Source organism: Dendropsophus ebraccatus, chromosome 8 (assembly GCF_027789765.1).
Source record: "Dendropsophus ebraccatus isolate aDenEbr1 chromosome 8, aDenEbr1.pat, whole genome shotgun sequence".
NCBI lineage: Eukaryota > Metazoa > Chordata > Amphibia > Anura > Hylidae > Dendropsophus > Dendropsophus ebraccatus.
The window spans coordinates 107,969,268-108,247,710 of record NC_091461.1 but is presented as its reverse complement, the minus strand read 5'-3'; the positions used below and the strand labels follow the sequence as shown (position 1 = coordinate 108,247,710).

The 278,443-nt window shown below is 43.8% G+C and overlaps 2 protein-coding genes across 4 annotated transcripts; both read right to left on the bottom strand.

Annotated features, from left to right (window-relative positions):
- Positions 1-37,543: 37,543 nt before the first annotated feature.
- UBE2U (ubiquitin conjugating enzyme E2 U) lies at positions 37,544-60,324 on the bottom strand. Its single transcript, XM_069979409.1, has 10 exons — positions 60,243-60,324; positions 58,915-58,996; positions 54,976-55,068; positions 47,003-47,100; positions 46,792-46,918; positions 44,436-44,502; positions 40,162-40,250; positions 40,021-40,072; positions 39,763-39,863; positions 37,544-37,829 (listed from the first exon to the last, which is right to left on the bottom strand). The coding sequence occupies exons 1-10, from the start codon at positions 60,306-60,308 to the stop codon at positions 37,639-37,641; spliced, it is 966 nt and encodes a 321-aa protein (XP_069835510.1). The 5' UTR covers positions 60,309-60,324; the 3' UTR covers positions 37,544-37,638.
- A 15,873-nt stretch (positions 60,325-76,197) lies between these two features.
- On the bottom strand, positions 76,198-269,036 carry ROR1 (receptor tyrosine kinase like orphan receptor 1). 3 transcript variants are annotated; one of them, XM_069981375.1, is made up of 9 exons: positions 268,807-269,036; positions 155,646-155,717; positions 130,469-130,756; positions 130,355-130,385; positions 96,389-96,516; positions 95,244-95,561; positions 94,211-94,456; positions 91,546-91,757; positions 76,198-79,415 (listed from the first exon to the last, which is right to left on the bottom strand). In XM_069981375.1, the coding sequence occupies exons 1-9, from the start codon at positions 268,892-268,894 to the stop codon at positions 77,988-77,990; spliced, it is 2,811 nt and encodes a 936-aa protein (XP_069837476.1). In that variant the 5' UTR covers positions 268,895-269,036; the 3' UTR covers positions 76,198-77,987. The 3 variants fall into 3 exon arrangements, with proteins under 3 accessions (XP_069837476.1, XP_069837477.1, XP_069837478.1); XM_069981376.1 differs by lacking the exon at positions 268,807-269,036 and adding an exon at positions 249,406-249,688; XM_069981377.1 differs by lacking the exons at positions 130,355-130,385; positions 130,469-130,756; positions 155,646-155,717; positions 268,807-269,036 and adding an exon at positions 114,386-114,446.
- Positions 269,037-278,443: the final 9,407 nt, after the last annotated feature.

The following is a 278,443-nucleotide window of genomic DNA, read 5'->3' as shown; positions in this document are numbered from 1 at the left end:
AAGGGGGCAGTTATAAAGGGGCACAGGGGGTAGTGATACAGGGGCACAGAGGGCAGTGATAGAGGGGAGCAGGGGGCAGTGATAGAGGGGCAAAGGGGGCAGTGATAAAGGGGCACAGGGGGTAGTGATACAGGGGCACAGAGGGCAGTGATAGAGGGGCACAGAGGGCAGTGATAGAGGGGAGCAGGGGGCAGTGATAGAGGTGCACAGAGGGCAGTGATAAAGGGGCACAGGGGGCAGTAATACAGGGGAGCAGTGATAGAGGGGCACAGGGGGCAGTAATACAGGGGCACAGGGGGCAGTGATAAAGGGGCACAAGGGGCAATAATACAGGGGCACAGGGGAGCAGTGATACAGGGGCACAGAGGGCAGTGATAGAGGGGCACAGAGGGCAGTGATAGAGGGGAGCAGGGGGCAGTGATAGAGGTGCACAGAGGGCAGTGATAAAGGGGCACAGGGGGCAGTAATACAGGGGAGCAGTGATAGAGGGGCACAGGGGGCAGTAATACAGGGGGCAGTGATAAAGGGGCACAGGGGGCAGTAATACAGGGGAGCAGTGATACAGGGGCACAGAGGGCAGTGATAGAGGGGCACAGAGGGCAGTGAGAGAGGGGCACAGAGGGCAGTGATAGAGGGGAGCAGGGGGCAGTGATAGAGGTGCACAGAGGGCAGTGATAAAGGGGCACAGGGGGCAGTAATACAGGGGAGCAGTGATAGAGGGGCACAGGGGGCAGTAATACAGGGGCACAGGGGGCAGTGATAAAGGGGCACAGGGGGCAGTAATACAGGGGCACAGGGGAGCAGTGATAGAGGGGCACAGAGGGCAGTGATTGAAGGGGCACAGAGGGCAGTGATAGAGGGGAGCAGGGGGCAGTGATAGAGGTGCACAGAGGGCAGTGATAAAGGGGCACAGGGGGCAGTAATACAGGGGAGCAGTGATAGAGGGGCACAGGGGGCAGTAATACAGGGGCACAGGGTGCAGTGATAAAGGGGCACAGGGGGCAGTAATACAGGGGCACAGGGGAGCAGTGATACAGGGGCACAGAGGGCAATGATAGAGGGGCACAGAGGGCAGTGATAGAGGGGAGCAGGGGGCAGTGATAGAGGGGAGCAGGGGGCAGGCAGTAATACAGGGGAGTAGTGATAGGTGGCAGCAATACAGGGGCACAGAGGGAAGTGATAAAGGGGCACAGGGGGCAGTAATACAGGGGCACAGAGGGCAGTGATAGAGGAGCACAGGGGGCAGTGATAGTGGGCACAGGGGGCAGTAATACAGGGGCACAGATGGCAGTAATAGAGGGGCACAGAGGGCAGTAATAGAGGGCCACAGGGGGCAGTGATAGAGGGGCACAGGGGGCAGTGATAGAGGGGCACAGGGGGCAGTGATAGAGGGGCACAGGGGGCAGTGATAGAGAGGCACAGGGGGCAGTGATAGAGGGGCACAGGGGGCAGTGATAGCGGGGCACAGAAGGCAGTGATAGAGGGGCACAGAGGACAATGATAGAGGGCAGAAGGGAGCAGTGATAAAGGGGCACAGCACACAGAGAGCAGGAGGAGCAGAGGAGACATGCTGCGTGACACAGCGGACAGTAATAGAGGATCACATAGGACAGTGATAGAGGGGCACAGGGGGCAGTCATAGAGGGGCACAGGGGGAGTGATAGAGGGGCACAGGGGGGAGTGATAGAGGGGCACAGAGGAGAGGATGGCCAATAATAGAGGGGCAAGTGGAAAGGAGAAATATTGAGAGAGTAGCACAGAGGGTAGGAGGGGCAGTGATAGAGGGCCACAGAGGGTAAGAGGGGCACAGAGGGTAAGAGGGGCACAGAGGGCAGGAGGGGCAAGAGGACAGGAGAGGTAGTGATAGAGGAGCACAGAGGGTAGGAGGGGGCAGTGATAGAGGGGCACAGAGGGTAGGAGGGGGCAGTGATAGAGGGGCACAGAGGGTAGGAGGGGGCAGTGATAGAGCAATACAGAGGGTAGGAGGGGCAGTGATAGAGGGGCACAGAGAGTAGGAGGGGCAGTGATAGAGGGGCAAAGAGGATAGGAGGGGGCAGTGATAGAGCGATACAGAGGGAAGGAGGGGGCAGTGATAGAGGGGCACAGAGGGTAGGAGGGGCACTGATAGAGCAATACAGAGGGTAGGAGGGGCACTGATAGAGGGGCACAGAGGGTAAGAGGGGCAGTGATAGAGCGATACAGAGGGTAGGAGGGGCACTGATAGAGGGGCACAGAGGGTAGTAGGGGCAGTGATAGAGGGGCACAGAGGGTAGGAGGGGGCAGTGATAGAAGAAAGCAGGAGGGGGGTGATAGAGGGGCACAGGGGTAAGGAGGGGCAGTAATAGAGGGGCACAAAGGGTAGGAGCGGAAGTGACAGAGGGGCAGAGAGGGTAGGAGGGGGTGAAGTTTGTGAAACCATAGCGCTGTGCAAACTCCACCTTTGATCATTTGGTCATACCACTGATCTCCAGCACTGGATCCTATATAATGTACCATCCCACTACACTCGGCTATTGTATCGGATAGAATAGGGAGTTTGGGTGTTCAATACGCGCTGGTAGATGTTGTGCCCTGAGAGTCAAACTGGGGTGCGCCCTTGTTTTTATCTTTTATTATCTAGACAATCCTTACCACAATGGAGTATGGGAATAGGGGGGCACATGGGCACAGTGGTAAAAGGGAAGGAAGCAGAACAAAGGAGGGCATGAAGATGGCAGAGGGGGCACAGCAATGGCAGAGGGGGTACATCAATGGCAGAGGGGGCACATCAATGGCAGAGGGGGTACAGCAATGGCAGAGGGGGTACATCAATGGCAGAGGGGGCACATCAATGGCAGAGGGGGCACATCAATGGCAGAGGGGGTACAGCAATGGCAGAGTGGGCACATCAATGGCAGAGGGGGCACATCAATGGCAGAGGGGGCACAGCAATGGCAGAGGGGGCACAGCAATGGCAGAGGGGGTACAGCAATGGCAGAGGGTGGCACAAAGTCAAGGGGGTAGTTTGCAGGGTCAGGAACCTGTGGGGCACAGTTATATAGGAGGATGCCGGGACAGATATATGGGTACTACATTTCCAGTGTGCCAGGGCTGTGCAGCTTCCCGCTCTGCGTCCTTCGCGTTATGCAGATTTCCTTAAATTATTTCTCAGCTCATGTATTTTTAAACAATTTCTTCTTTCTTCTCCAATATTTGTAGTAAGATCACATTTTCTGCTCATCGCCTCAGCAACCGGAGCCTGAACTTCCAAGAGCGTTCATCTCTCCTGCGAATTTCACACAACTTGCTGCCGGCAAACACAATACAAGAGGATTGTGGAAATCTATGTCGGGCGAAGGCATTCAGTAACTTTCTAATGCAACTTGTATTTGCAATTCCACAGCATTTTCACAGTTTCTGCTTGCTGTCAGCGAACGGAAATAATCCTGAACCTTCCTGAGTTATGATATGTAACAGCTCAAAGGGGTAGTTCAGCAAAAATAAAAATAAAAAAATCTTTTAAATCAACTGGTGCCGGAGATTTGTAATTTACCTCTATTAAAAAAAAACTCAAGTCTTCCAGTACTTATCAGCTGCTTTATGTCCTGCAGGAAGTGGTGTATTCTTTCCAGTGTGACACAGTGCTCTCTGCTGCCACCTCTGTCCATGTCAGGAACTATACAGAGCAGTAGCAAATCCCCATAGAAAACCTCTCCTGCTCTCCAGACTGGAAATAATACAACATCATGCAGGACATAAAGCAGCTGATAAGTACTGGAAAAATTGAGATTTTTTAATAGAACTAAATTACAAATCTCTGGCACTTTCTAGCACCAGTTGATTTAAAATATATATTTTTTTGCTGAACTACCCCTTTAAAGGATTACTCACTCTTGGCAGAATGGTTGCAGTTTCTTCGTTTTATCAATATCACAGGTTATTACTTACATCCTTCTAAGCAGATTATTTGCTTAATATATCTTTATAGCAATCAGATCCCAGTTTTTCTGATACAGAACTCCAAATCCCCTGCATAGACAGAGCTAAGCAATAACATCCTGGCTGCCTGTAGTCACCACTAGGGGGAGCTTACTGCATATACAGTGTTTATTACTGAGGTCAATGAATACTATGTATGCAGCAAGTACCTTAGCTCCCCCTAGTGGTCAGTGCAGTTAGCTTCAATTTTATATTTGTTTTATGTGTGAGGAGTTGGAGTGCCATATCAGAAACTGAACTGGTATAGGAAAACTCAGAGTCAGTGTCTCATTAACAAAAGATAGATAGGCGTTATAGAGGGCTAGAGCGTAATGTCAGGTATTTGTGACTCCTTTAATAACAGAAGAGTTTTCAGGGTGTAATAATCCATCACTTTACTCCAAGCTCAGACACGTCTGACGCATTAAAAGTTTATGCAGCTGAAAAGTTTCTGAACTTTTCTCAAGCAAGGAATATAAGGTCAGATCTATAATCTTTCCTGGCAAGTCGAGCTTAATCTTAGAATAACCATCCTTGCAGCCAAAGTCTTACAGATAAAACTCCCCTGAGCATGAAGAAGCTCCGCAGCTGTTATCTAAGTAGCCGATAATATCAAGATATCTGACATGGAGACATACAAGAAATCCCCAAGCTTTGCTTTCCATATTCCCTAAGTCACCATTTTGTTTCTTTTTAGCCGGCCAGTGTTTGCTCCTACTTGTTCCAGTTTCCTATAGATTGGCTTCCACTTGCTGTTGTGTACAATCCTGCCTATCTAGGCTCCAACAGTATAATAAACACATAGGGCCACATGTATCATCCGGCGGACGGATGATTTTTGGCGGAAAGTGCCGATTTGCGTATTATTTTATACGCAAATGGCCGATTTGCGAATAAAATAATCGCAAATCGGCACTTTCCGCCGAGTACGCCAGGGGGCGGAAAGGGGGCGGAAAGTAGGCGGGAAGTGGGCGGAACGGAGGGCGCGGACTCAGAGTCCGCGCGATTTATCATCCGTTCCGCCCAATTCTACGCCGAAAACCTACTCCAGTCCTCAGCTGGCGTAGGTTTTCGGCGGTGCGCACCGGCGCGCACAGGATTTATGTACAGGCAGTCCGCCTCTACATAAATCCCCGTACCGCCGGAGCTGCGGGGGCATTTTTAAGTCCGGCGTAAAAAACGCCGGACTTAATAAATGCCTCCCATAGTAATGTTTTGTTGATACAGACTCTTTACGGCTCTTGTTTTGCCTTTTAACAGCCAGACTTTCTGTCCCCCCAGTGTTTCCTCTTATGTATTCCAGTTTCCTGTAGATTACCTTCCATTTTCTGTTGTGTACAACCCTGCCTATCTATGCTCCAGCAGTACAGTAGACACATCACTGTAATCAATTACTGAAACAACTCTTTACAGCAGCTGTAAACCAAGATGTCCTTGATTAATATGGTAACAACTGCAGTGACATCTAGTGGCTGGAATTAGTACTGCATGACTGGATCTTTAGGGTGCGTTCACACGGCGCAGATTTTAAATTGGAGAGTCAATGCAAAGCAAATCTGGGACATCAAATCTGCTGCAGATCCTGTAAGTGTGAACGCACCCTTAAAGAGAATATCCAGCGAAAATCTTTTTCTTTCAGATCAACTGGTTTCAGAAAGTTGTATAGATTTGTAATTTTCTTCTGTTTAAAAATCTGAAGTCTTCCAGGACTTATCAGATGCTGTATGTCCTGCAGAAAATGTTTTCTTTTCAGTCTGACACAGTGCTCTCTGCTGCCACCTCTGTCTGAGACAGGAACGTCCAGAGCAGGAGAGGTTTTCTATAGGAATTTTCTGCTACTCTGGACAGTTCCTGTCTCCAACAAAGATGTCAGAGGAGAGGACTGTGTAAGACTGAAAAGAAAACACCACTTCCTGCAGGACATACAGAAGCTGATAAGTAATGGAAGACTGGAGATTTTTAAAAAGAAGTAAATTCCAAATATATATAACTTTTGTGAAACCAGTTGATTTGAAAGAAAAAGATTTTCGCTGGAGTACCCCTTTAATGTGTAGTCTATAGGGGGTAAGTGATTATTTTTCACTAAACCTTGTCTTCTAGTTGTCTTCTGGCACTATCCCTTTAAGGTCACTTAATAATGATTTTTGGTAGTACTGATATTTTCTATTATATTAAACACACCACACACCCCAGAGCATTCCATTTACATGTTGATTTAAAGGGGAAATCCAGGATCACCCCACTGACTATATGTGTAGCAAGTACCTGGCAATCATTCTGGTGGCTTTAGACACAGCAACCAACCTGAAAAAGCAGATCAGCAGTGTAAAGTATGGAGGATGGAGAATCTGATGAGACTGAAGGTGGCTCTCAGACAACAAATAAAAACATTGTAAACCAGTGGTTCCCAACCTGCGGCCCTCCAGCTGTTGCAAAACTACAACTCCCAGCATGCCTGGACAGCCGTCACCAACAGCTGGAGAGCCACAGGTTGGGAGACAATGTTGTAAACCAGTAATGAATCACATATAGAAATGTAAACATTTCACAGGGGTGATTATAACTCTACATGACGTGGGTGTAACAGAAGATAGACTCATAGACGGTAGGCTCCTGCCTGATTAAACCTCTGTGTATAGAAGTCAATGTCTAGATCATAGGGAGTGGCTGATGAATGAGACGCTGCTAGCTGGAGGCCATGATCCTCACTAACACATGATCTGCTATTCCAACCCATTCATGCCAGTCTCATCATGAATTCTGGACAGATCAGCAACAGATGCTGCACATGGCAAGAATGCATCAGACTGCCAGACCTTCTCTATGATCTATCTATCTATCTCCTATCTATTTATCTATCTATCTCCTATCTATCTATCTATCTATCTATCTATTTATCTATCTATCTATGTCCTATCTATCTATCTATCTATCTATCTATCTATCTCCTATCTATCTATTTATCTATCTCCTACCTATCTCCTATCTATCTATCTATCTATCTATCTATCTATCTATCTATCTATCTATCTCCTATCTATCTATTATCTATCTATCTATCTATCTATCTATCTATCTATCTATCTATCTATCTATCTATCTCCTATCTATCTATCTATTATCTATCTATCTTCTATTTATCTATCGATCTATCTCCTATCTATCTATCTATCTATCTATCTATCTATCTATCTATCTATGTCCTATCTATCTATCTATCTATCTATCTATCTATCTATTATCTATCTATCTATCTATCTCCTATCTATCTATCTATTATCTATCTATCTTCTATCTATCTCCTATCTATCTATCTATCTATCTATCTATCTATCTATCTATCTATCTATCTAATGGTGTGTTTACACAGGCAGATTTATCTGGCAGATTTTTTAAGCCAAAGCCAGGAACAGACCATAAACAGGGAACGGGTCATAAAGGAAAGACTGAGCTTTCTCCTCTTTTCAAATCCATTCCTGGCTTTGGCTTCCAAAATCTGTCAGATAAATCTGCCAGTGTAAACGCACCCTATCTAACTAACTAACTAACTAACTAACTAACTAACTAACTAACTAACTCCTATTTATCTATCTATTTATCTATTTATCTATCTACTATCAATCTATCTATCTATCTATCTATCTATCTATCTATCTATCTATCTTTATAAGAGAACAATGTCTACTATGTGTCATCCCCATAATACCAGTGTCATCTTATGTGGCAAACGGTCAGGTACACAAGTCCATTCAAGTCAGTAGTTAGTAAGAGGCATTTCTGGAAGCAATTATAACCCTCGGCCCCTCTGGGTACAACTATATGTGTTTTGCACATGTACTCATTGTTTAAGTATAGGTCGAATTATTTAAAGTGTCACTGTCATTATAACTTTGAAAATATAAATCAGCAGTAGATGTGATATTAAGCAAGTTTGCAATTTACATTCATTATTTATTTTTTAGTTATCATGGAAAACATGGGACTTCCTGTTTTCTTACTCTTTTTTCCTCAAAAAAAAACAGGAAACAGTCAGAAAACAGAAAGTCCAGTGTATCCCAGGCCATCTGAGCGCTCACAGAGAGAAGGCAGTCATGTGAGAGATGGAGACATTGAGCCGTGACTCTCTGTACTGGCCGGAATGCCTGGGTTTAGTCTCTTATTTCAACCAGCACAAGTCAGAAAATCTGCCTACCGGAGACTGGACCTGGGTTTCTGGTAAGTTCAGCTTTGTTTTACAGCATCATAATAACAACAAAAAAATAATCGAGGTATATTGCAAACTTATTTTATTTCACATCTACTGTTGATTTAGATTTTGAAAGTTATAATAGCAGGTACACTTTAGGCTATGTTCACACTACGTAAAAGTACGGCCGTTGTTGCCATCTGCAACAACGGCCGTACTTTTTGCGGGGTGGAACAATGCCTTCTTTTCAATGGGATCCCGGCCGGAGCGTATACACATCGTATACGCTCCGTCTGGGATCCCGTGCGGGGCAGCAAATAACTGACATGTCAGTTTTCTGCGGCCGCAATTCATTGAATTGCGGCCGTAGGAAACCCTGTCAGTTCACACAATGAAGTGAGCGGCTCCGGCTGCTTGCTTCATTGTGTGCTATGGGAAGCTCTGATGCGGGCACGTGCTGATGCGCCCGCATCAGAGCTCTGCGGCCGAAAAGATCTCCCGGCAGGGATGATCCAGGCAGAGACCGGCTGTTCCGTGACCCAGCTGGGGTCACGGAACGGGCGATTGTTCACGTTGTGTGAACATAGCCTTAAAGTGCGTATTTACATATTACAACTCACAAGTAAAATTCTGTACATATATAGTCTGCTCACTATGTACATACATTACATTACTTATCCTGTACTGATCCTGAGTTACATCCTGTATTATACTCCAGAGCTGCAATCACTATTCTGCTGGTGGGGTCACTGTGTACATACATTACATTACTTATCCTGTACTGATCCTGAGTTACAGGATTTTATGCATCATGATTTTATGTAGATTGTATGCACTTTTCTTAATCAATTGGAAACGCCCCCTAATGGGTGTTTCTTTTTTGTACCTGAGCCTATTTAAATAACCCTCCTGCTATCCTATGTTATGCACTTTGTTTTATCTGATGAAGAGGGCGTATGTCTTCGAAACGCGTCATATTTGTGCTATATTAAATATATTTTTCACTATATCAAATGCATTTATTTAAGCTTTCGGCCACTTCTCTATGTGGACAGCGCTGACCGTGAGTACCTCAATTCCTTTTTATTTTATTCACTTGAGTTACATCCTGTATTATACTCCAGAGCTGCACTCACTATTCTGCTGGTGGGGTCACTGTGTACATACATTACATTACTTATCCTGTACTGATCCTGAGTTACATCCTGTATTATACTTCAGAGATGCATGTCTGTCTGTATCCAATAACAACCAACAGAATTATGAATGCAGCTCTGGAGTATATTAAAGGCTGTTACTCAGCATCAGTACAGGATAAGTAATGTAATGTATGTACACAGTGACCCCACCAGCAGAATAGTGAGTGCATCTCTGGGGTATGATACAGGATGTAAGTCGGGATGAGTACAGAACGAGTAGGTTTTTCTACACATATCATACTCAGCATCATTAGCCATTCAGGAGCTTGGGAAATCTGGGTTACAACAATCCTGGCAATACCAGACTTTACGTTGTAGACAGATATGCTAAACCACAAACAAATAAGGAAAACCAAGTTAGTAATAGATGTTGTATAAGAGCAGGAGGCGGCGGGCGCCCAGGCTGGTAGCAGCACTTTGTAGATTGAGCACACACCCAGGAGCGGCGGTGTATTCAGCTGGGGAGAGATCTGTGATAGACAGAACACAATGAAACACAAGCGGCAGAGAAGTGGAGCTGGGGACATCTCCCGCCACATGACAGGCCGACGTGACAGCTCTAATGACGGAAATAATTAATAAATGCGGCCCAGGTATTAAATTTACATCCCACGCGGTCTGTGGGGACTCGCTGTGCAACCAGCAATGAAAGTATCTTGTGTTACCGCCACTTTCATCATCGCTGCAAAAATCAGCTCCATCTGAAGTGTCAGTATTCTGGTGACATTGTGCGCCGAATAAACCTGATGCCTCAATTATAAAAAATGCACAATGCTCAGCAAAGAACATACAGAAACTTCTAGAGAACCGCAAATTATTCTCATATCCGTATAGAGAAGGCGCAAAAAGTTTATCCCATTGTGTAAGATACCCAGGTTATATCAGCATGCTCCATATCACTATATACAGGAGATACCCAGGTTATACCAGCTGTATAAATATAATTATATACAGGAGATACCCAGGTTATACCAGCTGTACATATAAAATTACATACAGGAGATACCCAGGTTATACCAGCTGTACATATATAATTATATACAGGGAATACCCAGGTTATACCAGCTGTACATATATAATTATATACAGGGAATACCCAGGTTATACCAGCTATACATAAATAATTATATACAGGAGATACCAGATTATGCCAGCTGTACATATATAATTATATACAGGTGATACACCCAGGTTATACCAGCTGTACATATATAATTATATACAGGGAATACCCAGGTTATACCAGCTGTACATATATAATTATATACAGGAGATGCCCAGGTTATACCAGCTGTACATATATAACTATATACAGGTGATACACCCAGGTTATACCAGCTGTACATTTATAACTATATCCAGGAGATACCCAGGTTATACCAGCTGTACATATATAACTATATACAGGAGATACCCAGGTTATATCAGCTGTACATATATAATTATATACAGGAGATACCCAGGTTATACCAGCTGTACATATATCATTATATACAGGAGATACCCTGGTTATACCAGCTGTACATATAAAATTATATACAGGAGATACCCAGGTTATACCAGTTGTACATATATATTATATACAGGAGATATCCTGGTTATACCAGCTGTACATATAAAATTATATACAGGAGATACCCAGGTTATACCAGTTGTACATATGTATTATATACAGGAGATACCCTGGTTATACCAGCTGTACATATAAAATTATATACAGGAGATACCCAGGTTATACCAGTTGTACATATGTATTATATACAGGAGATACCCATGTTATACCAGCTGTACACATATACTATATACAGGGGATACCCAGGTTATACCAGATGTACATATATAACTATATACAGGGGATACCCAGGTTATACCAGATGTACATATATAACTATATACAGGGGATACCCAGGTTATACCAGATGTACATATATAACTATATACAGGGGGTACCCAGGTTATACCAGCTGTACATATATAACTGTATACAGATGATACACCCAGGTTATATCAGCTGTACATATATATACACTTATATACAGGGGATACCCAGGTTATACCAGTTGTACATATATAACTATATACAGGGGATACCCAGGTTATATCAGCTGTACATATATAATTATATGCAGTATATACCCAGGTTATACCAGCATGCTCTGTATCACTATAGACAGGAATAGGTATATGGTATACTTGGTATATGACTCTATAAATGATGACATTACACTGTAGTCAGTACTACAACCCCTATCATCTCCCGGTGGCTGCAGTCAGTATTCAGCAGCTGGTAGAGCTCTGAACGTTGCGGCTCCAGACAATACACATTCCTTATCAGGGGATTTGCATACATTATTGTGGTGAGTTCGGCCTCATTTTCCTCTTTGTTTCCTGATCCGTCCTCCATGGTGCAGACTCAGTATCTGATGGGGGAGAAAGCTGCCGACATTCACATCAAACTCTCCGCTCCCAATTTCGGGAATTTTATTTTGCATTCATTGTCCACTGTGTTTTGCACCAACCATTGTACCTATCCCAGAGTCTCCCATATTATCCTCCTCCTCCGCTCTGCAACATCTGAATATAGTTTAGTGGAACCCGATCCCACTTTCCTGTTGGGCAGACGCCAGGCGATCGCATCATAAAGTCCTTCAGCTGCAGTTTATATAAACTCTTCCAAAATAACCCTAAGCCTTATACAATGGCTGTTGCACGCTGAGAGTTGTAGTAGGACATAGTACAAAGGGCCAGAGCATTGATGATAGTATATAGGTAATCAGTGGCGGTCTTTGGCACCAAGCACCCCAAGCGATCGCTTGGGGCCCCCAACATCCAGGGGGGCCCCACGCCCCGCTCTTGTGCTCAAGACCTCTGGACAGGGACGCTGCCCCGCTCGCTGCTGCCACCTGAACTGTAACTATGAGCACTCGTAATGAGCGCTCATAGTTACATGCAGCAGCACTGACAGGGCGGGAGACATTGGCCCCCTTCCTGTCAGTCACTCTTGTGGCCGCAGGAAGGGTTTTGTCCGCAGGGTGGCAGCTTTGTCCTTGTGGTGCCGGCGCTCCAGTGACATCACTGACACCTCCAGTGACATCACTGGAGCATCGGCGCCAGGACAAGGGGAGTGCGGCCTTGGGGAGTGATGTCACTAACGCTCCAGTGACATCACTGGAGCATCGGCGCCAGGACAAGGGGATTGCGGCCTCTTGTGATCGCAGGGAAAACCCTTCCTGCGGCCAGAGGAGACGCCGGGACCCAGGTGAATATAAGTGTTTGTTTTATTGTGTTATATACGATATGGGAGGGGGAGCACACAGGGGTCTGTTTAACTGGGGGAGCGCACATCGGGGGTCTATTTAAACGGGGGGAGCACACAGGGGGGCTGTATAACAGGGGGAGCACACAGGGGGGCTATAGACTACTGGGGCTTCACAGAGGGGTCTATATACTACTGGGGCAGCACACAGGGGGTCTATATACTACTTGGGGCAGCAGAATGGGGTCTATATACAACTTGGAGAGCACACAGGAAGTCTATATCCAAGTGGGGGAGCACACAGGGGGTCTATATACTACTGGGGGAGCACACAGGGATCTATATACTACTGGTGGGGCACACAGGGGGTCTATATACTACTGGGGGAACATACAGGGGGTCTATATACTACTTGTGAGGCACGCAGGTGGTCTATATATAACTGGGGAGCACACAGGGTTCTGTATACTACTGGGGCAGCACACAAGGGGTCTATATAATACTGGTGGGGCACACAGGGTCTATATACTACTGGGGGAACCACACAGGGGGTTTATATACTACTGAAGGAGCACACAGGGGTCTATATCCAAGTAGGGGAGCACACAGGAGGTCTATATCCAAGTGGGGGAGCACACAGGGGGGCTAAATACCCCTGAGGGAGCACACAGGGGGCCTATATACTAGTGGGGGAGCACACAGGGGGTATATACAACTGGGGGCAGCACACAGGGGGTCTCTATACAACTGGGACAGCACACAGGAGGTCTATATACTTCTGGGGGAGCACACAGGGGGGCTATATATAACTGGGGGAACACACAGGGGCAGGGCCGTATTTGCCACTAGGCACCCGTGGTCCGGTGCCTAGGGCGGCGCCCTGCAGGGGGCGGCACCTACAGGGATCAAAATATATATTTTTTTAATAAAAAAAATATTTTTAAGCCCTGCCGCCCTAGGTACCGGACCGCGGGTGCCTTCTCCGCGGCCCGGGGGGGGGCGACACCGCCGCTACCGCCACCGTTGTGCAGCCCCGGGGCATCCGGGGTGAGCTCCTTCCGGCACACGCTGCTTCTATCTCAGGCCGGCAGCTCACCCCTGCAGCCCCGCAGTGCCCGAACTTCTTCCTGCTCGGCGCGATGATGTCACGAGCGCTGCAGCAGGAAGAAGTTCGGGCACTGCGGGGCTGCAGGGGTGAGCTGCCGGCCTTAGATAGAAGCAGCGTGTGCCGGAAGGAGCTCACCCCGGACGCCACGAAGCTGCTTTGGGGGGACCTGACCGGTCTGCCTCTGCCCCCGGCTGTTCCCTCTTCCCCCCCACAGCTCCTCCCCCTGCCTGTGCCCCCATCTGCTCCCCCTGCCTGTGCCCCCATCTGCTCCCCCTGCCCCCATCTGCTCCCCCTGCCTGTGCCCCCATCTGCTCCCCCTGCCTGTGCCCCCATCTGCTCCCCCTGCCCCCATCTGCTCCCCCTGCCTGTGCCCCCCATCTGCTCCCCCTGCCCCAATCTGCTCCCCCTGCCTGTGCCCCCCATCTGCCCCCCCCTGCCCTCATCTGCCCCCTTTGCCTGTGCCCCCCATCTGCTCCCCCTGCCCCCATCTGCTCCCCCTGCCTGTGCCCCCAGCTGCTCCTCTGCTTCCCAGTTGCTCCCTCTTCTCCCCTTGTCCCCCCAGCTTCTCCCCTGCCACCCCAGCTGCCCCCATCCTCTCCCTGCCACCCCAGCGGCTCCCCCTGCCCCCTCAGATGCTCCCCCTGCCTCCCCAGATTCTCGCCCTGCCCCTGCCACCCCCAGCTGCTCCCCTTTCCGTCACCCCAGCTGCTCCCCCCCTGTCACCCCAGCTTTTCCCCCCTGTCTCCCCCAGCTGCCTCCCTTCCCCAGTCCCCCCCCAGCTGCCTCCCTTTCCCAGTCACCCCCAGCTGCCTCCCTTCCTCAGCCCCCCCAGCTGCCTCCCTTCCCCAGTCACCCCCAGCTGCCTCCCTTCCCCAGTCACCCCCAGCTGCCTCCTTTCCTCAGCCCCCCCCAGCTGCCTCCCTTCCCCAGTCACCCCAGCTGCCTCCCTTCCCCAGTCACCCCCAGCTGCCTCCCTTCCCCAGTCACCCCCAGCTGCCTCCCTTCCCCAGTCACCCCCAGCTGCCTCCCTTCCCCAGTCACCCCCAGCTGCCTCCCTTCCCCAGTCCCCCCCCCAGCTGCCTCCCTTCCCCAGTCCCCCCCCCAGCTGCCTCCCTTCCCCAGTCACCCCCAGCTGCCTCCCTTCCCCAGTCACCCCCAGCTGCCTCCCTTCCCCAGTCACCCCCAGCTGCCTCCCTTCCCCAGTCACCCCCAGCTGCCTCCCTTCCCCAGTCCCCCCCCAGCTGCCTCCCTTCATCAGCCCCCCCAGCTGCCTCCCTTCCTCAGCCCCCCCCAGCTGCCTCCCTTCCTCAGCCCCCCCCAGCTGCCTCCCTTCCCCAGTCCCCCCCAGCTGCCTCCCTTCCTCAGCCCCCCCCAGCTGCCTCCCTTCCTCAGTCCCCCCCAGCTGCCCGCCTGCAGACGAGTTGTGGTCAGAGAAGTCTTCATGATGCTGCGCCAGATGGAGAAGAAAGCAAAAAGTGAGCAACGGCAATGGGAGAAGACATCACCTGTGAGTCATTAGTAACTGCACTGTAAACACTTCTATAGTGTGCAGAGCCTGTGTACCATTGGGGTCTAAATGGGTCAGTGTATGGTTTGCGGTAGTGTACTGACACAGCCCCGCGTACACTACAGTACACTAGCGCAAACTTTTAAACTAGAATCAAACTACAACAGCTGCAGGCACTACAACTCCCAGCATATGCTGAGGGCTGCAGACTGTCAGTACATGCAGGGAGTTGTAGTGCCTGCAGCTGTTGTAGTTGGGCCCTAGGTGGCATATAAGAATATATAGATCAGTGGGGGCTCAGTGTAGGGAAGTGACCCCAGAACATCACTAATAGGGGATAGAACAAAAACATCTCCCCCTATCCCCTATTAGTGATGTTCTGGGGTCATTTCCCTGCACTGAGCCCCTACAGATCTATGTATTCTTATATTCCACAACGCCTCCAGTGTATAGGACCCAACTATAACAGCTGCAGGCACTACAACTCCCAGCATGTACCGACAGTCTGCAGCCCTCAGCATATGCTGGGAGTTGTAGTGCCTGCGGCTGTTGTAGTTGGGTCCTAAACACTGGAGGCTTTGTGGCATATAAGAATACATAGATCTGTGGGGGCTCAGTGCAGGGAAGTGACCCCAGAACATCACTAATAGGGGATAGAACAAAAACATCTCCCCCTACCATATTAGTGATATTCTGGGGTCATTTCCCTGCACTGAGCCCCCACAGATCTCTGTATTCTGAGTGTATGATGCACCTAGGACCCAACTATAACAGCTACAGGAACTAGAACTCCCAGCATATGCTGACAGTCTGCAGCCCTCAGGATATGCTGGGAGTTGTAGTACAGCGTAGACAGATGTATTGCTGGACCTTCAGGGCTGATGGTTGTCACCCACAGATTGCAGCCTCCAGGAGCCTCTGCACACAGTGATTTATTACAGGGTTGTCCTCTCAGAGACTACAACTCCCAGCATAGCCGGAGAGCTGTATAAATGTAGGGATTTGTCACAGATACAGATGAATTCAGGAAAGGAGCGGAGTCAGCATGTCGTGTCTCACTGGTTCTATATTGGTGGGCCCCAGGTGCCCCAGTCCCACACTGGACAGAAGTGGCCCCCGAACTAAGACGTCCCCGGCCTCCTTCCTCCATCACGTCTGTTTGATGAGAATAGCGGGCATCAAGCAGAGCGGCACACAAGTGCCAGGGTATATACCATGCATGTAACCAGCCAGTGCCGGGGGGGGGGGGGGGGCGCCTCAGCAAGCAAGGTGCCTAGGGCAGCATGAACTCTAAATACAGGCCTGCACAGGGGTCTATATACTAGGTGAAGCAAACAAGGGGTATATACTACTGCGGGCAGGACACAAGGGGTATATACTAATGGGGGCAGCACACAAGGAGTATATATTACTGGCGGTAGCGCACAAGGGGTATATACTACTGGGGGCAACACACAGCGGTCTATTGTTTTGGAACGCGTGTCGAGGGGGGGGGGGCCCCAGACATGACTTCGCTTGGGGCCCCAGAAATGCCAAGACCGCCCCTGTAGGTAATCACTGAGGAGGTGCTCAGTGTCATGGGAGTAAATACATACATACAAGGCCTGCAGACCCTTTTAGTCTTTTCATATGTTGTTATGTTGCCCCTTGTTCGCTGAAACATAACTTTTGATATGTTGCTTCCCATGGTGAGATTAACATTCCCTTCCATACTTGTTATTATCTATTCAGTCTCTTTCCCCCAGTTCTGAGCTGCCGCTTTCAGATGAAGACAAAGAAATCTGTGTGCGAGCTTTTCTCTCTGCCCCCCCCCATCCTCCCCCTCCCTTCTGAGACGGCTGATGTAAAGAAGTCCCTGGCTGGGTTTATCTGAAACATTGTAGCTTCTTTGTAATGCTAGAAGGGTTAATCAAAGTTGAACTCACTTTAATTATTCCTCCCGGCATTACAAAGTTGCTACAAAGTTGCAGAGAGGAATTTTTACAGAAGGGAGGGGGAGACAGAGAGAAAAGCTTACACACAGATTTTTGTGTGTTAAGCAGAAAGCGGCAGCTAAGAACTGGGGGAAGGAGACTGAATAGGTAATAACAAGTATGGAAGGAATTGTTAGTCTCACCATGGGCAACAACATATCAAAAGTTATGTTTCAGCAGAATACCCCTTTAAAGGAGATGTCCAGCGTCTGACATTTTTTTCAAAGAACCTAACTACATGCAGCTACCTCCCCGGCTCCAGAGGTAAGTGCATGTAGTTAGGTTCAGCTACCTCCTCTCTTGCGCTTTGGGTGCCAGACATCTCCTTTAATCTTAGTTTTATTAGAGCAGAGAATCTTGTTTTTCATAGTCTGTCAGTCCTCAGCTGCTTCTATATAAACTCTCGTCGGCTGTCATGTGTGTGTTACTGAAAAGCGGCTTCTGGCTTCTGGCTGCTCTGCCATAGAGTCCAGATTGGTGGAGGTTGCAGTGATGACTGACCTTCTGGAAGTTTCTCTCATCTGCACACAGGATCTTTGGAGCTCAATCAAACTGACCATTTGTTTCTTGGTCATCTCTCTCACCAAGGTCCTTCTCCCCCTATTAAGCAATTTGGTGGGGTGGCAGCTCCAGGGTAGTCCTGGTTGTTCTAAACTTCTTCCATATAAGAATTATGGAGGCCACTGTGCTTTGGGAACTTTAAGAGCAGCAGAAATGTGTTTGGCCCCTTTTCCAGATCTAAGCCCCCATACAATTCTGTCTCTGAGCTCTACAGGCAGTTCTTTCCTCCTCATAACTTGGATCTTGCTCTGATATACATTGTCAGCTGTGACACCTTATATAGACAGGGGCGGAGTCTCCCCTGATCCTGTCCAATCAGCTGAATTTACCACAGATGACTCCAATCAAGATGCAGAAACATCAAGAGAAATGGGAGGAGCCAAAGGTTAATACTTATGTCCATGCTTCTAGAACAGAATTACAAAATAATTTTAGAATTCCTGAATATTTACTAATCCAACACTTCTCCTATCCAGGATTGGTAACACCGATGTTATTACACAGAGATGCGCCCCCCGGTCCTGACATCACCAATGTGATCTGTTTGCTACAATTTATGAGCGATTATATCTGATGACAGCTCCAGCCATCCGGCTCATGACTACAATATAAATACCTAATTTCCTAAATTGTAGAAAAAGGAAAAAATGTACAATGCAGCGACATGTGATAGAAATTAAATTGTTCTTGTTGGAAGAATTTTGTTATTTTCTGCGGTTAAGATTCCGCCCAAAAATAAATAACATGAACTAAAAGAGTAACATAATGTGGAAAAGGAGAACACTGATGTTAACACAGAGAAGATGTGTGACCCCCCTTCCGCTGCGACCACCATTAGACACAAATGTCTAACCTATTTATAACAAGACGATATAAAAGTCTGTCACTTTAAGCTCTGATTCATTATTTGCTTTGGAGTAAATTTAGAAGATTTGTAACAACAACAATGGAAATATTTACAAACTAGTAATGCAGAATAGCGAGTGCAGCTCTGGAGTATAATACAAGATGTAACTCAGGATCAGTACAGGATAAGTAATGTAATGTATGTACACAGTGACCCCACCAGCAGAATAGTGAGTGCAGCTCTGGAGTATAATATAGGAAGGATGTAACTCAGGGTCAGTACAGGATAAGTAATGTAATGTATATACACACCAGCAAAATAGCGAGTGCAGTTCTGGAGTATAATACAGGATATAACTAAGGATCAGTACAGCAGCTTAAAGCAGCTTTAGGTGATTAAACTAAGTACATGGTTGGATAGGATTAATTAGTCCGATTTAATGCATACCTTGCTTTTACAGATTGAGTCATCCAGTGTCAAGATGGTTATCTTTTTAGTATTATGAAAATGAGCTCCCAAAGCTTAGGGGGTGTTCCACATGGATGCAAAAGCCATGTAATGCCCACGGCTTGCCTGCAAAACCCCATTTCCCCTTTATCAGCCTCCAGCTGCATGATTGACATAGACTAAGCTTTACTTTCAACAACACCTCCTGAGATAAAATCCTTTGTGAGTGCTCTGCAAACCATGCTCAGTGCTCGGTGGGCTTCTCTTACCTGCCTCTAGAGCTTGCCTGAGCTGTCAAAAACCCAAACACAGACCAATCATTAAAGCGACTCTGTACCCACAATCTGACCCTCCCAAAGCTCTTCTACCTTCGGATAGCTGCTTTTAATCCAAGATCTGTCCTGGGGTCCGTTCGGCAGGTAATGCAGGTATTGGCCTTAAAAAATAACTTTTAAACTTGCAGTCCTGTGCCAAACTGCCGTGGGCTAGAGTGTGTATGCATTAGGCTGGCACAACCCCTCTGTCCCTCCTCCCCACCCTCTTCATCATTAGGAATGCCCCAGGCAGATTTTCTCCTATTCATTAGCTGTGTCAGCACGGCACATTGGTTGGATCGTTAAGGCACCTGTGCGGTGTTCACTGAAGAGGAATAGGAAATATGCTGCCAGTGGCATTCCTAATGATGAAGAGCGTGGGGAGGAGGGATGGAGGGGTGGTGCACGGTTAGGGCCACGGCCGTTTGGCACAGGGATGCAAGTTTAAAAGTTGTTTTTTAGGACAATAACTGCATCACCTGCCAGGACAGATCTTGGATTAAAAGCAGCTATCCAAAGGTACAAGTGGTTTAGGGGGGACAGATTGTGGGTACAGAGTCACTTTAGGGCTGCTGGGAAAAGCTAAGCTCTCATTAAGTAAAGTAGAAAGTAAAGCCTAGTAGTAGATAGAAGTGAGCATAGGGGCATTGCAGGCAAGCTATGGGATGTAAATAGATGGGCTTTTGCAACTGAGGAACAACCCCTGGGCTTTTGGAGCTCATTTCCTAAAAAGATCTTAAACTGTAAAAGAAAATCAGACTGGGAAGCCCTATACAACCATGTACTTAGTTTAACCACCTACAACTCTGTCACAGGTCTGCTTTAAGTGTGAAGTTAAAGAAGAAGTCCGGCCAAAATTTATTTTTTATATGTTATTACTTATGGAAAGTTATACAATTTTCTAATGTACATTAATTATGGGAAATGCTCATATACTGCTATTTCCCTTAATTTAGTGTATCAGGAAGTGTTAGAATTCTCTGAGAAGCAGTGACGTCACGATGAATGGTGTAATTCCTATGAAGTGTCCAGCTAGGGGCGCTCTATATATAGAAGTCAATGAGTACCAAGTGTCCTTGCTCCCTAAAGTATCCCATAAATGTAATCAATAAATACATTTGCTGGGCACCGAGCAGGGAGGGAGAGAGGTGCCATCTACCTCCCCTCTCCATGCTCGGTGCTGGGAACATATAGAAAGTACTACTCCCCCATTATCTGCAGATAATGGGGGAGTAGTACCTGTGCTATCTTATCGCCACCCGTGCCGCCGCCGCTCATAGAAGTGCCGCCCACTCCGCCGCCGCTCACAGAAGTGCCGCCCGCTCCGCCGCCACTCGCAGAAGTGCCGCCCGCTCCGCCGCCGCTCACAGAAGTGCCGCCCGCTCCGCTGCTGCCGCTCACATAAGTGCCGCCCGCGCCGCCACTCATAGAAGTGCCGCCCGCTCCGCCACTGCCGCTCACATAAGTGCCGCCCGCTCCGCCGCCGCCGCTCACAGTAGTGCCCCCTCCTCCTCGAAACACTATGGCCCCGCTGACTCCCCGCCGCCTGCCCGTGCTGCTCCTCACACTATCCGGCTGGCCACCGCTCCTGCAGGCCGGCCGCGTCAGCCCTCACCCACACCGGCCTGGGACACCAGGAAGCACCAGGAGCGCGGTGCTGCCGGTGTGGGTGAGGGCTGACGCGGCCGGCCTGCAGGAGCAGAGATCGGTGACCAGCCGGATAGTGTGAGGAGCGGCACGGGCAGGCGGCGGGGAGTCAGCGTCGCGGGCGGCGGGGAGTCAGCGGGGCCATAGTGTTTCGAGGAGGAGGGGGAGCGGAGAAGGAGGGGGCACTTCTGCGAGTGGCGGCGGCGGAGCGGACGGCACTTATGTGAGCGGCGGCAGAGCGGGCGGCACTTCTATGAGCGATGGCGCGGGCGGCGATAAGATAGCACAGGTACTACTCCCCCATTATCTGCAGATAATGGGGGAGTAGTACTTTCTATATGTTCCCAGCACCGAGCAGGGAGGGAGGGGGAGGTAGATGGCACCTCTCTCCCTCCCTGCTCGGTGCCCAGCAAATGTATTTATTGAATACATTTATGGGATACTTTGGGGAGCAAGGACACTTGCTCCCCAAAGTATTCCATAAATGTATTCAATCGCAAAGTACAGTACATTACATTACATACACACATCCATTGTAATTCCAATGGAGTGTCCAGCAGGGGCGCACTATATATAGAAGTCAATGATACTCATTGACTTCTATATATAGAGCGCCCCCTGCTGGACACTCCATAGGAATTACACCATTCGTCGTGACGTCACTGCTTCTGAGAGAATTCTAACACTTTCTGATACACTAAATTAAGGGAAATAGCAGTATATGATCATTTCCCATAATTAATGTACATTAGAAAATTGTATAACTTTCCATAAGTAATAACATATAAAAAATAAATTTTGTCCGGACTTCTCCTTTAAGAAACTGCTGCCTTCAGTTTTACTTTGTAAACGTCTACCGGACACAAAATTGCTGAAAAAAATCAGCACAACCTCAAGTGTCACTAAGACTTTATAACAAAGCAGGGAACTTTACACAGTGTTAGGATGTAGCCGGCTTTTCACAGGCAAGGAACATGTCGAGACAGATCCGGCCTTTATCTATACTCTGTTTACACTGGACTGAGTTGAAAGAGGACTTTGCAGATATGTAACTCCAATGAGCGACTGATATCATCATCCAAGGTCAATTAGTTAAGTCATTAACCCAGGCTTTATATTCTATATATTCTATTCTCTCCATGTCACCAGTCATATTGGGGGATTTGCAGTACACCCCTTACACATGACCCCCCTCCCCTGCAAAATTACAAAAATGCTGCACCCCAATTTAATTCAAAATAGGATATAATAGAGGACTCCGCACTCAGGATCCCAATTCTGAACCAAAGCTCTGGTGAACTTGGTGAGAAAATACAGGGCTGGAATGAACACTGACCAGTTAGTTCTTTGACCTCTGCTTTTCTCTACATTTCTCTATGAAGGCGATGACACCACTGAGCAAATGTTATTACCAGTATGCCGCTTTGCTGCTATTTTGTGACTGGTCATTTGTCAACACCTACAAAGCTGCCTTGGGCTATGTTCACACATAGTATTTCCCTTAGTTTTTTTTTTTTACCAAAATCAGGAGTGGAATAGACTGTGCAAAAAATATAATGGAAAGAATTGCACAGACTCTATGTTTCAATCCACTCCTGGTCTTGGTTGAAAACTAACTAAACTAACTAAAGACTTATGGAAATACTATGTGTTAACATAGCGGTGTTATTTAGTTACAGTCTGTATTATACTCCAGAGCATTACATTACTGATCCTGTACTGATCCTGAGTTACATCTTTTATTATACTCCAGAGCTGCACTCACTATTCTGCTGGTGGGATCACTGTGTACATACATTACATTACTGATCCTGTACTTATTCTGAGTTACATCCTGTATTATACTCCAGAGCTGCACCCACTATACTGCTGGTGGGGTCACTGTGTACAATACATTACTGATCCTGAGTTACATCCTGTATTATACTCCAGAGCTGCACTCACTATTCTGCTGGTGGGGTCACTGTGTACATATATCCTCAGTGTGATGTGTGTAGAGTTCACCCATGTGAACCCATCTTACAACAAAGCTCTTATAGTAACCAGTTTGTTTGATTGAATAACAGGAGACACTGAACACCCGGCTTTTATTTCCCGAGGACTGAATTAGCACTGAGCACATCTGACACATTCCAGGTCATAAAACCCTAATTGTTGAGCTCTGTTTTTGGACTAGGGAAGTCATGTGACCGCGGCCTTGGAAGTAAATGTGAGTTTTTTCATTCAGCATTTATTTCCAGAGGAGAGTAATATAATTACTCTGTATTTTTTATTTAAAGGGACAAAAACAGCTAAAATGGTCTGTAGTAGAGGACAGGGCAGTATATGGGGATTTTGCCTCCAACAAGGTAAACAGCAAAAAAGCCCATCTACAAATGAGATAATGGGCAGTGCTTACAGGAAATCTGTGTAAGGAAGGTAAAAAAATAAAAAAAATTCCTTTAGGAAAACTGCCATCTTGTTCTTTCTATTGTATTCAATGGGAGGTTATGACTGGTAATGCACACATTGACTCGGATTTACTAAGACCCCTATACTACATGCATTCGGACTATGGAACAGATCCCCACATTCAGCCAGACCACAGACCAGATACCCAAATATACTGTATGTCCCTGGAAGAAGACCACTATTTAACACCACAGACCAGGCACTTGTTTAATTTTTTATTTTTTTGTGTGCAGAAATCAATAGTACATGCGATTTTAAGAAACTTTGTAATTGGGTTTATTAGCTGAAAAATGCATTTTTATCATGAAAAAGCAGTTTGAAGCTCTCCCCCCTTCTTCATGGTTTTCTTTGGAGAGGGGAGGGGTGGAGGGAGATGAGGCACCAAAACAGGACAACAAAGAGTTAATTTACTGCTACATCACCGGACTATCTCCTCTGAAGTCAGCAGTGACCTCTGTAACCTCTGAATACTGGCTTTCACACAGCTCCCACTGTGTAATCCTTTGTTCTCTGCTCTCTGCTGGCGACTAATCTCCCCCCTCCCCTCTCCATAAGTTACACAGGGCTCAACTGATATAAAAGAGTCGAGATTTCCTAATAATGAGCAGTGAATGAGAGAGAGGAGGGGGGGGGGGACCCTGGAAAAAGTCTTTTTGAATGCAGATAATGGCATATTTGCCTAATAAACCCAATAACAGAGTTTCTTAACCCCTTAAGGACCGGGCCTAAAATGGCCTTAAAGGGGTAGTGCACCCAAAAATTTTTTCTTTCAAATCAACTGCTGCCATGAAGTGCCAGAGACTTGTAATTTACTTCTATTAAAAAATCTCAAGCCTTCCAGTACTTATCAGCTGCTGTATGCCCAGCAGGAAGTGGTATTATTTCCAGTCTGGAGAGCAGGAGAGGTTTTCTATGGGGATTTGCTCCTTCTCTGGACAGTTCCTGACATGGACAGAGGAGGCAACAGAGAGCACTGTGTCAGACAGGAAAGAAAACACCACTTCCTGCTGGACACACAGCAGCTGATAAGTACTGGAAGACTTGAGATTTTTTAATAGAAGTAAATTACAAATCTCTGGCACTTCATGGCAGCAGTTAATTTGAAAGAAATTTTTTTTGGGTGCACTACCCCTTTAAGGACCGGAGCAAATTTTATGAATATGACCTGTGTCACTTTATTCATTAATAACTTCGGGATGCTTTTACCTATCCTGCTGATTCTGAGATTGTTTTCTCGTGACATATTGTACTTCACATTTCTTGTAAATTGGAGTCGATACTTATAACGAATCTTTATGAAAAAAAACAAAATAACGTGAAAAATTGTAAAAAAATGCATTTTTCCAACTTTAAAACTTTTCTGCTTATACAGAAAATGGTTATGCCACATAAATTATATATTAAATAGCATTAGCAACATGTCTACTTTATGTTGGCGGCATTTATTAAACTATATTTCATTTTTTTTAGACAATATAGCAGCAAATTTCCAAATTTTCTGTAAAATTTCAAAATCATATTTTTAGGGACCTGTTCAGGTTTAAAGTGTATTTGAGGGGACTGTATGTTAGAAAGCCACACAAAGCACCCCATTTCAGAAACTGCACCCCCAAAACTCTGCAAACGCACATCCAGAAAGTTTTTTTAACCCTTTAGGGGAGTCACAGAAATAAAAGCTAAGTGTGTAAGAAATTTGAAAATTTTAATTTTCTGTGCAGAGATTTTATTGTAATCCAATATTTTTCATAATTATAAACTTATTACCAGAGAAATGCACCCCAATATTTATTGCCCCGTTTCTGCAGTTTATAGAAATACCCCATATGTGGCCCTATTGCGCTATTTGACGCAACCACAAGCCTCAGATATAAGGGAGCGCCTAGTGCATTTCAATGGCTCCGTTATATTTGGTCATTTCTGACTGTACCACTTCAGGTTGGCAGAGGCTCTGGGGTGCCAAAACCTAAAAAACACCACTAAAGGGACACCATTCAGAAAACTACACCCTTCAAGGAATGTAACAAGGGGTGCGGTGAGCATCTGGACCCCACAGGTGCTTCACAGATTTTCCCAACAATATGGCGTGAAAAAAGACAAAAGTATTTTTTACACTAAAACGTTGTTCTAGACTTCAATTTTTCATTTTCACAAAGGGATAAAAGGGAAAAAAACCCACAAAACATGTAGCGCAGTTTCTCTCGAGTACAGAAATACCCCACATGTGGCGATAAAGTGCCAAGGGGGGCGCAGGACGAGCCTCCAAAGGGAAGGAGCAACAATTGGCTTTTGGAAGCTGGATTTCACTGGAATGGATTTCAAGGGCCACGTCGCATTTACAGAGCCCTCGTGCTGCCAAAACACTGGAAACCCCCCCACAAGTGACCCCATTCTGGAAACTACACCCCTCAAGGAATCTAACAAGGGGTGCAGTGAGCATATGGACCCCACTGGTGACGGGCACAAATGTGGAACAATGTGACGTGAAAGTGAAAATTTTCATTTTTTCACTTTCACGGCACAAATGTGCCCGTCATCAAGGGGTCCATATCCTCACTGCACCCCTTGTTAGATTCCTTGAGGGGTGCAGTTTCCAGAATGGGGTCACTTGTGGTGGGTTTCCACTGTCTTGGCAGCACGAGGGCTCTGTAAATGTGACATGGCGTTCATCATCCATTCTAGTCAAATCTAACCTCCAAAATCCAATTGGCGCTCCTTCCCTTCGGAGGCTTGCCCTGCACCCACATGGCGCTTTATGTCCACATGTGGGGTATTTACGGACTCGGGGGAAATTGCTCTAAACATTTTGTGTGTTTTTTTCTCTTTTAACCCCTTTTGAAAATGATAAATTCAAGGCTAGACCAACATTATAGTGTAAAAAATGTAATATTTCATTTTCACGCCACATTGATCCACATTTGTGCCCGTCACCAGTGGGGTCCATATGCTCACTACACCCCTTGTTACATTCCCTGAGGGGTGTAGTTTCCATAATGGGGTCACTTGTGGGGGGTTTCAACTGTCTTGGCAACACAGGGGCCTTTTAAATGCAACATGGCCCCTCGAAATCCATTCCAGCCAAATCCAGCCTCAAAAAAACAGATGGCGCTCCTTCCCTTTGGAGGCTTACCCTGCACCCGCATGGCGCTTTATGTCCACATGTGGGGTATTTCCGTACTCAAGGGAAATTGCTCTACAAATTTTTTTTATTTTTTTTTATTTTTTAGCCCCTTGTGAAAATGAAAAAATCAAGACAAGATCAATGATTTACAGTAAAAATTTATAACAAATTACACTAAATGTTGGTCTAGTCTTGATTTTTTTCCATTTCCACAAGGGGTTAAAAAAGAAAATAAACGCAAAGCGTGTAGGGTAATTTCCCCTGAGTACGAAAATACCCCACATGTGGACATAATGTGCCATATGGGCACAGGGCAAGCCACCAAAAGGACAGAGCGCCATTTAGAGGCTGGAATGCAGGATGGAGGCCATGTCGCAATTACAAAGCTCCTGTGCTGCCAAGACAGTAGAAACCCCCCACAAGTGACCCCATTCTGGAAATTACACCCCATAAGAAATCTAACAATGGGTGCAGTGAGCATATGGACCCCACTGGTAACAGGCACATATGTAGAACATGTGCCATGAAAATAAAAAATACAATTTTTTTCATTTTCACGTCCAAAATGTGGCCGTCACCAGGGGGCCATATCCCTGCTGCCCCCCTTGTTAGATTCCTTATGGGGTGTAGTTTCCAGAATGGGGTCACTTGTGGGGGGTTTCTACTGTCCTGGCCGCACAGAGGCTTTGTAATTGCATCATGGCATCCTCTAATGGGAATAGCGGCCATGTCTATTTAGCTGGGGAAAAGGGACAATTCTAATTTATTTGGGGGTATTAGGCCAATTATTGGTTTATAAGATTGGAAATGACAGGTGTCCATCAAATTCAACCTGTGTTGATCCAGAGGAAGGCAAAAAACCCTCGTAAGGCAGACGACAGTAGCCTCATCACTGGGAAAAATTACTTCCCGACTCCATAATGGCGATCAGAATAATCCCTGGATCAATGTGACCCCTGAAATAGGAATAAGGGACAGAATTTAGATAATGTAGAACCCCAATGACGTGTAGTGCGCCTGGAAGCGATCCAGTATGCAGAGTCGGGGTGATTAGGACAGGTGTCACACTGGAAAATGGTGTCCTTCCTTATCTCCTGTTACGCCACACTCTGCACTTCTTCTGGGGTCTCCTGTTTTCCAGTGTGGGGGACGTCACCTGGAAAATGTTGTCCTGGTGCGATACGGGGTCCTTCATATCCAGAAGCGCTGGGTCCGCTCCATGGCTGCTAAATATTAGGGCTCTATTACTGCTTCTGATATGTTCGGATCGTGCCGCAAGCTACAGGGCAGCGAGGGACCGGAAGAGGGGGTGCTGGTATAAAAGTTATCCCCGTACAGGTGGTGACCTTTATCCAGCAGTGGGAAGATCAGTTCCCCAACGATCTCCCCACTAACTCCGAGGATGGGGGGGGGCATCTGGGGGCTGGATTCGGGTGTCCCTTCCTTCATACACTCTAAGGGTACGTGCACACTGCGGAATGGCGAAGGATAACCCTTTGTGCATTCCGCAGCTGGCACCCGCCGGCGGACTGATGGAGGCGCGTCTCCGTCCGTGTCATAGACTCCATTCTATGCAGGAGCGGATTCCGCTCTCCGTCAAACGTGTTCATTCTTTGGACGGACGATGGAATCCGCCCATGCATAGGATAGAGTCTATGACATGGGTGGAGACGCGCACCTCCATCAGTCCGCCGGTGGGTGCCAGCTGCGGAATGCACAAAGGGTTATCCTTCGCCATTCCGCAGTGTGCACGTACCCTAAATCTGTAAGTGTACCCAGAGGTACTCTCACAGAGTTTGTAGAATTTCACACCATACCGCCATCTCTTATTGGGACGGTACTGGCGGAAAAGACGTGCCTGGGGGGCAGCGTACGCTACGCTACCCCCAGACACGTCACTGGATGATGAGGATGATGAGGATGAATGGAGGAAAGAAGGATCCCCCCCATTCATCCTCACTGGCTGTTTCGGTGTCGGAGGCAATAATAACATATGCGTCCGACGCCGAAAACACCCTGGGGGCCATCTTTATACGGGGACTAGTATATGGGGTATGTAAATGTGTAGTGGTGTAGTGTAAAACTTTATTCCGTGTAGTGTAATGGTGTTTTTTACATGTTTTTTTAACATTAAGTATAAAAAAAAAAACTACGCCAATTGAGGAGTTGCCGATAAATGCCGCACTTACGTGCTGCACTTATAAGCAGACCGTGGCTGTAGGATATAGGAAAAAAACACCCTACGCCAAAAAGTAGGAGTTGCTGATCAGCGGCGCACTTACGTGCGATGCTGATCAGCACTCAGCGGCGATAGGGTGCGGAAAATAAAAAAAAATAAATTGGAAAAAAAACCAAAAAAAACCCCAAATCTTTCTTCAACCCTATAGCTACTGATATGTGTATTATATACACTTATCAACCGCTAGGGGGCAGTAGAACGCAAATTCCGGAAAAAGCCGAAGTTTGACGACGCTGGAGCCGATGATTGCCGATGGGGACCGCCGTAAAAAGACGAAGACGCCGACGAAGAAGAGGACGCGATCGGAACCCGGAAGACGCGATCGGGACGCTGGATCCGGTGAGTATGGGTCAATACCTGCTCTGGACACCTCAGCTACCTAGCTGAGGTGTCCACAGCAGGTATTTAACCCTTTCATGGGGTACTTATATCACCGTGATCGGCCGGCCGGTCACGGCGATCGGGACGTGGCACCGTGGCCACCGTTACTTTTAACAGTAATGGCGGTCGGTGCCGTCCTCGGACAGCACCGACCGCCATTGCTTTCCGGGCCATCGATGACCCGGAAAGCTGCAGATCGCCGCCATTGGCTGATCTCAATTGATCAGCCAATAGCGGCGATCGTCAGCACGGGATGGGTTAATCACCCCCCATGCCGACAAGCAGGGATGGCCTGCTATACTAAACCGCGGGCGTAAATGTACGCCCGTTTGCGTTAAGGCACGGGTTTTGCGGGCGTACACTTACGCCCGCGGTCGTTAAGGGGTTAAAATCGCCTGGACTATTGATTTCTGCAAGAAAAAAAATAAATAAATAAAAATGACAGTGACTCTTTAAATTATTCACACCCCCAGACCCCCAAATTCTGCACTTCATATGCATCATTGGGATAACAATAGTTCTCAGTGTGCATGAAGCTGCGCTCACCTTTTCACATTGTGCAAAAACCCTGAACACAGTCAGTGTACTAGTTCCAATGGACACAGCTAACTGCTGAGCTTTCTTCTCTGTGATTGAGCTTGGAGCGCCACCTGCTGGCTACTTTGAATTGTTCAATCCACAAAGTCTCAGCAAAAGCGGACCCAGGTTCGTGTAGAACGCCAAGATAAATGAAGGAGACCGCACATCCAAGGAAATGACACTTTTTTAATGACACCAGTGCAACGTTTAGGCTCAATGTGTAGCCTTCCTGAAGCAATGATTTAGAAAGCCTACACATTGAGCCAAAACATTGTACTGGTGCGATTAAAAAAATGAAATTTCCTTGGAAGTGCGGTCTCTGTTTATCTTGGTACTTTAAAATTTAGCTTTTCCATGGAATTTTATTTATTATTATTATTATTATTTATTTATTTATTTTTTTTAGCACCCTTGGTTCCAGAGCGCTATATAATAATATTATTATTATTAGACTTTCTAATCTGATGCTATTATCCAGTAAATATCCCAAATTGTGAATTTTGTCTGTAATGTTTGGCTCCCCACATCCAATTTTTATCTATTTATAAGGGTTCACAAACATTTCTTTTCTTTCAAATCAACTGGTGCCAGAAAGTGCCAAGATTGGAAATGTACTTCTATAAAAAAAAAAAAATCTGAAGTCTTCCAGTACTTATCAGCTGCTGTGTGTCCTGCATGAAATGGTGTATTCTTTCCAGTTTGGAGAGCAGGAGAGGTTTTTTATGGCAGGGGTGTAAAACTTAGGCCCTCCAGCTGTTGCAAAACTACAATTCCCATCATGCTTTGGCTGTCCAGGCATGATGAGAATGGTTTTTTTAATAACAATCAGAGGACCTGAGATTGACACCTGTGTTCTATGGAGATTTGCTGCTGCTCTGGACAGTTCCTGACATGAGCAGAGGTGGCAGCAGAGAGCACTGTGTCAGACCCGAGAAAATACACCACATCCTGCAGGACATACAGCAGCTGATAGTACTGGAAGACTCTAATTTTTTTCATAAAAGTAAATTACATATTTCTGGCACTTTCTGGCACCAGTTGATTTAAAATAATTTATTTTTGGTGATCAACCCCTTTAAACCATCTCATTTTTCAATTTACCACACAGCCCGCACAGCTCTGGGTGTCGTGTCGTGACATCACCATTTTATCCAGGAAGTGACATCACCATGTAATCCAGGAAGTGACATCACCATGTTATCCAGGAAGTGACATCACCATGTAATCCAGGAAGTGACATCACCATGTTATCCAGGAAGTGACATCACCATGTAATCCAGGAAGTGACATCACCATGTTATCCAGTAGGTGACATCACCACGCAGGGCCGGACTGGGACTTAAAATCAGCCCTGGCACTCAAACCTCAGCAGCCCACATAATATATCCTCCCCAATATATGATAGATAGCAGTGTACATGCTGTAGCAAATTCTGCTCCTTACTCACTTACTTACTCACTACTTCATTAAATATATGAACCCTACCATCAACACATAAAAAACATAATCTGCTGTGGATTTGTTGTTGCATATTTATGTATTTCAGCTGCACCAAATCCACAATGTATCTGTGTGGTCCATACCAGGTACAAAGGTGTAGATCCCAGAATACAAATGCGGGGACAGGACCTTTAGTCTAGTATATACTTTTATAATCATCCTTTTCATTACCAGCTAAAGTGTCACAGAGGCGGAGACAAGCCACAGCTGTACCTCCCCCCGTGCCTTCCTGCTCTGACTGATTTACATACACGGCGATGCTGCGGATGTCGCTGTGACACTTGAGCTGGTAATAAAAAGGATGATTATGAAAGGAGTGCTTATAGTGCAATTACGTCCAGTGACTTACAGGAGGTGTCTTCTCTGCATGAATTGCAAGTGACGTTTTTGCTGGATTTGTTCTCTTTTTCTTGCTCGGCTATCATGAAGACTTCTGCGGCCGTGACTCCTCTCTGCAAGATCTACCAGACAAACAATTTAAGATCCGTGCTCTAGCATCATACCCAAGTGTATTTCTTCACACAGTAACCTTGCTCCCTTTTGACCCCCTTATAAGCAGTTAGGCCCAGTCTGTGTCTCTAAATAGTAGTCCCGCCCTTCTGCACCCCTATATAGTATTATAGTATTAGGTCCCCTCTGTACCCCATATAGTAATAGGAGTCTTCTGTGCTGTGTCTCCATATAGTAATAAAACATTTTCCCCTATAGTAGTAAGGCCCCTTCTGTGCCCCATATACCCTCTCTGTGCTCCAATAGATTACAGGCCTCCTCTCTATCCCCACATAGTATTGGACCACTCTCTGCATGAAGCATAGGCCCCACTGTATTGGACCTCTCTGGGCCTCCGTATAGTATAGCCAAGGCTTTTAATGATATATTAAAAGCTGCATAGCCCTTCAACTAATTTCATTTTGCAAAGAGCGTCATCAGGAAGAAGGCTTATTTCATTTGCTCCCCTGCTTCTGATGACACTTATTTAATTTGCCCCCCTGCTCCTGATGACACTTATTTAATTTGCCCCCTGCTCCTGATGACACTTATTTCATTTGCCCCCTGCTCCTGATGACACTTATTTCATTTGCCCCCCTGCTCCTGATGACACTTATTTCATTTGCCCCTGCTCCTGATTACACTTATTTCATTTGCCCCCCTTCCTCCTGATGACGCTTATCTCATTCGCCCCCCTTCCTCCTGATGACGCTTATGCCATTTGCCCCCCCTCCTCCCGATGACGCTTATGTAATTTGATGACGCTCCTTGAGGAGAGGTTATCCAGAATTAGATAAACATGTCCGCTTTCTCCCAAAAACAGCACCACATTTGTCCTCAGTTTGGGTGCGGTACTGCAGCTTAGATCCAGGGAAGTGAATGGAGCTGAATTGTAATACCACACACAACCTGAGGACAGGGGTGGTGACGTTTTTTTAATCCTGGATAATCCTTTTAATTTTACAGTAATGGTTATAATTAGAGATGAGTGAGCCTGGCCGAGGTTTGGCTTCATACAAACCTGAGCCATCGGCCTTTGAATTCCGCTGTCTTCTCGTTCCTTGCGGCAGGTGGAGATGGCACAAGTCCCGCCTGGAAAACAGAGATACAGACTATGATCTAGGCTGTATTCCTGCTTAAAAATGCAACTTGTGCTATCTCTATGGAGCGGGAAGACAGCGGGATTCAAGGGCCAATGGTTCAGGTTTGTATGAAGCCAAACCTCGGCCAGGCTCACTCATCTCTAATTATCACCTTAAAGTCACTACATGTCTGCATAGGCAGCCATTTTAATATCAAGTTTAATTGAATGCAATAAACTGTAAAGGACCATTTAGGACTTTTTGAGCAGCTACTGTATGGCTTAAAAAAGTGTGTGTGAACATAGCCTGACAAAAGTCCAACACCTCGTACTGGTCTATTATAATTCACAGCTTTACCTGAGATCCATAATGCAAGACACCATTGTTACCAACAAATGCAGTATGTGATGGTGATGGCGTCTTGTATCAGGGATTTACTATAAAGTTGTGAATATTAATTCACTGGAAGAAAGTGCTGGACTTTTGTCTATGGAATAATTTAGTCACATTTGAATACAGATTATTGCAGTGGTGTAAGTGCTGTAGGATGTGCTGGTCACCTGCATCCACACATCACGCATTCTATACATACATCATAAACACACAACACACACTGTGCATGCATACATATAAATATACACACACACACACACACACACACACACACACACTGTGCATACATACATAAATACATACAGACATGCACACACATTGTGCATACATACATATATCATATATACACACACAAACACACTGTGCATACATACATACATACATACATGAACACACATTGTGCCTACATACATATATCATATATACACACACAAACACACTGTGCATACATACATACATACATACATGAACACACATTGTGCCTACATACATATATCATATATACACACACACACACTACAGATGCGCGGAGCGTCGGACTTTTGGTCTGACAGGATCTGCGCTCAATCGTGATGCCTGTGATCCCGGGTGCATAGTTGCGCTCCCTGGAATATGCGGCCAGGATATTCCAGGGAATTCCAGATCCATTTCCTGGAATATCCTGGCAGCATATTCCCAGGATCGCAACTATGCACCCGGGATCACAGGCATCACGATCGAGCGAACTGCTATTGGACCAAAAGTCCGCACATCTCTAACACACACACTGTGCATACATGCATACATTTACACATACAGACAGACATACACACACCGTGCATATATATATATATATATATATATATACACACACAGACACACTGGGGGAGATTTATCAAACATGGTGTAAAGTGAAACTGGCTCAGTTGCCCCTAGCAACCAATCAGATTCCACCTTTCATTCCTCACAGACTCTTTGGAAAATGAAAGGTGGAATCTGATTGGTTGCTAGGGGCAACTGAGCCAGTTTCACTGTACACCATGTTTTATAAATCTCCCCCATTATGCATACATACATACATACACACACACTGTGCATACATACATACATATATACATACATAGAGACACATTGTGCATGTATATGTATATATATATATATATATATATATATATATATATACACACACACACACACACACTGTGCATACATATATACATACATACAGACACATTGTGCATATATATATATATATATATATATATATATACACACACACACACTGTGCATACATATATACATACATACAGATACATTGTGCATGTATACATATATACATACATACACACACACTGTGCATACATATATACATATACATTGTGCATGTATACATATATATATATATATATATATATATATACACTGTGCATACATATATACATACATACAGACAGACACATTGTGCATGTATATACATATATATATACACACACACACTGTGCATACATATATACATACATACAGACAGACACATTGTGCATGTATATACATATATATATACACACACACACACTGTGCATACATATATACATACATACAGACAGACACATTGTGCATGTATATACATATATATATATACACACACACACTGTGCATACATATATACATACATACAGACAGACACATTGTGCATGTATATACATATATATATATATATATATATACACACACACACACTGTGCATACATATATATATACATACATACAGACACACACACTGTACATACATGAATCCTATATACACACATATATACTGTACATACATGTATCATATATACACACACACTATACATACATACAGAAATCCTTTCCTCACACAATACACATACAGGGCACATTACATACTAAGACACACTATATACACACTATCACTTTGGACACACACACACCAAACAACAAGAAACAATCACTTACTGTCCATAAATCTGAGCTGCTGACAGGCCCTCTCTTCCTCACAGTCAGCATGGTGCTCCCCTGCCCCTCCGACTGCAGGAAGGAGATGATGACGTCACTGTGTGGGCTCAGGAGACTTGGTTGCCTGGTTACACAGCAGGGGGAGAGGGCAGGCTCCAGCTGTAGCTTGGTGGGAAGGACAGGTTTCTCCTCACCAAGCAGTGCTCTTTAATAGCAGCAAGGACCCCGCTGTGTCAGCAGCAGCCACTCTGTGCTGTAGGGGGCAGCAGCTGCTTCTCCTCTCTCCTCCAGGAAGCGGATCCTCTGCGGCAGGAAATGACGTCATCTGGCAGGTTGAAAAGTAGGTTGAAGCTGACGGTGTCTGTGCGGCACTTCCACTACACATGGGAGGGGGAGGGGGAATGTGCCGGCCCTGACCAATCCGGCAGAGGCTGAGGGAACAGCGCAGAGGCCAGCAGCGCTGCTCTCTCAGCCACTGCAGGGGCCGATGTAAGTGTGCAGGGGGACCAGCGGCCCCTCTGATTGGTAATCAGGCAGCCCAGCGGGCATTTGCCCGGCCTGCCAGATTACCAATCCGGGCCTGTCACCACGTTATCCAGGCAGTGAAGCCTTGATGTAGTAGTAAGTGCAGGGAAAAAAGCACATTAGAAGCATTTCCCATAATAAGTGTATATTGGTGATTTGTATAACTTTTAAGGGCAATACAATACTTTAATAAAAATTTTCACCGGACTTCTCCTTTAACTAATCAACCCCATTCCAAAAAGTTGCATTCACACTTGGTGTTTTTGTTGCAATTTTCTGGCTATTTTACTGCAAATTGTGCAACTTCTTTAATCTTAGAATGCGGATCGGGGGCCTGTTTGTGTTTTAAGTTACTTTATTTGTAGTCAGGGTTGATAGTGGATGGGGCCAGGGGATGGATCATGCCACGTGAGGATGTCATATGTCATATGGAGGGAGTGATAAGACTATGACATCATCGCAGGTCCTTCTGAGGACAGTATACACTGTGACTAATTGCTGAAGCACCTGTGATGATATGATATTTGGAGAAAGTCTCACTCATTTTTAGTCTCTTTGTTTTTACAGACAAATTAGCCCCTATCAGTTTTATCTGGAACATATTTATGAAAAATTGCTCCAAACTTTACAATGCTACTACTAATGTTACAGTAGATGAGCAACTTGTACCTTTCAGAGGACGTTGCAGATTCATACAATACATGCCCAGTAATCCAGCCAAGTATGGAATAAAAATCTTCTGGATGTGTGACTCTGCTAATTATTATATGGCATACATGGGCTTATCTACAATGGCAAAGAAGGTGAAGCACCAGTACAGAAAGATCTAGGGTCTGAGATTGTGAAAATGAGAAAGCGTTGTTTCATTTGTCCAAGAAACTTAGAGGGGTTACCTAAATTGAGCATAATGCTGAGGGACATGAAGTTCATAGACTTACTGCAACTTTGCTCCACCCGGATCAGTTCCTAGCTCTTTGGCTCTATAGTGGATACTGTCCTGCACTGTGACTTCTTGTCCGCAGCGTGAGTTAAGGTTATCTGTTGGCTAGTCCTCTCCTGAGAGGTTTAGCACTGCATAGTGCTTTGTGTAGGTACTAGTAAGAAGGTTGGTAACAGTGTGCTGTCTTGTGTCCTACCCATGGGGGGTACTGGCTAAGACTGAACTGTGGGGACCTGGCAGAGGGCCAGGGCCTGGACGAGACTGCTGTGGAGAGCTATCTAGCTTGCGTCCTTCCTCCACATTGTCCCGAACAGAAAGCTCTTGCTCCTCCCCCACCCAAGGGACTAACTTCCTCTACAGCATGTATTGTGCGCTGTGATTGGGTGAACAGAGTGCAACAGAAGAATAGAGAGAAGAGGTGATAGGAAAGAAGAAAGCAGAAATCCTACTGGTTCACAGGTTCTGGTACACATAAATACAATAACCCTTTGCGATCCTTCAGCTGTGCAGCTTCCATACATAAATACATAATACAGCGACATCTAGTGGTCAACTCTTAATACTACCTTTACCATAATAAGACCACAAAAAAGTACAGACTTTTGCGAAGGGTGTATATAAGAGTAACACCCCTAGTGGGACACCACACAGGTATAATAATAATAATAATAATAATAATAATAATAATAATAATAATAATAATAATAATAATAATAATAATTTTTATTTATATAGTGCCTACAAATTCCGCAGCACTTTACAATTCTGTATGATGGGAAATTGTAGTTTTGCAACAGTTGGAGGGCTGCGAGTTTGACATCTATGCTCTATATGTTTCATTATTACACCCCAGAGTCCAGAGCTGAATTCTCAATTCTGCTGATCATCTTTGGTCAGCAAGCTTAGGGTGAGACACCCCAAACAGCTTAGTTTTATAGCCTTAATAACACAATGAGGGGTAATACTTTTAAGGATGGACTTTCCCTTCAGTCTAGCAGTTCAGTGCTGAGGGTATTAGTCCAGGCCACCAGATTATCCACCTCCTCTTCTGCTGGTTCTCCATCCCGAGCGGATTCGTGGTGTGATGCCACCAGGTTGTCTGTGTGATGCCGTTCCTTTTGGAAATGAATCTCAGCAGATGTGTCTATATCCAAGATGGATTCCAATAGGTGAGTCTCTAAAGGGAAGTAATAAAATATATTAGAAAAAACTCTACAGCCAAAGAACACTGCAAACAGCTCCTCCTGCCTCGGCATCCAGCTTCATCTAAGTCAGATATAAGTTGTTGTTTGATAACATGGATAATTTTATTTGCCTACATTATATTTGCAGCAAAACCTTTTACCATTGCGACATTTTTAGTGGCAATTCTTGCAGCGAGAAATCTGCTATTCAACAATGGGAGAAATGTTACCCCTAGTTTATTATTCTCAATAGGTGAATCTGAAACCCAGCAATAATCCATAGGCTAGCAGATTAGTGGATTAGCTTTGCCCCCTAGTGTTCATAAATAAGAATGACATGCAAATGGTTTACTAAACTTACTAATGTAAAAGCTCTATTACACAGGCCTATCTGAAGTAGCGAGCGACGACCTGTAAGATCAGTGCTTGCTTGCTCCTCGTTCTCTGCTCAATCCCGGCGCTATTACACGCATCTTTTAGATCATCCGGGGCGCCCATAGAAGATAGGGGCTGTCTGCTGCCATGCTCCTAATACACAGGGCGGCGACCTGCAGACTGCTGTTATCGTTATATATATATATTTTTTTTTATTTTAAACATGTTGAAAGACAAGGATCAGCCAACATGTCAGCTGATCATTGCCTTTTAACAGAAGCTATTACACCAAGCGATTACCGGCCGTAACGGACGATAATCGGCCAAATATGGCCGATAATCGTTTGGTGTAATAGGGCCTTTAAGTACGCTGAACACTTTTACCTCCCATCTTGTAATGTGTTGAATGTCCTTTGACTTTCAGAACCCCAGAAATTCATCATGGCTCAGTTCTTTTTCGCCCATGCCTTATAAGTTCACAATCTAATGTGGTGTCCAACCACTGGTGTTTTTTTATGTACACTTGTCCTTACCCAAGATTAAGTCAAGGTATTTTAGAGTTTCACCACAAGATGTCAGGATTTTATATGTATGCTCTTATATATTGCACAGCTGAAGCTAACAAAGGGTTACTGTTTTATGTGTGCCATGTGCTTTTGCTGACCTATAGGAGATGTTCTTTCTTTCTAACCTATCACTTTTTCTTTTTCCTGCACACATTTCTTTCCACCACTCACAGGGTCCCTTATATAGCCCTGTAGGAAGTTACTTGGTGGGAGGAGGTGATACACAAGAGGAACTAGCCTGGATAGAACAAAGCTACCAAGAGGGTCTACGTATTCTTTCTCACAGTGCAGGTAGTCGGGAAGCCTCGAAAACTTAGCTTCACCAAGATAACCTTGGCTGGGGCTTGTATTACTCTATTAGGATGGGAAGCTCGACACTGTAGGGCAGAAGGTGGTCAGACTATAGTCTATACACGGGTACAAGTAAACTTCTCACTATAAAGTATATCTCTTTAAGTTCCAGCAGAGTACAGTTCTACGTTGGGTTGGGACTCCCTTGACATACTCAAGTTCAAGCACTAAAATCTGTACAAAGATTTATCTATTTGCTGCCAAAGTGTTTTGTACTATTAAAAGACTGTACAGTAAAGCTGTTATATTTTACATTACTGGGACTCAGTCATCCTTTCTTCAGCACCAGCACCTATACACACTAGCCACACACCTTGGGTTATTTTTCCCCTTTCTTTGGGTAGCGGTACCAATAGTCTGGGTGGGTCAATTGCCACTCAGGACTACCGTGACAGGAGCCCAAGGGACCCATCACAACCCGGCAGGTCACCGACCATTTCTGGGGAATACAGTCAGCCACTATACAAAGCAGGTACTAACATCACACCTGTGTGCTGGACTAGCACTGGCGTCACAACACTTACATCTCTGGCTGAGCTCTATCACAACACTGATAACATCACTGATAAACCCAACAATACAGATGCAGTGAGGAGTATCTAGTATTGCGTATACGACACCTGATGCCTTATACCTGACAGTCTGCACAGTGCACATTCATGATCTTCCTCCTCTCTTAGGGAAGGGAAGGCTCTTGTTCGGTCACTAAGTAGTCCATGAATAATGATGTTGTATCTAAAAAATAGAAAATATGGCATATATCCCTATTGATTCACCATACCTGATCCCCAATCATCTCTGATTCAGCAGCACAGTACCGGATGTCAGATGCTCTTAACTGCAGCAAGCTCGGTTCTCTGTCTACACCTTCACCAGTGTCCTGTATACTTACGTATTATTTCCAGTCCTCATCACATCCATTCTCGGCTCTTGCTCTCTGTATTCTGTAAAACAATTGTACCCGAGTTATGACACACACGCACCACGTCTTCTCCGAAAAAGGGTTAAATTATCCAACACTTTCGTCACTTACGTTTCTGCTTTCCACCCGGCACGGCCTGTGATGTGCCAATGTGATGCCAAGTCTTGTGGTAATCCTCGAAGGAGACAGAATTTATATTTCTAAAAGAAGAATGACAGAAAATACAATTGGGGTCAAAATTAGACTAGAAACAGTGATAGAGAAATGGTGAGCATGCCACCATGCCGCCATATTTACAGTATATGGACATCATTGGTTTCTGTAAAATGCCGGCTGCCATGTCAGAATCAGATGACAGATCCCATTTATTTCATAGAGGTCCATCAGGCGGCACACAATATATCTACTAACACAGTTTTTCTCCATTGTTCTATTGTGATGACAAAACAGGACAAACGAAAAAGTTACGTTGGTGTGAACCCAGTCGAACACTTGTGGATCATTTCTATTGTTTGTGGGCAGTGTAAAATATATGCTGCATATGTGCACATCTGTGATGTCTCCTGTTGTATCAGCAGCAGATCCTGTAAGGTGTGAGGTGCGGACCCCATATCCCTGTGATGTCTCCTGTGGTATCAGCATCCTGTAAGGTGTGAGGTGCGGACCCCATATCCCTGTGATGTCTCCTGTGGTATCAGCATCCTGTAAGGTGTGAGGACCCCATATCCCTGTGATGTCCCCTGTGGTATCAGCATCCTGTAAGGTGTGAGGTGCGGACCCCATATCCCTGTGATGTCTCCTCTGGTATCAGCATCCTGTAAGGTGTGAGGTGCGGACCCCATATCCCTGTGATGTCTCCTCTGGTATCAGCAGCAGATCCTGTAAGGTGTGAGGAACCCATATCCCTGTGATGTCCCCTGTGGTATCATCATCCTGTAAGGTGTGAGGTGCGGACCCCATATCCCTGTGATGTCCCCTGTGGTATCATCATCCTGTAAGGTGTGAGGTGCGGACCCCATATCCCTGTGATGTCCCCTGTGGTATCATCATCCTGTAAGGTGTGAGGTGCGGACCCCATATCCCTGTGATGTCCCCTGTGGTATCAGCAGCAGATCCTGTAAGGTGTGAGGTGCGGCCCCAGGTAAGTGACGCACACGTACCCAGTGATGCACATGATAGAGAAAGTGATCCATCAGACCAGGTGTCTTTTTCCATTGCTCAAGGATCCAATTCAGATGCTTATGTGTTCATTGTCCATTGTTTCGGTGGTGGATATAGGTCACATGGGCTCTGACTGGTCTGCGGAGCCCTCAAGACTACAAGCTGCGATGCCCTGTGTTATCTGACTCCTTTCTATCACAGCCAGCAAGAAATTTTTCAGCAGTTTGCTATGCAGCGGAGCCATGAGTCGGTGTAGGTTGTTCAGCTCTGAAGGTTTAGGGTCACTTGGGCACTTGTCACGGTGGCGTTAGGGGTGGTGTTACTCTACTCCCTCACTCTACTCTGTAGTCTCTCCCTAAAGACACCAGATTTACTGGCAAGTCTGAACAGGAGGTGGAAGATTACAGAAAATAAAACAAAAAAATTTGTTTTCCTACCCCTGCTCCCTGGTGCTGCCCCACTGCAAGGTGCTGCCCTAGGCACCGGACAACGGGTGCCTAGTGGTAAATATGGCTCTGGGTGTGGGTGCGGGGGTTGAGCACTTAACCAGATGAATAGTTTATTTGTATAATTCAGTGCAATACAAGGTAGTGAGAGTAACTTGTAAGCTTCAGTGCAATACAAAACAGTAGCTTGTAGACTTTAGAATTCAGGTGCAGATAAATAATAGGAGAGGTAGTGGTTGTAGTTGCAACTCAGAAGAAGAAAGGGGTGCGTCTTGGGGGCCTTGACCAATGTAGAAGTGTGCTCTACCAGGGATAGTGTAGAATAAGTAATAGAAGAAGAATACTTGTACTCACATTTAAATAGGTGTATCTTACCGCCTTATGCCCTAACTAGTTCACAAAGTGCCAAGTTTGGGTAGTACAAGCCCTAGGCCTTTGTCTCTAGGAGTAGCAGACTTTCCAAGGTTTCCCAGAAGAGCCGTGCATTGCGCAGTAGGATACGTCAGCTCAATTTCAGCTATTTGTCCTACTGGGGTCAGTACCTATACTGTGGAGGCTGCTGCCCTGCATCTTTCAGAAATATCCCCATCATGGACGACTTTCCCCCTTTGTCTGTCTAGCAATGCATACTAGCTGTGGCCACTCACATAGAGAAGCTCTAGCATGCTTGTAGTCTCTCTTTCACCTCCACTAACTAGAGCAGGACCCCCCACCAGGAACTAATCTCCCTTTTATAGGAGCATACTAAACTCCCCTGTGATTGGTGGGGCTGTGTTGTGTGCAGAGAGAAGAGCTATGATAGAAGAGAGAAAGGAGGGAAAGCACCTGCATATGTGATAGAACAAGAATAAACATGTGACATATAACAATTAACCCAATGCTTCCTTCGGCTGTGTTTAAGACATAAGTTCATAATAAAGACAGTGACACCTAGTGGGGAAAACCAGATAATAAACTTTTCTTCATCCCCTTTTGCGGATACCTGACAGAGGTACTTTACTCAGGTGTAATAAGACTTAGTGGAGCCTGTACCAGGACACTACAGCAGCTGTTCTGTGGAGATTAATCAGACAGGCGAGCCTTTGGCCCTATGACCCTGTCCTTGGTTGTCCATCCTTGGAAGCCTTTGGTCAGTACTAACCACTACATACCGTAAACACCCCACGAAACTGGCCGCTCTGGAGAGTCTCTGAACCGCTGTCTACACATCTCTATTTGGCTCTTTTTAGGTCCTTACTAGTGATGAGTAAACTTGCTGAACGCTGAGGTTTGTCTGATCCCGAACGCTCGGCATTTGACTCCCGCTGCCTGGAGAATTTAGATGCAGCCCTAGGAAGTTCTGGAAAACGTGGATACAGCCATAGGCATTCAGGATAAAATGAACCCAAATGTTCAGCAAGTTCACTCATCATTAGTCCTTACCACCTTACAGTATGTATAAGCTTGTACTGCAGGGACATAAACACTAGGGGGCACTGTCATAAAGCTATTGGACAGCACTGTCCGGGCACACAGCACATTGCAGGCAGCTTTTAGATTTGTTTATTTCTTCTGTGCTCGGGGAATGGATCCTCCGGCTTCTGAACCAGTAGACACCGGCACTCTGTGAGGATACTTTCAATAGAAGAATTCAGACTAGGGATTTCCTGTAAACCAAGAAAATAATTCCTGTCTCCCATAATACAGAACTCCCGGCCATGTTCACAGGGCTGCAGCCTAGACTCCAACTATCTGAATATAAGAGACCTCCTGAGTCCCAGACAAGTTCTGTTATGGGGACGCTGCCGACGGTCCTGTTATGGGGGCATTGTGATGGGTCTTGTTATGCGGGCAGTGAGGCCGGTCCTGATATGGAACACTACAACTGGTCCTTTTATGGGGGCACTGTGGCTGGTCCTGTTATGGGGGCACTGTGGCTGGTCCTGTTATGGGGGCACTGCAGCCTGTTCAGTTATGGTGGCACTGTGGACAATCCTGTTATGGGGGCACAGTGGCCGATCCTGTTTTGGGGGCACTGAGGCTGATGCTGATATGGGGCACTGTGGCCGGTCCTGTTATTGGGGGCACTGTGGCTGGTCCTAGTTTGGTGGCACTGTGGCCGATCTTGCTATGGGGACACTATGTTATGTTATGCTATGTTACGGGGACACTATGTTATAGGGTCACTGTGGCTGGTCCTGGTATCGGGGCACTGTGGCTGGTGATGGTATGGGGGCACTGTGGACAATCCTGTTATAGAGGCACTGTGGCTGGTCCTGTTATAGGGGCTCTGTGGCTGGTCTTGGTATGGGGGGCACTGTGGCCGGTCCTATTATGGTGGCACTGTGGCCGATCCTGCTATGGGGGCACTGCGGCCGGTTCTGTTATAGGGGCACTGTGGCTGGTCCTGGTATGGGGGCACTGTGGCCGGTCCTGGTATGGGGGCACTGTGGCCGGTCCTGGTAAGGGGGCACTGTGGCCGGTCCTGGTAAGGGGGCACTGTGGACGGTCCTGTTGTAGGGGCACTGTGGACGGTCCTGTTATGAGGCACTGCAGCCGGTTCTGATATAGGGGAATTGCAGCTGGCTTTGTTATGGGGACACTATGATTAAACAGACATAAGTATACCAGATCCATCAACAGCAGCCTGTTGACAGTTTCCAATCAGAAAAAAATCTGGAAAATAACTGAAAATAGCAAAATATGTCACAGAGAAAAATTACAAGCCAGATCTTATATGTTATGACTACAAATAGAGAGGATGGTGAGTAATAAGAAGTAAGGTGAAGGTGTACATACCTGGGTGTGGGGATGGAGACCGGGGCTGGCGTCCTTCTTATCACGTGACTTTCTTGTATTGTGCCATCTGTAATTTACCAATATTATACATTCAGCGGACTGGGTGGCCTCCTCACTCTCCTCACTGGTTTGTTTTTGGACGAGAAGAATTATATTTCAACTACCTGAGCCCTTGATTCTCAGAAACATAAGTCGTTGCTAAAGGAGTCTGGCACTAACTATTCATGTGTCAAACACTCTCATTGTTTTGCTTATTAAGTGCAGTATAGACTATGATTAGAAAAAAATGTAGAAATTCATGTGCTTGTACTTGTTTTAGCTGATGTGGCAGACATGGGTTTTCCGCCATACTGATTCATAAGTACCCACTACTTAAATGGGACTCTGAGAAAACATGTCACATGATATCCAAAGGGACACATACAGGATTATGATCACCAATGTGAAAGTTGATCAGCATCATCTCTGACCAGGGGGCCTAAGAAGAGGAGAGTAGATGCCAGGAGGCCCTTGAGTAGATTTTCCAACCCTGGACTAAAACCTGGCTGTAGTGACCAGCTTGTCTCAGTCTTGGGAAATGCTAGATTTGGCTCTAAGGGGCAGTATTTCTTGCTTGTAGCTGAGCTTTTAGAAGAAGGTCTTCCTGTCCATCTTCAGGAACATGCAACTTGACTTGGACAGCAGGTTTAAGGGCCTTGGAGGCAAAATCCTCAACTCTGGTTTGAACCTTACTGTAAGACTCGATAAACTTTCTCTTGTGATTTTCTATGGGTCAGGCTGATTATCACATGACCATTTATGATAATAAAGCTTATTTAATGCAGCTGTGCAGGAATGAAATAGACAGCGTTGTAGGACTAGTGAGTGTGCATTATATTATATGTATATGTAAATTGATGACTGTGTAATATGCAGTCACATAAATCCTTGTGAGTGGGAGATACTTCTTTTTAGACTCTCTAACTCATAAATGTGGATCCCAAGTGGTGACAATTAGATTGGATAGGATATCTGGTCAGTGATTGTTCTATATGGAGATAGATAGATAGATAGATAGATAGATAGGAGATAGATGATGGATAGATAGGTCAATTATTTTTTTCCTTTTCTTTGGACAGAGCTTGATCTTAGTCCTATTTCAGAGCACTGAAGGGTTAACACCATTTGGCCCGCGTCTATGTGGCTAAGTAGCCTGATCTTCATCCAGCACGCTGTGCGATAAGACAAACAGTCAGAAACTCTTTTTATATATCTTTTTGGGAACAGAACTTGAAAGTCAAATAATCAGCAATGAGAGCGCTGCCAGATCGTATATATTCTGCGAGGAGCGTTCTACACTTAGCTTTAATCTCAGGGCGGGGGGCAGTATTACTTGTACTCTTGGTAGACTTTGTGCAAAAACCATTTGCAAATCTTTTGGTGCCAGAAGACGTCTCCATGTGAGCTCACCAGGTTGTGATGCCAGAAGGAGCTGTATGTGCTGTATGAAGGAGCACGTAAAACTGACTTCTACTTTATAGGAAGTTCAATATTTCATAAGATTTATCTGCTCCCCTCTCCCCCTCTCATTATCAGTAGTAGACGCCACCAATTGCTGCAGTCACCCAATATATATAAATTATATTAATAAAAGAAAAGCTTTGTATTGGGTCTAAAGGGGTGATGTGTTTATAAGCTGGAGCAGGAAATCTTATAGGCCATGCAATGCTCCCTAGGAAGAACAAAGTAAAGCAGGGTTGGGGAACCTTTGGCCCTCCAGCTGTTGCAAAACTACAATTCCCATCATACCTGGACAGCCAAAGCGAAGTAAAGGAAGCTGCTCTCCCCAGAAGGAAGAAAGCTTACTCTCTGCTGCCACCTCCTGGAGGTAAAGTCAGTGTCCACCCCTTGAAGGGCCTTGTAACATTAGGGTCTAACGATCAACAATCGCAAACGAGAATGTTTATCGTTAACCTGAAATCATTCACCATATTATACAGAACAATGGTCGATCGTTATGATCGTTACTGCGATTGTTGCTATCTATGATCATTTGCTTTATCTGATCCCAGCAAAACAATGAACAATGTGCAATTACACTGAATGATTAGTGAAAAAATGCGCAACTTGAGTGAACGAATGTGGAATTACAGCGAACGATTAACAATGATTGTAGGTTTAGCTCTAAATCAACGATCAATGACACACGAACGATTTTTCAACCGTTACCTGCAATTACACAGAACGATTATCATTTAAATTCGAACGATATAACGATTTTTCGCACGATAATCCACCCGAGTAATAGGGCCCTTACTAGGAAGTATCAGCCACATGTAATATCATGGAAAACATCTTGCTGCAAGCATAGACTTACCTTCAATCTGTCTGCTGGTCTTCACACAGCTGAGAACCATCTCCCTGTAGAGAGCTGCATTATTCAACACCATGGCGGCTGCCTCTGTGTTAACTGCATTTTCCAGTATTGGATTGGATAGCATTGCCTGCATCACAGGGTTAAATAGATCAACGGACATATCCATACCCACATAGTGACTACAGATCAGATATCGTGACTGGGTTTGTACCTGGATCACCAGTAAGATGTACGTCATGGTGAAGGCCGGATTCCATTCAGCAGGGTCATCCAAAAAATCAATACACGGTTTACCAGAGGTTTGATCAACTGTAAAATGAAGGCCAAAGATATACATAAAAGAGGAAAACTTTTTAAAGTAGAGTCAGATATAATACCACTGCAATAATAACATGTTATCTGTATCATCAGCTTTGCTGTTTGAACTGGGTCACAATGAGCAAAGTCTTCTCATTGTCATCAGTAGGAGGGGGAATAAATGGCAGCTCTATGTACTGAACTGTATTCATGGCGGCTGCCATAGAAACATACACCCTGCCAGGCTGCCTATATAATAATCCAGGAAACGAAGTCTCCAAATCTCCTATAAAGCTATAACATTTATTTATATTCTACAAATATCTGATCAATGTGACTTAAAACATTTACATAAGACATTTCCATTAAGGGAGGTACAGGCTAATGACACGCTGACACTTGGGGTACAGGCTAATGACACACTGACACTTGGGGTACAGGATAATGACACGCTGACACTTTGGGTACAGGATAATGACACTTGGGGTACAGAACACTGACACTTGGGGTACAGGATAATGACACTTGGGGTAGAGGACAATGACACGCTGACACTTTGGGTACAGGATAATGACACTTGGGGTACAGGACACTGACACTTGGAGTACAGGATAATGACACTTGGGGCACAGAACACTGACACTTGGGGTACAGGATAATGACACTTGGGGTAGAGGACAATGACACGCTGACACTTTGGGTACAGGATAATGACAATTGGGTATAGGATAATGACACACTGTCACTTGGGGTACAGAATAATGACACGGGTACAGGATAATGACACGCTGACACATGGGGGGAGATTTATTAAACATGGTGTAAAGTGAAACTGGCTCAGTTGCCCCTAGCAACCAATCAGATTCCACCTTTCATTCCTCACAGACTCTTTGGAAAATGAAAGGTGGAATCTGGTTGCTAGGGGCAACTGAGCCAGTTTCACTTTACACCATGTTTGATAAATCTCCCCCATGGAGTACAGGATAATGACACTTGGGGTACCGGATGATGACACTTGGGGTACAGGATAATGACAAGCTGACACATGGGGTACAGGATAATGACACATGGGGTACAGGACAATGACACGCTGACACTTGGGGTACAGGATAATGACAAAATGACACTTGGGATACAGGATGATGACACTTGGGGTACAGGACAATGACACACTGTCACTTGGGGTACAGGATAATGACACATGGGGTACAGGACAATGACACGCTGACACTTTGGGTACAGGAGAATGACACAATGACACTTGGGGTACAGGATAATGACACAATGACACTTGGGGTACAGGATGACACGGGGTAAAGGATAATGACACACTGTCACTTGGGGTACAGGATAATGAAACACTGTCACTTGGGGTACAGGATAATGACACTTTGGGTACAAGATATTGACACTTGGGGTACAGGACAATGACACGCTGACACATGGAGTACAGGATAATGACACTTGGGGTACAGGACAATTACATGCTGATAATTGGGGTACAGGATAATAACACAATAACATTTGGGGTACAGGGCAATGACATGCTGACACTTGGGGTACAGGATAAGGACATGGTGACACTTGGGGTACAGGACAATGACACGCTGACATTAGGGGTAGAGGATATTGACCCGCTGACAGGGGATGTAGAGGGGTAACACACAGATTATTGGGGTAGAATAATAGGTGACTGTCCGGTGCCCCTGCTCCCCTATACACCAGATAGAGGCTCTTGTTGTAAAATGTTTCTGTCAGTAAAGGGTGTCGGACATGAACCTCTATCCCAATACCGATCAGGAATGGTCAGATATTACTCAACGTCCCCTATGGCTGATGTAAAGGATATTAGGGAATGTATATTTGTCTTTGACATATTATCCTGCGTCGTCCAAACAAGTATCAGGAAAGACAGATGAGAATTCCCTTCAGAGGGCTGAGCTAATGGTGCTGAGGAATGTAGGAAATGCACACACGGAAAACACTGCGAACCTGAAGAGACTGGACCGGCGCCCCCTGTCATAGGCTGACCAGAATAATATGCTGGTTAGGAGGAAATAAAACCAGTTTACAGGTTCTCCTCCCCCCGTCCCCTCCGCTGTACCCTGTTATTATCCTTCTGCACCCAATTTACCATTGCTCGAGTTTCCACAATGCACGTTTTACTGCATCATCGGGACGCCAAGGTAGCCATTTATTTTTATAGAAATTTCCATTTGTTTAAATATTTCATTTGCTTGCCATGAATGAAATGAGCGAGTGACCTGAAAGCACACAATGATGTGGAGTCTCATCGCTAGGATCACCAAGAGTTTGCATTGGTGTTTTGGAAACCTTCCCAACAAAAATTTTGACAGCTACCCTAGAATCTGGATGGTTGCTATGGACTATCCAATTGGTTGCTATGGACAATCTTTCATTAAAACTCTTAATGATAACCAGACAAGTCTGTACTAGAGGACATACACAGTTTGTAACAGAAACTGCCACAATGAAGACAAGTCGATTGGTGCTACCATCCAGCGTGGTGAAGCACAGTATTTGCTCTACGAAAATGGATTGGTCCTCTCCTTTGATTGCCTGACAGCAATAACATGGCCGCATTGATGGTATATTTGTGGAAAAGAGACGTAAATTAAAGCTCCCAGGCCCCAAAGTAAAATCCGTAACAGGGACCAATCTACTCTGGGCCATTTAGAATAATGGAGTGTTGTTTTATGGCTTTAGGCCCTGCTCAGAAACCAAGGTTTACCTCAGGGGCATCCCTATAACACAGTCTTTTAATCCGGAGGAGGGTGTGAATGAGGGCATCTGTGCTGTAGGCCTCCAGCACCACTCTCTTGAGTTTTTCTGAAAAGGGTGGATCAGGATATATTTGGATAGTTGAACATGGATTGATCGCACCAACCAGAGGTTTGTAGGCAGGGGTGGGGTGCCTACAGATTTGCCTTAATGGTCTGTTTTCCAACGTCTGTCAGGTCTGTCTTGCCCTCGGTTTCTACAGACTGGTTTCAGATTCTGCTGCCTGGCACCATCGCAGCTGACTTCAGATGTTTTTCATAAAACTTCCACGGAGTTAGTTCTTTATTGAAACCTTCTTCGAGATTCCAACCCTACGACCACTAATACAGGATTATGTTTTTTGTTCCGGCTTTTATTTTAACTCTGAAGTCGGCATGATCACGTATCAATCCTCAGATCAGACAAAGACTCTGTCAAAATATATTCAGTATGATGCATTATACTGGCTGAACGCTCATTTGGCCAACAGCTATCTCTCCTGATATCCCCATACACTTGCCTGCCCTTGGCTCAACTGAGAATGCATGTGTTCTGAAAGGGAATAGGGAAGAATGCTAGACTCCTCTGATGGCAGCTTCCAGTAGCTGAAATCCAACATACTGATCCACCTCTCCCCCATTGTCATCTGTTAGATAGTTAGAAGGCCACAGTATACATTAGATCAGTGATGGGCAACCTTTTCTGCTTGGTGTGTCAACATTCGGCAAAAAAACGAGTAAAACTTGGATGGTGTGTCACCTAGAGAAAAAACGCCATAATTTAGCGATTTATACTTTAAGTGACAAAACATATAGCTGTATTATGTAAATGTATTGAATAAACCCAAAAATAATTATTTAAATTACCTTTGTTCATCTGTCAGTCGGTTTCTTCTTATGGTCTTGTTATTATGTAACTTGTGTGGGGTGCCATGAACTGAGATAAGTGAGGGGGAGAGGGGAACTCCCCACAGTCACAGCCCCACATAACGCCTGGACTCGGTGGTACGTGGGGCTGAGACTACCTGCTGGATGAGGCCTAGCTGCTGTAATATCCCCGCCGCCGCCGCCACCGGTTCTGAGCTGGCTGTGGCCGCATACTTTTCTGAGCCCACCTGACCCATCTGCTGACCACCATGCCTCCCCACACACACACTGTACCCCCCGAACCCCATACCTCCCAACACACACTGGGTTGTGCAGAGGTCCTGGGCCAGGCAGTCTGTGGCGCCAGGAGACGACACTTGAGCGCGTGAGGAAAAAGAAAGGTGGGGCTTGAGCGTGGCGCGCCGCTGTGGCCAGCTGCATCCAATGGACGTGTGTCGGGTGGCGTCACAGCAGCGTCCAGGCGGTACGTGGGGCTGAGACTATTACTACTCTATGAGGCCTAGCAGCCCTAGCTGCTGTAATATCACCGCCGCCGGGGCTGAGCTGGCCTGCGGCCGCATACTTTTCTGTATGCAGCCGCGTGTCACCGAAAATGGCTACGCGTGTCAGTGTTGACACGTGTGTCATAGGTTCGCCATCACTGCATTAGATGGTCACCTGGTTCCAATAAAATCAATGGGTTCTTCCAATACATACTGTATGTAACATGCATGGCCAGCTTTAGTTTGGGGCTGAGGTCAGCAACTAGACATTGTGTTGTATGACATATGTACTGACGCTAATGCAGGGGAGCTTGGCAAGGAGGTGGGCTTGGAATGCATCATCATCCGATTCTGTTGACGACATCAACAAAAGATCCAAAGAGGTTGGCATTATGAGGAAGGGTAGAACTGCCAATAACATTGCTGGTTTGCAGATCAGTCTGTGAGAGGGGGGCAGAGAATGGAAGGTGGCAGCTTCATGGCAAAATAGAAGTTTAGGTCAGTAACGCATTATTCCATTGTTCCATTTCGGGCAGTAGCCTTGGGCCCTGAGCTCCTGGGGGACCCATGGCTTTCAGTGATGTATTGTCTCCTGTCTACACTTCTGCCATGATTTGCAAAAAATCACTTCTTTTTTACCGCAATTTTGCATAAATCAGGGCCAAACTGAAGCCAAGAGAAAATACTGAAGGACCTTACCATGTGACTATGATGTCACCACAGGTCCTGTATAGTCTGCACTATGGAGGAAAAATAAATCTAGTGCTGTCATAGTTACAGTGGGGTGGGCGTGGGGGTTAACAGCCTATGGTAAAGGGCCTATGGTAAAGTTAATCCACCCCTGGTTAAGGTGTTTGAGACCTGTGTTAAGGCAAACGAACGCCAACCTGTCAGATAAGCGCTCGCTTGCTCCTTGTTCCACGCTCGCTGCCGGCGCTATTACACATGCCGACAGCGAGTGTTAATAGAGGGGGGGGAGGCAAGGGGAGCTGCGTGAGGGGCTCCTCGGACGATCTTAAGAGCCCATAGGTGATAGCGGAGGTCTGCTGCCGCTGCTCCTATTACACAGAGCGACGGCCAGCAGACCGTCGTTCTCTTTCGAAATTTTTTCAACAAATTGAAAGACAAGGATAAGTCGACATTGTGCATGTTGGCTGATCATTGCCTTCTTACAAAAACTATTACATTCATAATAGGCCTATTATGGCCGATAATCACTTGGTGCAATAGGTGCCACTCACAGAAAGACTCAGAGATGTGCACCCAAGAGTAAATAAGAGAGCCCAGAAAGAGACAGGTACATGGAGAGAGAAGAGGGGCCTAGGAAGAACAGAATGAATGCTGCTGGCCCCAAAAAGAATCCTATGTCCTGGCCCATGTGTTAGCCCCTTGGGGTCACTAGGATGTCCTGAGACAGTAATGGAACAAGCTAGTTACTACACCGTAACCACACTCAGTACTATATTTGACAGATGTATTTCTGCCTCATTCCTTCTCAATACACTGGAACATGCTGTTTCTTTCCTCAAAAACATACGGAGCCCTAGGGAAACCCTGCAGGATGAACTCTTTTTCATGTCTCTTTCTGTCATAGTCTTAGCATAGGATCCTCATAGAACATCCAGTGGCCATTGCGGAAAATACCTTGCATACTTGTGTGAATGCAAAACTCAGTCACAACCACCCGTGTCATGAAAATTACCAACCCATCGCTATATTGAACGCAGGTATCATGATCCTGACTGAGCTACTGTGTATCTGCTTACAGAAAATCCTCCTTGTCCTTGGTAAGCCAGGCCAGGCCGGACGACCATAGTGCGATTCTATACCCTTCAGTAAACAACCTTACAGAAAGTCTTAAGTTTCTAGTTACTCGTTTTATACTTTGGGGTTTTCAATGTTAGCAATGACCTTAGATGCCAGTAATTTTATATATCTTTTATCCTTGTGTCTTTTATCTGTCATAAGTATGGAGAGAAGTCAGACGTAAAAATAAGGGAGCTGTTTCTTCTGATCTGAATTTTGACACTAATTTCATGTCACAAACATGACGTGATGTCCGCCAGATGTAACTGACTCTCCTGGGCAGAGCTATACGTCTTGCTAGGATTTATTATTCTACTACACATCCATTGCTTGATCTGAAACGTGTGGCACGATTGTCAGGTAATATGAGGCAACTGTTTACCCCTTCAGTAGAAACGTTTTGGATCTGGTTCCATTTTACTTGTACTGGATTACATTTTCCTATGGACCCAAAATCATGTGTTTGTCAGGATCTTCTGGACCAGTGTTCTCCCACCTGTACATCTCAATGCTTCCTATGGATGATACTCAAATCTTTGAACGTTTGTTAGCTATAGCCTTGAAAGCTTCTGGACTAGTGTTTACCAATTTGTGCAATTCAATGGGTGGAACTTCAATGGTAATTCATCTATTAGACATAGCTGAGATCTTCTGCCAAGGTTCACCAAGCTTTGTAGGTCAAGTTTTCACTCATCTTATAGCCCCATAGTCAAGTTGTACTAAGTTAGTGGTGTCCAATCTTTGTTCTTCACTATTTTTCTACTCAAAAAAATCAAGTCTTCAACCATCTTCTTGTCCTGATCTTACAGTCGTCTAGATCAGTGTTCTCCTACATGCACAACTCCTACATGGACATACGCAAATTCCTATTGATGGAACTTAAGTCTTCCTCTAGCCATAGTTTTAAAGTCTTCTAGACCTATCCTGTCCAATCTTTGTAATTGTATGGATGGAACTCTTTGGTCATCTTCCATTAAAAGTCAACATTTTCTGGACCAATTTTCTCTAACCTGTGCAACTCTATAGAAACTCAAATCTTTAACATCTTCTAACCATAGTCATAGATCTTCTTGGCTAATGTTCTCCAACTCATGCTTAAAAAATTTCATACTGATAGAATTCAAGTCTTCAGTCCAGCCATGGTCTTTAAGTCTCTTACATCAGTAATCTCCAACCTGTGTAACTCCATGGATGAAATTTAAGACTCATGTAATTGTAGATATTCTAGATTAGTGTCCTTCAACCTATATTCTACAATATGTTCCTGAATACTGAACTAAAAGTATAAGTTTTCTTCTTGATGCCTGTTCTTCTAGACCACGCAGAATTCTTTTACATGGCTTGATGGTATGGAACAAATGAGTGCCGACCATCAGCAGATCGCTAGCCCTTTTTATATAGGCTGATTAGACAGGGTACGTACAACTATATATATAATTATATACAGAGCATACCCAGGTTATACCAGCATGCTCTGTATCAGTATATACAGGCGATGTATAACTTATACCAGCTGTACATATATAATAATATACAGGAGATACCCAGGTTATACCAGCTGTATATATATATAATTATATATAGAATATACCCAAGTTATACCAGCTGTACATATATAATTATATACAGGAGATACCCAGGTTATACCAGCTGTACATAAATATTTATATACAGGAGATACCCAGGTTATACCAGCAGTACATATATAATTATATACAGGAGATACCCAGGTTATACCAGCTGACTGTACATATATAATTATATACAGGAGGTACCCAGGTTATACCATATATATATATATATATATATATATATATATATATATATATATATATATATATTTGCAAACAGGAGATACCCAGAGATGCTCCATATCACTTGTCTGAATAGAGAAAACAATCTAATAAATGAGTACCGTACTGTTTCCTTACCATTTGGATGGAATGGGATGGTATTAAATATGACTCTGGGAGGATGGTGGTTGTACTCCTCGCTGTATCGCATGGTGAGCTGCAGAACTGCTCCTGGTTATATAAAAGAAAAACATTAGAGATGACTGAACCGTCTGAACCTGAACACTCTGCATTTGATTACGGGCGGCTGAAGAAGTTGGATACAGCCGTAGGGAGTCCCAAAAAACATAGACATGGCCTCTGGCCTATGGCTGTATCCATGTTTTCTAGGCAGCTTTGCTCAACATGGGGAATACCAGATACATTGGACAGGAGGCAACTGGGGTCCCTTGGCCCCCCTGGAGGATTCTGGGTCTTTTTCATCTATACTGATTGCATACCTCCCAACCGTCCCGGATCAAGCGAGACAGTCCCGATTTTCGGGTGATGTCCCGCTGTCCCCCCTGTGTCCCGCCGCCCCCCCTCATGGCGTCACTGAAGCCATCTGACAGTGTCGGCGGCTCCTGCGGCTGCTGACAGTGTCGGATGGCTTCATGGAGCAGACAGTCACATGCAGAGAACTTCTGGAGCACACAGCCTCACACACAGGTCAGCTGCTGCCCCGAAGCTCTCTGCTCCAGCCCCGCATGGTACCTGCATTCCTCTTCTCTCCTCCTCTCTCCTGTTTGTTGCCACGGCTGCTGGTGACGTCACAGGTCAGTGAAAGATCGGAGAGAAGAAGAAAGCAGGAGCCGCGGGGCTGGAGCTGTGAGCTGCGGGGGCAGGGGGCTGTGTGTCAGGCTGCCTCTCTCCTGCTCTGTCCCTGACTACCTGTGTCCACAGCAGCAGCTGGGAGAAGACAGACAGCTCTGTGACTGATCCCTGACTAGGTGAGTATATTTTTTTTTATTATTTTCTATTAGGGATGGGTCTGCCTGGAAGGGGGGGGGGGGGGGGGGGGGGGAGGGTTGGATACTACACTGGGACCTATGATGGGGGGGATACTACAGTGGGACCTATGATGAGAGGGGGGATACTACAGTGGGACCTATGATGGGGGGAATTACTACAGTGGGACCTATGATGGGGGGGATTACTACAGTGGGACCTATGATGAGAGGGGTGATACTACAGTGGGACCTATGATGAGAGGGGGGATTACTACACTGGGACCTATGATGGGGGGATACTACACTGGGACCTATGATGGGGGGGATACTACACTGGGACCTATGATGGGGGGGATTACTACAGTGGGACCTATGATGAGAGGGGGGATTACTACAGTGGGACCTATGATGAGAGGGGGGATACTACACTGGGACCTATGTTGGGGGGATACTACAGTGGGACCTATGATGAGAGGGGGGATACTACAGTGGGACCTATGATGAGAGGGGGGATTATTACACTGGGACCTATGATGAGAGGGGGGATTACTACACTGGGACCTATGATGGGGGGGATTACTACACTGGGACCTGTGCTGGGGGGGGGGATACTACACTGGGACCTATGCTGGGGGGGATTACTACACTGGGACCTATGATGGGGGGATACTACACTGGGACCTATGATGAGAGGGGGGATTACTACACTGGGACCTATGATGGGGGGGATTACTACACTGGGACCTGTGCTGGGGGGGGGGGATACTACACTGGGACCTATGCTGGGGGGGATTACTACACTGGGACCTATGATGGGGGGATACTACACTGGGACCTATGATGGGGGGATACTACAGTGGGACCTATGATGAGAGGGGGGATACTACAGTGGGACCTATGATGAGAGGGGGGATACTACAGTGGGACCTATGATGGGGGTGATACTACAGTGGGACCTATGATGAGAGGGGGGATACTACAGTGGGACCTATGATGAGAGGGGGGATTATTACACTGGGACCTGTGCTGGGGGGGGGGGGATACTACACTGGGACCTATGCTGGGGGGGATTACTACACTGAGACCTATGATGGGGGGATACTACACTGGGACCTATAATGGGGGGGATTACTACAGTGGGACCTATGATGGGGGGGATTACTACACTGGGACCTATGATGGGGGGATTACTACACTGGGACCTATGATGAGAGGGGGGATTACTACACTGGGACCTATGATGAGAGGGGGGATTACTACAGTGGGACCTATGATGGGGGGGATTACTACAGTAGGACCTATGATGAGAGGGGGGATTACTACAGTGGGACCTATGATGAGGGGGGGATACTACAGTGGGACCTATGATGAGGGGGGGGATACTACAGTGGGATTAACAAAGTGAGGGGGGATTACTACAGGGGGATTAACAAATGGGGGATTACTACGCGGGATTTACTAGGGGATGAGAGGGGGGATTGCTACAGTGTGTGGGTGAGATGGGGGCTACTACAGTGTGTCCTATGGGAAGATGGCGGTTACTACAGTGGGATTAACTAGGGGGAGGGGGGGGGGTACTACAGTTAGACCTATGGGGAGGGGGAGGTTACTACAGTGTGTCCTATGGGGAGATGGGGGTTACTACAGTGTGTCCTATGGGGAAATGGGGGTTACTACAGTGGGATATGGAGGCACAGAGGGGTCTTTACCATATGGGGCACAGAGAGTTACTGTGAAGCAGATGAGGATGATACTGGAGAGAGGAGCCTAAAATGTTTGTCTCGCAGATGACCGGAGAGGTTTTCAAGATGGCCGTGCATGATGGCGAAGAACCACAAAAGTGATCAACAAGAGAAGACGTCCCCTGTGAGTCACTGAATAACTGCACTATAATCACCTCTAAAGTCAGCAGGTGTACAGCCTCATCTACCGCTATATAGCCAGTGCTGAGGGAGAGTACTGCTCTGTGTATAGTGGATGTTATGCAGTAATAGTATAAAGGGGGATAAGTCACTATGTGGTGAAGATCTGGTGGTAATATTTGTTTCCTATATAATGGTAATAGGTGATGCGGTTATGGAGGTGTGGCTATGGGGGCGTGGCTATAGGGGAGTGGCACATTGCCGTTACTGTCCCTCTTTCCTTCCAGCAAAAGTTTGGAGGTATGCTGATTGTAGTGGAGAGCTGGACCTCATTAGTGGTCTGACGGGCCAGTCCTACTCTGATGAAGATCCATGATGGAGAAGAACTGTGCAAAATATTAGAATGGTTTTTACCAAAAAATATCTAATAAATCCCATCAGAGGGAAGAGAGAAAATCTTATTTTCTAACTTCAGGGTAAACCATGGTTGGGCTTCGGCCTTGCAGCTGTTGCAAAACTACAATTACCATTAAGCCTGGACTGTCAAAGCTTTGCAGTTTTGCAACTGCTGGAGGACTATAGGTATCCCATCCCTAGTGTAAACCCTTGTATGGATTTTCAGGATCAACCAGAGTTGTCATACACCTATAAGACTAAACTGTGCTTCTTAAAGGGGTTGTCCAGCAAAAATCTTTTTCTTTCAAATCAACTGGTGTTGGAAAGGTATATAAATTTGTAATTAACTTCTATTAAAAAATCTTAAGTCTTCCTATACTTATTAGCTGCTGTATGCCCTGCAGGAAATGTTGTTTTATTTTCATTCTGACAGTGCTCTCTGCTGACATCTCTGACCCAGATAGGAACTGTTCAGAGTAGGAGAGGTTTTATATGGGGATTCATAGAAAAGCGAGACAGAGTTCCTGTCTCTGCCAGAGATGTCAGCAGAGAGCACTGTGTCTGAATGAAAAGAAAAATACACTTCCTGCAGGACATACTAATAAGTATGGGAAGACTTAAGATTTTTTAATAGAAGTAAATTACAAATCTATATAACTTTCCAACACCAGTTAATTTGAAAGAAAATTTTTTTCGCTGGACAACCCCTTTAAATTGGGCATTGGAGTCTCCAACTGCAAACCAGCTAGCGACTAATCTATTTGTTGCCCCAATGCTAAACTACATCTATCTTCCTAAGATCTATTATAATAGAAGATAATAATACAGACCTTCCCATAGAGAATCCTTTAGTCCCTGCAGCTGAACTATCCATGTGAGCAGGTTGTCAGAAATTGGCGTCACACTGATCCCCTAAAACATACATACATGTTATATGTTAGTCATCGCCCTTACAATGAATGATTGCCCCCAGCTGGGTGCTGAGTACAGATGAACAGTGCCCGCGCCCGGCTGACTTATCTCTGGTTTCTCAGACAAAATTTGTAAACCTAACGCGTCAGTTCACAGTGGTGTAAAAACACGTCGGTGTTATCCTGGCACGAAACACAGATCTCAGGCATCTTGGGGAGTGTTCATATCAAGTGGTGCGATTACCAGAGGTCAACATGTGGTCTCCAGATGCTGCCTGACTACAACTCTCAATATCCAGGACAGATGCACAAATTAATCCATGAAGTGGCAAACATGCAACTTTTTCCATTTTCTATTTTCCGTATTTGGCTCCTTGCTTTTCCAGCCCTCTTTCAACCTACTCACCACCCTCTACCCAAACCTCCCATCCTGCTGTCCCTTTAACAATACCATGCTACTGACTCCCCCAATACTCCTACTAAAGCTCCCTGTGCCCTCATAACTATATTTATCCCCCCCATAATAGTGCCGGTGTTACAAATAATCATAGTGCCCCATGCAATAATAGTGCCCCCTTTTGTGTCCCACACAGTAATAGTGTCATTATCACTACCCCCTTTGTGTTTAAATAAACTGGTGTCAGAAAGTTAGATTTGTAAATTACTTCTATTTAAAAAATCAGCTGCTGTATGTGGTGGTGTATTCGTTCCAGTCTGACACAGTGCTCTCTGCTGCCACCTCTGTCCATGTCATTAACTGTCCAGAACAGTAGAAAATGCCCATAGAAAGCCTCTCTTGCTCTAGACAGTTCCTGACATGGACAGAGGTGGCAGCAGAGAGCACAGTGTCAGACTGGAAAGAATACACCACTTCCTGTAGGACATACAGCATCTGATAAGTACTGGAAGATTTTAGATTTTTAAATAGAAGTAATTTACAAATCTGTATAACTTTTTGACACCAGTTTAATTTAATTTCTCCGGAGTATCCCTTTAAGGTGCCCCATGCAGTGTAAAGTAAAGTTGCCCTTGATACTCTCCTATCTCCATTCGCACAATGAGGGGAATAGTTCAGGCTACAGGCCTCTTTCTCGTCAATGGACAGAGGTGGGGGCTCAGTACTGGGCCCTCATTTACGCCATTAATCACCATGAGCGTTCCAGGTTAACCAAAGATTAAGGAGGCTGAAGACGAAGAGCTCCTGGCAATGTATCTGTTCTGTACGTGACATATCGCAGCAGACTCACATGTAGTCGAGCTTCCTGCAGCTCCTCATACTCCTGCTCTAGTAACAGATAGCTCCTCGAATGCATGTCTCCCGGTCCAGAATTCCTGATCTGCACAATATAGAGATATAATGTTTATGCCAGCAATGAACAGCTTGTTATATTACAATAAAATGTTGTCATCAGTGACCTCTAACCTGCAGCTTTCCGACTGTTGGGGAACTACAACTCCCAGCATGTCCTGACAGCCTGTGATTAGAGTAGTGTAGACATACTTGCCAACTACTGCGGTGTAACATAAAAAATTCAATTGACAAGAGATTTGTCAGACAGTAAAAAATTATTGTTTTGAACCCCAAAACAGTACAACATAAAGCCAACGTCCTATGGTCCAGGCTACAGTACCACCAGTAATGGTAAAAAAAAATGTTAACATGCGTCCTGACCAGTTCCACAAGGCATAGCTAATAACAAGTAGTGCTTATGATACCCTTCTTAACCCCAAAATTAATACAGACTCCACAAAGGACCCCTAAATCAATAGAGACCCCCAAACCAGACCCAAGCAAAACCTAAAGCAACATGGAAATAAAACCAGACCCCTATACTTATACTAATCCCAGGCCAGGACCCCAAACTGGACAGAGCTTAGGATAAACCACATAACCATTTACCATGTGTACTAAATCCAATGTGGTGGACTGGATAAACCACCAATATCAGTATAGGCCCCAGAGCCCTAATTCAGATCCTGACCAGGTCCTCAAAATAAATCCAGACCCAGACCAGACTCCAGAATGAATTCAGAGCCTAGGCTGAAAACCAAAATAGCAATATAGACCCCCAGACCCCATAAACTAATTTCTAGGCCAGGTCCTCAAAATAAAATACAGGCCCCAGACCAGACTCCTAAATGAATTCAAAGCCTAGACACCTTAAATCTATGTAAGTACAGGCCCCAGAACAGACCCCCCAAAATGAATAAAGATCAAAGCCCAAACTCTAAGCTAATACAAGCCCAGACTAAACCAAGCCCTCTAAACAAATATATACCCAAACAAATATACACCCACTCAATACCTCCTACAAAAAACAGACCTCCATAAACTATATAAACTCAAAAACATACAGACTCAGACTTACTAAACTAATACAGTCTCCAGACCAGATCCCCTAAACTAACACAATCCACAGACTAAACCCACTAAACAAGTACAGTCGCCAGAACAGGACCCCTAAACTAATACAGCACCCAGACCATTACTATAGTCCCTAGACAGTGGCGTAGCTATAGGGGTCGCGGGGGTCGCCATGGCGACCGGGCCCCAACACTAGGGGGGCCCGCACGGCCCCCCCTTGCCACTTGTGACAGTGTCACTTTAAGCATCCCGAGAAGCTGCGGCCGCGCAGCTTCTCGGGATGCACAGATCGCTTTGATGTTCCGCCCGCACAGTGAGCGGGCGGAACATTAAAGCGATCAGAATACAGGAGAAGGACCTGTCAGCGTCCTCCTCCTGTATTCTCTTCCATAGGCTGCCGACACTTCATACCAGCAGCCTATGGGAGGCCGGGACGTGACCTCTCCGGCAGGCGTGAGGATGTGACGTCATCACGTCTGCCGGAAGTCCCGTCCCTGCGGCTCGCAAGATGGAGCCCGAAGAGGAGGAGGAGAGCTGCTGCCTGCAGCTACACAGCGCCGATTAGGTGAGTAGGATGTTTGTTTTTTTTAGGGGCACCTCTGGGGGCATTATTAGTATATGGGGGCACCTCTGAGGGCATTAATATTTCTTGGGCGCACCTCTGGGGGCATTATTAGTGTATGGGGGCACCTCTGGGGGCATTATTAGTTCTTGGGGGCACCTCTGGGGGCACTATTAGCTCATGTGGGCACCTCTGGGGGCATCATTATTGTATGGGGGCACCTCTGGGGGCATTATTAGCTCATGGGGGCACCTCTGGGGGCATTATTAGTTCATGGGGGCAACTCTGTGGACGTTATTAGTTCATGGGGGCCACCTCTGGGGGCATTATTAGCTCATGGGGGCACCTCTGGGGGCATTATTAGCTCATGGGGGCACCTCTGGGGGCATTATTAGCTCATGGGGGCACCTCTGGGGGCATTATTAGCTCATGGGGGCACCTCTGGGGGCATTATTAGTTGATGGGGGCAACTCTGGGGGCATTATTAGCTCATGGGGGCACCTCTGGGGGCATTATTAGTATATGGGGGCACCTCTGGGGCATTATTAGTTCATGGGGGCACCTCTGGGGGCATTATTAGCTCATGGGGGCACCTCTGGGGGCATTATTAGTTCATGGGGGCACCTCTGGGGGCACTATTAGCTCATGGGGGCACCTCTGGGGGCGTTATTAGTTCATAGGGGGCAACTCTGGGGGCATTATTAGTTCGTGGGGGCACCTCTGGGGGCATTTTTAGCTCATGGGGGCCACCTCTGGGGGCATTATTAGCTAATGGGGGCACCTCTGGGGGGCATTATTAGTTGATGGGGGCACCTCTGGGGGCATTATTAGTTCATGGGGGCACCTCTGGGGGCATTATTAGTCCATGGGGGCACCTCTGGGGGCATTATTAGCTCATGAGGGCACCTCTGGGGCCATTATTTGTTCATGGGGGCACCTCTGGGGGCATTATTAGCTAATGGGGGCACCTCTGGGGGGCATTATTAGTTCATGGGGGCACCTCTGGGGGCATTATTAGTTGATGGGGGCACCTCTGGGGGCATTATTAGCTCATGGGGGCACCTCTGGGGGCATTATTAGCTCATGAGGGCACCTCTGGGGCCATTATTTGTTCATGGGGGCACCTCTGGGGGCATAATTAGCTCATGAGGGCACCTCTGGGGGCATTATTATTGTATGGGGGCACCTCTGGGGGCATTATTAGCTCATGGGGGCACAGCAGGGGATCCTACATACAGGGGGCATCCCACATTCCTACTCACTTTACTGCACATTACACCAAACAGCGCAGTTACTTTGGGAGCCGACAGGAGGGAGGAAGGAAAGGAAGTTGCTAGAAATGTGCGGAGCCTAAATTGTTTGTCTCGCAGGTTCTAAGGGGATGAAACGTATCTGGAAGGAATCATCTTGGACGTCTGGGCCGGATGAAGAGGAAAAGGGAAAGTGACGCCTCAGATCAAAGAAGACATCACCGGTGAGTCACTGTATGACGGTTTTCTTATTTTGTAGAACATCATTTAGTAGGGGTGCCCCGAGGTGGAAAAGGTTGTGAAGCACTGCGCTAATCTGTCCCGCTGCGCCCGCTGGCACATGCTGTCATCTGATTGGGCTTCTTACCTAATCAGATGACAGCAAGTACCAGGCCCCCCTCCTCCAGACATCTGCCTTGGCGGCCCAAGCTATGTCCTATGGCCGTATCTTTACCGCGTTGAGCTCCAGCTTGTGCTGCATCTACATTATCTGTACTCAGAGATATCACTGTGTTATCTATGGTGTTACATAGGACTGCAGGGGACATCTACTACATGATCTGTACTCAGAGATATCACTGTGTTATCTGTGGTGTTACATAGGACTGCAGGGGACATCTACTACATGATCTGTACTCAGAGATATCACTGCGTTATCTGTGGTGTTACATAGGACTGCAGATGACTACTACATTATCTGTACTCAGAGGGATATCACTGTTATCTGTGGTGTTACATAGGACTGCAGGTGATATCAGGTGACTTCTCCAGGTTGCAGAAGTTCAAACTTCATCATGCCCTGCTGACAGTTTATAATGGGAGTTGTAGTTTTGCAGCATGTGGCTCTTCAGGTTGCAGCACTACAACCCCCATCGTTTCCAACTGGCAGTTCATGATGAGAGTTGTAGTTTTTCAGCTGTAGAGTCAACGATTGGAATACAATGATTAGACAATGACACAGTACAGTCCATTAATTATAGGGGGCAGTAGTGCAGTACATGAGGTGGAGGCAGTGACAGGGCATTAGAACATGGTGGCACATTAGAGTAATTGGATATAACGTTAGATAGGACTTTGCCTGATCGGGGGGAGATGGGGGCCCCAAGCTAAAATTTTGCACCAGGGCCCATCAGCCTTTAGCTACGCCCCTGTCCCTAGACCAGACCCCTGTAAAACTAACACACACATACACACACCAGACCCCCTAAAATAATACACACACATACACACACCAGACCCCCTAAAATAATACACACACATACACACACCAGACCCCCTAAACTAATACACTCACACACCAGACTGGACCCCCTAAACCAATACAGTCCCAAAACCAGACCGCCTAAACTAATACACACACCAGACTGGACCCCTAAACTAATACAGATCTGAACCCCTGAACAAATACACAACTCAAACAAGACCCCCTAAATGAATACAGTCCCCAGACCAGACCCCTAAATTAATAAAGTCCTCAGAGCAGACTCCCTAAACTGATACAGACTTTAGAACTGTTACCAAACACAGGAGACCTAAGCTAAAACAGAATCCACACGCTAAACTTAGACCCCCTTAAACTTCTTCAGTCCCCAGACCAGACCCCAGAGTACAGACAGATATCTCCTGCTTGTGCACATTGCAGTAGAGCTGACAGAGATGCCTCCTATGAGCGTCCGTGACTACATGAGGCCATATGGGTCCAGGAGGCCGCTATGACGATGCTGAATGCTTTCATGCTTGCTTAGTAGATTGTATTAGTCACTTATCATGCTCGGCTGCCCCTCACATATGGGAACGTTCTAGATTACAAGTCTTAAACTAGAGGCAGATTCCTCTTACTGCGCAGCCCAAAACAATCAGGAGAAAATAAAGAACAGTCTCAAGAAAGCAGATTATTGTGGCCGCACCTTAATATTCACCCCGAGACACAAACCGCTTCCTCCTTGGAGAAGGAGCCTGTCACTAGACTGGACCATAGGGCCCGCCATTGGGCCTGGTTGTAACAAGATAATAATGGGGCACTAATAATATCATATATGGGCCACAAAACTGGGAACCTCTTCCTTAAATGGTCCCAAGGTTCTCCAGTCCCATGCTGACTGTATCCGTATCTTCCCTAGTTCCTCCTATACAGCCACACTCCTTAGAAGGTGTAGCTTTCCCTCCTTGACCACAGGACACAATGCAATACTAATTCTTGCCAGTAGGTGGTTCCATCACTCCAACCGATGTATGATGTCAGATACCTTCCCCCCCCCATGTCCTTTTAAAGGGGTTATCCAGCACTACAAAAACATGGCCACTTTCCCCCCTCTCTTGTCTCCAGTTCAGGTGTGGTTTGCAATTAAGCTCCATTTACTTTAATGGAACTGAGTTTAAAACCCCACCCAATCTGGAAACAAGAGAGGGGGAAAAGTGACCATGTTTTTGTAGCGCTGGATAACCCCTTTAAGGCCCCAAATTCCAAAATTTTTCAATCACCCATTTACTTGATTAGAAGTGTAGGGGCAACATCAAACAGCAGCCAATATCTCAGCTTTTTTGGCCACTGTGAGAGGGGCATGGATGGAATAGGATATTATTAGCATCAGTGGCACCGGAATTATATAGCACACTAGGTGGGGGTAACAGTGTTTTTCCAGAAATAGCGCCACTCTTTATATACAGGCTTTGACTGGTATTGCAGATCAGCCTCCTTTCATAGAATGGAGAGGGTGCAAAACCAGACATAACAGTGGTGATGTGGAACTGCATTACCAAACAGACTATGGACTATAGTGTTACTGTTTAACTGCAGTACCAGGCACAGCCTATAGACAATGGTACTCTAGAACTGCAGTACCAGACAAATCCTATGGACTATAGTGGTGCTGATGAGTTGGAATACCAGACACAGCCTATAGACCACAGTGGAGCTACTGAACTGATATACCAGACACAGCCAATGGACTATAAAGGTGCTGTTGAGCTGCAGTACCACAAATGACCTATGGACTACAGTGGTGCTGTTGAGCTGCAAAACCAGACACGCCCTATAGACTATACTGGTGCTCTTGGTCACAGTACCAGACACTGACTATAGACCAGAGTGGTGCAATTTCTGTAAACTAATAAGATTTCCCATCTTGCTGCCTTACTAACACAATGGTAGAAAATATAAAGGAAAGTGAAGAGACAGAATGAGCACAATTACCTATCACCGCAGCTGAGGAGGGGGTCTCACCAGTTACATTATAACACCCCGGTCTCTGTACGTCTCGGTTTGCTTGCTTCTTCTCTAATGTAAAATGTGCAAAAAAACGTCCAGTCCTGGGAATATTTCCCCGGAATTCATCATCAGTAATGGAAGATGTTTCCCCAGTTTGGGGGTCTCAGGTTTTCATGTGACTGGGAACACTGGTAACACACATAGAAGTCAGGTTTGTTTTAAACTCCATTGTCTGCGTTTCTATAGCACCGAGGCCTCTACCCGGCAGGGACTGGAATAGCGACTTAACCAGTTCACTACTGCACAGTGACTGCACAGAGTATCAGCTCAGCTCTGCTACATGGACGGGAGATCTCTGAACTCTTAGAATGTGGAGTCTACCTGGGGCATCTAACTGGATCATGGTCTGGTCTCAGCTATTACCTCTGCCTCCGCATTTACTTGTATGGTCTTATGGACCTTCGTATTCTTCTCTCTCTAAGGATTGGCACAAAGACATTCGTTCTTGGAGTTCTAGATGCCAGACCCAAACCATCAGGGGTATCATAACTTGTCCCATCATTGATCAAGAACAGGGGTGAATGAAGCCACTTTACTGCCTGAGGAAAACTGTAGAAAAGCTAAAGTTGTACAGTTGTAGGTGTTGTAAAAGGTTCCCTATCCCTGGTATAAATGATGGCAGTAGTAGTTAGGTTTCTCTGTGCGTCCACATAGTAGTTAGCAGTAGTTACTTGACATACTCACACCGATTGTACTATCTGACTTGTGCTATGGAGCGCCGCTCTTTCTTTTTGTATTGCACATAGTAGTTAGGCCTCTCTGTGCGTCCACATAGTAGTTAGGCCTCTCTGTGCGTCCACATAGTAGTTAGGCCTCTCTGTGCGTCCACATAGTAGTTAGGCCTCTCTGTGCGTCCACATAGTAGTTAGGCCTCTCTGTGCGTCCACATAGTAGTTAGGCCTCTCTGTGCATCCACATAGTAGTTAGGCCTCTCTGTGCATCCACCTAGTAGTTAGGCCTCTCTGTGCATCCACATAGTAGTTAGGCCTCTCTGTGCATCCACATAGTAGTTAGGCCTCTCTGTGCGTCCATATAGTAGTTAGGCCTCTCTGTGCATCCACCTAGTAGTTAGACCTCTCTGTGCATCCGCTCTTTCTTTTTGTATTGCACATAGTAGTTAGGCCTCTCTGTGCGTCCACATAGTAGTTAGGCCTCTCTGTGCGTCCACATAGTAGTTAGGCCTCTCTGTGCGTCCATATAGTAGTTAGGCTTCTCTGTGCATCCACCTAGTAGTTAGACCTCTCTGTGCATCCACCTAGTAGTTAGACCTCTCTGTGCGGCCACATAGTAGTTAGGCCTCTCTGTGCGTCCATATAGTAGTTAGGCCTCTCTGTGCGTCCACATAGTAGTTAGGCCTCTCTGTGCGTCCACATAGTAGTTAGGCCTCTCTGTGCGTCCACATAGTAGTTAGGCCTCTCTGTGCATCCACATAGTAGTTAGGCCTCTCTGTGCATCCACCTAGTAGTTAGGCCTCTCTGTGCATCCACATAGTAGTTAGGCCTCTCTGTGCATCCACATAGTAGTTAGGCCTCTCTGTGCATCCACATAGTAGTTAGGCCTCTCTGTGCATCCACATAGTAGTTAGGCCTCTCTGTACGTCCACATAGTAGTTAGGCCTCTCTGTGTGTTCACATAGTAGTTAGGCCTCTCTGTGCATCCACATAGTAGTTAGGCTTCTCTGTGCGTCCACATAGTAGTTAGGCCTCTTATTTAGAAAAACTAAGGCTACATTTACACATTCCTTTTTTTTTGCAGACCGTATATTATGTCCGCAATTTTTATCCCACAATCCACAAAAATCCTTCCATAATGCATCGGTACTCGCCCGTATTTCTTGAAGATCCATAAAAGTGAAGAGTGAAGCTAGAATTACCAATCCGTTTTTAATTTTTTTTTTTTCCGGACATTACCTCTATTGGTGTGTCCACGCCGCAGTTATGGTCTGCAGTAGGGCATGTCAGTATTTTTTGCAGCACGGATGAAGGCTAATTCAAGGACCTTTAAAATTACAGACGTGTGAATAGGGCCATAGAAACCTATGGGACTTTACTTTGTAATTGCAGACAAAAAATACAGATGTGTGCGTGAGGCCTTAGGCTACATTCACACATTCTGTAACATGGACCATAGTTGGGGCATGAATTCTCCCATAGAAGTTAATAGAAGTGTCAGTAATTTTTATGGAAGAAACGTCCATGAAGTCCACAAATCCGTAAAAAAAAATATGGATGAGTAATGATTTTTATATCCTACTTATTCAATTACACTGCTAAAAAAACTACTAAATGTGTAAATGTAGTCTTAGGCCATGTTCACATATGATATAACACTGGCCACTTTGTGACCCGGCCGTGTCACAGAACGGCCTGTGTCAGAGAACATCATCCCGGTCGGTACTAGAGCACAGGCCGGATGATCTTCATTTCTGTTGAATTGGGATGCATCCCAATTCACTGTTGCACACAATGGAGCGTGCAGCCGGAGCCGCACTCTCCATTTTGTGAACTGACCGGTTTCTGTGCTGCCGCTTTTCAATGAATAGTGGTCGCAGAAAACTGATGTCAGTTTTTCGCATGGCTGGATGAAATCCCTGCCGGTGTGTATACTATGGGGGAGATTTATGAAAGGGTGTAAATATACACCTGGTGCAAACTGCCCACAGCAACCAATTCAAATGCAACGTATGTTTTGTATAAATCACGGCCGTTGTTGCAAATTGCAACAATGGCCGTGATTTATGCAAAACATACGTTGTGTGAACATGGCCTTCTTTTTTTTTACGGATGATACAGATGCACTACGGATGAATTTTTGTGGATTGTGGACGGAAAATTGTAGATTTAAAATCTGGCCTATGAAAACTTACAGATGTGTGAACGAGACCTTAGTCAGTACAACTGCTACAGGGAACTGTGACCAAACTGTGATCCAGCATAAGTACGGTAACCTTGCAACCCTGTCCCCTAGATCCAGGTCATGTCTGTGTCTACCCCAGGACTGGTATGACGATGGGTATAAACCCTCCAGGACAAACACAGATGCTTCTGGTAATTGAATGTTTTATTCTATTTCCCCCGTTTTAGGTTTTCAGCACTTGATCTCCTGTCTGTTTGATGTGTGTATACATAAGCTCTGTTTTTAATAACGCTCGGCAGGCAGGGATATCGGCGCCGGGCAAGGGAGGACTGGAGCTTAATATGAAACGATCCATTGGGAACCAAAACCTGGCCCGAACGGAGAATTATCCAAATATTAAGGAATGTGCTGTTTATACAATTTCCTCATTGTAACACGTTAAAAGTTAACGCACACAATAAAAAAAGACGTGTAAAACACAGGCAGGTTTACAAGGTATAGGACAGGATCTTACTGCATGTAATAAAGCAAGTCCTGAAGGGGTTGTCCGGGATTATAAAAACATGGCCGCTTTCTTCCAAAAACAGCTCCACACCTGTGCACATATCATATTTGGTAACAGAGCTGTAACACCACACCCGACCTTTGGGCAAGTGTGGCGCTATTTTCTTAAAGAAAGTGGCCATCTTATTTTTTTTAATTTTGCACAAAAAATTGCAAAACTTTTCCCTTTAGTTTCTGTTTAAATTACCCTTTCTCCTTTGTGTTTTAGTTTTTTACGTTTTTTTTTTTTGTTTTGTTTTTTAAATTTGCTTGCTGTCAGTGGGAGCCTCCTGGTTCAGGTCTACAGAGTACAGATCTAATGGTGCGTTTACAAAGACAGATTATCTGACAGATTTTTGAAGCCAAAGCCAGTAATGGACTTGAAAAGAGGAGAAATCTCAGTCTTTCCTTTAGGACCTGTTTTCTATCTGTAGCCTGTTCATGGCTTTAGCTTCAATAATCTGTCAGATAATCTGTTTATGTAAAAACAAAATAAAACCGTTCACAGCCGATCCTGGTAAGAAGTGTGCATGTTAGAGAATGGATAATTTTGTTTTAAAGAGGAATTCCACCGAAACATAACTTTTGATATGTTGCTGCCCATGGTGAGACTAACAATTCATTCCATACTTGTTATTACCTATTCAGTCTCCTTCTTCCAGTTCTGAGCTGCTGCCTTCTGCTGGAGACACAAAAATATGTGTGTGAGCTTTTCTCTCTGTCCCCCTCCCTCCCCCTCCCTTCTGAGACAGATGACAGGGCTATTCTGAGGTCAAGTTGCTGATGAACTCACTGTGATTATCCTTCATAACATTACAAAGAAGCTACAATGTTGCAGATAAAGCCAGTCAGGGACTTGTTTACATCAGCCGTCTCAAAAGGCAGAGGGGAGGAGGGGGAGACAAAGAGAAAAGCTCACACACAGATTTTTTTATTTTTTAGCATAAACCAGCAGCTGAAAACTAGAAGAAGGAGACTGAATAGATATCAGTCATCTCATTATCATTAGAGGGCGAGGTCAGCAGAGTCATCTCATTATAATTAAAGGGCGGGGTCAGCAGAGTCATTTCATTATCTTTAGAGGGAGGGGTTAACAGAGCCATCACATTATATTAGAGGGAGGGGTCAGCAGTCATCTCATTGTCATTAGAGGGCAGGGTCATCAGATTCCTCTCATTACCATTAGAGGGCGGGGTCAGTAGAGTCATCTTATTATATTAGAGGGAGGGGTCAGCAGTCATCTCATTTTCATTAGAGGGTGGGGTCAGCAGAGTCATCTCAATATCATTAGAAGGCAGAGTCAGCAGTCATCTCATTATCATTAGAGGGAGGGGTCAGCATAGTCATCTCATTATATTAGAGGGTGGGGTCAGCAGAGCCATCTCATATTAGAGGGCGGGGTCAGCAGAGTCATCTCATTACCATTAGAGGGTGGGGTCTGCATAGTCATCTTATTATGATTAGAGGGTGGGGTCAGCAGAGTCATCACATTATATTAGAGGGTGGGGTCAGCAGAGTCATCTCATTACCATTAGAGGGCGGGGTCATCAGATTCATCTCATTATAATTAGAGGGCGGGGTCAGGAGTCATCTCATAAGGTGATGTTTCATAGCTGGCTGACATTGGGGCATTAGATTGTGTACCGCGGCGTCAGGGGCTGCTCTATCTGTGATAAAAGATAAATGGATGTTATACACATGACGCCTGCTTCCCCCTGTGTATTATACAGCACTGTGTACATTACCCAGCAGACCAGCCATTAAACCATAGGGGGTTGTGTGCGGCTCGCTGTGCTTTATTGCCATGTTGACCCGCACTGAATGGACGTTCTATGACCTGACGTCTTACCGTATGCAGCAAGCTTTTCCTGCACATAACTTTTTAGGGTCCAAAAGAAGGATTTTATGAATATGGATAAATCTCCTGCAACACACAGGCCTGTATTTCCTCATTTTCTGGAAATCTTTCTTCCCCTTCAGCTCCGTACATTAAAATGTAGCATGGCTTCCAAATTTCCTTTAACAGACTGGCTGTGAAATCTGCAGCCAGAAGGTTCCTCAAAGTTCCCATTCATTGTGCAGTCAGCTAAAGGTGAAGCGACCACGGCTGACTTTTAATATTCGGTGACACTATTAGTATAAATATTATTAGTGTGAGAAGCCAGAAATCGTCCAGTGCCGCTCCCCACCGTCCGCTTACACCTCTGCTACGGATATTTAACACTTTGGTATCCTCTGGCTGTGAGGTAATGGTCACCTTTACTCCCCTGCATTTTATACCATGCATAAAAGGAACACTGCCCCTTTAAATCAGACCCCTCCCCTTCTGACATTACAGCTGAAACATGGAGCAAGCCAAGCTGTGAAAGGTCCCTTCTTCTCTGGCGGATTTCTACAAGGCTGTTTGTTTCAGGGGTTTCTAGAAGTCTCTGCAGACTGTCCAATAGACAAGCTATTACTATATGTTTTTATTGCTTATCATACATTTTTTGCTTTAGTACTCCTTTAATGGGCACATAGGGATGTCACATGTTAAAGACGCACTCAACAATTCTTTTTTATTATTATATAGTGCAACATAGGCTATTATTGGAAAGCCCATGACCGTCCAAACGGCCCACATCATCACTCTCACGGCCGTTCCGTCAATGAGGCCGACGCAATTAAACAGGCATTTAGCAGGCAGAGAGGGAGAATGGTGAAGGTCCTCAAAGTTACAGTGTGCAGGAACATAGGCCTGATTACAGCGAGGAAGACAGAGATGTAAAGTACTATGTGTGTGTTTGTCAGTAAGTGTATGTGCTGTATCTGTGTGTATGTATATATGTATGTATCTGTATGTCAGTGAGTGTATGTATGTATATATGTATGTATCTGTGTGTCAGTGAGTGTGTGTGTGTATGTATGTATGTATGTATCTATCTGTGTGTCAGTGAGTGTATGTACTGTATCTGTGTGTATGTGTGTCAGTGAGTGTATCTATCTATCTATCTATCTATCTATCTATCTGTGTGTCAGTGAGTGTACACTACCATTCTAAAGTTTGGGGTCACATTGAAATGTCCTTATTTTTGAAGGAAAAGCACTGTACTTTTCAATGAAGATAACTTTAAACTAGTCCTAACTTTAAAGAAATACACTCTATACATTGCTAATGTGTAAAATGACTATTCTAGCTGCAAATGTCTGGTTTTGGTGCAATATCTACATAGGTGTATAGAGGCCCATTTCCAGCAACTATCACTCCAGTGTTCTAATGGTACAATGTGTTTGCTCATTGGCTCAGAAGGCTAATTGATAATTAGAAAACCCTTGTGCAATCATGTTCACACATCTGAAAACAGTCTAGCTGGTTACAGAAGCTACAAAACTGACCTTCCTTTGAGCAGATTGTGTTTCTGGAGCATCACATTTGTGGGGTCAATTAAACGCTAAAAATGGCCAGAAAAAAAGAACTTTCATGTGAAACTGGACAGTTTATTCTTGTTCTTAGAAATGAAGGCTATTCCATGTAAGAAATTGCTAAGAAATTGAAGATTTCCTACAATGGTGTGTACTACTCCCTTCAGAGGACAGCACAAACAGGCTCTAACCAGAGTAGAAAAAGAAGTGGTAGGCCGCGTTGCACAACTAAGCAAGAAGATAAGCACATTAGAGTCTCTAGTTTGAGAAACAGACGCCTCACAGGTCCCCAACTGGCATCTTCATTAAATAGTACCCGCAAAACACCAGTGTCAACATCTACAGTGAAGAGGCGGCTGCGGCATTTTGGGCTTCAGGGCAGAGTGGCAAAGAAAAAGCCATATCTGAGACTGGCCAATAAAAGAAAAAGATTAAGATGGGCAAAAGAACACAGACATTGGACAGAGGAAGACTGGAAAAAAGTGTTGTGGACGGATGAATCCAAGTTTGAGGTGTTTGTATCACAAAGAAGAACGTTTGTGAGACGCAGAACAAATGAAAAGATGCTGGAAGAATGCCTGACGCCATCTGTTAAGCATGGTGGGGGTCATGTGATGGTCTGGGGTTGCTTTGGTGCTGGTAAGGTGGGAGATTTGTACAGGGTAAAAGGGATTCTGAATAAGGAAGGCTGTCACTCTGCACCGCCATGCCATACCCAGTGGACAGCACTAGATTGGAGCCAATTTCATCCTACAACAGGACAATGACCCTAAACACACCTCCATATTGTGCAAGAACTATTTACAGCAGAAGCAGCAGCTGGTATTCTATCATAGGTAATGGAGTGGCCAGCGCAGTCACCAGATCACCACCCCATTGAGCTGTTGTGGGAGCAGCTTGACCGTATGGTACGCCAGAAGTGCCCATCCAACCAATCCAACTTGTGGGAGCTGCTTCTAGAAGCGTGGGGGGGCAATTTTTCCAGCTTACCTCAACAGATTAACAGCTAGAATGCCAAAGGTGTGCAATGCTGTAATTGCTGCAAAAGGAGGAATCTTGGACGAAAGCAAAGTGTCATGTAAAAACAATGTTATTTCAAATACAAATCATTATTTCTAACCTTGTCAATGTCTTGACTCTATTTTCTATTCATTTCACAACGTATGGTGGTGAAGAAGTGTGACTTTTCATGGAAAACACAAAATTGTTTGGGTGACCCCAAACTTTTGAATGGTAGTGTATGTACTGTATCTGTGTGTATGTGTGTCAGTGAGTGTATGTATGTATGTATCTATGTATGTGAGCATCTGTGTGTATATGTGTCAGTGAGTGTGTGTATGTATGTATGTATGTGTGTATGTGTGTCAGTGAATGTATGTATGTATATATGTATGTGTGTCAGTTAGTGTATGTACTGTATTTGTGTGTCAGTGAGTGCATGTACTGTATCTGTGTGTACTGTATGTGTGTCAGTGGGTGTATGTACTGTATGTATCTGTGTGTCAATGAGTCTATCTATCTATCTGTGTCAGTGAGTGTATGTGCTGTATCTGTGTGTATGTGTGTCAGGGAGTGTGTGTGTGTGTGTATGTGTATGTATGTATGTATGTATCTATGTGTGTCTCTATTTCCGCTCGGTTGTAGCAGTAGCACACCATAAATATCTAAAAAAAAGAATGCCACACAAAAACATAAAATGCAGACTTGTATTTCCACTTCTGCTGTATAAAACAATAACACTTTTGTGCAAAACATTCAAAAACTTATAATACAAAACTGTAAATTAAGCAAACAGCCGCTTCCCCCCTCCCCCATAATTAAAAAAAGCCTAGTATTTATATACACAATCCGACAGTGTGAAGAACATAATAATATTATAAAAATACGGTCTGAACATTGCTGAGTGGTTTTCATAAGAACGATTTATAGTCACTACAAAAATTCAGCTCAAAAAGAGTCATACAAGTAAAAAAAACAAAACAAAGCAGATGAGACGGAGGAGGGGAGGCAAGTACCAGACTGTAACGCTGCTATCACACATGGCAGTTTTTGTGCCAAAACCAGAAGTGAATCCAACAGGAAAGAGAAGTACAAGTCCTCCCTTTATATTTTCCATCCCATTTGAATCCACTTCTGGCTTTGGCACAAAAACTGCAGTGTGCGAAACCAGCATTAGCAGGCAACTGCAGTTCATTGGTCGCTACTATATTGTTACCTAAGCCATAGAAAATTCTGGAGGTGCCAAATATTTTGGTATGTTGACTCTATGAAGTCAAGATGAAAAACAAAAACTTTCAAATATATAGTACAGAGTGGTGTTGTCCAACCTGTAACTCTCCAACTAAAAGGAAACTACAACACCCAGCATGCTGGGAGTTAAAGTTTCACAACAGTTGAGGATATGATATAGTGTAGAACAACTTCTGACACCCTGTAATCCAGGATCAGAAAAAGCTGTTTACTTTATTGAAAAACAGCGCCACCCATCTTTAGGTTGTGTGTGGTATTACAACTTGGCTCCATTCACTTCAATGCAACTGAGCTGCAAAACCACATGGTGCTGTTGTGATAATAATTACCTCACCCACTAAATCTAATTGGGTTTTCACGGACACGTACCACGCTGATATCTTCTTCCCCGCCTGGTTTTGACCTCTGTGTTTTATCCCATACTATACTCTGTGTAATTTTATTAATTTATAATTTCCAATAAAGATTTTTGTTATATTTTTCTACCATAGACAATCTGAGTAGAGTTGTGGTGCTGTTTTTGCAAGATGGCAGCCATGTTTTTCCAATGCTGGATAACCCCTTTAACCAAAATCATTGGGAAACTCTTTATTATCTGACTGAAGCCAAAACAACAACTCTTATCGGTACTCCTTGAACACACTAGTCTACATAACTTGTTGAAACCATGTTTTCCTCTGCAGAGCCAGTGAGCTTTAAATCGGAGGCTGTCAGCTGGATCAAGGAGAGGCACAAATACATGTATGTAAACTTTGTTAATTATATTCCCGCACGCCCTGACTTTCTGCTTATTTTTAAAGGGGTTATCCAGTGCTACAAAAACATGGCCACTTTCTTCCAGAGACAGCCCCGCTCCTGTCTCCAGCTTGGGCAGGGTTTTGCTGCTCAGTTCCATTGAAGTGAATGGAGCTTAATTGCAAACTGCACCTGAACTGGAGACAAGAGTCGTGTTGTCTCTGAAAGAAAGTGGCCATGTTTTTGTAGCACTGGATAACCCCTTTAATGTCATGGGACTAATCTCTACAACATGCTGTATATTAAATAAAAAATATTCTTCTCCTCAAATACTGTTTTTTGTTCAGCTAGTTCCCTTCTTAAATGGCTTGCAATACAAATAGCGTTACTTATCTGCCTGATCCCCCGCTGCTGCCCTTCCACCAAGGGTCCCCACTGATCTCCACATCCTTGTCCTGACACACAGGAAATACCTGCTCAACCAATCCCTGGAAGCAATGGTGACCTGGCTTAGTCGATGACTGGCTAAAATAGAGACGAGAAAGTGGGGATCAACAAGGGCTTTAAAGGGCCCTGAACAGCTAATACAGTCCAAGCTGACAACTAGAGCTGATCTTGATGATTGACATAGGTCCAATAGGCCAATAATCTGCCAATAATCGCCACATCCAACTGGAAGCCTACCAATTTCAAAGGTGGGAGAACCAGTCATTGATGTTGTCCATTTGGCAATGAGATGGTGTACGGTACGTAACTAAATCTAAATTTTTTTTGTTGGATTATTGAAGTTTTACTGTACAAAAAGTTGATTGTCTATTTTCAATCTAGGTAAATTGTGGTGTTTCTAATAAAGAGGAAGAGGACAAAGTTAAAAAAAAAAAAAAGGGTGTGGCTACATTCGTGCAAAACTAGCACCTCATCAGGTTCTTTGTGGTATTGCAGCTCAGCTCTATTCACTGTCATGGAGCCGAGCTGTAATACCAGACACAACCCATGGACTGTTTTTTGGAAGAAAGCCGCCATGTTTTTCTAATTTTTTACTCTAACACGGTGTGCAGAGTCAAACAGACGTCATAGGCCTTTATATGAGCGTCTCAATATTCCATTATATGCCTCTCTTGGATTCGAACCTCAATGTTTTGCTATATTTTTGGACAAAAAGGTGTTTTTCATATATTGGACTCAACATGGAACATAAAGCCTCTATTCTTACAAACCTCTTAAATTCTTATGTTGTTTACAGTGAACAAGGTATTACATTGAGCAGCCAATGGCTTTTTAATGAGTCTCGGCTCACTTGTGATCTTTGGCAATGTTAGAGATGCATATATATTGAAAAGGTTGTCTGGGATCAGAAAAACATGGCTGCTTTTTTTTTATTTTTTAGAAAATAGTCCATGGACTGTGTCTTTTATTGGGGCTTAGCCTCATTAATGAATGGGACTAAGCTGCAATACCACACACAACCTTTGGACAGGGGTGGCACTGTTTTGGGGGGTAAAAAAAGCAGTCATGTTTTTAAAACCATAGAAACCTCTACACCAATGGCAATCAGATAGACATAAAACAATAGAGTCACCGCATTCTGAACTGCATACAAGTCCACCTGTTGAGGGTAATAGTCTAACTTCACAGAAGATACCTGAAGGAAACATCCGCTGAACATGTGGAATGACCTCAGTTCAATAAAAATACTTTATATAAAACTTTTTTTTCAGATTGTTTTCTTGCATATAGTATGTACATATCTACCACAAAATATTACAAGTCTGCTGAGATCATCGAGTCATTGTGTCCATGGTGGATGTCAGAGTCTTCAAGTAAAGAAGATTGTTTCATGTCCACTTTGTAGGGTTTCATACCTTTGCTTCCAAAGGATTGTACTCCTATACTACTTGGATGGCTCTGCATAGACATATGGGATAGTAAAGGGATGTTGGCATCTTGATTGGATCCTGAAGATGGTAAGCTGGTCACGTGACCAGTACTTGTTGACCCACTTGCACTACTTGGAGAGCGGCTTTTGGGGGGTGGGCAATGCTGAATGACTCTTGGTGGCCCAGGTGGTTGGTAGTGAGCAGTTGGAAAAGCAGCATATCCCGGTGGGATAGGGTATCCATTGATAGGTATGAATCTTTGATTTTGAGGTAATGGTGGCCCTATAAAACCAGTAATCTGGGCCTGTGGCATTCCTTGTGCTGAAAAAAGAAAATTGGGATACCTTTGATTGCTCAGATTGCTTACAGGGCTAGCACTCAGAGATGTGGTCTGTGTTGTGGCATTACCTCCCGATGGCGTAGTGGAGCTTGTATGGCTTGAAAGTCCTTCCCATGACCTCAGCCTCATGTGGATATCCTTGAACCTCGGCCTCCTAGACGGTATCTCTTGCCAACATTCGGTCATGAGACTATACATTCTTGGAGGACAGTCCTCAGAACATGGAAGCAATTGCCTCTTCCTGACCATCTCGATGACTTCTTGGTTACTAAATCCATAATAGGGTTGAAGACCAAAGCTGAAGATTTCCCACAACACCACACCGTAAGACCAGATGTCCGAATCGGTGGAAAACTTCCCATACATGATTGCCTCTGGGGGCATCCATCGAATGGGAAGAAGAGACTTGTTTTGAACTCTGTAATAATCGGCTGAGTAGATTTCTCTCGAAAGTCCAAGATCGGAAATCTTTACATGAAGTTGTTCTCCAACTAATATGTTCCGAGCGGCGAGGTCTTTATGAACAAAGAAATGACATGACAAATACTCCATACCGGCTGCGATCTGAACAGCGATGTGCAGAAAATCTCCATGATCGAGGCTTGACTTAACCGTCCCATCTTCATCGCTGCTGCAGCCAACATCTGAATGTGGGGACCTCATGATGAGGAATTCATGGAGATCCCCAAGATTCATGTACTCGAACAACATGCATACCGGCTGCTCCTGGGTGACCACTCCAAGAAGACACACAATGTTGGGATGGTGTAGCTCGGCCATGAGAGATGCCTCCTGCTGGAACTCTGCCCATTGCTGTGGATTGTTATAATCCTTCAGAGTCTTGATGGCTACAAGTTGAGCATGATCCATCCCTGGGAGGTAGAGGTGACCTTTGTAGATCTTTCCAAAAACGCATTCCCCCAGTTCTTCCATAAAGCGCACTGCAGATAGAGGGAGCTCTTTAGCCTTGGTCTGTTTAAAGAAGAAACAGGGAGAAATCAATGTTTATTCCTAGGGAAGTCTTATTTCCTAGACATGATGATGCTCTACATTACTAAGCATAGTCAAAGAAGTTACCCAGTCTAAATACAAAAAAGACTCTTAAGCTGGCCATACCCATCGGATAGCTCTTGACTGAACTTATCGCTCATGATTCCCCTATACGGTTCATATGCATGATCCACAATGGTTTATACCCCTGAGAACAAAAGGATAGGGCATCTGAAATCCAACTCTCTCCCGACAGATGAGGTTGGAAGGCTACCTTATACAATAGATGGTAGGCCATTTCCGTTCGATAGTTATTAAAAGTGTATAGGCATTGCAAGACTTAAAATCTGTCCTTCTTGGTGTCTCATTCATTTCATTGGAAGGAGAAGTCAAACCAAGAATAATTAGCCGTAAGAACAAGGTAAGACATGCGGGATCTATTTAAACTCTTAAGAAAATACTCCCTATGTGTGTTCTATATGCTGGGTTACTACATGAATAACTCGATGATCTTTGCACAGCACCTCATACAGCTGTACAACACAGCCCCGGGAGCCGACAGTGTACACAGGTTCCTATGAATAGCTCTGATGAATTCCTAGGCATCTATTAATAGGATATCAAATGAGCTACTGACTGCAAGTATAAGATGGAAACTCTGACATCCCGAGTATCAACAAGGAGATTCCACTGTGTCTGCAACGCTGCATCGGGATTTGTGAGGTTTGTGTCATTGTGTATACAAGAAACCCTCATTCTCTTGGCCGGGATGAGTTCTCTCTGTCAAATTTGGTATTGCAAAGATTAAATCTCATTGCTGCGATCCTGGGATCATCTTTTCTGTTGGACTCTTGTTAGGTGGTGTCCCGACTCTCCCCCAAAAAAAGATGCCAGTGGAGAGAAGGCTCAGGTATGTTGAGTTTTTACCACTTAACACTATTGTTTTGGAAACCACCCAAGCTGTTCTGCTACAGCCAGTCCCTCTCCATTAAGGAAACATGAACATTCAGCTGTGTCAAACGTTGATGAGTATATGGAGGTCTGGAAAGAGAACTGTTGGCCAAATAAACATTGGGCAACAATTATTGAAAGTGTATGATCACCTTTACAAAATGGAATAGTCTAAAGTGGACAACCCCCTTTAAATTACAGTTATGGAGTATGCGTTCGATCCCCCAAAAATTGACATAAAAACAGAAAGTACAACAGTGAGTGTACCATGTCACCACGTTAAGGTGTCCTCAGAGACATGGTCCTATTCTAGTATTTTCACACTAGCAATGGCCTCTCCTGGGCCAAATAAGCCTACAACTGGGCAGATAGGAGCCAAATTTCTATTTATAACACTTTTTCAAGTTTTAGAGCAAGTTTATATTGTGTGTATACCGGGGGAGTATATTTGGTACTGCCTCCTGTTGGCTTGCACTCAGTCTATGTCCTGCAAGTGTTATAAATAGAGATTTGACTCCTATCTGCCCAGTTATCTGCTTATTTGGCCCAGGAGAGGCCATTGCTAGTGTGAAAATTCTAAAGTAGGGACCATGTCTCTGAGGACACCTTAACGTGGTGACATGGTACACTCTGTTTGATCAAAAAGTTTGCTTTTTATCATGTGTACACTGGGGGGGGGGGGGGGGAAATATACAGTGGTCCCTTGGATTACGAGCATAATCCGTTCCAGGACCGTAATCCAAATCCACTCTTAAACCAAAGCAAATTCTCGTATAAAAAATCATAAAAATGCAGACAATTGGTTCCACACCCCAAAATAATGATTTATTATTCTGAATAACATGTAAAACAGATGAAACAAACATTCAGAAACAGCAGAATACGTGATATTATAAGTCACTGTACAGTAATGGAGAGGACGAGAAATACAAGGGCTGACAGAGACTGCAGGGAGCATGAAGGAATGAGTGGGGAATATGTGGGCACATACATGCAGCACTCTCTGTCTGGGGAGAGAGGGGTTACAGCTATGGAGAGATTACCTCCACAGTCCTTTCCCCTGATGTAAGCCCCAGCCTGAAGTGGGTCTGCTATGATTTGGAAGGTGAGGGAGACTTCCTAGGTCAGAGTATGGTGCTGTAGACCACACAATGCAGACCATTCCCCTACTCCACTGGCGCTCCCACCCAGTACAGGGAGCTCTTAAACCAAAGCAATGCTCTTAAACCAAGTCACAATTTTGAAAAACTGTGAGCTCTTAAACCAAAATGCTCTTAAACCAAGTTACTCTTAAACCAAGGTACTACTGTATATGGTAAGCATTTGCACCTGTAGGTTGCTGTTGCACTTTTGTCTTTTGCCACACGCAAAATAGGACCATTATCACGCGCCTGGACAGATTTGCTCTAAACCACAGTACTTTGATGCTCCAGATCAAAACACCACAAAGCGTGGAATTTAGTAAAAAAAAAATGAAAATCCACTAAAATTTCGAACAATCATTTACTAAGATCCTCACTTTTGAATATCTACAGAGCAGGTTTTTATCGTGTGTACATCGGGGGGCAGGGGTAGTATAAATAGTAAGCACTTGCACCTATAGGTTGCTGTTGCCCTTTCTGTTTTCTTGTCTGTATTTAAGCCACACGCATAAGACCATTATCACGCTTCTGGACAGATTTGCTCTGAACCTGTCATGACAGGCAGGCATAGACAAGACAAAAGACAGTGGGCCCTAGATCTGAACCCACCCACTGTCACCTGCCTACTTGCCTCAGTCGACCCTAAACGGTCGTGGACAACCACGGAGTCGGTCCCTACACTGTGTAGGTGAATACACAAAACGTAGACAGACAAACAAAACACAATGGAGGATAGTCAACTAGCAGGGTCAAAACCAAACAGACAACGCAGTACAAAATCAGAAGGAGAGCGGATAGTCAAATGTCAGGCAAGAGGTCAGAATACGGGTAGAGCAATAGCAAGGGGATTAGGACAGGGAACACTGGGAAAGGAGCAGGGGAGCTGGGACTAGTAACAACTAATAGCCAGCAGGGAACTGAGGGATCTGACTGCTTTTTATCCTGGATCAGAGACTAGGTCCAGCAGCTGATTGGACCAGCCCTGATCCCAGCACCAAGCTCAGCTGAACAGATCTAGCAGTGCAGTAACCCCTGCACTGCCAGAAGTCTGACAGGCAAGGTAGGTGTGGCTGGAAAGTAAAACACAGTTCATTCAGTGCAAAAACAGACAGAAATTCAGCGCTTCCTCGGCCGCCCGGCACGGACTGAGGAGCGCAAAGTCACATTTCTAACAGTACCCCCCCTCTTATGAGGGGCCTCAGGACCCTCACTCAAAGGACGAGGCTTAGAGGGGTTACAATTGTGAAATTGTCTAATGAGACGGGGAGCGTGGACATCTCGGCTTGCCACCCAAGTCCGTTCTTCCGGGCCGAACCCCTTCCAATGAATGAGGTATTGAACGGAGTTCTGCACCCGGCGAGAGTCCAGAATTTTCTCAATTTCAAACTCAAGCTCCCCTTGAATGACCAGGGGATCTGGAGGAATAGACGGCAACACAGGAGTGATATACCTTTTCAATAGAGCCTTATGGAACACATTATGAATTTTCATGACTCTTGGCAATTGCAACCTGAAAGAAACAGGGTTAATTATCTCAGTGATGACATATGGCCCAATGTATTTGGGTGCCAGTTTTCCAGACGGAACCCTAAGTTTCAAGTTTTTGGTGGAAAGCCACACCTTGTCACCCACTAGGTATTCTGGGCCAGATATGCGTCTTTTGTTAGCTTGTTTTTTCGATAATTCCTGGGCTTTAACCAAGTTCTCAAGAGCTTGGGCCCAGACTGTGCACAGTCTTCTATAGGTTTTTTCAGCTGACGGGTTAACAGATTCAGCAGCATGCGCAGATGAAAACCTCGGATTAAAACCATAATTGCAGAAAAACGGCGACATTTTGGTAGAATGATTTTCTCTATTATTGAGGGCGAATTCTGCCAAGGACAAATACTCCTTCCATTTGTCCTGGGCACTAGAAACAAAGCATCTTAGAAATTGTTCTAATGATTGGTTGACTCTTTCAGTCTGCCCATTAGTCTGAGGATGGAAGGCAGATGAAAATGCCAATGAAGTCCCCAATCGACCACAGAACTCCCTCCAGAACTTAGAGACAAACTGCACCCCTCTATCAGACACAATGTTCTCTGGAACCCCATGAAGTCGTAAAATGTGATTGATGAACAGAGATGCTAACGTACGTGCATTAGGGAGTTTCTTAAGGGGAATCAGATGGCACATTTTAGAAAATCTATCAGTTACGACCCAGATAACAGTCTTCCCTTTTGAAGATGGCAAGTCAGTGATAAAATCCATTGAAATGTGGGTCCAGGGTCTCTCAGGCAAAGGGAGAGGATGTAGAAGACCTTCAGGTAATCTACGAGGAACCTTGGACCTGGCACAGACCTCACAGGCCTCAACAAACAGTTTAGTATCTCTGGCCCAAGACGGCCACCAATAATACCGTGAGAGCAGATACTTTGTGCCAGCAATGCCCGGGTGACCTGCTAAAACTGAACAGTGGGTCTCTTCAAGAACTCTGAGTCGAAGGTTGGGGGGTACAAAGAGTTTTCCCTCCGGGATGTTCCTAGGGGCTAGGGATTGTGAATCTACCACCTGGGCGGCAAGGTCAGGTTGGAGGGTGGCAACGACCACACCTGGTGCTAAAATAGTCTCAGGTTCTTCCCTGGGGGCATTGATGGCCTCAAAGCTGCGAGACAGAGCATCCGCTCGGACATTCTTAGAACCCGGACGGAAGGTAATTTCAAAATGGAACCTGGTAAAAAATAACGCCCACCTTGCCTGTCGAGGAGTAAGGCGCTTAGCTTTATCAAGGTATAAGAGATTTTTATGATCAGTTAAAACCCTGATCTTATGTTTAGCCCCTTCAAGGAAGTGTCTCCACTCATCAAAGGCCCATTTAATGGCCAACAACTCCCTGTTACCAATGTCATAATTACACTCAGTTTTAGAGAACTTCCTTGAAAAATAGGCTACAGGTCTAAGATTAGTGAGGGTCTCGGAACCTTGTGAGAGGACCGCTCCAACCCCCACTTCTGAAGCATCTACCTCGATGATGAATGGCTGATCTAAATCCGGCTGAATAAGCACTGGGGCCTCAGAAAAACATTTTTTCAACTGTCCAAATGCCTGTACAGCTTCGGGACTCCAGTTCACAAGATCAGCTCCTTTTCTGGTTAAGTCAGTCAGTGGTTTGGCAATGACTGAGAAGCCTTTAATAAATTTTCTATAATAATTGGCAAATCCTAAAAATCGTTGCAGGGCCTTTAGACTAGTAGGTCGTTCCCATTTCTCAATAGCAGCCACCTTCAGTGGGTCCATACAGAAGGAGTTAGGGGTGATAATGTAACCCAGAAAAGAGACCTTTTGGATCCCGAACTGGCATTTGGACAGTTTAGCGTACAGATGGTTCAATCTGAGCAATTCCATAACCTTACGAACATGACCTATGTGTGAGGCCCAATCAGGAGAGAAGATTAAAATGTCATCCAGATAAACTACTAAAAATTGCCCAAGATATTTACGGAAAACATCATTAACAAAATGTTGAAAAACTGCCGGCGCGTTGCTTAACCCAAATGGCATAACCAGATATTCAAAATGCCCTTCAGGCGTATTAAAGGCAGTTTTCCACTCGTCCCCCTCCCTTATTCTTATCAGATTGTAGGCCCCACGTAGGTCAATCTTAGAGAACCACTGGGCGCCCACAATCTGATTGAATAGATCCGGAATTAGGGGAAGGGGATGTTGGTTCTTAATGGTAATCTTGTTTAGTTCACGATAATCAATGCACGGTCTAAGACCACCATCTTTTTTCCCCACAAAAAAGAACCCAGCCCCTAAGGGAGAACAAGAGGGACGAATGTGACCTTTGCGAAGGCTGTCCTGGATATATTCTCGCATGGCCTCCCTCTCAGGTCTAGACAGATTGAAGATTCTTCCCTTAGGATACTTGGACCCTGGCATCAAGTCAATCGCACAATCATAAGGTCGGTGTGGCGGTAGCACCTCCACAGCCTTCTCATCAAAGACATCAGAAAAGTCAGATAAAAACTCAGGAATTGCTCCCTCCACAGGAGAACAATCTGTGACATTCAGCGCAATACAATGAGAAGCACAATTTGGCCCCCATTTAATCAATTCCCTGTTAGACCAGTCAAACACAGGATTATGCTGGTCCAACCAGGGCAAACCCAAAATAATGTCAGAGGATAAGTTATCCATAACCAGAAAATCAAGATTTTCTTTGTGAACTGATCCAATTTGCACCTCAAGATGCGGAGTGATGTACTGGATTTTACCCCGGGCCAAAGGGGTAAAATCAGCACCAGTAATAGTTAATGGACATTTAAGCAGAAGAGGGCAAATTCCCAAGCATGACCAAAATGCAGAACTAATAAAATTGGCAGAAGCTCCAGAATCCACATGAGCATACCCAGAAATACACTTATTACCTAAAAACAACGAGATGGGCAACATCAATTTGTTCTTATTTTCTAGAGGTACCTGTGCGCCTGAGTGACTCTCTCGACAGTCACTCAGACGCTGGAGTCTTTTCGCCGGTTGACCAGGCTTGGATGGACATTCTTTCACCCAGTGACCAGACTTGCCACAGTACAGGCAGAGATTGTGCTGTAGCCGAAGAGCTTGTCGGGTCTGGGTGTCAGCAGCACCTAGTTGCATGGGGTCTTCTTGTGACAACAGAGGAACAGAAGGATTAGACTTAGGAGTAGAGTTAGGAAAAGAAAGAGATTTAGAAGCATCAGAGGCACTCCTTTCCCCACGTCTGTCTCTGAGTCTCCTGTCAACCCTTATTGCCAATGTCATAGTCCCTTCTAACGTGTCAGGGGTAGGGTACACCACTAATAGGTCCTTGAGTTGGTCAGACAACCCCATCCTAAATTGACACCTCAATGCTGGATCGTTCCACCCTGAAGGAACACACCACTGACGGAATTCTGCACAGTACTCCTCTACAGGTCTCTTACCCTGTCGCAGAGAAGTCAGCTGTCGCTCTGCCACAGCGGTTCTGTCTGGGTCATCATATAGTAACCCCAGGGCATCAAAAAATTGGTCCACTGAAGATAATTCCATAGAATCAGGGGGTAACGAAAAAGCCCACTCCTGAGGAGGACCCTGCAAGAGAGACATGACAATGCCGACTCTTTGGGTTTCATCTCCTGAGGAGCGGGGACGTAAACGAAAAAATAATTTGCAACCTTCCTTGAAGATCCTGAAGGCCTTCCTGTCCCCTTTAAATTTTTCGTGGAGCAGAATCGGAGGTTCCAGAGGCATTGCCGCGGTCATGGTCACTTGCCGTGGTGTGGACTCCTGCTCCTGCACCTGTTCTGCAAGATTCTGAACTAGCCTGTTCAGACCTTGCATTTGCTCAACCAGAGCTTTCACAGGATCCATGATGATCCGCAAAGGAAAGAAAAAAAAAAAAAAAAAAAAAAAATTTTTTTTTTTTTTTTTTTTTTAGAGGCTGGCTATTCTGTCATGACAGGCAGGCATAGACAAGACAAAAGACAGTGGGCCCTAGATCTGAACCCACCCACTGTCACCTGCCTACTTGCCTCAGTCGACCCTAAACGGTCGTGGACAACCACGGAGTCGGTCCCTACACTGTGTAGGTGAATACACAAAACGTAGACAGACAAACAAAACACAATGGAGGATAGTCAACTAGCAGGGTCAAAACCAAACAGACAACGCAGTACAAAATCAGAAGGAGAGCGGATAGTCAAATGTCAGGCAAGAGGTCAGAATACGGGTAGAGCAATAGCAAGGGGATTAGGACAGGGAACACTGGGAAAGGAGCAGGGGAGCTGGGACTAGTAACAACTAATAGCCAGCAGGGAACTGAGGGATCTGACTGCTTTTTATCCTGGATCAGAGACTAGGTCCAGCAGCTGATTGGACCAGCCCTGATCCCAGCACCAAGCTCAGCTGAACAGATCTAGCAGTGCAGTAACCCCTGCACTGCCAGAAGTCTGACAGGCAAGGTAGGTGTGGCTGGAAAGTAAAACACAGTTCATTCAGTGCAAAAACAGACAGAAATTCAGCGCTTCCTCGGCCGCCCGGCACGGACTGAGGAGCGCAAAGTCACATTTCTAACAGAACCACAGTACTTTGATGCTCCAGATCAAAACACCACAAAGCGCAGAATTTGGTGTGAAAAAAACAATAAATCCACTCAAATTTCGAACAATAATTCACACTAATAATAATCCCCCACAACTACCATCTATCGTAGGGATTGCTCCTTCCATGACCTACTAGTCCAATTTTTCTCCAATTACTACAGTATCGGCCTGATGTAACTGTACCCGGTGGAGTCAATAGCCATGTTACTGCCTGAGTTCTCTTCACACAATTAGTAAGAAGAGGAGATCGAACCTTGGTTTTGAAATGTGGAGCCAGTTAAGAGTACGGCCATGTCAGGAAATTAGCTGTGTTGTCGGACTCCATATGGTTTACGTTATACAAATCCTTTAGGCCAAACTTATTTACATCTGGCGTATTGTAAATTATATCCCAGTAATGAAAGCGAAGTGACCTCTCCCTCACCTCCGAGCGCAGTCTGCCCGCCTAAACCCACATCACAAGAGCCTATTAATACAACCAAACCCGCTAAGATTTGTCGCTGCCAGCTCAGCCTGGATGTGTTACATGACAATGTGCAACAATACAACGTACAAGTATAACAATGTGATCCTACAATCAGATTGGGAAGGAAGACATAGGGGATTAATATTTATTAACAGTCCAGTCTTATAAATCCTATAGAACACACAAATTTGTTTTGTCTCCTTGTTAAGTGATAAGAATCAACATTGTCCTCTACATAAACTTGTAAAACATGGCTGACATACACGTTCCATTTTCTTTTATTTAGGAACAGTATTATTGTAATTATATTCTTGTATATAGGAGGCAGTATTATAGTAGTTATATTCTTGTATATAGGAGCAGTATTATAGTAGTTATATTCTTGTATATAGGAGCAGTATTATAGTAGTGATATTCTTGTATATAGGAGCAGTATTATAGTAGTTATATTCTTGTATATAGGAGCAGTATTATAGTAGTTATATTCTTGTATATAGGAGCTGTATTATAGTAGTTATATTCTTGTATATAGGGGGCAGTATTATAGTAGTTATATTCTTGTATATAGGTGCAGTATTATAGTAGTCTCCATGTCGTACTATAGTAGTTATATTTTTCTATATGGGGGGCAGTTTTATAGTAGTTATAGCAGCATCATTATAGTAGTTAAATTCTTGGATGTGGGGGCAATATTTTATAAAGGGTCTTGGGGTCAGTAGCATAAGATTTACAAGCTTATTAAATTTAGGGATTTTAATATCTATGACGGATGAACCATTTGACTGTAGTATCTCTTGAAATCTTTATAGTGTTTGGCACATATTATGTTGGAAGAGGAGGAAAGTTGTGATTGGATATTTATGCAGTGATGTCTTTGTTTCTGGAAAATCATAACAATAAATTGTATTTTTTTTAAAGCGTTTGCGGTTGTCAAATCAGATTTACATTTTCTTGTTAAATCACGTTTTGTGTCTATACATCATATTTACGCCTGTCAGGTTCATATAAGTCCACAAAATTCTGTATCACACTCATACACAAGGTTAAAATTGTGATAATTGGTAACAGCAGGTTTTCACCGGATGACTGCTATTTTGTGACTAGATAAATATGTCTTTGAAGAGAACCTGTGGTCAGTCCAAAAGACAGGGATTTTTACACCACTTTGTAGCCTCGGGTGCCCTGATTCCAATGGTGTTTTTACTTTCTTGCTGTGCCCCTGATTCATTGGCTACAGGTTGAGGCTGGGTTCACACTACGTATATTTCAGTCAGTATTGTGGTCCTCATATTGCAACCAAAACCAGGAGTGGATTAAAAACACAGAAAGGATCTGTTCACACAATGTTGAAATTGAGTGGATGGCCGCCATATAACAGTAAATAACGGCCATTATTTCAATATAACAGCCGCTGTTTTAAAATAACAGCAAATATTTGCCATTAAATGGTGGCCATCCACTCAATTTCAACATTGTGTGAACAGAGCCTTTCTGTGTTTTCAATCCACTCCTGGTTTTGGTTGCAATATGAGGACCACAATAGTGACTGAAATATACGTAGTGTGAACCCAGCAGAACAATGAATTACAGTTTTAGTCTTTAGTTGACTATCTGTACTTTTCACTGAATATTTAGATGGGGCTGGAACTTAAGGCCCTGTTACACCAAGCGATTATTGTCCATATTTGGCCGATTATCGGCCATTATGGCTGTATAATTGCTTAGTGTATTAGCTCCTGTAAAAAGGCAACAATCAGCTGACATGCACTATGTTGTCTGATCCTTGTCCCCACGTAATAGGAGTGGCAGCAGCAGACCGCGGTTCTCTTCTATGGGTCACCCAGGCAACCCCCCCAGCTCCCCGTGGCTGAACTCACTCCTCTCCGCTCGCTGTTGGTGCGTGTAATAGCGGCGGCAGCGAGTGGGGAACGAGAAGCTTGCTCCTAAACATTGCCCTCTGTAATAGGGTCTTAAAGGGGTACTCCAGTGGGGGGGCACTTTTTTGCTGGGACCGGGGAGGAGGTGGACGAGGGAAAAGACGTCCACTCACCTCCCCGATTGCAGCGGAGGGTCCCGCTTCGCGGCGCTCCGTGGCCCGGTTCCAAGACGCTTCTGGGTGTCTGACGCGGGCCCGAGACGATACGCCTCAGGTCCGCTTAGCCACTCAGTGACAGAGGCGGGATCTGAGCGGACTTGAAACGGATCCCCCCTCCTTCACTGAGTGGCTGAGCGGACCTGAGATGTCACGTCTCGGGCCCGCGTCAGACACCCGGAAGCGGAACCGGAGCCCCGCGATGCGGGACCCGCCGCTGGAACCGGGGAGGTGAGTGGATGTCTTTTCTCTCGGCCACCTCCTCCCTGGTCCCAGCATAAAAGTTCCCCCGCGCTGGAGTACCCCTTTAAGTTGGGTGTGAATACTAGGCTTGGGGCTTTGATTATCACACCACTTAGCTTAGAATTCCTATTTTGCAGCAAAGTCCCTGTTGAGGAAAAGAGAGGAGTCTGGCGGTGGCTTCTCTCCTCTCCCAATTCAGAGCACATTTCCACTGGGATCTCCACTAATTGTAAAATTAAATCCCCTATTAAACGGGGCGATGTGGGGAGTAAATGAGCGCTAACCTGTCAGGAGGAGCAAGTTTCAGCCAGGGGAGGGGGGTCCACGTTGGGGCTGCCCGGGTGATCGACAAATCGTCTGGGCAGCCCAGAGGAGTCAGAGGTGGTTTGCTGCCTCTGCTCCTATTACAAGGAGTGATGGCAGCAGATCATTAGCAGGCTCATCATTGGCGTTTCAGCCTGTTTAAACACAATGATCAGTCGGCTGATTGTTGTCTTCTATTACACAAAGCAATTATCAGCCGTAACAGTCAGTATCAGTCGAATACGGCCGGCAATTGCTTTGTGTAAGTCCTGAGTTCCCTGTTGAACATGGGTCTGGTAAACCAGTGGGTCTCATCTGATCGGAGTCTTAGCGGTCAGACTTCTACCCACCAGATGCTTTTTACCTGTCTTGTGGATATCCTGCTAAATTTAGATTTTTCTGATCAGTATACTAACCTACTATATAAACTGCTTTATTACACGTAAGACCTATGTATACTTATTACATAGGGCGAGCGAGCGAGTGTTGAGCCAACTTGCTGAACTGTTCAGGTTCAGCAACATTCTTCTAATACAGACGCTCGGCAACTGGAGAAGTTAGAGGCAGCCCTAGAGAATCCTGGAAAAAAATGGATACAGGCCTAGGTTGTATCCATGTTTTCCTGGCAGCCGTAGGGCGTCATTTAACTTCTCCACCAACCAGGAGTCAAATCCTGAGCGTTCGGGTTAGGAGAACATTGCCGAAAAGGTTGGCAAATCTGCTCAACATTAACCCTAAGGCATTAGGCAACCTCTTCAGCTCTCATAATGTCAGGCCTTTACTATGTGAGCCCAATGGACGCACTATATCTTACCTTTGGTTTGTATGCATTTAACATGGACATCTCAACGTTCTGCCCGCGGACGTGCTTGGGTTGTCGCTGCACTGCGGGAGAAGACGCCTTCTGGTTGTTGCGACAGATGCAAATGAAGAAAAACAGCAAGGCGATCGCCAGCGGGATTGTTACACTTGGAACAAGGATGTAGAGGATCTCCATTTTGTTTTTTTCTTTAGAGTCCTGTGTATCTAATAAGTAAAAACATAAAGTTAGCATCTGATAAGTACTGGAAGACTTTGATCTTTAAACAGAAGTAAATTACACATTTATATAAATTTCTGACACCAGTTGACTTTAAAAAAAAAAGTACTCCTTTAATCTCCCATTGGTGGCCTTCAAATTCAATATATAAAAGTATAGAATTTCTTACAGAAGAAATATGTAAAAGTAATTCACTACTTAGTAAATAATACTAACATGTTCCCCTTCTTAATTTTGCCAAGTTATTATGGAGACTCAGGGGTAGATTTATCAAACATGGTGTGAAGTGAAACTGGCTCAGTTGCCCCTAGCAACCAATCAGATTCCACCTTTCATTCCTCACAGACTCTTTGGAAAATGAAAGGTGGAATCTGATTGGTTGCTAGGGGCAACTGAGCCAGTTTCACTTTACACCATGTTTGATAAATCTTCCCCTTAGTGTGTGTCCAAATCTACATCAATATACACATGCATTCAATGCAGGGAGGATGTACATATTGATGTGTACCTATATAGATATCAACCACGTTTCTTAATTTTTATTTTTAGCTACATGTGGCCGATAAAGAAAAGTAAAAGTTGTAAAGAGGAGGCCGATAGATGTGACGTTGCACATTGGCCTAGCAGCAAGTATAGTGTCACCATTGTAAACAGAAACCACAGGGTCACAGATGGGAAACAGACAGTAATGGGACCAATTAGAGCCATAACCGGGGCCCTTCCGCAATGTGAGAAATGCTTTGGGCCTGAGATATCAGTACGGATATTTTCTTTCCTTGTAAACATCTACAGTGAGAATATTTGATGTAATTTGGGGACTTGCTGCACACATGGAGGAGCGCTGAAGCTTTGCCTTGTTGGGGAATTTCCTGTTTGAAATGTTGTGGCTTTTGGATCCAGGCTGTGCACGGTTCCTCGGCACGGCTCGGTTTTCATGTACTACAAAGGCAGCCTGTGTCCAGGAGCAGCGGCACAGTAGCAGGGCTAACATGAAACAGGAGCCTCCCCCTCTCCACAATAAAGGGACGTATCAGTCTCCCAGTCCAGGGATGTGTATGGTACGTGCTGCTGGGGTAAAGGCGTGAGCCTACAGGGGGTCCTCCTACCCATTACTGGAAATGTATCCCATGGGCCAGGTTAGGGGTTCCCAGAAAGGAGGATGATTTATCTAGTCTGTTTTACAAGACTTATTGCTACTATTAAGGCTAAAGACTCAAAGGTGCATTAAAGAGGTATTCATTACAGAAAAAGGGGTAGAATCATTACAGAAAAATTATTTTATTACATAATTCACCGCAGTGATCAGCTGATCATGCTCTCGGCACAAACAGTTGTTCTCGGCTGCTCATTTTCCCTGCAGCGGCCACTACAGGGGATATTTAGTATTACATGCCGACATGCAAATGAATGGCTGACCACTTGAGATGAGCGAGCCCAAGCATTTGATTACTGGTGGCTAAAGAAGTTGGATGCAGCCCTAGCTTCTCCCCATGCTTATGTATCCCTATATATGCTGTACACAGCAGAAAATAGCTGGTATCAGAAAGTTATATAAATTTGTAATTTACTTCTATTAAAAAATCTCAAGTCTCTCAAACAGAGAGCACTGTGTCCGACTGAAAATAAAACATTTCCTGCAGGACATACTGCAGCTGATAAGTATGGGAAGACTTGAGATTTTTTAATAATTTTTTAAATTACCAATCTATATAACTTTTTGACACCAGTTGATAGAAAAAGAAAAAGATTTTCGCTGGACAATCCCTTTAAGGGTACGTTCACACGTACTGGATCCGCAGCAGATTTCATCTAAATAACTGAACACAGCATCAAGTCTGCACCATCAAAACTGCTGCGGATCCTGTACGTGTGAACGCACCCTAAAGAGATACAAGTTCATACAGGCTTTAAAGGGGTTATCCAGTGCTACAAAAACATGGCCACTTTCCCCCTACTGTTGCCTCCAGTTTGGGTGGGGTTTTGAAACTCAGTTCCATTGAAGTAAATGGAGCTTAATTGCAAACTGCACCTAAACTGGAGACAACAGTAGGGGGGAAAGTGGCCATGTTTTTGTAGCGCTGGATAACCCCTTTAATGATCAGGGAGGTCAAAACTCCAATCTCTATTCATGTTGTATATTCTGCACCATAATCTTGTATGGAAAAGTAGCAGGATTCTCTTCACTAGCCACAGCAATGGGAGTTTGTCCCACAGGGATTGTATGACCAAATAAACCCAGAGCTTCGAGGGGATGTCCACTTTTGCACTACTATTTTTACAAATTGCAAAGTTTACCACATGGGGTGCTGTTCCTACTGTTTACTCTTCCAATAGCTCCCCCTTGTGGGAAACTCAAGCCTAACAGTGTATAGTAATCAATAATAGTAGGGCAAGTTCGTCATACTCAGGAATATCATATACAAAGATAATTCATGCTTACCACATGCTGGAATGTCGCACACCTCGTGCTTGACGTTTTCATCCAACGTAAAACACCAGGGGGCTTCTCTCTGATTTCCGGGGTTCCTGCAGTAGGAATGACCCCCATTTAGTTCCGGGTAGCGAATGGCGTTAAACGCGTGGGTATGCGGGTACTGCGAATTCCACGGTTGACACTGGCGCCCTGACTTGGTGACGCTCACTGTGCCTCGATAATCAACTCCGCTGCTGTTGTAGCATTTATGGTCTGCAATGAGAAGGCACACGTTTTATACCATCAATATAAATAGGAATGCGTGGTGTAAAATCCGGCCAATCACAGATCAGCTCCCAAGGGTCATGAGCAGTGGTGTCCAACCTGCGGCCCTCCAGCTGTGGCAAAACTACAATTCCCATCATGCCTGGACAGCCAAAGCTAAAGCTTTGGCTATCCAGGCATGATGGGAATTGTAATTTTACAGCAGGTGGGCCAAAGGTTGGACACCAATGGTCTAGAGCAGGGATGGGGAACCTTTGTACCTCCAGCTGTTGCAAAACTACAATTCCCATCATGCCTGGACAGCCAAAGCTGATCGTTGTCTTTCAACACGTTGAAAAGTAAATGATCTTGATAACAGCAATATGCTGCCATCGCTCCATGTAACAGGAGCGGCGGAAACAGACTGCGACTATCTTCTATGGGCATGCCCGGATGATCTAGTGATCACCCGGGCAGCTCCCAGCGCCCCCGCTGCCAACACATGTAATAGCGCTGGCAGTGAGTGGGGAACGAGGAGCAAGTGATCGCTGACCTGACACAATCCTAAATAAAAAATTATTGTAATGACAACTATAGGAACCACGGAAAGAGAAAAAAATTAAGCCAAAAAAAAAAAGAGTTGTGAGTCTGAGGACTTGGCGCAGTCCTCGCTGTGGTTTGTACATTGGCACAGGATTACCAGCAATTTGTTAAGCTTAAATCCAATAAAAAAACCTTGACGTGAACTGCACAAATGCCTACTTGCCTCTGGGGTGAGGTCATTGCCACCACTTACTCTTATTGATAGGGTCCGTCATTGGGATTCCGATCCGTATACAGTTACTGGCCTCAGGGCTGTCTGGCTGAGGAAGGTCCTCGCAGTTCGGCAGCTTTAATGTCCTTAATATCATAGTGTTGGATCTGGCAAAGATGTACTCTGCCTGACACAGGACATTCTCCAAGATCTCGCACTCGTCCCGGCACAGGTCTCGCGGTTTTGGTGACGAAGATGTTTCGGAGCAATATGGGAAGGCGTAGTGGCACAGGGATGGAATGGCGAACTGAGAGCATTTATCGGATAGGTGATTGGAGGTGCCGATCATGGTGAAGGCGGCTGAAAGAGGAAAGATGGATTAGCAGACTAGAAAGGACTGGAGAAATGCATCTGCTGCACTCATGTTCAAGTGGATGTGTCTGGTATTGCAACCCAGTCGATTTACTTCAATGGCGATAAGCTGCAATACCAGTCACAGCCACTTGAACAAGAGTAGTGCTGTTTCGGGTATAAACGCTGTTTGAATCCTTAAAAACTTCTTTTAAAGGGGTTAGCCACATTTTCAAAAAAACAGCACCACCCCTGTCCTCAGGTTGTGTGTGATATTACAATTCATCTCCATTTACCTCAATGGAACTGAGCTGCAAAAACCTTCATTTGTAGGCTTATAGCAAAGGAATGCAAGAGCAAAGAAAAATTAAAAAAATTTGCAGATATAGAATCAGCGTTGTATAGTGTCTATGTATAATGAGTTTAGCGGGTGTTTTGGAGGTGACAGAGTCCCTTTAAATAGACATTGTTTTAAAAAAAATATGCAATTTTTACAAGAATGACCCAGCAATATATATATATATATATATATATATATATATATATATATATATATATAAAATAAAAAAAAATTATAATTTACAAATATAAAAATTTAAAAATTTGCATTTAAAATTTCTTAATTTTTAATAATTTTTCATATTTATATATATATTTTATATTAAATAATGCCATTAAAAATATAACGTTCTGCCAAAACTACATGCCCCATATGGCTCTGCTGATGTAAAAATAAGAAAAAGACTAAGGCCCCTGGAAGACAGGGAGGGAAATTCCTGGGAAAGTAAAGTCATGTGACATAATGTATGTATGGATCTATGTATTAGTTTCCATACCGGTAATCTGGTTTTCTATTTCTCCTTGCATGTGCAGAGACTCCATGTAGATAGTCCGGTTCCCGATAAATCGGGCGCAGGCGATTCCTCTGTACGGTTGGCAGTATCCATCTTCTTCAAACTCATCCCTGGTGATACAATGATAACAATGAGACTTGTGATCCGCCACCAGGGAGCGCCACTGAACAGTGCATGAAACAGGTCAGAACATCCTCCAACAACAACATAAACCGTATAATTGTATTCTTAATATATAGGGCAGTGTTCCCCAACCTGCGGCTGCCCCCATATTACATTGACAGCTGGCATGTTGGGAGTTGTAGTTTTGCATGGAGTGGAGAGCTGCACATTAGGAAACCCTGATATATGGAGATACATTAAGTTTCCTGGCTATGCCTCTGACACTATGTAAGGGCTGTGACGCCTGTTCACATTGTGATTTACTGCCCTTAACACTTCTCGACATCAGTGAATCGGAGAGCAGTCAGCCTCGGACCATAAATCCTGGTAATTGTCTCCCTTCATCTGCCATAGAGCAATGTGTCCTATATATAACAGATGTTCTGGTGTTTTTCCTGTGGCTGGTCCTTAAAGGGACAGGCACCGCAATATCTCCCACCAGAATGACTTACCTGTTAAGAATTATTACAATTGTTGCGGCTGCCTTTATGCGTATTTTTACACATGTTACCCAAATTGGCTAAAGTGTGAAGTTGTTCTCCCACCAACTAAGCGTCCTATTACAGGGTCCTCGACTTATAAGGATTACCGATAAATGATCAGAAACAAGATTGTTTATCGTTAACCTGAAATCGTTCACCGTATTACACAGGACGATAGTCGTTAGTTACGATTGTTACTATGATCGTTATTGGGATCATTACTATGATCGTTTATTCCTTCTGATCCCAGCAAACAATGAACAATGTGCTATTACACAGTTGGAAAATACAGTAGGTCCAAATCTTATATGACATGTCTTATTTTTTACCAGAATTTTGGCACAGATGGCCTAAAGTACCCTATTTGAGCATCCAGAATCTGGCTGGAATTCTGGATGCACTGCTAGGCAGACCAGGTCAGTGTCAGCGCATGCTGTGTCTGGCTCTTTAACAGTACACGCTCCCAATCAAGAGCGCATACAGTTAAATGCAGCACTGTGTTTGACAGGGCGATGAGCCATTGGCTGCTCACCCTGTCAAATACTGCTTTGCTGTCCACAAGAAAGTGTGCTCTCCCCCCAGCGCTCTGGCACAACAGCGGAGAGAATAAGCTGGAAAACACTGTTGCTGCCAAGCAGCAGGTAAATATGTAGTTTTATTTTATTTTTTTATTACTTTTATTTTTTTTACGGTAAGGAAATACTATTTCCTGAAGCCTTCTCATAGGCTTCCTGATTAGTATTTCTTGACTGTAAAATGGCCATGGATGTGTACATGGGGCCTTAGTGTTTAGACCCCTACCAATCTCTAGATATTACTGGAAGAAGTGCATGACAGTGTGCTTCTCTCCCTGGTTCTCTGCGATCTCCATAGACTTATAATAGAGCTTGTCTTATGCAGCCGGGAATGAAGTGCAGTTAAGGTGGTGCGCAGCAAGGCATGGAGGAGGTGAGGCCTCCTCCCACACCTGATTTACCATGTTTTATGCTTGTTGGCAGGGGTAGACTTCTGTGTCCACCATGTGGCAGATGCAGTTACTGCAGGATTTACATAAAAAAAGGTTGCAGGGCTTAATCTAAGACTGGCAGACTAGATAAATGCCCCCCCTACATGTTAGAGATACCAGACATTTATGAGGCCCTGAGAGCTTGCCGTAATTCAGTAGAATTTTGAACGCAGCTCTGGATATAACTGCTGCATAAAACATGATGCAACATAAGTGTGGTGTCCCACTAGGGGTGTTACTGTTATTTACACCCTTCGCAAAAGTCTTTTTGTGGTCTTAGTATGATGAAAGTATTTTTAAGAGTTGGCCACTAGATATTGCTGTATTATGTATTGATGTATGGAAGCTGCACAGCTGAAGTATCGCAAAGGGTTATTGTTTTGATTACCAGAATCTGTAGACCAGTAGGATTTCTGCTTTCTTCTTTCCTATCACCTCTCCGTTCTCCTGTTGCACCCTTTTCACCCAATCACAGCGCACCCTACAGGCTGTAGAGGAAGTTAGTCCCATGGGTGGAGGAGGAGAAAGAGTCTTCTGTTCGGGACAGTGTGGACGCAAGCTAGATAGCTCTCCACAATGGTCGTATCTGGGCCCTGGCCCTCTGCCAGGTACAAAAGGAGTAGTCTTAGCTAGTTCCCCGCATGGGTAGGACGCAAGACAGCACACTGTTACCAACCTTCTGACACCTAGCACCAAGCACTATTCAGTGTTAAACCTCTTAGGAGAGGACTAGCCAAAAGATAACTTCAACCCATGCTGTGGACAAGGAAAAGTCACAGAGCAGAACAGTATCCGGTATAGAGCCACAGAGCTAGGAACTGATCGGGACAGAGCAAAGTTGCAGTAGCCTAGGAACTCTGTCTCGCAGCGCAGGTGTCAGCAGGGAACCCCCAGCATTCCGTTCAACCCAGGTAACAAGGTCTGGGGCCTGTGTCACCCATTAGTATGGTTCGGCCAACGCTAGTGGGCATAAGGTGGTGCGAAGACTGAAAGCAAAGGTCAATACACGGGCACAGGTGTTGTTGTTCTTCTTTTTCAAGTATTCTATTTTATTCTCCAACATACCGGAAGAGCACTGTACTACATGGGTTGAGTCTCTGACAGTATCCTTCTCTTTGCTATTCTACCTCGGGCGTGCCATCACACCTGTGTGCCCACCAGGCACTGGCGTCACGTGACAACATATTAAGGTCGGGCTGTATCTCGGCCATCCCACTGGAGTGTTGTCACAGTACAACACCTAGCAAGTGACCGGCCGTCCCTCCGACATAACACCTCCGGGGGGTACACCACATAAGTAATGTAAAGTGCAAGGTTACACTCCAATTTCGGGCATCATACTGGGAATTAACCTTGTGGCAGGCGAAAAGTTAATGCTTGTTTTCAGAATTGGCGCCAGGTCAGATCTGGAACGTAGAGCTTTGCAAGTGACTGGCCATTAAGCAGGAATCGTATTCTGGTAAGAATGAACAGAGCGAAGTGATACGGTGACACTGGAGCAGCATTCAGCCTGAATGACTCCACTGGATTCTAATAATCACCAGTACGAAATAAAAGAGGGACATTCAGGAGATGCCAACCGCAGCCGGAGTGCCCCAAGTGTATTATATTGTGTGTTGGCACTGTGCAAGGTGAAATGCATCAGGGGGACGTCCAATGGCAAGGCTGCTTTGTGATGTGAATGTATCTTTTGTATTTTTTTTTTTGTCTCCAGTTTACTTCAAGTTTTCGCCAAAGAGTTAAGCAGAGACCAGACTCCTGGCTGTGCTCCACATGAGGAAGGTAAAAGTATTGTGAGACATTCAGGAATGAAGGGTAGGACAAGTGTACAAGGAACGCCCTGTGTGTGCTGCCATCGGAACATCCCACTTGTCCTCGTCTCCTCCATCCCTCTGTCACACACAGCCTCGTCCTTAGTAAGGCCTGAATTACAGAATGGTACTATATGGTGGTATCATGTAGTGGTACTATTAGGGTGGTATTACACGGGCCGATAGGGGCCCGATAATACCTGAAACGAGCAGCGATCTGCTAGATCGTCGCTCGTTTACTGGACCTATTACACGGCCTGATAATCGTTAAACAAGGGCTGCAGGGACATCGTTACCGATGTCCTTGCAGCCCTTGCTTAACTATAAATGTTAGCTATCCACGTTCCAGGGCTGCAGCTGCCGTCTTCTTCTCCACGGGTCCCGCGCGCTCTAACTTCAGAGTGGCCTGTCATCTGACAGGCCGCTCAGCCAATCACAGGCCGGGACCGCCACGGCCTGTGATTGGCCGGGCGGCCTGTCAGCTGACAGGCCACTCTGAAGCTAGAGCGCGCAGGACCCGGGTAGAAGAAGACGGCAGCAGCAGCCCTGGAACGTGGATAGGTAATGTATATCGTCAGTCGCCGGCTGCACACCGCTATTACACACAGCGGTGCGCAGTCGGCGCCCCCGGCGAAAATAGGTCAGAACCTATATCAACGATCAGCCGATGATGGTCGTCATCGGCTGATCGTTGTATTTATTACATGGAGCGATAATCGGCCGAATCAGGCCGATTCGTCCGATTATCGTTCCGTGTAATAGTACCCTAATGCTAAGTTTACACGGAGAGATTATCGGGCGAATTTTCGCGATAACGATCGAATTCGAGCGATAATCGTACGTGTAAACGCGGCGAACGATCGAAAAATCGTTCATTTTGATCTTTTAACATGTTCATAAATCGTCGTTCGTAGTTTGCCAAAAATTCGCTGATCGTTCCATGTAAACAGTTGTCGCGCGATAGTCCGACCGCCCGCCGCCCGGCCCCCCGCTCATCCGCAGCACCCTGCGCCGGCACGATCGCCACCCCCGCCGCTCCGATCGCCCCCCACCCACCGCCGCTCTGATCGCCCCCACCGCCGCGGCCAAGAGCATACGTTACCTGCTCCGCGCAGCAGGTCTTCGAGATCCCCGACTCCCCACTTCAGCGCATTGATTGGCTGAAGAGATGAGCCGGGAATTTCAAACGACTCCTCTTCAGCCAATCAGTGCTGAAGAGGAGCACTGATTGGCTGAAGAGGAGCCGTTTGAAATTCCACCGAAAATCTTTTTCTTTCAATTCAAATGATATCAGAAAGTTATATAGATTTGTAATTTACTTCAATTAAAAAATCTCAAGTATTTCCATCCTTATTAGCTGCTGTATGCCCTGCAGGAAGTGTTGTTTTATTTTCAGTCTGACACACAGTGCTCTCTGCTGACATCTCGGCCAGAGTTGTCAGCAGAGAGCACTGTGTCAGACTGAAAATAAAACAACATTTCCTGCATGACATACAGCAGCTAATAAGTATGGGAAGACTGGAGATTTTTTAATAGAAGTAAATTACAAATCTATATAACTTTCCGACATCAGTTGATTTGAAAGAAAAAGATTTTCACTGGACAATGCCTTTAAAGCTTGAACCAGGCCCCTAAGCAGATCCCCTTCACCACAATAATGCTGAGTATCCCTGTAATGGTCAGACAAAAAAGTTTCTTACAGGGAACCAATCACGCCAAAAACGACCTTAACACTAAGGAAACATGCTGGTACATCACCCAGCAGTGCACGCTTCCCAAACATACCCTTGTAGCCTACACACCATCTGTATATAATCCGCGATCTCCCTCGCTGTATGTAAATTCCGGGCAAGTAGTCATCTGGGCATGTGGCTCCTCCATGTAGTCACAATCTTGGGCGGGTTTCCTGTGACGTCACCCAGGGACGGGCATTGCATGGCGATCTCTTTACTACGTCGCACATGCACAGTACAGCAGGAGAAGACGCTGTTGTATTACACCGCGCAGGACCGTGACTACATGGAGCAGCTACATGCCAAGATGACTACTTGCCCGGAATTTACATACAGCGCGGGAGATTATAAAAGTAAGATTGCGGATTGTATACAGATGGGACTGTATACAGAGCGTGCTGGGTGAGTGTTAGGGCCGTTTTTGGCGTGATTGGTTCCCTTTAATCATTCTGCCTGATCCTAAAAAAATGAATAGCTGTATAGTTACAGCTACACAGTCCCCTATATCCTCTCCTTGCACTTACATATATGATAAAGAGAACTTGTGGCCATACAGCTACACAGTCCTCCCATCCTACCGCACACTGCACTTATCTCTATGATCATAGAGAAAACTGTATGGCCATACAACTACAGCTGAACAGTCCTCTCTATTCCCTCCCTGCACTCATCTTTATGATCACAGAAAGAACGGTTTGACCATATGGTTACAGCTGTACAGTGCTCTCTATCCTCTCCCTGTTCTCATTTCTACAATCACAGAGAGAATTGTGTGGTCATACAATTACTGCTGAACAGTCCTCTCTATTCCCTCCCTGCACACATCTCTATGATCAGTACATGGAGAAAACAAATCTAGGGCTGGATCCTGGAGAGGTGAGTATCCATTAAGGATCATGTGATCCTCTTTTTTTTAAGGCCTTTCGTTGTCACTTTGTATATAAGGTTTGGGATCTAGTGCAGACTGTATATATAAGGTTCGGGCCCTCATCTTTCCTGCATCAACTCGTAACTGTAAAATGTGCAGATTGACATAAACATGCCCACAGCTGCGGGTCTGACTGCCATCTGTGATTGAGCGTGCCAAATCCTGGCAATGATTTTTATTACCAAATGCTAATTATTTGTTAGACAGCGCTTGTAAACCTCCGGAGTTTGATGTTACAGAGCTGAACATCTGATTTACATTCATACACAGGCCCGCTCATAAGCTGCACTATACAGAGCAATGTAATTACCCAACCAGATGTACCGGCATACAGACTATCTCCTTCTTCTCATTAACACTGAGCTAAAACGTGTCTCAAGATGCAACATTTTAGGTGTGGCACAAATAAGATTATCGCTTTCTCTGGCTGCATAGTGTACTCTTGCGTCCCTTAGGCCAGGGCGATGCAGTGACTTCACCTGTAACGGCAGTGCAACTCTTAAATACCTGTCATGGGACGTGCGCTTTGTGACCTTTTTCCCTAATGTACTCACCTCTCCCTACTTCTCTTCTATATAAGTAACACAACAGGGTAATGGGGGACACCATAGCAAATCAGTAGTGGGAAAACATTTGAAACTTGTTCCCCATCTATGACAAAAATTTCCAGAGCTGATATGCCCCACATCCCTATAGGTCAATTCCTTAAATTGTCACTGTCTTTTAAATATTTTTTGCAGAAATCAATAGTACAGGCGATTTTAAGAAACTTAGTAATTGGGTTTATTAGCTGAAAAATTTAATTTTATCATGAAAAAGCAGTTTGAAGCTCTCCCCTCTGTCTTCTTGGTTCTTTTATGGAGAGGGGAGGGGTTGAGGGGGATGAGGCACCAAAACAGGACAACAAAGAGTTAATTTACAGCTACATCACCGGGCTATCTCCTCTGAAGTCAGCACTGACCTCTCTGACCCCTGAATATGGCTTTCACACAGGTCCCACTCTGTAATCCTCTGTTTTCTGCTCTCTGCTGCCGACTAATCTCCCTCCTCCCCCCTCCCCTCTCCATAGAACAGACAGGGCTTGACTGATGTAAAAGAGTAGAGATTTCCTGATTATGAGCAGTGAAAGAGAGAGAGGAGGGAGGGGGGACCTGGGAAAATTATTTTTGAATGCAGATAATGGCATATTTGCCTAATAAACCCAATTACAAAGTTTCTTAAAATCGGCTTTACTATTGATTTATGGAAAAAAAAAAAATGACTGACACTTTAAACCCAATAGGGTTCCTATGCTTGTTCACATGTCCAATCCCTAACCGCCCGCAAGGGGTAGCTTTCCCAACACCTCTGGGTGAACATTTCAATGGTGACGTGTGATGGGAAACCACCATCCTTTAGACCCCCTCTACCTATGGCCACATAGCAGTCAGACGCTTGTATGTACAAGGGATGCCCTTCAATGTTTGGTTGGGGAAGACCAAGCTCTGGTGTCTCTGCTGATCAGCACAGTGAAAGGGCTGCGTTACTGTGACACCCACCAATTAATGGCTTATCCTAGGGACCATCAATATTAAAATCCTAGAGACAGGGCACTCTACTCTGGACAAACCCTTCTTGTTAGTTATACAGATTTTTAGGTTACTTCTATTTAAAAAATTCTTATGTTTTCCAGTACTTATCCACTGCTGTATGTCCTGCAGGAAGCAGTATTATCTCTCCAGCCTGACACAGTGCTCTCTGCTGCTACCTTTCTCTGTGACAGGAACTGTCTATGGGATTTGCTACTGCTCTGGACAGGTCCTGACACGGACAGAGGTGTTAAAAGGCTGAAGAGAAAACACCACTTCCTACAGGACATACAGCAGCTGATAAGTACTGGAGTACTTTACATTTTAAATAAAATGCAAATCAGAAATCTATATAACTGTGTGACACCAGTTAATGTGATAGAATTTTTTCTTCTCCACAGGAGTACCCCTTTAATAATACACTCACCAACAAGGTCCCAGCAACACTGTATGAGGAAACCTACTAATAATAGTTTAGTTTCCCTGCAGCACCACCACAGGGGAAAGGAAGCATTACACAGTGCCTATTCATGTCAATGGATTGTCTCTGTAATGAAGGACAGGACAGGTCTTCCAGAGCAAGAGACCCTCTTGGTTACCACCCAGTGATATTGGGAAAGAGATGAGGATCCTGCACGGGGTCCCCTTCTATTAAAGGGGTTATCCAGTGCTACAAAAACATGGCCACTTTCTTTCAGAGACAACACGACTCTTGTCTCCAGTTCAGGTGCGGTTTGCAATTAAGCTCCATTCACTTCAATGGAACTGAGCAGCAAAACCCCGCCCAAGCTGGAGACAAGAGTGGGGCTGTCTCTTTAAGAAAGTGGCCATGTTTTTGTAGCGCTGGATATCCCCTTTAATTACTAGAATTTCAACAGGTTCTTGCACATGATGTAGTATTCAGAATCCAGGTGTCTCACATGGCACGTATAAGTCAGAGCAGCGCCAAATAACCTTGTGCCACCTTACTAAATAACACTGCTATCCAGGTACATTGTGGCTGTATTCTAAAATTAAAATAAAAAAAAAAAAGTTTTTAGCCTCTCCCTTATGTGATCTAATGTGAAGAAATTACAACTTATAAGTATATTTTAAAGCTATTTGAGGTGAGATAATAACACCCCCTGGCACACACATTGCTTGGCGTGACTCAGTGAGTGATGCCATTCGCCAGAAAGTAATGATGAGGTAATGTGACACATCATGAAGGAACATAGGGGGGCACAATGCCAACGTCTGTGACCAAGGCAGGGCCAGTTTGCCAACATGTCGATACATCTGATCCTGTCATATGGGAAGTATGTATATCATGTGCACTCTCCATGGAGAATCCTGGGTAGAAGGATATGTAAAGCAGTAGATGCTACCTCCAAAAGGTGGCGACAGAGAGCTACTCTGCTATTGTAGGAACATATGACACTCTTAAATGATACTATTAAATCTCCACTATTATGTAAGCACTATATGGCGGTATGATTACTTTAAAAATCTGCAGCGGAATGTGTTAAAGGGATTTTCTGGACAAAACATACTACTACTAGAGATGAGCGAACCTCGAGCATGCTCGAGTCCATCCGAACCCGATCGTTCGGCATTTGATTAGTGGTGGCTGCTGAAGTTGGAACTACTTTCATACTGCCTAAAAGACAAAGAAATTGGGATGATAACTCGGGGCTCCTCCAAGTCCTATCAGGCATGATTGATAGATCTCTCCCTGTTTGGGTATAGGGAGGGATCTATCTGATGACTCTTAATCAAATAGGATATTATTGCAATGCTAGACATGACCAATGGACAAGTGTGGTGCTGTTCGCAAAAAAAGAGGAAAAACGTTGGCATGGGAGATATATAAAATGGACCTGGAGTGCTCCTCATCGCAGTCAGAGCTGATACCTGGGTTTTATCCATCTTATTTACCTCAGAGAGATGAACGGCTGGCAGGGTTATCTCTCCAGAACGAGAAGCCGATATGGAATGTATGGCAGCCGAGGTCCGTCCCAGCCTTTCAGCACTTTTAATCATGGTTCATCTAGTTGATGGCGCTCGCTGATAGGGCCGTGTACGGGGAAGGCTCCAGGATTCTGTGTCTGGCAGAGTAGGCCTCAGTGAGGTGGCACAGGCCCGAGGCCTGGGAGGTTCCTTCTACACAGCCAATGTAGGTGTCATATTTATACAGCTATCTGTGTACGATTAATAGGAACATCAGCGGCTGCGAGGGATTTATTCACAGCTGGAACCCCCCTAGTGTAATAATATAAATACATGGAGCTTACACGGATGGTATCATGCCAAAAGTAACTATGTGCATTACGTCGATGCGATCCACATGTTTTCCTTTGTGGGTGAGGATCTGCGGTGTTGCTAGGTCAGCACACACAGCCATATTTTATATTTCTGCAGAATGTGCAAGTCATACATGTGTAAGAAATGTTATATAAGAGTACCCCATCATCTACTGGATGTGATGGCCCGAATAGGCAGTTAAAGGGGGTGTCCACGTCATACAATATAATAAAGAATGCTTTGTTAATGTTAAAGATTTTGTCCAGAGTGTACAGTGGCTACAAAGAGCGTCTCTCACTCCGGAGGACCTGACACAGACAAGCCATTGACTTGAATGAGCACTGTAATACTTCATTTCTCCTATGGTGGCGCTGCTGGGTAACTAAACACTTACTGCTGGGTTTCCCCACAGAATATAGCAGGAGAGCACTTTGTGATCAATTTATTATTGAGTGAATATTCTAATATGTAGGAATTGATGAAAATGGAGAATAAATGCTAAATAAAAGGGGGCCCCTCACTGATTGTCAAAACAGGGGACCCCATTCCCCCCCTGATGCAACACTAGGAGGAATTTTACTGGAGCAGATATCCTTCTGCTACACTTTTGTGGTTACGCCCACCAGTGCTCCAACCCCACCCAATTGTCAACCCCTTGTGGTTGGCCCCTCCCCTTTTTGAGGACCGTTAACGACTATGGTGTATGGGGTTTCCATCAGCTCCTGCAAGAGGCGCTTCGGGGCAAGAGAATTTATATGTCATGTTCTATTCCCTCCAGCCCTGCACTAAGCACAACAATTTAGCCTAGAGTGCTCCTTTAATCTCTGAATCGCACTGGAAAGCTCACTATTGTGAGGATTTGCACTAATCCCTTTTTTCTCTTAAAGGGGTTGTCCGGCGATAAAATTCACAGAATAACACACATTACAAAGTTATACAACTTTGTAATGTATGTTATGTCTGTGAATGGCCCCCTTCCCCGTGTCCCACCACCCCCACCCCCACCCGTGTACCCGGAAGTGTGGTGCGCTATACATTACCTGTCGCGTGCCGACCACGGTCTCCGAACGTCAGCAGTGACGTCTTCTTCGGGAGGCCAGCGGATCTTCCCGAGTGCCGGCCGCCCTCTGCAGCGTCATCCGAAGCTCAGCCGCGATTGGCTGAGCATAACTGTGCTCAGCCAATCGGGGCTGAGCAGCTGATGATGTGGCCGCGTCATCAGCCGCTCAGCCGCGATTGGCTGAGCACAGTTATGCTCAGCCAATCGCGGCTGAGCTTCGGATGACGCTGCAGAGGGTGGCCGGCACTCGGGAAGATCCGCCAAGCTCCCGAAGAAGACGTCACTGCTGACGATCGGAGACCGTGGACGACACGATATGCGGTGAGTATAATGCACCACACTTCCGGGTCTAGCGTGGGTGGGGGAAAACACGGGGAAGGGGGCCATTCACAGACATAACATACATTACAAAGTTGTATAACTTTGTAATGTGTGTTATTCTGTGAATAATTTTTTATCGCCGGACAACCCCTTTAAAGTGTCACTGTCGTTTAATTATTTTTTTTTTTTGCAGAAATCAATAGTACAGGCGATTTTAAGAAACTTTGTAATTGGGTTTATTAGCTGAAAAAGGCATTTTTATCATGAAAAAAGAGTTTGAAGGTCTCCCCCCTGTCTTCATTGTTTTCTATGGAGAGGGGAGGGGTTGAGGGAGATGAGACACCAAAACAGGACAACAAAGAGTTAATTTAAAGCTACACCACCAGCTATCTCCTCTGAAGTCAGCACTGACGTCTGAATACCGGCTTTTGCACAGCTCTCACTGTGTAATCCTTTGTTCTCTACTCTCTGCTGTCGACTAATCTCCCTCCTCCCCCCTCCATAGATTACACAGGGCTCGACTGATGTAAAAGAGTCGCAATTTTCTGATAGTGAGCAGTGAATGAGAGAGAGGGGGGGGGGGACCTGGGGAAAGGCTTTTTGAATGCCGATAATGACATATTTGCCTAATAAACCCAATTACAAAATTTCTTAAAATCGCCTGTACTATTGATTTCTGCAAAAAAAAAAAAAAAAAACTACGACAGTGAAACTTTAAGGATTGTCCACTCTCATCAGTACATCCTCATCATTCCTCTCCTGCTCACGGATCATGGGAGGATATTATAAGCACATATTTCCTATACTTTGTAAGGACACAAGGGCATCATGGAAGATCCTATACCCCCCAATCACTCTGAGAAGTTCTTTATAGGATCCAGCCATTGATCTACAAGGTCTGCGAGGCTTTAATGTACAGAAATGTTAGAATATCCCAGAGCCTGATTGTATGGAAGATTTTCATACATGGGATGGATTGTTCTCTGCTCGTTGATTAGAATTCTATGATGTCAGGTCTCATTACAATAGACCCAGGCTGAGCCAAGTCAGATTTATCCGGAGACGTAAACATCGGCTGCAGAAGGTGACATGCTAAATGTCCTAATTACAGGGCAGCCTGCGTCTACGCCATGCTAAGAGAGTGTGCGAGCATCGTGCTGAAAGAGTGTTTATTGTAGAAGACTTCTGGAGCACGGAAACATGGGAACTACGTGCTAAGAACAATACAACACATGCCTAAGGTATAGGAATAGCTATGGTAATTCTATATAGGGGGCAGCATTATACTGCTTATATAGTTATAAATTGGCGGCAGCATCATAGTAGTTATATTCTTTTTCATAGGGGGGTAGTATTATAGTAGTTATATTCTTGTATAGAGGAGCAGTATTATAGTAGTTATATTCTTGTACATAGGAGGAGCAGTATTATAGTAGTTATATTCTTGTGTATAGGAGCAGTATTATAGTAGTTATATTCTTGTATATAGGAGCAGTATTATAGCAGTTATATTCTTGTATATAGGAGTAGTATTATAGTACTTATATTCTTGTATATAGGAGCAGTATTATAGTAGTTATATTCTTGTATACAGGAGCAGTATTATGGTAGTTATATTCTTGTATATAGGAGCAGTATTATAGTAGTTATATTCTTGTATATAGGAGCAGTATTACAGTAGTTATATTCTTGTACATAGGGAGCAGTATTATAGTAGTTATATTCCTGTATATAGGGGGCAGTATTATAGTAGTTATATTCTTGTATATAGGAGGCAGTATTATAGTAGTTATATTCTTGTATAGAGGAGCAGTATTATAGTAGTTATATTCTTGTACATAGGAGGAGCAGTATTATAGTAGTTATATTCTTGTGTATAGGAGCAGTATTATAGTAGTTATATTCTTGTACATAGGAGCAGTATTATAGTAGTTATATTCTTGTATATAGGAGTAGTATTATAGTAGTTATATTCTTGTACATAGGGAGCAGTATTATAGTAGTTATATTCCTGTATATAGGGGGCAGTATTATAGCAGTTATATTCTTGTATATAGGGGCAGTATTATAGTAGTTATATTCTTGTATGTAAAGAGCAGTATTATAGTAGTTATATTCTTGTATATAGGGAGAAGTATTATAGTAGTTATATTCTTGTATATAGGGGCATTATAGAACTTATATACTTGTACACAGGAGCAGTATTATAGTAGTTATAGTCTTGTATAAAGGAGCAGTATTATAGTAGTTATAGTCTTGTACATAGGGGCAGTATTATAGTAGTTATATGTTTACACTTAGGGGCAGTATTAAAAGCTTACTATTAATAAGCTGGAGAATTAGAACATCAGGAATAGAATTGAAGCTGCTGCAGATAGTAAGTCACGCAGCATTAGTAGCTTAGATGCTCCTATAGTTTTGGTGTCTCCTTCTCTCACACTTGCTGTCTACACACCACATGAATTTCTGACAATTTACTCTCAATCACACAGGGTCATTTTGCAGCAGTGTAAATAAAGCTGTAAACTGTGTGTTGTGAAGCAGGTCACATTAATGCTCATATTAACCGCAGGAGTCAATGGGAGCTCCATTTAAAGGTAATTATTTATTTCACCACAAACGACCCGACCACAATTAATCACATCTCTTAAAACTGGTACAAGTTTTTGTTAACCCCCTCCCCCCTCCTCCCACCTCTGGCCTCACATGTGGCTGGTAATAATAATGTATCTGCAATGATTTATAGCCACTTATACATACTGTACTACAAAACTGCAGATATGTTATAGATGATGCATCGTACACCAGCTCCAGGCAGAAAGCAGTTAGGTAAGATTTAATAAAGAGAACTTGACATCACATGTATAGCAAATCTATAAAGTGACAATTATTTCTATTGTCTGCTTTATATAGGCTTTGTATCACAGCTATTTTTTCCGGTAAAGAATGCAATTATATTGCAAGGGTCCCTAGCAGAGAGGAATCCCCTGAGATGTCTGAGACTCCACAGACAGAATAGTGAGTGCAGCTCTGGAGTATAATACAGGATGTAACTCAGGATCAGTACAGGATAAGTAATGTAATGTATGTACACAGTGACCCCACCAGCAGAATAGTGAGTGCAGCTCTGGAGTATAATACAGGTTCAGGACAGCATATGTAATGTAATGTATGGTAATGTATGTACACAGTGACCCACCAGTAGAATAGTGAGTGCAGCTCTGGAGTATAATACAGGATGTAACTCGGGATCAGTACAGGATAAGTAATGTAATGTATGTACACAGTGACTCCACCAGCAGAATAGTGAGTGCAGCTCTGGAGTATAATACAGGATGTAACTCAGGATCAGTACAGGATAAGTAATGTAATGTATGTACACAGTGACCCGATCAGCAGAATAGTGAGTGCAGCTCTGGAGTATAATACAGGTTCAGGACAGCATATGTAATGTAATGTATGGTAATGTATGTACACATTGACCCACCAGTAGAATAGTGAGTGCAGCTCTGGAGTATAATACAGGATGTAACTCAGGATCAGTACAGGATAAGTAATGTAATGTATGTACACAGTGACCTCACCAGCAGAATAGTGAGTGCAGCTCTGGAATATAATACAGGATGTAACTCAGGATTAGTACAGGATAAGTAATGTAATGTATGTACACAGTGACCCCACCAGCAGAATAGTGAGTGCAGCTCTGGAGTATAATAGAGGATGCAACCTGCGTCAGTACAAGATCATTAATGTAATGTATGTACACAGTGACCCCACCAGCAGAATAGTGAGTGCAGCTCTGGAGTATAATAGAGGATGCAACCTGCGTCAGTACAAGATCATTAATGTAATACTTTTACAAAATGACTCAAATTTTTATGTTGATTAGTTATTTCTCAAGCAACATATTTTACAATACACAAATATAATTTTAATCTCTACAGATCATCATTCAGACACCTCCTGTTACTAACCCTAAATCAGCCTACTATGACTTTATCTATCATTATGTAGATTACTTTGTACCGTATCAGAATTTCCTTCCATGGATCCATGGCGTATAAGCAGTTTTGAACACAACACAATTGGTTCATTGTGGTGGCCTCAGTCTCGGGTGGTATTCTAAGGGTTAAATGACAGTCCTAAGATGTTTACAGCAATGGCTGTGCTGCGGAGAGTTGAGACAGCGCTGCAGCCACTGGTCAATTAGAGTCCGGGACACATCTGGAATTCATCTTGACTCTCATTTTTAAAGAGCTGCCGCAAGATTGCTGCTTTCTCAATGACAAGTGAATGAGTGTGCGGGAGAACTTCACATCTCATTGATTATAACTTATTAAACACACAGCTCTAACTGCTTCTCCCAGAATGCTTCATTAACTCAACCGGAGCAGAACTCCCCCCCCCCCCCCCCACCTCCCCCTACAAAACATATATTTCAACTGGAAAATGATTGAGGTTTATGAACTCTAAAGGACACAGCAGACTGGGCCCATTCCCTACGTGATTTACATTGGGAAGCCGCTTAATAATCACCATTGGAGCTTTTTAATTCCAATGTCAAAATTATACATTAAAGGTAAAGTTGCCGGAGCTGCACTAAATATGCAATAATATATCATTAAATGGCCATTATTCCACCCCACAGCTACATTCACATTGTATGGTCACAACCAGGATTTGCTGATACCGTAACCTGAGGTCATTCACCGTGCATTCTTAAAGGGACACTAAAATAAAAAATAAAAAAAAAAATATTTAGCATGATAGTCTTCCTTGGTTGCTGGGGTGACCCCTACTATGACATCAAGGTCAAATTGCAGTCAAATGTTTATTAAGCGGGCTGTTTTTTTGTGGATGAGGGGCAGCTTTCTGTTTCAGTAACCTCCGTCCACTTTTCGGATTGACTTATTTATATCAGGGTCAAAACTTTGATAAAATGGGATTTCAGGCTGAGAAGCCGCTTTCTGTTACAGTAATCTACCCCCCAATGATCTGGTTAATCCATCTATGACATCATGGTCAAGTACAATTGGATCTCAGGTTGTTTTTTGTGGAGCTTAAAGGGCTTATCCAGCAAAAATCTTTTTTTTTTTCAAATTAACTGGTTTCAGGAAATTATACAGATTTGTAATTTACTTCTATTTAAAAATCTAAAGTCTTCCTGTACTTATTATTTGCTGTATGTACTGCAGGAAGTGTTTTATTTTCAGTCTGACACAGTGCTCTTTGCTGCCACCTCTGGCCGAGACAGGACTGTCCAGAGCAGGAGAGGTTTACTATGGGGATTTGCTGCTGGTCTGGACAGTTCCTGTCTCAGCCAGAAATGTCAGCAGAGAACACTGTGTTAGACTAAAAATAAAACAACATTTCCTGCAGGGCAAACAGCAGCTGATAAGTACAAGAAGACTTGAGATTTTTAGATAAAAGTAAATTACAAATCTATATAACCAGTTCATTTGAAAGAAAAACTTTTTCGCTGGACAACAAGCAATTTTTTTTAAAAAGGAGATCTCGGTCTATTTTGTTTGTGGCTGGGACCTCCCTTCACTGTTCTGGTTGCACACTCATCACTGTCAAATGTTGGGAAAACTGGATCTCAAGCTGCGTTTTGGGGCTGAGAAGCAGCTTTCTGTTGCAGTAACCTCCTGACTTCAATCTACTATCAGGCTATGTTCAAACAACGTAAGTAAAGTATTAATCACGGACGTTGTTGCCGATTTGCAACATGACCGTGATTAATACTTTACTTACGTTGTGCTGCAGCTGAGGGAATCCCGGCTGGAGTGTATACACATAGGGGGGGGATCTACGAAACATACGCCAGAGGCGTACACCAGGGAGAAGGTGCAGATTCGCCCCTTCTCCCTGGCATACGCCTCCCGTGTGCCCCGCTCGCCTGATGGGCGGCCTGGCGGAGTGTGCTGGGGCGTGATGAGGCGCACCTCATTTGTCATGATATACGCCTGCTCGCAGGAGCAAATCATAAAGCAAATCTACACTTGATTTGGTATGCTGGGCGCAGATTCGGGAGCCCGGTCAGCCGTATTCACTAAGAGGCGTATGTCTCTTAGAGAATCCTGCTGAGAAAAAGGGGCAGGGCTTAATATACGCCGGTCTTCATAAATCCCCCCCCCCCATAGTATACACTCTGGCCGGGATTGCTAGTGGTGCCGCAAAAAACTGACATGTCAGTTTTCTGCAGCCGCTCTTCATTGAATGGCGGCCGCAGAGATACTGTCAGTTCACACAATGGAGCGTGCAGCTCCAGCCGCACGCTTCATTGTGTGCAGCGGGGAATTCAGATGCACACTGATGCGCATGCATCCAAATTCATTAGTAGTGAAGTTCTGCAATACCGGCCAGGATGATCTTCAGTAACACCGCCCGTTCTGTGATACGGCCGGGTCACAGAACGGTTGGTGTTTTACTAAATGTAAACATGGCCTCAAAATGTATCACGTTGCATTGAGTTTTATGGAGGCAATGGCCATACTCAGATCTGTTTCTCAGTGTAGACCTAGTCCTTAAAATAGTTAAAAAAGAACATGGTGGAGAAGCTATAAGCTCCATAATGAAGATGTATTCTGGAGCTGTCCGCTCTGTGGTGTAGAGGATCTCCTACCTCCGGAGGGTCATATTTTATGCATCCTGTAACATATGTAGATGTTGGTTTCTTTACTCCTTGTGCGTTCTGTCTCCAGGATATTGGTGCAGGTCCAAACGCTGATCCGTAAATGAGCTCCTGGAGATGGCTTTATCTCAGAGATTTTCCTGTCCTGCTCTATATCTCTCTAGCTTTGTATCAAATTTCTGGACGTTCTCATCCCACACGGTGAAGAAAGAAGATTGCTGGAATTCCTGACTCGCTGCACGGACAAAAGTACGGAAAGCCATGCTGCTGGATTTTTCTCTAGTGTATACAACATAATATTAGGTCAATGCAAAGAAAGGGATCTAGAGAGATCTGACCACTGGAGAAGAGGATGTTGGTAAGATCAGGAGATTGGCCATGCTGCTGCTGAGAGTTATTCTAAGCCATTTCTTCATAGGGGTGTAAACCCCTATAGACCTTTCATAGGATAAATGGACAGGCTCAGAAGTTCTATAAGGAAATTCTTGTAAACAATTAGAAAACCCATCATTCTATTAGGGAATAATGGAAGGGGAAAGCAAACTATAACCCCAATAAGTTAGCTAGAGTAGTAAACAACAACAAAGAGTGTCTCTCTTTCTGGAGGACTAAGTACGTCCATGTCCACGATCCTTTCAATGGGCAGCATATAATCCTTAAAGAAGCAGTTAAAAAAAAATTTTTATTGGCCCCCCTCACTAGGCGCTGGCGTGTATACTCACGGCAGGTCATCAGTGTCCCATGGCGCGCCTTTTTTTCGGTCCCGTGGCACCGTTCAAATCCGGCACACGCTCACGTCATCGGGTGCTGTAACCCCTCTTCTGTCTCCTGTGATTGAACGCTGGAAGTCACACTCCTCCATAGAGAATGCACTCTAAAACGTGACTTCCGGCGTTCAATCACAGGAGACAAAAGAGAGGTCACAGCAGCCGATGACGTGAGCGTGCGCCGGATTTGAATGGTGCCGACACCTATCACCTGCCATGAGTATACGTGCCAGAGCCCAGCAAGGGGGCCAATAAAAATTTTTGGTGAACTGCTTCTTTAAGGCCGAGTTCACACTGTAAGACACAGGCCGTTCTGTGACCCGGGAGTCACAGAACCGCCAGTGTCAGTAAAGTTTATCCCAGCTGGTACTTCAGTAGCGGCTGGATGAACTTCATGTGTGCTGAATAAAGATGCGGACGCAACCGTGTGCACCCGCATCCCAATTCACCATAGCCGACAAGTCTGAGCCGCACTCTCCACTGTGTGAGCTGTCAGTGTTGTGTCAGTGCACAAAACTAACATACTATGTGTATACACTCTGGCCAGGATTCCCTCTGACTGCAATGCAATGTAACTTTTGTATTAATAACAGCAATTGTTGCAAATCAACAACAATGGCCGTGATTAATAAAAAAGTTACATTGCATGAACATAGCCTAAAGAGGTATTCCAGGAAAAATCAAATCAAGTAGAAGATCGTGGGGGGTCCGACCTCTGTACACCCCGCCAATCTCCATATCAGGCCCGGCTTCTGTTTAATGAATAGAGCCGCGGGTAAGGCACATGACCCGCGGCTCTATGGAGCCGTGGTTCCATGGCAATGAATAGAGCCTCAGGTCACATGCCGTACCCATGGCTCTATTCATTACACAGAAGCTGGGGCGCGATACAGAGATCGGCAGGGGGTATAGAGGTCGGACCCCCTGCAATCTCCTACTTTTCTCCTATCCTGTGGATAGCGGAAAAGTAGATTTTTCCTGGAATACTCCCTTAAAGCGGTTATCCAGTGCTCCAAAATCATGCCCACTTTCTCCCAGAGACGGACCCACTCTTGTCTCCAGCTTGGGTGGGGTTTTGCTGCTCAGTTCCATTGAAGTGAATGGAGCTTAATTGCAAATCGCACCTGAACTGGAGAAAAGAGTCGTGCTGTCTCTGAAAGAAAGTGGCCATGTTTTTGTAGCACTGGATAACCCCTTTAATTTCCCAGGTGGTGGCACGTTCTATTTCAGATGACAAATATTCTCTTACAGTCCTGAGAAAAGCTTATTTTTGGGGAAATTTTTTAACCAAAATGATTGTAAAATACCTTAAAATATTTAGGGGAGAGGTCATAAGTAGTAGTAGTAGTAGTACAACCCTAAACGTAGTAAATCCTTGTTCTAATAGGTAATTTTGAGGTATTAGAAGGCTCTTTGAATCAAGATCCTATATCAGAGAGTAGAGTAGCTAAAAAGAGCGTCTCTCTTCCTGGAGGACCTGAGCTGTCCTGAAGTAATTGGACAATCTAAGGCTGGGTTCACACTACAAATATTTCAGTCAGTATTGTGGTCCTCATATTGCAACCAAAACCAGGAGTGGATTAAAAACACAGAAAGGATCTGTTCACACAATGTTGAAATTGAGTGGATGGCCGCCATATAACAGTAAATAACTGCTATACTGAAATATACATAGTGTGAACCCAGCCTTAGGAGGGACACCACTGCAGCCACTGATTGGCTGAGCGGCACTGGGGAAGACAGATAGAAGACCTGAGGTAAGAATAATTTCACTGCTCCTCAGACCCCTTTTGCGGTTTAAAGTGTACCCTTGATGATTGGCCCTTTCGGATCACCAGTGAGATCCTCTGCTAATTTAGAAGGTAGGGTCTCCACAGATACAGAGACACAGTCAGCTGATAATGCATCATCATCTGATTGTGTCTCGGTATACACGGAGACCTGACCTTCTGGGTTAGCAGAGGATCTTGCTGCTGATCCGGAAGGGCCAATTGTCACAGGTACACTTCTTTAAAGGTGCGTTTACACAGAAAGATTTATCTGACAGATTTTGGAAGCCAAAGCCAGGAATGGATTTGAAAAGAGGATAGATCCCAGTCCTTCCTTTATGACCTGATCCCTGTTTATAGTCTGCTCCAAGTTTTGGCTTCTAAGATCTGTCAGATAAATCTGTCTGTGTAAACACACCATTATTTTTTAAATGGGCCCCATGTAATGCTTTATTTCACCTACGGGGGTGCTGCAGAGAAACAACACTTTCTGCTAGGTTCTGACAAGTATGGAACCCCCTTTAACAAACCACCAGTGCCGCAATTTAAAGGGGCCAAACAACGACCTTTAGTCTCATTGGAAGGAAAGAACTCACAGATGAGCATGTAATGTGGTTGAACACAAATACGAGCATATACGTGAGAATGATTTTGTGCGACCACAGACAAAACCACATCCCTCCTGTTGTTAACAAGATCAATAAAACCAAACGCGGTTTAAAGAGCATTTATACAGAACGTAATGGAGGCGACTGGATTAGGCGCGTTCCGTACCAGGCCCCCGTCCTCTGTATGGTTTTAATTATAGGAGTATATTATGTAACACCTCGTAATTGCCTTTTTGTTGGACCTGAAATGAATTTTTTTTTCCCCTTAAATGTGATGAGACAATTGGTTACGTTACCATTTCCATTTATTATATATAACCTTAGAGGGTAAATTATATTGTCACGCACTTTAAGGGCTTTTTAAATGCTTCATAATGTACGGCTGCGGCGGAAAGTATATTGGGCTGGAAGAGATTTACGACCCCATTTAATGTTTTTATTAGGCCAGATAAACACGTTCCCCAGGCCGTGGGTGTGTGGAAACAGACGGATACAAAGGTCCCTGCTCTGTGATTGACACGTCCCTACAACAATGGCCTGCATTGTCGTTCCAGAACCTTCATTGTTCTCGCCGGTCCCCTATTATGTTTCCCCGGTGCCCAGGTGGTCCTGGAAGCACAAACACCGTCCTGATTAATGACATCTGAAAGTAGCTGAAACCTCCAAAACACTAATCCTGAAGGGGATGGAAATGCGTCCGCCGGAAGGTCACACCGAGACCAGACTAAATCTTATGCAATAAAAATATTTTTCACATTTTTTGAATTTCAAAAAAATTCCAACCAGAGATTGTAGTGTTTAAGGTGGTATTCAAGTCATTGATGGATATTGCTAGAATATGTTGATCGCTGGGATCTAGAGGAAGAAGGGGCCAATGCCCCTTCGGCTGCTATCTGGATTCTGGGCAGAGAATTTCATCTCTGTGCCATTCGAGTGAATGGGGCTGTGTAACGCCTGGAGTAGTGGATCCACTGGACCGTCAGTAGCGATGGCACTAACCTCACCAGGGAGCCTAAGGGGCCGCTGGTTTTCACCAGAGCCCGCCGCAAGGCAGGATGGACTTGCTGCGGCAGGCGACCCCCCAGGTCGCTACCCCTGGCTTGGTTGCTAGTGACGGCAGGCGAGGCGTGGCAGGAGCAGTAGGCAGGAGATGGTGCTGGCAGAGGTCTGTAGGCGTAACCGCAGGTGACAGGCTGAACACAGGAGCAATAGTGTAACAGAGGAGCAGGAACCAGAAACAAGGACTAGGGACCAGGTAGCGGACAGGAATCAGGAACAACAGAAAGCTGGGCCAAACGCTATGGGAAGCATGTAGAGGCTGGAACTTATAGGGGAGTGATTGACATACAAGCCAATTAGGAGCGCAGTGCCCCTTTAAATCTGAGACAGCCGGCGCGCGCACGCCCTAGGAGGCGGGGACGCGCGCGCCGGCCGGCACAGCGACGGACAGGAGCGCGGTGAGGTGAGGCGCCCCCCGATGCCGAAGCAACAGCAGCGCCGGGTCCCTGCATATGGACACTGGCTGCTGCAGAAGTGGGAGAGAGGGTGCGGCGGCGGTCCGGAGCACGGGACGCCGCCGTGGCCCTAACAGTACCCCCCCCTTTGGCCTCCCCTTCTTTCTGGTCTGCAAGAATTCCTTGATGAGATCCCGATCCAGGATATTAGATTCGGGTTCCCAGGATCTCTCCTCAGGACCAAAACCTCTCCAGTCCACTAGGAAGAAACGTCTTCCTCTGACAGTTTTCATCGCTAGGATGTCTTCAACAATGTATACGTCGTCAGAGACGGCTTGTGGAGTGGAGGACGAAGCTTTACTGGAGAATCGGTTGAGGACCACTGGCTTCAAGAGGGAGACATGGAAGGAGTTCGGGATTCGCATAGTAGGGGGTAGACGGAGTTTGTAGGTGACTGGGTCAATGCGTTTTAGCACTGGGAAAGGACCAAGAAATCGAGGACCCAACTTGTAGCTGGGAATCTTGAGACGGACATACTTGGCCGAGAGCCAGACTTTGACACCTGGGATGAAAATTTGTGGCAGGTCTCCTCTTCTTATCAGCCTGGTCCTTCATGCGTTCAGAGGCTTTGAGTAAGGACTGTCGAGTCTGTTCCCAGATCGACTGAAGGTCAGAGATCAATTCCTCCATGGCAGGAACCTCAGATGATGGAGAGAGAGGCAGAGGAGGACGAGGGTGATGCCCGTAGACCACATAGAAAGTAGACTTGCCTGTGGAACTCGAGTCCAGATGGTTATAAGAAAACTCTGCCCATGGAAGTAGATCGGACCAGTTGTCTTGGTGGCTGGAAACAAAATGACGTAGGTAGTTACCCAGGATCTGATTGACTCTCTCCACTTGCCCGTTGGTCTGGGGATGATAGGCAGATGAGAAGTCCAGCTTCACTTGGAGCTGCGAGCAGAGTGCACGCCAAAACTTGGAGACAAATTGAGAGCCTCAGTCGGACACAATGTGAAGAGAAAGTCCATGCAGGCGGAAGATGTGTCGGAAGAACAACTGAGCCAGACGAGGAGCAGAGGGTAGTCCAGGAAGGGCCACGAAGTGAGCCATTTAAGAGAAGCGGTCAGTCACCACCCAAATGACTGTATTGCCCGCGGATGGAGGTAGGTCCGTGATGAAGTCCATCCCTATGTGGTGCCAGGGACAGTCAGGGACTGGCAAGGGCAAAAGTAGGCCGGCAGGTCTTTGATGGGGTGACTTATTCCTGGCACAGACTGCGCAGGAAGCCACAAAGTCCTTGACATCCTGAAGGAGATTGGGCCACCAGTAGTGACGGGAGATCAATTGCCCGATCTTTTGAGCTCCTGGATGCCCGGCCACCAAAGAGGAATGACCCCACTTCAAGATGCGTTTTCGGAGTGCGGGGCGCACATAAGTCTTACCGGGAGGCAGTCTCTGCAGAGTAGAAGTGGCAACTGGTACTAGGCGATCGGGAGGTATTATGTGACGAGGGGATTCCTCTTGCCCCATGACATCAGATGCTCGGGATAATGCATCGGCCTTTATATTCTTCTCGGCTGGACGGAAATGAATGGTAAAGTTGAACCGAGAGAAGAAGAGGGACCACCTGGCCTGCCGGGGATTGAGGCGTTGAGCCGATTGGAGGTAGAGGAGGTTCTTGTGGTCCGTGTAGATGTTAACGGGATGTCTAGCACCCTCTAGGAGATGACGCCACTCCTCCAGTGCCAACTTAATAGCCAGGAGTTCACGGTCTCCAATCGTATAGTTCCTCTCGGCAGGGGAGAAAGTCTTAGAAAAGAACCCGCAGGTTCTGGTCTTGCCTGATGTGTCCCTTTGCGAGAGGATGGCTCCTGCACCCACAGAAGATGCATCGACTTCAAGAGAAAACGGCTTGGAGACATCCAGACAGACTAGAGCAGGAGCAGAGGCAAAGGCAGACTTTAGGCTATTGAAGGCTTGTTCGGCCTCTGGAGGCCAACGTCTGGGATCCACCTTCTTCTTGGTGAGAGCCACTATGGGTGCGACCAGGGTAGAGAAGTGAGGGATGAACTGCCGATAGTAGTTGGCAAATCCAAGGAAACGTTGGATAGCTCTGAGTCCCACAGGACGTGGCCACTGGAGAACAGCTGAGAGCTTGGCTGAATCCATCTGTAGGCCCTGGTCGGAGACAATGTATCCAAGAAACGGCAGGCTGCGCTGATGGAAAACGCACTTCTCCAGCTTGGCATACAAATGGTTGGCCCGTAGTTTTCGTAGAACCTGCTGTACATGGGACAGGTGGGTCTGCTGGTCGTGGGAGAAGACCAAGATGTCGTCAAGATAGACAATGACGCAGACATAGAGGAATATATCATTCACGAATTCCTGGAAGACCGCTGGGGCGTTGCATAGGCCGAATGACATGACCAGATATTCGTAGTGCCCATCTCTGGTGTTGAAAGCGGTCTTCCACTCGTCTCCTTCACGAATACGGATCAAGTTATACGCTCCCCTGAGATCCAGCTTGGAGAAGACCCTAGCTCCACGGAGACGGTCGAATAGTTCCGGGATTAGCGGAAGAGGATAGCGGTTCTTAACAGTCACCTTATTTAAGCCCCGGTAGTCTATGCACAAAGAAAAATCCAGCGCCAGCGGGAGACGTGGATTTACGGATGAAGCCCTTCTGTAAGTTCTCCTGGATGTAGGAGGACATGGCTTCAGTCTCGGGCACAGAGAGAGGGTATACTCGACCACGTGGAGGAGAAGTTCCTTGAAGAAGGTCTATAGGGCAATCATAGGGCCGATGAGGTGGAAGAGCGTCCGCTTCCTTGGCCGACAAGACATCTAGGTGCGAGCGTTTCCCGGACGCTGAGGACGTTGGGGACATCTCTGCCGATAGTGATCAGCGCCACCGCAATAGAGGTAGAGATTCAGCTCCAGTCGACGGGCACTGTCATCAGTCGTCAGGCGAGCTCGTTCCACCTGCATAGGAACGTCTGGAGACGACTGGGGCATAGGAGCAACGGGATTCTGGAACACCGGTGCTAGCCGGGGATGGCGACGGGGCAGACTCAAACGCCGTTCTTGCCGGACCTCCTCCTCTCTCTCGGAAAACCTGGTGTAAACTCTGGTAGCCAGTTGAATGAGTTCGTGCAAGGAGGTAGGAAGGTCTCGGGCAGCGAGCACATCTTTCACTCGACTGGACAGGCCCTTTTTAAAGGTGGCAATTAGGGCGGCCTCATTCCAGTCTAGTTCTGCAGCCAGGGTGCGGAACTGGATGGCGTAATCACCCACGGAGGATGTTCCTTGAGATAGATTAAGGAGAGCAGTCTCAGCCGAAGACGCACGGGCAGGTTCCTCAAAGACAAAGCGGAACTCAGCCAGGAAGATTCGGAGATTAGCAGCAACAGGGTCATCACGGTCCCACAGCGGTGTGGCCCAAGCCAGAGCTCTACCTTCCAATAGGCTGATGATGAAAGCCACTTTAGAGCGCTCGGTGGCAAACTGACTGCTTAGAAGTTCAATATGCATAGTGCATTGAGTCAGGAATCCTCTGCACAACTTGGGGTCACCTCCATATTTACTTGGGAGAGCCAGTCGTAGTTTTGAAGAGGCTGCAGGAGGTGAAGACTGCTGAGCTGTGGTATGCTGCTGTACGGCTGCAGTCAGTTGTTGGATCAGCTGTGACTGTTGCTGGATCTGTTGAGCCTGCAGGGCGACCACTCAGGCTACTTCACGGATATCAGGCACCTCGCCGGGATCCATGGTTGGAGCCTACTGTAACGCCTGGAGTAGTGGATCCACTGGACCGTCACTAGCGATGGCACTAACCTCACCAGGGAGCGGAGTCTAAGGGGCCGCTGGTTGCGGCGGGATGGACTTGCTGCGGCAGGCGACCCCCGGGTCGCTACCCCTGGCTTGGTTGCTAGTGACGGCAAGCGAGGCGTGGCAGGAGCAGTAGACAGGAGATGGCGCTGGCAGAGGTCTGTAGGCGTAACCGCAGGTGATAGGCTGAACACAGGAGCAATAGTGTAACAGAGGAGCAGGAACCAGAAACAAGGACTAGGGACCAGGTAGCGGACAGGAATCAGGAACAAGGACTAGGGACCAGGTAGCGGACAGGAATCAGGAACAACAGGGAGCTGGGCCAAACGCTATGGGAAGCATGTAGAGGCTCCAACACCTGGAAGGGGGCAGGGCTGGAACTTATAGGGAAGTGATTGACATACAAGCCAATTAGGAGCGCAGTGCCCCTTTAAATCTGAGACAGCCGGCGCGCGCGCGCACGCCCTAGGAGGCGGGGACGCGCGCACCGGCCGGCACAGCGACGGACAGGAGCTCGGTGAGGTGAGGCGCCCCCCGGGCCCGAAGCAACAGCAGCGCCGGGTCCCTGCATACGGACACCGGCTGCTGCAGAAGTGGGAGAGAGGGTGCGGTGGCGGTCCGGAGCACGGGACGCCGCCGTGGCCCTAACAGGCTGAGATAATATACCTGCACAATATGGGGGAAATTTATTAAACATGGTGTAAAGTGAAACTGGCTCAGTTGCCCCTAGCAACCAATCAGATTCCATCTTTCATTCCTCACAGAGTCTTTGGAAAATGAAAGGTGGAATCTGATTGGTTGCTAGGGGCAACTGAGCCAGTTTCACTTTACACCATGTTTGATAAATCTCCCCCTATGTGTTCAGGAATAGCACACGTGCTGTGGGCCCTTTATTTCCCTTAGGGCCCTTATGCATTATGTGATGTAACATTGCAAACGAGTTCCAGTCAGTGAGATTGGCGTTGGTTTGCACAGCCTTTACAAGGCGCAATCAATTGTGTGGCATGGCACTGGCCTTTGGCTGTCCAGGCATGATGGGAATTGTAGTTTTGCAACATCAGGAGGGTCGAAGGTTTCCCATGCCTGCTATAGGATTGTGTCAGTGCGGCATGCATAGCATGCATACATATGTGCTCCGTTTCAAATCTTGACATTTCCGTTTTGCCTTTTTCTTCCAGTCCCGAAACTGGCACAGGCCTCCATGCAGTGGGTGGATGTTGGAATAAAGGAAAATCTCTGAGTAAAATGCTTTTTATATGAACGTGAACAGAGCTGAGAGCTGTAAAGAACCATCTGGATGATCATTAAATCTTATTCACTACAGTCTGACCGCACACCGGGAACTAAGGGGGTCACCATTTCTAATAAGTACTCCCAGGAGTATAGCGGGACCCTGGTGATTAGCTGTGATCTGTTACACAATCCAGCTGCAAGTGTTCAATGTCCCTGCAGCACCACCACAGGAGAAATGTAGAATTACACCGGTCATTGTTAGTAGCACGGACGAGTTGGGTCCTCCAGAATGAGAGACATTCCTTGTAGCCATTTTTCTCCATTATATTTCAGTAAATGTATCATGAGTACATACGCTTTAAAGTGTACCTGTCATTTAATTTTTTTTTGCAGAAATCAATAGTACAGATGATTTTAAGAAACTTTGTATTTGTTTTTTTTTATTTTTATCATAGAAAAAGCAGTTTGAAACTCTCCCCTGTCTTCATTGTTCTCTATGGAGAGGGGAGGGGTGGAGGGAGATGAGGCACCAAAACTGGACAACAAAGAGTAAATTTACAGCTACATCACCAGGCTATCTGTTCTGAAGTCAGCACTGACCTCTTTGACCTCTGAATACCGGCTTTCACACAGGTCCCACTGTGTAATTTGTTCTCTGCTGCCGACTAATCTCCCTCCTCCCTACTCCCCCCTCCCCTCTCCATAGGTTACACTGGGCTCGACTGATGTAAAAGAGTCGAGATTTCCGGATAATGAGTAGTGAATGAGGGGGTGGGGGGGTGGGGCTGGAAAAAGTCTTTTTTAATGCAGATAATGGCATATTTGCCTAATAAACCCAATTGCAAAGTTTCTTAAAATCGCCTGGACTATTGATTTCTGCAAAATGGATAGAATGACACTGGTGCGGGGAAGCTGGTGCCGCAGTCGTTTTTTTGAATCGCGGCCCGATTTCCATGTACAGCATCATTCTATTCCCGGGCACTGCCCCAGGCTGAAGAAACAATAGAGCGGCATCATAGAGGGGCGGGTGTTTCCTCCCACTGTTTGGACCACCTTAGACTGCAGGTTCTAAGCATTACAATTGTATGCCTATGGTCTTGCTGATATCATGGCCCCATTGAAACAAATTGAAATCCTCTGAATCCATTTTTTTCTGCCTTGTTTTAGCCAATAGAGGGGTCCTAACAAGGTTGTTCAAAAATACACACATAGGGGGAGATTTATCAAACATGGTGTAAAGTGAGACTGGCTCAGTTGCCCCTAGCAACCAATCAGATTCCACTTTTCATTTTCTAAAGAGTCTGTGAGGAATGATAGGTGGAATCTGATTGGTTGCTAGGGGCAACTGGGCCAGTTTCACTTTACACCATGTTTGATAAATCTCCCCCTATATCACCTACCCACAGGTTTCTGATCATTGGAACCCCCACTGATCATAAAAGCAAAGATCTCACATCCCCCTATGTAAATGGCTATCTTCATCAGTCCCATAGAGATTCAATGTGCCAGAAACATATATGCTTGACAAAGGCTTCCTTTAAACGGGGGGACTTGGGGCCCTTCTTATCATGGCCCCATTAAAGGGGTTATTCACCAAATTCTTTCAAATCAACTGGTGCCATAAAGTGGCAGAGACTTGTAATTTACTTCTATTAAAAAATCTCCAGTACTTATGAACTGCTGTGTGTCCTTCAGGAAATGGTGTATTCTCTCCAGTCTGACACAGTGCTCTCTGCTGCCACCTCTGTCCATGTCAGGAACTGTCCAGAGCAGTAGCAAATCCCCATAGAAAACTTCACCTGCTCTCTAGACTGGAAAGAATACCACTTACTTCAGGACATTCAGCAGCTGATAAGTATTGTAAGACAAGATCTTTTTAATAGAAGTAAATTACAAATCTGTAGCACTTTCTGGCACCACTTTTTTGTGAACTACCCCTTTAAGGCTCTTGGCAGGTTCAGAATATATACCAGAAGCCCCAACCATCATAATGATATTGCTGTTAGGGCCCCCTGAGGGCCGATTGTGACTGCTACCTCTGCACCCTAGAAAGATCCATAATGACAGCACTACTAATCATAATAAATAGTAATACGACTGAGCTGCCGACATCCGAGAACAGAAGTATAAAAGTCCTTGTCTTATTCCACTTAGGTTCTATTAGCGAGAGGCCAAATATAGTAATTAAGTCTCATTCAGCTTAAAATGAAAACAATTCCGGAATAATTCCCTGCCGCTGTAATGAATTATCTCCCATCCACATCAGAAGAGTCTCTATTACGTGCCCCCGATCCCCATACATGATTAAGCAGAGACAAATACTGATGAAACAGACAGAAACTGCAGGCAAAAAAAACAGCCCAAATATTCTCCGCATAAACAAGAGAGAAAAAACAATTATATTGTCATAATAGGCAAATAGCACAAAGGCCATCATAGTGTAATACAACTCCCAGCATGCCCTGACACGTGCCCTTGTGTGGATAATATAGCTTAATCACTTTACATGAAAAGGTTTTGGAACTTTCCAATATACTTTGTGTTTCTAATGATTTGTAAGTTTGCTGGCATGTTCTTGTTTACAAATAGAATTGGAAAAACTATAATGTGTTGTTCTCTCATGATTGCCTAGCTAAATGGATTATAGTGTTTGTAGCTGCATCCAGGCCCCTATATCAGGGAGGCGCACAAGCTCCACTCGCCACAATAATGACGGCCCACCACTTAAAGGGAACCTGTCACCCCTGTGCCAGGACAGAGCCCGGACGACCCCCTGGTGCAGACCCATATACTTACCGCTTACACAAAGTCGCGGTCCCGGGGGTGACAGGTTCTCTTTAATGATCATAGAGAGATCAGTGTGGCCATACAGTTACAGCTGCACAGTTTTCTCTATCCCCTCCCTGCACTCATCTCTATGAGCATAGAGAGAACTGTGTGACCATACAATTGCAGCTGCACAGTTCTCTCTATCCCCTCTCCGCATTAATCTCTCATATCATAGCAAAAAACTGTGGAGCAATACATTTACAACAGCGCAGTCCTCTCTGTCCCCTCTTTGCACTCATCTCTATGAGCATAGAGAGAACTGTGTGACCATACAGTTGCAGCTGCACAGTTCTCTCTATCCCATCCCTGTACTCATCTCTATGATCATAGAAAAAAAACTGTGGAGCGATACATTTACAACTGTGCAGTCCTCTCCATCCCCTCCCTGCAGTCATCTCTATGTCTATGACCATAGAGAGAACTGTATGATCATACAGTTACAGCTGCACAGCTCTCTCTATACTCTCCCTACACTAATCTCAATGATCATAGAAAAAGAAACTGTGTTGCGATACATTTACAACTGCACAGTCCTCTCTGTTCCCTCCCTGCACTCATCTCTATGACCATAGAGAGAACTGTATGATCATACAGTTACAGCTGCACAGCTCTCTCTATTCCCTCCCTGCACTAATCTCAATGATCATAGAAAAAGAAACTATGTTGCGATACATTTACAAGTGCACAGTCCTCTCTGTCCCCTCCCTGCAGTCATCTCTATGATGATAGAACTGTCTGGCTATACAGTTACAGCTACACGTTCCTTTTCATCCCCCTGCACATTATGATCTCTATGATCAGTGTACAGAGGAACACAAAGTTACAGCCAAGACAATGCAGGAGCCATGCAAGGTGAGTAACCACATTCTGTCCTGGCATTCACAAGACATGCTGGGAGTTGTAGTTCCAGCCTGTAGACTAAAGCTGAGCGTTTGGCTTCTAAACACATTTCAATCCAGCAGAAATTCTTAGGTTCTTAATAGTTAAATGAAGTTGTAGACATTACAGCAAATGATTTATGAGACATCTGCAATGAGCTATTGGGGGCATTAGGCCCTGACACCCGGGTAGAATGTCTTTTATGTATTGTATATGTCACTTCTAGCACTCTGGGCACCACTAGGAAACATAAAATCTAAAACATACATCCATATTTGTCAAAAGCAAAAACCGTACCCCTGTAGTGCCAGGGAAATTGGCAGGATATTAAAGGGAAGAAATGTTGCAGCGTCGGCCATTGGAGGCAGAGAGTTTGGCAGCTTTCAGCAACCACTTCAGGGATATTTTTCTCATTATACTAAGTGAAAGGGGACTGGGAGGGCAGAGAGAAAACTACAGCGGGAGGGGGGGGGGGGGGGGGGGGAGAGAAGGAGCTGTGGAGCCCTGGACTAGGGGTGGCGGGGTAATGGGGCATAGCCATGTTCATATACAGAATATGTTCATATAAAGTACCCGGCTAGGATGCAATGCTGCAGTAATAGGAAGTAAAGATTTGTAAAAGTTATCAGAAGTGTGAAGCGTCATTGAATGTTACACTATAGCGCCCCCTCTGCCCCTCTGTACAATACGCATACAATGCTTACAATAAGTAGCTTTACTGTTACAATATTCTACTTATCTGGTTGAATGAAATCCAACATCAACGGCCAGGGGAGAATCAGGAGGCTGCCATACACATTATACTGTTGGCAGGCTCGGATGACTTTTCTCTAATGTGTTAGTGGTTGTCAAAGCTTTCTTCCAGAACCAGCACCACTCTTGTCCTTTGTTTGAGAGTGGTGTTGCAGCTCAGTTCCATTAAAGTGAATGGAGCTGAAATGTAATACCACACACCACCTGAGTAGAGGGCTGGTGCTTAAGAAAGTAGCTGTGCTTTTCTAATCAAGGAGAATCCCTTTAAAGGGGTTATCCAGCGCTAAAAAAAACATGGCCACTTTTCCCTCTCTTTTGTCACCAGATTGGGTGGGGTTTCAAACTCAGTTTCATTGAAGTAAATGGAGCTTAATTGCAAACCACATCTGAACTGGAGACAAGAGAGGGGAAAAAGTGGCCATGTGGATAACCCCTTTAAGTCACCTTCAATGTTTTACGTTTTATGTAGCATTTGTGAATGTCCCCCATTGTGTTTTTACAACAATTTACGCAATCGCACTAAAGCAGCTCCATTTTGCCAAGATTTAGGGGAATTCACAGGAAAAAAACAAACCAAAAACTAAAAAACAAAAAAAACAACAACATGTAAACACAAAGGAGATGTATATCCTGATAGTGATAGCAGTAGCAGTATACAGATATGGTGTTGGATGGAGGAGTCTGGGGGGGGGGGTATGGTCATATGAAGATATTTTCATATTACCTGGTCGGCACCAGCAGCTCCTGGTGGCGCTGTCCATTCTTCAAACCGATACCCAGTTCCCACAATCTGCACCGGTTTCTCTATATGCAAATCGGGTCCCTCGGTACACTGGCCCAGCATCCCAAGTGCACCAATATCTTCTTACCAGGGTGATGCAGAGCCAGGCCGAGGACGCATTTTATCCAGAAGGCTGTGCATCACCCAGGGGAAGAGCAACCCAATTTGCATATATAGAAACCAACACATATTTCCGGAACGAGGCAACGGATTAAAAAATGGTTGGCTCCACCAGGATCTACACGCTGGCGCGGATCGGGTGGTCCGAAAATATTTATTTTACTAATGGAAGTGGTACATTTACTTTAATAGGTGATGTCACCCTGTAGTTTACAAAAAGTCAGCTGACCCAGGACAGACCACTTCCTCTTACACGTTAAACACTGTGATTTTTTGTGGGTCAGGCTGACGACCACAGTTAGACTGTTAGAGTAATTAAATGAGTGGTACTTCAGGACTACAGAAAGAACCTGGGGTGCTTCTTAAAGGGAATGTGTCATCAGAAAATCACTTATTGTTTAAATAATGTTTTTATATTAAAAAAAAATTTTTAGAGAATTTTTGGTGAAATTTTTTTCAAATTTTCGATTTTTCTATCTATATTATAAAGTAATTCTAATATCTTACATTTTTCATTCTCACCAGTTTAGACTTCCTGTTGTGTCTGTGGTGATAAGAAGAGGCTGCTGTAAAGTGATCTGTACAGAATTGCAGCGTTATGTGACACCAGTTGATAGAGGAGACAAAAGCATCTCCCTATGGAATGACCTCTTAACAGGTCACAGAACGCGCTCAGTAATGTTTCACATTCATCTCAAGGGGACGGAGTCTGTCTATTGTCCTCTATGTCCATAAGCCTTGCTGTAAAGCATGTCACTAAATGCTGTTAAGAGCAGCCCAGGCAAAATTACAAATAAAAATTACAGTCAGAAAATAGAAACAGATTAGAGTAAAATAACAACTTTTAGTATCTGACTAATCAGTAAAAGAAAATTTAGGTGACACATTCCCTTTAAGGTAACAAGATACAACATGTCACAATTTAAAGAATGTGTTACTTACACTGAGCCAGGACTTGCTGTAGGAGGGGGACCTGGAAATAAAATAAGATGATATATTAATCCAAACTATGAATGGTGTATAAACACTAGAGAAAGGATATTATCAAAAACTTACCAAATTTGACAAACAGGACCCCGGTGGTGGAGACAGTTTTCCTCCCATTAGTGGCCACACACTGGAAGTATCCGGTGTCGGTTGTGTCGAGGTTTCGTATCCGCAGTCTGGAGCCATAATTGGTGGCACGGAAGGATATCCTTCGTGGTTCTTGCACGACGGGAGCATCGTTTTTTAACCATCGTATGGTAGGGGAAGGGTTCCCCGACACCCTGCAGTGCATCTCTGCCGTCTGGCCCAGCGACGTGGTTATATTGTTCATTGGTTCATCAAGCGTCAAATAAATATCTGTCGGGACAAATCAGAGATTTAGGGATACAAAAACTCACAAAAAAAAACATAGTAGAAGTAAAACAGACTGAACATAGCCTTAAAGTGTCACTGGCGGTTTATTTTTTTTACAGAAATCATAGTCCAGGCGATTTTAAGAAACTTTGTCATTGGGTTTATTAGGCAAATATGCTATTATCTGCATTCAAGACTTTCCAGGTCCCCCCCCCTCTCATTAACTGCTCATTATCATGAAATCTAGACTCTTTTAGATCAGTCGAGCCCTGTCTAACCTATGGAGAGGGGAGGGGGCAGGAGGGAGATTAGTCGCCAGCAGAGAGCAGTGAACAAAGGATTACACAGTGGGAGCTGCATTAAGGGTATATTCACACGGACGGGCTCGCAGCGAGATTCTCGCTGCGAGCCCGGCAGGTCCTGGCAGTTCCCATACACTACATACTTGCTGCGGTCTAAACGACCGCAGCGAGTATGTAATTATACCGCGCTTAACCCCTTCTGCTCCCCCGCTGTAAGCATACTTTACCTGTCCTTGATGCACGGGTCCGGCGTCCTGCTCTCCTGTCCGGCTAATCAGTGGCTGCGGCTGGGCAACACACTGATTGGCCGGACAGGAGAGCAGGACGCCGGACCCGTGCAGCAAGGACAGGTAAAGTATGCTTACAGCGGGGGAGCAGAAGGGGTTAAGGGCGGTATAATTACATACTCGCTGCGGTCGTTTAGACCGCAGCAAGTATGTAGTGTATGGGAACTGCCAGGACCTGCCGGGCTCGCAGCAAGAATCTCGCTGCGAGACCGCCCGTGTGAATATACCCTAAAGCCATATTTAGAGGTCACAGAGGTCAGTGCTGACCTTAGAGGAGATATCCGGTGAAGTAGCTGTAATTTAACTCTTTGTTGTCCTGTTTTGGTGCCTCATCTCCCTCCCCCCTCCCATCTCCATAGAAAATCATGAAGACAGGGGGGGGGGGGGAGCTTTAAACTGCTTTTTCATGATAAAAATGCATTTTTCCGGCTAATAAACCCAATTATAAGGTTTCTTAAAATCACCTGTACTATTGGTTTCTGCAAAAAATAAAAATTAAATGACAGTGACACTTTAAAATATAGCCACCAGTATCCGAAACAGACACTGAACAAGCAGGATCTACACAATGGGGCACATTTATCAAGATGGGGCCTGGTGTAATCCATGGAGAAGGTACAGAGAAGAGTAAAGCGGCAAGGCAGGGTAGGAGGCACGAATTCGGCAGTGAATGGGGGGAATTCGGCAGTGAATGGGGGGAATTCGGCAGTGAATGGGGGGGGGGGGGTAATTAAGACTGGGGTACGAGTGTTGATAAATTTCCCCCAATATATTTTCAAGGGCTCCATGGATTTTTAATCCTTTAACCAATAGGAAATCAATAAAATTGTTTGCAAACTCAGTGGAGCAGCAATAGTGACCATCACCGAGGACTATGGAGGCGTATTGTCTAGAAGCAGCTGTTCAGCATTGACGGTAAGAGCCTGAATTACAGATTCTGGGAATCATATGAATACATTGTGTCAACATAGAACTGTTTCCCATATCAAAATAACATGCAGGATGACTAATAAAGCTATCCTTGTTTAATTCCTATTAGAAATTGTCTGTTTAATGGCATTCTTGGTTTTTGCCAAGACAAACGCAACGGGCCAGTCTGGAGATATAACGCGGACATCAAAGCCGGCGATCACATAAAAACAGAAGCATTCCAGAACCAGTCAAACAAAAACCTATTTTTTCTCTTCTTCTTGGCACCACAAGCGCATTGTTCAGCTGCCGGCACCATGTGCGTCTCTTTCATGTCAATCTCCAGCTATTCTTTAGGAAATGAATACTTTTGGTTTGGCTTGGACCCGCGTTGTAAAACGGTAATAATCCCCGATTTCGCCATGATTGTCACCAGACCATCTCAAGAACAAGCCAAGACGGACGGCTTCATCAGGAGGGCCCTGATAATGGGATGTGGCAGATTGAGGACTTATCCTGTAATTCTACTGTAATGAAAAGCAAAAATGTTCTTCTAATGTTCATGTATGATCTTTACTTCATTATCATAAAACTGCTGAACGTAAGCTCCGGCGTCCCTTGTATTTCTCCTTCTAATCTTATAAGGAGAATGGACAGGGAAGGAAGAGGGCCAAGAAATGATCCCATCAGTACTGAGGAATTCACAGAACTGCATGGAAAACATGTACCGGATCATGGTGGTAACTATTAGGGGAGCACCTGGCCCCTAGAACCTAATAGGGCCTAAATATGATCAGTACTAAATATATATATATATATATATATATATATATACACAGTATATAGGGCTAAGTAGATTTTGCATCAGATTCCCTATCTCCATAAGGTCTTGAAAATAGCAGGGCAGTTTAATAGTAATTCTTGCACACAGGAGCAGTATTACTTAGTACTTATATTCTTATACGTAGGAGCAGTAGTATAGTAGGAATATTCTTGTATATAGGGGCAGTACTATAGTAGTTATATTCTTGTATATAGGAGCAGTATTATAGTAGTTATATTCTTGCATATAGGAGCAGTATTATAGTAGTTATATTCTTGTATATAGGGGCAGTATTATAGTAGTTATATTCTTGTACATAGGAGCAGTATTATAGTAGTTATATTCTTGTATATAGGAGCAGTATTATAGTAGTTATGGAACAGGTAGAGAAATAGAGGCGGTCACTCACCACTTATTGTGCCGAAAAAGAGTCCTTTATTTGTCCAGGAATGAACGTAGCAGGGAAGGGGGAAGGTGGAGGAGCGGGTGCAATCAGACGAACGTTTTCGCGGTCTCCCGCTTCGTCAGGTCTGACGAAGCGGGAGACCGCGAAAACATTCGTCTGATTGCACCCGCTCCTCCACCTTCCCCCTTCCCTGCTACGTTCATTCCTGGACAAATAAAGGACTCTTTTTCGACACAATAAGTGGTGAGTGACCGCCTCTATTTCTCTACCTGTTCCATGTTAGACTGTTTTCCTTTGGCGCTGAGCACCTCCACTAGCCGCAACCACATCCAGGTAGGAGCTAGCCGTCCATAGCACTGCTCACGGTGTGGGATTCCCCGTAGTGCCAGCCATCTAGCTCTCACCTTGTATCACATTATAGTAGTTATATTCTTGTATATAGGAGCAGTATTATAGTAGTTATATTCTTGTATATAGGAGCAGTATTATAGTAGTTATATTCTTGTACATAGGAGCAGTATTATAGTAGTTATATTCTTGTATATAGGAGCAATATTATAGTAGTTATATTCTTGTATATAGGGGCAGTATTACAGTAGATATATTCTTGTATACCGTATAGGAGCAGTACTGTAGTTCACATAGTAAGAAATGTGAAGAACTACAAAAAAATCCCAGCATTGAGGATGTACACACAAGGATGTTTGGCAGGAGACTCCCTTAGTGTTACAGTTGTAGGCAGAAATACATATAAAAACAAATTACAATAATCATGTTCTTCTTTAACGTCATCATTATTTCCAGATTACATGCCGAAATCCTGCAGGAATTTCAGTAACACATTCGTATTATGCATTTTTCTCAGCAAATTGTGTTCAAAATGGACCAGGTTCTGCCAGAATGTGTTTCATGAAGACCATTTTGGGCCCATAATGTATTACAATCAGGCGTAACCCCTTCCCACAATGATTAATACAATAGTAATGATGTATATATATTGGTCCAGGAGGGCTAGTAATGGGTTAATGTCTTGATAATGGGCCAGTACCACTTTGTTAAAGACCTTCTCCTTCCTTCATGTACCTTATCCTCGTCCAAGACATCTGCAGCAACTTAAGTCTTTGGCACTTAGCTCCGCATGATGCGAGCCGTACCAATTCACAGTCCTCCATTCACTTTCACCAGAGTTTGGCTGGAGTGGCCGAGTCGGCAGCCAGATACATACAGTTTCTGCCATTCAGTGTAATATGCTTGCCAGCTACTTTTCTGCCCCAGATCTTGGAAAGTACAAAAAGAAATAAGAATTCCAGTAATTAAAACTGAAGCTGAAATACTAATTACTTTGTGTCGGAGCGTATCTACAACGCGATAAACTTGGAGCCGCGCATTTCCTGGAATTTAAATATTTTCGGTTCCACCTAGATTAACAGTGTAATTCAACTTTCAACACAATTTCACCACTTAAATCCACATAAAGAATGGAGCGGCTTTACAAATTGTGTGCTTTCCTGTTTTCGGACTCATTTTGAGTTACCAATTTATTTATTTTTTTTTACATCTATAGTAATGGCTGTTTTTAAAATGTCTCTGGTTGCTTTTGGAAATAGACAGCAGTTTAACTCCGCCCACTGACAGTCATGTGACCTAAGAGCTGTGCCCAATGTTTCTAAGTTGGTTCTTCAAACCAGAAATGTTATAGATTGTAATGGTACGTTTTAGGCTATGTTCACACATATATAATAATAATAATAATAATAATGATAATAATAATAATAATAATAATAATAATAATAATAATAATAATAATAATAATAATAATTATTATTATTATTATTATTATTATATTTCCGACAGTCTTTTGGTCAGTATTTTTTCAACCAAGACCAGGAGTGGGTTGAAACCACAGAAAATGTGAAAATCTTTCCATTATAATTTTGCCCTGTCATTTCCACTCCTGATTTTGGCTACATATACTTAACAAGATACTGCCAGAAATAATGACCAAAATACAATATGTGAACATAGCCCTAAAGGATCCATGTTATATAGCTGAACTTGTGACATTACAAACTTTGATAGGTTTTCAGACCCCCACCGATTACTTGAAGAAGGTGGGAGAAGTATGTGGCTGTGCTTTGCCCAGTTACAGGAGAAACACTTTATTATAGGTCTATGGAGACCATCTCCTGCAACTAGATAGATAGAATCCATCATTAGCGCTTAAGCCCAATCAATTAAGCCTTCAATCAATCAATCTGATTACATGATGAAGCCTGGTAATACTGATCACATGATGAAGCCTGGTAAAGCTTTTCACATGAGGAAGGCTGGTTATACTAATCAAATGATGAAGCCTGGTAATGCTGATCACATGATGAATCCTGGTAATATTGATCACATGATGAAACTTGGTAATGCTGATCACATGATGAAACCTGGTAATACTGATCACATGATGAAGTCTAGTAATACTGATCACATGATGAAGCCTGGTAATGTTGATCACATAATAAAACCTTGTAATGCCAATTCACATGATGAAGCCTGATAATGCTGATCACATGATGAAGCCTGGCAATGCTGATCACATGATGAAACCTGGTAATGCTGATGACATGATGAAACCTGGTAACGCTGATCACATGCCAAGGCCTGGTAATACTGATCACATGGCAAAGCCCAGGCAGTCAATATAAACAAAATTGCAAAACCATATAATAAATTCGACTCTTACTATGTAAACAAAAAAATGCAACAAAACTGCAAATGTGTGAACACAGCCTAAGGGCCCTATAACATAAGAAGTCCACTCTAAGGTCCTGCTGAAGACATAGATGTGCCTAGCTGAGATTGGCCCCATACTTCTTCTCATAGGACCAGAACTGGGGCAACCTTCTCCTTAGGCCTGGTAACAGCTGCAGAGGTTGCCTACACGCTAGGTATACCCCTGACTACAGTGATATCCAACTTGGCCCAATTCCACTACGACTGCCACAATCCTCTTCACATTTTCCATCCCCACAAAGCTGGAAACATCACCTCATCTAGACCCTGCAAATCCTTTCCCCATGCTCCTCCAGGCAATATTACCAGTCTCTGTATCCCATTTTTATCTCCAGTTGTTAAAGCAGAGAAAAAGTTTCATTGTGTCCGAATAGCAGAGATATATGGTGGCCGTTAATGTCTCGTGATGTACGGTGAGATTTATGGCCCTCTTATGTGTAGTTTTGCTTTAACGCTCAGCATAAATATTGTTTAAAGCTTGTAAATGTATCAACCACAAAGCACTAAAAGTACGGGAAGAGCTGTCGCTGGCACGAGGAGGGCCGGGGGTCTTAAGGAATGGGCTACTTTCCTTACTAATGAGAGGAGTGTTCCCTATAGCACTAATTTTTTTTCTTCCTACTGCAACAAAATTGGCGTTTTAACAGGTTCCTGAACATTTTTCTTGGCCCATCACCTCAACAGCAGAGGATACATCTATTTCCTTAAAATGTATCAATCTTGGTGTGACTTCCTTAAAGAAAACAAGAAGCCATTGCTTTTTTTTTTTTTTTAAAAGAAGGGTATTAGACAGGTACAGAGGGTATGTGGGGGAGGGAGTAGTTGTTATCCCGCCAAGTTCTAGACTTAAGGTGGGTTCACACTACGAAATTCTCGCGGATAAACTCTGCGGAATTCCGTCGGCTGTCCGCGTGCACGGCCGCGCGCCTTTCCGCCGACTCCATAGACACCATTCTATGGGCCGGCGTATTCCGCTATCCGCCTAAAGAAGTGACATGTCAATTCTTTTGGCGGATAGCGGAATACGCCAGCCCATAGAATGGTGTCTATGGAGCCGGCTGAAAGGCGCGCGGCCGTGTGCACGGACAGCCGACAGAATTCCGCAGAGTTTATCCGCGAGAATTCTGTACTGTGAACCCACCCTTAAGGTCGAATATGACTTTGCTGCCCATCGGTTCTCCCTCCTGTTCTTGATGTTTATGTGAACACCTAATGAGTTCCGGGCTGTAAGGATGAATCAAAGTAAAAACGCGAAGCAGCAAGAAGGGACTGTGGAGCTATTCTACCGGGCCGGGGCTGACAGTACAAGCTGTGAAACAACAGGGAGTCAGAACAAAGGAGCATGTGTAGGTCCGGGAGGGGCCACGGGTTCTGCAAGCCAGCGCTGCATAGTTATTGTGACTGTGCTGCAAAACACTTAGAGCATTCCTAATCATGGATACCGTATACAGTGTGATATAGGAACGATACAGTAAAATAGATATTGTTAATAATGTAATGGAGTATATGCACTCTCTAGGAGCTGCAAATAGGGGTGGGTGAAACAAAGGGACAAATGAGCTGAGTATAGATCCGGCTCACAAATGAACATGCCAAATGTCAAACTAGAAAAGATATTTATAATATTAGTGCTATCTAAAATACCGAACCCTGTATATAGGAATATAACTACTATAATACTTGTTACTATGTACAAGACTTTCACTACTATAATACTCTGCCTATATACAAGAATATAACTAGTATAATACTGCTCCTAAATACAAGAATATAACTACTATAATACTGCCCCTATATACAAGAATATAACTACTATAATACTGATCCTATATACAAGAATATAACTACTATAATACTGCTCCCTATATGCAAGAATATAACTAGTATAATACTGCTCCTATATACAAGACTATAACTACTATAATACTGCCCCTATATACAAGAATATAACTACTATAATACTGCTCCTATATACAAGAATATAACTAATGTAATACTGCCCCTATATACAAGAATATAACTACTATAATACTGCTCCTATATACAAGAATATAACTACTATAATACTGCTCCTATATACAAGAATATAACTACTATAATACTGATCCTATATACAAGAATATAACTACTATAATACTGCTCCCTATATGCAAGAATATAACTAGTATAATACTGCTCCTATATACAAGACTATAACTACTATAATACTGCCCCTATATACAAGAATATAACTACTATAATACTGCTCCTATATACAAGAATATAACTAATGTAATACTGCCCCTATATACAAGAATATAACTACTATAATACTGCTCCTATATACAAGAATATAACTACTATAATACTGCTCCTATATACAAGAATATAACTACTATAATACTGCTATATACAAGAATATAACTACTATAATACTGCTCCTATATACAAGAATTTAACTACTATAATACTGCCCCTAAATACAATAATATAACTACTATAATACTGCTCCTATATACAAGAATATAACTACTATAATACTGCTCCTATATACAAGAATATAACTACTATAATACTGCCCCCTATATACAAAAATATAACTACTATAATACTGCTCCTATGTACAAGAATATAACTACTATAATACTGGTCCTATATACAAGAATATAACTACTATAATACTGCTCCTATATACAAGATTATAACTACTATAATACTACCCCTATATACAAGAATATAACTACTATAATACTGCTCCTATATACAAGAATATAACTACTATAATACTACCCCTATATACAAGAATATAACTACTATAATACTGCCTCCTATGTACAAGAATACAACTACTATAATATAATAATTATACACTGTGGAGAAAAACACAGTAATTATGAATGGTTACAGCTAAGTATGGTTTACGCCGCAGTTACGGTTGTCATCCAGTTTTTCCTGGCTCACACTTTCTCTACATACATGTTAGGTAGGTTTACAATTAAGAGCTTGGGAATGTGGGATGACAACTCGAGGAGGGTTCTGCCCTTGTCCCTAGAACTTTTGTAATAATTTTTTAAATTATGCACAAATATTTTCCAGCAACCAATGGTACATAGGACCCTCTATGATGAACACTAAGGGTACTATTACATAGAACGATAATCGGCCGAATCGGCCCTATCCGGCCGATTATCGTTCCGTGTAATAAACACAACGTTGTCATCGGCTGATCGTTTTATATACGTTTGGACCTATAATTGTCGGGCGCCGACAGCACACCGCTACGTGTAATAGCGGTGCGCGGCCGGCGGCTAACGATATGCAGAGAAGAATACATTACCTGTCCAGGCTGCAGGGCTCCTCTTGCGCTCTGCTTCTCACCGGGTCCCGTTCGCTCCAGCTTCAGAGTGGCCTGTCTGGGCTTACAGGCTGCTTAGCCTATCACTGGCCAGGACCGCCACGGCCAGTGATTGGCTGAGCGGCCTGTCAGCTGAGACAGGCCACTCTGAAGCTGGAGCGCGTGGGACCCGGGGAGAAGCAGAGCGCAAAAGGAGCCCTGCAGCCTGGACAGGTAATGTATACAGTTTAAACAAGGGCTGCAAGGACATCGGTAACAATGTCCCTGCAGCCCTTATTAAACGATTATCGGGCCGTGTAATAGGCCCAGTAAACGATCGCCAATCTAGCAGATCGCTGCTCGTTTACCGTTATTATCAGGCCCCCATTGGCCCGTGTAATACTACCCTAAGGCACTGAGTTTTTCAGATCATTAGGATCCAGCTTAACACATAAAACTATATAATATGGGGTCACCTCTCATATCTCCCGCTTTGATGGACAAAGACTGTCTCGGGTCATTGCACTAACCACATGATTCGTGGTCCTGTATTTGTCCAGAGGGGTCTGCAGACCAGCCGGAGCCTCTTTACCTCCAGGACATGAGTGATCTGCTGTCTCACGGGCCGCACATACACACGAGACAGGAGAGATGGAAATAAATATCAGGGGCTCATTTACAAACGTTCACGAATATCTATGAGCCCGGCTTTTAATAACAAATATCCACGTTGGATCTATTGCTTTACACCCCATAATTCAGCCGCTTTGTGTTTTCGGCTGGTGGATGACATTTCCCAGGCTGGAGGAATGTAGCAGAGCTGTGTGCAGAGCCGTCTCACATACAACATGCTCAGTCACTGGAAAGATGGAACAGTAGGCTAAGGCTTAGTGACTCCCACCTACAGTCCGGGCTCCGCCATAACTCACTAGTGTCCGAGCCCCGAGACATAAAAAGAAAAAACATTCTCCAGTTTATTTTATGAAAGTTCATTCATTACTTTTATGTCTTTTTATGTGTTTAATGCTTCCATTTTGGCTGCTTTGTAGCCTTTACCTTGGATTGGTAATTGGGTAGTGCCAATGGCCCTACAATCCTTCTTTGGTAGAACCCAATGGCATATCTTCATCTCAACCTCCACCAAAAGCTTTGCCAGTGGACGGGCTCATATTATCCCATTAGGTGATGTCACAGCAGTGGACTGATGATGTCACGGACTGACCACTTCTAATATCATGGCCAATGGAAGTGAATTGCACTGGCTCATCTTAGGTATTATTATTTTTTTTAAATTATATGACGTCAGAGCACTGGCTTGATGATGTCACTTACAGACTCAACATATACTAATCTTACTACAGGTCAATTATTACTGCCATAATACCATGGCCAATTGAAGTCAATAGTATTGGCTCATTTTTGAGCATCTTGTCCCCTTGTGTTATATTACAACATTGGTCTGGTGATGTCACTTAAAGACCAATGAGTTCTCTCCTCAAATAACGCTATCACTTCTCATTCATGATATCACAGACAACTAAAGTCAACTGTAATGGCTCATATTTGCTGTGATGTCACAGCACTGGTCTAATGATGTCACTATAAGGAATAGTTCACCAAAAACCGAGAACAGAATGTAGAAGACATATATATATATATATATATATATATATATATTATAGGTTTTTGTTTTTTTTTTATTTTGAGGTCCTGCATTTGTCACCCCCTCCCCCCACCCCATTAATTTAATATTATAAAGTGTAGCAGCATAAACAATTGTCACCGATGGAACACGCACCACATCGCCGTACACAGGAAACATTACTCATCTATTTCTGCCGTAATCTAATACAGGACGTTTTATTTACCCGATCCCGTTCTTAATTTGTTCCAAAATCTGTGTTCTGTTAAGAAAATGTTTTTGTTACTTGGAGAGCGCGGCGGAGCCCATGCGTTTCATTTCTGTATACAGTATATGTTATGTGAATTATGAGGGTGAATTATGATGTGTTTTGTTGGAGTTGGCAAAAAATCAGAACCAAAAAAATATCTCAAACCGACTTTCCAGATATCGGCGAACATTCCAAGGTTACTAAACGCTGACTACACCATTGTTATCTTGTAGCCATACAGCGCTGACATACTGCACGATGCTGGACATAGAGTCTACTCATATATAACTGCCCATGGGCCACCAGAGCTTGCAATCTAACCCTACGGGCTATGAGAAAATTAGACAAATGAGTAAAAATCATAAGAGGAACCCTGCTGCTGCTAAGTGACAACCATTTAAGGATGGATGATATCTACAACCGCCTCCCCTAGGGGAGAATAATGGTATGACCCTCAAATAAGATAGGGCCCTATTACACACAGCGATGATCTGCTGAATCAGGCTGATTCGGCAAATTATTGCTCATTTAATAAAGGCAAGGATGGATCAGCTGATGACAATGATCATTGGCTGATCATGTCTTTAGGTCCTGACCTGATCATTGGCCGCAGACTGCATATCGCTGCGTGTAATAGCGATGCACGGGCAGCATCTGGTGACTGTATAAAGAAAATATTAAGTACATACCTGTCCATGTTCTCCGGTATCTTCCTAGCTTCTTCCCGCTGTCCGCAGCTGCTGGTGGGACCTCAGAGCTGGTCTCTGAAGCAACAGGCTGCTCAGCCAAGCACTGGCCGAGACAGCCACGACCAGCGATTGGCTGAGCAGTCTGTCACTTCAGAGACTGGCTCTGAAGTTCTACAGACGGCTCCCACGAGAAGCCAGGAAGGTACCAGGGAGTGGGCAGAAGCACTGGGGAGCGTGGACAAGTATGTATGTGGTGCTCGACCGGTGACATACTAAGTTGTTACTGGTGACGCCACTTCTGTGATGGTTGGTCGGTTTTGTTGTACAGCTCAGCTGGCGAACTCAGTGTCGTGACACCAAAGCTAATCCAGCACACAGGTGTTTTGTTGATACCTGCTTTGTACAGTGGCTGACTGTATTCCCCAGAAATGGTCGGTTACCTGCCGGGTTGTGATAGGACCCTTGGGCTCTTGTCACGGTAGTCCTGAGTTGCAATTGACCCACCCAGACTATTGGTATCGCCGCCCACAGAAAGGGGAAAAAATTTACCCAAGATGTGCGGCTAGTGTCTATAGGTGCTGGTGCTGAGGAAAGAATGACTCCCAGAATGAGTCCCAGTGATGTAAAAATAGAAGAGCTTTACTGTACAGTCTCTTGATAGTACAAAACCCTTTTGCAGCAAATAGATCTTTACAAAGACTCGTTTGTGCTGAGGAGATACTTAAAGAAGTAGAGTAGCGGTAGTTGTAGCGGTGCTTGAAGAGTTGAAAGTAGAGTAAAGCAGCGTAGAGGAGAGTAGTTTGTCAAGGGAGTCCCAACCCAATGTAGTAATATGCTCTGCCAGAACTTGAGAGAATACTTGAGAGTAAGAAGTTTACTTGTACCCGTGTATAGACTATAGTCTGACCACCTTCTGCCCTACAGTGTCGAGGGACTCATCCTAATAGGGTGATATAAGCCCCAGCCTCGGTTACGTGGGTGAAGCTAAGCTTCCGAGGCTTCCTGGTTACCTGCACTGCGAGATAGGATACGTAGATCCTCTGGTAGCTTTGTCCTATCCAGGCTAGGTTCTCTTGTGTATCAGAATACTGCCCTGCACTTTTTAGACTGGTTCACGGTGTGGGTTAGGATGTTCCTAGACTCTTCTCCCTCTGTAGTGTCTAGCACTGCATAGTAAATATAGTAGGAATACTGAAGAGGAGGAGTGTCTCTAGCTGCATCTGAATACACACGAGTCTTAGACTCAACTCACTAAACATTGTCTGAACTGACTTGTCCTAGACAAGAGTCCTGGCAGAACCAGGCCCTGGCTTGGCTACAGCAGGGACGTATGCTCTATGTGTCCTTCTCCCATGAGAATCTGGGTAAGAACTGACGCTACATTTCCTCCCACCAAGTAACTTCCTTCAGGGGCTAAGTAAGGAACCCTGTGAGAGGTGGAAAGTAATGTGTGCAAGAGAAAGAAGAAGAGTGATAGGCTCAAAGTAAAGAGCATCTCCCATAGGTCAGCAAAAGCAGATGGTACACATAAAACAGTAACCCTTTGTTGACTTCAGCTGTGCAATACGTAAGAGCATACATATAAAATACTGACATCTAGTGGTGAAACTATAGAATACCTTCATCACCACTTAACCTGGAGTAAGGAGCTTTTGTGACAGGTGCACAAAAGAAAAGAACACCTGTGGTGGGACACCACATGTATATTCTTTTACTTTACACTAAAGGCAAGGGCTGCACAGACATCGCTAACGATTAGAGATGAGCGAACCGGGTTCGGGTTCGAGTCGATCCGAACCCAAACGTTCAGTATTTGATTAGCGGGGGCTGCAGAACTTGGATAAAGCTCTTAGGTTGTCTGGAAAACATGGATACAGCCAATGACTATATCCATGTTTTCCACATAGCCTTAGGGCTTTATCCAAGTCCAGCAGCCACCGCTAATCAAATGCCGAAAGTTCGGGTTCGGATCGACTCGAGTATGCTCGAGGTTCGCTCATCTCTACTAACGATATCTATCTATCTATCTAACTATCTATCTATTTATCCATCTATCCATCTATCTATACAGCCTGTATGATATTCAAACCATGTAATAGGCTCAGGAAACAAGTGCCGCTCTAGCATATCAGCACTTGTTTACATTGCTGATCGGGCTGTGTCATACAGCCCTTCCTTTCAATCTTGCATTAGCTGAGCCATTCTGATCCATGGACCCCTTAGTGGTATAGCTACAGGGTATGGTATGGTCCAATATCATTGTCTAATTGTAGTATTACTAACTGACCTATAAAAGGTTGTCAGGCAACAGGAAAAGCCCGAAACAACATTGTCACCTAGCCCAATAGATACATGTCAGAAGAGATCAACATATAAGCCCCTTATCATGTGACGTCCAGTATCCAGGCTGCACATCCCCATTATACTCAGTGCATGGACCCAAGCTGTGAAGTGCGGTATGGTAGGATGTTATTTTCTTTGTAGGTTATTTTGCATGTTTTATATTTTATTCTCTATTAAGTCACATTTTTAGTTAGAATATAGACAACAGAAGATGAAGGTAAGAAGATTCAGACAGCAGTGGCCATGTGTAGCGCTGAAGGAACCTAGAGCATGGATTCTGGCGGTTTACAGCTGCTGAAGACTTGAGATTTAGGTTATTGGGAGACATTGTCTTTGGGTGTGAGTAAAGCGCTCCTCTTAGGGTGGTATTACACGGGCCAATGGGGGCCCGATAATGCCTGTAAACGAGCAGCGATCTGCTAGATCGTCGCTCCTTTACTGGACCTATTACACGGCCCGATAATCGTTAAACAAGGGCTGCAGGGACATAGTTACCGATGTCCTTGCAGCCCTTGCTTAACTATATACATTACCTATCCATGCTCCAGGGCTGCTGCTGCGGTCTTCTTCTCCACGGGTCCCGCGCGCTCTAACTTCAGAGTGGCCTGTCAGCTGACAGGCCGCTCAGCCAATCACCTGTGATTGGCCGGGCGGCCTGTCGGCTGACAGGCCACTCTGAAGCTAGAGCGCGCAGGACCCGGGGAGAAGAAGACTGCAGCAGCAGTCCTGGAACGTGGATCGGTAATGTATATCGTCAGTCGCCGGCCACGGTCATTACACGTAGTGGTGCGTGGTCGGCGCCCGACGAAAATAGGTCTAAACCTATATCAACGATCAGCCGATGATCGTTGTCATCGGCTGATCGTTGTATTTATTACATGGAGCGATAATCGGCCGAATTATCGTTTCGTGTAATAGTACCCTAAGAGACAGACTGATCACAAGACATGGTGGCTGGCTTGCAGAAGGTCCCAACCTCTTAGGTGCAACCCTACCCTCTGCACCCCCTATAGCTACACCCCGTTCTTCATGAATTCAGCATCCTTGGCACTGCCACATCTAGCCCACTGGGCCCCACTTCTACTAGAGTAAAAGAAAGTAATACTTTTCTACTGTCTATTTTTACAAGTCAAGAGAGAATTAGGAACAAGAGCAAAAGTTTCGCGAATGTGACCAAAACATAATAGAAAACAAATGTAAAACACACTATTATATTACTAATTAGCAGATACAGATGTCAAAAGCAAATATAAATCTAGATTCATTGGCTTAGCTGACACTGACAGTGGTCAGAACATAGGGCCAGGTGTGGGATCTGCATGGGCCGCAGATATTTGCCACTCTCTCATCCTACATCCAATCCAAAAAGAGACTTTATTGAAGATCTGCCCCTTTAAGAATATGAATACATTGGCCTGTCAAACTACACTCTAATTTTTAAACTACTCAATATATCTTAAAGAGCCCTTACGACTTAGGGATTTTTATTGATTAATAACTAACGATAGCAAACTAGATTGTTTATTGTTAACCTGAAATCGTTCACTATATTACACAGAACAACGGTCGTTAGTTACGATCGTTAGTGCGGTCATTACTACGAACGTTTACTCCATCTGATCCCAGCAAAACAATAGACAATGTGCAATTAGACTGAACGATTAGTGAAAAAATGCGGAACTTGAGCGAACGAATGTGGAATTACATCGAACGATTAGCAATGATTTTAGGTGCAGATCTAAATCAACGATCAACAACTTTTTTTTCGATCGTTGGTCATCGTAAGTCACCGGGCCCAGAAGGTATCCATCCTAGAGTTTTGCAAGAATTAAATACTGTGTTGGACAGACCGTTATTCCTATTATTTAAAGATGCTATTACGACAGGGATTGTTCCACAGGACTGGCGCATAGCTAATGTGGTACCAATATTCAAGAAGGGGTCAAGGAGTGATCCTGGAAACTACAGGCCCGTAAGTCTAACATCTATAGTAGGTAAAGTATTTGAGGGGATTGTAAGAGATGCTATACTGGAGTATCTTAATTAAAATAATCTTATGACGCAGCACCAGCATGGATTTATGAGGGATCGGTCCTGTCAGACTAATCTGATCGGCTTCTATGAAGAGGTAAGTTATAGACTGGACCTGGGGGAGGCTGTGGATGTTGTGTATCTGGACTTTTCAAAGGCATTTGATACTGTGCCGCATGAAAGGTTGGTCTACAAAATGAGGATGCTGGGACTTGGGGAAAACGTATGCAAATGGGTAAGTAACTGGTTGTGTGATAGAAAACAGAGGGTGGTCATTGATGGAAAATATTCAGATTGGGTTTTAGTTACTAGTGGGGTACCACAGGGGTCAGTGTTGGGTCCACTTCTTTTTAATATTTTTATTAATGATCTTGTAGAGGGGCTACAGAGTAGAATCTCCATTTTTGCAGATGATACTAAACTGGGTAAAGTAATCAGTACAGAGGAGGATAATATCATATTACAGAAGGATTTGGAGAAGCTAGAGGCTTGGGCGGAGAAATGGCAAATGAAGTTTAATGTGGATAAATGTAAGGTTATGCATTTGGGCCATAGAAATAATAAGTACAGTTATGTGCTAAATAATAAAACACTGGGTAAAACTACTTCCGAAAAGGACCTGGGGGTATTGGTGGACAGTAAACTCAACTTTAGTGATCAGTGCCAGGCAGCAGCTGCCAAGGCTAATAAAATAATGGGGTGCATCAAAAGAGGTATAGATGCTAAAGATGAGAGCATAGTTTTGCCTCTTTATAAATCACTGGTCAGACCACACATGGAATACTGTGTACAGTTTTGGGCACCGGTATACAAGAAGGACATAGGTGAACTGGAGCGGGTGGGTTACAGTACCAGGACAGGTTATCACGCTTGGGGTTATTTACGCTAGAAAAAAGACGTCTTAGGGGCGATCTGATCACAATGTACAAATATATGAATGGACAGTACAGAGGTCTTTGTAGTGGTCTTTTTACTCCTAGGTCTGTAACCATGACAAGGGGGCATCCTCTACGTCTAGAGGAAAGAAGATTTCATCATCAGCATCGACGCGGGTTCTTTACTGTACGAGCGGTAAGACTGTGGAACTCTCTGCCACATGAGGTTGTCATGGCCGATTCATTAAATAAGTTCAAGGGAGGCCTGGATGCTTTTCTTGAACAATATAATATTACAAGTTATGGGCATTAGATTTCTGGTGATACGTTGGTCCGAGGATTGTTCTGGTTGCCATTGCAGTCGGGGGGGGGGGGGGGGGGGGAGTTTCTCCCTGTGGTGGGGCGGTTGTCTTCTGCCCCATGGGGGTTTTTCGCCTTCCTGGATCAACACAGTAGGATTCACCTAGGTTGAACCTGATGGACTCTTGTCTTCCTTCAACCTTGTTTACTATGTTACTATGTTACTATGTTGCCTTCAATTACACAGAACGATTATCGTTTAAATTCGAAAGATATAACTATTTTTCACACGCTAATCGTCCGGTGTAATAGGGCCCTTACTCCTATTCTGTTGGGATGTGGGGTGTGACTATAACAATGACTGAGGACTCCCATGTGTTTTTCACGTTTTGTAGACACAAACTTTGTTATTTCTCCTTATCTCTCGCAGTCTCTCGGAGCGGCGAGGATTGAGCGTAATAACTTATCCCCCACTACGATGAATATCAGAGGTTGCAGAATTCCTGACATGCACAAGAGACAAACTTTTCCTATTATCTGCCAGTCAGCACATACCTAATCAGAGTCCTGAACGGCCCGATGAAACAAACTAATGTGGTATCTGTCCCAGATTATTAGGTTGACTAGGGTCCCCCCCCCCATCCTTCATTTTTCTCCACATTCGGGAATTATTGCAAAACTATGATGAAGCAGTCGGAGATGGAGCCCAGCTGGATCCGCAGCTGTATGGACCATCTGGGTCATCTTATGAGCTGCAATGATAACAAAAATATTAACAGGAGGTTCAATCATCCATTACGTGTTGTTTTTATAGCTCAGCTTGCGAACGTGAACAAGCATTTAAAGGGCGGTTCCATCCTGAGACTAGTTTCACAATTTTCGATCAGATCTGTAGCACTTATATATAATACATATGTATGGGGTTTGGGGTTGTCTAATTTAGAGGACAGATTTTACAAGGATTGTGTAAGTAGCATAAAGAGTGTCCCTTGCTCTGGAGGACCCAGTACAAAGCATGCAGCACATGGACGTTGAATTGATTTCTATATGAACTGTGTAATACCTCCTTACCTCCATGGGTCCAGGGCCGTGTCCCGGATCGCGCTGCTCCCGGTCCACGCTGCCCGGACGCCTACTGATCTCTCCAGGGGATTGAGACGTGACGTTTCAAGTCCACTCAGCCAGTCAGTGACTGGCCGAGCCCGGAGTACCCCTTTAAGGCTTTGGTGAACCGAAAGCCGACAGTCGCAGTGGATTCGGCTGTCTGTATAAGGTTTATGAGCTGCCTAGAACCGCCACCGAGAGATGATGTCGGTGGTGATAGGGGTCGACCATGATGGAATATCACAGCTTACCCCTTTGCTCATAGTAAGATCGCTCTTGTTGCAGCTTACCCCTCTCCTCCCCATAGAGAACACACGTTCCTATGCATGGGGAGGGCAGGCAACATAACTGACAGCTAGACAATTGTTCGGCTGGCAATCGTTTGGAGGACCATTCTACTCCAAGATGGACAATTTCTACAAATTTTTGGTGTACATTTTGGCATGTAATTAACAAATAATAATGTGTAAACCTCATTTCAATGGATATGTCCACTGTTAAAGCCACCTAAAAACATCACATTTAGTAAATATATCTATATCTATATATGTATAAATAAAACAGGTATCTGTTATCTGTTCTTTATACACAGCCAAATAACTGAACCTATCTGTACCAAATTTGGCACATAAGTAAATTGGTTGCTTCGAAAGGTTTTAGACTGGGTTTAAGATTTTTAGGATATGCCGTTCTCGAGATATTAGAAAAAGAAAAAAAAGAGAAAAAACTAATTTGGCACATTGGTAAACTAGACAGCTTAGGAAGTTTCAGGCCAGCTTTCATCTCTCCAAGCTGACCATCTTGGCACAGCCAATTGCGATTTCCTAGCAGACTGAGGAACGACTACAGTCTCAGGAAAACAAATGAAGCTTTTAACCACATATACAAAGAAACAAAATAGATCCATGCAAAGCCGGGTAATTCTGCTAGTATGCATTCATGGGAACACATTGTGCTTCAGTATTGAGCACTATGAATTGTAGTGGTGGGAATTTAATGGCAAAAAGTTCAAAAATAGCAACTATTATTCTGACACGGAGACATATGGCTTTTATTGACTCTGGCTTCCATTAGCCCAAAGTTTACCTGCTAAGCGTCTGGTTAACAACAGTGTCATATGACTTCAAGCAGGAACGTATAATGGGACAAGTCTCTTGACCTCTTCATCACTTAACGTCTCCAATGAACAAAAAAAGTGTTGGCGGGCCGGCGGCCCTTATTAATATAATGTGTTTAATTAGTTATTTATGGCGCACAGCTTGAGATTCATGCATCCCGGGAGAATAACATCAGACCGTGACTTGGGGTCTCCGGCTCGGGGAAAACATGTGATTTGCGATACAGTATTGTGCGTCCTATAAATATTCATAGACGGGTAGTAAAAAAGACAAATAAATTATCATATAAAATGCAGTTTCCTTGACTCCAATGGAAAAGAAAACAAAAGAAGTAAATGTTCTGCATCTATAATAATGTTTAAACTAACTCCCGGTAATTTACTGCTGGGGCTGGGGGTGGGGGGTTACACGGCTGCCGGGCGTGATTTAGTAAAGGTCTGAGGATTATGGAGGGGGGAGGGGATGAGAGAGTTAATTGGGCACTTAGGCCTCTGTTTGTGTTTCGGTTTATTGGGTAAAAGTAATTTATTAATAGGATAAATAGTTACTTTTTTTCCCCAAATAATTGATATTGGAGCAGTTTCTAGTGATCGGCATTTAAGGGAGAGTTAACCAAGAAATGTCAGCCTGCATGACTTATAAATATTGGGTAGGTAAACTGGACCTCTCCATTGTGACCAGAAAATACAACGGGGTGTGGCTTAATTAAAGGGGTGGGGCTTAGTATCCTCATCTTTGATGCTGTCTAAGGCTGGGTTCACACTACGTATATTTCAGTCAGTATTGTGGTCCTCATATTGCAACCAAAACCAGGAGTGGATTAAAAACACAGAAAGGCTCTGTTCACACAATGTTGAAATTGAGTAGATGGCCGCCATATAACAGTAAATAACGGCCATTATTTCAATATAACAGACGTTGTTTTAAAATAACAGCAAATATTTGCCATTAAATGGCGGCCATCCACTTAATTTCAACATTGTGTGAACAGAGCCTTTCTGTGTTTTCAATCCACTCCTGGTTTTGGTTGCAATATGAGGACCACAATACTGACTGAAATATACGTAGTGTGAACCCAGCCTAAAATTGTAATATAGCTGACAATAATAGAGGTGGATATGTGGCACCACTGGTGTAACCAGGCCCGGCAGGGAATAGGGAGTTACCAATGTCAGCCCTTCCATTAAGGGTATTTGCCATTGAAAACTATAAAGGAGTAGAGAGCCAACAGCTCCCTGCCCTGTCACTTGGTCTTGTAATCCACAGGCTACTTTAGGCCAGCAGCCTAGGACAGCCAAGGATAGCTATGCATTGGCACAGGTGGCACCATAAAATCACCATATATCTGGGGCCTAACTTCCATGTGCAGGCATAAAGGGGGCACTATTACTGTGTGGGGATTAAAGTGGGACAGTATAATTACTGTGTTTTTCCGAAAATAAGACATATGTTATTTTTTTTCTCTGAAAAAAGGGGCCTATTTTTGGAGAAGTATGGGATGCCGCAATAGAAGAATCCTGCTCCACACTGATGAGGGGCAACACCCTGAAACAGCTGTATGTGGATGGAACCTGGCCTTGGTTTTTCTCTTGTCATTACATTGACTTATAGGGTCACTTAATATGGTGGTTTTGGTGGTTTCCCTACAGAAGCCACCCCTTAGCTGAGTCCTTCCCGGAGGGATATCTGGCTAGTCCTGTGTTTTGAGACTCTTTGATGAGGCTCCACGGCCTATTCTTTTGCATATTCATGTTTCCCAGGGGGCAATGCACCTAGGACTTCACTGCTTTGAGCGCTTTCACTAGCAGCCGGCAGTGTTGTCGTTTGTGGCTGGTCTCCATGAGATCAGCGATCTGCTTCTCGTATGGGATGCCGCTACATTATAGCTCCACTCTATTTAGCTGCCATACTTTATGTCCCACTGTTGTTAGGCTCCTATACTGTAAGTTCCCCTAAAGTAAGGCCTCCATTCTGTATACCTCCACCCCGTAGTTCCTTCCACATACTGTATACAGTCCCCTCTGCAGTAAGGCCCCCTCATACTGTATCTTCACCCCCCCCCATACTGTATACATCCCCCCTCAGCAGGTAGTTCCCATACTTTACACCTCCCTCTCCCCTTTGTAGCCCTACATGCCCTCCCCCCTCCCATATTCACTGTCCCCTACTGTGCATCTTCTTACCCCTCCTGCCTCCCCTGCAGCTTGGGTTGAGCAGGTGGGGGTGGAGCATAACAAGTCTGCCACTGATTGGCTAATGCTTAGCACCCAGTGTCAGGGGTCTGGTCAGCTGACCATAACTATGGCTTATTTTTAAATTAGGGCTTATATTTCGAGAACAACCTAAGATGTTTATGCAGCAAAATCTGCAGAACTGTAAGAAATCTGAATTGTGACTGTAAGGTGCTGGTCTGGGCCAAAAAAGAGAGAGTGACACCCCCCTATTGTACCTGAATGTAACTGCACAACGATCACTTATACAGTCTGCAGAACCAGTGTAGGTCTGGTATCTACCACTATGGTACCAGTATGGGGGGAGTATTAGTAGTTTTTATTTAGTAGCAGTATGGTGGTATTATACAGTTACTTTGTGGTGGTAATATACAGCCCTACTGGTATTATTTGGTAACTATATGACTACATCCTTTGGTGGCATGCAATATTATCATACATAGAACATTGTATTGTAACCATGTTAACCTTGATCTTTATCTACCTGTTGGCGCAAGTGTGTGTGTGTGTGTGTGTGGGGGGGGGGGGGGGGGCAGATCCAAAATTTGTCCTGAGACGCATAGTAAATTACTTACACTCTTGGATGGAGTCATCTCCCCCTTGTGGTGTCCATTTAATTAGCTTGTATAGTTCTGACTTTACAGCCACTTAATGGAGGAAAAAGAAATCCTATGACAAACCTGCCTGGATATAAAACTTAATGCACCAAAGAGCCCAGACCCGTATATAAAGTAGCGTCCGAGTGTTCTCTCCGTTATAATATGTAACATGGTCCCATAGATAATATTACATCGTATTACTGCGTTCAATTTCCAGCTGTCAATCACAGGCAGGGAAATTGCTCCACCTGTACCTGACGTGTGTCAGGGAGCCATGAACTGCTATCACCATCGGATTAGGTCACTTCCACATGTGTTAAATTTATGAGGCAATAAGAAGCCAGTCTTCAGCGGGGAAGCTGACACGCTGGGTCAATGGTGACGGGAAACTACAGAACAATGGCGTGTATTCACTGCAGGCCCCGTTCCGGACACTCATGTCAGATCTGTTCACCCTACAGATCTGTTCACCATTTTTTGTCTACAGATCACTTATATGCCTGACCAAGAGAAGTTCTCCTAATAGGTCAACATACTGCTCTCCTGAAATACTCAGTGCTGCTGAGGACAATGCCCATTCTGATTTGTCAGTTTGTGACCTCCCTCTTGTCTCCAGTCTCCTCCTCACATCATAACTTGGTCCATTCACATGAGGCCCTGTCTTCTTTACAGGCCTTCCACCACATTCTCAACCTCCTCTCCTTATAAGCTCTAAGCTCTGTGCTGCTGTGAAAAATTTTACACTACTAAGGCATGACCACATAGCGGATTTTCTGTAAAAAAAAATATTAAAAAAATCGCCTGTGGAATTTCCAGATTTGCAGCTTTGGACATAGCAGTCGGGCTAATTCACATCCTGGATACCCAACAGAAGTACAAGATAGTTTGTAAAGTCATTGGCTGGACACGTATCTGTCTGACACCATCAATCCTAACCATATTACCCAACTCTTTTAGCTTGCCATAATGTATGACATGATGTATGACATGATATAAAACTGTCTTTCACAACCTCACCTTTGTAGCAGAGTTTGGCTGTTCCTGGCCCAGTTTTAAGCCTCCTATACAGCTGTTTCTGTTTCAGTTAATGACCTATATATGAAAGTTATAAACAATATAACCTGTTTGGTATAACTGGTTGAACATACAGCTGTTTATAACCCTTCATATTTCTTTACTTTGTGCAAGTGTACCTAGTAGAATTGATTTGCTGTGAAGGCAAATGAAGCTCATACCATCTGATCTGATTAGATGCCTTACCTGTCCATTGATTAAAACTTACACAGCACTGTATAAAGATTTGTGTTTATAGAGTCATATATAAGGATCATATAGAAAGAATAAAGAAATGTATAAAGGGTTCATATGTGAGGGTATACATAGGAACAACAATGTAGGAGGAACCGCCAAACTCTGCTACTAAGGTGGAAGCTTTAGATCAGAGGTTGCAATGTTTATAAAGAGCAATAAATAGAGATGAGCAAACTTTTTAAAAGTTTGGTTCAGCAGGTTCATTGAACTTTGAAGAAAAGTTTGTGTTCGACCAAACCAAAACCTTACAGGGGTTATCCAGCGCTACAAAAACATGGCCACTCCCCCTCCCCCTCAGTTCCATTAAAGTAAATGGAGCTGAATTGCAAACCACACCTGAACTGGAGACAAGAGAGGGGGAAAAGTGGCCATGTTTTTGTAGCGCTGGATAACCCCTTTAAACAAACAAAACTTAAACAGCTAAATGATCGAGGCATTAAGCTGTTTTAGTGCGGTTCATAGAAGTTGCTCATCTATACTTATCTGTCTGCGGTCCCCCAGTGTCCTCCTTCTCTGGTGTCCCCCACAGATGCCAGAATCCTGCTCAGCCAATCACTGACTGAGATGGGACAGTGCCGCGGCCAGTGATTGGATGAGCTGGCTGTCACTCTTGTCACTGGCCATCTTAGTCAGTCACCAACTGGTGCTTGTTGCGAGTGAGCCTGTTTAGCCAATCATTGACTGATTGAGACGGGACAGTGCCATGGTCAGTGACTGACTGAGTAGGTTGTCAATTTCTGGACAAGAGTGACAGCCAATCACTGGCCGCGAAGCTGTCCTGCCTCAGTCAGTGATTGGCTGAGCAGGCTGGAGGCAGCAGAAGACACCACAGACCTGGAGGAGGACACCAGAGGGAGCGCGGACAGGTGACCATACCTTTTTTTTTTTTTTTTTAGATGTCGGCCCCCATATTTATGAATTAGATCCAAAAGTTCAGAACATGTCTCGGTTCGGAAGATTCGGTTTACTCATCTCTAGGCATATTTGAAAAGTTGTGGACTTGGGGGCTAATTCGTGTCCTGAACACGCGAAAGAAATCATGTGGAAAAAAATCTGTGCTATATGAACGACGCATTCTCCTTCAAAATAATGGGACTCGGTTTGCAGGATTTCTAACATGAAAAGGGTCTGGGGACTAAAACTGTAAGAGGTGTGAATAAAGGCTTGGAATGTCTATAACAGTGGTGGGAAACCTTCCGACTTCCAGCTGTTGCAAAACAAAACAAAAAAAAAATACAAAGCTTTGGCTGTTCAGGCATGATGGGAATTGTAGTTTTGCAACAGCTGGAGGGCAGTGGGTTCCCCATCGTTGGTTTAAAAGATGAACATGAAGCTCATCAACCACAAACATCTAGAGTCAATTGTGCCAGGTATCTCCATAATACAAGCCAGGGCTCAACGAGGCCAGAGGGCACTGAGCTACAAGACATCTTGAAACATTTTCACCATGTGGAACATTTTATAAAAAAAAAAAAAAATTCTCGTCAAATCACCAAAATATCACTAATTAAATGTCAGAGCGATTACGAGATGAACGCAGCTGCCCTCAGATTTGGCCGATTTGATGGGACGCACCTTTGTCGAGGTCACTTGAAGCGTTCCACGTTGAGGTAGGATGTAAATCAGCGTCGACTGTCAGCTCAGTTCCTGTGCGGGACAAAACAAGACATATTTAATATACATCAATTTATGGGCTGCCATACTTCTGAATATATACGAGGCTGCAAAAACCTCCAGGTGAAATCATAAGAACGCTATTGGGTTACCAGGAACTAATGAGATCTAACTAATTCCAGAGATAGCGTGCACTACAATACATGTATACGTGATGCAAGGGTCACATATAAGATTTTGTATATAAGGGGTTATATATAAAGGGATGCATAAATAGTATTGTACATAGGGGGAAGTATTATAGTGGTTATATTCTTGTACATAAGGGGAAGTATTATAGTATTTATATTCTTGTATATAGGAGCAGTATTATAGTAGTTATATTCTTGTATATAGGAGCAGTATTATAGTAGTTATATTCCTGTATATAGGAGGCAGTATTATAGTAGTTATATTCCTGTATATAGCAGCAGTATTATAGTAATTATATTCTTGTATATAGGAGCAGTATTATAGTAGTTATATTCTTGTATATAGGAGCAGTATTATAGTAGTTATATTCTTGTATATAGGAGCAGTATTATAGTAATTATATTCTTGTATATAGGAGCAGTATTATAGTAGTTATATCCCTGTATATAGGAGCAGTATTATAGTAGTTATATTCTTGTATATAGGAGCAGTATTATAGTAGTTATATTCTTGTATATAGGAGCAGTATTATAGTAATTATATTCTTGTATATAGGAGCAGTATTATAGTAGTTATATCCCTGTATATAGGAGCAGTATTATAGTAGTTATATTCTTGTATATAGGAGCAGTATTATAGTAGTTATATTCCTGTATATAGGAGCAGTATGACCGCTGACCGACACGGTGTGGAGTTAGCGTAGGGACCCGTGTGGACCAGAGGACCTGCGCGGTGGTACACGGGGCAATATGGCTTGATCAATTCATATACAGACACTCTGGTGTTGATTTTTAATATAGGCCTAGCGGCATTAGTATCAGCCATGGATGGGATGTGCAACCGTTCCATTCTCTCCAGTTCGTGTTTCACAGTTCTCCCTCTCTGAACAGCTAGCACTCCTTCATAAGACCCACATGACCAAAATTAGCAGGATATGCCTGTGCTCACATGTCTGGACCCTATGTCTTCCCCATTCTGTGAGAGCAGCAATGGTAAGTGTAATACCATATCCATACTTGTGTCGTTTGGGGGCAGCCTTCCCCGCCGGTGGTGCTGGCTGGGTTTTGGTGGGGCTTTTTGGGTCTGGTCCTGTGACATTGGGGTTGCAGGGCCGTTCCATGGCCTCCCTTCCCTGCGTGTGCACGCTTTGCGGGGTTGGCGGTCGCTGACCGACACGGTGTGGAGTTAGCGTAGGGACCCGTGTGGACCAGAGGACCTGCGCGGTGGTACACGGGGCAATATGGCTTGATCAATTCATATACAGACACTCTGGTGTTGATTTTTAATATAGGCCTAGCGGCATTAGTATCAGCCATGGATGGGATGTGCAGCCGTTCCATTCTCTCCAGTTCGTGTATTATAGTAGTTATATTCTTGTATATAGGAGCAGTATTATAGTAGTTTTATTCCTGTATATAGGAGCAGTATTATAGTAGTTATATTCTTGTATATAGGAGCAGTATTATAGTAGTTATATTCTTGTACATAGGAGCAGTATTATAATAGTTATATTCCTGTATATAGGAGCAGTATTATAGTAGTTATATTCTTGTACATAGGGGGCAGTATTATAGTAGTTATATTCTTGTATATAGGAGCAGTATTATAGTAGTTATATTATTGTACATGGGGGCATATTATAGTAGTTATATTCCTGCATATAGGGAGCAGTATTATAGTAGTTATACAGACATGAAAGGAGCTGCTGCACCTCACACCTATGGCTGACACTAATGCCTCTTGGCTACAAACCAACGCCAGGATGTTGGTATATAATTTGATCAAACCATATTGCCTCATGTACCACGTGCAGGTCCCCTGGCCCACATGAGTCCCTGCACTAAATTAACACTGTGTCGGTCAGTGATTGCCAACCCCGCAAAGCGAGCGCAAGAAGGGAAGGGTGGCCACGGAATGGCTCTGCAACCCCACTGTCTTATATTCTTATACATAGGAGCAATAGCATTGTAGTTATATCCTTGTATGTAAGTGGCAGTATTATAGTAGTTATGTTTTTTGCACATAGAGGGCAGTATAATGCTACAGAACCCCACTTAACAGTAGGGATACACTGTTTTCCATGTCAAACAGGATGGAACTACATTACATAAACATGAATACTATATAAATAACCAAATGTTCTTCATGTGCCTCATATCACACAGTTTCCCTTCCATTCCCTAATTTCCATGTGGCATATTTTCTGTATCAGAGTAGACAATGTCCCCTTTAGACATTTTACAGCCCGATCTTATCTTTCTGTCGGCTTCATCTCTGCATGCGGTTATAGTTTGATCTGAGCCTCCATTGTGTGGAGTTTTATGATAAGACATAAATTAAGAAAATACATAAGACCACCCTGGAGATGATGACAGATGTTCCAGGGGCCCTGCTCAAGCACCTTTAATGTGACTGTAAGGGGACATTGACTTCTGTGTCTGATCCAGCCCAGACATGGAAGACACAGATAAGCTGGGGGATAAATTACCTCCTTTCCCTTCGGCCAGGTTTCCTAGACATTGCTGCTTCAGGGAAAGCTGGATCAGTAAGTATCATGATAACCAGTATAGCTGCCATTAGGGCTTCAACTTCAATTATCACCCAGCTTTCCCAGTTTCCTAAACAGCAGATCTGCCTGTTTTTTCAGGAATGCACAACCTTCTCTCCCACAATAAGGTCGGATAAAGCGTAAAAACAAAACATATTTAAAAAAAAAAAAAAAAGCTATTAAAATGTCCAACGCGTTTCAAGGCTGATCCGGACACTTCCTCAGGAGATAGTTTTCCAGGAACATATCCATGTCTCATTTCATATGTCTGATTTCAGGCGGTGGACCTGGGAGACCCCATCTGCAACTTTTAGCAGTGCATAACTTCTGGCCCCCCCATGTGGTTATCTATAATAGGGCCGCATGTCTAATATGTGTCATTTATAATACTAGTTCCTTCTTATGGGGCCCCCTCAGGCACCCGGGACCCATTCCAATACCCTCCCTGTAGTAACATCCCTGCAATGTGCGATCTTGGTGCAGATTTTGGCGTTGAGTAACATAGCGGGTCCCCGACTAAGGGCCCCCCTGTATTAGCGTCCCTCCCAGTCTGGGCCGCACCTGCTTCCCAATAATGTCTTGTGCTGAATTATTTTTCCGCAATTATCCTGACAATAAATATTTGACTTTGGCTGTCAGCGCTAAGTGTCTGCATTGCCTTTGGACACATCAACCACTCCATACGCTTCCTGAACGACTGCAAAAACGCTTATTATTTTCAGCCGCGTCTGGCGTGACATAAGATTTCCATACAAGGCCTATATTGTCCGGCGTGAGGGGGACAGCAGACCATCTGGACAGTGCCGGAGATTGTTTATACAAGTGTCAGCGCGAGCCTGGGCGGTGAGGGGCGGCAGGAAAAAGTGAGAACGTCACCTGCCATGGAGATGATGAGGGTCATTGTGTCTAAATGTACTGGGCCCAAACCTTCTATTTATTGACACTATATTCAATGTTATGCCAATATCCATGCATCAGTATACTACAGAGACAAAAACTTTCTATGTTGCCCATAGCAACCAGGATTTTGTCTATGTGGCCCATAGCAACTAATCAAAGAACAGCAACTATCTTTGTTGTCCATAGCAACCAATTACAGGCAAACAAAAACTTATGTTTCTCATATCAACCAATCATGGAACAGCAACTATCTTTGTTGCCCATAGAAACCAATCACAGGACAACAAAAACTTATGTTTCTCATAGCAACCAATCATGGAACAGCAACTATCTTTGTTGCCCATAGCAACCAATCACAGGACAACAAAAACGGGTATGTTTCTCACAGCAACTAATCATAGATAAGCAACTGTCTTTGTTGCCCATAGCAACCAATGACAGGACGACAAAAATTACGTTTCCCACAGCAACCAATCGAGGCACGGCAACCACATTGATTATAGCAACCAATCACACAGCAGCAACTATGTTGCTGCAGTAACCAAAGCCCACCAACTGTATTTGTTGGACACAGCAGCCAATCACAGAGCAGCAGCAACTGTTTATGTTTTCCATAGCAACTAATGAGGTACAAACATGGGGAAAATGTCCGGGATCAAAATTACTGTAGGTATAATTACTTCAAAAAATATAAATAAAAATAATATAATATAATAAATGTATAAAAATTTTATTTTAACAAAATTAAAAAAACAAACAAAAAAAACATTTTCCAGGTGATGAGGTCACACTTACACAATGTCGCTATTTGAAGTCCAAAAAAAAAAAAAAAAAATTCTATATATTCCTACGATCCTTTGATAAACCTTGAGAAATTTCCATGGATAAAACAGTCTTTTGAAGGTTTGCGGTCCTATCGACACCGCATAGTAAAAGTGTGACCCCACTGGAAGGCCTGGCGGTTAAAGTGAAAGATTTCAGAAATGATGATGGTGTGAGCCCAGCTATGTGCAGCGCTCCCTGGGCTCTGCTTAGTCATACAAGATCCATCTGTCCTGTGCCCTGTAAACTGCATTAGGAGCAGGAAGTACGCAGGACTCATGCATCACGAATGCTGGTTACAGCGCTCCAGAGCTTATAAATCACAGTTCATTACCAAAACTGCCGCAGGAAACAAGGCGGCCACAAAATTCTCAAGGACTTCTGTGCACCAGGCCTCTTTTGAAGTTTACGCCCCCCAACAAAAAAGCCACAAAAACTTGACCACTTCACCTTTAAAAAAACCCTTTAAATTATAGTTGTCCTCTTTCCTTACTACTGTAGTGTCAGTCTTCACTGTCATTTTCACATTTTATTTCTTTAGAAACACTGCCTCATGTTTCTAGAGGTTGCATATGGTACAGCAGCTCGGCTCTAAAGTAAATGTGCCTAAGACGCAATACCACACTCAACCTGTGGACAGGTGTGGCGCTGTTTCAGGAACAATGCATTCATGTTTTCCTAATCTGGTACAACCCCAATCTTTCTATCCTACAGTGTTAGGACATGGGACATGATCCAAATCCTCATCTCGCATTCAGCTGCACCACGTCGGGCAGCCAAGACGATCAGTAGGAATTTACCTACATTTAAATACGCAGAGGGATTACACAATATTCTTTGCATTTGTTTTGGCACTTTGGGAGGACAGCGTGGCGCCATTTCTGCAAACGTAGCGATTCCTCAGTCCGGGGATTGTTCAGATCAGGTTTATTGAATATTTAGAAAAATCCAATCTTGTCCCAGTTATAAATATTTAGGGGGAGGGGGCGGCAGATTGTGGTCTGTAAGAATAAAAGGTCGGAATGTTTAATAAAAAAAATTAAAAGAAAATCTGATTCCCACAATTCTTCAGTGACTGTATACATCTGTTCCAGGCTATTGCCCTGAAGATAGCTAAGAACTTGCACATTCACATGTATCTACATTGCATTTCAAATGGTGGGACAGTTACTAAGCACCACCCTAGTCTGCCCTGGGACTGCCGCCAATCTAACAAGACACGCCCTTTTCTATGTAAATAATCACAAACTCCACCCCCTTTTTGGCCAAAGTCAGATCTGTTAGCAACTTGGCATGCCTGTCAATCGGAATAGATTATTATACTGTATGTTGAATCTTATAACTATTGCTTACCAGCCTTTGCATCCCAAATTATGGAATATTTCTAGCTTTGCCCTTATCGGCCTAGGAACACCCCTAAACCCAAAAGAAAGACCCCCTTTTTGGACCAAATACATAAGTGAGCTTAGTTGGCAGTAACAAATGTTAAAACTAATAATAGGTCTGATTAACACCCCCCCAGAAATAGCGCCACCCTTGTCCACAGGTTGTTTCCAGTACTGCAGCTCATCCAATTTTAGACGAACTGGGCTAAACTGGACAATGATGGCCCTATTTTAAGGAAAGGGGGGCCAGACCTTATTTTTTAATCAGAATCACCCCAATAGCATGCCAAGCTCAATGTTTCTATCAAGCCAATAGATCATAATGGCCGTCATCGCATCGCTCCATAACAAGGTCATGGTGATGGCACATTGTTCTGGAGAGGAACGAAGGACACTTACAAACCGCATATGATATTGACACACTTAATGGATTGTTTTAAGACCTATCATATGGCGGAAGATTGCTCGGGTTTCATTACGCGCAGAATAGAAGGATTTCTCAGGAGACTTTTCAAGCGTCAATGTTTTCTTAGGAGGAAAGAAGCAGAAAAGCCGCACAGATAGCAACAGATTTGTTGTGTGTTAAAAGCAAGAAGTAAATCCTATATTGTCAAAACAGAGCAGCGGATGAAGCGGAGTCCTCCATAGCTCCAGGGGAGATCTGAGAACACTTTGAGGGTGATGAAAGGAACGTTACACCTTGTGTTAATGATTTACTGAAGGGACTAATGGGAAAAGCGGAAAAGAATGCGCTCATAGGCTGAAGCAACACACAATTGGCTATAAACATAGGAGTATACACAGACAAAGAAAGGGTTAATATATACAAAACAAATATAAACACTAAATACACACTCTAATAATATACACAAAACAATGTAACAAACACATACACAGCGAACTATGGTGAGGCTTCTCAGTCCCACACATAACCCACAACCTGCAAGCCCTATAGCCCTGTATAACTACAGGACATAGCAAAAGACTAATGTATCAGCATCAGCCCCACCACCAGGACAGGAGATCCAGGCTATGGCACTTTAAAGAGTCACTGTTGTTTTTTTGTTTTGCAGAAATCAATAGTCCAGGCGACTTTAAGAAACTTTGTAATTGTGCCTATTAGGTAAATATGCCATTATCTGCATTCAAAAAGACTTTCCCCAGGTCCCACCCCCTCCTCTCTTTCATTCACTGCTCATTATCAGGAAATCTTGACTAGTTTACATCAGTCCCGCCCTGTGTAACCTATGGAGAGGGGAGGGGGGAGGAGGGAGATTAGTCGCCAGCAGAGAATAAAGGATTACACAGTGGGAGCTGTGTAAAAGCCAGTATTTAGAGGTCAGAGAGGTCAGTGCTGACTTCACAGGATATAGCCTGGTGATGTAGCTGTAAATTAACTCTTTGTTGTCCTGTTTTGGTGCCTCATCTCCCTCCACCCCTCCCCTCTCCATAGAAAACCATGAAGACAGGGTGGAGAGCTTCAAACTGCTTTTTCATGATAAAAATGCATTTTTCAGCTAATAACCCCAATGACAAAGTTTCTTAAAATTGCCTGTACTATTGATTTCTGCAAAAAAATTAAAACGACAGTGACACTTTAAAGGTAGATCCTCTCCAAAGAGAAGAGGCCCTAGCAGCCCCCAGCCTCTTGTACTCCAAAGACCACACCTTCACCAGGTCACTGAGTGTGCCCCTAACCACCTCATCCACAGGGAGAATTCTACAGGTCACTGTGTATATACATTACATTACTTATCCTGTACTGATGCTGAGTTACATCCTGTATTATACTCCAGAGCTGTACTCACTATTCTGCTGGTGGGGTCACTGTGTATATACATTACATTACTGATTCTGTACTGATGCTGATTTACATCCTGTATTATACTCCAGAGCTGCACTCATTATTCTGCTGGTGGGGTCACTGTGTACATACATTACATTACTGATTCTGTACTGATGCTGAGTTACATCCTGTATTATACTTCAGAGCTGTACTCACTATTCTGCTGGTGGGGTCACTGTGTACATACATTACATTACTGATTCTGTACTGATGCTGAGTTACATCCTGTATTATACTTCAGAGCTGTACTCACTATTCTGCTGGTGGGGTCACTGTGTACATACATTACATTACTGATTCTGTACTGATGCTGAGTTACATCCTGTATTATACTCCAGAGCTGCACTCACTATTCTGCTGGTGGGGTCACTGTGTATATACATTACACTACTTATCCTGTACTGATGCTGAGTTACATCCTGTATTATACTTCAGAGCTGTACTCACTATTCTGCTGGTGGGGTCACTGTGTACATACATTACATTACTGATTCTGTACTGATGCTGAGTTACATCCTGTATTATACTCCAGAGCTGTACTCATTATTCTGCTGGTGGGGTCACTGTGTACATACATTACATTACTGATTCTGTACTGATCCTGAGTTACATCCTGTTTTATACTCCAGAGCTGCACTCACTATTCTGCTGGTGGGGTCACTGTGTACATACATTACATTACTTATCCTGTACTGATCCTGAGTTACATCCTGTATTATACTCCAGAGCTGCACTCACTATTCTACTGGTGGGTCACTGTGTACATACATTACATTACTTATCCTGTACTGATCCTGAGTCACATCCAGTATTATACTCCAGAGCTGCACTCACTATTCTGCTTGTAGAGTCACAGTTATTGGAGATAGCAAGGATCAGACCCACCAAATATCACATTGATATCATCCATATCATGGTGTCAAACCCCCTTTCAAGCTCTTGGACTGACATTACATACTATAGACTTTGGAAAGGTTCTTTTAAATAAGCTTCCCATATTCTGGGCCTGTAGCTTAGAATGTATACGTCTGCCAAGGATCTGGTAACAGGAGACGCTCAGTAACAACACCGCCTTTGTGATGCTCAGAGACAGCAGATGTGATTCTGCAGGTTAAGGAGAAATAGAAATACCGCACAGACTTTACACCAGATGCCATGAACTGCATATACAGCCCAATGCATTAGGTGGGGGGTATACAGGAATAAATACAGAATAATACATATGTCCAATATAGAGGAGAAGTCATCATATAGATGACTATACTGTATGTACCTCATATGGGGGAGAAGAGTTTAGGGCCAAAAATCATCAGATTAAACTTATGTTACTGTATAGTTTTACTCTATGGTGGCTATAATACATCAGTTATTGCTTATGTAAAATGTAAAATATTCTTCAATATATGAGACAGAGACTTCTGAAAATATCACTTACAGACGGGTCCCATGGTGGAATGTTTGGCGTTCAGCTCAGATACTATAGTATAGTATAGCACTGATGGTGCGTATTAAAGGATTACAGGAAAAACAGATCCGTCCTGTAAGGGAAACATTACTTCTACTATGGGAAGTCTACTGTAAATTACCAGAATTAAAGCTGAGCAATCCTTAAAGGCACATTACTTCTAGGAGGGGAGGCATTCCTGATTTATCACGGCCAAATGATGGGCTTGTCTTAGGGCTTTAGCTTATCAGGGGTCTAGATTCAGTGACATAATAGATAGTTTTTAAGCTTATAACGCATCCATGGTTGCAGCCATATTGCCTCCAGGTCACAGGAGTAACTTAAATCTACCAATACAAAATCTATAACAACTCCCCAATGTGTATCATTTATAGTACTGTGTCTGCAAGTCATCAGAATCCTGGGTATGACCGCTACCTCTATATCTCCTACAGCCATACTCTACTTAAAGGGGTAATCAGGTTAAAGAAAAAATGCTTTCAAATCAACTGGTATTAGAAATCTATACAGATTGGTAAGTTACTTCCATTAAAAAATCTCAGGTATTTTAGTACTTCTCAGCTTCTGTATGTCCTGCAGGAAGTGATGTATTTTTTTCCAGTCTGACATAGCGCTCTCTGCTGCCACCTCTGTCCATGCCAGGAATTATCCAGAGCAGGAGAGGTTTCCTATGGGGATTTGCTACTGGTGGCAGCAGAGAGCACTGTCTCAGGCTGGAAAAAAATCACAACTTTCTGCAGGACATACAGCAGCTGATAAGTACTGGAAGACTTAAGATTTGTAAATGGAAGTAAGTTACAAATCTGTATAATTTTCTGACACCAATTGATCTTATTTTTCCAGAGTACCCCTTTATGCTGCACACACACACAATCAACTATTAATCTTGTATACTATGGATGACTTTCTCAGATAGGACTACCCCTTTAAGGTTGCTGAAAGACAATTGAATAAAGATTTTCTTTGCCGGCGTAGCACTAGTCAGGTGATGGGGAGACATCTTAGATCCTAATATTTAGCTTTGCTGATAGCAGGATCATTACATAGAGGGTCAGTAACATGAGTCCCGGCAGGGATAATTCCTTTTATTATAGGGGGGCTTCCTCTGTTATTCACATAATGCAAGCCTTGTCCCCAAAATGGGGTTCTGTAAGCTGCAAGACCACTAAATCCATCTAGGTGGAAAAATTAACCACAAACACATGGATAGGTAATTGCCGCTAAACGCACCGGTTTTAGGAGACAACATTTGGTCGTTTACGGTAACCGGATACGGCAGATTAAACAAAAAGTGAGAATAACTAATTCATCCTGTCATCGGTTTTATCTAAAGATCCAGATATTTTCTAGGAAAAAAGAAGTGGAGGTTTAGGTCACATTACATTATAGTGTTTAGGTGTCATATCCAAAATCTAGGGACATTTCATTCAATCGTTTTCATGTTCGAAAAGATCTCTATTTAGGGGTCTCTGGACTAGAAAAATAACTCAAAAGTTGTATCCAATAAATGCTCTGTAAGCTCTACAGCCTGGACTCCAGACTGATACAGTGTACATAACTAGTCCTGCTTTCAGCTGAGAGGTGATACAATGGTATCCAGTCTATACAATTGTAGCGTCACAACACAGGTGTGCCACTAAGTTTTCTATGCACCAGGGTAAAGTAACTCACTCAGGTTTAGTGGGATGAAGGAGAAGTGTATTGTTTGTTTTCCCCACTAAACTCACTGTCTGGAAGCATTGGGTTAACAGTTGTATGTCACATGTGTACTTTCAGCCTATTACAGGTGCAGGTGTTTTCCCTCCTTTCTTTCTCTTATCCTAGCTCTCCTTTCTCTACACCCCACAGCCCCACCAAGCACAAGTATGTTTAATGTGCCCCTATAAAGGGGAGCTAGTTCCTGGTGGGAGGGTCTGCTGGTCCTTTTTGTCAGGAGTGTTGGAGGGAGCAAGACACAGACAGAGAGAGATTTCTTCCGCTAGCATGCAAAGAGATTCCCTACCATGCAATGCTAGACCCCTCAGAAGGAGGGATGTCCTCTAAGAATAACCTTGTTCACAACAGGGATACTCTCTACACTACACAGGGTAGCATACCTGAGGCTAGGTACTGACCCCAGTAGGACAAAGCTGCATTTAATGCCTATGTATCCTACGTAATGCATGGCTATTCTGGGAACTCTGTAAGATGAAAAATTCTTGAGTACGAGTATCTTCTTCTTCTCTCCTTCACTATGCTATCCTGGCACAGTACATTGTTACATTGGACAGGGCCCTCAAGATGCTCCTCTACCTCACTCTACTCTTACCTACAAAGTCTATACAGCTACCTCTTGCCTGCACCTGCATTCCAAAAGTATTATCATTGCCTTGTATTGCACTGAAGTTATTAAGTAAACAGAACTTATCCTGGTTAAGCTATTGGACTCTGGTCTGTTATTTTGCACCCGCACCTACACACCAGGTTACACTTGGGCTACCCAAACCCAGTAGCACGGTGTCCGTTTGTCCGGGGGTCGGTTTTAACACCACTCAAGGCTACCGTGACAAGTGCCCAAGTAACCCAACACCCACAGAGCTACCACAACACTACATAGGCTACCCTGGCACAATGCTCTGTGAGCTAAACAGCCTGGACTCCAGACCGATACATTGTACATAGTTAGTCCTGCTCTTTCCTGGCTTCCTATGTGTCTGAGATACGGATTTTGCACATACACTTTCATACAATCTGTGACCTTAAATGGCCCGGTGGATACGAGGCTGGTAAATGGTATTTCTGTCCCTTCCTATTATATCAGTCCAGTGAATCTATGATGAAAGTGACTCCCTGTGAGATGCAATGAACTGTTCCTCCATTAAGGAATGTTAATAACCTAAAGCAAAGTCATGTGCAAAGATATCAAATACATAAACCATGGGAAACCCTACAGAATCCGCACCGCTCCATCCCTATCACCCAGATCCCTGCTGAAAACCAAGGAAGCCATCAGCAGATAGCGGCCATAGCTGATAAACGTGAGGGGGGGGGGGACTTGTAACAAATGTCCTGATATCTCCATCCCTCTGATCGTCCTTCCACAATACACCGAGCGGAGGAGATAATCTGTTTGTACTGGGTGCCCTCTGTATGTTCAGGAGAAGGATTATCTGAGACGTCTGTGCCTGGAGTGATGGGTAACAAATAGCAGAACCCACCGTGGCCTGCACAACAATGTCCTGGCTTCTAGCCTAAAACTCTGCCAGTAGATACTTATGAGGGCACGTAACCCAAAGAGCTGGAATACTTGACTCGAATCCAATATGAAAAGATAATTGCAAAAAGACTCAGTAGAAAGGTAATATATATATATATATATATATATATATACACAGTATATATATATATATATATATATATATATATATATATATATATATATATATATTACACAAAAAAAATGTAGAAAATATTTTTAGACATTTCCAAGTAATACATCTTTGGGTTTATTTAAAAAAAAAAAAAAAAAAAAAGAAAAAAAGGGTTTTTTAGAGCTTTTTTTTTTTTATAAAAAAGATTGCACCAGGAGAAATTTGGACCCCGGGACCGGATTGACTGTTGTAATGATTGTGCTTATATAGATCTACTGTGCAGTTTGCGGAGCATACCAGCTGTAGCAGTAGCTTTATAAAGGGGAACGCCGCCTGAGGCCGGGAGAGGGCTGGAAAATAGTCATCTGGGAGAGGATGATTGACAGGGGGAGAGACCCATTAGTGGGTATAAAAAATGTATCTAGAAGCTGCTTCAAATTTTGGTTTTCAACGTAAAAGTCGGCTCACCTTTAATAAGATCATAAACCCTTGATCGATGATGAACGATTTATGTTTGCGAGCAAGCGGAAATCATGATAAATGCGCAGTGGGAGGAGGCCGATAAGTCGCTGGAGTACCCCTTTAAAGGGCTGTACATCCTGCAGTAAATGTTGTTCTATTTACTGTCTGCCACAGTGCTCTCTGCTGCCACCTCTGTCCGAGACAGGAACTGTCAAGGAGCAGCAGCCAATCCCCATAGAAAACCTCTTCTGCTCTGGACAGTTCCTGACATGGACAAAGGTGGCAGCAGAGAGCGCTGTGTCAGACTGGAAAGTAAACACTGTTTTCTGCAAGACATACAGCAGCTGATAAGTATGGATATATAAATTGTTAAATAGAAGTAAAATACACATCTATATAACTTTCTGATACCAGTTAATTTAAAAGAAAAAGATTTTTGCTGGAGTACCCCTTTAAACCTGTCCTTTGTTCATTTAGCACGGGGAGATATGGAGAATGACGGTGAGGACGTGAAGTAATCAGGGTCTTTAATGGAGATTTAACTATATGATGGTGCCCGGCCAAGTTAATATTTCAGTTAATAAGTGGGAGCCCCCCTCTTATTCTTCCAACAGCAGGCGAGCAGGAATTCCCGGGGACTGATCTTCCACCGCATTAAATTTCCATGAAATGTTTTCATTCCAAGACCACAAGTAATAATCTGTCTGAAGAGGCCTGGAAGGATTATGAGATTTATGCTCCTTACAGGCCGCTCCAGGTACCATCGTATTCATCAAGGAGCCGATGACAATGTCTTTGTCTTTAGCAGCTGAAAATGAAGACACGTTAAGTTGCGAAAGGCTTACGAAATTATGCGAACAAGTCCGGGTGTCTGAGACGGTAATAAAATCCGAGTGTCAACAAGAACGGCTGAAAATAATCCTCCAGAAAATAGAAAAAGTCCCACGTTTTTAAGGTTCAGAGCAAAATGTAACCTCTAAGGCGAAGTGTGAGGATAAAGGGTCAACCCAGGTTAAAGGGGTTGTATGGGACATTGCTGCCTGCTTCCAGAAATGGCTCCACAGCTGTTCATGGGTCGTGCCTGGTATTGCAGCTCAGTAAATGGTGGTAAAAAGCTACAATACCACACTTTTCATGAAGAATGACGCCATGTTTTACCACTCCTGTGCAAACCCTTTCATTCATTTAATGCAAATTAACCTCCCCAATCCAAAATGTTTTTTATGAAAACCATCATGGTCCCTGTGGGGGCATATAGGGAGATGATACCACACAATTTAAAGGAATTGATCCGTTTAGTACCTCTTTTTAATTTTTTTTTTTTTTCCAGAAATCCTTGTTTAATGGAGTTGGTGTTGGCTGGTTAGACCAAGTATGGGTCGGTGTATCACAACCACCACTGATGAGCCTAAGGCTGGGTTCAATAATGAAAGTCAATGGAAAAACTGATCAAAACGGATTCACACAAAGGCATACATTTTTTTCAACGGATTGCAAAAACATAGTGTGAACCCAGCCTAAGGTAGCCCTTTTGAACCCAACCCCCTATCCAGAGCATTGGTGTCTATGTCACTTCTTTGAGCCAAGAGCGGCAGCAGCGGAGGAGCATGCACTCTCCCATAGATAGGCTATGGAACACTGAGACAGGCGGGATTCCGCCTAATTTACTCAGTGTAAACATACCCTAAGTCTGGACATAAGAAGGAAAAAATACTATAGACACTAGAGATGAGCGAACCTCGAGCATGCTCGAGTCGATCCGAACCCGAACTTTCGGCATTTGATTAGCGGTGGCTGCTGAAGTTGGATAAAGCCCTAAGGCTATGTGGAAAACATAGATATAGTCATTGGCTGTATCCATGTTTTCCAGGCAACCTTAGAGCTTTATCCAAGTTCAGCAGCCCCATCTAATCAAATGCCGAACATTCGGGTTCGGATCGACTCGAACCCGGTTCGCTCATCTCTAATAGACAGCAATGCTCTGGATAGGGGGTTGGGTCCAAAAGGGTTAAAAAAAAGGGGTACTAAACGCTGCGTTAGTAAAAGTTTTGCCATGGAATTCTGCTTGATTGTGAAAATGTGGGAAAATACCCTAAGAGGGTATTTATACTCTTTCAATAGCTGTCGGTTCTTTGGTCAATGGTAATCTCTGCCGATCCCTGAGGATACCCTGTGGCTAACCTCCCCACTCCCCAAAATGCCTAACCCTTCTCCCTGGTCATCACCTGTTGAAGACGATTTGGTAGGCCTGTATACACATTAAATGGTCATCTGGTTCCACCAAAAATGGGAGGTTTAGTTAAGTTTTTAAATAATATAGTAGTGGGGCTTTTAGAGCCATTCTATTTAAAGAAAAAAGAAAAAACTCTACTATATTCGAGATGCTGGGGTTGGGAGGCATGGTCATTAGAGATGAATGAATCTCGAGCATGCTCAGGTCCAATCATTCGCCAGAAGTGATCAAATTTAAACAAAAATTAATATGATGTACGCCATGTTATTAAAAAATTATTTGCAGAAATTTATATCAGGATTCTAAAGTTTTCAATTTTACCAGTGGCTGCAAAAGTTGGATGCCGCCCTAACAATGCCTGGATAACATAGATACAGCTATAGGCCATAGGCTGTATCCATGTCTTCCAGGACTCCCTAGGGCTGCATCCAACTTCTTCAGCCACTGATAATCAAATATTGAACAATCGGACCTGAGCATGCCCGAGATTCGCTCATCTCTAATGGTGATTAATCAGGTGAGGCACCATGGCATCAGGTTAACTGCTACCCGACCCCCCCACCCCATATAACAAAGACCCTGAAAATGCTAAAATAGAAAACTTTAGAATTCCGATTCAAATTTCTGCAAAAAAATTTTTTATAACATGGTGTACATCATATTAATTTTTGTTTAAATTCTATAATTTCTGTCTTAAAGCTTTCAAAAGCGAGAAGAGTCCTAACCAAGTGCCAACATGGTGTAACTACAGGTGTACAAGTACGTTAACTATTAGTTGCCATATTAAAGAATCGGCACAACAACTTTCCGTGTATGAATTAAATTTGAAGGGGTGACATCACTTTTTATATTACGACCCTCTAAATGTAAGGCGACTTTACTCCTCGCCCCGCTCAGGGATGGATTTTGCAGGTTATTTTCCAGATATTCATGTCAGGAGTGTAATATATAGTTATATACAATGTAAGCAGGTGTGCTAATTGGCAAGCGTCGGGCCAGCACAGCATTCCTTTTCCATTGTGTGATCTTTTTTGGCAATTTCAAATTTCTTTTATTTTCTTAAGTTATTTTTTATTTGTTCTAATAAATCTCCCTCGTCTTTTATGGTTTATTACACGAGCAGGATGTATGCAGAGCCGAAGCTGTCGCTTTTGTTTTATTATTATTTTTTACAAGTATTTTGGTGCAGAGAGCTTCAAAACTAAAAGTATGTTTTCGTTGGCCAATATGTCTGTATTTAATGCAATTTCTACTGACATTTTAAGATTTTTTTTTTTTATTGCTGCACTCTCTATGTTTAATGTCCATGGAGGTCAAAAAGGAAATAGCTGTTCTAGAAAAAATACAGATCTATGGTATAGAAGACAGGAGACATCTGTGAATGGCTGCATTGTGGCCACTATACATATTGGGTCTTCAGGGATAGAGAGAAAATTTTGATTTCATTCATAGGTCCTTATAGGTGGGGAGAGGAGGAATATTTAGTTATAGGAGAGAATAGTCTTATATTTATTACTTTGTTTCGATTGCTTCCCTTCCATCGCTCCACAAATCCACTTACAGAGTTCTATAAATTTGTAGGCTCCTCATGGGAGTGGCCAATTCAGTTACCAGCACACTAGCTCCACCCACTAGCTTCTACTCCTTCTTAAACAATAAAAATTAGGCTGATTGCAGGCGATATAAGAGGGCTTCCATAATGTATGCTGATATCGGATAGGTAGGAAGATAGATAACAGATAGAAGATAGATAGATAGATAGATAATAGATAGATAGATAGGAGATAGATAGAAAGATAGATATTTTCCCCTTCTCTTCTGTCAGCATGGTGTCGCCCCAACTTGAAGGTGAATAGTAGAGAGATTTCTTTATTCTTTAGCCAGTTGCACAGTATACATTACTTTTGACTTATCTTCCTGTTATTATTTATAAGGTGGAATTGTATGTACATCTGACTTATCTCTATGCTATTTTTCTCTGTTTTACGCCTTTATTATTTTTTTCTTAGCATTTTGCAGTAAAAGCAACATTTGGCTTTGGCTGAAAGTGATCCATCTGTATCATCAGTCTTTAGGTAGTGGGAGGAAAAAAAAATTCCACAAGAGCTGACAAGTAGCCGCTCTTCAAAGGTGAGGGATTTAGAGGGATATGAACTCGTACACCTCACAGGTCACATTAAAATATCAAAGCCGAGAACCTGGATGCTTAGCATAGCTGAGACAGGCTGCTGTGTAACTAATTCATTCAGCGATATGATACCCCAGGGCGGAGGCATTGGACCACCACACCAGGAAATGTATACAGGGGCAACCACCAATAAATAAGATCCATCAGATAGTGGAATAAAAAATTTCCACTTATTTGATTACTAATATTGTTCCTATATTATAACACTATTATGAATTACTATAATGTTATTATATTTTATATAGTATTATGATCTTGTATTATTATAACAGTGTGATGTTCTATCTATACTATGATTATTATTTTTGAGCTATTTTTATAGGAGGATTATTATAGTCTCCCTGTTATTATACTTCTATACTTATAGTAGGTTACTGGTGATTTATATTACTCTATGACTATTACTACTATACTTATACTATTATAACACAGTGTTGATGACATTATTTTGTTATTTTGTGCATATTAGGTCCCAAAACTAAGGGGGTTATTGAATGTGCTGATGGGGGCCCGATAATAACAGTAAACGAGTGCCGATCTACTAGATGTCCTTGCAGCCCTTGCTTACTTTATACATTACCTGTCCAGGCTGCAGGGCTCCTCTTAAGGTCTTCTTCTCCCCGGGTCCAGCGTGCTCCAGCTTCAGAGTGGCCTGTCTCAGCTGACAGGCCGCTCAGCCAATCACAGGCCGCTCTGAAGCTGGAGCACCCGGGACCCGGGCAGAAGAAGACCACAAGAGGAGCCCTGGAGCGTGGATAGGTAATGTAATTCGTTAGCCGCCGGCCGTGCACCGCTATTACACGTAGTGATGTGCGGTCGGCGCCTGACAATTATAGGTTCAAACCTATATCAACGATCAGCCGATGATCGTTGTCATCGGCTGATCATTGTATTTATTACACGGAGCGATTATCGCTCTGTGGAATAGGCCCCTAAGATTATGAGCTGTAGCTGAATCATCTGGTTCTGGAATTTCTGTGTTTATGATATATATATATATATATATATATATATATATATAAAGTTCAGCCTAAAACGAATCGGGAAGGCCGCATCAGAGAAAACTCTAGATCTACTCTCCCCAGACTAAGTGACTCCCGTTTGTTTAAATGGCCTGAGTGCTGTTTGCATTCATAGAGAACCTTCACCTATACTTACACTTATTACAACAACCATCTCACGTCAATTACAACCAGAGGACAGACAATTCCCGCTGCATTATAATCTGCCGTACAGAAGGGATGAGGGGGTGTAATCCCTCCAGGGGGATAACAGATGACACAGGAAAGGGAACGCCACTCATGTACAAAGCACAGACACAAATATTTTGAATTGCTTTGATTTCCCCGTGTTCTGCGGTCAGTGAAGCATGACGGGAATACTCTCTCTATTGTGCAACGAGGGCAGGAGGGTTTTTTTTTTTTTTAGGCAGGAAACAGAAGCAAAAAAAAAAAAAAAGTATTAGGGTTATGTTCGCATATATAGTGTGTGCTGCAGTTATATGCTGTGTAAGGGAGTATAAGAAAATAGCACAGTATCAAACATACCCTCATAATAAGCTATACCGAAAACTACAAGAGATGAGGAGAATAACAATAATAATAATAACTGTCTTCTTTTCTACTGTATTATTACATTATACTATATTACAATACCTACTTCTATAATGTTATACTATACTCCACTACTCCACTGTTATACTATACTAATAATATAATACCATATCATTATACTATACCAATACACTGTTAGGCCATGTGCAGACTACGTAAGGGACCGGGCGTTCCGTGACCCGGCCGGGTCACGGAACGGCCGGTCTCTGAAAAGACCATCCCGGCTCCCCACTGCACACTATGCCGCTCGCTCCATAGTGTGCACTGACAGGGTTTTCTGCGGCCGCTATTCACTGAACAGCGGCCGCAGAAAACTGTCATGTCAGTTTTCTACGGTGCCGCAAGAGATCCCAGTTGGAGCGTATACTACGTGTATACGCTCCGGACGGTATTCCATTGAATAGAAGGCAACGTATATTTTCGTAAAAAGTGCGTCCGTTGTTGCCGATTGCAACAACTGCCGTACAAAAATATACGTTGTGTGAACATAGCCTTATACTATACTAATACTATACTACCATATCCTTATATTATACTATACTACTCCACTGTTATACTATACTAATAATATATTACCATATCATTATATTATACTATACTACTACACTGTTATGCTATACTAATACAGTGGTACCTTGGTTTAAGAGTAAATTGGATTGAGAGCGTTTTGGTTTAGGAGCTCACAGTTTTTCAAAACTCTAACTTGGTTTAAGAGCATTGCTTTGGTTTAAGAGCTCCCTGTACTGGGTGGGGGAGGGGTATGGTCTGCATAGTGGGGTCTACAGCATTGTACTCTGACCCAGGAAGTCTCCCTTACCTTCCAAATCATAGTAGATCCACTTCCGGCTGGGGCTTGCATCAGGGGACAGGACTGTGGAGGTAATCTCTCCATAGCTGTAACCCCTCTCTCCCCACACAGATTGCTACTATACTGTGCCCACATCTGCCCTGCTCATTCCTTCATGCTCCCTGCAGTCTCTGTCAACCCTTGTGTTTCCCATCCTCTCTATTCCTGCTATATTGTGCATGCACTCACATTCAGCTATACACACTGCTGATATAATGTGCCTGCACTCACATTCAGCTATACACACTGCTGCTACAATGTGCCTGAACTTAAACTCAGCCATTCACACTGCTGTATAGAAAAGCTTCTGTCACTGTTACTGATTGGTCCATGCTGAACACCCCCCCCCCCTTCTCCATTGCTGTCATCTGACAGCAGCCCTGCTTCTCTATTCTAGCCTGTTGTACTACTCTACTGCATTATGGGGATCTGCAATTCCATCCTGTATCTACAAACTGCTGTAGTGTTATCAGGTTTATGCAGTTACTATACATTATACTCCACATGCTGATTGCTCTACTGTACAATAACTTCTAAATGTTTGTTTCATTAGTTTTACTTGGTATTTAGAATTTTAAAAATCCTTATTTTTGGGGTGTGGAACCAATTGTCTGCATTTTAATGATTTCTTATGGGAAAATTTGCTTTGGTTTAAGAGTGGATTTAAATAACAAGCGCGGTCCTGGAACGAATTATGCTCGTAATCCAAGGCACCACTGCACTACACTACCATACCATTATAATATACTATACCGTAATACGATACTAATACTACACTACCATATCATTATACTATACTACTACACCGCTATACTATACTAATACTATACTACCATATCATTATATTATACTATACTACTACACTGTTATACTATACTAATACTATATTACCATATCATTATATTATACTAAACTACTACACTATTATACTATACTAATACTGTACTATACTACCATATCATTATACTATACTGTATTTCACAATACAATTACATTATACTTTTATATTTTACTATACTAATTTTATACTTTTATACTATATTTATAGAGGTTCTAGTGTACAATACTATATTATCATACTAATGTGATGCTTATACAATACTAATCCATTATACTATTCTATACTGCTATACAGTTATACTAGAATATGTTATTATATTTAATACTATACTATTGGGGTGTATTACTTTACTTTACTTTCCATTACTTTATAACACTATGCTAGTATAATTAATATGCCAGTTCTCTACTATATTATAGTATTGTACTATTATATTTTGCTATCTCACTATTCTATTTTTTTTTTTATTTCCTCTTAAACCGCCATACTGTTCAAAATTATATTATATTATACTGGACTATTATATTATAATTTTATATTGCACACATAATTCTGATTTATTTTACACAATTCTATAGACCTGTTATACAATATCACATATGCTGTTATATTATACTATACAAATACTGTACTGTACTAGAGTAATATATTTTGCTGCTATACTATACAAATACTGTATTATATTACACTGCACTATTACATTATGCTGTTTATGTATCTTATCAATAAAATAAAGCAGACTGCGCAGACACATGACATCATGCGATGACATCACGACGACCGGATGAAATTACGGCTATTATTTCTACGGCCTTCTCCCAGGGGTGCAAAACTTTGAATTATTTCCAATTTGTCAATTAACTGTTTTACATTTCCTGAACAAATCGCAGCTCGCTCCTTCTTTCTTGGACAATATTACTCATTGAGAACAATTTAGATTCTCCCTCAGGGGAAAAGAGGAATGGGCTCAGATTCCTCCAGCACTTTATGGTGACAGTGAAGAGGAAGACGGATTGCGCTGGGTTTTGGAGCCCGTGAGGCCATTTTACAAGTTATTACACAGGGCCTGGAAGAGGCTTCTGTAAAACATCAGTTCTCATGACATGCTGAGAAGAGAACTAGAAAACTGTTTACATTTAAAGGGGATGTCCAGGATTAGAACAACATGGTCGCTTTCTACAAGAAACGGCGCCACTGCTGTCTGTGGGCTGTGTGGGGTATTGCAGCTCAGTTCTATTAGATTCAGAATAAAGCAAATATTTGTTTATTCTATTTTGTTTCTATTTTCTGACTGTAATTTTCTCTATTTTACTTTTTGTACATTGTTATGGAGGCTGCAATCTTGCCTGGGTTGTTCTTAACTGTATTTAGTGACATGCTTTACAGCAACCCTCAGGGACATAGACAACAATAGACAGACTCTGTCCCCTTGAGCTGAATGTGAAGCATTATTGAACGCGCTCTGTGACCTGTGGAGTGGTCATTCCACAGGGAGCTGCTATTGTCTCCTCTATCTACTGGTGTCACATGATGCTGCAATGCTGTACAGATCACTTTACAGCAGCCTCTTATCACCACAGAGACGACAGGGAGTCTTAGCTTAGCTTTAGCCCCAGTGGTGAGCATGAAAACTGCAAGATCACAGGATTATTTTATAATATAGATGAAAAAATTTTGAAAAAATCCTTTAAAAACATGTTTAACATAAATCATTGTCTATACAATGAGTCCTTTTTTGATGACACATTCCCTTTAAGTCTAAAGAGCAGAGGAGAAAAACATGTGACCCTTATGAACCTTGCAAATAGTATTATTACACTATTATTATTATTGTTGTTATGTGTCTTCAGCTTCTATGCAGTCCTATATGTCTCCATGGTAACAGACTACAAAGAAACCCTCTATAGTTTGATACTGCAGTCACACACCTTTCTGACTGTCCCCTATTTCTTAATAACATACATTTGCTAGGTTACCATGTAGAGGAAAATGTATGACAATTTGATTTCAGGATCTGACTACAAAGAGTTTGTTTGTAGTCTGTCACCATGGAGACACATAGATCTGAATAAAACCTGTACACACAACAATATATATATATTTTTTGCAAAGTTGCTTCATCTTCCCTAACAGATGCTTTGGAGTAATATAACAATGAGTTGAGAGGTGGACTTTAAGAGTCCTTACCAAAATAAAGGAAGCAATCTGATTGGTTATATTAAAAAAATATTGATAAACTGATTAATTTCTCTCTAGGTTTTTGACTTATTTCCATATTTTCTATATTTACGCTAATCCTTATTATACACACCAGTGTCTGGCACACACGTCCTGTGCTCTGTAATACGTCGCGTCCTCCATCCCTGGTATTATCTCGCCATCATTAATGTGGAAAACGTGATAATTTTCTAGAAGTCTCAGTAACAATAGTTTATTTACAGTTTATCAGCGCTGACAATGCGCCAGCACCTCAGACGTCCAAAGTAAACCCATTAGCCGAGCTTGAAAGGAAGCAGTTAATGCTATCTGGCATAAAATGACTTTAATAAGATTATGAGAGTGATATTAGAGATAGTGAGCAAGTCAGCGACTGAAATTCCAGAAGAATGACTTATGGAGGGAAGGTCATGTTATAGCTGAGGCTAATATGGTGCCGGTGAAGGCTAAGGGTACTATTACACAGGCCGATGAAGGCCTGATAATAAATGTAAATGTGCGCTCGTTTACTGGGCCTATTACACGGCCCGATAATCGTTTAACAAGGGCTGCAGGGACATCGGTAACCATGTTTAAACTCAATACATTACCTGTCCAGGCTGCAGGGCTCCTCTTCCTCTGTGCTTCAGAGCGGCCTGTCTCAGCTGACAAGCCGCTCAGCCAATCACTGGCCGTGGCGGTCGTGGCCAGTGATTGGCTGAGCGGCCTTTCAGCTGAGACAGGCCGCTCTGAAGCTGGAGCGTGCGGGGCCCGGGGAGAAGCAGAGCGCAGGAGGAGCCCTGCAGCATACATAGGTAATATATTCTTATTTGCATATCATCAGCGCCGGCCGCCATTACACGTAGCGATGTGCGGTCGGCGCCCGACAAATATAAGTTCAAACCTATATCAATGATCAGCCGATGACAACGATCATCGGCTGTTCATTGTCTTTATTACACAGAACGATAATTGGCCGGATAGGGCTGATTCAGACGATTATCGTTCCGTGTACAGTAAAGAAACTGGCTCTAAGTAATGTGGTGTTAGGTAGAGAGATAGGAGCTAGATAGATGATAGATAGATAGATAGATAGATAGATAGATAGATAGATGATAGCTAGATAGATAGATAGATAGATAGATAGGAGATAGATATAGAAGATAGATAGATAGATAGATAAATAGATAGATAGATAGATAGATAGGAGATAGATAGATAGATAAATAAATAAATAGATAGTAGATAGGAGATAGATAGATAGATAGATAGATAGATAGATAGATAGATAGATAGATAGATAGATAGCAGCCTCATGGCAAAGAAGGGGTTATATCACAAAATTAGTTTGGATCTATGTGGCCAGCAGCTGCAGCTAATAACAAACTAAAAAGAGTGGGAAGAGGCAGGGCAGTAAGGAAGGTGTTACATCATAAAAGCAGCCATGATATAAGCAGTGATGACAATGTGACTAAAGGAAGGAGGAGTACAGCAGAGTATGGGTTAATCACAAAGCAGCCCTGGTATAGGCAGTAAACTGATGATGATAAGCTACAGGGAGGTAGATAGGGGAGTACAGCAGGGAAGTGGTTACATCACATTAGCAGTCATAATAAATGGTCAGAGATAGGAGGGAAGCCATGATTTGACCTCTGGGACACAGCACGATCCCTCAGGAGGAGCCACACAGGCTATCTTCTGCACCTAGCTCAGGCTCCACCTCCTGCGTTCTCTCCTGGTCTTCTCGCTGCTAAAGACAGAATTGCCCAAACAACAGGCAGTAAGTTACAGGGAAATGGGACACCTAGTGGCCAAGACTTCAGGGATTTTTTTTATGAGGTAAGGAGTCATGTTTGGTCGATAATAAAAATACAATATTTAATTTTTAAAAATTTAAAATAATGTTAGGAAACCATAGAAGAGCTGAGTACTGTAAAGCAGTCTGGATACGAGGTCTAACAAGCACAGCTTTTCCTTAGGGTTGTTAGGAAGCAAGTCTCTAGCAACCAGGTATAAAACCTCCTTACAGGGGTCCTATACTTCTCAGGTGTATTAAAGGGGTACTGGGGCCAAAATGTTTTCTTTCAAATCAACTGATATCAGAAAGTTATATAGATTTGTAATTTACTTCTATTTAAAAATCTCAAGTCTTCCAGTACTTATCAGCTGCTGTATGTCCTGCAGGAAGCAGTATTTTTTTCCCAGTCCGGAGAGCAGGAGAGGTTTTCTATGGGGATTTGCTACTGCATGTCTCTCCTACTTGACAAAGGGGCAATTTATGCCTCGGAACGCGTTGTTTATGAGACCATTAAAATTCATTGTTTTACTTCATTAAACCTGAAGCCGTGAAGCGCCGTCATTCTGGCTCCTGTGGTCCCCGCCTACCCCGAGGATCCGACACTTCATCTACCACACCTGTACTTAGGTTATGCGTGGTATTACAACTCGCTTTATTTTCTTTAGCTCCAATGGAACTAAGCTGCAATACCACAAACAAACTGAGCTCAAGGGTGGCGCTGTTTATGGAAGTAAGCATCTATGTTTTTTCCATTCCTAATGGTCATGTAATGTCCTGGAGTAAAGAGTTAATGGCGTCTCCACCGATGACTTCATGTTGGGTGGGTAGAACATTACACTCAATTAGTCCTGTGAAGCTATTTAGGTGCAGATTAGGGCCCCAGCCAAGATGGGGTTTAGCAGCGTTCGCATGGTTTGGGTGGAGATCCCTCAGACATGTCTGCTCTGCCTGGAGAATTGATTATGTGAGATTTCGGAGCCCTCTGGGGGAGATTTACCTCCGTGGACAGACGCTCAGACCTGAATGGGATCCCAACCCCGTGGCCTGTGCACAGTATCATCCATATGTAAGAAACAGGCCTCACTCCCATCATGCACTGCAAGTCAGACACCAGTCATTCATTCTTTATAGGAAAACAGATGTAGCTGAGCTGTTTGTTAATGGAATTGTGACGTTTGTTAATGCAGCAGTACTGAGTTTGTCCAGGTAGCAGAGCTAATATAGCAAAATTGAGCAGGTCAATGCAGCACAGTCTAGTTTGAGGGTTTACCAGGCTTGGAAAAAAATGGCCACTTTCTGCTAGAAACAGTGCTACTCATGTCCTCAGTTTGGGTGTGGTATTGCAGCTCAGTTCAATTAAAGTGAATGGAGCTGAACTGTAATACCACACACAACCTGTGGATAGGAGTGGTGCTGTTTTTGCAAGTAATTGTCTTATTTCTACCCTTTTCAGATGGTAAATGTAGAAGTGCTTAGTTTGTCAACACAGAAGAAATTTGTTAACAAGAAAATCTAAGTTTTGCAATATAGTAGAGTTGAGTTTTGTCAAACTAACTTAGGGTCCATTTACATAGAAAGATTATCTGAGATTATCTGCCAAATATTTGAAGCCAAAGCCAAAAACAGACTATAAACAGAGATCAGGACATAAAGGAAAGCCTGAGATTTCTCCTCTTTTCAAATCCATTCCTGTCTTTGGCTTGATATCTTTGGCAAATAATCTGTCAGATAGTCTTTCTGTGTAAATGGACCTTTACACGGAGCAATTTTTAAAGTTTAACGATAAACGATCGAAAACGAGATTGTTTATCAATAACCTGATATCGTTCACCATATTACACAGAATGATAATCTTAAGGGTCCAGTTACACAGAAAGATTATCTGCCAAAGACTTAAAGACAAAGCCAGGAATAGATTTGAAAAAAGCGAAAATCTCAGGCTTTCCTTTATGACCTGATCTCTGTTTATAGTCTGTTCCTGGCTTTGGCTTCAAATCTTTGGCAGATAATCTGTCAGATAATCTTTCTGTGTTACGATCGTTACTATGATCGTTTATTCCATCTGATCCCAGCAAAACAATGATCAATGTGTAATTACACTGAACGATTAGTGAACAAATGCGGAACTTGAGCGAACAAATGTGGAATTACAGCGAACGATTAGCAAACGATTAACGATAATTTTAGGTTCAGATCTAAATCAACGATCAACGACATACAAACGATTTTTTGATCGTTGCCTGCAATTACACAGAACGATTATCGTCTAAATTCGAACGATTTTTCGCACAATAATGTTCCCGTGTAATAGGGCCCTTAAAGGCCGTATTCCACGGCCCGACTCGTTCTCCGCTAGCTGCTGGGGGGGGCTGCCCAGGTGCTCACTGATCGTCCGGGCAGCCCATAGGATATAGCGGCGGTCTGCTGCCACCACTCCTATTCCACGGAGCAGCGGCAACAGATTGCTGCTATATAAATCGTTTGTCTTTCAACATGTTGATAGACAAACGTCTTCAACGATCAGCCGACATGAACGATGTCGGCTGATCGTTGCCTCCTATTCCGCGACATATGAACGATTTTTTATTCGTTGCATGCAATTACACAGAACGATTATTGTTTAAATTCGAACGATTTAATGATTTTTCGCACGATAATCGTCCCGTGTAAGGCCCGTATTCCAAGGGCTGACAGAGAGGAGCAAACGAGCGCTGTCAGTGCTCGTTTGCTCCTCGTTTCCCGCTCGCTGCCGCCGCTATTACACATGGCAGCTGCAAGCAGGTGAGTGCGCGAGGGGCTGCGGGGAGGCTGCCCGGGTGATCGCTAGATCGTCCGGGCAACCCATAGAGGATAGTAGCGGTCTGCTGCCACCACTCCTATTCCATGGATATCAGTCGCTTGTTTTTCAACATGTTGAAAAACAAACGACTGCAACGATCAGCCGACATGAACGATGTCGGCTGATCGTTGCCTTCTATACCACAGGACGATTATCGGCCGAATGCGGCTGATAATCGGTCCGTGGAATAGGGCCTTTAGCTCTGCTACATTAACAGATTTAGCCCTGCTACATTACCCGCCTCAGCTATGTATGTTAACAAAGCAGATGTGAGTTCATCAACAAAGCAGAGCTGAGTTTGCTACTATAGTAAAGCTTAGTCTGTCAACGTGTCAGAGGTTTCAGTGTAGCAGGGATGAGTCTTTCCAGGTAGCCTTGCTCTGTGTTAATGCAGTAGTGCTGAGACTGTCAATGTAACACAGCAAAGTTTATTGATTTAGGAGAGTGGTGTCAAACCTGCGGCCCTCCAGCTGTTGGAAAACTACAATTCCCATCATGCCCGGACAGCCATCAGACATGATGGGAATTGCAGTTTTGTAACAGCTGGAGGGCCGCAGCTTTGACACCTGTGATTCAGGAGATCTGGTTTTAATAACATAGCAGAGCTGGCTTTGCTAATGTTGTCACTACAGCAGTAGTTGACTTTGTCAATGTAGCAGAGCCGAGTTTGCAATCCCTGGGACAAATGCCAATGCCACCCATGAAAACAAAGCGTAAAATCAAATAATTATGCAAATGAGTCAACGTCCCATGAAGATTGTGCAGTCAAGAAAGAATTCACACACACATCTCCCCAAGTCTTCAGCCCATGCCATGCAATAGTAACGGGCCCAGTAACAGGCTCCCAGCAGGGGCTGCCGGGTCTAAATACAGTACAGGCCCTACAGACAGGCAGCAACAAAACCATCGGGTCATTTATTAACATTGACGAGTCGCTCTAATTCATGCACGCACAAGTTCACCCAGAGGTTAATACAGAGACGGCCATTGAGGGCCCAAGTGTCAATCACAAGACGGATGGGGTGGATATGAATATTCTGCAGGACTTTGCCTCTCTCCTGGTTTCCCAGGGGGGGACGTTACAGTAGATGTGATACAATAGGGACATTCATCTGCCTGTTACTCATCGGCCCCTAATAAAGTCTCCATAATGAGTGACGCATATGAGGGAGACGGCAGGAGAACACTACAGGGCCGGGGAGGGGGCTTTACAGATGAGCTGGAATCTGAGGATTCTGGTCCCCATTGTCAGAGCCCTTCACCTATCAATAAGGTCTGTAGGGCTGTTTTTTTTAGACAGGACTCTAGGTAACATGTATAGCTGGGTTCCCATCTTGCCAGTTTGTTCCTAGTTTCAACTGCCATACAGTGCCAAGATAATACTATTGCATGAAGTTCACATAATACTCCAATATATGGAGATGCAGGAGGCAAAATCCTCTATAAAAACTTCACATTATATTGCAGTACAGTTCTTATATCATACCGCCATATAGATCCCACATGATACTGTTAAGCAGTTCTCAAATAATATGCTGTTTTTTAATGTTACTTACATGATATCACCATATATACAGTCTTAGGCCATCCTGTATGACACCGGCCGTTCAGTGACCAGGCCGTGTCACAGAACGGACGGTGTCAGTGCAGTACCAGGCGGGATAAACTTCATTTCTATTGAATTGGGATGTGGGCGCATCCGTGTGCGTCCGCATCCCAATTCACCATTGCACACAATATAGGGTGTGGCCGGAGCCGCACGCTCCATTATGTGCACTGTCAGGGTTGTGCCGCCGTTATTCAATGAATAGCGGCCGCACAAAACTTACATGTCAGTTTTTCGTGCCGCTGGTTGGAATCCCGGCCGGAGTGTATACTATGTGACTTCTATGCAATGTATCTTTTGTATTCATTACGGCCGTTGTTCCAAATCGGCAACAACGGCCGTGATGAATACAAAAGATACGTTTTGTGAACATGGCCTTAAAAGAATACTGCCATATATTTTCTCCATAATATTGCCATAGTGTTCCCAAATAGCATTCAGTATTTGAATAATACTCCATTTAATACTGCCATATAGTTCCTAAATAATACTTCACTCTAAACTCTAACAGTATAGATAGGGGAGTATGCATCATTCGTTTTGCACCATTATTGTGTTGAAAAAGATGTTTTTGTGAACGGCATATATTTGTTGCATATATTATTTAAACATTTATCGATCTATTTGGGTAATTTTTGAGCAGTTTACGCTGGCTGTGATATTTTTTCGCTTGGACAGGGCGTGGTTTAATGTTAGCTACTTTTTTTGCCAAATTTGTGTGATCATGTGTGATTTTTTTGTTTTGTGCAGCAGTGCTTCAGTCACACCCTGGCATTGTTTGTAAGCCTTCTTTTTTTATAATAATTTAAAAAAAAACGCAAATTGCCCATGCATCTAATGATAATTTAAGTATGATGATGTTAAGTACCCAAAAATTATTACCATACCCCCTATAATGCTGTTTTACTTTCCCACATGTTACTGGCTTATAGATCCCACAGAATACTGTCAAACACTTCTTTTATAATACTGCCATCTAGTTCCTACATAACACTCCTAAACAGTTGGCAAATAATATGCAGGATTCAAATAATTCAGATCCCACATAATACTACCATATAGTTCTAACATAAAACTATCGTACACTTCTTAAATAATACTGCTATCTAGTTCCCAAGTAATATGCAGTATTCATATAATACTCCTCTTATATAACACTACATAATACTGCCAAATAGTATGTACAAAATAATATACAATAAATAAAGGGGAACTATCAACAGGTTAGATGAAACTATCAGCAGGTTAGAATCGCACTATAGAGAGTTATAAGCAGGTAGATTTGTGTGACCTGCTGATAGTTCTCCTTTAAATAATATTTCTTTAATAGCCCACATAATACCGCCATATAGTTCCCAAATATAACTACCGTCATATAACAATAACGGATGGCTTTACTTTCAGCCACCTTGAACCTCATGTATGTCAGATATTGAGAAATGCAGAGCTGTATCACACACTTTAAGCTTAGATACAGAAACGGCGAGTATGCAGACACCATGACCATTGGTTTTTAATGATATGAGAACACATCCTAATTGTCTTGTCTTCAGAGGTGCCCCTCAAGATTTAGAGGCTGTGACGGTGCGGAAGAACATACCAGCAGTCGACAACTGTGGAGCAGCCTGGGTCAGGGGTCCACAAGCAGAACGGGGGGCTGACACTTGCCCAGTTGGCCTGCCCTATCGATAACACAGCTGTTATTTGCAATTGTATCAGGTGGACCGTGGGAGATCGATCTTGTACACTGCTGAGCTTCCCCCTCATCTCATATTCTCATGTAATATGTGCTGAGCCAGTCCCTTCCAGGGATTGAGTGCTGCAATTTAAAGGCACAGGACACTGCAATGACAGATGAGGATTATGTTGTCCTACCGGACGACGTCTCTGTCGCTGCAGTTGTCACTCTGTCCACATTGATAAGATCTCCCTAGATACGTCAACGACAAAATCTTAGGGACGGAATACACATCAGACGACACTAATAGTTAAACAGGAGCCAGTAAGACGAAGGATCCGGCAAAGCAAACAGAATTATGTTACATCATTACACTGCATGAAATTGAGAGTTAAAGGGGGATAGAATCCATAGTTAAAATACTCATTTTTATTTGCAAGAAATGCTGCAACTGTCACCTGGAAGCAGAACAAGGTGACCTTGTTGGGAACCTTACTCTTGTTGGTTGTCACCTATTAGTTTGATTTATTTTTTGACATATTGGCTTAGAAAAGTCCTTTAAATGGTTGTCCCATTCAGGATAAAAATAAAAAGTAAAAAAACAAAAAAACAAAGAGTGTCTTCCTTCTGGAGGACTCGACATGTCCATGGGTGACATTGGCAACCCATTGATTTTAGTGAACATTCTCTAATACTTTCTTTTTCCTGTAGAGGCACTGCAGGGAGACTGAAAACTTAGGGTACTATTACACGGCCTGATGGGGGCCCGATAATAACTGTAAATGATCTGCTAGATTGGCGCTCGTTTACTGGGTCTATTACATGGCCCGATAATCGTTTAACAAGGGCTGCATGGACATTGTTACTTGCAGTCCTTGCTTAAACTGCATACATTACCTATGCATGGTCCAGGGCTCCTCTTGTGGTCTGCTTCTCCCCGGGTCCCGCACACTGCAGCTTCAGAGCAGCCTGTCTTAGCGGGACCCGTGGAGAAGTAGAGCGCAGGAGGAGCCCTGGACCATGGATAGGTAATGTATGCACTTTGCAAATTGTCAGCCGCCGGCCACGCACCGCTATTACACGTAGCGATGCGTGGTCGGTGCCAAACAATTATAGCTCCAAACCTATATCAACGATCAGCCGATGATCGTTGTCATCGGCTGATCGTTGTGTTTATTACAGAGAACGATAATTGGCCGATTCGGCCAATTATCGTCCCGTGTAATAGGTCCCTTACTGTCACAGACTGCAACCAATCAGGCTGGGTTCACACTGCGTTTTTGCTGTCCATTTAAGGGGTTTGTTTAATGGGGAAAAAACTGATGTATTTGTGTGCATCCATTTGGATCCATTTTTCCATTGGCTTCCATTAAAAAAAAGAACGGACCAAAATGCTTGTTTTTTTGGTATCCACAAAAACGTGGTCAACCACGTTTTTCTGTATGCTAGTAAAGGATGCGTTTTGATCCAAATGGATGCACACAAATACATCTGTTTTTTCAGCCGTTTTTTTCCAATAAACGGATCTGTTAAACAGACAGCACAAGCGCAGTGTGGACCCAGCCTAACTGGGGTTCTAAGTAAGGCTAGGTTCACATTACGGTTTTGCACTACATTTTTTTCATCCGTTGTTGCAAAAAACGGATGCAATTGTGTGCATCCATTTTGATCCTTTTTTCAATTGACTTTTTTAACATAACATAACATAACTTAACATAAAGTTCTTGACCTTATTTTTGTGTACGTTAAAAAAATGGATGCGTTTGGATCATTTTTTTATAATGGAAAAATGGATCAAAACAGATGCACTCAAATCCGCTTTTTTGCAAAAACAGATGAAAAAGAGCAGTTTCCCGCCGGCAGGACCTCATCTGATGAATAGGTGACCAGGACTTCATCAGTATTATCTGCTGATCAAAGAGCTGATGAAAGACAGACATGGGCCCCGGTTCCATATGTCAGGGCCTGTGTGCCGTCCAGATCATTACATGAGCAGACGACCACCCCGGACAAGCTGGACAGCGCCTGCTATCTGGCCCACAGGTCAGCGCTGCTCCTCCTGTTTAAACATTTACATTGTATTCATGATGAGAAATGACTTGGCTGAGAAGCGCAGTGATTCACGCGACTGCAATGAAACTTTGGAATTGTTGGCGATGCAGCGATGACATAAAGTTTATACGTCTTCCTTATGTTTTTTTGGGTTTTCATAGAATAACTCCCCTATTGTGTATTATTAAGCGGAGCCCTAGGTTTCTGCATTGGAGCATCACTATAGCATGGTTCACCTTTACTGGGGGTGCTCAGCTGGTGTTAGTAAGGGTCTGCTTACGTGGGACTGCAGTCAGGGGAGGGGGCGAGCTGAACACCAACAGTAAGGATATAGGGGGAGATTTATCAAACATGGTGTAAAGTGAAACTGGCTCAGTTGCCCCTAGCAACCAATCAGATTCCACCTTTCATTTCCCAAAGTGTCTGTAAGGAATGAAAGGGGGAATCTGATTGGTTGCCAGAGGCAACTGAGCCAGTTTCACTTGACACCATGTTAGATAAATCTCCCCCATAGGGTCCAATTACACAGAAATATTATCTGCCAAAGATTTGAAGCCAAAGCCAGGAATGGATTTGAAAAGAGAAAAAATCTCAGGCTCTTCTTTATGACCTGATCTCTGTTTATAGTCTGTTCCTGGCTTTGGCTTCAAATCTTTGGCAGATAATCTGTCAGATAATCTTTCTGTGTAAATGGACCCATAGTCCTGCTAATGTCCTGCATACAACTATTTATATCCAGGTTTACAATTTCAAAGTCAGACCAGACCCCCAAACTCACTCAGACTCCAAATCAAACTCCTAGAATTCAGGGCCAAATCCTTTAAAATTATTTCACATCCCCAACCAAACAACTAAAATTTAACCCAGATCCCAGACCAAATAAATAATTCAGACCTAAGACCAGACCCCCGAAATCTATTCAGGTCCCAGACCAATGATCCCTTCATTTACAGGCCAGATTTAAACCCTGGTCCACCAGTTTGGACACCCATATGGTGGTTTTAAACCTTTTTTATTGCTAGGAAATAGCGGCATGACATCCCTAATGAAAATAAGTGGTAGTTAAGCAGTGTATGCAAAGCAACCAGACTGTCTGACAATACTCAATTCTATCTATCTCCTATATATTATCTATCTATCTATCTATCTATCTCATATCTATCATCTATCTATTAGAGTTCGGCATTTGATTAGCGGTGGCTGCTGAAGTTGGATAAAGCTCTAAGGGCCCTATTTCACCGGACAATTATCGTTTGCATAATCGTTAACGATTAACGATCTCAAACGACCGCTATTGCGAAAGACCTGAAAATGTTCACTCATTTCCATGGAAAGAAAATTGTTACTTATGATCGTAATTGCGATCGTTTTTCTTCGCTATTTATTCGCTATTGCGTTCGTATCTATTGCGAATGACCGAACGATGTCTTATTCAATGCGAACGATGTGTGTATGTTTTGCGAACGAGCAACGATAAAAATAGGTCCAGGTCTTATAAAGCGATCAACGATTTCTCGTTCGGTTGTTAATCGTTAACTGCGTTTCAACCAAACGATTATCGTTTAGATTCTAACGATTTAACGATAATCTGAAGGATAATCGTCCGGTGGAATAGGGCCCTAAGGTTGTCTTGAAAACATGGATACAGCCAATGACTATATCCATGTTTTCCACATAGCCTTAGGGCTTTATCCAACTTCAGCAGCCACCGCTAATCAAATGCCAAACGATCGGGTTCGGATGAACTCGAGCATGCTCAAGGTTCGCTCATCTCTACTATCTATCTATCTTTCTATCTATCTTTCTATCTATCTCTATGTCATATTTATCTATGTATATTTATTTTATTAACACTTAATGTACTGCTGGTGCTTTGCGGCCTGTATATGGCGTGTTAAATGCTGGTAAATGATCCCTCGTAAAGTAAACCATCTACAGTGTAATTGCTTGTATTAACCTCAGCTGGAAATTACAGTCCTCCTGAAGGGCAGCAATAACACTGTTACTGGCACTCTTAAAGGGCCTGATGTTTGATCTGGAACTTTCCCTTATTAGCAGCGTTTCATGTAATTAGTAATATCATTAAAGCGTCTTTAGTACTTTCTTCCAAGAAACACAAAATGAAAAGTGAGACGTCTGTATTTAGGATAATTATTGGTCCCATACATAAAATTACAGAGCGTTGTACAGTGACAGGCAGATCCTTAGGGCACGTTATTTTCTCTATCGGGATCTCGGAGGACTTCCCGTCAAGAGCTTGTGGTTGTTAAGACCCTGGAAGAACGCACTCCTCCTGGAGGATGTTTTCTTAATTTATTGGGCCTGCCATTTCTGGTGCTCTCCAATAAATATAGTTCTGAGAGAATCAGCATGCGCATGAAGATATATGTCTCCTATAATAGATCTGCGGTCAGGAATGCTGGGAGTGCGCTTCTATAAATCTACCACATATTTTCCCTTTTAGAAAAATTGTTCTCATAAACCATAGGCTACTATAAGTTGGAACGAATGTTGAGTTGCGTGTGTTCTTCCGCCGCCCATACTACTACCACCATAAGATTTCCACTGTAAGATTTTCAAAGCATCACTCAGAAAAATTGCTGAGTTCCCTACTGTAATTCTTTGCTGGATGCTCAAGCTTGCAGGGCAGCAGTTGAGTTTAAGTGGTTGCCTAGCAACAGATCTGGGTGACTACTTGTGATCTGCATGCTCATGTGTAGTTCAAGAGTGCTCACCACTGTTCTAGATGGTGATCCCTTACACATAAAACTGCACCCAAACCCCATGGGCTCAGTTCTGAAGAGAATACCCCCCCTACAGTGCCCCCCATGAACACTGCTCCAACTAGAGAGCAACCACCTATGCAGAAGCCCTGCTAAACTGGGCTCCCATATACATTTTCCAGGACCTTGCCCCCGATATATAATGCCCCAGCCAGAGGGTGTCAACATATACAATGCCCAAGCCAGAGGGTGTCCACATATACAATGCCACAGCCAGAGGGTGTCCACATATACAGTGCCCTAGCCTGGGGTGTCCACATATACAGTGCCCTAGCCTGGGGTGTCCACATATACAGTGTGTCACCAGAGAGTGCCCACATATACAATGCCCCAGCCAGAGGGTGCCCACATATACAGTGCCCCAGCCAGAGGGTGTCCACATATACAGTGCCCCAGCCAGAGGGTGTCCACATATACAATGACCCAGCTAGAAAATGTCCACATATACAATGCCCCAGTCAGAGGGTGTCCACATATACAGTGCCCCAGCCAGAGGGTGTCCACATATACAATGCCCCAGCCAGAGAGTGTCCACATATACAATGCCCCAGCCAGAGGGTGTCCACATATACAATGCCACAGCCAGAGCGTGTCCACATATACAATGCCCCAGTCAGAGAATGTCCACATATACAATGCCACAGCCAGAGGGTGTCCACATATATAATTCTCGTGGGAGAAGGACACACAGAGCAAACGTTCCTGCTGTAGCCAAGCCAGGGCCTGGCTTCTGGCAGGACCCTTGTCTGGGACAACAACTCAGTTCAGTCTGGTGTGGTCTAGTCTAAGACACAGAAGTGTACAAATGCAGATAGAGTCAACCAATTTTTTCAGTACTTCTACTATATCTACTATGCAGTGCTAAAACCTACAAAGGAAGAAGAGTCTAGGAACATCCACGCCATGAACCAGTCTAAAAAGTGCAGGGCAGTATCCTGAGACACAAAGAGGAACTAGCCTGGATAGGACAAAGCTACCAAGAAGCTCTACGTATCCTATCTCGCAGTGCAGGTAACTGGGACACCCCCTGGAGCTTAGCTTCACCCAGATAACCACGACTGTGGCTTGTATCACCCTAGGAGGACGAGTCACTCGACACTGTAGGGCAGAAGGTGGTCAGACTAAAGTCTATACAGGTACAAGTAACTTCTCACTACAGTATATTTCTCTCAAGTTCTGGCAGAGTACATTGCTACATTGGGTTAGGACTCCCTCAACAAAACTCCTCTCCTCTACTTTCAACTCTTCAAGCACCACTACAACTACCTCTACTCTGCTCTACTCCTTCAAAAATCTCATCAAGCACAAACAAGTTCACGCACTAAAGTCTATGTAAAGATATATACATATACAATACCCTAACCACAGAGTGTTCTCATATACAGTGCTCTGGCCCATATTCAATGCTCCAGCCAGAGAGGCCCACATACACACGACCCCTTGTCATTATAGGGGTCCTATCATTTAGATAGATCATTACATCATCTTGAAGATCCTTCTGCACTGAGCCCCATCATAAAATAAGAATATTACAGTAACAGATAATGGCAATGGGTACCCGTGTTCCTCCTGGAGTCGAGCTCTGGGCTATAGCTACTGAAGTGGGTAGTGTCCCCACAATTTCCTTAGTATGATCTAATAATGGGATTGTCTGGGCCACATCCTACCTAAGTGCTGCTCACAGCTAAACCTGCTTCCCGCACTCTACATTTCTGGTCCAGGAAAATTTTCAAGGAAGGAATTAAACATGTATCCTCAATGTCACAACATAAACCTGAGATAAATAATATTCTCCCGTACTGTAAATCTGATTCCGAAAGGTGAATCCTCCTTAATACTCCTAGCACATGATGCACTTCATTATCATTCTTATACTGGACCAGAGCAAGACTGTGGGTTATAGATGCAGGAAATAGACTGCTGGTTATAGACTGTGGGTTATAGATGCAGGAAATAGACTGCTGGTTATAGACTGTGGGTTATAGATGCAGGTATTAGACTGCTGGTTATAGACCGTGGGTTATAGACTGTGGGTAATAGACTGCTGGTTATAGACCGTGGGTTATAGACTGTGGGTAATAGACTGCTGGTTATAGAGTGTGGGTTAAAGATGCAGGTTATAGACTGTGGGTTATAGATGCAGGTTATAGACTGCTGGTTATGGACTGTGGGTTATAGATGCAGGTAATAGACTGATGGTTATAGGCTGTGGGTTATAGACTGCTGGTTATAGACTGTGGGTTATAGATGCAGGTTATAGACTGTCGGTTATAGAAGGGTGGATATAGACTGCTGGTTATAGACTGTGGGTTACAGAAGCAGATAATAGACTGCTGGTTATAGACGCTTTCCACTGATCACATAATCAATATCAAAAGATCAGTAAATATTTATTACTAAATCATCTTAGAATTGTTAAAAATTCCAGTTAATCCCATAGAGCACCTACCAGTAACCATGTAGATTCACCTACCAATAACCACATAGAAGAACCTTCCAATAACCACAAAGACACACCTACCAATAACCACATAAAGGCACTTACCAATACCCATAGAGGTACCTACCAATAACCACAAAGATGTACCTACCAATAACCATAGAGAGACAACTACCAATAACCATATAAAAGGTACCTACCAATAAAAACCTAGAAGTACCTATTAGTAACCACATAGAGGCACCTACCCAAAATCACATAGGGCCACGTTTCATTGACCATGTAGAAACACCTACTTACCTGGCCTAGGCAAGTTGGGGAAAGAACTTAAAGGGGTAGTGCACCAAAAAATTTTTTCTTCCAAATCAACTGCTGCCATGAAGTGCCAGAGATTTGTAATTTACTTCTATTAAAAAATCTCAAGCCTTCCAGTACTTATCAGCTGCTGTGTGTCCAGCAGGAAGTGGTGTTTTCTTTCCTGTCTGACACAGTGCTCTCTGTTGCCTCCTCTGTCCATGTCAGGAACTGTCCAGAGAAGGAGCAAATCCCCATAGAAAACCTCTCCTGCTCTCCAGACTGGAAATAATACCACTTCCTGCTGGGCATACAGCAGCTGATAAGTACTGGAAGGCTTGAGATTTTTTAATAGAAGTAAATTACAAATCTCTGGCACTTCATGGCAGCAGTTGATTTGAAAGAAATTTTTTTTTGGTGCACTACCCCTTTAAAGGGTCCCACTCCCGGTGCCAGTCCCGCCGTGGAGATCTGGCCGTTGGCTCATCTGCAGGCTCAATATGCAAATGAGCAGAGATGAGTCCGATGTCCATGGGAAATCACTGCTTCACTGCTCACTGATTGGGACTGGCACCGGGAGCAGGACATGCGGGAGCGGAAATGTATGCTGGGCCCTGTCCAGGGGTGAGGTGGATTTGGGGGGCTGCCCGAGGGGGGGGGCTGCCCGGGGTAAGAGGTTCCCTTTACACCAGCGTTTGAAAAACACAGCCACTTTCCTCCAGACACAGCACAGCTCTTGTCTCCAGTTTGGTTGGGATTTTGCAACTTAGTTCCATTGAAGGGAATGGAGCTTAATTGCAAACCACACCTGATCTAGAGTCGTGTTGTCTCTGGAAGAAAGTGGCCATGTTTTTATAAAGCTGGATAACCCCTTTTAAGGAACTGAAGGTGGAAAGAGGTGGAGAAGAAGGAATGAGATGGGGAAGGAAAAAGTTAAAGAAAAAAAGGAGGAGAAGGAATGCATGTGAGAAAAAAATGAGAAGGGTTATTGGGGAATGAAGTAAAGAAGATGAGGTGATGTGGACAGGAGGTTGGTTTATTATAGTCAGATTCAATTTGTAAATTTTATTTTACCATTTCTGTCTATCTCATAAGCAATGAAATTCGGAACCATTTATAGCAGGAGGATTTCTCAATACCTTCACTTTATTAAAAGAATAAGCTTTACCTATTGACCTGAGCACAGAAATCTAACTTTACAATGGATTTCACAATCTGTTCCAGGAAAATCATTTGCTGATAAAGAACATCTGATGCCTATTGTTTCTCCTAGGAAACTACTGCCAATATTGTGAACGAATCCCACATTTCATAGTGAGTAGTATCCATCACTACAATATTAACAGCAGACTGACATCAATTCATTATTGTTCTGCATCAGCCCTACACTTGCTATAATACTATAAATTGTCTATATACAGGAATATAACTACTGTACTAAAATCCATCCATCCATTTCCCCTCCCTTCATCCTTCTCCCTCCCTTGGTGTATTTTTTACAACCGTACCACCAATTAGGCTACTAGAATACTGACTTTTATGTAGAACAATATAACTACTATAATACTGCTACTATATACAAGAATATAACTACTATAACACTGCTACTATATACAAGAATATAACTACTATAATACTGCTCCTATATACAAGAATATAACTACTATAATACTGCTCCTATATACAAGGATATAACTACTATAATACTGCTACTATATACAAGAATATAACTACTATAACACTGCCCCCTATATACAAGAATATAACTACTATAATACTGCTCCTATATACAAGAATATAACTAATATAATACTGCCCCCTATGTAAAGGAATATAACTACTATAATCAACAAACAAAAGGCAAAGAGCTAGGGCACTCACCAGGCTTCCAAGTTCAAATCTTAAATATTTATTGTAGTAAACTTAATCTATCGGGTGAGGGAGGACAAGGTAGACTAGCGGTCCAGAGGGGGTCTACGCGCCCGCTAGTCCACCTTGTCCTCCCTCATCCTATGGATTGAGTTCACTACTACAATACTGCCCCCTATATACAAGAATATAACTACTATAATACTGCCCCTATATACAAGAATATAACTACTATAATACTGCCCCTATGTACAAGAATATAACTACTATAATACTGCTTCCATATACAAGGATATAACTACTATAATACTGCTCCTATATACAGGAATATAACTACTATAATACTGCTCCTATGTACAAGAATATAACTACTATAATAATGCTTCTATATACAAGACTATAACTACTATAATACTGCTCCTATATACAAGAATATAACTACTATAATACTGCTCCTATATACAAGAATATAACTACTATAATACTGCTCCCTATATACAAGAATATAACTACTATAATACTGCCTCTTATATACAAGACTATAACTACAATAATACTGCCCCTATATACAAGAACATAACTACTATAATACTGCTCCTATATACAAGAATATAACTACTATAATACTGCCCCTATATACAAGAATATAACTACTATAATGCAAATCTGTAGAGTGCAGTCGGCACTGCTGCTACCGCGAACCAGCGGATTAGAAAATGGAGGGAAGAGACACAGGTAGCTTGTATACGGGGTGCTCCCAGGGAAAGGAGAGTGCAAATATCACAAACCGAGAATAAAGCACGGGGCACTCACTCACCCCGGGGGTGTATGCGCCCGCAGAGTCCATCTGTCCTCCCTTCCCTAGGAGCCTAGACCTATGCAATAAAGGACTGTCAAGCTTGAAGTTATCGGTGAGTGCCCCGAGCTTTATTCTCCGTTTGTGATATAACTGCTATAATACTGCTCCTATATACAAGAATATAACTACAATAAAAAAGTAGACTTAATGACCCCGATAACATCGTGCTTTTCTTTCACACACATGATTTGGCTCCTTTCTTCCCTGTTGAGCTCTGGGTAATCTGTTTTCTGAATTCCATTCCTTTAGGACTGACATTCTCAGATCAAAAATTCCTACATCTGTATCTTGAAGTTCAGATTTAGTATAATTTTTTAAAAACTTTTATTCCCCCACCCCCAGGACACAGAACGCCCGACTTTTTGTTTGGCCCAAATGATTATTGTTCAATCAGGATATTTATTTATACGCAGAGAATGAACAATTTTTGAGCCTCTACAAATGGCCACGGCTAAGTCACTTCATGTTTTACATCCCCTTGTGTTTTAGTTTATTATTATACGCTCAGCAAAGTCCTGTCCAAATAAACGTGACAGGCTATTTATTCGGGAGTTGGCCGAAGCCTCGCTGCACCGAGAGCGGCGATGACAGAACCTCTTGGGTGTCTGTAGTTATATACAAATATCCAAAACAATGGCTGTCAAATCCAAAATGTGCTCATGCAGGAAAGTCATTTTAACACGTTCGGGGCCCTGGGACAGGGGAATAGTATAAACAGTGAAGATAATATTTCAGCATATAGAAAGGCAATTTAAGGGCACGTAAAAAAAAACACCAAAACTTGAAATATCTTACACACATCTAAAAAGTTTTGATTGGTCGGAGTCTAGAATGAGTTTGTGAGTGCGTCTCTCCCTGAGATAACTGTAAGGATTCTATTAGACTAAATGATTTTTTGTTTTTGCCGATTAACAATAAACAAGAACAGGAGGACACAGTGAGAGGTTAGTTGGGGAAAAGATAAGAAGCAGCGTGAGAAAATATTACTTTACTGAAAGAGTAGTAGATGCTTGAAACAAGCCGAGGAAGCGTGCGCATGCGCGTGAAACAGCTGCAGCTGCTTGCAACGTGTGGCGTCCCCCCACCTGCTCTCGCATGCTACATTTTAGCTTATGTGTTATATGAAATAAAGAAGGTTACATCGAACGGTGAGTGCCCCCTACATTTCTTCTCTTTTTCAACTGTTATTAGATACGTGATTGTACTCAGGGATAAGAGCACCCGTCACTATCCATCAATCCACTCTCAGAACGCCAAGTCAATTCCCTAAGACCTCCGCTTGCTGAAGGAAAGGCAGTGCTGGTCGCTGTATCTATTATTGGAGATGCTTGGAACAAACTTCCAGCAGATGTGGTTGGTAATTCTACAATAACAGAATGTAAACCTGCCTGGGATAAATATATATCTATCTTAAGGGTACGTTCACACATACCGAGTCTGCAGCGGATTTCTCGCGAGACCCGCTGTGGATCCCTTCCTAGTAAACTGTATGGGCAGACAAACTCGCAGCAGGATGCACATCCCGTTGCGAGTTTGTCCGCAGCCCGCCCCGTTAACCTCCCGCCACCAGAGAGTATACTTCACCTGGTCCCCGCTCCGGTTTGCTTTGGGGCTCCCTGTGTCTTCACGTCCCGCTCAGCCAATCAGTGCGCTGCGGCGGGGCAGCGCACTAATTAGCCGAGCGGGACGCGCCGAGTAGCCCTGAAGCAAGCCGGAGCGGGGACCAGGTAAAGTATAGGCTCCGGCAGCAGGGGGTTAACGGGGGGGGGGGTTGCAGACAAACTCGCGACGGGATGTGCATCCTGCTGCGAGTTTGTCTGCCCATAGAGTTTACTGGGCAGGGATCCGCAGCGGGTCTTGCTGGTCTGGGAATCTGGTGTGTGTGAATGCACCCTAAGGCTATGTTCAAACTGCGTACAAATCCGACATGTGGCCGGATGCGTACGCACCGCGAACATATGCCCGCAGTACAGTTGTGCTTCCCTAGCTTGTTTCGAAGCGATCTGAGGCAGGTCATTTACTTGGAAATCTTCGCCCAGCCCCGTAAACCACACAGAACCTTTTGGATCGAAAAATCAAGTTCAATTTGTCTGAAATAAGTACTCCGTACGGGACCGCATGGAAATCCATGGCCGTGAGTTTCAACATTTCCGTCCTCAAACAATGGTCTTGTTCATTTTCCACGGCGCCGTATACGATCTGTCCGTAAGCTCATACGTAGTGTGCACTGTGCCGACAATCTATTTAGCGAAGGATTAGCAAACGATTAACAATGATTTTGGGGTCAGCTTTAAAGATGCGATAAACGATTTTTAGATCGTTGTCTGCATACACATGGAATGATTATCGTTTAAATGAAAGCGATATAACAATTTTTTTCCCAATAATCGGGCCCTGTCTCGGGCTTTATGCCATAGAGCCAGGAGAGAACGTGCTTCTCACAAACTCCCATCATGCCTGGACAACCAAAGCTAAAGCTTTGGCTATCCAGGCATGGTGGGAGTAGTAGTTTTGCAACAGCTGGAGAGCCAAGTTTCCCCACCCCTGCTCTAGGCCGTCATACAACCTGCACAATCGGTGACAACTGGAACAGGAAAAAGCTCCCCTCCCCCCCCCCCCCAAAAAAAAGAAATCATAAAATTCAGAAGAACATGATTTTTTTTTCTGAAACAACCATCCATTCTTTCTTTCTTTTTCTTTTTTTTTTTTTTTTTTTTTAAAAAGGCTGTCCTCATAGTTGACCTTACTTTCCTCTAAATCCTGACTTTTAATTATTTTATTTGGTGTCTGGAGAAGTTGGTAAGAAGAATCTGATATGTAAGAGCTGCAGCCAGAAGAAGGAATTTGGTTCAGGTCTCTTACGAGCAGAAAGACAGGAACGCCAGCCTTAAAGAATTAGAGGGATTAGTTCTGTATAACACACAATGTAGATTACTAATGATGTTATGATACAAGATCGTGGGCACCGGAGTACACGGGGATGGAACGTTTAACCCTCCGCTGGTCCTCGACGTGAGTTATTTAAGGACACGTTAAGGAACAGATTAATAAATGTGAGTAAATCCACATTTCTGGCCTTCAAGCCAAAATCCCAAAGAAGCCAGTTACTAGGATAGACATTGAGGTGAAACTCGACCTCTCTGCTGCTTAAATCTTTAAGTCCTCCAAACAAACATCTTGGAGGAAACCACTGGAAAGCGACAGACCCTTCAAAAACTCACAGATCGTGAGCATGAATTTTATACTTGGGAAGGAAAACCATTAATTCCTAGGAGAGGACACAGAAAAAACATTAGAGAGTATTACTGAAAACCCTCAGACCTCCGGGAGCTCAGTGGAGCATAGAGAGAGAGCAGAAACTTATGGTGTATCGGAGACATATGGGTCTGTGCGGGAATGGTAAATAATCTCCAATGTATCGAAAGAGGTGCCCACAGGACTCTCATGGAGCTGGTTAATAACCTCTACCGGGAGATACAATGGCAGCCAATTGCAGACTGGTTGTCACCCAACTTTGCCTAGGCAGACTCAAAAAGGTTGTCATTTTTTCGAAAAACTATTCTTGGGAAATTGAGGAGGTTCCCTCTTCAGGAAACTGTTTCTCTCCATCTGCAAGAGAACCCATTGATTTTAACGGCCATTGTGTAATGCTTCCTTTTACCTGTGGTGGCACTGTAGGGAAATTAAGGTGGGTCAGTCCCTGCTAAGTGTGGTGAGACACAACCAGGAAGTGGAGACCTATCAGGGACCCGGTGAGCATTGGAACAGAAGCCATGGGGGGGGGGGGGGGGGGTCAGGGAGTTGACTGCTCCTGAGAACTTCTTGCAATCTTTTTATTGTCAGGGGACCTTTGTAAAGGTTATTACACGGCATGGCTGCCCATTGAAGTCAACGGCGGACATCACTCCTATTACACAGAGTGATGTGCAACCGACCGTCGCTGACATGATTGGGATTTTTCAATATGTTGAAATACCATGGTCAGCTGATATTGTGTATGACGGCTTATCGTGGTCTTTTAACATGTCCCATTACACCAAACGATAATCGTCTGGAACTGTTGGTAATTTAATCAGCCAAGTATCGCCTGTTGTAATAGGATCTTAAGAAATAGAGTATATCAACTTCCTACAATCTGATTTGATTGGAAAGGACTTAAAAAAATAATCTACTCACAGCCCAAAGCAAGGCTCAAATCTCAGCAATCAGATGTAAAATTCAAGAGAAGGTTTAATTTCCCTACAGCACCACCACAGGTGACATGGTGCATTGCATGCTGCACAATAAACTGTCCATGCACTGTGCGGATATGCCAGGTCCTCCAAAGAGATTGAGGTACTGTTTACAACTGCTAAAGGAGGTCCACAGCAACAACTCAAACAACCTAAAAGAGTATTTGATAGAAGGTCTTATAAAGCAGACACCCCTTTAAGAAATAGCTAAACGGACTTATAAAGAGTTGACGGGAATTCCACTGTATTCAGTGATTTATAACATCTTTAAGAGAATCAGCGACCATGAATAAAGCATCTAAACAGAGACATTGTAAGTGCAGGAGGGGGGAGCAAGCAAAACAGGACTCAAAGAATCTCTGACCTCATTTCCCTGTATGGGATCAGTCACTGAAGCCGCAGGTTGTGAGGGCCGCACAATGCTCCCATGGAGAGTCACAGCTTCAGGTTCTAACAATGATCAAACCAGCTGCCCTGATCCTTTTATGGATCTGTAGGGGCTCAGGTGTCATGGCATGCTCTAATAACAGTGCAAAACTACAACTCCCATCATGCAATGACAGCCTTCAGCTGTAAGGGCATGATGGAGTTGTAGTTTTGCACCAGCTGGAGAGCCACAGTTTGGTGATCATTGGTCTTCAGATTAAAACGCTGAACTTGTGGAACTCAATACTGTAGCCAAATGTAAATGCCCAAAGGCTTCCAGCTGACGATCAACAGGCCGTAGACCACGGCTCTCAGGTATATAGCCAGCACTAGCCGCGGGACCTTCCGCTACATTACCACTGTTTTCATTTCATTGAGTCTTTCCAGATAAAACATCGCTTTCATATCTTCCGAGATTTATCCAAAAGTCATAAAGTCTGCAGCATTTTGACATTTCAGTCAAAAATATTATTACTTGAGATATAAAAATATAGATAATGGGGTCTTGGCAGCTGTAGGAAGCACATGGGCCTGCTGCCATCACACAGACCTGGAAGCAACACCGTGGGATGGTCGTGTTAAAGGACTTGTCTCCAGGTACTCATTCTTATAATTTAAAAAAAATAAATTCCCTGATCCCTCATTTCCCTGATCCCCCATCATTTTCCCACTGGGCTTCTACTTCCTGCTGATCTCTATAGGAAATGCCCACTCACGTGGCTCAGCAAGCATTTCCTTTATTTCCTTTGTGGAAGTGGAGATCAGTTGGAACCCAGTAAGGGTCCTATTCCCCGGGCCGATGGGGGCCCGATCAATAATGTAAATGAGCGCCGATCTACTAGAGCCTATTCCACGGCCCGATAATCGTTTAGCGAGGGCTGCAGGGACATCGTTACCGATGTCCTTGCAGTCCTTGTTTAAAGACCATACATTACCTACACATGTTGCAGGTCTTCTCCTGTGCTCCTTCTTCCTCCCGATCCAGCGCGCAGCAGCAGCAGCTTCAGGCCTGTCTAAACTGACAGACTGCTCAGCCAATCACTGGCCGTGGCGCACCCGGCCATTGAATGGCTGAGCGGTCTGTCAGCTAAAATAGGCCGCACCGAAGCTGCTGCTGAGCACGGGATCAGGAGGAAGAAGGAGCGTAGAAGCCCTCCAACATGTGTAGGTAATGTATGGTGTTTGTCAGATCGTCAGTCGCCCGCCGCGCATCGCTATTCCATGCAGCGATGAGCGGTGGGTGCCCGATGATTTTAGGTTTCAACCTAAATAAACAATCAGCCGATGACACGATCATCGGCTGATCGTTTTCTCTATTCCACGGAGCGGTAATCGGCCAAATCGGGATTATCGCTCCATGGAATAGGCCACTAGGCCTAAGTGTCAGTGGATTAGCAGGCGAGATTTATACCTTTTATAGGACAACCTTTAAGAAGAAGCAATACTCACCAACCTCCCTGATCCCACATCAGCATTGTTCCACTTCTCATCAGGTCTACACTGATCTCCACACCTGCAGAAAGTGCCTGCTCAGCGAAACACATTGAGGCGAATCTCAGCCCTGGTCAGTGCTTGGCTGGACCGGCAGCTCCTTCTATTTTCTGTCTGTTAAGATGGAACCAAGAAATGGAGATAACAACAGTGGCAGATAATTCAGAAGGTAAGTACTGCAACGTACTCTAAATTTCTTCTATTTAAAAATCTCGTCTTCCACTACTCATCAGCTGCTGTATGTCTTGCAAGCAGTGGTGTATTCTTTCTGCTCTCTGCTGCCACCTTTTTCTATGGGGATTTGCAACTACTCTGGACAGTTCCTGACACGGACAGAGGTGGCAGCAGAGAGCACTGTGTCAGACTGAAGAGAATACACCACTTCCTGCAGGGTATACAGTACTGGTTCCTATTGAAGCTAATGGGGAAAATTCACTACAAATTTGAAATCTATACTGCAGGTCAATATCTATACAGATTTTGCTTGATTTTTTTTCCCTGTAGTGCATGGATGAGATTTTTCTTTTCTTTACATCTCACCCATTCACTATAAATGCTGCAGAATTTCTGCTAGGTGAAACCTTCCTTTATTGCTGCTTTTTTCCTAGAAAGAGTGCCCCCTTTCATCATGGCTATTATTCCAGCTCTCATCTCTATTGAAACAACTGGTGCTAAGCTGCAATACTACACATCACCTGTGCACATTTGTGGATGAAATTTGCCATATTTTTCTAATCCTTCAAATGATTCAAATGAGACCCTTGGCAAACTTGGCATTTCATATGCTTCGACTTTGTCTACATGGTCTGATAGTGCCTATAGGGGACAAACCCTTTAAGTGGTATAAAATATCTAGTGGTCAGCAGAGATTCCTCTGGATCGTTCTCCCTCAGAGTTACGTGGAGAGCGAGCAGTTTGTAAACAGTCAACAGGAGCAGAATGGAAAACATCTTCAAAGAGAAGTAAAGCCCCGGGGGTCAGAGTGGTTGACCCAGCTTTAAAGTGCTGTAAATTAAGGACATTAGGGGGTCTTAAGTCCAAGGCTCAACAAAGCCTTAGAAGCTACAATTACTTGGAATACTTATGCCTTGCTGCGTCCTAACGCTTCCATCCAAGAAAAGGTGTTTACACATAAAGTATCAGGAATCAGTTACAAAAAAAAAAGGCTCCAAAAAATTCTTTTGTCGTGAATCCTTCCACCTTCCATCTTTAGCTGTTTGGGACATGTAGCAGATTCTTACCATTTGCGCTTATTGTTCTACAGCTTATTTTTCAAAAAGAAATTCCATAAATAAAATCAACTGCTGCAAAATCTGTGCAATGAGGTGCAACAAAAGGTGGCTTCAAAAAGCCTACAGGATCCGCAGCAGATTTGATGGTGCAGATTTGATGCTGTGTTCAGTTATTTAAAGGAAATCTGCTGCGGATCCGCAGCAGAGAATAAGCTGCGGATCCGGTAAGTTTGAACGTACCCTAAAGGAGAAGTGCCATGAAAATCAAAAGGGGGAGTGCGGGAAAACAGTGGGAAAAGCAGGGGAGTGTGGGAAAATAATAAACAAAGTAAACTTACCCATCCCCGTGCCGCTGTAGCGCCGCTCCCCAGTCCTGTATACAGCTGCTAGATGTCATTTTCAGCTGGAAACCAGGTGTGTCATGTACCCAGTTCTTCTAGCTGTAACGTTACAGGCCAGCTGAGCGATTGCCTGCTCAACCAATCAGTGACTGGGGCGAGACACCACCCCAGTCACTGATTGGCTGAGCGGGCAATCACTGAGCTGGGTACATGACATTACAGCTAGAAGAGTTGCAGAAGGGCGATGGCGAAGTTTACTTCGTTTATTAATTTCTCGCTCCCCCCTGCCTTTCTAATTTTCTTACATTTCACGGGACTTCTCCTTTAATAAACAGTGACAAAACTATGTTTTTCCTATTCTGTAAAAATTTGAAAGAAAATTAAACCAATGGGTACCCACTAATTCGAATGGGTTTCAAGAGTCCTCAAGTAAATGGAGTCCCCCATGACCTTTTTCCAGTAGACATGGCTTAGCTATAACTGATACATGGACTTTGCGTGTCCTCCCCATAGTCACAGTTCCCTTCCTTACCACTTCTTGCGATTTTTTTATCAAATTTAGAATTTTTGAATTTGATTTTGGACCCAAAAAGTGGAAACAAAAGAAATGCAATGCAGACGTGAACTATTGAACTAGCTCCTGGCCAGGCTGGATGGTTCACTCATGTCTTGCTGACACTTTGCTCAGCGGTGGAGGACGCTCTGGTGATAGATCAGATCCCGCTGTCTCATCACAAAGAACCTGCATTGAGAGCTACAAGTTGATTCCTAAGGCAAACTGCGGCTCTTCCCCCATTACATGGAGCGGGGTCATTTGTCAGGGTCTTTGGGGGCTGATACAGATGTTAAAACCTTCTTTGCCAAAGGGCGCAGCACGACGTGTTGTATATCTATGGAGTCTCAGGGGGACAGTGAAGTTTTAATCTTTGGAGTCAATTACACTGTAAACTTCTTTTTAAAGAGAAAGTTCACTTCTTATATTGGACTTGCTTCATGACTCTTGTAAGCCAAAAGGGGGTTTCTCCTGTCCACAAAGTGATTGACAACTTCTCCTGTATACATGGATATACAAACAGGGCCACCCATGACATATGAATGAGTGGCTGCATGTCTAAAGGTCTGAGAGTCAAATGGAACCGATGATAACAGATGTTCCAGACCAAAGAGATAACTCTGTGACTATTAAATCATAGATGCACATTATATGTATCCCCTAGCCTGCTGGACAAGAAGAGAATGAACACAATCAATACATCACATTCAGCCACCTACCAAAGGCAAAGGGGACAAATCCAGAAGCTCTCAAGGTCAGTAACCCAATGACCCATAGAAGTCTGTCCCTTTCAATACCCCAGACCACCAGGGGTGCAGACATTAACCCCAGCACTAGGCCACCAGGAATAGTGGCATTAATCCTTCCACCACCCTAGATAATAACATTTTCAAGGCCCGAGATCTCATGTACCATAGCCCTTTCACTACCCTAGACCACCAGGATTATTGCCCATAACTCCTTTGCACCTGTGGGCATAAAGATAAAATATCTTTACCAGTAAACCAATCTAGAGCAATAGGGATGTAGTTAACCCATACATTAGATCATAATATACCTCCCAATGTAAAAGTAGGGCTCAAAATGTTGTCTGGTCAAGGAGCTCAGAACTTCCTTGGGTCATGGTCTGGGACGGGGCCATAGGAGACATCTAGGGGGCTGCTTTTCTAATCCACTATGTGTTGTGGGGTCAAAGATGCAATAGAATAGGGTATAATAGACTATGGGGGGAAATTTATCAAACATGGTGTAAAGTGAAACTGGCTCAGTTGCCCCTAGCAACCAATCAGATTCCACCTTTCATTCCTCACAGACTCTTTGCAAAATGAAAGGTGGAATCTGACTGGTTGCTAGGGGCAACTGAGCCAGTTTCACTTTACACCATGTTTGATAAATCTCCCCCATATGTCTATAGCAGGTACATTGATAAAGACTAGCCTACCAGCTCTACCCTACCATACGTTCTATCTGTACCAGTCTCCGTACTGGACATTAGAGAACACGCATCCCCGCTTCTTCAGAATACATTACACAGACGCGGATAGACATGACGTGTGTTTATAAACAGGGATTCGCTCCCAAATCCAATACTGTCCTTTAATATCCAAGACACAAACAATAAGGAGTTGGATACAATTAGTCAAGTAATAAGCTCAGGTTAAAAAAGTGATCGGGATTCAAATCCATCAAACCCTGCTGTCCGGGTGCATTGGCGGCCATAAATCATGACGTAGTGTTTACTAACCCCCAGTCACATGACATAGTGCAGGATTTAGGCTCCCAACAAAGGCGGCCCTATGTATAACAGTCATTAGTCTTAATGATGGCGCTAATGATCCTAAATGGCGGCTGCCTCTGCTTTCAAGCTCTGGTAAATGTTAAAGGACAGGAAATGGTCTCAACCTATTAAACCACTTGTAGTCCTGCGGTCTGGAGTCACTTAATTAAAGCAGTTGTCACTGGGTATGAACAATCCCCAATGGAGAAGAGCTGGGCACGTGGGGGGCATGACAGGACACCATATACAGTGCATACATTGGCAATCATATTCAACTTTATATATAGAATACTACAACCCCCAACATGATCTGACCACTAGATATAAACACTGTACAATTTTATTATACTTTATACATAGAACACTACAACCCCCAACATGACCCAGTCACTGGACATGGCCATAATACAATTTTATTATACTTTATACATAGAACACTACAACCCCCAACATGACCCAGTCACTGGACATGGCCATAATACAGTTTTATTATACTTTATACATGGAACACTACAACCCCCAACATGTAAGACTGCTGGGCATGACAATAACACTGTTCTATTATGCCCTATACATAGAACACTACAACCCCCAACATGACCCAGTTACTGGACATGACCATAATACAATTTTCCTATACTATACTCTATAGATAGACCACTACAACTTCCAACATACTGGACATGGCCATAACACAATTTTTAATACACTGCATACTACTCTACACCACAACCCCCAACACTGTTCATAGCCACAATACAATTTTCCTATCCTCTATACATAGAACACTACAACCCCCAACATGATGAATCACTGGACATGGCCATAACACAGTTCCACTATCCTCTATACATAGAATACTACAACTCCCAACATGATCAAAAACTGTACATGACCAAAATACAATTTTATTATTTTCTATACATAGAACACTATAAACCCCAACATGACAGAACTCTAACTCAAACAATATACACTATAACCTATAACACAGAGTGTGAAAAATTGGTATTAGAGTCCGGTCCAGTTGTCGGATCATGTTGGGGGTTGTAGTGTTCCATACAGAATATAACAAACTGTTTTATGATCTTGTCTAGTAGCTGGTCATGATTGAGGTGTTCTAGGTATACAGTATAGTGGCCGGTCATGTTTTGTTTGCAGGTCGGCTACTATGAAGGCCATCAGTGATCTGTATGCAAGTCACAAGACAAAGAGGCAGCAATGTAAAGACTGGGAGATCCCATCGTTCCCTGGGTCCATGATTGTTGAATAAACATAGGTGAGAAGACACGGATCATGTGTCACAGGAAAGTTACCCTTTCATATACAGCTCCAGCAAGGTCACGGCCACATGTGTTCAGGAGATCACAGGGCACTCTCACGCCGAGAGGGCCGTCATTAGTTACATTCTTGGTCCATCCTCCCCCCCCTCCTGGTCAAGGCATGAAGCTTGGTGAGATGCCTTCCGCAACACGACATGGGGCAAACTCCATGTAAAGTCAACATCTATGGTCACTCTGTCTGTCCTCGGGTCAACAATGCAACCCAAAACTATCCAGAGGAGTCCAAAATTTACTGATAATAGTCATAAACGCCACTTGTTTGAGAAGGTCCCAGTTTAGCAGATACAGCATTCCTACTGGACAATGCCTACTTTTTTAAGGGTCTCTTGACATCAAGAGGATCACAAAGTGTCCTCCTGTCAGGACCTCCAGTGATCAGCTGTAATCCATAGCGAAACCTAGTTCCAAGGTCCTAGATTCTAGCTCTACAGCACCACCCCAGGAGAAATTAGGTATTGCAGAGTGTCCAATCATATCAATGGGTTGTATATCTAATGCAGGACAAGATGGGTCCTCCACAACGAGAGACACTCTTTGTAATCACTCCAGACTAGAATCCCAGATGAATGAAAATAGGTTTTCAAAACCACCAAGTAAGGACAGGACTAGAGATGATCGAACATCGGGAAATGTTAGGTTCAATCGAACTCGAACCTTAAGCATTTGATTCCCGATGCCTTTCCGTTCCGTGGGGAAGGTGGAGACTGCCCGAGTACGGCCTACTAAACAGGGATACAGGCTATTACCTAGGCTGAAAGTTCGAGAAGGTTCGAGTTTGATCGAACCTAATATTTCCCGATGTTCGATCATCTCTAGAAAGGACAAGTATTTGTGTTCAGATGTTGCAAAAGTACAACTCTCATCATGCTCTGACAGCCTAAGGTTATGAGACATATTGCATAATAGACAACCAGATGGATGGTAGTCCATGGGTGGCTAAAATTAGCCACTTATTGATGGGTTAACAGAGCATGGGACCCCCTCCATGATGTCCGTTGTCTTCAGGGGATGACCCCTTTAAGATGTGATGACCCCACACAAATTCTTCTATATTTGGTAACAAAAAGAACTCAAAAATCCACATCTAATTAAGATCCGATGAGGTCATGGAATTCCAGATATTTTTGGCTTTTTCCATTGTATACATAGCGAAAAAAGACGTAAAGTCATAACATTAATAAGTGGAACATATAGAATATCTCCAGAAAAAGGCAGCGAATACATTATATCGAATGACTTTGTTTTGGAAACAGAGATCATTTTCCTGGGGAAAATGGCAAAAAAATTCTTCAAAAACATAAACAACAAATATATGAAATAATTATAATAGAGAAAGTATGGCTAGCAACGTCCTATATTTCTCCTGCGGCGGTGGCGTGTACGGGATTCATGGCCACCACATCCTGGTGGTCTGAACGCTACACAAATTGGGTTGTAATTTAATAAAAGGTTTGGACGGGTCAAGCATTCCTTAGGCCGTCCAGAAGCCTCTGCGGCTTGAAGGTTGTCTTCTGGTCAGCGACTTGAGGCTTAGCCAAACTCCACTGGTCTAGGTGGTTATAGGAAGGTAATTTTAGAAGAATATTGTGCTGCCTGTTATTTATGCCTGACTGCTTTATTATGCCAAATTTCAATCAAGAAATTAGGCGGAGAGGAATTAAAGGGGCACTACAACTAATAACCCTGGCAGTATATGAAGATCCTCTCCTTTATATGGCTGATAACAGAGAACAGTAGACTGCGTTTATATACAAAGCCCAACCAATAGAAAGCAGAGGGTGGGAATACGACTAAACTGGTGATTCCTTAAAGGGGTATCCTGGCGGGAAAAAAAAAATTCAAATAAACTGGTGTCAGGAAGTTATAGATTTGTAATGTACAAAAAAAAAACAAAAAACTTTTTGCCACCTCTGTCCATGTCAGGAACTGTCCAGAGCAGCAGCAAATCCTTATAGGAAACCTATTCCGATCTGGACAGTTCCTGACATGGACCGAGGTGGCAGCAGAGAGCACTGTGTCAGACTACACCACTTCCTGCAGGGCATATAGCAGCTGATAAGTATGGAAAGAATTGAGATCTTTAAAAAGAAGTCAATTACAAATCAATATAACTTTCTGACAGCAGTTGCTTTAAAATATATATATTTTTTAAACATAGTATTGTTTTAAATAAGCAAAAAGATAAATATTGCCTAATATTCTTCTTAATGGAAAAAAATGTGTCATCAGAAAATGATCTATTGCTTAAATCAAGTTTTTATGTTAAACATATTTTTTTTAGAAACAGACTTCCTGTTCTGCCTGTGATGATAAGGAGGAGTGTGCTATAAAGTGATCTGTAGAGCATTAGGCCCGGGTTCACATTATGTAAGACACCAGCCGTTCTGTGACCCGGCCGTGTCACATAACAGCTGGTGTCAGTAAAGTTCATCCTGGCCAGTACTGCAGTACCGGACAGATGAACTTTATTTGTGCTGAATTGGGATGCGGGCACATACAGATGCGCCCGCATCCCAATTCAGCACAAATTTGAAGGTCCCAATTCACCATAGCACACAATAGAGTGTGTGGCCGGAGACTGTTGTGGTAAAGTGTATGGCGCTTCCTTGTAAGAGAAAACCTTCAAGAAGAATAAAATCTGCCATTATGCCTGTAATAATCAGAGGACACTAGTGGCTTAGTTTCTTCCAGAAACAGCACCTCTCAGTTTGGGTATGGGTTTTGCAGCTCTGTTGCACGGAAGAGAACAGAGCTGAATTGTAATACCACTCACATCCTGAGGACAAAGGTGGCACTGTTTTTGCATTAAAGTAGCTATGTTCACACACAGTAAGAGACTGGCCGTTCCGTTCCTCTAAAGAGATCATCCCTGCAGTACCGGCCGGCTGATCTTTGCAGCCGCAGACTTATGATGCGGGCCACAGCTGCTCGCTCCATAGTGTGCACTGACATGTCAGTTTTCTACGGCACCGCGAGAGATCCCAGCCGGAGCGTATGCTATGTGGTTACGCTCTGGCCGGGATTCCATAGAAGGCAAGGCAACGTATATTTTCGTAAAAAGTACGGCCGTTGTTGCCGTTTGCAACAAAGGCCTTACTTTTATAAAAATCTACGTTGAGTGAACATAGCATAATCCTGGATAACCCCCTTTAATTTTCTATGGCTGCACCTGGATGTCTCTGGGATCGGTGTACTGACTCCAACAGTGAACACAGGACCTGACTACCGAGGAAGAGAACGAGTTGATGAGGCGGATGTTCTCACAAACCCCAGACACACACAGTGAACAGCGGGGGTCTCATATCCGATCCGGACTGCCCCAGCATTCCTCAGTGCCTCATCTTCCAGGATATGGGATCCTTCCCTCTGTGCTCCAAACACTTGCAGCCGATCAATCACGTAACGTTATCCTGGGATATTATCATTTTACAGGCAGAGTGGATTCTGGTACAACCATTATCATGATACATAATGTGCAAAGATGTGCCCCCAGGGGGTAGCTAGTATAAGCAGTGAATGTAAAAGGCGGTATATAATATACAAGGAGACCAACTCGTGTCATGTACTAAGCTGTTACATAGCGTCAAGCCTTGTAACAATTCACAAGTTAATAGAACCATTGAATTCATTAACTTGAATACTAATGAGTCATGTGATATAACCATGTGACCCTATCATCCATAGACTCATGCATATAGTGAAGTGGGCCTTGTAGTACTTACTGCTTGACCACACCCAATGAGGCTTCAAGGACTGCACAGACCATGATAAGTATAAGGGTTCATATATGTGACCATACACATTCATTCATTGTGTATATCTTCTATATAATTCTGGAAACTACTGTATCACATACTATGAGAAATTCTACAAGAAATTCTACTAAGTAACTGACTAAAGCACAGTATGGCGGCACACAGACTCTGCCACTTTTCCACTTGTGCCACAGCATGGACAGAGGTCTATGGTTCTATTGTGCCAGGATGGAAGATCCTGCATCAGAGAGTGAGTTCTGGGCTGGTTTCATTGGAAATTTGCCAATTTCATCATAATACCACCATACTACCATATAGTGACATATAGGTTCAACAAAAAAAACACCATATAATGGCCAAATAATATGCAGTATCCAAATAATACACTCTGTTAAATCCCACAAGATACTGCTATATGGTGACAAGACAAAAAATGCCATGTAAGGTCCAAATAAGACCACCATACAGTGGTCTAATAATATGAGGTATCAGAACTATAAGCCCTTGTAAAGCTGTAATATCGTTACATAGTGGCAAGAAAATACAGCTATATAGGGCCAACATACAATACCCCATACAGTGTTATATTAATATGCAGTATCAGTAATGTACTCCCTTTTAAAGGACAACTCCGGCCGAAACTATTTTTTAATATGTTATTACTTACGGAAAGTGAGACAAATTTCTAATGTACATTAATTATGTAAAATGCACATATAGGGCTATTTCCCTTAATTTAGTAGATCAGGGAGACTTCAGATTGTCTAAAAAGACATGACGTCACGAACTGGGGGTGTAATTACAATGGAGTGTCCAGCAGGGGCGCACTATATATAGAAGTCAATGAGTACCATTGACTTCTATATATAGTGCGCCCCTGCTGGACACTCCATTGTAATTACAATGGATGTATATGTAAATGTAATACAGTATACAGTGTTTTTGATTGAATACATTTATGGAATACTTTGGGGAGCAAGTGTCCTTGCTCCCCAAAGTATTCCATAAATGTAATCAATCAGTACATAACAGTAACCCACCGAACCGCCGCCCGCCCACCTGCCGAACCGCCGCCGCTACCGAACACCCACCGCTCTGGACTAGACTCAACTACTACTCTCATGGTGATGGGAGAGTAGTAGCTGAGTTATATCGCCGCCGCCGCTAATGCTGCTGCTGATGGGCGCAGGGGGAGCCGTTCATCACTGTGCAGCTATCATCCCCCTCCGCTCCCCCCTCGTCCTCCGGCCAAACTTTACATTGACTATGTGATGGCTCACTACCCGCCCGGCTCCGCTCTCCGATCACACATTCCTGGACGGGGACACCAGGAAGCACCGGGAGCCGGCACGTATGATCGGAGAGCGGTGGCCGGGCGGCGATATAACCCAGCTACTACTCTCCCATCACCATGAGAGTAGTAGTTGAGTCTAGTCCAGAGCGACGGGCATTCGGTAGCGGCGAGCGGGCGGCGGTTCGGCGGGTTACTGTTATGTACTGATTGATTACATTTATGGAATACATTGGGGAGCAAGGTACCCCTGCTGGACAGGCCATTGTAATTACACCCCCGGTTCGTGACATCATCTTTTTTTTTGAGAATCTGAACTCTCCCTAATCTACTAAATTAAGGGAAATAGCCCTATATGTGCATTTCCCATAATTAATGTACATTAGAAATTTGTCTAACTTTCTGTAAGTAATAACATATAAAAAAATAGTTTTGGCCGGACTTCTCCTTTAAGGCCCATGTTATACCGCCATATAGTGGCACAACATTACTGTTATTATAGGGTCTACATAGAATGACCCTATAGTGAGGGAATAAATAGCAGTATCAGAAATATACCATGGAAACCTAACATTGTACAGCCATATAGCTCTTGCCCAGTTTGCCATCCATTGAGCTAGTACTTTCTATAGGCCTCCACCACCGTACACCCCAAATAGATGCATTCAGAAAACAGGAGAGGGGTGGGGGGGATACAGTATTAGGACAAACAATGGTCTTTCTGGAGTACAGAAACGTTCACCACTACTACAACCCCCAACAGGGCCAGATCATTGGTTTCTTCCTGGCGACTTTATTCCACATTAGTCGGGAGCATCACAGACTAAGAAAACAGCCTTGAATACAAGGTCCTCAGCGGGTCAATGATTTCCAAAGCAAAGTTTTTGATTTTCAAAGAATTTCCACAAAAGCCAAAGTAACCCAAATACGGCCTTGACAACCGGCGATAAATTATGTCCTACAGTAACAGCAACACCACAGAATGAAGAGATGTCAGCTCTACCGAAGCGATGTCTACAGAGCGGCAGTGTGCGCTGACAGGCCCCATATGCTCTGTTTAAACAAGAGTTTAACTCTAAGGAGAAAGATCTGAGGCCTGACATAACAAATGGATCACACCTCGGTAATCCGGTCCAGGGAGATACTGGGAAAAACACCCATCAAAGAATAGGTTAACCCCTTCAGAACCGGTAGGACACAATGTTTATGGCCCGGTAGACACCAGACAATAAGCTCATAGTGCTCAGACCTGTAAACTGAACATAAAACAATCATACAAATATGGTAGAAATTGATTCAGCCTAAATAACTTTTTCACAGTAAAGCCAGACCATCATATGTATCAGAGACAACCTGAACTGGGAAAAGTTTACAACTATTTTAAATATCATCTCCTATGTACAAGATTAAAACTGCTATAATATTGCTCGTATACAGAAGAATATAACTACTATAATACTATACTATTTGGAGAGAGGTGGACGGCACCACCCAAGCAATCTCCAACACCTGGGGACTCGGACCTCTGACGGGCAGCTTGCGCTACTCGGGCGGCAACGGGGTGCTCCGCTTAAAACAGGAACGTAGTGTGAATGAGGTGAGAAATAAAGAAGCGGGCACTCACCGGTAATATGCGTCTTCTGGTAGCTTTATTCGGGGTTCACTTCAAACATGCAGGGAGGGGGGCGTGAGGTGCGGGCACGTCTTCACTGATAGACTACAATTGTTTCACGTTCAATTACGCTTCTTCCGGTCTCCAACACCTGGGGTTTCGGACCTCTGACGGAAGAAGCGTAATTGAACGTGAAACAATTGTAGTCTATCAGTGAAGACGTGCCCCCTCCTCATGCCCCCCTCCCTGCATGTTTGAAGTGAACCCCAAATAAAGCTACCGGAAGACGCATATTACCGGTGAGTGCCCGCTTCTTTATTTCTCACCTCATTCATAACTACTATAATACTGCTCCTATATACAAGAATATAACTACTATTATACTGCCCCCTATGTGCAAGAATATAACTACTATAATACTGCTCCTATATACAAGAATATTATTACTATAATACTGCTCCTATATACAAGAATTTAACTACTATAATACTGCCTAACACCCTGGACTTTAGTAAATGTATATTATATGAGTATTACAGTCGGCTTTCTGCATTTTATATAGAAGCTCATTGTACGGGAATAAATCCAGCTCATTAGTCATACATCTTGCAGGAACAGACTGCGTCTTCAGAAGTCACATTTCCAGGTAAGGATATAAATGGCGGCTGTGCCCCCCCACTGCTGCTGACCCCTGCATGTGAGTTGGGATCCGCCATCTGATTGGTCGGCTCCTGACTTTGTTCCACTTCATATTGATTGCAAATTAGAGAAGAGAAATGAATGTGGGCAGTGTGCGGAACAGCAGGGCCCGGCTCATGCTGCTATCACAGAGACAGACGGCCCCTCTGCAGCACAAGATGTTATGAGAGGGGAGGATCTGATGTCAGCCGCGCCAATTTATGAAAGCCAGATGTGCGAACAGCGGCCTAAGACGACTACACAGGAGTATTCTCCATAAACAGGCCGACTGTAAGATGTCAGGTTTCTGACAAGGAAAATATGACTTCCCCTAATTTCTCAGATATGGCTCCACTCTACAAGCCAAGATAACATTTCCCTGCGCCAGAGCGCGCCGGATGCCGAGCGACTTGTACGACATCTGTACAACACATTGCAAAAACATGGCTGCCAACTGAGACCGGATCAGCGTGCAGAAAAGCTATATCACAGGACGACGTCCATATATTCCTAACTCATCAGAGGAAGTGGTCCCAATTCACTCTATATTTAACCCCTTAAAGAGACTCTCTCGGCAGGTTTCTGCTGTGCTATCTCAGGGTAGCATAAAGTAGATGAACAGAATGATATATCACTTAGATTGTTCTGTGCAGCAGATCCAGAGATATCCTCCAGAATAACACGGACAATAAGTAGTCCTCTACTGTGCATGAGCCCATTAGTCCTGGATATTCATAAGGAGCAGAAAACTCCGCCCACCAGCTGCTGATTGGCAGTTATCTATCCATGCTGTGTATAGGCAGCAAGTGTCAATCAGCAGCTGGAGGGCGGAGGGGGTGAGGGGTGTAGTAGGAATCCTATTCTCCTACATATTAGAAGTAAGAGACACTCTCGGCAGGTTTCTGTTGTCCTATCTCAGGGTAGCATGAAATAGCAGAAAACTCCGCCCACCAGCTGCTGATTGGCAGTTATCTATCCATGCTGTGTATAGGCAGCAAGTGTCAATCAGCAGCTGGAGGGCGGAGGGGGTGAGGGGTGTAGTAAGAATCCTATTCTCCTACATATTAGAAGTAAGAGACACTCTCGGCAGGTTTCTGTTGTCCTATCTCAGGGTAGCATGAAATAGCAGAAAACTCCGCCCACCAGCTGCTGATTGGCAGTTATTATCTATCCATGCTGTGTATACACAGTTACCTGTCAATCGACAGCTGGAGGGCGGGGAGTGGGGTATGGTAAGAATCCTATTCTCCTACATATTAGGAGAACGGCTGAATAGAATGAGGGAAGTAATACACTAATCTGTTCAGCATTTCTGTCACTAGTTTATGCTGACCTCATTTAAGGCACCATAAAGCTTGTGGCAAAATCCCTTTAAGGACCCCTCTCATTTTACAGAGGAATCCTATGACTACACTGCCATTACTTTATTGGGCGTTGATGATGTAGGCAGCAGGATCAGCACTGGTGGAGGGTAAGCAGTAAGTGTAGAGGCTTTTTTAGTGCTGCACCTGAAGGCGGATGGCATGTTCTGATGACTGGCGACCACAGAGGCGGATTAACTTTACTATGGGCCCTGGGCTATTCCCTAAGCTTGGGCCTCCCCAACCTACTGTAACTAAGTCTTTTTCCTCCATAATGCAGCTTGTTAAGGACCTGTGGTGACATCATTGTCACATGATAAGGTCCTTCAATATATTCTCTAATGTTACTGCATTGTCTCCTGCAGCAATTCTTATGCAAATCATGGCTGAACTTAAGTCTGTTTGGGGGGGCCATAGGCCCCTCAGGAGCTCAGGGCCCCAGGCTACTGCCTGAAACGGACCTATTATAATTCGCTACTGGGCGACCATCCTGCAGAAAGGAGTTCCGGTTCTCTGATTCTGTATTACACAATATGTTCCACTGGCACAATGAGCAGCGGATTGACAGAGGGTTACACCCTATACATGGGGAAGATGAAATCCGCAACAAAAGTTTGCAACTACTCCACGCAAGAATCAGCTGCAAATTTGGGTTTCCATGCAGATTTTTTTTCCTTCTACAGGTGGATCGGGTTTCGCACATGGCATCTTGTTGTATTGTGATTTAAAATGCAAAGTCACAACAAGTATGCAATGTTTCAACATGAAGTTATCTTCCCAGAGTGACACAGTGCTCTCTGCTGCCACCTCTGTCCATGTCAGGAACTGTACAAAAAAGGAGAGATTTTCTATGGGGATTTGCTACTGTTTTGGACAGTTTCTGACATGGACAGAGGTGGCAGCAGAGAGCACTGTGTCAGACTGGAAACAGTCCACGACTTCCTGCAGGACATACAGCAGCTGGAAGTACTGGAAGACTTAAGAATATTAACTTATTTAATAGAAGTAAATTATAAATCTGTATAAGTTTCTAGTACCAGCTGGTTTAAAATCATGTTTTTTTTTTTTACCCCGAATACTCCTTTAAGTGAAGTTTTAAACAAGATAGGTTTAGATACACTGTCTGATTAGTAGAGTAGGAAATATGACAGGAATAGATACAGCAGCTAAATAGCACAGTATGACTATGCAAGTATCTTAGCTAAGCTATGAATCAGCACAGTATCACACATCATAAGCTTAGATACACCAGCTAAACAGTACAGTGTCACACATGATGAGCTATATAAGAATATGATGTGACAGGCTTAGATACATGGGCTCAGCAGACAAAATCACACATCACACAGGAGATTACCTTATTTAGCATACAGCATCACACAAGACAGGCTTAGATACACGGGCTACACAGACAAAATCACACATTATATGTCATGATTTACAGACTCGTCCTACTGTATCACACATTATAATGATACACCAGACAAGATCAGCAGTATCACAAATGTAAGGCTTAGATACACCAGCCAAGTAGTTCAGTATCTAACATGATAGGCTTAGATATTTAAAAGGTACAGGATCACATACTGGAATTTTAGACCCATTGGGGGAGATTTATCAAACATGGTGTCAAGTAGAACTGACTCAGTCACCCCTAGCAACCAATCAGATTCCACCTTCCATTCCTCACAGACTCTTTGGAAAATGAAAGGTGGACTGTGATTGGTTGCTAGGGGCAACTGGGCCAGTTTCACTTTAAACCATGTTTGATAAATCTCCCCCATTTGGATCCACAAACAGAATCCCACTTGTTATGGTAACATTTACTGGCTCAGAATGCAGTATCATACATGATAAGCTTGGATACATTGGTCAAATTGTACAGTACTACATTTCATAGGCTTAGGGTCCATTTACACAGAAAGATTATCTGACAGATTATCTGCCAAAGATTTGAAGCCAAATCCAGGAACAGACTATAAACAGAGATCAGGTCATAAAGGAAAGCCTGAGATTTCTCCTCTTTTCAAATCCATTCCTGGCTTTGGCTTCAAATCTTTGGCAGATAATCCTTCCATGTAAATGGACCCTTAGATACAGAAATTAAGCAGGACAGTATCACACATGACAGTCTTAAAGGGGTAGTGCGGCGCTAAGAAATTATTCACAGAATAACACACATTACAAAGTTATACAACTTTGTAATGTATGTTATGTCTGTGAATCACCCCCTTCCCGTGTCCCACCACTCCCGTACGTGTACCCGAAAGTGTTGGTGCATTATACATACCTGATCCGTGTCGCGCATGTCCGCCATCTTGTGCCAAACGTCATCTTCGGACGGACGGCCGAACCGCTCCGACCGTCCCTAGTGCCGGCCGCCTTCTGCAGCATCATCAGATGCTCAGCCGCGATTGGCTGAGCATAACTGTGCTCAGCCAATCGCAGCTGAGCAGCTGATGACGCGTCAGGGTACACGTGCAGGGATGGTGGGACATGGGAAGGGGGCGATTCACAGACATAACATACATTACAAAGTTGTATAGCTTTGTAATGTGTGTTATTCTGTGAATAAGTTCTTAGCTCCGCACTACCCCTTTAAAAACTCTGGTCAAACAGTCCAGGATGACATGTGATAGGCTTAGATACAGCAGTTAAGTAATACAGTATCACACAAAGTCTTAGATACACTGGTCACATAGTCCAGTATTAGGCTTAAATACATGTAACTATAACATCCTAGTATCTTACTTATTGGCTGTGACACCTGGAAGTCTCAAAAAATAAGCAAGTAATGTGAACGATCCACGCAGGACATGATGGATTATTCTAGAAATAAAATGAATAATTCTTATCAAGTTTTTAATAAACCTTGGGGAGGAGGGCGGGTCCCATCCATCTGGGGGCCGTCATCCCTAAGGACGCCTGCCGTCACTCTCACCCTGTAATTTACTGCCATAAACTGATGGAAGACAATGCATGCAGATGGCCTGAGATGAATTCCCTTTCTCCACCGTCCCTGTACAATCCGAGATGCCCCCGATCAACTCCCCAGATTCCTCAAAGAATAACACAGGTGTTCCCCCCGGACGCAGGAGCAGGAAATACCGAGCTGATTAAAAAGTGCAGCCACACCGGCCAAAACAGCCAGGAAACTTTTTATATTCTATTTTTTTAAATCGTGAAAATGGAAAGAACCAAGATCGGCCGCACAGTAACTCCAGAGAGAAAATAAACAATCGAAAATATTGTTTATTATAGTTTAGGGGGAAAAAACGGTCAGAGCAGAACTTTTTGGCTTCGTATTATCTAGAAGTAAAATTACAAAAATAAATTCAAAAATAATAATTGGAAAAACAGGTTATTATTTTAGCAGAGGGCAGCTCTCATTTAGTCCACTAATTATATAATTTGTAAGTATAATAATTTTAAAATATTTAAACAACTTACTTAAATTTTAAATTGAATTCAAATTAAAGAAATGAAAGCAGATATTTTTCTGAGAGCAAATTTTTTTTTTTCACATTTAGAATTTTGAGATGCGGTTCTGAAAGGATGACAGTATGAAAATTCTTATTACTATCACTATAAGGCTATGTTCACACACTGTCAAAATGACGCTGTTTTTATTGGACGGGCCGTCATTTAACAGCAAAAAACAGCCATTATTTTAAAGCAATGGTTTAGAAATGATGGACATTATTTGCTGTGAATGACGGCCGTCCAATAAAAATGGGGTCATTTTCACAGTGTGTGAATGTAGCCCAAGGCTGGTTTCACACAATGTAATAGGAAAACAAAAAAAATACTGTAAGTCTATAGTCACACACCAATTTTTTTTTCTTTTTTCCCATAATGACAGCCATAAATAATAATTATGATTGCGGCTGTTATTCACTTTAAAGAAAGGGTACATGGACATAGCCTAAGGCCGTCAAAAGGACGTACGATTTTATTAGATGTAAGCAATTTAACGGCAAATAAAAGATGGTTTTTTTATAATAATATTCATCATTCCAATAAAAAACGGCCGTCACTTTGATTAGGTGTAAACATAGTGTAAAACACGTATCTTAACTTCTTTAAATTTAGGAAAAATCATGATAAAAACAATTATGTTATTATTATTAGTAGTAATAGTAGTATTGTCTTACAGAATGCAGCCTATGTCACATGTATGTTCATATGGGCACCACACAGGATGACACAAACATAGCCAGGACCGCATAAAAAAAGAAAAAATTAAATCATCACTTTAACATTTTTAGCCTGCGTTCACACAGAGCCAGCTCTTCCATTACTATTGAAAAAAAAGGCAACTCAAAAGAAAGATAAACACTAAAAAAAGACAAAAATAAACAAATAATAAATAACAATTACACTTAATAAGGAATAAATTGATAAATAAATACAAAAATAAGTGTATTCATTGTACTGATATTATTTCATTTACAATATTTAGCCCGAGCTCACATAGGACCACAGTTTCCAGGCTTCTTAGCCAAAACTGCATAATTTTTTTTTTTTTTTTAAAGTAGCTAATAAAAAAAGAAATAGTAGTGGCAACTCGCCAATTAGAAGACTTGTGTAGATAACTTTATAAAGTTATCTACACAAGTCTTCTAATTGGTGAGTTGCCACTATTATTCCTTTTAATGAACTGTATTTGCCGCAAAGGTTTCTGACAATTAGTGAGCACCACCAGAAGTTATCCAGTGTTTGCTATGCAATTCAGTACCAATACCTTCGTTCATTAACGGGTTTCACATAGGAGCTGTAGTGCCGATCACCTTCTACTATTGTTATTGTAATAAAAAAAGGATATTTTTGCTAAAATGCATTTTCTTTCTCATTTTCAATTATGAGGTTTCACTCAGGACGTTGCTGTGTCTCTGTGGATCTGGTAAAGCTACAACTCCCATTATGCCCTGACAGCTGAGGTCTATTATCCATACAGACCCATAACCTTTCAGTGCACCAGACTGACATTGATTTCAGTCTGATACTTAGGCCTGGTTCACGCTCATATTTTTATGTCTGTATTGCGGCCGCCATGCCAGGCCCAACCACGGACCGGACAACTCTCTCTTCTAGTTATTGCAATATTGGATGTATTAGCCTAGTGTGATATATCACTCACGACCAAAACACCCTAGGGCCATACGTTTTATTTTTCTAGGGTGTTTTGGTCATCAGAGATACATTTGATTTTCTTGTACACCATCAGGCAGTGTATATTTGTAGGCTCATAGAGGCCCATAGTGTTTTTTTTCTTTTAGCCTAGTGTGAACCTCACCCTACCTGTACGATTGTTTTAGGATAGTGGAGATATAGATCGGTGATCTTCTACCTGTGCCCCCCCCCCCAAATTTGTTTCGAAACTACAACTCACAGCATGCCCTGACAGCACCTGGTCACTGTGTTAAAATGACGAAACAGCTAAATCAAAGTTTAAAAAAAAAATTGTAGATTTTTGTTGAAATTTTTTGTTGCACCTTTTAGAATTCCTCTTGTGATATTTTACCCTTTGTTGCCATATTAAGGGAGTATTTGTTTTTCAGGGAGGACTTGTGTGCGAGGAAATTACCCGTCACGGGTCACCGACTGGCAGAAATCAGAGTCTTTTTCACCTTTGCCCTAAATTGTAGATTGCAGTAATCTTCCCTTAAAGCCACAGGGATTCATAGCACATTGCTGGGTTATGGCCTGTAACTTTGCAGGATTTTCCCTTCACAGAGGGATTAACGGTGACCCCCGACTCAAACTGTGAAAATTCCTATAAATAAGGGGAAAAATTTAATTTTAAGTCCAATTACAATTAACAATGTACTCATTAAGGAAGAGTCATTTTTGAATAGGAAAATTAAAAAGAAAAAAATAATTATAAACTGCACGGTTGTTCAGTGGTCAGCACCATGGCTTTGCAGCACTGGAGTCCTGGGTTTAAATCCCATCAAAGGCAACATCTGCAAGGAGTTTGTATGTTCTCTCCGGGATTCCCCCCCACCCACGCAAAAACTTAGGGTGGTATTACACAGGCCAATGGGGGCCCGATAATACCTGTAAACGAGCGCTGATCTGCTAGCTCGGCGCTCGTTTACTGGGCCTATTACACGGCCCAATAATCGTTTAACAAGGGCTGCAAGGACATTGTTACCGATGTCCTTGCAGCCCTTGCTTAAACTATATACTTTACCTATCCACGCTCCAGGGCTGCTCTAGCTTCAGAGCGGCCGATAAGCTGACAGGCCGCTCAGCCAATCACAGGCCTGGACAACCGCGGCCTGTGATTGACTGCGTGGCCTGTCAGCTGTCAGCTCCCTAGCTCTGAAGCTAGGGAGCGCGCGAGCCGGGAAGAAGCGGACAGCAGGAGCAGCCCTGGAGCGTGGATAGGTAATGTATATAGTCAGTCGCCTATTACACGTAGCGATGCACGGTTGGCGCCTGACAAATATAGGTTCTAACCTATATCAATGATCAGCCCATGATCATTGCCATCGGCTGATCGCTGTATTTATGACACAGAGAGATAACCGGCCGAATCGGGCCGATTATCGTTCCGTGTAATAGTACCCTTAGACCGTGATCCCTAATGGGGACAGGGACCAACAAAAAAATGCTGTATACTAAGAAGATAGAAATTCCTTATGCCCACAGAGGCTCATTGAATCTCAGAGGAAGTTTCCACTGAGTCGGCAGTGAGATATTATGACAGGTACACTTTAAGTGAAAAAGCAAGAAACATATATCATGGACCATATTTAAAGGGCCCTGTGACCTCCCTTGGACTGTCTGGTTTGCCGAATCCATGTATTCCCAATGAATTTTGGAACATACTTTTTTATGGATCTTAGATGCTGCTTCTCTGTTATTCTTACTAGAAATAAAGGACTAAATAGCCAAACTGGGTCTTACCAGTAATGGGGGGGGGGTGTCCCCCTCGACTGTTTGCACCTGTTAGCTTCGATTGGATAGTCTCAGATACTCAGATACTCAGATACTCCCCCTAGTGGTAACACCTAGTTGGCTATTTAGCCCTATATTTTTAACAGATAGATAAACAGATATGACAACTGTAATAATAGGTAGATATTATATGGATTGATGGATAGGAGATAGATAGATAGATAGATAGATAGATAGATAGATACAAGACAGATAGATATAATGATTGATATAGATGATTGATTAATTGATTCATTGATAAAATAAATAATTCTATGGATGTCAGTCAGATATACAAATAGATAAATCTAAAGATAATAGATAAACTTTTGGAAAATGCTAAAGATGATGGATAGATTGGTAGAGAGGCAGATAGTGATAGATAGATAGATAGATAGATAGATAGATAGATAGATAGATAGATAGATATGAGATTGATTAATGATAGATAGATAGATAGATAGATAGATAGATAGATAGATGACAGATGGATAGATAGGAGATAGATAGATAGATAGATACTCTTTTATATTATCTTTAGTGGTTGGTAATATGGGATGAGCATCACTTCCCCAGAATCTTAGGCCTCGGCACACAGAGGTCAGGGGGTTTGTATATCTTTCCATAGTAGCCGGACTCCTAGGTGTGTGTTGCTGTTGAGCAGAGAGGCCTGGGATGTGAGATCCATGAAGCGCAGAGCGGCCTGTACTGTGGCAAAGAAAGGGACCATTGATGGTCCAATATGACTGCCTCATTGTCCTCCCCTCACACCGGGACCCGTAATTATCCTCATTCCTTCAAAGAACGGCGCAGTTATTCAACCTGGTAATCTTATCATTATGATGTCAAATTATATCGCAGGAATCATCTTCTGTAAGAATGGCTCTTTATAAGCTTCAAACCCTGTGCCGTCCCGCAGATCAAAAAAAAGATATTGCCTATAGATGTGTATTTATACAAATAGCAAAAATAACTAACTGTAACTAATACGGATCAAGAGATCGTATCTCTACACAGCGACGATGTACGGAAACCCAAACAAACACAGCGCAGGAGGCACGGCCCATACATTGTAAGGAAACCATAGGGGCCGGGGGCTTCTAAAAACGCACGTCATACATTTTATATACACAGATTGGAAGTTCATAACTATTTCCTGTATTACAACACCATGCAGACTTATGCTGGGTTTACGCGGAGCGATAATTCGCCCGATCGTACGATTAACGATTTCAAAGTAACAATTTTTTTTTATAATGATTAGCGTTTAGATGGAACGATATATTGCATGGAAAAATCGATTTGCGATAGCTTAAGCCTATCTCGCACATAGGTTAAATCGGTAAATGACCGATCGGTAAATTTTTTGCGAACGACCAACGACGATTTGAGAACATGTTCAAAGATCAAAATGAACGATTTCTCGCTCGTCGCTTGATCGTTCGCTGCGTTTACACGTACAATTATCGTTCGAATTTGATCGTTATCGTGCAAATTCGCACGATAATCGTTCCGTGTAAACACAGCATAAGGCTATGTTTGTAAGTTCCGCACAACGTAAGTTCCGCAGAAATCACGGCCGTTGTACTTACGTAGTGCTGTAGCCTGAGGGAATCCCGTCCGGAGTGTACACACATAGTATACACTCTGGCCGGGATCGCTAGCGGCGCCGTAAAAAAATGACAAGTCAGTTTTCTGTGGCTGCTATTCAGTGAATAGGGGCTGCAGAAAGCCCTGTCCGTGCACACTATGGAGCGCGCTGATCTTGCCGCACACTCCATTGTGTGCTGTGGGGAGTTCTGATGCTCGTGCACACTCATGGGCCCGCATCAGAACTCAGCAGCGCTAAAGATCATCTGGCCGGTACTGCAGTACCAGCCGGGATGATCTTTTCTGAAACCAGCCATTCCGTGACCCGGCCGGTCGGCCGGTCTCTTACCAAGTGTGACCATAGCCTATAGGTGCATATAGAAGGATACTGGGGTCCAGTATAGCCCCATAAGCATCTATTGAAGTGATATAGCACAGTAATACATAATACACCAATAGGTGAAACTATAGAGCTCATTCTAGGGAGAGCTTCTTTGCATACTTTATTTCCCAGAGGGCATTGCATGGCCTATAAGAATCGCATGGCGAGCTCCCTAAGGAGATGCATAACACCTTGAAATCTACATAGATCTAAAATCTATGTAATAGTAACAAGGCCACATTGGAGACTGCCACATATAGGTCACAAACAGCACTACACCAATTATATTAGTCTATAAGAGTATTTCCCTTTTAAAGTCCTAAAATTATGGCAATCTGACTTGTCATCTTAAAGGGGTACTCCAGCAAAAAAAAAAAAAAAAAAAAATCTTTAAAATCAACTGGTTTCAGAAAGTTATATGGATTTGTAATTAACTTCTATTTAAAAATCTCACGTTTGTTTTCCACTACTAATCAGCTGCTGTATGTCCAGCAGGAAGCGGTGTATTCTTTCCAGTCTGACACTATTCTCTCTGCTGCCACCTCTGTCCATCCCCATAGAAAATCTCTCCTGCTCTGGACAGTTCCTGACATGGACAGAGGTGGTAGCAGAGAGCACTGTGCCAAAAAACACAATTTCCTGCAGGACATACAGCAGATGATAAGTACTGGAAGACTGGAGATTTTTAAATAAAAGTAATTTAAAAATCTATATAACTTTCTGAAATCAGCATATTTGAGAGAAACCCTTTAATGAAAGCCTTTAGGTAACCCCTTGACCCATCCAGCAGCCTGCTTGGGCCTATTCGCCCGCCAAACATCTAAGAAGTCTCTAATTTAGAAAAAATCCTTAAAAAAATATACAAGGATTTGAAGCTGGACAGTGGATCCACCTGTAAATACATTGAGTCATGACAATACCGGGGAGGGGGAGGGGTAGCTGCGTAAATCAGAGGTGACCGCCTTTGGAGGAAATTATGAATGAGTCAACAAAACTGACAGGATCATGAAGAAGAAGCCTCTCTGATCAAATACATGGCCTCAAGGTCCAGGGAGATAGGCGGATTAGCTGGACCTTGCATCCCTGTCACTGGAAAAACCTTGAAGCAGGATTTATATTTTTAAGTGTAAAAACCAAGATGCCTGTGACAACAGCCCAGAGGCGGCATGTGCATCCCATACAGTAAGGCAGCAACGGCCATGTAAATGGTAGGTTCCACTTTAGAGAGACTGGAAATAGTTCCCTAAGGACTGGAATCGGGAGAATGATTGACTTCACCAAAGCAGACATTGACTTTCAGTTTTGGGAATTGCAAGAAGAGAAGTGTCATAGTCTGTACTGTATGACTCCTGCAGTGGGGGAGATACAGACATAAGATGGCCCCTGTTCAAAAACATTATATGAGATATTGGATATCTTGTAATACAATGTACCGCTAACCAAAAATACTGGTAAATGTGGGGGATAAAAATGATAAGGTAAGGCCCTTACATATGTTGCACTAATGGCTTGTATGTTCCTAGCCTGCATAGACCACCCTCTATACCCCAATAGTATATTAGGCTGAGGTGAGTTCTACAGAGTACAAAAATAATAGCATGGCTACAGCATGCAAAACTATTAGTACTGCTACAGACTACAAAGATATTAGTGCTGCTACATAATGCAAACATTCTAGTACTGCTACATAATGCAAACATAATATTTCTTCTACAGAGTGCAGCAATATTAGTACTGCCACAAAGTGCAACAGTAATAATACTGCTACAGAGTGCAACAATTAGTACTAGAGATGAGCGAACCTGCCGAGGTTCGGATTTGTATGAACCTAAAATCTCGGCGTCTGATTCCCGCTGTCTGCAGCCTCCGTGAAGAGGGTGGATACAGCCGGAGGACCGCCTGGAAAACTGGGATACAGCCTATGGCTAATGCCCCTATTCCACGAGTCGTTTGGAGGAGCAAACGAGCGCTATTATCGCTCGTTTGCTCCTCGTTCCCCGCTCGCTGCCGCCGCTATTCAACGCAGCTGCAGCGAGCGAGTGAGTGCGGAAGGGGGCGGCGGGGAGCTGCGGGGGGGCTGCCCGGGGGATCGCTGATCGTCTGGGCAGCCCATAGGATATAGCAGCATCTGCTGCCGATGCTCCTATTCAACGGAGAGACGGTAGCAGATCGCTGCTATATCAGTCGCTTGTTTTTCAACATGTTGAAAAACAAGTGACTGCAACGATCAGCCGACATGAACGATGTCGGCTGATCGTTGCACTCTATTCCACGGGACGAATATCGTTCGTAGCGGCCGATATCGGCCGAATACGAACGATATTGCTCCTCTAAACGACCCGTGGAATAGGGCCTTTAGGCTGTATCTCAGTTTTCCAGGCGGTCCTCCGGCTGTATCCACCCTCTTCACGGAGGCTGCAGACAGCGGGAATCTGACGCCGAGAGTTCAGGTTCATACAAACCCGAACCTCGGCAGGTTCGCTCATCTCTAATTAGTACTGCTACATAATGCAACAATATTAGTACTGCCACAGAATGCAACAATATTAGTACTGCTACATAATGCAACAATATTATTACTGCCACAGAGTGCAACAATATCAGAACTGCTACATAGTGCAACAATATTAAGACTGCCACAGAGTGCAACAATATCAGTACTGCTACATAATACAACAATATTAGTACTGCCACAGAGTGCAACAATATTAGTACTGCCACATAGTGCAACAATATTAGTACTGCCACATAGTGCAACAATATTGGTACTGCCACATAGTGCAACAATATTAGTACTGCCACATAGTGCAACAATAATAATACTGCTACAGAGCAGGAGGAGAGGGAAGCTGTTATGAAACACTTTTGTAATACTGTTTGGTATCAGACGGCGGAGGCAAAGGGCGCCCTAGGAGTACTCAGAGTTTCTTAATTATATTAAAGATATAGATTCTTTATCTATATTTCTTTCTATCCCGTAGAACATTCATTTTTGTTCTTAAGATTCTATTGTTCTTTATAGCAAAATTGTTTTCAAACTTACTATATTTTATCCTATTTATATCTTCCTTTGATATGTAACTGCATTGTTATTGATAAAATTTGAAAAATCCAATAAAAATATTTGGAAAAAAAATACTGCTACAGAGTGCAACAATATTCGTACTGCTACATAATGCAACAATATTAGAACTACCACAGAGTGCAACAATATTAGAACTACCACAGAGTGCAACAATATTAGTACTGCCACATAGTGCAACAATAATAATACTGCTACAGAGGGCAACAATAATAATACTGATACAGAGTGCAACAATATTAGTACTGTTACATAATGCAACAATATTAGTACTGCTACGGAGTGCAACAATAGTAATACTGCCACAGAATGCAACAACATTAGAACTGCCACAGAATGCAACAATATTATAACTGCCACAGAGTGCAACAATATTAGTACTGCTACATAATGCAACAATATTAGTACTGCTACGGAGTGCAACAATATTAGAACTGCCACAGAATGCAACAATATTATTACTGCCACAGAGTGCAACAATATTAGAACTGCCACAGAGTGCAACAATATTAGTACTGCTACGGAGTGCAACAATAGTAATACTGCCACAGAATGCAACAATATTATTACTGCCACAGAATGCAACATTATTATTACTGCCACAGAGTGCAACAATATTAGAACTGCCACAGAGTGCAACAACATTAGTACTGTTACACAGTGCAACAACAATAATACTGCTACAGAGTGCAACAATATTAGTAATGCTATATAATGCAACAATATTAGTAATGCTACATAATGCAACAATATTAGCACTGCTATAAAGTGTAAGTATATCAGTACCTCTATGGGGCAATACAGCATATTACTGATATGACCCTCCCCCACATCTGATAACATCATCTACCAGGTAGAGGTTGTCTTCTAGGACTCGCTCGCCTCACTCGCTTTGGAATAAGTGTCTGGATCCAGAAAGCTGTGCAATAATCTTTGTAAGAGCAATACAGCACGTTCCTACAGCACATCGGGGGTTAAACCCTTCCAGTTAAAAAAATAATTTTGAGTCAAAAAGGCATTTGGGAACATTACCAATTGTGTTAATTTCCTCCCCAAGACCCATGTGTCAGACAATCCCTCCTGATACAGCCTTGGCCGCCTGCTCGCCTCCTGCACGCCAAATATTAAACCCGCAGAGCTTAGGAAATGTGACACAAAAATTCTTCACGTCTGCAGGACGGACGGATCCGGGACCCGGAGGGGGTTATACTGGAGGAAGGCATTATGGGAAAACACTCACATCCAGAATAGGAACCCTTGTAAAAGGCGACCCTGGGGTGTAGGGGGGAAATGGACCAAGGAGGAATGGGCCACACCTGTTGTATTTGACCCCATCTGAGAGTGAATGGGCCTGAAGTGAACAATGTGAATTCATAAAGCCCCTCCTCCATTCTCCTGAGAGATAGCTTTCTAGTACTTAAAGGGTTTTTCCAGACCTTTAGTACATGGCCTATCCTTAGCGATTGGGGCTGAGCTGCACTACCGGAGACAACCTGGGGACAGGTGCAGTGCTGTTTATGGAGGAGAGCAAACATCTCCTACTGCTTTACAACGTCCTATTGGTTTTCTATATATGATAAACTTAGGTGACAACCAAAATGGCTGCCATAATAGCTTACACCGCAGTTGTCTCTAAGCTTTATATCTTTATTATATTAAAGTAGTTATATTCTTGTATATAGGAGCAGTATTATAGTAGTTATATTCTTGTACATAGGACCAGTATTATAGTAGTTATATTCTTGTATATAGGAGCAGTAGTATAGTAGTTATATTCCTGTATATAGGAGCAGTATTATAGTAGTTATATTATTGTACATAGGAGCAGTATTATAGTAGTTATATTCTTGTATATAGGGGGCAGTATTATAGTAGTTATATTCTTGTATATAGGGGGCAGTCTTATAGTAGTTATATTCTTGTATATAGGGGGCAGTCTTATAGTAGTTATATTCTTGTATATAGGAGCAGTATTATAGTAGTTATATTCTTGTATATAGGAGCAGTATTATAGTAGTTATATTCTTGTATATAGGGGGCAGTATTATAGTAGTTATATTCTTGTATATAGGAGCAGTATTATAGTAGTTATATTCTTGTACATAGGGAGCAGTATTATAGTAGTTATATTCTTGTATACAGGAGCAGTATTATAGTAGTTATATTCTTGTACATAGGGAGCAGTATTATAGTATTTATATTCTTGTATATAGGAGCAGTATTATAGTAGTTATATTCTTGTATATAGGGGGCAGTATTATAGTAGTTATATTCTTGTATATAGTAGCAGTATTATAGTAGTTATATTCTAGTACATAGGGACAGTTTAGTAGTTTTATAAATATTGTAACATTTCCTCAGATCATTCTCAGCAAACAGAGAGTTAACCATCCACTGTGATTTCTGCCTGATCCATTTTTAGCAGACACACCAAATATTATTGAACGTGCCACAATTAAAGGGGATCATTTATTTTTTATTATGCCCCAGCAAGGAATCTTTGTGTGACTGTTCCAGCTCTTACAAATCCTTGTGTAGCTTTGGGAAAGTCTTCTGTCTTAATGAAAAATTTTACAATGAAACAATTGTACTGAGCGGATAATAAGTTGTTCCCAAATGAGTGTTGACATCTGAGTAAAGTCGCTGAGTCTGGGACACGGGATCAGCTGACAGTCAAGGGGGAAAACAGAAAGAGAAGAACTTTTCATCTCAGCGACTACAGTATGTGAAGTAGATTGTTGATCACAACGCGTTTCGCATCCAGCGCTCCATCACTTAGTGGTCACTGTACGTGCTCCAAGCCCACATTTCCCGTAATATATTATTGTTCTAAATGTCTCCTGTAAATCACAGACTCCGCTGCCTCAGTGACTCCTCATGGCAGGAATGTTCCTCATTTTCTGCCTCATGTAGTGAATACTATTGCATTTCAGAGGCTGGGGCTGCATAGTCATTATCAATGATTATCTGTGGTTGGGGCAAATTATGGGGTTTACTTCACTGGCATTTCTGGTATACAGTCGCTGTATACTGCAGTGCCAGTGATATACCAATATTAGGGGCCCAGGTATGTGGGGGGGGGGCATAGAAATTATTTCTATTGATAAAAAAAAGTACAATGCATGTAACAGGGGTGCTTAAACTGTGCTGCATCCGAGGCGCCTCATTGCAACTTTTGCATGTGACCCTGGGCAGGTGACAGAAATGCTCCATTGCAACTGCCGTTAATGATGCTAGGCGGGTAATAGAGACGCCTTATTGCAACTACAGCATGTAACCCTGGGCAGGTAACAGAGATGTCCCAGTGCAGCATCAGCATGTAACCCTGGGTAGGTAACAGAGATGTCCCAGTGCAGCAGCATGTAACCCTGGGCAAGTAACAGAGATGTCTCAGTGCAGCAGCAGCATGTAACCCTGGGCAGGTAACAGAGATGTCTCAGTGTAGCAGCATAGCTCCCAACTGTCCCGGATTCCGCGGGACAGTCCCGTTTTCAGGGTGCTGTCCCGCGGTCCCAGAATGGCACCCAGTGTCCCGCATTGTATGTGGCCCCACCGAAAAAAAAACAATAAACCAGTAACTCACCTGTCCGTCGGTCCCAGCAGCTCCTCTCCCGACAGAGCGCGCACTCCCGTCATCCTCCGGGGCGGGCAGCGCGGTATACAGACACTGACTGTGCCGGAAGTGACCTGCAGCCTCTATCAGGAATTACTTCCGGCACAGTCAGTGTCTGTATACCCCGCTGCCCGCCCCGGAGGATGACGGGAGTGCGTGCTCTGCCGGAAGAGGAGCTTCTGGGACCGGCGGCCAGGTGAGTTACTGTTTTATTGTTTTTCTGGTCGGGCCACACAAATGGGAGGATTGGCTACTATGTGGGGCGCTATATGGGGGATTGGCTACTATATGGGGGGATTGGCTACTATGTGGGGCACTATATGGGGAATTGGCTACTATGTGGGGGGATTAGCTACTATATGGGGAATTGGCTACTATGTGGGCACTATATAGGGGATTGGCTACTATGTGGGGAATTATATGGGGGCATTGGCTATTATGTGGGGAATATATGGGGCATTGGATACTATGTGGGGCATATATGGGGGCATTGGCTACTATGTGGGCACTATATGGGGGATTGGCTACTATGTGGGGCACTATATGGGGGCATTGGCTACTATGTGGGCACTATATGGGGCATTGGCTACTATGTGGGGCACTCTATGGGGGATTGGCTACTATGTGGGGCACTCTATGGGGGATTGGCTACTATGTGGGGCACTATATGGGGATTGGCTACTATGTGGGGCACTATATGGGGATTGGCTACTATGTGGAGCACTATATGGGGGGATTGGCTACTATGTGGGGCACTATATGGGGATTGGCTACTATGTGGGGCACTATATGGGGGGATTGGCTACTATGTGGGGCACTATATGGGGATTGGCTACTATGTGGGGCACTATATGGGGATTGGCTACTATGTGGGGCACTCTATGGGGGATTGGCTACTATGTGGGGCACTATATGGGGGATTGGCTACTATGTGGGGCACTATATGGGGCATTGGATACTATGTGGGCACTATATGGGGGCATTGGCTACTATGTGGGGCACTATATGGGGGGATTGGCTACTATGTGGGGCACTATATGGGGGATTGGCTACTATGTGGGGCACTATATGGGGGATTGGCTACTATGTGGGGCACTATATGGGGCATTGGCTACTATGTGGGGCACTATATGGGGATTGGCTACTATGTGGGGCACTATATGGGGATTGGCTACTATGTGGGGCACTCTATGGGGGATTGGCTACTATGTGGGGCACTATATGGGGGCACTGGCTACTATGTGGGGCACTATATGGGGGCACTGGCTACTATGTGGGGCACTATATGGGGGCATTGGATACTATGTGGGGCACTATGTGGGTGATTGGATACTATGTGTGGCACTATTGGGGGGATTGAATACTATGTGGGGCACTATATGGGGGCATTGGATACTATGTGGGGCACTATATGGGGGCATTGGATACTATGTGGGGCACTATGTGGGTGATTGGATACTATGTGTGGCACTATTGGGGGGATTCGATACTATGTGGGGCACTATAATGGGGGATTGGATACTATATAGGGCATTTTTGGGGGGATTGGATACTGTATAGGGCACTATTCAGTCAGCAGCATGTGGTGACTGTAGGGGAGTGGCTATGGAGGGTTGCTATGGGGGCGTGGCTATGGAGGGTCGCTATGGGGGCGTGGCTATGGAGGGTCGCTATGGGGGCATGGCTATGGGGACCGCGGCGCACATATCCCTCTTTGCAAAAGTTGGGAGGTATGTAGCAGCAGCATGTAACCCTGGGCAGGTAATGGAGATGCCTCGGTGCAGCAGCAGCAGCATGTAACCCTGGGCAGGTAACAGAGATGCCTTGGTGCAGCAGCAGCATGTAACCCTGGGCAGGTAACAGAGATGCCTTGGTGCAGCAGCAGCATGTAACCCTGGGCAGGTAATGGAGATGCCTCAGCGCAGCAGCAGGTAACCAAAATGCCCCAGTGCAGCAGCAGCAAGTAACCCTGGGCAGGTAATGGAGATGCCTCAGTGCAGCAGCAGCATGTAGCCCTGGGCAGGTAATGGAGATGCCTCAGTGCAGCAGCAGCAGGTAACAGAGATGCCTCAGTGCTGCAGCAGCAGGTAACCCTGGGCAGGTAACAGAGATGTCTCAGTACAGCGGCAGCAGGTAACCCAGAGTAGGTAGAACCTCCCGCATCTCCATATCACCTTACGGGCAGAGTCACCTCCTGGAACGCACACAGGTTTAATACAAATTATATGATGAAATTGGCAAATACAGCACGAGATTTATCCTTCAGCTGCGGATTCTGAGGCAGAACATTCATCCAGGCAAAAATCCACTGGATGCAATGTGATCCTGGACTCCAGAACCCTGGACACTAGTGCTGAGACTCTGCAGCTGCGAGGATTAGATAAATGAATCGGCTGCCGCTGATTCTTAGGGGACACCAGCCTGTATAAGGCATGGTGTCTTGGACTGATGGGGCGGTGGTGAGCGTAAGGGGTTAATGGTTAGTGAAGGGGGTATAGCTGGGATGGCTGCACAGGGGAAGTTCCGGTGGTAACTAGGGGAGGAGTAGTTACCAGGAAAAGGCAGGCTAGGGGTGGAGGCAAGGATACATAAGCCCGAGGAAGGGGCGGGCTTACCCTCTTTCGGCTTTGCCTCAACAGGAGTTTGTCATGTCTCAGGAGAGTCTGACCGAAGCTTTGCGGCTGCAGCTGCAGCAGGACCCGTCTTTCCTCGGCCGCCTGCTGGCAGGTTTGGGGGAAGAGTCGGGGCAGGTTTTGTCCAGTGGTGGCAGGCGGTCCGCTCGGCGCATCCGCCCACCCGCGCGCCTTAGTCCCAGTCCCCCGCTCTCTGCCCGGCGCCGGCAAGGGGGAGGTGGTAGAGCCGCATTAGCGGTTGCACCGGCGTCACTTCCGGTTGCGCCGCCGTTGGCTCCGCCCCTTCCGCCCTGCGCCCACGCTGCCAGCATCGCGTCCGGGTGTACCGCGGCTGCACAGTATCCACCAGTGCCCGGTCCCCCCCCCTCTTTATCAGTGTCAGCAGCGATGGGAAATCAGGCTGGAGTCTCCCCTGCCTCACATGAGTCCGGTGAGTGCAGCTCTCCCAGCCCTTTGCAGCAGGCTACTGTTAACTGCCCGAGCCTGACTGCCCTCCCCCCCCCTCCTGTTACACAGCATGAGGTCCATCCCCTCTCCCTTCCTGATGACCCCCCCCCTTCCCCCCCCCCCCTCCCACCCTTATGCCGCCCAGCCAGCCTCCCGTTGCATTAGGCTTCACCGCGCAGCGTGGTTTCGATCAGGCCTCCTGTGGGGAGCGGCTGCCTGTGACTTCGCAGGCGTGCGGTGGGTCTCGTGCCAGTGTGTGCGGGCATAGGCGCTCCCGCTCGCCATCCTATGCGTCCTCCAGAGGATCTTCCAGGCATAGGCGCCATAGATCCCGCGACTCTAGAGTTCGCTATTCCAGACGTCACCATAGGGAGTCTAGACAACGGAGCCGATCGAGGCGCTCCAGAAGTTCTAGGTGGCGATCCCCTTCCTCTGGGTCCTCGTCTCGTACCCCCTCGAGCTCTGATGGGGAGTCAGTTCGTGGCAAGAAAAGGCGGGAGCCTTCACGCCGGAAGAGGAGTCCATGCTGCTCAGTTCGGCCAGAAGCGGCGGCTCCAAGTGCACAGACTCTGCCGTCAGCCCCGCCGGCGCCGGTACAGACGTTATCGGCAGCACCGATGTTGCCCTCGATTTCGATGCCTATTCCTCAGGAGATGCCTGGTCAGGCGTCATCTGCAGTTGGGGGTTTTTCGACAGCTCCGTCCGGAAGCGGCGCCGAATGGACTGGCATGCCCGGAGCACCTCTGGGACTTAGTGACACACGGCTGCTCCCGCTAGTGCAGGCTTCAGTGTCGCAATCGACGTGGTCTGCGTATGGTAAGGCATGGGATGAGTGGTTGGGGTGTGTCGGTTCAAGAAATGTCATGCTGAGCGAGGACGACCGTGTGTCTACTACGGTTGAGTACCTTCTGTCTCTACGGGATAAAGGACTATCAGGTGTGGTTGCGCAGCGTAGGATAGCGGGCATTAATTTCCACTTTAAGTTGCGAGGTTGGGCGGACGTTAGTGGCAATTTTACTATCCGTCAGGCCCTTAAGGGCTGGAGGAGGAGTCAGACTCCTAAGGACAGTCGCAGGCCGATTTCTTATTCGTTGTTAGTTCGTTTATTAGATCAGTTAGATAAGTTATGTCGGACCGAGTTTGAAGTTTTACTGTTTTCTGCTGCCTTTGTCCTGGCTTTTTTTTGGGGCGTTTAGAGTCAGTGAGCTGGTTCCTCCATCTAGTCTTCGGGCTGGAGGCCTTTTGACCGAGGATGTGTTGTTATCCAACGGGGTGCTTAGGGTTAGGGTCCGCAGATCCAAGACAGATCTTTTGGGTCTGGGTGCATGGCTCCCCCTATCCCCGGTTCAAGGTCCGGCTTGTCCCGTCAGCATTGTCTCTAGGTACTTGGCGGCTCGTCCTCGGTGCACCCAGTTTCTGGTACACGCAGATGGTGTTCCCTTATCTAGGTACCAGTTTCAAGCATTGATGAAAAAGGCCTTGGAGGCGGCCGGTGCCCCCCAGGCCGAGTTTGGGACGCATTCCTTTAGAATTGGCGCGGCGACGGAGGCAGCTAGAGCGGGGTTGTCAGAGGAGCAAGTGATGAGGATAGGGCGCTGGAGGTCCGCATGTTATGCCTCTTATGTTAGGCCGGAACTTCTTTGCTAATGTGTTTTTCTTGCAGGTCCTAGACGTCCGGTGGTGTGGCTAATTGGCCACTCGTACATTTATTGGGCGGCACAGAGAGCAGCGCATCGCCCGGGAGGCCGGTCTCTTGGATTCCGGGATGTGGAGGTGCATTGGAAAGGAGTCAAGGGGCTCCGCTGGTCCGAGGTCCTGTCCCAGGCGATCGAGATAGGACGTTCTGCTCGTTCTCCAGTGGTTTTGGTTATACATGCGGGGGGGAATGATTTGTGCCTACTTCGTTTGAATGAGTTACTGACCATCATTCGTTCCGACTTTGAGAGATTGCCGGGCTTTTTTAATGAAGTGGTGTTGGTTTGGTCAGAAATAGTTTCAAGGGTCAAGTGGCAGGGCGCCAGGGATGCAGCGGCGATGGAGAGGGCCCGTAGGACTGTTAACGCTCGCACTTCTAGATTCGTGCGGGCGAACGGGGGTGTGGTGGTTCGCCATAGGCAATTGGAAGGGGACAATCGGAGATTAATGATTGCTGACGGAACTCACCTGAATGATATTGGTTTGGATATTTTCCTGTCGGGGCTTCAGGACGGGGTGGAACAGGCCTTGTATATTTTGGGGGGGGGTCGGGGCTCGGTCTAGGCTTAGCCGAGCCCCTCCGTGGCGGTGAAGAGAAGGAGAAATGGAGGCAGTGCCCGTCGGCCTTCCGACGGCTGGCACAACCCCGACGAAGTTTGGTTGATATTGGTTAAGTTAATAAAAGCTGTGGCCGACCCCGTCCACTAAAATTGGAACTGTTGTCTGTGCAGTTATTTAGCTAGCACCATTCACGTGGCAAAGGGTATCCTAGCAGTCTAGGGGACACCAGCCTGTATAAGGCATGGTGTCTTGGACTGATGGGGCGGTGGTGAGCGTAAGGGGTTAATGGTTAGTGAAGGGGGTATAGCTGGGATGGCTGCACAGGGGAAGTTCCGGTGGTAACTAGGGGAGGAGTAGTTACCAGGAAAAGGCAGGCTAGGGGTGGAGGCAAGGATACATAAGCCCGAGGAAGGGGCGGGCTTACCCTCTTTCGGCTTTGCCTCAACAGGAGTTTGTCCCTCCCTCCCTCCCTATGTTTTGTACTCAGTGGCGTTGGTTTGTCTGTTTAAGAGGTTGGTGTGTGTGTTACGTCACTAAAAAAAAAAAAAAAAAAAAAAAAAAGAGAATGTGTTTTATAAAGTCACAGCTGGCGGTGAAGAGAAGGAGAAATGGAGGCAGTGCCCGTCGGCCTTCCGACGGCTGGCACAACCCCGACGAAGTTTGGTTGATATTGGTTAAGTTAATAAAAGCTGTGGCCGACCCCGTCCACTAAAATTGGAACTGTTGTCTGTGCAGTTATTTAGCTAGCACCATTCACGTGGCAAAGGGTATCCTAGCAGTCTAGGCTCCATTACATGGTAACACGGCCGGTCCAAGCAGGGCTATGATAAATGAGGGTGGGGAGTTAAAGTTAGAAAACTGTGATAGTTGTGATAGAACAGAATAGCTACTGTAATATAGAAGAGTATAGCACAGGTGTAGTAGTGTAGTACACTTGTAGCATTATATAGTATAGCTGTGAGAGCAGCATTATATAGTATAAGGCTATGTACACACGCTGTAAGAGACCGGCCATTCCATGACCCGGCCGCGTCATGGAACAGCCCACATCAGAACTCCTCACAGCACACTATGGAGTGTACAGCCGGAGGGATCTCGGCCGGAGCATATACCATGTGTATACGCTCCGGCCGGGATCCCATAGACTGAGAGGTAACGTGTATTTTCATAATAATCACAGCCGTTGTACAATGGGCGTGATTTTACGAAAATATACGTTATGTGAACAAAGCCTACCTGTTAGAGAAATATAGTAGCATTATATATTATAGTTGTGACAGTATACTAGTAGCATTATATAGTATAGTTGTGAGAGTACACTTGTTATAGCAGTATACAGTATAGCTATGAGAGAACACTTGTTATAGCATTATATAGTATAGTTCTGAGAGTACACTTGTTATAGCAGTATACAGTATAGCTATGAGAGTACACTTGTTATAGTTGTATACAGTATAGCTATGAGAGTACACTTGTTATAGTATTATATATTATAGCTGTGAGAGTACACTTGTTATAGCAGTATACAGTATAGCTCTGAGAGTACACTTGTTATAGTATTATATATTATAGCTGTGAGAGTACACTTGTTATAGCAGTATACAGTATAGCTATGAGAGTACACTTGTTATAGTATTATATATTATAGCTGTGAGAGTACACTTGTTATAGCAGTATACAGTATAGCTCTGAGAGTACACTTGTTATAATATTATATATTATAGCTGTGAGAGTACACTTGTTATAGCAGTATACAGTATAGCTATGAGAGTACACTTGTTATAGCAGTATACAGTATAGCTATGAGAGTACACTTGTTATAGTTGTATACAGTATAGCTATGAGAGTACACTTGTTATAGTATTATATATTATAGCTGTGAGAGTACACTTGTTATAGCAGTATACAGTATAGCTATGAGAGTACACTTGTTATAGTATTATATATTATAGCTGTGAGAGTACACTTGTTATAGCAGTATATAGTATAGCTATGAGAGTACACTTGTTATAGCAGTATACAGTATAGCTATGAGAGTACACTTGTTATAGCAGTATACAGTATAGCTCTGAGAGTACACTTGTTATAGTTGTATACAGTATAGCTATGAGAGTACACTTGTTATAGTATTATATATTATAGCTCTGAGAGTACACTTGTTATAGTATTATATATTATAGCTGTGAGAGTACACTTGTTATAGCAGTATATAGTATAGCTATGAGAGTACACTTGTTATAGTATTATATATTATAGCTGTGAGAGTACACTTGTTATAGTATTATATATTATAGCTGTGAGAGTACACTTGTTATAGCAGTATACAGTATAGCTGTGAGAGTACACTTGTTATAGCAGTATACAGTATAGCTATGAGAGTACACTTGTTATAGCAGTCTGTGTATGGTGGGTTTTTTTTTTGTGGGGGTGGGGGGGTCTTAGCTCACATTTTCCATCTGGAATCTTCACTTTAAGCTCCTTATTTTGTCACTTGTAAAATGTGAGTGAAATTGCTGTAAAACGCCAATGAAATTAATGATTGTGCCTGGAAGCCAATGACCAATAAACAGTGAATGTCTCCAGTATATAAAACAGCGTTTGCCCCTCGTAAACTCCAAGACTGAGAAATGGGAAATTCTGTTCAGTGAACCGTCACCTGGAACCAGCGTCAGGTACGCGCTATCAATAAAAGCGTCCATGGTGGTCACATCAACAGACGTCAGTCCCAAAGTCAGGTGGCTACACTGGATAAAATACAGGAGAAAACCTATACATGGAGACCAAGGAGGACATGATATCTATAGCAACCAATCAGATTACGGTCATCTCCTACGCCAAATCATGGACCGATCGGTATGGACACCAAGGCTCATTGCTGTGGAAAAATATGACTGGCTGCTATAGGCAACAAGAACACTTTTTCACATATGGAGCCTATTTTATTCCTGTGTCATGGTAGCTTATTCATTCAGCATTGTCCATCTGTATTATACTCCAGAGCTGCACTCACTATTGTGCTGGTGGGGTCACTGTGTACATACATTACATTACTGATCCTGTACTGATCCTGAGTTACATCCTGTATTATACTCCAGAGCTGCACTCACTATTCTGCTGGTGGGGTCACTGTGTACATACATTACATTACTGATCCTGTACTGATCCTGAGTTATATCCTGTATTATACTCCAGAGCTGCACTCACTATTCTGCAGCCTTGAGAGCTGAAACCTCCCAGGATTCCCTATTGGTCCAGGATAAGTAATGTAATGTATATACATAGTGACCCCACAAGCAGAATACTGGGTGCAGCTTTGGGGTATAATACAGAATAAGTAATGTAATGTATGTACACAGTGACCCCACCAGCAGAATAGTGACTGCAGCTATGGAGCATAATGCAGGATGTAACTCAGGATCAGTACAGGATAAGTAATGTAATGTATGTACACAGTGACCCCACCAGCAGAATAGTGACTGCAGTTCTGGAGTATAATACAGGCTGTAACTCAGGATCAGTACAGGATAAGTTATGTAATGTATGTACACAGTGACCCCACCAGCAGAATAGTGAGTGCAGCTCTGGAGTATAATACGGGATGTAACTCAGGATCAGTACAGGATCAGTAATGTAATGTATGTACATAGTGACTCCTCTATTTATACAGATTTTCTATATCTAGGCCAAGCATTGCAATCATACAGTACATACCAGGGCTCATCCCTCGCTGGGACTGAGCGGACAAAACAGGGGTGTATAGTGTTGTAAATCTTTGTCCCCTGCCTGATAATAGTTTGAGCCCATTAAATGATATAAAGCTGTGAATTTGGCCACCAGTACAATGCACTGGAAGTCAATGGCCAAATCCCCCTTTAATTGTGTTTGATGCATGACAAGGCGGTGAATGGCCCAGATCTCGTCTTTCGGAGGCAGGAAACAAGATATATTTGTACTTCGGTGAGAGAAGCTTATCTGCTGCACAGAACACCTGCCTTCACTTAACCCAAAGGGAACGTTGTGTCTCGGCTCGCCTTTTCAGCAAGGTCAGTAAATCAACAGGGGCCCCGGGTTCTTTGGAAGGAGAACGCTTTCTTTAGACAATGTCTCACCGGCCACCTCTCTTTCCTTGTGAATTCAGTCTCCAGCGTCCTCGGCATCACAGAAAGTCAGGACAAGGCAGTTTTGTTCCGACAAAGCGTTTCAATGCCGCCTTGCCCGCTCACTATGCCAATCAGTCGCTTTCTCAGGGGTCACACATTACCCGCCAGCCCCTGGAGCTGTACGATCCTCACAAGACAGTCATTTAAAATTTTTCTTAGACGATTCGTAAAATATTTGACCTTGAAATGTGGAGCCACTTTATTTACAAGGTGATTATTGTTCCCATTGTAATGATAGAATTGCGTCATTGTTTCATTGTGTGTAAGGGGGGGGAGGCGATATATAAGAGTAAGAGGTCTCTACAATCAGTGAGTCACATGACAGACATATCATTGTGCAATATTGCTACGACTACGACAAAAGCGCAATGTATATGTATGACCTCAATGACGCAAAGTGAACTGTGTGGCCTCTTATATGGCCGCCAGTATAGTGATTACAAAAGCTTTATGTAAATGTCAGATTTTCCTAGTTGTGTTGTAATATGAAGGCAAAAACAGATCCCAACAGAGTACATGTGGGCGAAATCCATACGGCTTTCAATTAGGAAACTGATTATCACATGAAAACCTGCACCGTTTCACCCGACAAAAAAATTCCCTATTGACTTCAATGGGAGATGTATGACCACGTGGTAAGGAAGTGATGTCACTTTGTTCTATGCAGTTCCACTGCAATAAAATCAATCATATCTCCAATGGTTGTTGTGGTTGTGCCACGTCCAAAAATTACTGCATGCAATGTGCGACCATGCCGCATGGGAACTATACCAGAAACCGGGAACTAATTATAAAGTTTTAATGGTGTGAGCAAGACTAGATCAATTCACAGACAACAAGTAGAGATCCATAGATGGCTTTTGTGGTATATGGACATCTTCAGGATCCCTACTATGATCAAGCGTAGAGAGTTGCCCCCGTGCAATGTGTCCGGCCTTTTCCTGTATTCCATGGTCTACCATAACAGCTGAGTACCCAGCTGGAAGCAATTAGTTGATCGCCCCATCATCCTCATGAGATCACCCCTTTGACCTAAACATCCCGAAATGCCGCCATACCACATGCTTCATACAGGCCAGGACAGGACACAACAAACAACATTCCCATATTGTCCACACCAACGTCGTTGCCTGTCCAGTTTACTTGTTAAGAACTGGGGGCGCAGCGTGTGGGAGGTTAATAGTCCGCTCGCAATCCCTATTTTTATAATTTACCCAAAAAAAGGCATCAGAAATGAGGGTGTGATATAGATGCAGTGGCATAGCTACCATAAAGGCAGACCACACCACTGCTATAGGGCCCATGCACTAAGGGGGCCAGAAGGCCCATTGGTCTTTAATTGGTCTTTAATTTGTGAAGAACTCTGACTGACAGAACAAGAAGGCATTGGCTTCCTGCCATGTCAGTCTCTCTTTGGGCCGGAGGCAGCATTGCACCTCCAGCTAGAAGAGCCCCCCCCCCCCCCCCCCATACATATACTCACCTGGCCTGGTGCAGTCCCCCAGCATTTGTTGTGCGCCAGGCCAGGGGCCCTGTAAATCATAGCTACTCCCCGGGATAGATAGATAGGAGATAGATGGACGTTAATCAGTAATCGTTTGGTGTAGGCCTTTACTATCCAGCAGTACACTAGATTTGTCAGAAACTCCTATGTTGTAATAATGATAATAATATAACACTGAACATTGTGTCCCAGTCTATACGGCAAAGCTGACAAGTAAGCTGCAGAAAACAGGATGGGTCAGTCAGTCTACAGTATTCTCTAGAGACCGGTGTATGAAAACTGAACAGATAGAAGAGATTGAGTAATTATATTTTAGGGTGATTTATTTTATAAACTACAGAAAACCTGTTCCTCAAAATAAACCGTCCAGCAGATGACAGATCATTCCCAGAGCTTCCACACGGAATTCTCCTCCAGCTGCAGGAATTGTTCCATTATCTCATATGTTTAATGAAGAAGTCCGGGGCGCGTGTGTCTGTAGATGGAACAACGAGAGGTTTTCTCAGAAACAATGGTCTTACTGCGCACTCTGGGTTGATGGAATGAAGATAAGGGCCCGATGGAGAGATCGTGACGGCCGGGGCCCCAACATGATGCCCATTAACGCTCATTATCTGTCTCTTTATCTAGAAGAACCAGCGCTAAATGCAGCCAGATTACAGATTATCAGGCAGACCCACTGCTGGATGTTATCCGGGACCACCAGCATGGAGTCACTTACAAGGAGAACCAGGGCGTATAACATAACCAGCACGGCAGTAACTATAAATATATAAAGAGGAAAGACGGGAACTTCTGTGCAAAACAATACAACAAATCCACAGTTAAAGTATCCAGCTTGCAACAAATCATCTCTGATGGCCTCTTAACAAGCTTGTATTATCAGACTTACAATTGCAGTCCCCACACTGACCACTAGAGCAAACAATAAGCTGAAACGTCCTGATTTCTGCAGCTCACATGTGAGCTTTGCTGTATAGACAGGGACAGCATGTACAGAGTCATCTCATTAGCATTAAAAGGCAGGGGAGTTTCTGACAGCTCTGTTGTACTGACGGAGGTCTAGATAGTATCACTATAGGCTGTACACACAGATACATCTCTACATGCAGCTCTCCGGGTCTCCAGAGGAGGAGCAAAACACCATCACTGTAATATTCAATTCCATTTGCATGTCAACTGACTCTCGTTCTATGCAGCTGCCATAAACTACACTCACACAGGTATGTATCAAATATGGCCGACTCTTGTTAAAGGGGTTCTCCAGCTGCTACTTCCAGAAACAGCACCAATCCTGTCCTCTGGTTGTGTGTGGTATTGCAGCTCATTTCCCTTGGCATGAATGGAGCTGAGTTGTAAAACTGCATACAACCTTAGGAAAGGGGTGGTGCTGTTTTTTTTTTTTAGAGAAAGCAGCCATGTTTTTCTAATCCTGGATAACCCCTTCAATAGGGGGTATAGATAAAATGTCTGACACTATCCAGTCAAGCAGTGTAGGGATATAGCCTACTGACAACATGACTGATAATCAGTGTTGAGCACACTTGCCAAAAGTTCAAATTTATCTGAATTTGTCTGAACCTGAAAGCTAGGCACTTGACTCCTGGTGTATGGAGAAGTTGGATGCCACCTTAGGGAATCCTGGAAAACTTGGATACAGCCATAGGCCATAGGTTGTATACATGTTTTCCTGGCCAACTTCTCAAGCGTTCCAGTTTGCCCGCTCACCACTAATGATAATGCAAACGTGTCCATTTTTTCCCATATTTCCAGGAGGAATAACTGAGGGACAGCATACTGCAGTCCAGAAGAGAAAGGTTGTTGTTATTGTATTCACAACAAATGCCTGATGGAGTTCCCCTTTAAAGTGTCACTGTTGTTTAAATTATTTCTTCAGAAATCAATAGTCCAGGCAATTTTAAGAAACTTTGTAATTGGGTTTATTAGGCAAATATGCCATTATCTGTATTCAAAAAGACTTTCCCCAGCCCCCCCTCTCTCTCATTCACTGCTCATTATCAGGAAATCTCGACTCTTTTACATCAGTCGAGCCCTGTTAACCTATGGAGAGGGGAGGGGGGCAGGAGGGAGATTAGTCCCCAGCAGAGAGCAGAGAACAAAGGATTACATGGCACGACCTGTGTGAAAGCAGTATTCAGAGGTCAGAGAGGTCAGTGTTGACTTCAGAGGAGATAGCCCGGTGATGTAGCTGTAAATTAACTCTTTGTTGTCCTGTTTTGGTGCCTCATCTCCCTCCACCCCTCCCCTCTCCATAGACAACAATGAAGACGGGGGGGGACTTCAAACTGCTTTTTCATTATAAAAATGCATTTTTCGGCTAATAAACCCACTTACAAAGTTTCTTGAAATCGCCTGTACTATTGATTTCTGCAAAAAAAATTAAAAATTTAAACAACAGTGACACTTTAAATTAAAAGTAGGGAATACCTGGATGTAGATGGGCAAATCTATGCCACTATCATCCATCATCTGCCAGTGTCTAACTCAATGACAGTATGAATAAATGACCCCAATATTCATATATTTAGGGAAGTTGGTGACCACGCTTTCTTTCCTCTCATTCACCTTTAAGAGCAGAGTGAATGGTCCTGTTTCCCACAGTCGATTAAATGCAAGGTTTTATTTCGAGACTCTTGTTTGGATTCAGAGTGAATGTGCAGCGGCGGTGGTGGCGGTGGCGGCCAGGCCCGGGTAATCAATCATTGTCTAGGTGTTTGAGTCCCGGCGCTCTCACTCTGCTCTCTGTCAGGCTGACATCCTGCTCTCTCTGTTTCCTCTTTATTATCAGCAGTGGGAGCGAACATAATCCTCCATTACAGAAATGTGCGAGTACTCCAGATGACTCCGCCACCACCGCTATTCTCATCAAACAAGGCCGAATTACAGGGGTCAGTCACCGACTAGTAAGCCTGCTCGCCGATGGAGCAGGGCGGGTTCACACAGGGGCAAGCATGGCGCAATTCTTAATGGATAGCATCAGAAAGAAGAATTAAAGGGGTTATAAAGGCTAAAAAAAACACGTCTGTTTTCTTCCAGAAACAGCACCACCTCCTCAGTTTGGCAATGGGTTTTGTGACTCAATGTTATTCAACTGGATAGAGCTGAGTTGTAATACCACATACAACCTGATGACAGGGGTGGCGCTGTTTTTGGAAAAAAGTAGCCGTGGACTGTATCACACATAGGGCCAGGCAGCATTACATAGATACAGAAGCTCAACAGATATACTAGTACAAAGGATGCTACATGATAGGCTTATATGCATAAGCTTAGCAGATGGTATCTCACACTTGGCTTAGATACTGCACATCAGCAGACAGTATCACACTTAACATTTAGATACTATCACACATGGTAAGCTAAGATACACCCACTCAGATACATGATCAGCACTGTAGATACAGTTTGCCAGACAGTATAATAGACGGTGGGCTTACATACACTTATTCATCAGACAATATCACAAGCGATATACTTAGATACATGGCTCAGAAGACAGCAAAACACATGAAAAGTTTAGATCCATCAGTTAAGTAGACAGTATCACATATTACAGGCTTAGATACACCAGCTTCTCAGACACTGTTACCCTTGGCAGGCTAGATACACCAGCCCAGCAGGGAGTATCAAACATAAAAGGTTTAGATACAGCAGTTCTGCAGACTTTATCATACACTGAGTGATAGGTCAATATGAAAAATCACTGGCTTAGATACATGGCTCATCACACCTGATAAGCTAGATGACCGATCCACCCCATGTGATGGGCTTAGATACACTGAATCATCAGTTGATATCACACATGACAAGCTGTTGGCTGCTATAACCCATTACACAGTAACTGTATGCAGTCTATAATAGTCGCCCCCCCCCCCCCCCCTGCCTGGCGCTGTGCGGATAATGGGGGTGATCCCTGCTGGGGCTGAACACTAAGCTCTGATAGATCCCTTATTAGAAGTCCTGAACTCTGGGATATGGCGTGTTCATGATACTGTTACGTGGGTTTGGCGCAGGTCCAGGCGGCCAGCGGTGCCAACATTTGAAGACTTCCAAGAGGAAATGAAATAACTGCCCAGCTGGAAACATAAATCCATTTGTAGTGGTCAGATCCGCGCGTTTCCAAAACACAACCATGGTTTCCTTAAAGGGAAGCTTCTCAGGACAAGGGGGGAGATGATGGGGGGCTTATTAACTCCGCGCATTCTGGATATGAACTGAGGATAAGAACAGCCCTGATCCCCTGCATAGAAATAGAATGTCCTCTGCTACTCCTCCTGGAAATGCTGCATAAATCAACAACTGGGTGTTACCATTCCCCATGTCAATGGGGAGTGTCCCCACATGCTGAAACTCTCCAACAGAGACCGTCATTCAGCTTTTCCAGAATCCTAAAAAGGCACACAGTCTTAGGGCCCTATTACATGGGACGATTATCATGAGAAAAATCGTTATATAGTTCGAATTTAAACGATAATCGTTCTGTGTAATTGCGGGCATCGATCGAAAAATCGTTTGTGTATCTTTGATTTAGATCTGAACCTAAAATTATCATTAATCGTTTGCTAATCGTTCGCTGTAATTCCACCTTCGTTTGCTCAAGTACCGCATTTGTTCACTAATTGTTCAGTGTAATTGCACATTGTTCATTGTTTTGCTAGGATCAGATTGAGCAAACGATCATAATAATGATCGTAGTATGGTGAATAATAATAATAATTCAGGTTAGCAATAATAAAATCTCGCATACGTTTGTTTATTGTTAGTCGTTAATCGTTAAAAATCGCTCCGTGTAATAGAACCCTTAAAGCGACTCTGTACCCACAATCTGACCCCCCAAACCACTTGTACTGTCAGATAGCTGCTTTTAATCCAAGATCTGTCCTGGGGTCCGTTTGTTAGGTGATGCAGTTTTTGTCCTAAAAAACTACTTTTAAACTTGCAGCCCTGTGTCAAACGGGAGTATCTGTGCCCTAACTTTGCACTACCCCTCCGACCCTCCTCCCCACCCTCTTCATCATTATGAATGCCACTGGAAAATTTTCTGCGTGCTGAACATTGCACAGGTGCCTTAATGATCCAGCCCATGTGCCGGGCTGACACAGGTGGGGAATAGGAGGCAATCTGTCTGGAGCATTCCTAATGATGAGGAGGGTGGGGAGAAGGGGCGGAGGGTTGGTGCAAAGTTAGGGCACAGATACTCCCGTTTGGCACAGGCTTCAAGTTTAAAAGTTGTTTTTTAGGACAATAACTGCATCACCTGCCGAAAGGACCCCAGGACAGATCTTGGATTAAAAGTAGCTATCCGAAGGCACAAGTGGTTTGGGGGGTCAGATTGTGGGTACAGAGTCGCTTTAATCATTTGCGTTCATTTAAAAAAAATTCTTCCCATTGACGCCGTATACAGTGGAAATTCCCACCCAGATCAGGAAGCCCCCTAGTGCCCCCGACCCCCAGTCTGCTACACAGGACACCGGTCAGGTCACTGAATAGAATCAGCAGCAAGATCCTCGTTCGCTTTATCACCGCAAAATAAACACGGCGGATGCCTGCACCGCGTCGGGACAGACGGACAATAGGCAGACTGCGCTAAACCAACACATCCATTTTCCCACTATTGAAAAACACTTGGTCAACTCGCTGGTGAGGCCTTAATCCCTTTAAGCAGACCGTACTGAATGGATTATCCGGAGAAAAGTCTGTGGAAATCACAACTAAATTACAGGAGGAGAGATAAACAAAAAGCCTGGGAGCAAGGGGTTAACACAGATGGATGGATAGATAGATAGATAGATAGATAGATAGATAGATAGATAGATAGCTGCACAGAGTCAATGACCCATACAGTCTAACACATGACCTGTACACATAATTCACATGGCAGCCATCTTACCTCTAGTAACTGCCATCCACTTATTAGTTTAGGCCGGTATCAGGCGTCCATAGTTGGGCCATTTGTTGGTGTCAGAACAACCGGACCCCTGACGATTCTACAGAACTGAACAGCGTGTGTAGAGGTAACCGCCAAACCTTGGTTCTTGAGTGGGCCCAAAGTAACTAATCTAGGTGGAGGCCCCGTTAAACATGTTGCATTGAGGCTGGAAGATTCTAGAAGCCTCCGATAAATTGGTTACTATGGGAAACTGCTCCTCTTCACAAGCCGAGCTTTGATAACTCTCCCCCTCTATAGCGAAAGCAGTTTATAGTAGTCACCTGGTTACTGCAGTTCCTGTTGCTAGGCAACAGCCCCAGATCATTTCATATTTCTTGACTATCCCTTTAAGGCAACAATATTAACCGATCCCTGTGAAGTCATTACAAAGAAAAAAGCGACCACATGTAATAACACTCAGACTCCTGACACTGGTGATTAGGAACAAATAGCGCTGACATGGCATCGCCGGATGGATTTCTCGTGCGTCTGGGCAGCAGCCATCCCCTACACTGAAAGGTAGCTTGTTTTTCTTTCATATTATTTTCTATTTCTTTTTTTACATTGTAATTTCTGCTGAATAGGAACCAGCGGCGGCAGCAGGAGTCGAAGGCGATCGCCTGGGGACCCCTTAACTCCTGAGATAGTTACCTTTTTATGGACCGGGGGGTTTCTGGCTGCCTAGGAATACTTACAATGGCTGCTATCCAAGACTCGCTACGACTGTCTCTTACGGTTACTACGGCGACACAGCACAACATGGCAGCGACGTATGGCAAGATGAAGGCGTCCAAGTTTGGATGCACTTAAATTTTAGGAATTTTTTTTTTTTTACAATAATTTTTCCTCACTAAAATAAAATCATAAATCAAACATGGAGGAGTTTTGGATTGTGAACATTCCCTGTTCGTGGTTATAGGAAAATGTTTCTAGAACTGTTTCTATTTAAAATTGTGACGAAAACTCCATGTCGTTGCCGTGCTGTAATGGCGCAGCTTTTTGATCCGCCATTGTGGGTTTCCAATCAAATCAATGGAAACTTTAAAAATCTGCATGGCGAGTTCTGGAAAGGTTTTGAGGTGGAAATTCAGTGCAGATTTTGCCCGCGTAAACAAGGCCGACAGTTTTCTGCATTGTAGAATACATGTTACAACTTCCTGCAGTTGCAGTAAATCAAACTTAGATCATCATAGAACTCTATGGTGTTCTATTTCCCTGCAGCACCACCACAGGGCACAGAAGGTATTACATGATACCTTTTAAAATCAAAGCGCTGTTGGATCCTCCACAGTAAGACACTCTCTCGTAGCCATTTTATGCTACAAAGTATTCGGCATTGAAACTTTCTACGCCAAAATACCCCCTTAAGCTCTGGATCTAGAGCTTTTCAGTGTTGAGGACATGTCACTCGCAGCCATAACTGCTAATGTATATACACAGGGCGGAGCGTGGAATCCTCAGAGCACGGATATCTACAAAGTAGTCACATCTAAGCCTAGAAGATCCCTATAATTCCACAGATTGTTAAATACTGAGGTCTGTAACGTGATCCCACAACACGGTCACAGAAAAACTCGCTAACATCGATGTAATGCAAGTTCCAGTCCTTGAAAACATCCGAAAACCCAACATATATATTATATGGCAGAAATCCTTTAATCCAGTATGGGACCGCACAAGATCATTCCCGAAACAGTTTAAAACCCGCCTCTGTTTGCATATGCCCCACCTCTATCATAGTCCAATCAGCTGAAGAGTCCGTCAGGTCATGCTGCCAAAAATCGTTGTGTTGCACTGTAGTGATCAAGCTAAATTTCAGCTAAGGTAACTAAATGAGGTCCCTATGCAACCCATAAGTGGTTTCAACCCTGACCGGAAAGTTGTGAGAAATCTATCTCCATCTTTTTTTTGTGACTATAGCTGCAAAGCTGTGACACACTATGATCACTGAAGAACAGCATGGGGATCTGAGGCGACTCAACCCATGTTGCTGTGTAGCTCTGATCTTAAAGGGGTAGCATTATTATTATTATTATTATTATTATCATTATAAAATTTACATTTATTTAATTAACTTTGCAATTTAACTTTATAAAAAATACATTTATTTTTCCAATTTTAGATTGAGTAGCAGTAGTGAGCTGCGACATGCCCCTCTGTTGACACCAATGGCTGTGTCAGGAACTGCAGGGCTGCACAACCCCTGGCCCTGGCCCTTGGTGAAGCTGCCTCTGTCAGGAGTGCCGTGCTGTGTAGCAATGACGGACAGTTATCCTCACTGACTCTGCTACACTGTGCCGCAGCTGCAGCTCTACTGACACAGACAGCTTCCCAGATGTGATGTCTATTCTAATGCTGATATGCCCTGCAGTTACTGAAAATTTTAATTTTTTTTAAAATATTTTTATTCACCGGAATATTTCTTGAAAGGCCAGGTGTCCATACTACAGCTGCTACATGCTAATATGAAACCAGAGTAGCCAATGTCCTCAATGTTTTCCCTTTATAATGCGTTTTTGCCACAATTTCCTGCTATTTTGCATGATCGCGTAACTCATGCAAAATTGTGGGGGGAAAAATTGTGCTATTTTACCGTAGTTGCGCCATTCACTGCACAAATACTGGGAAAATCTCTGCAAAAATGCATTATGGACGCAAAAAAAAAAATACCATGTGTGAACAAAGCCTAAAAAGATTTCTGATGCGTTTTGTCCGCCAATAATCTATCATGGGGGAGCGGTCTTGCCTTTTACTCACTGACTTAGATTCTGCATATAATCTCTTTCTTTCCATTCCTCAGATCTCACAATTCTACAGAAGAAACCACGTTCTCCGGCCCGGCCCGGCCAAACCTCAGCCTGATCTAATTTGCGATTTAAATGTTATTCATAAGAAAATGTGAGATTTCAAAATTTTCGATTTTCTCGTTCTAAACCACAGAAAATCTGCGTTGAGAGGACAGAGAAGGGATCACAGACATGTCAGGGGCGCGCAGAGCGCTCCACGCGGTTTTCGCATAAACTTTCCTCCAAAGGGAAGACGGGAGGGCGGAGAGGATTTGGTTTCTTGACTGTAATGATTTCTGACATGGAAATAGAACGGCACAAAAGCTCAGACATGATATCATTTTAAAGAGCGTGTCCTGCATGAAATACGCGCTTGGCCCCCGAACAATACAGAACGGAAAGGGGAAAAAATGTACAATAAGATCTTTCAAGGAAACCTTTTCTGTGCTTAAGGCGTCTGGGAAAAGAAAGGACATCGACCCAATATACGGGGATCATCGCCCCTGAAGGGCGACGCCTCGGAGATGTCAAGTGCTTTTACCATTGCGCTTTCCAAAGTCGCCATCTGCAAAAATACTTTAGTTGGCAATGATCCGGACGGTGACTTGTAATGCATCATTAATAGGAACGCTCCACCAGACGGCTATATACCTCTAGAACAGCCTAGAACTAATATAAGAATGATGGATGTATCGCACTTGCTTGCTGTCAGTGAATGGAAACATTTTTTTTCCTAACCTCTATAGCAGTGTTCCCCAATCTGTGGCTCCCATCGTGCCCTGACAGCAGAAAATTAACGTCTAGATCTGTGTTCCCCAACCTTTTAGATACTCTTTCCACCATGTCTGATCGTCGTGCCTTTTTTATTGACACTGTTACCAAAATCAAACCAGAGCTATGGAGCGAGATTCTGCTGCGGTTTGGGTCAATGAAGGTCTGCTTTACCCAACCATATTTTAATGATCCACAGTGTAGGACCCACCAAAGTCTATGGTTATATATACACTTTAGTGGATACCAAGAGCCACAACCATGGACCACATACGTGCAGGTGCTATTTTCTACGGTCTGGGCTCCATAGACTTCAAGTGCATGGTCCGAGATTGCTGGTGGCACATGCAACGTGCACTTACGGAGCAACATACAGCCTAATAGGAGGTCTAAACTTAGACTAGACAGTCTTTAAATGGCTATACACTTTTGGCCTTTATGAGTATGGGAGAAATAACTGGCCCATCAATGTACAGGCACCTAAGGGCCCTATTACACGTAGATAAAATGTGACAAATCAGGCTAATTCAAGCAGATATCACTCCGTGTAATAAAGACAGCGATCAGCCAAGGTACCAATCATTGGCTGACCGTTGTCTTATAGCATGTTATAAAATTATCGGCTTCCAGATGCACACTGCTCCGTGTGTTGTGATGCGTGACGCAATGACAGTTTAAAGAAAATAATAAAGATTATACTTACCTGTCCGGGCTCCCCAGTGTCTTCCTGGCTTTCTCTGTACTCCCTACAACCATAACTGAAGTGACAGGTCACTTAGTCAATCACTGGCCATAGTGCTAACCCGTCTTGGCCAGTGATTAGCTTAACAGCCTGTCACTTGAAAGATGTGTCAGAAGTGTAAGCGGCAGCTGCGGTGAGTGGGGAGGAAGCCAGGAGGCCATTGGGGAGCCTGGAAAGGTAAGTATAACTTTCTTATTTTCTATATATACAACAAGGGCTGCAAATCATCGAGCCAGATTGGTGTTCGCTTACCCAGCACACTGAGCCGTATAATGTGGCTCTTAAAGATGCAGCAAACTTATCAATCAGTTTCTATGAAGAATATAATGTATTGTTTCACTGTCTAAGATAATTTAGTAGTCCATTGTTCCTGTTCAGCAACAGCAAGCAGAAATCTTACTAATGGTGAAGGACTGCAACATAAAATTAAGTAAAAAGTTGGAAAATCTTTCATTATATAATGACTATGGATAGATCCCGGATCAGAAGAGAAGTTCAGCCTCCAAGTGAATGCAAAAAAAAAAAAATCCCTAGATGATTTGGTGACCTCAGCAATCCAATCCGCAGCAAATTTCTCCCTGTGGCCTTTGGTTGCCCCGACCCTGCAGCCTTGGAAAACAACACGCCTTTGGAAAGAGAACAAGTAGAAGGCTCAGCCATGAGCAGGAAGGTTCTCAGGATCCCTGCAGGATCATGTACTGAGGTCTTCATGATAAAAGGCTTTGTGTCTGCGCTTAATAAGGACATTAACTCATTACGGGATCTCTATTCCCAGGGCTGCCTACGTTCTCCTACTTAGGAGTTTCCTGTAATTTTGATTTTCATGAAGCAAGGCTTTTAGGCACAGGCTTAGCTTGTAAAATAATAAATTATATGTTGTGTGTAATTCTGCGGCTGCAGCTATTCATTTACCGGAGACAATGTTACACACCCACGTACAAGGGCCGTACTGTGCCTTTAAACGTTACAACACTACTATTTTAGCACAATTATGGTTGCAGAAATTGCCCGTAAGAGTGGACGCTTGTATAATAAAGCTGCGGATTGTATAAATCCCTTTCTCACAATGGAATTAAAATTTATGGTTACTGAACGATGCCACCTAGTGGCAATTTTATAACGAAATTTACACACGCTTTTACATCTAAGTTTTTCTTTCCCCCCCTAATTTTCTTAGATATTGAAATGAACTTCTTACAAAGATAAAACTCTTTTATGATACTCCAACATCATCTGACTAGAGAGCACAATGGCACTCTCTAGATGGCCTACTAAAGTGCAAAGCTAAAAGAAGAAAAATGTCCCCCATGAGCCGTCTAAACCAGTCCGCACAGCCAAGAGGGTTATACGAGTCTCTTCCCGGCAGTCCTGACCTCTGACATACAGGAAGTGCCCCGTGTTTAAGTTGTCAAGGGGAAGAAGTGACCTTTTTGGGAGGGAAAAGTGCACCCACAAGCTCAGCACTAACATCGTACAAAAGCTCTGAAACCTGATAACATGTCCTTAAAATAGGAATATGATTTGGGAATTCTTATGTAAACTAGACAAGGCTGATACATAGTATATACCTAGCTCAGGGCCCTAGGGGGCTGGGCACAGAGAGTCTCTATTTGGTGTGCTCTGAATCTTGGTATCATGCTCCGCCCCCTCAGAACCTCTTTAGATATATCAAATCACAAGATAAAATATCAGAATCCCCCAAAGGTTATCACAGGTGTTTGACCTCTGACCTGTTCACTAAATCCCTGAGTGAAGCTTAAACTTGTGCTGCTTGATGGAGAGATTATATACTTTACATATGTAAATAAAAGTGGTGTCTGCTATCTCCTTGTACTGCCGCCCCTCCACCTCTATGAGGGTCTAATGGCTTTATTCACAGGACAATTAGACAAAACAGTCTCACAGGTGACACCTATGGAAGTCACCCACTGACTTACAGGTGGCAGTGGCAAAATAGTTTCTTCCTTCTAGGAAAGTTACTTTGCAAACCCTTTTCCAAGAATTCCCAGTGGAGCATGACTGGCCTATACTCAGAATAAGTATTTTCTGCCGTTCATGTGTGAATGAGAGGAAATGCCAGGATATTCCCTTCTTACAAGATTTCTCCAATGAACAGCTGGTCATAGAGTATACCACTAGACATGAGCAAACTTTTTAAAAGTTTAGTTCGGCAGGTTTGCTGGACTTTGAAGCAAAGTTTAGGTTCATCTGAACCGAACCGCACTAAAACAGGTAAATGATTGCAGGCGTTTAGCTGTTGTAGTGCAGTTTAAAAGTTTTCTCATCAATACTTACCTTTCCATGCTCCTCTGGTGTCCCCACCCCCCAGCCACCTTCAGCCTGCTCAGCCAATCACTGATTGAGATGGGATAGCACTGCGGCCAGTAACTGGATGAGCAAGCTGGAGGTGGCTGGAGACTGGGAAGACAAGTAGGAGGACACTGGGGGAGCGCAGACAGGTGAGCATTTCTTTTTTATATGTATTAAATTGTAAGGCCACCTTATTTACAAACTCGTATCTCTATACATGGTTCTCATATCTCTATACATCATTTGTCAGCAAGAGTTCAATTTCATTACAGCGCCACCACAGGACAAATAAAGAATTAAACGTATGGATGTTCTAAGAGAACAAAAACAGAGTAAGAGAGAGTAACACCGTGTAGCTGCTCTCCACTGAAGCTTATTCATGGTGGTCCCAATTAAATGACCCCCCACAATTTTCTCCCCTTATTAACAAACCTCCCCCAATGGGTTTGGGGTCACTGGTAACCAATGAACTAATGGTTGTTTCAATCATTACATTGGAATATCATTTTGAAAAACTGACATACTGATACTTGTAGTCCCATCACAATAGCAGAACCCCCCGACCTGAAGTTATCTGGCCAAGCCAAGGGTGACGACAAGATCTAAGGACAACGCAAACACAAAATGCTATTGTACTTTTTTGATTTTTTTTCTTTTTTTTTTCTTTCGCGAATGTAATTTTGAGGCAATGGCGGAGTTTATTTTTACAGTTTGCGGGTAACTTCAGGTCCATTTAAGTGGAAAAATCGAGCAGGACGGCCTGTGAGTAAGACACAACATAGGACAGAGAACCGTAGCGGCTGACTCCATACATAAAGGGGGCAATTGTTCTGTCTCAAGTCTTTGTTTATTTAGCAATATTTGACATGCGGCGAGCAAAATGTGTTGCTTTCTTTCAGTCTGTGTTATAAGACGCATGGCACTCGTCAGCCGTCTCACCAGGAACGTGCCAGATCGCCTTCATTCTCTGGAGCCCGTCCTCTGCCACAATCCACAGACGGAGCCCAGAGTGAGCGCAGCCGCCACCACTCGCTGATCCTGATGGAGACCGGAGCCCATATTGTTCTCATTGATAAAGGGGATATTCACACATGGGGGTTTCTTGAGCCCTGCCCCCCAAAAACTTGAAGCACTTTAACCCTTTAAGGACGTAGCTACAGTATTTTAGGTTTCATTTTTCTCCTCGTTGTCTGAAGACAATAATGTCTTAATTTTTTTTCAATCAATTTACCCTTATGAGGGCAGACACGTTGCCTTGTTCACAGTGTAAATGTTCAGATTATTACAGATCCTGCAATACCGATACTGCCATCACATCACAAGAGGACTGATGAGAGCACAGATGGTGCATTCTCCCACTTCTCTATAACCAATTAGATGCCAGGGTTGCTATTGACAGTGGCATCCAAGGGGCTAAATGGCCAAGATCGAAGATATCGCCAGTCCACACCATTGAGAGTCCCTTAGTACTCTGCAATCACATCATAAGAGGACTGACGATAGCCCAGAAGATGCACTCTCCGCCTTTTCTATAACCACTCAGATGCCATGGTTACCATTGACAGTGGTATCCGAGGTTAAGTGGCCAAGATCAAAGATATCAACAGTTCTTGCCACTGAGAAACCCTTAGTACTCTGCAAACACATCACAGCACGACTAATGAAAGCACAGATTATCCACTCTCCCTCTTCTCTTTAACCACTTAGATACCATGGTTGCTTTTGGCAGTGGCATCCAAGGGGTTAAATGTTCAAAATTGAAGAAATTGCCAGTCCTTGCCACTGAGAAACCCTTAGCACTCTGCAATTTCATCACAAGAGGACTAATGATAGCAGAGAAAATGCAATCTCCCTCTTCTCTATAACCACTCTATACCATGGTTACTATTGACAGTGGCATCCAAGGGGCTAAGTGGCCAAGATCAAAGATATTGCCAGTCCCTGCCACTGCTGCAGCATAATGTCAGCTGTAACACACACAGCCCACTGAATGGGCCCCACTGGAATCCATGTGATTGCCAAGTTAATTCTATTCAGATACTGTATATGGAACCAATTTCTGCTCAATGTGAATATGACCCTCTGTGTCTCACGGCTGAGCCCTTGTTACAGTTGTATTCTGTCTACACAATCACCTGTGAGATAAACAGCCTGCATTTTACCTACACTGATACACTGTAACATATTTTCAGAAAAGACAAGATATTTAAAGAGATATCTCATAAGGAGCCATATCAGATGACTTCATATAGGGGAGTATATATAATAGTAGAAGCTGCACATAGATGGAGATCTCCCAGTTCTTGCACTTTCACACGCGCCATTTTGATGCCAAATTCAGGAGCGTCGGGAAAGATTCCTCGTTTTGGCTCCAAAAACTGCGCAAAAAAAACTGCAACAAAACAGCGTGTGTGTAAAGGGAAATCTGACAATAAGATATGATCAGAAATTCTTCTGTCAGGGAAACCACAGGACAGAAAATTGGCTAAAACAGATGAAGGCGGCTGCTGCGTCTGTCATTTCCAATATCTCTTCTGATCTTTTCTTGCACAGGACAAAAGATTATTCATAAATAAAGCTGGTTGAAGAACACTACCACGGCCAAAACACGTGAGCCCCCTGCCGGGTACTGCCGTAATACATAAATCATAGAGCACTACTGTAGTGACATAATAACGCCATACAGTGCTCACATAATACTGCCATAATACATCAGAGCTTTACTGTACTGACATAATACCGCTATACAGTGCCATAATATTACCTTTAGTGCCATACAGCTCCTCCATAATATTACCTTTAGTGCCATACAGCTCCTCCATAATATTACCTTAATAATAGTGCCATACAGCTCCTCCATAATATTACCTTAATAATAGTGCCATACAGCTCCTCCATAATATTACCTTAATAATAATGCCATACAGCTCCTCCATAATATTACCTTAATAATAGTGCCATACAGCTCCTCCATAATATTACCTTAATAATAATGCCATACAGCTCCTCCATAATATTACCTTTATAATAGTGCCATACAGCTCCTCCATAATATTACCTTAATAATAATGCCATACAGCTCCTCCATAATATTACCTTCATAACTGTCATACAGCTCCTCCATAATATTACCTTCATAACTGTCATACAGCTCCTCCATAATATTACCTTAATAATAGTGCCATACAGCTCCTCCATAATATTACCTTAATAATAGTGCCATACAGCTCCTCCATAATATTACCTTCATAACTGCCATACAGCTCCTCCATAATATTACTTTCATAACTGTCATACAGCTCCTCCATAATATTACCTTAATAATAGTGCCATACAGCTCCTCCATAATATTACCTTAATAATAGTGCCATACAGCGCCTCCATAATATTACCTTTATAATAGTGTCATACAGCTCCTTTATAATATTACCTTTATAATAGTGCCATGCAGCACCCCCATATTATTACCTTCATAATAGTGCCATACAGCACCCCCATGATAGTGCCATGCAGCGCCTCTATAATATTACCTTCATAATAGTGCTATACAACACCCCCATAATATTACCTATATAATAGTCCCACAGTGTGCCTCCATAATATTACCTGCATAATAGTGCCATACAGCACCTCCATAATATTACCTTCATAATAGTGCCATACAGCGCCTCTATAATATTACCATTATGATAGTGCCATGCAGCGCCTCTATAATATTACCTTCATAATAGTGCTATACAACACCCTAATAATATTACCTATATAATAGTCCCACAGTGTGCCTCCATAATATTACCTGCATAATAGTGCCATACAGCACCTCCATAATATTACCTTCATAATAGTGCCATACAGCGCCTCCAGGGGCAGATTAACTTTAGCTTAAGCCCCGGGCTGTTCACCAAGCCTGGGCCCCCCACCCCACTGTAACTATGGAAGCACTAGCCTGGCGTTCATAGTACAGTATAGATAATGTCATGATGTCCTGATTTGTGCAAAATTGCCATAAAAAACTGTGATTTTTTGCAAATCATGGCGGAAGTGCAGCCAGGAGACAGTACACCACTGAAAGTATAAGTCTTTTTGGGTGGTCATGAGCCCCCCAGGAGCTCAGGGCCCCGGGCTGCCGCCCGAAACGCCCCTATTATAGTCCACCACTGAGCACCTCTATAATATTACCTTCATAATAGTGCCATACAGCACCTCTATAATATTACCTTCATAATAGTGCCATACAGCGCCTCTAAAATATTACCTTTACAACTGTGCAAAATGTTACCTACATGAAATTGCAAACAGTGTCTTCATGAAAGAGGCATACAATATGTGCATAATAGTGCCATATAGCAGCTACATAATAGTGCCATACAGTAGATATGTAACCGTAACATGTAATGTCTAAACAATAGCCCTAGACAAGGGCAAAACAACATATAATGTATAAGAATACAACTAGGGTAGATGTTACAGGGGGCTGTGCATGGTGGGCGCCATTAATGGGGGTGCAGTAACCCTTAGCATAGTCTTAGGCTAGATTCACACTGCGTTTTTGCAATCTGTTTTTTTGTGAACCTAGCCTTAGGGTCCTACCACACCGGACAATTATTGTGCAAAAAATCATTAAATCGTTTGAATTTAAACAATATTTTTCACTAATCATTCAGTGTAATAGCACATTTTCCATTGTTTTGCTGGGATCAGAAGGAGTAAACGATCATAGTAACGATTGCAGTAACGATCGTAACTAATGCTGCATTTAGACGGAACGATTATCGTTTGAACTTTCACATAAATGATCGCATTTGAGCAATAATCGTACCGTGTAAACACAGCGAACGATCAAACGACGAGCGAGAAATCGTTCATTTTGATCTTTCAACATGTTCTTAAATCGTCGTTCGTCGAAAATTCGCAGATCACTTCGTGTAAACAGTCTTTCACCGATTTACCCTATGTAAAAGATGGGCTTAAGCGATCTCAAAAACAATCGCAATAACAATTTTTTTTACGAATTTTCAAACGATTTTTCTAACGATTTATTCGTCTAAACGCTGATCGTTATAAAAAACAAATCATTGCTTCAAAATCATTTAACGATCGATTGGGCAAATTATCACTTCGTGTAAACGTAGCATAAACGATTATCGTTCTGTGTAGTATGGCGAACGATTTTAGGTTCATGCCGCGTTTACACGGAACGATTATCGCTCAAATGCGATCGTTTATGCGAAAATTCGAACGATAATCGTTCCGTGTAAACGCAGCATAACGATAAACAATCTCGTTTGCGATTGTTTATCATTAGTCGTTAATCATTAAAAATCGCTCCGTGTAATAGGACCCTTTCATAGGTGACAGGTGACCACAGGGTGAAAGCTCTGCAAACAGTTTCCTGTATCTCAGCTTCCAGGGCCCTTGTTGTGAGTGGCCATTTGTATAATGGAGGTAATAAGCTGTTTATTGCAGTCTGGGACATCTCAGCCTCCTTGTGCTGACGTCTGGCTTTCCATGTGTGCTATCCCGGCCCCTGAGACTATCAGCAGGTATTAATGGGCGATAATTCAGCAGGTCTCTTTTATCTGATATTGACTCAACCACCTAAACCTCATTACTTTAGATTATGCTGAGAGCAGACACAGTGTCCCATCCGTGCAAATACCCCAGACGGGTGACGTCCCAACCCGGAGGTGCCACATTAAGCCATGTCCATCATAACTCCCAGCTCAGCCCTGGGAACGACCAAAGTGTCTCGTTTTCTTACACAGAATCTACCTCATATACATATTACAGACATTACAGCGATAACATTAACCAGCTTAGAGGGGCGGTACACCTAAAGTCAGCCATGCAGCAGCATTATAAGGTATCAGTCACATATGGATGTAAATATGTCATATGTCATATGGGTAGGGATTATACCTGTCAGTCAAACACAGGGGTGTATGAGCCACAGGGAGACAGGTAGGTAGCACTATCTGTACCTACATCATTACCATAGAGAAACAAGGAGGCAGTACTTTCTGTTCTTCCATGATTACTATAGAGAAACAAGGAGGCGGTACTTTCTGTACCTACATCATTATTATAGAGAAACAAGGAGGCAGTACTTTCTGTACCTACATCATTATTATAGAGAAACAAGGAGGCAGTACTTTCTGTACCTACATCATTATTATAGAGAAACAAGAGGCAGTACTTTCTGTACCTACATCATTCCTATAGAAAAACAAGGAGGCAGCGCTTTCTGTACCTACATCATTCCTATAGAGAAACAAGGAGGCAGTGCTTTCTGTACCTACATCATTCCTATAGAGAAACAAGGAGGCAGCACTTTCAGTATAGACATCATAACTATAGAGAAACGAGGATGCAATACTTTCTGTATAGACATCATCACTATAGAGAAACAAGGAAACAGTATTTTCTGTACCTAAATCATCACTATAAAGAAACAGGCAGGTAGCACTATCTGTACCTACATCATTACTATAGAGAAACAAGGAGGCAGTACTTTCTCTACCTACATCATTCCTATAGAGAAACAAGGAGGCAGTACTTTCTGTATAGACATCATTACTATAGAGAAACAAGGAGGCAGCACTTTCAGTATAGACATCGTAAGTATAGAGAAACAAGTAGGCAGTACTTTCTGTATAGATATCATTACTATAGAGAAACAAGGAAGCAGCACTTTCTGTACCTATATTAATGATATGAATAGGCAGGAAGTCAGTACTGCCTGTGCCTATGGTACATAATATCGATGCAGAAATAAAGAGGCAGTATTCTCTGTGTCTAAACCATCTCAGAGATACAGGGAGGTAGTACTATCTGTATCTTCATCATATATGTAGACAGACAGCGAGGCAGCACTATCTGTGCCTATATATAAATATTGAGATGCTGGAAAGCAGTAGTACCTGTACCTACATCAATTATAAAGATGGAAGAGGGGCATTACTAGCTGTGCCTACATAATTTATAAAGAAAGAAAAAAGCTATCACTACCTGTTCCTACATAAGTTATATAACAAGAAATGGTAGCAGTACTATCTGTGTCCACATAATTTATATAGACAGACAAGGAGGCAGTACTGTCTGTGCCTACAGCATACATAAAGACAGATGGATAGGCAGTACTATCTATGCCTACATGATTTATATAGAGGGGCTATGTGCAGTATTCTCTATGACTGCATGATTTATATAGAAAGAATGGGGGCGGTACTATCATCATGATGTACCTACATCAATTATATAAAGACACAGGGGGAAGTACTATCTGTGCCTACATGATTTATTTATAGAGAGTGGGGCAGCACTACCTGCAGGCAGTACTATCTGCGCCTCCATCATCTCTATAGAGATATATAGAGACAAGCAGGCAGTACTATCTGCGCCTCCATCATCTCTATAGAGATATATAGAGACAAGCAGGCAGTACTATCTGCGCCTCCATCATTTCTATAGGAGACTATACAGGGAATTTTCCTAAATTTCCCGCCCTCCACAGTGGCAGCGAGCGGCCATCCTCACCCCGGGGTCAGTTTCTAAAATTAATCCGGCTATCAGAGGGCGCCTCATTACTACAGATACCGCCATTAATCTGGCTTAAACAAAGGTCATCGGTTCACAAGTGACCAGATAAGCGGCAGCCGCTGTGTGTTCTCCATTCACACAGTATCTGCCCAGATAAGGTATCTACTAAAGAAGAAGAAAACAAAACATTTCTTTAAAAAAAACAAAAAAAACAGCCAATACAGAAAACTGGAACAGGTCTATAGTGCGGCTGCGATCAATCACGTGTGTGTATACTGACGTCTCATAAACAGGGGGCTTAGTGTGGCCATACCGCTTAGCACATAGACAATCCCATAACATAAATTCTGCCCTGTGTTTGGGAAGGGGGGGTGGGGTTACAGAAGCCTCGTTCACTGTCCTTGGTTTTTGTAGGGAACGTTTAAGGCTGAATTCACACTACATTTTTGCAATCCATTTTTTGCAAAATCGGATGAAAAAACAGATGCGTGTGTGCATCCATTTTGATCCGTTTTTCCATTGACTTCCATCATAAAAAAAAAAAAACGGATCCGTTTTTTTAGCGGACACAAAAATGAGGTCGACAACGTTTTTGTGTATGCTAAAAAATCATACAGTTTCATCAGTTTTTCATCCGTTTTTTTTTTTTTTTGCAAAAAACAGATGAACAAAACGGATTGCAAAAACGCAGTGTGAACCCAGCCTAAGGCAACAATCGGTGATGACGGCCATATTGGTGGTCACCCAGCTTTTCCAGAAGCGGAAAGTGGCTGAACAGGATTTTTTAGCAACACGACTGCAGAAGACAACGTGGTTTCATCTCCAGCTGTTACCAAACTATAACTCCCATCATGCTTTGGCTACCCAGGCATGATGGGAATTGTAGTTTTGCAAAAGCTGGAGGGCCACATCCCTGCACTAGAGGTTAGCAGTATAATATGATATAACTCCTCAGGCCCCAGTCCGCAGTGTCATGCCCTGTCAGCCCACACAATAGCCTTCAAAGGGTCATAGGGGCTCTTTGTGCCTTGTTGCCCCCCTGCAGGGCTAGAAGAGACACCTGGGATCTTCCTATTAGCTTTTCCCCCCATCTAGGACAGTCCCATTATCTCTGCATTACAATGGTGTCAGCCTTAGCACACTCATTACCCGCCATATCCCTGCGCAGGCTCTGTCACCACATGCGCCGTTCACACATGGACTATTATAAATATCGGCTGCTGTAAGGAGGCGCCTGGGGGGCTTGTGCCTCCCGGACCCCCAGGATAGAGGGACTCGGCATCTTTCACCATCTATGAGAAAGCAAATAAATAATAACTTGCCGCAGACAGATGGCGAGAACAAAATAAAGTGGTCAGAAAATATGGCGGCCAGAAAGTCTGTGTATTGTTCCTGGAGGGGGCGTGGCTTATGAGATGCAACATTGTTACAATGTATCAACTCATCAGTTATGCTGTGTTAACATGGAATGATTATCCTTCAAATTTTCGCAATAACGATCGCATTTGAGCGATAATCGTTCCGTGTAAACACAGCAAACGATCAAGCCACGAGCGAGAAATGGTTCATTTTGATCTTTCAACGTTCTCAAATCGTCGTTCGCTAAAAATTCGCAGATCGCTTCGTGTAAACAGTCTTTCACAGATTCACCCTATGTGACAGATGGGCTTAAGCGATCTTAAAAACTATCGCAATAACGATTTTTCTTACGAATTTTCTAACGATTTATTTATAAAAACCAAATCGTTGTTTTAAAATCGTTAAACGATCGATTGGGCGAATTATCGCTCCGTGTAAACGTAGCGTAAACAATCATGGCATGTATCTGCATTAGTATACTATTGCAAACTCTCTGCTGTGGGAAGTAGGTCTGTAAGGCCCCGTTCACACAGAGCAAGAGAGGCGGAATTCCGCCGCGGAAATGCCGCCAGCCTCCGTGTCACACATGTTCATTCTTTAGCGCTGAGAGATGCAGCGCACGCGCCTCCCATAGAGTGTCATTACGGAGGCTGGCGGCATTTCTGCCGCGGAATTCTGCCTCTGTTGCTCTGTGTGAACGGGGCCTAAAGGTTTATATATTCTAAAGCTGCACTCCCCAAGCAGCGGCTCTCCAGTTGTTGCAACACTACAACTCCCATCATGCCCTGACAGCCACAAACTAACCTCTAGAGCTGCATTCTCCAACCTGTGGCTCTCCAGTTGTTGCAACACTACAACTCCCATCATGCCCTGACAGCTGAAGACTCTCAGGTCATGATGGGAGTTGTAGTTCTGCAACAGCCAAAAAGCCTAAGGTTGGGAAACACCACAGGTTAGTATTCGGCTGTCAGGACATGATGGGAGTTGTAGTTCTGCAACAGCTGATGAGCCGCAGGTTGAGGAATGCAGCTCTAGAGGTCAGTCTTTGGCTGTCAGGGCATGATGGGAGTTGTGGTTTGGTAACAGCTGGAGAGGCACAGGTTGAGGATCCTCAATCTACATCCATACAGACTGCAATATAATGATACATTTCATCATTTTCTGATGATTTCTAAATTTGCGGAGCAGTCAGGATCAGTTTTGTACAGAGATGATGAGAGTTGTAGTTTTGCAACTGTTGAAGAGCCACAGGTTGAGCAATGCTGATCTATACACATACAGATTGCAAGAAATTGCTAAAGTTTTTTCAACAATTTCAAAATAAACCATAGAACGTTATGATAAATACACAAATATGATGGGAGTTGTAGTTTTGCAATAGCTGGAGAGCCACAGGTTGGTGGATACAGATCCACATACATACAGACTACAACATAATGATGAACGCATGAGCTAGACACATCACCCATATACATCACTGTCTGCAATGGACAAAGGAGCGCAGTCCCATTCATCGCTCTATAGATTGCAAGCTCTTCAGCCAAGGCTCCAAGGCCTCACCCAAATATTACAGCCAGGTACATAACTAACACGACATCTTTATTACAGCAATTACATAGAAATTTTCATTGCTAGATGAGTGTATGTCAGGGCCCCCCAGGCGTCTGTAGTCTGCAGCCCAGGTCGCAACAAGTTAACGTTTCTACGTGGTGGCGACGCATTATTAATGTGATGGTGAGAGTCATAGCGTGGAGCGTAATATGTATATAATGTCTTATTGTGGGCACATGACACTGCACATTATGCATCACATCACACTGCTCACTCCAAACACTTCTATAAGTAAGTGACCCCCATCACATGACTAACCCTGTATAATATAGGACAGTATAGTACCATTAAGTGAATGACCCCCCACATGGTCTATCGTATGACTCGCCGATTTACTCTGGGACTGTCCATATCTATATGTAATAATCCCTTTAATACAGGACTCTCCACTTCTCCATGTGGTTAACCCCATCATCTCCAGTCATAAGAATGACTCTTAGGACTGTCCACCATTATATATGAGAAATCACCCCCCCCCCCCCCACATATCCCACCTATGAGGGACCCCTTTAATATAGGACAGTCTAACCCAGGGGTAGGGAACCTTGGCTCTCTAGCTGTTTCAAAACTACAACTCCCATCATGCCTGGACAGCCAAAGCTAAAGCTTTGGCTGTCCAGGCATGATGGGAGTTGTAGTTTTGAAACAGCTGGAGAGCCAAGGTTCGTGACCCCTGGTATAACCCTAAATGTTAACCCCCAACATCTTATCCTATGACTGACCCCCTCGATGCGGAAACGTCCCCCTCTATATGTAAGTTGTTTCCCTTAGATGTCCAACACAACTTAGTTCTTTTACAGAGGACAGTGCGCTTCTATAGGGACCCTCATGTCCTATCATGTGACTGTCTTGACATGTGAGTGACCCCCCCCCCCCTCCATATCTCTAAAGGGCTATATGAGTGTGACCCTCACATGGCCAACCATCATAGCATTGTATGTGTACGACCCCCACATGTCCAAACATCACTGACCACATAGTTCTCCTCCATGTGAGTGATTCTGCAGCCAGCCCATCCATCCCCGATCAGATCATTGACCCCCTTAGTACAAGATTATATAGAGAATGACCCCATGAGTAACCCCAAAAACATAGTGAATCACCTTTCCCCTGGCGTCCCAACCCTGACCTTGGGGTACATAGATTAGGGGTGCTGACATAATAAGTGCAGATATGGGGGAGGGGTTCAGATATTATAAGTGCAGATATGGGGTCTCAGACATTATAGGTGCAGATATGGGGGTCTCAGATATTATAAGTGCAGCTATGGGGGTCTCAGACATTATAAGTGCAGACATGAGGGTCTCAGATATAAGTGCAGATATGGGGGGGGCTTAGATATTATAAGTGCAGATATGGGGGGTCTCAGGCATTATAAGTGCAGATCTGGGGGGGGGGGCTCAGATATAAGTGCAGATATGGGGGGCTCATACATTATAAGTGCAGACATGGGGGTCTCAGATATAATTGTAGATATGGGGGGTCTCAGATATTATAAGTGCAGATATGGGGGCCTTAGATATTATAAGTGCAGATATGGGGGTCTCAGATATTATAAGAGCAGATATGGGGGGGGGGTCTCAGATATTATAAGTGCAGCTATAGGGGGTCTCAGACATTATAAGTGCAGATATGGGGGGTCTCAGGCATTATAAGTGCAGATATGGGGGGTCTCAGGCATTATAACTTCAGATATGGGGGGGTCTCAGATATTATAAGTGCAGATATGGGGGGTCTCAGATATTAAAAGTGCAGACATGGGGGTTTCGGGCATTATAAGTGCAGATATGGGGGGTCTCAGACATTATAAGTGCAGATATGGGGGGTCTCAGACATTATAAGTGCAGATATGGGGGGTCTCAGACATTATAAGTGCAGATATGGGGGGTCTCAGACATTATAAGTGCAGATATGGGGGGTCTCAGACATTATAAGTGCAGATATGGGGGGTCTCAGACATTATAAGTGCAGATATGGGGGGTCTCAGGCATTATAAGTGCAGATATGGGGGGTCTCAGACATTATAAGTGCAGATATGGGGGGTCTCAGACATTATAAGTGCAGATATGGGGGGGTCTCAGGCATTATAAGTGCAGATATGGGGGGGTCTCAGGCATTATAAGTGCAGATATGGGGGGGTCTCAGGCATTATAAGTGCAGATATGGGGGGGCTCATACATTATAAGTGCAGATATGGGGGGTCTCGGACATTATAGGTGCAGACATGGGGGGCTCAGCTCCTACCTTGACTCCAGTGTCTCCCGATGCCAATGTCCAGCAGAACAATGATCAGCACTGGGGGGGACCAGGCGCATCCCCGGCCCCGGTACATCCCTGGGATTCTGCAGGCAGTCCTCGGCTCTGGGTCCCTGTGGCCCCTGGGATGTGGGCAGCTTGCAGAGCTCCTGGGGCTGCTCTCCTCCTCCTCTGTGCTTCCCGGAGGCTGTGAGGGCTCCGAGCTGCTGCCTCCTCTGCCTGCTCTGCCTCCTCTGCCTCCTGTAACTTTCTCAGCTCCTTCACTTGTCACTTTCCAAACTTTGCAGGGAGAAGAGCGCAGAGCTGCGGGGATGAGTGCAGGCAGCGCCACCTGGAGGCCGAACCCCCTCACTGCAACTGAATACAAACAGGGATGAGTCTGCTATGTAAATAACTATTGTCACAATGATGAGAAAGGGAAACAATCATCAAGGAGGGGAACGGTAACATGAAGGAGGGGGCTAGATACTGACTGTAGGCTGGATGGTGCCCTGGGCAGGGTCTTCATTTCATACAGGATAGGCTTAGATACACTTCCCAGCAGACAGTATCACAAATGATAGATTTAAAGGGGTACTCCAGTGGGGGAACAAAATGTTATTTCTATTAAAAAATCTCAAGCCTTCCAGTACTTATCAGCTGCTGTATGTCCTTCCAGGCTGATACAGTGCTCTCTGCTGCCACTCTATCCATGTCCAGAGCAGTAGCAATTTCCCATAGAAAACCTCTTCTGCTCTGGACAGTTCCTGACATGGACAGAGGTGGTGCCAGAGAGCGCTATGTCAGGCTGGAAAGAATACACCACTTCGTACAGGACATACAGCAGCTGGTAAGTACTGGAAGACTAAAGATTTTTAAATAGAAGTAAATTTAAGGCTATATAACTTGCTGAAACCAGTTTATTTGATAAAAAGAATCACTGGAGTACCCCTTTATATACACTGTGCATCAAACAGTATCGCATAAGAAAGCTTGAGATACACCAAACAATAAGCTTAGATATAACAGCTCATCAGACATATGATAGACTTAGCTACACCGACCTGGTAGAGGGAACAGTCGCCCTGGCCCCATTTCCTTGTGGATATGTGTGGGCAAAAGTCATAGGAGCCAACTGAGAACTCTTAGCAGTGTATGGCAGTATTATTTATTGCTACAACTGATGTATAGTATTATGTGGGAACTATAGGCCAGTGTTATGTTGCTTTATAAGTGAGCACTATCTGGATATAACATATGTTAGTAGGCATTATATGGGGCATTATGTGGACTGTGTATAACAGGATAATTTGGGCACTGTATGGTAGTATGATGATATTACTGAAAATAAATTTATACCTGCTGCCATATTTGAGCCATAATGGCCTTATGGCTATAATGTATGTTCAGCCATATTTTCAGCAGTATATTCCAGGTTACATTCACATATACAGGATCACATGTTGCAGATGCTGCTGATATCAGTGTAACTAAATGATGGAACACAGCGTGAAATCAGCCGCAGATCCTGTACGTGTGAATGGAACCTAAAGAAAAAACGCCTAAAATAATGACTGATTACTAATAATAGGGTGCATTTGTTCTAGTGATGTAAATCCTGTTATCACAGTCACCAGGTGACAATGCATCGGCCGCAGCTTTTTATTTGACATTACATTGTGAGGTGACAGCGGGCAGGGGTTCCTATATACACAGCGCTGTTTACTGATCCCTGGTGACCTCCCCCCGGCTCAGCTGGACAGTGGTCAGCGGGACAAATACTTCTGAAGACTCTCTGATCTACTCCCAGACATCAGCTCCATGGAGGAAGAAGAGATACTGTCCATAATATGGAGCATAATATGGCATGGACTTTTATCCCACCATCTTTCCCCTGTCCCCACCTAATAATTCCCAACTTACTTTGTCAATTCTAATATGTATTTAACCCCTTCCCGCATCAGGGCGTAACTGAACGTCCTGATGCAGGAGGGGCGGTTCAGAGGGGGGCCGCACCCGCTAATTATAAATTTAAATGCAGCTGTCAAAGCTGACAGCTGCATTTAAATGTATTATTTTTCCCTATCCCTGGTGTCTAGTTGGGGGATCTCCCCCCTGCGATGCAATCACAGAGGGGAAATCCCTTCTGCTTACCGAGCCGGGACTCAGCTTCAAACTGACGCTGATCCCGGCTCGGCAATCCATTCATCTGGTCTGCTGCAAACCAAAGCAATACAGCAATGATCTGATCGATTATTGCTGTATTAAGTATACTGCAGTGATCTCTATGGGAGTTATACTGAAAGTTCCCCAGGGGGACTAAAAGTTAATGTATACTGTAAAAAAAAAAATATATTTTTATTAATAAAAAATCCCCTCCCCTAATAAAAGTTTGAATCACCCCCCTTTTCCCATTTTATAAATAAAAATAAATAAATAAACAAACATATATGGTATCACCAAGTGTGTAAACGCCCGAACTATTAAATTATTCCATTCTGGATCTCACACGGTAAACGGCGTAAGCGCAAAAAAACGCCAAAGTGCAAAATTGCGCATTTTTTTGTCACATCAAATCCAGAAAAATTGTAATAAAAAGTGATCAAAAAGTCGCATATATGCAAGTAAGGTACCGATAGAAAGTAGAGATCATGGCGCAAAAAATAACACCTCACTTAGCCCCAAAGATGAAAGAATAAAAGCAATTTTAAACACACTTAGTTTTTTTAAAAAGGTTTTAATTTTTTAAAAGCAATAAGAGAAAAGAAAAGTGACATAAATTACATATCATTGTAATCGTCCGACTTGAGGAACATATATATACATGTCGGTTTTGCTATCAAACGAATGGCTTACACACTTTTCACTGCACAAATAATTTTTTTCTGATCTTACAGCATACTTTATGGGAAAATTAAGTCTGCCATTGCAAAGTACAATTAGTGGCGCAAAAAATAAGTGCTCATTTGGGTCTGTAGGTGAAAAAATGCACATGCTATGGCCTTTTTAACACGAGGAGGAAAAAATTTAAACCCAAAAACGAAAATTAGCCAATAATCCTGCCAATAAAGCTTATTTGAATTGAACTGAGAGAGATAGGAGGTAGACAGGTAAAAACATTAAAACACATATAGATATGAGATAAGAGATAGATTGATAAATATGAGTGAATGAGAGATAGATAGATAGATAGATAGATAGATAGATAGATAGATAGATAGATAGATAGGAGATAGATAGATAGATAGATAGATAGATAGATAGATAGATAGGAGATAGATAGATAGATAGATAGATAGATAGATAGATAGATAGATAAGAGATAGATAGATAGATAGATAGATAGATAGGAGATAGATAGATAGATAGATAGATAGATAGATAGGAGATAGATAGATAGATAGATAGATAGATAGAGAGATTAATAAATAGATAGATAGAAGATAGATTAATAGATAGATAGATAGATAGATAGGAGATAGATAGATAGATAGATAGATAGATAGATAGATAGATAGATAGATAGGAGATAGATAGATAGATAGATAGATAGATAGATAGGAGATAGATAGATAGATAGATAGATAGGAGATAGATAGATAGATAGATAGATAGGAGATAGATAGATAGATAGATAGATAGGAGATAGATAGATAGATAGATAGATAGATAGATAGATAGATAGATAGATAGATAATAGATAGAAGATAGATAATAGATAGATAATAGATAGATAGATAGATAGATAGATAATAGAGATTTGGGATGATAGATATTCCAGTTTCTAGTTTATACCCCCTGGTAAGTAGTGAGGTACCGGGCTGCGTATTATACGGTGTGTGGTATGGATTGTGTATCCCCCCCACCCTGTTCTCTGGAATATTCTGGCACGTTATAAATAAATGTTAATTCTTAATGAGCTGTCGGTGAGACGTTTCAGTGCAGCCTCATGATCGCAACGAGCGCCACCCGGGAACTGTGTGACTTTCTCCCCTCCCCCGGCCGCTCTCTATCAGGAGGATCTCAGGAGGTGGCAGTATACATTTTCGGTTTTATGGCGGGGATTTCATGTTGTTAGCGATCTGATCCCACATACGAGATGACATCATTCTGACCTCACGCTCCAGGCCTCATTTCTGGGAGATTTTATAACCTGGCTCTGAAGATACGTCTGGAGAGGTGAAAGGTCCTTCTCCCCAGGGCCCAGGGCACCCACCTGCCATGTGCTGCTCATATTACTGGGGGCTTTGGGACCTCCCAGGGTCCAGGGGTGATGCTACCTCTGCACCCCCTATAGCTATACCCCTCACTACAATAGTCCAGAGAACCAATTCAAGTTATATCTGTATACATGTATTACATCTAACAGGTGAACACTGAACTAGAGAACATCCTATCAATAGGCTCCTAGGGGGCGGGGCCAAAGCCTATCACATGTTCCCCTCTGTGAGTTTTCTCAGCCATTCAGGAGAGTCCAGATGGGTCACATTACACATTTGCAAGTTATATGATGGAGGTGATTACATCAGGAGCAGAGTGTGCTGATAGGGGGGCAGTGACATGTGACATACATACATACAAGAAAAGGGATCAAAGTGGGCCCCCCATTATGACATCTGATGCTATGTCACCCCATATGACTTTCCATTCCCCTTAGAAGGTATTGGACCACCCAGGGAGGGTCCCCGCACACCAAGGGCCCCATAGGTGCCGTATGGTCTCTATGGCATGTACACCCAAGACAATGACATGTGAGGTGAGGAAAGAAACAAACTGATAGTGGCAGCAGCACAGAGTATTTCAGCAGAGGCAGTGGCGTCATCTGATATTCCTTACTCAGTGATCCCTAGCATGTGACAGCCATGACATCTTCCCAGCCTCCTGTCTCTTTCCTCAGCACATGGAAGCGATTGTGCGATGTGCTGCGCTTTGATGCAGAAGGTTGCGATGCTTTTATTGGCTGCACATTTCCTGATCCTTTATAGATGAGATGTAGAGAACAATCCTTTCCCTCCATAACCTCTTCTATCCAGAGCTTCTTATTACCAGAATGCAGGGGGCACAGCCGCACATGAGGGGCCCCACCGCCCCACTCTTACATCTAGAGATTCCATCACATACAAACATCATGTATCTAAGCCCATCATGTGTATAGCGCGGACACAAGAGCTGTATATGGACCCCTAGGTATGATGATTCCTAATGGGTGATACTCTGGGTATCTGGTGTGATCATCTGATGGATGTATGTATTTAATCGTATCATGTGTGATACTGTGTATCTAAGCTTATAATGTAATTTACACTCTACCAGGTGAATGTATCTAAGCTTATCATGTGTGATACTGTCTATTGAGTAAAAACATTTACATTCTACTGAATGAACATATTTAATCCAATACTATTTAGTGGATGGGTGTATCTAAGCCTATCTTGTGTGACCCAGTCTGCTGTGAGGGTGTATCTATCCCTATCCCTATCATGTGTGATGCTCTATGCTGAGCTATTGTATATACGGTTATATCATGCTATATTGTTTGATGATTTGGAGTATCTAAGCCTATTAAGTGTGATACAGTTTGTTGGGCCGCAGTTAGCCTATAAGAAGTACTGTTGTTTTCTTAGGTAGTGTATCTAAGTGTGATACTGATTTGAAATATTGCTACATTAAAGTATGTTCCGCCTTGTGTTGTCAGTGTATCTAAACCAGTGTGATACTGCCTTAAAGATACACAATAAACTGTATCCAATCAGCTGGTGTATCTAAGTCCTTGTGTTGTCCTCAGTCAGTGACCTGTAACCTTATATCATTATGACCCCCCCTCCATTATGTCCATCCCCTGCAGGAAGTGCACCGGCGGCCATATTGATCATAACCCATCTCTATGGATGTTTGTTTCCTGAGGTTCCAGAACCTTCTGGACGGGTGTACGCTACGCTAAGGTCAAATGCGCTTTAAGGAATTGTAATCTGCCATCAGCGCCAGGACTGGTAGCCAGGGGGTTAATGAACAATTAATATTGGTCGCTGTTTGCGGTCTGAATCCTTCTCCCTTGTGGAAGAATCCAAACAATTGCGTTCGGTCTCTGATGATATAATGAGAGCGCGGTCTGGAAACAATTCTCCGCTACATAGAAATAATTCCATTATTTTTAGTAACATATTTCCCGCAGTAACTGATACATTGTGTCTGAAGAACAAAGAGCAACAAACATGGGGGGGGGGGGGGGGGCAACAATGTGTCCGGGATAGAGATCAGCTGAGATGGTGGTGATCACATCCATAGATGGAGATGAGCAGGTCCTCAGCCGGGATCACATGTACCCCAAGCCAAAATCAGTCTGCAAAAAAAAAACACAATGGGGGAGATTTATCAAACATGGTGTAAAGTGAAACTGGCTCAGTTGCCCCTAGCAACCAGTCAGATTCCACTTTTCATTTTCCAAAGACTCTGTGAGGAATGAAAGGTGGAATCTGATTGGTTGCTAGGGGCAACTGAGTCAGTTTCACTTTACACCGTGTTTGATAAATCTCCCCCATTGTGTTACAGTTGCATGCTGAGTGCCTATGGCTCCAACATACAGAGTCATGGGGTGAGCTTCTTGCATATCGCTTGTCTATGTGAATAAGGAATAAAGGTGTGTTCACACAGGCAGCTAGCGTGCCACGCTGTAAAACAAGATTGCAAAACCCTACATCACAATTAGAGATGAGCAAACTTGAGCAAAGCGTAGCTTTTGGGTTTGCACAAACCCAGCCCTAGGGCTGCATCCATCCATCCAGATTCCCCAAGGAGATTGAAGGTCAGCGGGATACTTCGGCGAAACAGCAACTTCTCCAACCGCTGGGGGTAGTCTGTTTTCAGCAGAGAGGACTTTGTTATGAGAACGTGAAATAAAGCAGTCCCCTAGATGTAGACATATGCGAGTCTCCTTTCAATGGTAGGTGACCCTGTGGAGGTTTAGCAAGCCATAATCCTTCTGGCAGGAACTTGTAGCAGAAACAGTCTTTTAGGCACTTGGCCACAGGGGCCAGGCTCTGGAAGAAAAACGCTCTCTTTCTGGCACAACTGCAGGGTAGTCTTATCAGAAACAACTGAACTACTAACTAACTCACTGTCTCCATCAAAAACTTCTAGGTTTTGTTTGGGCTGGTTTCCCATTGGCGGAGAACAGCACAAAGTACCTGAGAAGCTGATCGGATAGAAACTACTAGAATCAGCCTCTGATAGGCAGCCACTTCTTTAGCACTGACAAATGAAACATAATATAAATACAGTTAACCCCTGAATACTCCAGTGTGCTGGCGAAAATAATGTGCTGGAGAAAATAGGTGGCCATCTTGTGGCCACAAAGTAGCATTACAATACTCATAGACTTAAAAAGAGGAACCGGCTACAGCATGTATCTCATTGCCGACTTACTTAAAGGAGAACCCAGCAGCGGCACATGGGTTCCAGGACACTCCATAAACACAGTGGCTTCATGGCTTGCCCAGGTAAAATCCATTCAAACACTTGATCATCTGCACAGAGCCATATAAAAAGACCCTCAGTGGAGGAAAACTCTCTGTACCTGAACGATTTCCTAGGAGAACGTTTTCCTGGTTCTCACCCAGCTTTAACAGATATAAGAAGGTCTCTAAATAGAGGGGGGGGGGGAGCTCTGCAAGTGCCCCTGCATCAGTAAAGCAACCAAACCCAATCCTTGGCACTGGGGTGGAGTGACGTCACCAGCACATGTGTGCCCACCTTGTAAGACTGGGCACACATGTGTGAATTTTATAGAACAGGCCTTCATGTTGAACACATTGTTATTGTAAGATTAGGGGTTTAATGGACTCTTTCAGGCAGGGAGTGTGCCAAATGTGCCAAACCCTCTGCAGTACATTCCAAAACGATTGCATATGGAATGGGTAGTGTAGTATCCAAGCTATGATACACCAATAGTGTGTTGGGTACAGGGTATGAATGAGGGTTCAGGATTGGGGGGACACATGGTGGGTATAATAGCAGGATTCTATCACCATGACGTGACACTTTAAGATGCTTAAAGCAAACCTTAAAGTGTCACTGTCATTTTATTTTTATTTTTTTTGCAGAAATCAATAGTACAGGCGATTATAAAAAAACTTTGTAATTGGGTTTATTAGGCAAATATGCCATTATCTGCATTCAAAAAGACTTTCCCCAGGTCCCTCTCTCTCTCATTCACTGCTCATTATCAGGAAATCTTGACTCTTTTACATCAGTCGAGTCCTGTCTGTTCTATGGAGAGGGGAGGGGGAGGAGGAAGGAGGGAGATTAGTCGGCAGCAGAGAGCAGAGAACAAAGGATTACACAGCAGGAGCTGTGTGAAAGCCAGTACTCAGGAGGTCAGAGCTGACTGTCAGAGGAGATAGCCGGTGATGTATTTGTAAATTAACTCTTTGTTGTCCTGTTTTGGTGCCTCAACTCCCTCCACCCCTCCCCTCACCATAGAGAACAATGATGACGGGGAACAGGTTCAAACTGCTTTTTCATGATAAAAATGAATTTTTCGGCTAATTACAAAGTTTCTTAAAATCGCCTGTACTATTGATTTCTGCAAAAAAATTAAACGACAGGGACACTTTAAATCTCCATCATCATCATCATCACATAATATATATATATATATATATATATATTATATATGTTTAATCTGTGCAAGGTTCTTCAACTTTCTAATAAACTTTGTAATTGAAGGGACCATGCTAGTTTGTATCTCTAAAAGTCTGTAATATGAAGAGATCTGAGCCAGCGTCAGGTTCCCTTTAAGCCCCTCCATACATGCTGTCACTTGGTCCCAGATAAAACATATAACGCGGCCCAGCTGTGACATCATCCGCGCCGTCTTTATTTTTCCGATGCAGTCACTTCACCAACTTCCTGTCCTTATTTTTCCCATTATTCACGTTAATGATCTTATCAAGATGAATAAGGCGAAAATATTAGTTCATGGAGGCTATAAATATAGTCCGGGACCGGCCTGTGCAGCATCTGTCCCACTAAGCCCTGCGGAATTTCCATTCAGAGATGATTTTTATGTTGAGCAACTTGTTACCCGACACATGAAACGGAACGGCCAGAAAAGACCCAGAATCATGGGAAGGGAACGTAACCACATGTGCAGCCCCTCATATACAGCGCCACATACCATCTCTGTATACAAGGACAACATGACTGTACAGATCTTCTTTATTCATCGTCTATAGGGGGCAGTATTATGGCAGTTATATTCTTGTACATAGAAGCAGTATGATAGTAGTTATATTATTGTATATAGGAGCAGTATTATAGTAGTTATATTCTTGTATATAGGAGCAGTATTATAGTAGTTATATTCTTGTATATAGGAGCAGTATTATAGTAGGTATATTCTTGTATATAGGAGCAGTATTATAGTAGTTATATTCTTGTATATAGGAGCAGTATTATAGTAGTTATATTCTTGTATATAGGAGCAGTATTATAATAGTTATATTCTTGTATATAGGGAGCAGTATTATAGTAGTTATATTCTTGTATATAGGAAGCAGTATTATAGTAGTTATATTCTTGTATATAGGAGCAGTATTATAGTAGTTATATTCTTGTATATAGGAGCAGTATTATAGTAGTTATATTC

What these genes read in the sequence shown, in the direction of transcription:
- UBE2U (XM_069979409.1), bottom strand. Translation starts at nt 60,308, where the DNA reads ATGCATTCGAGGAGCTATCTGTTACTAGAGCAGGAGTATGAGGAGCTG. An exon ending in CATCCCATTCCATCCAAATG is followed by an intron (nt 47,101 to 54,975) that starts GTAAGGAAACAG and finishes TTCATTTTACAG; the next exon opens with TTGATCAAACCTCTGGTAAA. An exon ending in ACATCTTACTGGTGATCCAG is followed by an intron (nt 46,919 to 47,002) that starts GTACAAACCCAG and finishes CCTGTGATGCAG; the next exon opens with GCAATGCTATCCAATCCAAT.
- ROR1 (XM_069981375.1), bottom strand. Translation starts at nt 268,894, where the DNA reads ATGTACCGGGGCCGGGGATGCGCCTGGTCCCCCCCAGTGCTGATCATT. An exon ending in AATAGAAAACCAGATTACCG is followed by an intron (nt 95,562 to 96,388) that starts GTATGGAAACTA and finishes TTCCTCTTTCAG; the next exon opens with CCGCCTTCACCATGATCGGC. An exon ending in GACGGACCCTATCAATAAGA is followed by an intron (nt 94,457 to 95,243) that starts GTAAGTGGTGGC and finishes TTCTCATTGCAG; the next exon opens with ACCATAAATGCTACAACAGC.